The sequence below is a fragment of the Phragmites australis genome, chromosome 14 (assembly GCF_958298935.1).
Source record: "Phragmites australis chromosome 14, lpPhrAust1.1, whole genome shotgun sequence".
Lineage (NCBI taxonomy): Eukaryota > Viridiplantae > Streptophyta > Magnoliopsida > Poales > Poaceae > Phragmites > Phragmites australis.
The window spans coordinates 28251959-28468357 of NC_084934.1; the positions used below are offsets into that span (position 1 = coordinate 28251959).

At 42.8% G+C, this 216399-nt stretch overlaps 25 protein-coding genes and 2 pseudogenes across 42 annotated transcripts; 12 read left to right on the forward strand and 15 right to left on the reverse strand.

The window, feature by feature from the left end:
• Nucleotides 1-3009: 3009 nt before the first annotated feature.
• LOC133889989 (peroxidase 2-like) lies at nucleotides 3010-4261 on the reverse strand. The gene is made up of 2 exons (XM_062330421.1): nucleotides 3926-4261; nucleotides 3010-3775 (listed from the first exon to the last, which is right to left on the reverse strand). Exons 1-2 carry the CDS (start codon nucleotides 4259-4261, stop codon nucleotides 3032-3034), a joined length of 1080 nt encoding a protein of 359 aa, XP_062186405.1. The 3' UTR covers nucleotides 3010-3031.
• Nucleotides 4262-11595: 7334 nt separating this feature from the next.
• Nucleotides 11596-13000, forward strand: LOC133891229 (peroxidase 2-like). The gene is made up of 2 exons (XM_062331941.1): nucleotides 11596-11818; nucleotides 11919-13000. Exons 1-2 carry the CDS (start codon nucleotides 11621-11623, stop codon nucleotides 12681-12683), a joined length of 963 nt encoding a protein of 320 aa, XP_062187925.1. The 5' UTR covers nucleotides 11596-11620; the 3' UTR covers nucleotides 12684-13000.
• A 6297-nt stretch (nucleotides 13001-19297) lies between these two features.
• On the reverse strand, nucleotides 19298-23337 carry LOC133890636 (uncharacterized). Of its 2 annotated transcripts, XM_062331101.1 has the most exons (6): nucleotides 23180-23337; nucleotides 21562-21876; nucleotides 20740-20844; nucleotides 20598-20645; nucleotides 19618-19873; nucleotides 19298-19523 (listed from the first exon to the last, which is right to left on the reverse strand). In XM_062331101.1, exons 2-5 carry the CDS (start codon nucleotides 21826-21828, stop codon nucleotides 19634-19636), a joined length of 660 nt encoding a protein of 219 aa, XP_062187085.1. In that variant the 5' UTR covers nucleotides 21829-21876; nucleotides 23180-23337; the 3' UTR covers nucleotides 19298-19523; nucleotides 19618-19633. The 2 variants fall into 2 exon arrangements, with proteins under 2 accessions (XP_062187085.1, XP_062187084.1); XM_062331100.1 differs by having other exon boundaries at nucleotides 19298-19873.
• Nucleotides 23338-32385: 9048 nt separating this feature from the next.
• On the forward strand, nucleotides 32386-35287 carry LOC133891125 (eukaryotic translation initiation factor 6-2). Its single transcript, XM_062331846.1, has 8 exons — nucleotides 32386-32531; nucleotides 32639-32698; nucleotides 33277-33373; nucleotides 33470-33555; nucleotides 33648-33692; nucleotides 34431-34561; nucleotides 34657-34767; nucleotides 34850-35287. The coding sequence occupies exons 2-8, from the start codon at nucleotides 32689-32691 to the stop codon at nucleotides 35105-35107; spliced, it is 738 nt and encodes a 245-aa protein (XP_062187830.1). The 5' UTR covers nucleotides 32386-32531; nucleotides 32639-32688; the 3' UTR covers nucleotides 35108-35287.
• A 613-nt stretch (nucleotides 35288-35900) lies between these two features.
• LOC133891124 (thymidylate kinase-like) lies at nucleotides 35901-38726 on the reverse strand. Of its 2 annotated transcripts, none has more exons than XM_062331843.1 (7): nucleotides 38433-38726; nucleotides 38001-38126; nucleotides 37584-37910; nucleotides 37334-37445; nucleotides 37181-37240; nucleotides 36636-36740; nucleotides 35901-36293 (listed from the first exon to the last, which is right to left on the reverse strand). In XM_062331843.1, exons 2-7 carry the CDS (start codon nucleotides 38045-38047, stop codon nucleotides 36183-36185), a joined length of 762 nt encoding a protein of 253 aa, XP_062187827.1. In that variant the 5' UTR covers nucleotides 38048-38126; nucleotides 38433-38726; the 3' UTR covers nucleotides 35901-36182. The 2 variants fall into 2 exon arrangements, with proteins under 2 accessions (XP_062187827.1, XP_062187829.1); XM_062331845.1 differs by having other exon boundaries at nucleotides 37584-37921; nucleotides 38433-38670.
• A 12172-nt stretch (nucleotides 38727-50898) lies between these two features.
• LOC133891165 (xylulose kinase 2-like) lies at nucleotides 50899-54435 on the forward strand (annotated as a pseudogene).
• A 978-nt stretch (nucleotides 54436-55413) lies between these two features.
• LOC133890981 (uncharacterized) lies at nucleotides 55414-58706 on the forward strand. The gene is made up of 2 exons (XM_062331648.1): nucleotides 55414-55576; nucleotides 57532-58706. The coding sequence occupies exon 2, from the start codon at nucleotides 57584-57586 to the stop codon at nucleotides 58394-58396; it is 813 nt and encodes a 270-aa protein (XP_062187632.1). The 5' UTR covers nucleotides 55414-55576; nucleotides 57532-57583; the 3' UTR covers nucleotides 58397-58706.
• A 10354-nt stretch (nucleotides 58707-69060) lies between these two features.
• LOC133891014 (heat stress transcription factor B-4b-like) lies at nucleotides 69061-72004 on the forward strand. Its single transcript, XM_062331695.1, has 2 exons — nucleotides 69061-69630; nucleotides 70762-72004. Exons 1-2 carry the CDS (start codon nucleotides 69373-69375, stop codon nucleotides 71392-71394), a joined length of 891 nt encoding a protein of 296 aa, XP_062187679.1. The 5' UTR covers nucleotides 69061-69372; the 3' UTR covers nucleotides 71395-72004.
• A 913-nt stretch (nucleotides 72005-72917) lies between these two features.
• On the reverse strand, nucleotides 72918-76479 carry LOC133891496 (uncharacterized). Of its 2 annotated transcripts, none has more exons than XM_062332224.1 (6): nucleotides 76137-76479; nucleotides 75771-75860; nucleotides 75446-75679; nucleotides 75171-75273; nucleotides 74038-74267; nucleotides 72918-73591 (listed from the first exon to the last, which is right to left on the reverse strand). In XM_062332224.1, the coding sequence occupies exons 1-6, from the start codon at nucleotides 76445-76447 to the stop codon at nucleotides 73381-73383; spliced, it is 1179 nt and encodes a 392-aa protein (XP_062188208.1). In that variant the 5' UTR covers nucleotides 76448-76479; the 3' UTR covers nucleotides 72918-73380. The 2 variants fall into 2 exon arrangements, with proteins under 2 accessions (XP_062188208.1, XP_062188207.1); XM_062332223.1 differs by having other exon boundaries at nucleotides 75446-75682.
• Nucleotides 76480-82210: 5731 nt separating this feature from the next.
• On the reverse strand, nucleotides 82211-88113 carry LOC133890626 (calcium/calmodulin-dependent serine/threonine-protein kinase 1-like). Its single transcript, XM_062331091.1, has 11 exons — nucleotides 86825-88113; nucleotides 85090-85220; nucleotides 84541-84582; nucleotides 84327-84435; nucleotides 84022-84100; nucleotides 83626-83922; nucleotides 83425-83537; nucleotides 83168-83275; nucleotides 83028-83090; nucleotides 82773-82940; nucleotides 82211-82689 (listed from the first exon to the last, which is right to left on the reverse strand). The coding sequence occupies exons 1-11, from the start codon at nucleotides 87341-87343 to the stop codon at nucleotides 82552-82554; spliced, it is 1767 nt and encodes a 588-aa protein (XP_062187075.1). The 5' UTR covers nucleotides 87344-88113; the 3' UTR covers nucleotides 82211-82551.
• A 16917-nt stretch (nucleotides 88114-105030) lies between these two features.
• Nucleotides 105031-109139, reverse strand: LOC133891629 (uncharacterized). 5 transcript variants are annotated; one of them, XM_062332359.1, is made up of 7 exons: nucleotides 108976-109139; nucleotides 108746-108886; nucleotides 107622-107741; nucleotides 107474-107547; nucleotides 107115-107157; nucleotides 106714-107028; nucleotides 105031-105662 (listed from the first exon to the last, which is right to left on the reverse strand). In XM_062332359.1, the coding sequence occupies exons 2-6, from the start codon at nucleotides 108762-108764 to the stop codon at nucleotides 106778-106780; spliced, it is 507 nt and encodes a 168-aa protein (XP_062188343.1). In that variant the 5' UTR covers nucleotides 108765-108886; nucleotides 108976-109139; the 3' UTR covers nucleotides 105031-105662; nucleotides 106714-106777. The 5 variants fall into 5 exon arrangements, with proteins under 5 accessions (XP_062188343.1, XP_062188345.1, XP_062188344.1 ...); XM_062332361.1 differs by lacking the exons at nucleotides 108746-108886; nucleotides 108976-109139 and having other exon boundaries at nucleotides 106714-106819; nucleotides 106927-107019; nucleotides 107622-107781; XM_062332360.1 differs by lacking the exons at nucleotides 108746-108886; nucleotides 108976-109139 and having other exon boundaries at nucleotides 106714-106819; nucleotides 106927-107028; nucleotides 107622-107781.
• Nucleotides 109140-109726: 587 nt separating this feature from the next.
• Nucleotides 109727-111604, forward strand: LOC133890059 (10 kDa chaperonin, mitochondrial-like). The gene is made up of 3 exons (XM_062330499.1): nucleotides 109727-109965; nucleotides 110507-110649; nucleotides 111339-111604. The coding sequence occupies exons 1-3, from the start codon at nucleotides 109861-109863 to the stop codon at nucleotides 111385-111387; spliced, it is 297 nt and encodes a 98-aa protein (XP_062186483.1). The 5' UTR covers nucleotides 109727-109860; the 3' UTR covers nucleotides 111388-111604.
• A 1840-nt stretch (nucleotides 111605-113444) lies between these two features.
• LOC133890872 (uncharacterized) lies at nucleotides 113445-117919 on the reverse strand. The gene is made up of 7 exons (XM_062331493.1): nucleotides 117675-117919; nucleotides 116460-116510; nucleotides 116350-116383; nucleotides 115144-115184; nucleotides 113919-113978; nucleotides 113732-113828; nucleotides 113445-113589 (listed from the first exon to the last, which is right to left on the reverse strand). The coding sequence occupies exons 1-6, from the start codon at nucleotides 117738-117740 to the stop codon at nucleotides 113769-113771; spliced, it is 312 nt and encodes a 103-aa protein (XP_062187477.1). The 5' UTR covers nucleotides 117741-117919; the 3' UTR covers nucleotides 113445-113589; nucleotides 113732-113768.
• Nucleotides 117920-120422: 2503 nt separating this feature from the next.
• Nucleotides 120423-123361, forward strand: LOC133891298 (GDSL esterase/lipase At1g28600-like). The gene is made up of 3 exons (XM_062332013.1): nucleotides 120423-120776; nucleotides 120856-121077; nucleotides 122251-123361. The coding sequence occupies exons 1-3, from the start codon at nucleotides 120488-120490 to the stop codon at nucleotides 122964-122966; spliced, it is 1227 nt and encodes a 408-aa protein (XP_062187997.1). The 5' UTR covers nucleotides 120423-120487; the 3' UTR covers nucleotides 122967-123361.
• Nucleotides 123362-123849: 488 nt separating this feature from the next.
• Nucleotides 123850-126927, reverse strand: LOC133890400 (GDSL esterase/lipase At1g28590-like). Its single transcript, XM_062330784.1, has 4 exons — nucleotides 126575-126927; nucleotides 125627-125802; nucleotides 125234-125338; nucleotides 123850-124176 (listed from the first exon to the last, which is right to left on the reverse strand). The coding sequence occupies exons 1-4, from the start codon at nucleotides 126843-126845 to the stop codon at nucleotides 123850-123852; spliced, it is 879 nt and encodes a 292-aa protein (XP_062186768.1). The 5' UTR covers nucleotides 126846-126927.
• Nucleotides 126928-128770: 1843 nt separating this feature from the next.
• LOC133891483 (uncharacterized) lies at nucleotides 128771-131858 on the forward strand. 4 transcript variants are annotated; one of them, XM_062332203.1, is made up of 7 exons: nucleotides 128774-128899; nucleotides 128996-129210; nucleotides 129305-129402; nucleotides 130069-130168; nucleotides 130724-130906; nucleotides 131448-131606; nucleotides 131658-131858. In XM_062332203.1, the coding sequence occupies exons 2-6, from the start codon at nucleotides 129151-129153 to the stop codon at nucleotides 131568-131570; spliced, it is 564 nt and encodes a 187-aa protein (XP_062188187.1). In that variant the 5' UTR covers nucleotides 128774-128899; nucleotides 128996-129150; the 3' UTR covers nucleotides 131571-131606; nucleotides 131658-131858. The 4 variants fall into 4 exon arrangements, with proteins under 4 accessions (XP_062188185.1, XP_062188187.1, XP_062188184.1 ...); XM_062332201.1 differs by having other exon boundaries at nucleotides 128771-128899; nucleotides 129010-129210; nucleotides 131448-131858; XM_062332200.1 differs by having other exon boundaries at nucleotides 131448-131858.
• Nucleotides 131859-141214: 9356 nt separating this feature from the next.
• LOC133890816 (probable mediator of RNA polymerase II transcription subunit 26b) lies at nucleotides 141215-144059 on the reverse strand. 2 transcript variants are annotated; one of them, XM_062331388.1, is made up of 9 exons: nucleotides 143182-144059; nucleotides 143004-143072; nucleotides 142821-142903; nucleotides 142677-142732; nucleotides 142433-142554; nucleotides 142276-142321; nucleotides 141942-142180; nucleotides 141738-141855; nucleotides 141215-141558 (listed from the first exon to the last, which is right to left on the reverse strand). In XM_062331388.1, exons 1-9 carry the CDS (start codon nucleotides 143584-143586, stop codon nucleotides 141440-141442), a joined length of 1257 nt encoding a protein of 418 aa, XP_062187372.1. In that variant the 5' UTR covers nucleotides 143587-144059; the 3' UTR covers nucleotides 141215-141439. The 2 variants fall into 2 exon arrangements, with proteins under 2 accessions (XP_062187372.1, XP_062187371.1); XM_062331387.1 differs by having other exon boundaries at nucleotides 143004-143081; nucleotides 143182-144058.
• Nucleotides 144060-168715: 24656 nt separating this feature from the next.
• LOC133889952 (stomatal closure-related actin-binding protein 1-like) lies at nucleotides 168716-174005 on the forward strand. 2 transcript variants are annotated; one of them, XM_062330378.1, is made up of 13 exons: nucleotides 168716-169115; nucleotides 170210-170516; nucleotides 170772-170900; nucleotides 171081-171173; nucleotides 171429-171569; nucleotides 172078-172146; nucleotides 172284-172367; nucleotides 172521-172701; nucleotides 172784-172900; nucleotides 172989-173047; nucleotides 173165-173299; nucleotides 173452-173601; nucleotides 173713-174005. In XM_062330378.1, the coding sequence occupies exons 2-13, from the start codon at nucleotides 170229-170231 to the stop codon at nucleotides 173749-173751; spliced, it is 1485 nt and encodes a 494-aa protein (XP_062186362.1). In that variant the 5' UTR covers nucleotides 168716-169115; nucleotides 170210-170228; the 3' UTR covers nucleotides 173752-174005. The 2 variants fall into 2 exon arrangements, with proteins under 2 accessions (XP_062186362.1, XP_062186363.1); XM_062330379.1 differs by lacking the exon at nucleotides 168716-169115 and adding an exon at nucleotides 169859-170054.
• Nucleotides 174006-174191: 186 nt separating this feature from the next.
• On the reverse strand, nucleotides 174192-174985 carry LOC133891300 (uncharacterized). The gene has a single exon (XM_062332014.1). It carries the CDS (start codon nucleotides 174798-174800, stop codon nucleotides 174366-174368), a length of 435 nt encoding a protein of 144 aa, XP_062187998.1. The 5' UTR covers nucleotides 174801-174985; the 3' UTR covers nucleotides 174192-174365.
• Nucleotides 174986-177819: 2834 nt separating this feature from the next.
• Nucleotides 177820-181524, reverse strand: LOC133891430 (gamma carbonic anhydrase 2, mitochondrial-like). Its single transcript, XM_062332144.1, has 5 exons — nucleotides 181248-181524; nucleotides 180265-180408; nucleotides 179137-179262; nucleotides 178886-179037; nucleotides 177820-178318 (listed from the first exon to the last, which is right to left on the reverse strand). Exons 1-5 carry the CDS (start codon nucleotides 181360-181362, stop codon nucleotides 178034-178036), a joined length of 822 nt encoding a protein of 273 aa, XP_062188128.1. The 5' UTR covers nucleotides 181363-181524; the 3' UTR covers nucleotides 177820-178033.
• A 1135-nt stretch (nucleotides 181525-182659) lies between these two features.
• Nucleotides 182660-185036, reverse strand: LOC133890401 (probable carboxylesterase 18; annotated as a pseudogene).
• Nucleotides 185037-188796: 3760 nt separating this feature from the next.
• On the reverse strand, nucleotides 188797-191306 carry LOC133890163 (uncharacterized). The gene is made up of 4 exons (XM_062330614.1): nucleotides 190894-191306; nucleotides 189687-189861; nucleotides 189259-189536; nucleotides 188797-189172 (listed from the first exon to the last, which is right to left on the reverse strand). Exons 1-4 carry the CDS (start codon nucleotides 191269-191271, stop codon nucleotides 189065-189067), a joined length of 939 nt encoding a protein of 312 aa, XP_062186598.1. The 5' UTR covers nucleotides 191272-191306; the 3' UTR covers nucleotides 188797-189064.
• Nucleotides 191307-191559: 253 nt separating this feature from the next.
• LOC133890162 (bZIP transcription factor 60-like) lies at nucleotides 191560-194213 on the forward strand. Its single transcript, XM_062330613.1, has 2 exons — nucleotides 191560-192972; nucleotides 193658-194213. Exons 1-2 carry the CDS (start codon nucleotides 191748-191750, stop codon nucleotides 194110-194112), a joined length of 1680 nt encoding a protein of 559 aa, XP_062186597.1. The 5' UTR covers nucleotides 191560-191747; the 3' UTR covers nucleotides 194113-194213.
• A 358-nt stretch (nucleotides 194214-194571) lies between these two features.
• On the forward strand, nucleotides 194572-196966 carry LOC133890166 (uncharacterized). The gene is made up of 4 exons (XM_062330615.1): nucleotides 194572-194786; nucleotides 195555-195747; nucleotides 196027-196066; nucleotides 196627-196966. Exons 2-4 carry the CDS (start codon nucleotides 195565-195567, stop codon nucleotides 196686-196688), a joined length of 285 nt encoding a protein of 94 aa, XP_062186599.1. The 5' UTR covers nucleotides 194572-194786; nucleotides 195555-195564; the 3' UTR covers nucleotides 196689-196966.
• Nucleotides 196967-197837: 871 nt separating this feature from the next.
• Nucleotides 197838-200921, forward strand: LOC133891578 (uncharacterized). 5 transcript variants are annotated; one of them, XM_062332304.1, is made up of 7 exons: nucleotides 197869-198343; nucleotides 198600-198727; nucleotides 198819-199057; nucleotides 199139-199415; nucleotides 199869-200048; nucleotides 200288-200443; nucleotides 200521-200921. In XM_062332304.1, the coding sequence occupies exons 2-7, from the start codon at nucleotides 198725-198727 to the stop codon at nucleotides 200695-200697; spliced, it is 1032 nt and encodes a 343-aa protein (XP_062188288.1). In that variant the 5' UTR covers nucleotides 197869-198343; nucleotides 198600-198724; the 3' UTR covers nucleotides 200698-200921. The 5 variants fall into 5 exon arrangements, with proteins under 5 accessions (XP_062188292.1, XP_062188288.1, XP_062188289.1 ...); XM_062332305.1 differs by having other exon boundaries at nucleotides 197869-198032; XM_062332307.1 differs by having other exon boundaries at nucleotides 197873-198343; nucleotides 199157-199415.
• Nucleotides 200922-201115: 194 nt separating this feature from the next.
• LOC133891577 (uncharacterized) lies at nucleotides 201116-205674 on the reverse strand. The gene is made up of 7 exons (XM_062332303.1): nucleotides 204408-205674; nucleotides 203497-203822; nucleotides 203224-203408; nucleotides 202944-203114; nucleotides 202386-202586; nucleotides 201774-202025; nucleotides 201116-201696 (listed from the first exon to the last, which is right to left on the reverse strand). The coding sequence occupies exons 1-7, from the start codon at nucleotides 205607-205609 to the stop codon at nucleotides 201247-201249; spliced, it is 2787 nt and encodes a 928-aa protein (XP_062188287.1). The 5' UTR covers nucleotides 205610-205674; the 3' UTR covers nucleotides 201116-201246.
• Nucleotides 205675-208174: 2500 nt separating this feature from the next.
• Nucleotides 208175-211673, reverse strand: LOC133890931 (uncharacterized). 2 transcript variants are annotated; one of them, XM_062331572.1, is made up of 4 exons: nucleotides 211173-211673; nucleotides 209495-210391; nucleotides 208918-209067; nucleotides 208175-208778 (listed from the first exon to the last, which is right to left on the reverse strand). In XM_062331572.1, exons 2-4 carry the CDS (start codon nucleotides 210284-210286, stop codon nucleotides 208410-208412), a joined length of 1311 nt encoding a protein of 436 aa, XP_062187556.1. In that variant the 5' UTR covers nucleotides 210287-210391; nucleotides 211173-211673; the 3' UTR covers nucleotides 208175-208409. The 2 variants fall into 2 exon arrangements, with proteins under 2 accessions (XP_062187556.1, XP_062187555.1); XM_062331571.1 differs by lacking the exon at nucleotides 211173-211673 and adding an exon at nucleotides 210866-211133.
• Between the last annotated feature and the right edge of the window lie 4726 nt (nucleotides 211674-216399).

Here is a 216399-nt window from a genome sequence, read left to right on the forward strand (position 1 = left end):
AACCATCCAAACTACGGATTCTTGCCATGGATGCCTAGAGAACTTACCCAATGGTCCTTACTGAGGTTGGTGTTCACTAGATGACGAAGGAAACAGAGGAAATCGCTCGGGGAAAAGGAAGAATGTTAGTGCTCCTCGTTCTTCAACCAAGAACACCAAAAGATATCAAAATCGGCTCGAATACATCGGGAAAACGGAAATAAATTGGATGGATGGGAAGCTCATGAGCTAGGGAACGCGTGAGTACCACATGCATACCTCGATTCCTTCTCTTAAGGTATGATTTTGGGGAAAAGGGAGAGAGTGCTTGAGAGAGAGGGAGAGGGGAGCTGAGGGGTGAGGGAGAGGGGCTGCACGGGTGGGAGAGAGAGGGAGCAGGTGAGGGAGTGAGGTAGCTGCATGTGAGGGAGAGGGAGAGAAGTGGTTGGCCCACTCCGATGGGGCCCACGTGTTAGAGAAATTAGGTATTTTCAATATAATTTCTATTCTTTTTTCTTAAAAATTCTTTCTCTCATCTTTATTAACCGAAACGAGATACTATAGTATCCAAAACAAAATATTCAAAATCAAACCTGATGCTAATGATGCATGATTATACTAAAATACATGATTACGGGTTTCAGGCTGTGATAGTTGTTGAAGTTTGGATTGTTCCAGTCCATGGGAATCGGAGCATCATTCTCATCATCCGATATGTCATACTCAAGAGTTTCACCAGCCTAAAGATCATCCTGCTCCATCTGTTCAATTAGAGAAGGGATTCGTTCCCCCTCGTCTGTCTCATCGGTCAGTTCAGTCAGATAATCCAATGAATGTGCACCATACAAATCGACATCTTTATCATACTCCTCCTCATCACCCTCCTCCTCTGCGTACCCTCCACCCTGCATCTTTCCAACTGCATCCTTATTCTTCCATTACACAAGCAATATAAGAGGTCAACCTTTGTTCACAATATCCTACAAGCACATCTTCCATAGTTCATCTTCCCAAAGCGGAAACACATCTCAGTACACACCTTCTCTGAAACGATTGCCCACAAAGGTAATGGTCATCTCTTGAACCTCGGTGTCTATTTTGAAACTCCACATCAAACAGGCATACAAGTGTACGATACTTTTGTGCATTAGTCTAGATATACCCTTGTCCATTGACTTAAATATGGATAGTATTACCCCTTTTGGACCATATAAGATTTCATTGTCCCTGTAAAAAATCATAAACTGCCACATATCCGACATACTTAACGACCATCGACAAAAATTATAACACTATTGCGATAGAACAAAAAGAATCATGTTAAACTACACCTACAATGCAAAATTCATTACAAGCGTAGCCCAATATGAAATCTATACAGCAACAACATATTCTCGGTTTGCTACATCAAACACATCTAAATCATACATCTATCATATCAATTATGATTACACTATGTCTAAATCCTACATCTAATACCTAACATATGTCTAAATACTACATCTAATTGCTAAAATATACGTATAAATATGATCTAATTGATGATCTATATCTAACCCTAATTCTAAAATGAGATGCTGACGTCAGCACGGCCGGCCGCACGGAACTAAATACTCAAAAGATCTTGCCCGTTGAACGGACGATACCTTTTAGGTGGGCCCACGTGACGTTGTAGCCACGAAGGTCTCGCCTGTTGAACGGGAAAAATCAAGTTACCGTCCGCTAAACGGCCGAGACCTTACTTTCTTTAGTTATTAAATTCGCTGGCAGCCAGGGTCCATAAAGTCTCATTCGTTCAATGGGCGAGACTTTATTCTCGCTCGTTGAACGGACGACGACGAGGTAGATCTCCTTATTTTTTAAATAGATATGTAATCTCAAAATATTTGATATATATATATATATATATATATATATATATATATATATATATATATAATTATGTATGGTGGGTGCTTCACCGGCTCCTTGTTACATTTCCCTTGTACTACTTACCAGTGAAAGTAGCAATTCTCACTGTTGAACCTCTGCACTTTTGCAACTTGGTGACTAAAACGAGCCACCATGAAAATTAAAAGTTCGTGCCAACAAATGAAATACCGGGGACCAAAAAAAGCCACAAGCCTGGAAAAGTTTCCATGTAAAAAAATAAAACACTGGAATTCAAAGTCCCCTTACAACAAAATGGCATACAAATGGATGTAATTAAAAAAAAAACTTACATATAGATACTATCATGGAAATAGACTTATATGCCGGCTCATCACTATTGGTTTCTTACGAGCCGGTAATGATGAAATATTACTATCAGTTCGTATTATGGACTGGCACTAAAAGGCCATTTAAAAAGAACCGATAGCGAAAATCCACTATCACTGTCGGCTCTAGCTATGAGCTGATAGTGATGGTAGATGATATCTTATTTTAAAAGATTTATAATATTTTTATACGAAGTCGGATGGGGATAAACTTTATATCAAAATTGTAGCCCTCAACGAGATCTACAACTTTGTAGTTGAAAACTTTTCATTTGATATCATTTAGATATCCAAATAATCGTTTGAAGTTTCAGACAAAAGATGTCAAAATGATTGCATATGTTAATGCTATTACTAGTATTTCTGTGGTGGGATGGTAAGTACATATTACGCGAGCTGAGAGGTCTTGAGTTTGAGTGCCACGAACCGCACACGTGTGTATTTCGCGCGAAAAATTGTCTGACTTGTGACTTGCGCGGGCGTGGGGGTTCCTTTTTTTTTCAATTTTCCGGCCAAAAAAGATCATTCGGTGCCCGGCTGTCACTGCCGGTTGAAGACTTTAACCGGCAGTGATAACCCCTTCACTATCGGTCTCTGTTACTCACTGTTGACTCTAAAATCAATAGTGAAAACTTTTTATAGGTCAGTAGTGAAGGATTTTTTTTACAGTGATAGTACATGCAACAACAAATTAATGAACACACACAATTGTCGTATGAGAAAACCATCAATGACACGTACTAGACGAGGTTATACATCCTCGATGGCATGCATATAGCCAACCGCCAGACTCTCTAGCTGTTGTAAATCGAGCATGTCTTCCTGATCTCGCCGTTGGCGCTGGTCTTGACCCCGATGTTGCCCATCTTCACCATCGCATCCGCGAACTCCTTCTCCCACTCCTTCAAATTTTTCGCGAAGGTATTCACCAGCGGTTGCGTTTCCGCCGAGCTGAGCGCAGCGTCCGAGTCAAACAGCACGTCGTTGTCGTTCACGTTCTGGTAGTACTGGCTGTCCAGGACGTCGGGGGTCTTGTAGTCTTGATTCACCCTGGTGCTATCGCCACTGCTGCACTTCTGACTCAGCTCGATGGCGAGGGTGGCGTTCATGCCCGGGCGATTGGAGATGAACATGCAACGGGCGAGGCCGATGGTGTGCGCGCCGGAGAGCGTCACCAGGTCGTTGGTGTCTAGCACCTTGGAGGCGAAGCTGGCCTTGAGCTGCTGGAGGTCCTCGGACGGCCCGGGCAGGTTCTGGTTGGCCTCACTGGCGAGGGACACGCGCCCATCGTAGCGGCCGGCCGGAATCGCGAAGCTGATCTTGCCGTAGCTGAGAATGTTGGACGCATCGCGGGCGGCGAAGGCGACGATGTCGGCACACGAAACATTGTTGGGGCAGGCCTCCTCGAGCGCCGCCTTGGCGTCGTCGATCACCTTGAAGGCGCTCTGGCGGAGGCTGTTTACGTTGGGCGCGCCGAACATCTCCGTCTCATCGCTGGAGCCGCTCGTGTTCTTTAGGAGAACGGAAGCATCACACCCCTGAATAGTCACATCGTCGCAGCACCCAACGTTACAGATTTACGATGGAACTATGAAATGGTACGAACAACCAAGAAACAGTCGTTGTAATCATGCATGTTTTTTAGGATCTATCACAGTTTCAGTCGTGCTAGAGGAGACGAGTTTTACCTGGACAAAGCAGTCATGGAAGAAGAGACGAATGAGCCCTGCGCCAACGCCAGGGTCATTGCAAGTGGCGTTCTCCACGACGTCCCTCACGATCTTTTCCGCGTTAGGGCACGCGTAGTTGTAGTAGCCGACGCTGAGCGATGGTGCCGAGGGAGCAGGGCTCGGCCCTGGAGGAGGCTTACGGCTCGAGCCCGGAGGACAGAGTAAGAAGTTCAAGACTTTGACTGGGCGAAGCCACCCTCCCAAGCAAATGGGCGAACTGTTGGAGCCCTGGCACGCCACGGGCCCGAGGAACGAGAGCAAGGTGACTACGGCGGCAAGCTTCGTCGCAGCCATCGTCGCTCGCTCGATCGGCAGCTGCTGGTTTCTTGCACCAAGTCGTGTGTGGTTTGCTCGCTCCAGGGTTATGGGTGCAATTTATAGCTCCCGGACGGGAGCGTAGTTGGTCTGGTTGTGCGCCGTACACAGGTGTTGATATCGCAACGGGGATAGGTTTTGATATTCGACAAGGGTTGAATTACCCGTGCATGGGTTTTTCGAGGGGATCAGTCGTGCTGTCCTCGGCGACTTATTGTTTGAATGGAATATCTCTTCTAAACCACCAATATACGCAGGCATGATATATACAGATAACTGAGATTTCATTGACTCTCTGCCAGGTTTCGATTGGCATTCGTATATATGGATCAGACATGAAATACTAGCACCTTCAGTGTATATGTAAACAGCTGTGTCGGCGTGAAGCTCTCGTGCATCTAAATGCAGGTATCATATACTGTGCAAAGCTTACTGATTACATGCGCTAAATGGTCAGGTGGTTTTATTTGACATTCATATGGATCAGAAATGAAACATTAGGTCGTATAAAACCCGTTGTCGGTGAATGTGTATAAGCACACATGTCTTCACACCCGTGCGTCTATCCATATTATCACATAGATGCACGGTGCATATGTTGTTCGTTTTCGTGACAGGTGGAGAAGACGTTTGCAAATTCCACCACCTTATGGCATGCCACGCGCCCCATATGCTGCCACAGATAATTTTTTTTAGAGAACTAGTGCAACTGTGAAACTTAGCAGTCAGGTCGAACCAACCACCGGTTGGTGCACTACTGCGTGAAATTTCCAAGATTCCACACAAGTTTGGGGTATCCAGTCATGTGAGTCCAGCTGAAGCTATTTTTTATTTTTATTTTTGAGTAAAATGCAGGGGAGGTGCAATGACTTGCACGGTTTTGGCACTGGCAGGGAAACAAATCTCAACCGGTTTTGGTGGAAAATAGATTTTCTTTCAACAACGATCATTGACGCAAAACTGGCCTAGCTTCAGTGTGTGGAGTTCGGATTCATATTCGAATTTTATTTTATTTTTTAAACTTCTACTGCATTTCTGTGTACTCATTGTTCAAATACACATTGCATGGATAGAACAGTAATATCCTGATGTTTGGTATATATCAGGTGCAGTCCGCCTTTACTGGTTGTTTGGTGAGTTTTGTTAGTTGTTTTTTACCAAAAAAATTGTATGTGTTTTACTAAAACGAATTGAAGTTATCATTCGGTAGGAGCCGCTTTCATGAGAACGCCAGGAGATGGTGTCATTATGTACAGCTTGGAGTGTTACTTGACGGCAAGGCTAATTAAGTGAGGCTGATTAAGTCAAAAATCCATGTGTTCCCGGTCAGCACTTCTTGCACTGTTCTTGCGTCGGGGTATGGCAAGCGACCCATCGTAACGTGTTGTGAAATTATGTATGATAAAAAAATAGATTAGTGTTGAAATTGATAAAAGCAAATTAAGTTATTTAACATAATAACAATGCGATGATGTTCATATGGTCAATGGATTGACCGTGAGTCATGTTTGGATAAACTTGTGCTCAGAATTGGTTATTTATTTTATCGATGTTCACATGTGTTCTAAGGTGAACGTGATCAGTGATAGGGATCGAGACTAGATTTAGGAGGAAACTGAGATTAAGACGGTCAGAAGGTTACATGAGATGCTCGACCTAATAAACGGTTCAGCTTGGTAGCCGAGTTAGCTACGGGCTGAACTGAACCTAAGTATAATTCTTTTTTGAAATAGTAGTAGGAGCACTGGCATCTATTAAAGAAGAACAAAGTTATTTTTACATTAACGGAACAACTTCCAAGCGAAATCAGTAAGGAGCAACAGTTAAATAAAGAATAAGAAAAAATGACTACAAATAAGAAAAATTAACATGAATGATAGATAGATATAACATTGTAACAGGCTTAGAAATTTGACGTCATCTCTACTCCTAATTTTATGGTGACCATCTATCACCATAGTAGAATCCTAAACCTGAGTATAAATTGAGGGGTTGGTTGCTTTGGAGATATCCCAAGCAAGAGAGAGCCCAACTTGAGAGCGAGAAAAGGAAGGAGAGTTTTAGAGGGGAAAAGAGATTTTTTTAAAAAATTCAAACACGAGAACATGTCAACAGAAAGGGATGTCGGTGCAAGTGACAAGGCGGCCTGAGCGATCGGAAGCGAGAGAGACTTGCCGATGATCAAGATCGCAAGACAGAGTACACGCGTCGATATCGGATTGCTTGCTTAAGGTATAAGCAAATGACAGTGAGTGACGCTTTGAGAAGCGTGCAAGGCTGTTTCACGGTTTGGCTTGAAAATTATGAAGGATGGAGTGCACATGGTATCATTGTAAAACTTGCGTCGAGGCGAATCTAAGTTATGAAGGCACCACAATCGTTCGATGGATGAGAAAAAAATTGGATGAAAATACATTCGGTGGTAGGTAGGAGCGTACTGGGAGAGATGATCATTTTGAGAACAATCTAGGAAATTTATAGGTCAAGAAACCTATGCTATAAATAGAGGGGAGGGATGGTTGAGCCATTTGAGTCATCTATTTGAGTGTTGTGTGCTAGGGTTTTAGTAGATAAAGAGATGAGTGGTTAGCCTATATATTAGGTAAGAGCTTTTGTATGAAAAATAATTTGTAATTCGTCGAAAATAGGATGTTTCTCTGCAAGAAATGAAGTTTATGTTTTCTTTTGTGCTTGTGCTCATCTCCTTCTAGTTTTCATCTATTGTCTCCCTTGTTTGGTTGTAAGTTTTCCAGTTTTCGTTGCAGTTTTTGTTTTTATTTGAAAGATGAAAAGTTTCAGCTTATTGAAGTTAAATTTTTTTTTTGCTGCTGGAGGTATAAGATTTACATTCAGAATTGAATTTATTCTCTTGCCTCTAAATCATCAACTTGAAGAGTTTCTTCACCTGATGACTATCTCCTTATATTTAAGTGTTTCTTTCTCAAATTGCAAGCATTCATGTGCGATGACACGTGGATTAGTTTTCAATAGAACCTAATATCTAATTTCATCTATAAGAGCCATGCTTTTCTTAGAGATTTTTATTATGATTTGTTTATCTTCTTTATATTACTTCTGCTCTTAGTTTTGAGATGTATTAGATGAGAAAATAAAAAAAATCATTCGTTTCGAAAGAAATTAGTATCTATTCATTCATCTATACGATATTCTCAGCCCTACCATGCATAAGCCCCATGTGATGCCGGTGCAATTATCCAGGTGAATACATAACGAAGAGTGTACAGCTGGTTTTCGTGAAGTCTTACATCAGTAATATACTCCTACAGAAATAATCCTACTTCAGTCAGAACTTAGAAGAAACAGAGCGAGTGATTACGCTACGGCTACCTGGTGATCGATGTCCTGTAGTCCAGTTCGTGCTGTTCCTCGACGCTGGCTAGCCTCGTAAGCCTACTCTCTGCATCATCGGAGCTTCATTATGTCCAGCGCATTGCCGCATACACTCAGCGCCAGTGGAGGACTGTTTGGACCATGGCCTCGGTATGCCAAGCTAAATTTTGATTATACAAAACCTCACCCAATGCTAAAATATAGACAAAATAGATGTTGTTTAGATTGTGACCATGCCAAGCTAAAATCGGGTTCAACATTTTGCTGGTCTGTGAATGACCTTGGAGCTGTTGTTTACTATAGTTACTGGGCTGATCAAATTTTGTTCTTGAACTAAATGAAAGCTAATTTTTCTAGGCATGGCCGAATATTGGCTTAGCCAACGGAGGTATAACCAAACAGCCTTCTAAAGCCACTAAATAGAGTCATAAAGCAGGAGGTTCTCATTTTTCTTTTCTTTTTTCTTCTCTTTTTCATACCCAAAAATTTTAGGAGTTTGGGCTCTCAGTGCATCGGGTAGGAGGGCTTTGGGACCCTTTCGCTCCAAATTAAAATCCTCTGACTTCAGCATGGTGAAATTAGGGATAAACAGTGAAATGTGAGAGAATAAATAGTACCATGATTTTTAAAACTGTAGCATTAGATTTGATCCGTTCATCTCAAATCAAACGGTTCACGTCAATTTAAAGTCATCTGACTTTACTAGTTGGTGAAATCAGAGGATCCCATTCCCTCCGCCCCTACAGTGGATCCGTCGTTCGTGCTCAACGGCTCAACGCTGCATATTTGTTTGCATAAATCAACTAGAGCAGTCTAAAGAAAGAAAATGAAAAAAGCCTTGCCGCCGCATATGCCATAAAAAATTACTAACTAATTTCGATAAGCAACCGCCGGCTGGTGCATTACTGCTCGAAATTTCAACAGCTACACGCAAGCCCCAGAAAGATACATCATTAGTAGTGTAGTGTGACTCCCGGCCTAGTTGAGAATGGGCCCATTTGCAGCCATGCATTGTATGTGTATGAGCGGGTTGGGCGCTGGGAGTTTGGTTCCGACTTACAAAATGAATGAATGATTCAAATGGTATTCAGCCATAGGTGCTTCGGTACATTGAGTGAATGATTCAAATGGTATTCAGCCAGATGGGCTGCACTCAAATTCTCTGTCTTTGAAAATCCATTATTGTATGTCAATATCTAATTCATATACACCATTTCCATGTCTATTCCATCAAAGCTCAAATATTAGCTAGAAAAGTGTACCCCGGTTGGAAATTGCTCGTTTCCATAGACAATTGTCAAAACTATGGATGAACATTTCAGAATATTCCTATTACTAATCAGTCGTTCATACACATTGCACGTGCAAGCGGAATTATGCCTGTTTCATCATATATATGCAACATATCGTGTGCAACCACTTTACGGTGTAATCCTGCAATTTGGGGCTTCGGCGCGGCATAAATCAACGTCAAAATAATGAAGAAAAAACTATGCAAGTTCTTGATTTACTCTTGCTATCTAGGAGTCTATATAGGTTATTAAAAGTTCAAATTCACTCCATGTTAAGAGTAACAAAAGTGAGATCCACAAACGTCACTACGTACTTGGAGCAACAGATCCATTTCCAGTTTATTCTAGCACATTTTGAGTTTGAGGTTCAAATTTAAAGGTATCTCTCTCCCATCACCAATCTCAAAGATGAATAAAGAGCTGCTGCCATAGCCGATAGGTGGACTTACACCTAAGTGCACTGAAGCCTAATTTCGCTACTCTAACGGAAATGCAATTCTGCACACCCATTTGCACACACAGTCTATATCATGCATCCATCCATCTCACCTGATATTCATCTAACTCTTGATTCTTCTTTTCTACCCTATAATTCTTTCCACTATCTTTTTAACATGAATCTTAATATAAATAAATAGTTTTGATAAATCATATGTGCGCAAGGACATATGAAAATTCTATGTTCCTACTCTTAACAGCCTATATACTACATTAGATTTCTCGTAATCTTCCAGGTTCATTTGATGCCTAAAAGAGCCCGGATTGCACGATTACACTACAAACACTGATTTTACAAGATATACATCGCTTGTATCTTCGTCTTCTTTTGCTAACTTGAACTCCACCGCCGGTTGAAAGGAGAAGTCCTCTAAATCCTGACAACTCAATTGCAAAAGTTAATCTTTGTTGTAGCCTTTTCTCTTTCTCTCTTAATGAATCGGCAGCACTCCAGCCTTCGTTTCATTTTTTGTTGTTGCAAAAGTAGGCAAGAGAGGCAGACTTGTAGCATATGTGCCTCAGATGCATGATGTGAATAATAATAATTGGGAACTGAGAGAATACGGCATACAAGTTGGTAGAACTGTAGAAGGGGCACCGACAGAAGTGAGAGCCTTGAACAAGGTTTATTTGTGAAGAGGTGAAGAAACTTGGAGACATCTTGTGTCGGTGAACCATTTGCCAACACCAGCTAATCTTTACCGAGATAACTTCATGTCTCCTGGAGGGCTTACGATTTTAAGACTCCGTTTGGCATTATTGTGGCTTTTTTTTAATTTTAGATGCAGCAGTTATTAGTAGAGAGTTTACTTTTTGGACTTACAACAGAAAAATCGTACTAGAATTAGTAGAGATTCTCCTCTGCAGCGCAGTGCAGCACAACATAGCAACAACACACTGACCACCGGATTGTCGGAGAAGCTGGGTAGTATATACGCAGACAATCAGTGACGGATTTAGAATAAAATTGATCAGATGTTCTGAGCTAACCTGTTAGAGGTTAGCGTGTTCTATTTATTGAGTTAGGAGGTGTCACATATATTGTTATGTATGATAGATCACTATAGAACGAAAATTTAACAGCTGCCCCTACAGACAACGTAGTATAATGCTATCATTTGACAGCCCCAGCCTACAGTTTTTTTGGAGCTGGACTAGTATTAATCAAAGAGATTAAGCTGCAGCTGACATTCCTGTCATAGTAATCTACTAGTGTAGTACATTAATACGATGACTTGTACAAAAATAGAAGCTTCCCCTGCTGCATTCTGCGCATATCCTACTGGGAGAAATTCGATTTACAGAAGAAGGAACGTTGCACTGCACGTGCTCGTGCTCGCCGACGCCTCGAACGAACTACCGGTCGGTAAGCAACGCAATTTGCAACAAAAATTATATATGATTAATACCACTTCCGGACCATTAATCGCGGACTTTGCAGAGATCGGATCGATCCAATAAGGGATTAGCGATCCTACATTGTTAACGCACGTCGGTGCGCCACTCGGCTCCATTCTTTCTTCTTCCGTTTTTTCTTTTTGGAACTGGAGTGGCATACATCGATCATATCATACTAGCTGGTTTTGGTATACCGGAATCGTTCTAGATCCTGGTGTAAATTTATCTATTTCTTGCAATTTTTGCAAAAAAAATGTAATAATTTCGACGTTCAGAACAACACTGGAGTAACATAATTGGGTAGAAACGCCCGGGTTGACATTTGATATTTGCGTCGTCCTTGTTTTCCAACTGCATGCATCTTCCAGTGTTACGAGGCTCGTACGAAGAAGCTAGCTACTAGCCTTTGCCGGACCATTTGGACATGGCAATGGCTCGATGAATGAGCATGTGTGGCTAACTGAAAGCATTCGACTTGCGGCACGAACTGATGATGCAGAGTTGTGCTTGGTTTCAGAAAATGCTGTGAGTTGTGTCTGCATGCATGCTCCCGACGCGTGCATCCCGGGATGATGTAGAGAACATGCAGTTCCAGATGAAGAATTGCGAGACAAACCCGGCCTGCCGTTCCCTCGATCCCTCTGGCTTCCAGGTGTATAAATAGTCGAGCAGCTAGCTGAGCGACTCCAACTCACTGCAGCAGCAGCAGCCACTTCCACTTCAGCCGGTGTTGTCTTAGCTAGTACTATCTCGCACGGCGAGCGAGCTCGAGCGAGCTTGTCGTTGGCAGGAGGAAGAGATGGCTAGGGTTGCGATCTTGGTCTTGTGCATGCTGCTCCTGGCCGCCACGTGCCAGGGGCTCAAGTACGGGTACTACAGCCGCTGTTGCCCCCCGGCGGAGTACATCGTCAGGGACGTCGTCGGCAAGGCCGTCCGCAACAACCCCGGCGTCGGCGCCGGCATCATCCGCATGGCCTTCCACGACTGCTTCGTCCGGGCACGTGCTGCATGCATGCTGACTATATTTGACCGTGCTTGCATGCATGGGCCTTGCTAACATTGGCACGTACCCGCGCGCGTTGTTGTGGTGGTTGCAGGGATGTGACGCGTCCGTCCTGCTCGACCCGACGCCGGCGAACCCGCGACCGGAGAAGCTCGGCCCGCCAAACTTCCCGAGCCTGCGCGGCTTCGAGGTGATCGACAAGGCCAAGGCGGTGCTCGAGAAGGTCTGCCCTGGCACGGTCTCCTGCGCCGACATCGTCCAATTCGCCGGCCGCGACGCCGCCTTCTTCCTCAGCGGCTACAAGGTCAACTACGGTGTCCCCGCTGGCCGCTTCGACGGCCGCGTGTCGCTCGAGAACGAGACGCTCGCCTTCCTGCCCCCGCCATTCTTCAACCTCTCGCAGCTCATCAACAGCTTCAAGGTCAAGGGCCTCAACGTTGACGACCTCGTCGTTCTCTCCGGCTCCCACACCATCGGCCGCTCCCACTGCTCCTCCTTCTCCGACCGCATCTCCACGCCGCCATCCGACATTAACCCGGCCCTCGCCACCCTGCTGCGGAGGCAGTGCCCGGCCAACCCCAACTTCGCCAACAATCCCACGGTGGTGCAGGACATCGTCACTCCCAACAAGCTGGACAACCAGTACTACAAGAACGTGCTGAGTCACAAGGTGCTCTTCAAATCGGACGCGGCGCTGCTGACGTCGAGTCAGACGGCCAAGAAGGTAGTCGAGAACGCGGTCATCCGCGGGAGGTGGGAGACGAAGTTCGCCAGGGCGATGGTAAAGATGTCGCTCATCGAGGTCAAGACCGCCACCAATGGCGAGATCAGGACGAAGTCATGCCGGGTCGTCAACTAGGACAAGTACTTCAACGACCGACCGCGACATACTGTTTCCTCTTGCTGTAATAATAATCGATCGATCGTGGTGCAACCAGGATCTTATTCGTTTGTTACATTTGTGTCTTTAGAAGCATATTGTTTTCCGGATGGTTGGGTTGTCATGTTTGTATTTTCCTCTTTCTTTTTATAAGACGCGCACGTATTTTAAGATTCAAACTTTTTGACCTCTAATCAGTTATTTGTCCAACGGTATGTGAAGTTTGTGATAAAAAATATTACCATTAGATTTGTGATTGAAAATAATTCCTATGATTATAATTTTGTTGCTATAAACATTATAATATAAGAGAGGTTGACGGTCAATGTATAATTTTGGTGACCATGCTAATTCAAACCATGCCATATAATTTGAAATTAAGAGAGTATTGCAGTTGGCGGATAATATAGGAGAACTTTTAGTAAAGTTCACATTTTAATTTTACCGAACCTGGATTTAGGTTCTGAAAATTCTCAACCACTAGCGTATCAACCCGTGCGACTGCACATGCTAGAAATTTAGTTTACAGTTGAATTGTAGATACTTGTGTTAATAATGGTTGGATGCTAAGATACATCATCTATTTATATTTAAATATTAGAATGTAAAATATAAATATAATTTTTGTTCATAATATTGGAATCATGTTTATTATTTGTGAATAGATCTAATTTATAATTTTCATTTTATGTGTTATGCAAATTAATTTTTATTTGTTTCTTGATTTTTTGAAATTATTATTATTTTTAATGTCATCACCGTATCTCATATTATTTTTTAAAATACATTATAAATTCTTTGATATTATTTTTGTGTGATAATCCGTAATATGTTTGCGTTCTGTTGTTTTAATTGTGTAATATTTGATTATAATTGATTTGGAAAAGTGTGTTGATCGCTAACGTAGCTAAGTTGGAGTTTGCTAACGTAATCTTGTTGGATAAATGGTATCTACAACAAAAAAGGAAAGAAAGGTAAGGCAAGAAGTAGTCTTGGGACTGGACTCTATGATTTGTTTTTTAATCTTATATGTTGTTTCGTCTGGCTGTTGATCTATGATTATAGTTAATCAATCAATTAATTCGACGGTTGGATGTTTTGCTTTTTTATAAGAATTTCTAGGATTTTCTTATGATTAATGTGGAGGCACCAAAAGAGCCTCCAATTAGTAAATATTTGTTTCTTGATTTTTTGAAATTATTATTATTTTTAATGTCGTCACCATATCTCATATTATTTTTTTGGAAATACATTATAAATTCTTTGATATTATTTTTGTGTGATAATCCGTAATATGTTTGCATTCTGTTGTTTTAATTGTGTAATATTTGATTATAATTGATTTGGAAACGTGTGTTGATTGCTAACGTAACTAAGTTGGAGTTTGCTAATGTAACATTTTTGGATAAATGATATCTACAACAAAAAAGGAAGGAAATGCAAGGCAAAAAGTAGTCTTGGGGCTGGACTCTATGATTTGTTTTTTAATCTTCTATGTTGTTTCGTCTGGCTGTTGATCTATGGTTATAATTAATCAATCAATTAATTCGACGGTTGGATGTTTTACTTTTTTTATATGATTTTTTAGAATTTTCTTAGGATTAATTTGGAGGGAAAAAAAACCTCCAATTAGTAAATATAAGATAGGATTTTCAGCTCGTGATTCATGTTCCATGCAGCTTGTTATACTAATCTTCGTGGCTGATGTTTACCAACACTGCTATTGGCTTAGGGTTCACGATGGCATGTTGGGTATAGAAGATGGTAGTGGCGACGAAGGCTCGGTGTTGTGAGGCAATGGTTGTTGTGCCGACTATGGGACTGTAGTAGGGTAGTGGACAGCACGATGACCATTAGATGCGAGGAAGGAGGGTCAGCGTTCGACACTATGCAGTACGAGAACCAACTCAAGCAAGCTATCAGAGAAGAGGAAGAGGCAAATGACAGAGGCAACCTGTCAAGCGGGGGATAGGCGGCGGCTATTTTTAGTAAAAGGTGTTATATTTTATCAAAATAATAAAAATATTTTAGCCTCTATATTTGTAGATGTAAGTAGTTGATATTTATTATAAGGCTTAAAACAAGTATGATGTTATAAAAGGTCTAACAATTGATTAAAAACATCAGAATAAAAATGCAAAATAACATCAGAAATATATTATATTATTAAACTTCTATCTATTTTTCACGAAGATCTCTATTATTATAATCTTCAACTGACGGTATGTAAATTTCATAGTGTCCCTTTTCTCAACTTTTAAAACATAGCTCATATACAGTACCAATAGGCAAGCAACAGCTATGATGTGGGTGGAAACGAGACCGCGTGATGAGGCGGTGGCTAGCCGGTAGCTAGGTGGGTCGCTTATGGTTCTGAAATAGACTCTAAGATCATGTCCAACCGTTTCTTTTCGGGGACCAAAATCTCGTCGTGAAGGAATTTTCGTTCACTTCAGCGTTCCAACGGTTTTTATTCACGGTTCTCGTCATGAAGGGATTCCCAAGATCATCCTCTTCAGAATGGGATTCTCTTTCCTTTCCCTTCGTGATTCTCCTTGAAGAGTAGTTGTTGGAGATGAGAGAAAATAAAGGGAATGGAAACGAGAAAGAGAATCGGGAAGGTAACGAAATAAAAAGGAATATAGTTGGAGATGGTCTAAGTACAAGATAGATCCAACTGTTGTAAAAAAATGTGAATAAATTTTAGAAAATTCTAACCACCAGAAAGTTATATACACTCTGTTCACACTTTTGGGATGATGGGTGCTTTGTTCAAATAGTTTGCACCTCTAACCTCATAGGACACTACCAAACACAATATAAAATAATATAGATTATGATCAGAATGGTGATGTTGTGCAATGTGAATAATGATGGGAAATCAAGACAGAGGACGAAATGTGGCCGATGAAAGAGGAACATGTGAGATGCCTTGTTATTGCGCGAGGGATATGTTGGATTTCGGGATGCCAGCCCACATCAACATAACTTTAGATAGATTTTCAGGCGCACGATAGATAGACACACCCAAGCCAGGCAGCTTACAAACATGAAACATAAACTGTAAAGTTCAAACACGCCGGTGGAAATTTTTTTAGGAATGTGCATGTCATACTATGCTCGCGATGAACAATTCTTCCGCACAGATGACTAGTGGAACAAAAACGAATGGCCTTCTGGGAAAATAAACTGCCACAAAAAAAATAGAATAAGTTTATGGTCAAAATGAAGCTAAAATAATATGCGTGGTTTGGCTATTTCTCGGGTCTTGTTGTGGGCAACTCATCACAAGGAACATATCGGTTTAAACTTCAAATTGGTCTCGATCCGAGTAATCCACTGGAAAAGATCGATACGAGCTTCTAATTTTGAAAAGAAAAAAGAAATAACGGTTTTTCGCCCGTAGTCCTAAAACATTTTTTGCCCATGTCAATGCGCGTATAATATCATTTCCGTACTCATGTCGGCTATGTGCAGCTAATTTAGGAGCGGTTAAACTCGTAATACCCCGAGAGTGTCAGAAACTCCCCAGAGAGAGAGTCAGGAATGCATAGTCTAGCTATAGTGAAAATGATCCTAATAAATTATAATTATGATTTTAGTAATTAATAAAATATAATAAATAAGACTAACATATTTATCAAAATATATGTTAGTAGATCTAATAGATGTAATATATGAAGAAGCTAGCGAAGTCAGGACAAAATTTTATTGAATTAGAGAAGTCTTGGAAAAAATAACTACACTAGAAGGTTCGGTGTTACCGGAGTTATACACACGTCACACCGGAGCATTTTTCAGAAAAATAGAAAACTGAGTTGAAATCAGATTGTACTCACCGAAAAGTCTGGTACTCAGGAGATTGCATATACCAGAGTGTTTTCACTCAGAGCAGGAAATAAATAATTTCACCAGATAGTCCGGTGATTTGTGTGCTTTACACACCGGTGCATTTATTTTAGAGAAGACTGTATCTGTCGAAGACTGAACATCAATACACCACAAGGTACGGTGATTAGATGACAGTGCACACCATAATATTTTTCAAAGAGTTTGCAAAGAGATGGAAATCAACACATGGAAAAGTCCGATGATAGAGTTGAAGGCAATGCCAGAATATCTAGTGTTAAGAAGAAGTTTGAGTGAAGTTCCGATGGCTAGTATCCACTGATGTACACACCAGATGGTTAGTGATGAGACATCGCCTTGGTGGCTTATCGTGCTTTATATCTTATCTTAGTGACTTAGTAACTCAAGAGCCATGATCGAAAGAGACTTAGCGACTGGGAGCATATCATTTGTGGAGCTCCAACGTGAACTAGTGGTGACTTGTATGCCACCGATACCACGTGATAAAAATCTCTTGTGACAAGTTTATCTCTATACCTTATTTGCGTTTTTGCATTTACATACTTACAATTTACCTTAATGGAGTATGTTGTAATCTTATTGAGCGGTAGAGTAGACACATCAGATAAACCTAGAGCACATTTAGATAGAAATTGAGATATGTTTATCTTGTAAAGCTTTTAGAACCATTATTTTCTAAGTGTCCTAATTTACACCTTCCTCTTAGGACATCACCCATCCCTACACTAGCTCACTGTGTACCAACCAGTTCTTGGTGTCGATGATGCCGATTGCACCTTGCTTTGGCAAGGCTACGCGCCACTGCACTAGGCCGGCTGCAACCTCACCACCGGTCGAAACCTCCACCCTACGCCTTTGGACGTTGAACGATGAGTCGTGCCACTGCGCCATCCTCGACCGACATTGTTACATGCGGGTATCGCCGCCGGCCACCACCGATCACGCCATATGGCAAATAATCGGGGCAGGTCGACGGTCGGCAGTGCCGCCAACCACGCCTTCGAGAAGGTTGCGACGTCGCCGAGCCTAGCCACTGCTGACGTCTCTAGGCAGGCGGAGCCTCACGCCGCTATCGCATCCAATCGGACAGATGTGCGGGCGGGAGAGGGTAGGCCGTCGTGCCGCACTGTCATCATCTCCGCCTTTGGCGAGATAGACGGACTGGTGCCATCGCTGTCGATGCTCTAGGGCACGCCGTGTGAGGGCTGGCTGGCGCGCAGCCACGCCTCACCTGCCTTGGTGGGACGGGATGGCCGCTGGTGGGCTTCTGCGCCATCGTCGCCGTTGGTGCTATCGTGCGGTCTTAATTTTTTACTTGTTTAACTCAGTTTCTTTAAACTAGCAGAATTTTTGGTGCTATCGAGCGGTTAGATTTCTGTTAATACATATTTTTTGAAACATCAGTACAACACATAGACGCGTGCACCCACTCATACCACTACACGTACGTAATCACATAACACCTACTGAAGACTAGAGATACAGAGCTTTGAGAATGACGAAACCACCACATATGACTCTTTATCAACAGGTACGTTGCATACCACTGCAAGAAAATTCCGCTTTAGTAAAACACATAAGTAGTAAATATGGGGTTTAATTCGCAATGGTTAGGAGGTATAACCACATCCACTAACCACTCAAGCATTTGCTTGGTTCTCGCAAATACATGTTTTTTAATATATTTACAACTATAAATTAAGGACCATAGTTTATACTATACTTTTATTTGTTATGCAAATGTAGCTAGAGATTTTCTGTTTCTGTTAGCCAGCAATTCCAGAGGGCACTGAAAGAAATGATATGAACGAATTCCAAAAATTGCTGACGGAAATTTGTTCAAGATCTAATGCACGTTTGAACTGGCTAGGACAAAATTTGTCAAAATTGAAATGAAATTGGATGAAAATTCGGTGGTGCAAACACAGCACAAACAGAACAAACTCGAGATCAGAACAGAGGAAAACAAAGCAAAAACCACTGAGTTTTTTTATAGCCATGCCACATCTCATATAATTTAGAGTGAATCGTACAAAACTATATATATTATGCTAATAGTTGTAATTTTGTGTTACAAGACGCATCAATAGTTATAGTTTTGTGTTACCAATGACAATATATATATAGTTTTATGTTATAAATATCACAATACTTCTAGTTTGGTGATATTAAGTATAATAGTTGTAGTTTTGTGTTACAAATAATACAATATATATAGTTTTATGCAATTCACTCTATAATTTGCAAACAAAACAATACCAATACATAGTCCAATACACTATACGCCGAGTTCCATAATCCATCACTCGACTGGAAAAAGACAGGACGAAGCTGGGCCTTCAGTGCAGGCTTGCCCCAGCGCAGTGAGTTTCAGGGCTTTCCAGCGAAACACGAGACAGTTCAGTTCAGTTCTGCACAAGGTCTGAATATTCTGACGTCCCTACTCCGAAGCGCGACCTCATACTAGGAGAGGCTTCGCCATCGCACGTTTGCATTCTTTGCAAGCAGCTCGGCTGACTTCACAAGACTGGAAGAAACAAATTACTGCTTCTGTCAAGAAAATACTCATAAAAAAGGAAAAAGGATAAAAGATAGTTCTCCAGCTAGGAGAGAGCTGCATTGGCATTAGAAACGCAGATCACCATTCACAAATGCATGGACATCACAAGTGCAAAAGCAAGGTCAGAAAACGCACCGTCAACAATCTCATTGAATGTACCGCATCCACTCCAACGATTTGTCAATTTTATTGAAACCAGGTTCCCACTTTTCAGCCATGTTTACAACATTTGATGGCATACAAGCCACATTTGGCCACAGGAAGATACACTCCGCGCGGCCTTTTTTCCCTTTAGACACACCCTCTGGAGCAAGATCGACATCATCAACGAACACACCATCTTATTCAGTCTGCTTCCAACTTTACATCTTTGAGATCTAACTGAACCGCTGATATACAGCCAAGAAACCAACCAAACACCACAGGATTACACTGGGCTCTTCCAGCAGTAATAAAATGGAACAAGGGATTCAGCAAGCACACCTTTAAATTGCTATTCCTAGTTCGAGCAGGCAAGAACTTCAAGAAGGGCGGCAACAAAATGCATTTGAACCTCCTCGTCAATCGTCAAGAAGAGGGGCACATGCACAAACAGTGATTTGATGCCATGTTGCTCTGCGAACCGAAGAGAGTGGTAGTACACGTAGTTGCATACGAATCGACCAGCATCATCTGAGGGCATCACATCATAGCCTATCTTTCGAAGTGACTTTGTCAACTCATTCACTGGCAGAGTAGTCTGGTTGATCACAAAAATGTTCATGAAAACGTGATTAACTCAAGATCAACGATGCTGCCGATGAGGCCAAAATCCCTAAGGATTGAACTTTTATTCATGTAACAGTGTGCATGTAAAATCCATAGCTCTAGCAGGCTGCATGTTACCAGAACGACCAATTTGATTCATATGTAAAACATCAAAACTGAACTCTAAAAAAAAAACATCCCAACCAAACTTCCTTATATTTCCTAAAATATTTGGTGAACAAAAGTCACTCTTTTTTAGAACAGGGAGGGAAAAGGTATGGATTGGAATACCTTCTTCTCTATTCAAACATCTTGTACAAAAAAGGTAATCAATGATTTTCTGTAGGACAGATGATACCTTGCTTTGGACACCTAAAGATGATTTCTTGCCGTAATCAGGTAATGGCACACATTTATCATATTTATTAATTTCTTACAGACTGATGATGCTTTATGATTCAAATTAGACGTAATAGGAAGGGATGGATTATGCTACTTCTACATCTCAAGAATTTTTTTCGCTAGGCACCACCAAACACATTTGTAAACTAACTTGGTTATGAACTTCAGACACCTTTGAAGGTAAATAATGTGTGCAGAAAGCAGATTCTAGAAACAGAATTAGATCTGACAAGAAAGACACTAAAAGAAATAAGACCGCAATTTCTAGCTATATTTCAACAAGCACCCATCAAATCTAACATATTAATCATTACCTCTCTCGTCCGCGAGATGCTTCCATCAGATGGCACAATAGGGACCCTCTGCATGGGAACAAAGAAGCTGGTAAAACGCTATGACAAGATTTATTTGTTGGTATCGATAAAACAAAATTAGGCAATTGGACAAGAACACAACCTGAGGTTTCCATCCTAGCTCATCCGGACAACGGAAGGTGGCTTCATTAACAGCTTGATTCTCAAGAGCAAACCTTGTTGCACCACTGTTGACCCCAAAGTGGATCTGAAAAATGTTCCATACAAAAATTAATTCAGGTGGCACTGAATACAAATTAGAAACTTGTGTTTTATTTTCAGAGGGGAATGCATGACAATGCACAAGATGAAGCTAATTCTTGTGGAAAAAGACATTCTCGGTGTAAGGCAACTGAAGCATTGGTTTCCAATTATCATTTGAAGCTTACTTTTTTTCTAATTTTTTTTTAATGCTGTAAGCTGACCATACTATTACACAATCAGATAGGAGAATAAAATTATTGTCAATTGTAAGTGGAGCTTCACAGCAAGACAAAGTATTTCATTCAACTAGCCATGCCAATCGACATCAGCTGGAGCTCCAGCACTAGGTGCGGATGTGCCCACACAGTCAAATGAAATTCTTAATTACTAATCAGTTACAACTGTAAAGGCCCAGGAAGTGATGATTGCAATTACTGGGAGGTTCCTTGACTAATCTAGGAAGGAAAAAATTATACACACTCGTCCAAACTAAGTAATATAAGATTATATATATCCATGAAATCCTACATAATTCATTATTCCACTTGCCAATGCATGAAGAAACTAGCCAGTTGAATGAGGATAGCTTAAGTGCTAATTAACCTCCTGGATGAGAATAAAAACATGGTAAACAATAAAACATAACTAATAGTTGCTTCATCTAGCATGACCCTAGAAGGCTAAAACACAATATCAAATCAAGAACAAGGTGAGCACTAACCCATATTACTTGTCCCTGAGCTGACGGCCCATTCTCTCTGTCTGCAATAGCAGACTCTAGAACTTTCTGTAATGTTCCAAGTGCCCCCTGCCCTGCTGTTTCGAGAACTGTGCAGTTTCCAAGTACAAGGTTTTTTGGCAACCCTCTCTTTTCCATGAAAGACTTGAGATTGCTCACAATTTTGTCAGTCGGGTTCTCAGCAACCCCATGAAACTTCTTAAATCCAGTAACATGGACAGTCACAACTGAAGGTCCTTCTGATCCCATTTACCCTTTTGAGAATCACCAAACAACAAAGAATTGTACTCCAAAAACCTGAATAACAAAGATTAATAAACGGATAAACATTAGCAAAGGCACACACTTTACCAGACACAAAGCAATGTGGCAATCCGTTCCAAGAAAAAGCAAAGTGGCACAACCATCAGTATGAACTTATCAAATCCTAAGACACGGTGCAACTACTGTAAGAAGTTCCAACTGTCCGACGTAAAGCTACTTACTCGCATACAAGAGGCAAAAATGGTCATAACAGGACAAAAGAACTGCAGTAACAGTAAATTATCGGTGCATCTGAGTTAATTGAAAGTAAATTTAAACAAGAATCAGAAACGTACTTATCAGCATAGTTACCTTACCATTATCTAAAAAAAATCAGCACAGTCACCTAGACAGAAAACACTCACGACCACATTCTTTGAACATGATAATGCAATCGTTGTTCAGTATTTTATTAAGAAACGAACAGCTCACCGAACAATAGCATCACATAAAGCAAAAATAAGCAGGACAAGAACCTAACTCTTGATTGAAAAGATGAGGACACTGTTCAAAATTCGAAGTAACTCCCAAGAAAAGCACACTACTGACAACAGTGCCAGACTGAAAGCAATAGCATATATCTGATGTCTGCACCTACCAAAGCAAGCCTGGCCACAAGTATAATAACAAATATCTTCTAACAAGCAAAGTTTCTACTGACACGAAACTAGCACGCAGCCTTCAAAGTAGCCACCTTTCAATCAAACCCTGCCATAGTACCGTCGATATTAAAGCTCACACGGAATAAAATCGACTAAGAATCACCAGCTATCATGCTATAATTTCAAAGAAAGGAATAAGCACAAGATGAATATAATCACATATAAGCTATAATTGATGTGCAGTGTGCACCTCTAGAGAAGGCTCAGAAAATAACACAGAGGCCATTCCTTCCAATAATTACCGTGCTAAATCAACTCTGTGTAGCATAAACGTCACAATCACCAACAACCAGCAGCCTAGGCAACCACACAAATTACCAAATACCAATTCTCCATTACTCCATGCCAATCAAACACCAGGAATTGCAACTAAAGGAACACGAATTTGCAAGAACCCAAGAGTGATAGACACTAATCCAACAGAAGCCGACACCTTTGGGCCCGGTCACCTCAAGATTCCCTTTAAATCCACGAAAATTCATCAAAACGAGCCTAAATCTCGCAGGAAAGCAAGAAATCTTCCTGCCTCAGAAGCCAAGAAAAGGGAGCCGGGGTTGCGCCACAGACGAATCAACCGCACCCACCACAGCTATCACCGCGCACCAAACCACCAACCGAGCACACAAAACTCTCACCTTTGGGAGTGGAGTGGCTGCGGGACGCAAGAACTTCAGCCTCTGCGATCTCAGGCGCCGTACTCCTCGTGCGTTTCTCGCTGCAGGAGACGGAGATGGAGAGAGGTGGATGGGGCCATGGGGGAGAGCCGTCCCTTTTTAAAGCGCATCGCACAGGGAGGTGAGCAGTGCTCCAGAACTGCAGAAGCGACCGAGAGCGGCGGCGGGTCCCACGCGGCAGCGACCTGTGATGCTGGCTTGGCGGGCCCCGCTTGGGGTAGCTAGTGCTGCTCCCGGCGCTCCGTGGGCGCGGTGCAGTGGGCTGTTTGTTGGATGGATGTCGTCACGATCAAGATAGATGGCCGTGCGCTCCGGCAGGCGCAGCAGATGCCATCGACAACACGGCCGAAGTTGTTGGTTGTTTCCATCGGAGCTAGGGATGGCAATTGGAATGCTTTCACAAATCTATCCCTATTAACTAAGTGTACTAGATGTAACAAAAAGATAAATATTAAATATGGTAATATTAAGTATAAATTTTAGATGTGGAGATATAGATATATTATGAGAGTGTTAATAAAAAAATACATCAAGAATAACATTATAGTTTGATTTTAGATGGAATCTGAAAAAGAGAAGATTATCTGTTAATTTTTTTATTTATTTTTATTAGTAAATAGGTTTCATAGCTGTAACCAGTAATCAGACGAGGAGATTGGATGACGATGATGGATAGTAAAAGTGTGTAAAATATTTAAATTTTAGGAATTTTTATTAGATAGGAGAAGAGTAGAGGTGACGCTGAAACTAACTTATATTTTATATTAGTAGAGAATAGATTTAGCCATCGGGGAGAAGTTTTTTGCAGTCTCCAACCACACAAAAGATTTTGTGGGGATGGGGCTAAGAGGATATAAAATTGAATTATAGTTAGTTACTTCTATATATTTATCATGTCTTTGTAGTATAAATAAATAATTTATTGCTACCTAAGAGAATAAATTAATATTATACGAGTTAATTATTACAGGTTAGACAAAAAATATGATAGTTATCTACACAACAATAATGTATTATACATGTATGTATTAATAAAAACATATATATGTACATATCGGAGGTATAGTGGGAAATATGGATGAGAAGAGTATTCTTGTCCCCATTCCTATATAAGTTTGTAGAGCTAAAATTTTCTCATACCCATCCCTGGTAGAGGAATTCCTCTCAGGATGCCAGGGTCGAGGCTCCATTGCCATCCCTAACGAGAGCCCTTCATCGAACGATCACAATGGCCTATGATTTCTCTTCATCGATCACAATGGCCACTGATTTCTTATGTACTTTTGTAAAGCAGAAATTTCACATGAACTCTGCATTTTGAAACAGGTATAAGGCCCTGTTTGGAAAGGGTGTCCTACGAATCGATTCATTCCCCGAAGGAATTCTGGAACAGAAAATATGTTCCAGACATATAAAGTTCTCAGATTAAGAGTGTCAGAATTTGGCAAGCTGATATGCCTGGAGCCTGCGGCGTATGCCGTTGCTCAAGAGATGGGCGACGTATGGACGGAGCAGAGTGAGCTCACGGCTCTGCTTTCGAAAGCTTCAGCGCCGCCGCAGTCTTCAATGATTGCAGCAATAGCGTAGTGATCGTGAAGCAAATTGATCGAGAGATTACAATTTGAGATTGACCAGCGTGAGAGAATCGGCTCCAGTTCTCTTCAGAAATCCGTTGACAATTTCTGTCGGCTCCGCAGCATGTTTGATATGAGCCATTGGTTTTTCCAATCCAGCAGAACCAGAAGCACACAGAGTGATTACGAAGAATCAACCAAACATAATATACTGCCAGACCCCTAAAAATATGGTAAACTAAAGACAGATCATTAACAGACATATAACGGTACACGCATCTTTGCAGGTTCTTAGTTGGATTCATATAAAAGTTTGTGCAGATAAGAGCAACCAACCAGGTATCTACTTATCCAACTTGTATTCTCCTGACGTCGATGTGAAGAAATAAACAAATGAGAGGGAGGCCAAGCCACTCGGCCCAAGTTCTCGAAGGAAAGGCTGCAACATTGCTGAAAGAAAAATCAAACAGCTTTGAATTCCCTCAAATATATTGGTTTGCTCTTCAAAAAATCTCAACAAACTTCTGAAATCAGCCAAGAAACTCCGTAAGCGCCGAAAACCGTTGCCGATGTGGAAAGAAAGCATGAACAGAATTTTCTCTAACAAGTTACTACTGTTATGCTACAGTTATTTCTTTATCTTTTTCTCGGCAAATGACAAGTTGAAAACTGATGGCATAGTACTAACTTTCAGCCAAATAATGGTCCTTTTTGGTGCTAGCATGGAAAAAAGAAAGCTCAAGAAGACCCGTGAATATGTACTTTGAGTTTTGGCTTTTATCACTGTAGACAGTTTAGTTTGGTCCCCGTCAACTGATGATTAACGATTTAGTACTACTATAACCATTTCTGTAATAAGATTCTCTGCCCTGAATGAAAAAAAAAAATCGAGAAAGGAATCACAAAATGGGAGATTTCTTGCTTACTTAGATCGGTGAATGGCTGATTATCATTTATCAGCTCGATAGTCACTAATTAAACATGTCTTTTATAAAATCTCAATCATTTAAGATGAGTACTGAATCGCGTAAAAAACGATAGGTGCCATATTCTTACATCAGTTCATTAGCCTTATCCGTTTTTATAATTTTGTAATCGGAATAACTACACGGCCTCCTGTGTCGCTCCCCTCGGACGACACAGGAGGCGATCGAGCCGGCCACCAAAGCAGTGTCGTCCTCGTCGTGGAGGGCGCACGAGTGTAGTCCTGCATGGCCGGATTTGGCTGGCCTTTGTCGGATCTATCGCCTCCTTGTGCTTTTGACAGCCTTCGAGGCTCGTCCTGGTGTCGGGTGGTCGGTGGAGGTGTGGTTCGGGCCGAATGCTGTGCTGCTCCTCGTCGGTCTGATGCCGCGCTTGCGTCTGTTGCTCCTTCTGGCCGCCACCGCGCCACTCTTGCCGCGTGGCCGCCCGCTCGCCGTTGGCCGGTTGCAGCGGTTGAGGGTGCGTAGTGGCTTTTTCCAGTGCACATAGCGGCCCTTTTCAGCCTGTTGGTGGTTTGGCGCGACGCAACACGACTGTCCGGCGGAGTGGCACGGCTGTCTGGCGGCGTAACGCCCAGATTCGGGTCCCCGGCGTTGCGGCGTGGTGGCTCGACGATGTGGTGCGGCGTGTTGGCGCCCTCTCGTGTAGATACGGAGGCGGTGGGGTTCTTCCCTCTCGTGTTGCTCGCTCCATCTCGGCCGTTCGGTGCTATTTGGGTTTCTTCTTTTGTCGGTCCGTCTTTTCCACATGTTTCTGCTCGTGGACAGCTCAGTGGTTAGCCGTGGTCTTGTGAGGGCACGCGTAAGGTGTGGTGGCTCTGTTGACAGCACGGGTTCGTTTGCATGGTTTGGTGGATGGGAAGCTCTGGACGAAAGCCTATCCCGACTTGCTGCTGGTCTCAACAATGGCGACGATCTCCGGCACCGCTCCCCTCCCTTGAGGGATTGACATGGCCCCCCACCACCCATGGGGGATTCTCTGGGTGAAAACCCAAGTTTGGATTTTCAAATGGGCGACAATAGCGTATTCGATGCCGCGTCCTTCCTTGAGGCGTCACCTTGGAGTCCCAGCTGAGGCTCTAAAGTTTTGATGAGGTCCGCTATGTGAAGTCGAAGCTGTTGTGCCGTTGGAGCATTGAGCTTGGCAATCATGACCTGCGATAGACTTCGTCGTCTTTAAAGCTATGTTGAGTGGTCTGCGAACCATTTTGGTTTATTTGTCGCCATCAGCATGTCGTTTTGGGTTTTTTCTCCGATCTTACATTTAATTAACCGTGCAGTTGTATGATTTTCGGATCTAGTTTCCCTTTAAACTGAATTAACTCTCTTCTTCTTAATATAAAATCGACAGAGCTCGTGGTGTCGTTTCGGAAAAAAAAAATAACCGGCTTGATTCACCTAGTTGAATCATGCTCCATGAGCAGAAATGATAAATATTGTTAAGACGACAGTTCGTTAAGCTAGAGAAACTCTTCGAATGAGCTTTGATCCATTGAATGTTTTTTATTTTAAAATCATCATGTTTATGAATGCTTAATCCTCATCAGTGTGTGCCATGACGTGGCTGAACACTGAACACTCCTGTAAATTCGCTGCAGGAGCCCAGCCAGAAATTCTTTTGGTTGCACCTGCTAAGTAAGACCCACCATTCACATTTCCAAATCCCAAGTTTCCATCCACCGGTGGTTATGCCCTTCCAATTTTACAAACCATTTGGTAATAAATTAGAAGCGAAGTGTAGACGCCAAGGATTATTCACATACTAGAATGAACAAGCAAGCACTATATTAAAAATGCGTCACTAAACTAATCTGTGGTGTCCAGTGTCGTAATGTTGCCTAAGCCTGAATCAGATGCAGGCACGGGGGGCCCAAGTAGTATAAACAGGTGTGGGGTGGGGGGGGGGGGCAGGCAGCTGTTTTATTTTCAGCACCTGAAAGCAATCATCATATGATGGATTGGATTTCCAGCATCTGAAAGAACGAAATCGAAGGATTTTTCAAGGCGATGAAATGACAGAATGTGTGCTGCTTCACAGGATGCTGGATGACGGGTGCTCATGTCTTAACAACGATCAGAGAAAGCTAGAAAATTTCATCCTAGTTTCGTTTTTCGCATCTTTCCCATTTGTAGTTATTTTTCCTAATTTTATACCGGCCTTGCGCCCGGCCTGATGGCTTGGAAGCATAACTGTTAAGCACCTCTGGTGTCGATTTCTTCTTCTTTCTAATATAATTGTATGCATGGTGGCTTTCAGAAAAAAAGCAAGCATCATACAATGGATTGGATTCCCAGCCTCCTGAATGAATCACTAAATATTTGTTTGGATGTTGTGATGAGATGCATACGCATAGGGATTATTTTAAAGAGGTCTCATAGAGTGAGGTTATCGCTTTCACCTGGAAGGTTGTAGTTGGGAGCCACAGAACCACATCCTCATTGGAAACCCAGCCGAGCAGAAACCAGGATAGAAAGCTGAAGACCAACGGCCGCCGTGTCTCCAGATGCCTTCGTTTTGGTGTCGCAATCTTATCTCGACGTACGTGCATACGCACAATCTTAAGATTGGACTCTCGGTGCCCTTCGAAATTAAGCAATAAATCAACTATCCTTTATCTCATGTTCTCTCATCTCCTGTTGCTGATGTCTCACCCCTCTACTGTAACCGATGCCAACAGATGTCCTCTCCACTACCACAGGTAGGAAACGGGTCAAGGATCGGCCGGAGAATTCCCACGCATATCGGTCACTTTCTCACGGACGTGACGGCCAAATCGGCTGCTGGTGTGGTTGTCTTGTGCAGCCTGCAAATAAGTTTGCACGCCAATCAGCGTTGACTCACAAAGACCAACTCAGTTCATGCTCCTGCTTGCTTCTAAGTGGATGTTTTTGACATTGGGCGGTAGGGTTTGTCAGAACTTTGGTCTGATCTACAGATCCCCAGTGTGATCAGCTGATATGTAGTTGAACATATTTTTCCAAAAGAAAGTTGTAGAAATTTTCTCCACATTTCTTGCGGATGTCTGATATGCGGAGTAGCTTTACTACAGGAAAAAACTGCAACTAGCGGACATTTCAGTTCAATGTGCAGTGCAAAGATAACTGGGGAGAGCCATCCATCAGAGAAAAACAATTGTCGATAGACGGAATGAACATTACTCAGAAATAACTTGAAAGATGAACTGATCATAGGTCAATTGGCAAAGCTCCAAGAGTGGAGCTAGCCGGACAAGGATGGATCCATGATCCCTGCATGCCTTCAAAGAAGACCAGGATGCTTGCCCCTTTTAAAAAAATAAGAAATAACTAGAAAAATAGCGTGTTTGGCGTGCCGTATGGCCCGTCACCGATGCGGCACTATCTTCTGTAGATAGCATCGGTATTTGAAGTTACATAAGTGGCGGTGAGATATTGATATGAGAAGTTATTTGTACAAGTCTAGGGAAGGTTTGGATAAACTTGTAAAGTGCCCTATTATGTAGTATATACTTTTGGTAAAATGTTGTAATGACGTAGATGACCTTCTATTGTGTGTCATCAATTGAACAGTATTTGCCAAGGCAGGACGTATGTATTTTCAAATAGATTGTAGTTTACAATATGAAAATTCACCGTTAGTATTTTGAAGAAATAATTTGAGTGAAGTGGAATAACTCAGCGTGTGAATCGAGAGGTACACATATATGATGCTGTTTAACTATAGCAAGCATATATGATATATGATACATTAATGATTATTTTAGATACAGTAAGCATATATTACATATAAAAGTTTTGATACATATATAATGGAGTTTCCGATGTAGAAGACTGCATATTGCCTACGAAGAGTTCCATGCAGTTAAAGGCTCGATACATATATAATGAGTTTGTAATCTAAAAGGTTCCATACACTTAAATAGTTTACACAGTGCACACTACATATTTAGTAATGTACATAGAAATTCATATTTATTTGTACAACTGATATCTTATCCCTTTTCTTTTTTAATACAGGTTGGAAATGACATGTCCCTTGACCAGTCTCTTCTTCATCGTGAACTCAGCGCTTTGGCATAGACTGTTGTCTCCCATCACCATGCGAAGATCTTGTTTTCGCAGGTGTAACATCCTTTTCGTTCAGGTCCGGGAAAATGGAATAGTCTAGCGGCTTGTATAATCCAAAATCTGACAGTCTCAAGTGGCCATATTTATCCAGTAGCAGATTATCAGGCTTGATATCTCTGAAATGTCAAGTGCTAAATTCATCAGAACACCACTCTAACCGATTGCACTTGCTCACATACATGTGGATGTAGTTGTGCTTGTGGATACCTTCGATCGCAAGGACCGTCTTGCCAACGTAGAACCTGGCCTCATCTTCAGTCAAAATGTCTTTCCTCATGACCAGCATCATCATGTCGCCTCCAGGGAGGTACTCCATGATAAGGTACAGATACTCACTATCCTGGAATGAGCAGTATAGTTTGACAATACAGTGGTGATCCACTTCAGCGAGAAGATTTCTTTCAGCTCTGAAATGCTCAACCTATGCAATAGTCCAATAAAGCACTTGAGAAGGAACAGTGGATATAAACCTGAATTCAGAATGCTGATAAAAAAATAACCATACGTGACCTCGGAGAAGCATTTCTACTGTTTCATGTTGCCAAGCATGGGCTGGTATCCCTTTTATTTCTATGTCAACTTTGACATTGAGTGGTAAAGAGTGTGAATAGAGACTCTTTTTCCATGGCTTCAGAATAACAAAGAAATCAGAAGATGTTACCCGACCTTTATCTAGCATTTTTTTTTTCTGATCATCCATTGAATCGAATTTGATGAGGAAGTCTTCTGGATAAAATGTCTTTAACTTGAAATGTTCAAAACATTGAAAGATTATAGATAGCTTTTTAATAGGTTACAAGCACAGCAGCACACCATGTGATTAGAATAGCAAAATATGAACATGCAACAGGCTAAAGTAATAGCCTATTTTCACATTGACGCACGCTTTATAACTGACTCTTTTATTAGCTAATTTATCTTAAGATTGTTCTTTTCCAGTGGGGCCAATAGATGTCTGGAACATAAGATTGAACAGGTAGGGATCAAACAGCGGGTTCTTTGTATCAAGGGCAACAATGCCATATTCCTTAATCTCTGCACCAAGTTCCTTTGCTGAGAGATAATCCAAAATGGCAAGAACACGCTTAAACTCGTCAGCCTTCTTTTGGGGCAACGTAAGGTCTTTCTCAAGCTTCTCCTTGCAAAAATCTTTTAACAAGTGGTCAACGCCGTAGCATGTGCCTGCGGTCAGCGCGGCAGCATGCGCCTGTTTTCTCATCTTTAACCATGATGACGATAAACTTCTCGACATGGCCTGATGCCTACAAGACAATCTCAGGCGTCACACAGGGGCAGTCAACTTCCAACATGTTCTCTTCCAAAACAAAGTGCTGCAAAAAAAAAAAAAGAAGTATTGTGATAATTCAACCTTAGCAAAACAAATGCAGAAGATATATCATCAGGAGCAACACTCTGAAATATATTAGCTGAACCACACCAATATCAAACACATTAAAGAGATAAAAATGTAGCCATCTCCACTGCAAACCAGCAAATCACATCCAAAACTCCAAGGTAAACCTCTAATCAAACCAAAGAACACATCCTGCACCAAGGAAGGCTAAAGAATATTCCTTTTCCATTCCATTTTTGCGTTTAGATTATAAAGATAAACTGGCAGAAAATAAGGGTTGATCATGACAAAATTAAGCAGACAAACTGAAATGGTTTCAGGCAAGCTGAAACAGCGAAGCAGACAAGCTGAAACAGCGAAGCCTTTGCTAGTTTTCCAGATGCAGTTTCCACTTTCTCTGCACACTAAAATTCACAGGGAGTTCAAATTGGAATGAAGTTCATCGATATCAAAGCCTAGTCTACCAAGCCACTTTCCGATCTAAAAAGAAGACGAATTAAAGCTGGTAGCATTTCGATGGTGATCGACTGCCCATTTCTTCCCAACCATAGTCACGTAATTCCCGAGTCTATGGGGTCGAAGAAGTAAGCAAATTTTACGGATCCGGTTCTACAAAAGACTCTCTCTACTGTGATGACATATGTTTACTCTCTCTCTCATTTTCAATTCAGCTATTGGATCACAGGATGTATGGTATGGATGGGATTTCACAAGAGTCTTTCTGGACAGGGTCCTATAAAATTTGCTTCTGTCAAAAAACGGATCGAGATATACTTAATAAGACGCGGATCAGATTATTCCCGTGTTGCCGGAACGGGAATAACATTTCAGGACAAGGAACGCGGCATGGAACCCAGTGACTATGCGCTGAACACTGGTTTTGCATCTTCTCTGTCCATCTCGCTGAATCCAGCCATAACAGAAATGCATTTCTCGAACCTTCCGCGGGTCAGAAGAAGAGGAGGTCATATGGTAGTTTCATTCCAGAAGTTTCCAGAACCTGTACTCGCGCGGCTCCAGACTGACATCTCTCATAGTCTCTCGAGCTGAGGGTCCAACTCGTCAACAGGGGCCCAGGCCCAAGCGTCTAAGCGGGCCTCAGACGCACCAGCCGGCCCATAAGGCCCAACACAACCGGCCCACGTCGCCACCGCGCGCCGCCTCCCCGGCGCGTGCTCATGTGCCGCTGCGCCATTTGGCGGGTCCTCCGCCTCCCCGCCGCATTCAGCCTCGCAGAGCCGCACCCCCAAAACCCTCACGCCCACCGCCGCCCCTCCTTCGAATCCGCTCCGCCGGTTCGTCTCGTCGCTCGCCCGTTCGCCTTTAGATCGCTATACCCTGCCGGATTCCTCGTCTTTTTTCTAGTCTTTTTGTTGAATCGGCCTGGTGTTTTGGTCTGCAGGTGCGTGCTTGTAGTCGTCGAGGAGCTGCTGCGGCGAAGCCGAATCGACCATGGCGACCCGTAAGTATTTTTTTTTGCGGCATATTTTTCGGAGTGAGTTTCGTGTTTAGGAGCAGGATATCTCCACGAATGGCGTTGCCAATGCTCTAAGCTTAGTTTAGTACGTCTTGGCTGTTGTGGTGTATTAGTTTTGCGGCTAAATGAATAATATCTCTCATTTTAAGCAACGTATCAGAGACAGGATATGATGAATTTTGGGTCTAGAAAAGTAAGTTATTGTTTGAATATGTTTGCCCGTGTAACGTGTATGCCGTTTTTAGGATCCAGAGGTAAAGGCCGGGGATTTGCCCTTGGGGAAATTGCCCGTGTACGCCGTAATTAGTTTGATAAGAGTATCTGCCATAGGTTAGCCTTGAGTTTATAGCATCACTTTCAACAATATTGGTATACCACATGCAGTGCGCTGGTATCCTGATGTATAATTGGATGGGTTAAGATAAGCACACTTTGCTTCCTTTTTTATAACATTAGAAGTTCTAGTTCAAATCTGAGTTGGTGAACGATTTTTTGACTCCGATGCTCCTTAGAGTTTGTGTTTTGCATTCTAATCTGCTTGTTCTGGCATGTAAATTATTTAGGTATTCAGTTTGAGAACAATTGTGAAGTTGGTGTTTTCTCCAAGCTGACGAATGCTTACTGTCTGGTAGCAATTGGAGGGTCAGAGAACTTCTACAGGTTAACGATACATATTTATTTCGGTTTTAGGGCAACTTTTGGTGGAAGTGGAGGAATTTCTAACTCTAACAGCTTGTTCTTTTAAATATTTTCCAGCGCGTTTGAGTCTGAGCTCGCAGATGCCATTCCTGTGGTCAAGACATCAATAGGTGGCACTAGAATAATCGGTCGACTCTGTGTTGGTTAGTGTTTGAGCCTGGCTTCACTAATCTGAGTTACCCTCCATTTGCCTTCTCTACTTATTTTCAGCTTTTTTGCCACTTTGGTGACCTAGGAAACAAGAATGGACTTCTCTTGCCACACACTACTACTGACCAAGGTACTTCATTGAAGCATTTGCTTTATGCTGTAAATGATTGCATTGCTTCTGCTAGCTCCATGTTATTGCTTGCTCACAGTCACTGCTAGTTAATATGACGTTGTATGCCGATAAAGTTTTTTTGTCCAGGTTTTGTTTTCAGAACATGCGTTCTTTCCTTGTTATATTCTTTAGCCACCTTTGTTTTCGTAAACAATTTTGTTTAATTATGCAGTACTGGGATTTTTTTTCCTACCAGAATTGACTTAAGAACATTTTAATACATAAGGATTATAGTTACTACTGAAACTGGTACGGAGACCAGTTAAGAGAGATATTGCATCTTGAGAGGTAGGTATATGTGGGCAATTATGGTGTCAGCTTAAGTATTCTTTTGTGTAAGCCCCCAGATTTGTAGTGTGGACCTGCAGTTGAAACAAGTTTTCATTTAATCCATGTGACCTTCTGGTTTTGTGGATATTGTACTTATATGCTAGGAGGGTACATTGCATGGTTTTGTTGTTGGGCGCAAATTTGTCATGAGTAGAGTTCATTATGTGAAACTTAGATTTGTTTGCCACTTTCTCTGTACCTACCTAAGAAATAAAAAAGAAGGTGGGGATAGGAAGCAATTATTCTGCCAGTTTGGTTGTCTATGTTGTGATATTTTTATATCTTTGTAGCTTGTATCATGGGATAGGCAGTTCATCACGAATTCCTTTATACTTATGTTCTCCCTGTGCTTTTGAATTATTCTAGAGCTTCAGCATCTGAGGAATTGCTTGCCTGATCAAGTGGTTGTTCAGCGTATTGATGAGAGGTTGTCAGCCCTCGGCAATTGTGTAGCCTGTAATGACCATGTTGCTCTTACACACCCTGACCTTGACAAGGTATGCCTAGGTTTATGATTCTCTAGTGATATTCCCAGACCTATGCTTTTCTTGAATTATCCCAGCTGAAATCCTTGTTCCAATCAATTATCCAGGAGACTGAGGAGCTTATTGCTGATGTGCTTGGTGTTGAGGTGTTCCGGCAGACCATCGCAGGAAATATCCTTGTGGGGAGTTACTGCACGTTCTCTAACAGGGGTGGCTTGGTACGGTGTCATCTGCTAACATTTCCATTTCATTCTACTCGCAAATGTTCTATTGCTAACGTTCTATACACTGGTGAAATAGGTCCACCCACATACCTCCATTGAAGACCTTGATGAATTATCGACGCTCCTGCAAGTCCCACTTGTTGCTGGAACTGTGAACAGAGGCAGTGAGGTCATTGCTGCAGGCATGACAGTGAACGACTGGACTGCATTTTGTGGCTCAGACACAACGGCCACCGAGCTCTCGGTCATTGAAAGCGTCTTCAAGCTGAGAGAAGGGCAGCCCACCGCGATTGTCGATGACATGAGGAAGTCTCTGATAGACAGTTATGTGTAACTGAGATCCTGCAAATGCTGTGGGTCTCCCGTATTAACTGTGCTAAGATCTACTGAAAATTATACCGGTTCAATCAGCGGTAGAACTTATACTGTAAATTTGTTTGGTGTATCCTTGGCTTCAGAAACATAGACGTGATGCTACTTTATCCTCTTAAAGATCATGGTATTTTAGTAGGAAGATGATGCTCCTGCTCTTATATTAAGTTTGAGCATGAACGAATAGGTTTCATGTTTGAGCAACAGCCCGTGAGGTAAGAAGTTCGCTACATTCACCGTCCTTGAGTCTGTTTGCTCAGCTCAAATTTTAAGTGCTATTGTAGTCTTCACGAGCTATAAGACCTTTCTGAAAGGGATTGGAATTCAACTCATGTTCATATCTGCTGTACAGAGGATTTATAGAGTTACATGAGAGGTGAATGAGAGAGCTGAATCAGTCCTAACCAACGCCTAACAGACGATAACACGCATGACCAGAGATCATGCCGTGAGAACAGCGGATAGGCTAGCGTGAGTGGCTTAGGGCGATCGTGCGCAGGAAGGCGGCAAGAGTATCCTCAACACTTTTCTGATGTTTGTTCAGTCCAGAAACATTTGTAGAGACTTGAAAACTGAGAAGTTTCGAGTGTTTTGTAGCCTCACATGTTTCAAATTACAATAAAATCAGAACACCAGCAGATAAACTCTCTGAGAAATACAGCTCGAAAAAAAATGCACCCTGAAAACACCAACTGAATGTAGCAATGTACTGCACAATGGACCGGGATATTGCAAATGGCAAAAGAAAGTTGAAAACTGAGAAGTTTCGAGTGTTTTGTAGCCTCACATGTTTCAAATTACAATAAAATCAGAACACCAGCAGATAAACTCTCTGAGAAATACAGCTCGAAAAAAAAATGCTCCCTGAAAACACCAACTGAATGTAGCAATGTACTGCACAATGGACCGGGATATTGCAAATGGCAAAAGAAAGTGCTGTCAGATGCCTAATTCTCATCTCGAGCAAACGGTGGATCACACAAGTGCAAGATATTGCAGATGTATCATCAGCCATTTCTTCGAGGGACGGTGCCACTTCACCAAGCCAGATTGGCAAGTGGCTTCCCTTGGCATTCCTGAATGCAGCTCGTAGCAAGTTCTCTCAGCTGTTCTTCAACAGTCTCCATGGGAAGGGAACCGTCGACAACCTTCAGAAACAAAAGAGTGAAGTAAGTTATTCAGATCCATTCGAGAACTGGTTAACAAAAGCGCTATGTATCGTGGCATGTGGCACTGTCCAATGAAATAATCAAATTTTGGATATGTTGTGGATTTCTCTCAATTAAGGAGTTTCTATTTCGCACATAATAGTATTAGTAACAAATAGATCATGAATATCATGGAAAATTGAACAAAATAAGTATAAAAATTGCTTCTCTTGCAATTTCAGCTCTTCGAGTTTGACACGCAGCAACACCTTTTGTCACTAGCACAAGAGGCAAATCAAATACAAGGACCCTTCCTGGTGATTCTTGCAGAAACTGAGTTACCTTCCATGTTGAATCATGCAGTGAATGGTAATGCTCTGCAACCCTCTTTTGGAACTCAATCTTTTCATATCGCTCACCCCCATAGCCTCCTCTTTCAGCCGCTTTCTGTAATAACATAGTTGTATTTACCATTAAGAAGCGGTAGGATAATCCATGCAAACTATTGAAGTGAAGACAGCCTTGGTGACAGATAACATCGGACAACAACTTAGCATTATAGGCAGGTGCACAAAGAAATTTGCTGAACAAAAAGTTTTCACCTCCCCCACCCCCCCATGTTTTCTGCTTTTGACAAAATACTGAAGTATTGAAGTGTATGGTATTTAGTATTTCAAAACAGAAATCAGAGGACTACCTTAAGTGCATTGTCATCACTGAGTTCTATATATGGGATTATTTTGATCGGTTAAGGAACAGTGGTCAAGAGGTCATCATCACAAGAGTGTGTAAATAATGAAACACGTCAGAAGCCATAACAAACAATGAAAAATCTAGAACACTATCAAGTTGGAACACAAAAGGCTGAATGAGTACAAATAGAATACCTCTGGTTGTACATCCAGATATATTACAAGATCTGGAGCTAAAAGTCCAACTTCTGGAGCCTAAAATAGGAATGAGAGGCATTACTTTTCAACTTGAAGCTATTTATGCATAAGAAAGCAAATCATTACACGGTCAAATGGTACCCAGTTTACCTTGCACCACTCAAGGTCAAGTCCCTTGGCAGCTGAAAATGCCACTCCAGAATAAGAATAGCGGTCAACGATGAGAGTAGTTCCACTGAGTAGCTTGCTTTCCATCAAATCTCTGTCAGATGATGCGAAACAACAGCTCCATAGTTATAACTGTAAAGAGCTTTGAATCATTGTATACAGATTACCCAAGAAAACATCCCACCTATGTAGCAGGTCGACATACAGTTATCACATTGTAAAAAGAGCATACCTTTTCTCCCAGCGATTTGCGCTGAAAAGCAGGTGAATCGTCCTATCATCAAGCTGTGACTCATTTGCGAGGTATGCAGATATCATCTGCCCAACACTAGTGCCTCTATCAGGGAACCGCCACCCTTCAGCTTGGCAACCTTTGCTTTCCAGGAAGGAGAGCAGCCGAGCACACTGAGACGATTTTCCACTCCGGTCAAGCCCTTCCAAGACCACCAGAGCACCACGCCCGCTCTTGCCGCTCCAATTCTCCATTCTTACACCCTGAAACGCTCTCTGACGCTGTGTAAACAAGCCAAGGCCACCCGGAGCCGCCGATTTTCCACTCCTGCAACAAAGCTTGCAGGCAGTGTGACCCCAAGAATTATAGACAATTTCTAGCTAACAAAGACACTAGGAGAGATCAGAGACGCCTCACCTCCTCCAATAAGCTGCTCTTCCGGCGAGCCGAACCAATGTAGTCATGCACAACGGAGTATACCACTTTGATCGAGTTCAAAGCTGAGATAGAAACGGCAAACCCAAGCACTGCATCCTTTGGCTCCTAATAATGAATTCAAATGCATATTTTAGTATACTCATCATTTGCTTCAAGCCAATTATAAATATATATTTTTTCTATTTAGGTCCCCTTTGGAATTAGATTTTTTTTTCCTTCACATTTCCTTCTTGCATCAAGATCACAATTTATGACCCCAACCCATAGTGCTCTTAAACAATGCCGACGATAGAGCCACCAGATCAAATCTAACATCGAGCAAAATCGCAACGAACCCCATCAGCAAACCAACTCCACACATAGATCATCACACCAGGCACCAAACTAACCACACGGAACTAAATCACAAACCTCGTCGAAGCCAGTGCCGGATGCCGCAGACTTGGAGGAGAAGAGGAGGCCCGGGAGTACAGATGCCGCGACGGAGGGGAGGCGACAGAGGCTGCGAGGCGGGTGAGCAGCAGGAGCAGGGGCACTGCAGAAAGCGGCCGCCTGAGCTCGATGGCGGCGCCGGAGTGAGGTAGAGTGCCGGTGGTCGGTGGAGGTGGCGTTGGGCTGAGGTCGGCGGTGAGCAGAGGCGGAGCTGGAGCCCTAGCGGCGGCGGTTTGAAGAGAGACTTTTATGGCTTCGTGTCGATTGCAGTTTCGGCCGTTTGCCATCTAATTATTATTCGGTTCTTACCATTAATTTTAAAATTTATTAGTCTCATATCATTGATTGGATTGAATCAATAGCATAAATTATTAAATAAGTTTTTCGATCCAAACCTTCTAACTAGTGATATTAATCGTTGAATTTCTATGAATTAGTGGCATAGATCTAATAATTCAAAAGGCTATGATAAAAACTGAAATGGCAATTGAATTAGTGGCATAAATCTAAAATTTCCTTTATTTTTAAAGCGGTTGTAAGAAAAATTGGAAGAGCAGGGGTTCGTGTTCGTGCTTGGACTGTTGTTCACCTGATCTGACCATCCAGGAAGCAGCAATCGTCTAGGTGTGAAATAACCAACCGAACTTTTCTTGGACAAACCCACATATACTTTTTGTTCTTCCAAATCCTCGTTCGTTTCTTGATTTTGACCATGGCATATTCATTATATAAACAGACTCTCAAAAAATCTCCATTATATAAACAGACAGTTTTCAGATGCTGAAACACAATGATACGAGCCTTCAATATTGAACTTACAAAATAGGGAACACCGAGTGCGGTTGTTAGGACGTGGGCTCGCTCAGATGATGCCTTGGAAGCATGAGACTTTGCCCTACTTTTGTCCGGTCCAAATAGCAATTCTACATGTTAAGGCTTGTTTGATAGAATTCTAAGAATTTTTGGATCTAGTCATTTTTAATTTTAGAAAATTTTGAAGTTAGAGTTACAAACAGATTGATGAGCATTTGGTATGAGCTAAATTGTTCTTATTTAGACTAAAATAGATGTTTAACCCATATTATTTTATTCTACAAACTCTAAATGCTACATAAATCTTGGAGTTAGAATTCTATTAAACATGCTCTTAGACTACAAATATCATCTATTATGGATCGAGTCGGAGCTCGAGCAACGTACAACCTAGGGATGCTGGGCCCTAGCTCCACCCCTCCTCTTGCATGTGCTCCATGCCTTGACCGCGGTAACTATTTTCTGCTTCTCGTCCTCCTCACACCATAGACAATGACAAGTTGAAAAGAATCGTATGGAGAAGAGATCTATATAAATAGACCCCACTAGAAAAATAGTGCATAGTTAGCGTGCTCTATTGACCCGTCACTAAAGAATTTAATACCCCCATTCATACGATTTAGGGACATCAATTCTTAAATTTTATGTTTGCTCTAATCTATTTTAGTCCAATATATCGATATATCTATTTGGTATCTAGAGTAGTCTGTCCCACTTAATAGTAGACAGGGTAGAAAATATAGATATTTTTATCTTTTGTTTTAGTGATTGTCTGCTTGTGTATCTTCTTGTTCCTAATTTTTGGTTGAGTACCTGAAAGTGAGATGACACTAAGAATTATGAAGATGGTCAATATAATTTGATATTGGTAAATAAATGAATAATGTGGCCAATTTTCATACATTGGTATGAGATAATAAAAATGAATGAAGAAACATTGGTATGAGATAATTAAAAGTAATGATGTAGAGAACTCATTAATAAAGATGTTAGTACATTGGTATGCACCCATTGCAGACATTGCTACCTGCTAGCGGTTCATGCATGGTGTGAATGAACAGAGGAACAATTGGATTTGCGGAAGTGTGTTTGTGTGCTGCATATTCCTTGTTATGTCAGATTATATTTGTTTATTTGTCTTTTGGCATAATGCACTTTAAAATTAGTACATGATTTATTTTTTCAATTAAAACTATACCCTTTAGATGAGAAAACTCTATTGTAGCAAAGAGAATAAGGTAGCTTTGTAATTAATTATGAAATGTTAATATTAGAATGACATGAATATATATGCATATAGAAAAAAGCTGCTATCAAAGGTAGCTTTGCATGCATGATAATTGTTCTAATAGCATCACTGTATTAACTGACATAGCATCTCTGTAATTTATTTAAAAATATCATCTAAGCATGTGGTAGCCATAATCGGCATTTAAAGAAATTTCTTTCTTATAACATAATTTGTTAGATAAATAATAATGTACTAATCTGCTCATCTAACATGGCAAAATCTCGATGTTTCGATATTAAATTCTAGTCAGTTCCATAAGCTTATACCAAGTGGTGACTCTGGTAGATCAAGTAGTAAATAAAGTAATGATGTAGAGAACTCATTAATAAAGATGTTAGAATATTGGTATGCACCTATCGCAGATATTGTTACCTGCTAGCGGTTCATACATGGTGTGAATGAACAGATGAATAGTTGGATTTGTGGGAGCGTGTTTGTGCGCTGCAGATTCTTGTTATGTCAGACTGTATTTGTTTGTTTGTCTTTTGGCACAATGCACCTTAAAATTAGTACATGATTTCCTTTTTCAATTAAAACTATACCTTCAAATGAGAAAACTCTATTGCAGCAAAGAGAATAAGATAGCTCTGCAATTAATTCTGAAATGTTAATATTAGAATGACATGAATACATATGCAGATAGAAAAAATGGTGGTTATCAAAGGTAGCTCTGCATATGTGACAATTGTTCTAATAACATCACTGTATTAATTGATATAACATCTTTGTAATTTATTTAGAAACATCATCTAAGCACGTGGTAGCCATAATTAGCATTTAAAGATATTTCTTTCTTACAACATTCATAAATAAATAATAATATAATAATCTGCTCATCTAACATGGTAAAATCTCGATGTTTTGACATTGAAATCTAGTTAGTTACATTTGCTTATACCAAGTGGTGACTCTTGTACATCAAGTAGTAAACAAATGAAAGCATCCAACAAGCCAAATATTTTAACAAAGGCACCACCCGGCCTAAATTTTGGATGCTAATAACCAAAAACACTAAAGCTTTGACTTTTTATATGATGGTGTTCAATTTGACACATGATAAAATTCAAGATCCTATTAAGCAAGTATGCCAGGTTAATGATCAAATTTTCAGTATGTTAGGTAGATTCTCCATCCAGAAGAAATATTAGAATTTAGAAGTGACAATAGGTGATCAAGTACAAGAGGAAAGTAAATATGCTAGGAGAAATGTAACACTGAAACCATAAGCAAAAATTGTTCGTCACTATAACTTGGAAGATTGAAAGTCTGAAACTGGCTAAGATAGTTAGAGAGCACATCACACATCTTTGTAAATATCCTCGACATCAGTCCAAGAAAGCAGCTCAACATGAAACTGCAGAGTTATGCTACATTTCAGCTTGTTCAATTAATAAATAAGTGTAAAACTGAATATAAAATGGAATTAGTTGAAGGAGACAAGTGCCTTGTACATTAGCTATATTTCAGAGACGAATCTCAATATACTTTGTCCCACCATGGCGACAGAGGCTGCACGGCGGGTGAGCAGCAGGAGCAGGCGCACTGCAGAAAGCGGACGCCTGAGCTCGATGGCGGCGCCGGAGTGAGGTCGAGTGCCGGTGGTCGGTGGAGGTGGCGTTGATCAGAGGCGGAGCTGGAGCCCTAGCGGGGGCGGTTTGAAGAGAGACTTTTATGGCTTCATGTCGATTGCAGTTTTGGCTGTTTGCCATCTAATTATTATTCGGTTCATACCATTAATTTTAAAATTTATTAGTCTCATATCACTGATTGGATTGAATCAATAGCATAAATTATTGAATAAGTTTTTCGATCCAAACCTTCTAACTAGTGATATTAATCGTTGAATTTCTATGAATTAGTGGCATAGATCTAATAATTCAAAAGGCTATGATAAAAACCGAAATGGCAATTGAATTAGTGGCATAAATCTAAAATTTCCTTTATTTTTAAGGTGGTTGTAAGAAAAATTGGAAGAGCAGGGGTTCGGGTTCGGGTTCGTGCTTGGACTGTCGTTCACCTGATCTGACCATCCAGGAAGCAGCAATCGTCTAGATGTGAAACAACCAACCGAACTTTTCTTGGACAAACCCACATATACTTTTTGTTCTTCCAAATCCCCGTTCGTTTCTTGATTTTGGCCATGTCATATTCATTATATAAACAGACTCTCAAAAAATCTCCATTATATAAACAATGGCTTTTCAAATGCTGAAACACAATGATATGAGCCTTCAGTATTGAACTTACAAAATAGGGAACGTCGAGTGTGGTTGTTAGGGCGTGGGCTCGCTCAGACGGTGCCTTGGAAGCATGAGGCTTTGCCCTACTTTTGTCCGGCCTAAATAGCAATTCCACATGTTAAGGCTTGTTTGATAGAGTTTTAAGAATTTTTAGATTCAATCATTTTTAGCTTTAGAAAATTTTGAAGTTAGAGTTATGAACAGATTGATGAGCATTTGATATGATCTAAATTGTTCTTATTTAGACTAAAATAGATGTTTAACTTATATTATTTTATTTTACAAACTCTAAATGCTACATAGATCTTGGAGTTAGAATTCTATTAAACATACTCTTAAACTACAAATATCATCTACTATTATGGATCGAGTCAGAGCTCGAGCAAAGTACGACCTAGGGTTGCTGGGCCCTAGCTCCACCCCTCTTCTTGCATGTGCTCGATGCCTTGACCGCGGTAACTATTTTCTGCTTCTCGTCCTCCTCACACCGTAAACAATGACAAGTTGACAAGAATCGTATGGAGAAGAGCTCTATATAAATAGACCCCACTAGAAAAATAGTACATAGTTAGCGTGCTCTATTGACCCGTTACTGAAGAATTTAATGCCCCCATCCATACGATTTAGGGACATCAATTCTTAAATTTTATGTTTGCTCTAATCTATTTTATTCCAATATATTGATATATCTATTTGGTATCTAGAGTAGTCTGTCCCACTTAATAGTAGACAGGGTAGAAAATATAGATATTTTTACCTTTTGTTTTAGTGATTGTCTGCTTGTGTATCTTCTTGTTCCCAATTTCTGGTTGAGTACCTGAAAGTGAGATGACACTAAGAATTATGAAGATGGTCAACATAATTTGATATTGGTAAATAAATGAATAATGTGGCCAATTTTCATACATTGGTATGAGATAATAAAAATGAATGAAGAAACATTGGTATGAGATAATTAAAAGTAATGATGTAGAGAACTCATTACTAAAGATGTTAGCACATTGGTATGCACCCATCACAGACATTGCTACCTGCTAGCGGTTCATGCATGGTGTGAATGAATTATTCAGAGGAACAATTGGATTTGCGGAAGCGTGTTTGTGTGCTGTATATTCCTTGTTATGCCAGATTATATTTGTTTGTTTGTCTTTTGGTATAATGCACTTTAAAATTAGTACATGATTTATTTTTTCAATTAAAACTATACCCTTTATATGAGAAAACTCTATTGTAGCAAAGAGAATAAAGTAGCTTTGTAATTAATTATGAAATGTTAATATTAGAATGACATGAATACATATGCATATAGAAAAAAGTTGCTACCAAAGGTAGCTTTGCATGCATCACAATTGTTCTAATAGCATCACTGTATTAACTGACATAGCATCTCTGTAATTTATTTAAAAACATCATCTAAGCATGTGGTAGCCATAATCAGTATTTAAAGAAATTTCTTTCTTACAACATAATTTGTTAGATAAATAATAATGCACTAATCTGCTTATCTAACATGGCAAAATCTCGATGTTTCGACATTAAAATTTAGTCAGCTCCATGTGCTTATACCAAGTGGTGACTCTAGTAGGTCAAGTAGTAAACAAAGTAATGATGCAGAGAACTCATTAATAAAGATGTTAGAATATTGGTATGCACCTATCGCAGATATTGCTACCTGCTAGCGGTTCATACATGGTGTGAATGAACAGATGAATAGTTGGATTTGTGGGAGCGTGTTTGTGTGCTGCAGATTCTTGTTATGTCAGATTGTATTTGTTTGTTTGTCTTTTGGCACAATGCACCTTAAAATTAGTACATGATTTCGTTTTTCAATTAAAACTATAACCTTCAAATGAAAAAACTCTATTACAGCAAAGAGAATAAGATAGCTCTGCAATTAATTCTGAAATGTTAATATTAGAATGGCATGAATACATATGTAGATAGAAAAAATGGTGGCTATCAAAGGTAGCTCTGCATGCGTGATAATTGTTCTAATAACATCACTGTATTAACTGATATAGCATCTTTGTAATTTATTTAGAAACATCATCTAAGCATGTGGTAGCCATAATTAACATTTAAAGATATTTTTTTCTTACAACATTCATTAGATAAATAATAATGTAATAATCTGCTCATCTAACATGGTAAAATCTCGATGTTTTGACATTGAAATCTAGTTAGTTACATGTGCTTATACCAAGTGGTGACTCTGGTACGTCAAGTAGTAAACAAATGAAAGCATCCAACAAGCCAAATATTTTAACAAAGGCACCATCTGGCCTAAATTTTGAATGCTAATAACCAAAAACACCAAAGCTTTGACTTTTTATATGATGGTGTTCAATTTGACACATGATAAAATTCAAGATCCTATTGAGTAAGTATGCCAGGTTAATCATCAAATTTTCAATATGTTAGGTAGATTCTCCATCCAGAAGAAATATTAGAATTTAGAAGTGACAATAGGTGATCAAGTACAAGAGGAAAGTATATATGCTAGGAGAAATGCAACACTGAAACCATAAGCAAAAATTGTCCGTCACTATAACTTGGAAGATTGAAAGTCTGAAACTGGCTAAGATAGTTAGAGAGCACATCACACATCTTTGTAAATATCCTCGACATCAGTCCAAGAAAGCAGCTCAACATGAAACTGCAGAGTTATGCTGCATGTCAGCTTGTTCAATTAATAAATAAGTGTAAAATTGAATATAAAATGGAATTAGTTGAAGGAGACAAGTGCCTTGTACATTAGCTATATTTCATAGACGAATCTCAATATATTTTGTCCCACCATGGCAGCATACGAAGAATCATCATTCAATTTCAGTTTATGAGCGAGGCATGTGCCTCCAAAATAGACCTAGCCAAAATGGTCTACCTTTTTTTATAAAAATCATCCTGACTATTGCTAATCACACCTGAGGCTTTTTTTCCTAAAAAGCAACACCAAGCAGCTAACAGGTAACCCGCACAACTAGCACATTTGAATTATATGAATTTTGAGAGAAAATATGCAGATTAATGCTATTTGCCAATTGCTCGGTTTCAACCTAATGCCATCCATAAGTGGGCATGTGAAAGATAGTAGTGTTTGGGTAAAGATATACATGCGTTCTTGTTGTTGTCATAGTGCCAAGCATAGTATTGGAAATATAAAGAATGCTGATGTGCCTGGTGACAAGTGTCACCGATAGCAAGGGTTCACCAACCAATTTCTTATATATTACCATATTCACTTGCAGAGTAGTGAATTGACTAAAAGGGAAGGTTGTAACCATTAGGTTGTACCTATACCTTATGCAGTCATTAACCTTGTAATTGTGCTGTAAATATGGAATCCTAATATTGAAGGCAACCAAATTTCCTAATGATTCATAAAGTGATATAATTTCATTTTTTTCAATCAATGGTTCATACACACAGAACTGATATTTTTTTAACACAAACCAAGGAGTTGGAGGGAGCACTACTACAATATCATCTTCTTGTGGTTGGAGTCGGGTTAGCTTCATGGGGTTGCACAGGTCAGAGGCAGCACCGTCGGCAATCCTAGAAGCCAATGGGAGAGGAAACAAGTTCAAAATCTTTGACCTAGAAAGATTCAGGAAGAGTTTTCTAATGATGGGTTTGGGTAGTTTTTAAATCTCATTTGGTAGCCATGAAAAGGCTTACCTAAGTTTAAAAATGTCTAACCATGATTAAATTGAACTGTTTTAGATGAAACAAATATGTGTAACATAGCTCCCCTCGACAGGACCAAGGTAATGTCTCATCTTTCTATGCAAGTAACAACTAAACTACATTGGAAGGCCTTGTATCCAAGAAACAAAGCTATTAAGGATACTATTTCGATTCAAGCAAGCTATTGTGAAATGTACTACTCACCTGGTTAACAATGGTCCATTGTATTTCAAGAGGAAACTAATCGAAGTCATCAAACTTTGTCTAGATTAAGATTGGAATAAGCGTCTATCAGAAAGGAAAAAAAATTGTTCAGCTACAATAGTAAACAAGCACATTGAATGCTACTATTCATCTAGAGCACTGCTAAAAATGTACAAGAAAATCTCAGAGTTATAAAATTGTTACAAGTGGGCTAATTAAAGCTATTTGTAACAATTTTTCCATATGTTCAGTCAGTGTGATCTGTTCAGTTATAACATCAGCTGCAACACAAAGAATAATTGAAGTCTACAAGAAGTTGTCAACACATAAATGCACCAACCTTATTCCATTTCCTCGGCCTCCCGTACCAATCTATAATACTGTAACACTAAAGCGGATAAGCAGAAATGAGCACCAAATAAGAGTTCGCTTTGAAGTTATGAAATTTGTTTGGAATTGATCTGAATACTAACTTACCAAGTGTGATCTTCTTATACATGTTGGTGTCAGCACCGAAATAGCTGTAGATCCAAGAGGTTGTTCAAGCGATAACCACGGGATGAAAGTTTGCACAAAAAGAGCAAGCTACTGATAATTTTACATGTCAATGGCAAAAAGGGGGGAAAATTCAGAAACTATGAAAGCTAAATTACATTGGGGATGGGGTTGAATCCTCACAATCTAACTCCAGCACCTCTTGAGTACCCTACTTAGTAGTAGAAAAATCATCGGTGGAAAAGTAAACAACAGAAATCCATGCTTCTTCTTACCTTCGCACAAATGGTGGGGCGACGAGGCCGGTCATGGGTATGAAGCACGCCAGACCCACCCAAAATCACAAGCCTAAATGACCACACTACTCCTTTTGACCAGAACAATGAGCACAAGCTAGTCTATGAGTACTCAATATTGCCAAGTTCGAAGCATGTTTTTATAGATAATTCAATAATATTGTATTTGTAGGAGAAATATCATACAACAAATATAAAAGAGACTGAAAATCAAGTTCTCAATATTGATAAGTGCGAAGCATTTGAAAATGCCTCTGTACCATTTTTTTCTAAAAGCTGCATAGAGCATACTATCAACATAATGATATCATTGACATTCAATATTATCATGGTACAAAATCAAGAATTCTTTGCCCTTTTGTGATTGCCAAAGTCATTAACTCAATTTGAGACTCGAGATTCAAAAAGCATACAAAGAAAATATTTTAGAAAAAGTTGGTACCTCATAATCACTGAGATACCACACAATCTTTTAGAGAACTCCACACCAGTCTAAACAGATCTTGCATGCATAAAAAAGTGCATCAGAGAAAATATAAAGTATGGAGGTAGATGCATAATTGTACCCACTAAGTACGGTTCCTGAGGCTTCACAAGGCTAAGTGGTTAATTACGTTCGTCTTCACGAACTACCTTCGATTAAGCTATGTGTGATGGTCGTCGGATCAACGATCTCTTGAGCCCTTCATAGCTATAAAAGAGACAGTCAAAATATAGCAACATATTATGAAGATATCAGAATGTAAAAGTGTTGGTCTCAGTATCGACGTCATTGACAGATAGGCAACCCAAAGCATCATCGATCTCATATGGTCTCAGGCGATATATAAGACGGGAGAGAAAGGTTAGGAGCTCGGCATCTCGTATAGCTCCAATCGGCAGTACTTGGGAGCCCAACGATCCGCTTAGCTACATAAACCCTCCCTCGACCTCAGCCCTAGCAGCCTCGGTGATGGCAACAACATACAAGCTTTTGGCATTTGGTGAAAGGTAACAAGGCATTCATCATTGAAAACCAATAGAAGGAGCTCACATGAAGAAGCCCAACTTCACAGCAGCAACATGTGCCGTCAATAAAAGGGAGCCTCGTCAAATATAAGGCTATTCTGGCAATGGCCAACAAGTTGTCATCAGCATAAGCAGCCGACAACTGACACATTCAAGGTATGATCCGGCAATAGGCTATAACAGGGAAATAACCATGAACTAATAAAGAACCACACCAATGCTAAAGATGACCAACCTCGCCATCCGACAGTAGCATGTGACTCATCATCAAGTCAGGAGATAGACCAACTTGGGGGAGCTTAACACTTACCAGCCACACCCCATGGCCATCGCAAGGAGCTTAACACTTACCATTTGCACATCAAGGCTAGCATAGGGAGCTCAAACAAAAAAGAACCCCATATCAACATTGTTAGGAAGAAACCGGGCAACGTCTAACATGTGATTATTGTGGCAGCAGCGTCACACATGCCTCCTGAATGCATCACAACGGTAGCACGCTAGCCTACGATGGCGATTCCTAGCACGCCAGACAGCATCAAGATGTGGTTTCTCCCAGTGGCGGCACTGACACCCCAGCTGGCGGTAGAAACACACGACGGCCCTTTGATCATCTAGCCGGTAATGCACACAGGACCAAGTCTACGGCAAACACAGTTGGACAAACACACAATAGCGAGGTCAACCGGCACGGGGCCAGAACCAAGACTTCAGCGTGGTGGCACAACTCACCCACCTGGCAGTTCAACTCACCCAACCGAAGGCGATCTCAATGCGGTGGCATAGCTCACCCGACCAGTGGCTCGGCTCACCCAACTGGCGGCAGCCGCATGCAGATCATCAACACGATAGAAATGGAGCACCAACTTCGACGAGGCATATGCGACGTCGGCATGCACACCGTGCCAGTGAGCGCAGCACAACATCTAAAAGCGTTGGTGGCTAACACACGTGTACGCACATAGATCCAAACTAGATCAGAGAGAAGCAAAAACCAAAGCAAAGCACATCGCGCCTGTATTCAAGTAGCGGCATAGCGGCAGCACCTAGCTCAATGGCAATGGCGTGAATGCCCGCATCCAAATCCCACGCAGATAATCCAAATCCACATCCAAATCTCATGCAGGGGCGTGCGCCAAGGAGCATCCAGAGCTGCTCGAATGGGATGTGGAGGGAGCAACCATTGAGCACTAGTAGCACCCTCCACTGCCACGTTGTCACCGAGAGTCTGATGCCATGACCATCGATGGCCAGCGGGGCTGGGGCAGGCGGAGGAGAGGCCAAGGCACCCCACTAGCCCACCAGTCTGACTACCAGCACCGCTCCAACAAGCTCGAGAAGAGAGGTCCCACTTTGGCACTCTCTCGATCTAGTGGGTGGAGAGAGAGAGAGAGAGAGAGAGAGAGAGAGAGAGAGAGAGAGAGAGAGATGAAGGAAATGGAAAAGAAGGGAAGGGGCATGGTAGTGCCGGCGTGGCCCTCGTCGTCGGCCGCCGGTTCTTGGGTGGGTCGGGAGCTTAGGCGAAGGTTCTGGTCTGTGCGAAACGGGCAGGGGGGTGAGGGGGAGGAAAGACCGAGGGACAAAGGCTTCGCGAAGGACCGAGCGCGACAACTCCAGATCGAACGGTCTTCAACTATAGCTACTCAGATCTGACGGCTACGAATGAAGGTGATGATGTGGATAGCGCTAGATGCCAGGAACGCGACGGCATTTAGAATGTTAAAGATATGCTGGCAGATCTTTGAATGGTCTAAGCTATGATGAGAGGATCACCGGGTCCCAACTAGGAAGGTAACTTTTGTATTTTTAGGTTATTTAATCGATTTAAAACTAAAAAAATAAACTAAAGATTCACTTTCACCTAATTAAGTTAAGGAAAAAATAGCTAAGTAATGATCCAAAATTATCTATTGTATATCCACTTGCATACCTAGTCCCAACTCTGGATTACCCACCAACATTAGCATTCGATCCGTATGAGAAAGTTTAAGCCATCTTGCTAAAAAATATACTATAAATTTTATAGAATTATAGGTTTATTGGCATAACTATTAATAAATTACACCTTATCGATTTCAAGGTATACCGAGACTTACAGATTTCGCAGGTCATCCTCTTTCTCTTTAGAGACAATTTGCAACACTCTTTTGAGACAAGAGCAACTTGCCTGCCAAAAGAGATCACAGTGAGAGCAGCACCATGCTCACGTCCGGAACGAAGACCATCCAATCAAATTGTGCATTTCAAAGCTGCGTGCACGAGTGTTGAAATATGATCTGATTCTATATTTAGTCTCGTTGGGACGCCCGACACGGTATAATAGGATTCTTTATTATTAGCAGTTTTGTTTATATTTTTTATCTCTGATTATGGTGATCATCTTCTATAAATATATACTGTAAGTTGTACAGAAAGGATGAAACTACCCATTGTTATTCCGTACGTTTATACTCAACTCATTATATAGTGAAGTTGCCGGCGGCCATGGCGAGGCGAGGCTCCCTCCCGGAGGGCTCTCTCTTCCTCGGATTCGACAGCTCCACTCAGTAAGTCTCATCCTTCTCTCTCTCCTTTTGTTTTCTGCGGGTTCATTTGGATGCTGGATGTTATCTCCACCCTGTACGAAGTGCTCACTGTTCTACTCGATGGGATTGATACAGGAAAGGGGGTAATGGTTGTATTGGGGATTGGAATTCGGAACCTGCTTGTAAGGAGAAAAAAAAATGGATGCACTAAGAATTGTACTGAGCTACCAATCGGAGACATGATTATAATGTATGGTTCCGTTGTCTCTGGAGTGGCTTGTGTGTGTGTGTGTGTTCCTTCGTAGGGTTTCATTTCTGTATTGTTATCGTGCTTAATACATGGATTTGCCATCAGACTTGGATCTTATATTGCCATTTTCCTGTTACAGGTCGCTGAAAGCTACTGTGCTCAATAACAAATTAGTAATAGTAGCTTCTGAAATTGTTAATTTTGACTCAGAATTTCCGCACTTCAAAACTGAAGGTGGGGTTTACGGAGATCCGGCAGATGATGGCCACATATTTTCACCAACCATCATGTGGGTTGAAGCTTTGGAGCTGCTTTTTCAGAAGCTAAAACCAAAGATAAACTTCAGTAAGGTTGTGACCGTCTCAGGGAGCGGGCAGCAACATGGCAGTGTTTATTGGAAGAAGGGCAGCCATGCTGTGCTGTCCTCCTTGGATCCTAGTAAGAGCTTGTTATCACAGCTGAAGGATGCCTTCTCTACAATGGACTCACCAATATGGATGGACAGTAGCACAACTAAGCAATGCAGAGAAATAGAGAATGCAGTTGGAGGTGCATTGGAGTTAGCAAAACTGACAGGATCTCGTGCCTACGAGAGATTCACTGGTCCCCAGATACGAAAAAATTATCAAACAGAGCCTGATGTTTACGAAGATATTGAGAGAATATCTTTGGTGAGCTCGTTCATGGCATCAATCCTAGTTGGAAGCTATGCAAGTATTGACGAAACTGATGGTGCTGGGATGAACTTGATGGATATAAACCAGAGGGCCTGGTCAAAGACTGTTTTAGAGGTTTGTGCTTGTGAACTCAATTAGTAATACATTCAGGATTTCTTGAAGGACTAAAGTCTAAAACACCCAAATGTGGACTTTGTTTTAAGATATCTCATAGGCTAAAATATCAATATTGTGCCCTTTCTCCTCTAGGCAACTGCTCCTGGACTTGAAGTGAAGCTTGGAAAATTAGCACCAGCATATTCAGTTGGTGGCCACATTGCGCCTTATTTTGTAGAAAGGTGATTTTTGTTTGGTTATACATTGCGCCACACTCTCCAGACAATCTGTAGTATGCTACTTGGGTTTCAACCACAGATTCAGAATCACCTTTACCTTGTATTTTTTTTCCAACAACATACCTTTTGTCTTGAATCTGTGGGTTTCAACCACAGATTCAGTAAAAAATATTATTTCGCACAAGCGCTGAGGCTAGTTATAAGGCAACCAAGCATTATATAGATTCAAGTTACTCTTTATTTCTTTGACCATATTTTTTCTATGCCTCCAAATACTAACTGGCATACAAGCTCCGATTGTAAAACTGTTAATCAAGAACTTTCCTGTTCACAATTTTTCACTGTAACTATTGGATTTTGATGAACTTATCTGAACATTTCAAAATTTATGTTCACCATTTGCTTTAATGCAATTTTTCGATTTAGATGAAGTTCTCTTAAGACTGAACACTATAGAAAATTTTCTATCTAGCATTACTTTTATTGTGATGATTGGATTTAAATGAAGCTCTCTGAACATTATGGAAGTTAATGTGAATGGGCAAGCTAGCTGAATAAAAGTTATAGCAAATAGACCCTAATGACTGATGGCATGAAGATTCCTTGCCCTACCCTTTTTCAGTTGCTGAAGATGCATTATGTCTTTTCAGGTTTCAGTTTGATAAGAATTGTTTGGTCATTCAGTGGTCTGGAGACAATCCTAATAACCTAGCAGGTGAGTTTGACTAGTGCTTCTTACTGGAGCAGCTGATATTTGTTATCTTCTTTGTAGCTGTGGAAAATGGACATGAAAGGGCATGTTTTCCTCAACCCTGTCGAACCTGATGGTTACATGGTGATGCTATGCTACAAAAATGGCTCCTTGACCTGTGACGCTTATCCTTTTTTATTGTATTAACAAGTATGCCTTGTTATTATTTTGCTGAGAATACTTTCAATCTGGTTTCAGATGTAAGGAATCGGTGCGCAGAGAAATCATGGGATGTTTTCAACAACTACCTGCAGAAAACACTACCTCCAAATGGTAAGATCTTACAGAAGTAGTTTTGCTCGATCTTTTCCATCAAGTTCATTTTAGAGTTCTCACATATTTTACAATTTTTACGGAAGTCATCTCTATCTTCTTGTATGTAGGTGGAAAGTTAGGATTCTACTACAAAGACCATGAAATCCTGCCACCACCTCCAGGTAATAATGTATTACCCCCCCCCCCCCCGGGTATTGTAAGTTCAAACCCTGAAACTAAATCGGTTTTGTTCATGCAGTCGGCTTCCATCGATACATTGTTGAAAACTTCAATGATTACTCGCCCGACAATCTGATGGAGCGTGAAGTGGAAGAATTTGATTCACCATCCGAGGTTTGAAAATGATAATCATAATCCCGTATCTGTTTAGCTGCTATTGTTGGCGAACAAGTGACAGTGCAGTCATCTCCCTTGTATGTAGGTCCGTGCTATCATCGAAGGTCAAATGTTGTCGATGCGAGGCCATGCAGAGAGATTTGGACTGCCCAACCCTCTCAAGCGGTCATAGCAACTGGTGGAGCATCCTCCAATTAAAGCATCCTCAAGTCAATGGCACAAATCTTTGGCCGTCCTGTCTTCACAGTTCAGAGACTATCCTACTCCTCCTTTAACCTTGGTTGTTCTATCACACAAACCCATATCGCAATCCAAAACTGATGCTGTGTCTTGACCAGATTCGGCTTCACTGGGTGCTGCACTGAGAGCCGCCCACGGGTGGCTGTGCAACGAGGAAGGAAGCTTCGTTCCCATCTCGTGCTTGTACCAGGGCAACCTGGAGAAGACCTCCCTTGGTTCTAAGCTGGTAGTCCCAGCCGGAGACGAAGAGGACAGGGAACTCCTCAAGAAGTACACGCTGGTCATGAGAAAGAGGATGGAAATTGAGAGACGCCTGGTGGAGAAGATTGGGCGAGCGTAGGAAAACTGTAAAGCTTTGCTGAAACTGTCAGGAGTCAGGATCGTGCGGTGTTTTCGCGCACGAATAATTGTGACTAATTGCGATTATCATCTCTTATGTCAACTCCCTTAGATGATACTACTACTACAGAGTTGTTGATTCTACGCATTTTACAATCTGGTCCGGCAAAGCAATTCTTGGCAATAACTGGCTGAGAGTCAGTGCATGGTTGGGACATACACTTGAATAAATTTTCATTTCATCAAGGCGTAAAGAATCCACGTTGAATTACTTTGTGGATTTGTCGAAATGAAAGATTTGTTTAGAAATTGTGCATATATCTTACCTTTGTAGGACTGTCTATGCATCCTTCGAACAAAATTCAAGCTGTATCACTATTTTTTTGTTGAGCCATCTTATGTTCTTTTGTTTGTTTGTGTTACTTACAGACACAACGGAATCACGTATCTCGAAGAAAATCCTACTGATATAAATTCGATAGACAAACCAAACAAAAATAAAACTCGAGAGATATTGCTGTCATGGATGAGAAGAGTGAAGATTGAAGAGAAAAGGACACAATCACACAAGGGCAAATTTTCGGTCTAAACAAATCATTCAGTACAAATATTGAGAGTCAGTTTGTCAGAGCTCTCACTTTTCTAAATTTTTTTACGGGAAGTGATTCTCTGTAAGAAATAATTATGTGGTTATAAGTGATTCTTTAAAATAAAATATGTGAAGGAAGTGATTCTGTGCGGGAAGTGAATCAAAGGAAGCTTTTTTTTCAGTTTCTCAGTTTTTAGTTTATTTCAGAGAATCACTTCCACGAATTTCACTCAGAGAGCTAAAAGTTTAAAACTGCTATTTTACAGAGTTCCCCCGATTCCAAGAAGCTGTTCTGTGAGCTCTGCTAAACAAACCTTAATTATCGTCCGTTCGATCCTAATAGTAAGTTAGCTCTTCCTCTCGTCGTCCTATCTGATCTGTATTTGATTTCTGATGGTGGGTTCCGATAGTAAAAATGAGCTGACTTCGTATCATGATCGGACGGACGAGAATCAATATTTGCATTTTGGCGCTGAATGATTTGTTTGCATCGAAAATTCTCCTGAAGAAGCCCAGCTTATTTAAAAAATAAGCCCAAGACAGACTCGGCCGAACCCAACGGCCCGCGGCCCACCCACGTCCGAGTCGTTCAACCAAGCGAAGCAACGACTGGCTCGGCCAGTCCCCAATCGGACTCGTCCTCTCCCTCCTCCCGTCCCCGACCCGACCTCAATCAAACCGGGGCCGCGTCCCCTCCCGTCCCACCGCCGAACCCTAGCCACCTCCTCCCCGTCGACCTCCGCCTCGCCTCGCCTCGCTCCCGTCCGGCTGGTAAGCGAGCTTGCTCCTCCGCCCTTTCCCCGCGCTGCTTCGCTAGATTCTTGGATTCCAGCCTGTTGCGTACTTAGATCTCGGTACCGTGGTCGTGGGCGTCTCGGGGATTCGACGAGTTTTTTTGGAAACCTTAGGGTTGTGTAGTACTGTAGTAGGCGGTCGTCTGCCCCTTGCGTTGGCGAAACCTAGGACCTGCCTCCCTCGCCGCACGCCCGCACGCCTCCTCTCGCCTTGACGTTGCGGCGGCGCACCTCCTCCGAGCCACCGAGTGCCGGGCCCTTTCTTCACAGCACCGATAACTCCGAGTCCGAGCCACAGGTCCCTTCCTCCGGTAGCACCGAGCCGCCGAGTCTAGGGCCTCCCCATCCCAGTTTGGCCGCGTCCAAGTCTGGTCAATTTTTCGTCAGATCTAGCAAGGGAATGCTTGATTGAGGATTTGTCATCAACGAACCAGTGTCATCCACATTTGTTTCCCTGAATCAGTGTCATCAATGAATCAATGCTAGTGTTGTAATGTTTACAGTGCTCTTGGTTGTGGCTGTTTGAATTAAACGTCTGGTATTGTGCTATCTGCTATTAATCTATGGTATCAATGTGCGATTTATTATATTCTCAGTTATTTTCATATTTGGATTTGATGGTCAATTGGTGATGAATCTGACTGGTTAGCTTTTTTGGATTCATTTGTTGAATTGAATATGCTATGATATGGTTAATAAACTGATGCTCGATCAGTTGATTGTTGGATGTTGAACCCTCACATAGTCACATGCTAGGCAGCACTAATACGGATACGAGGATACATCATTTTCCTAGGAAACCCAATACGCAGATACGTTTTACTTAAAAAACAGTAATAAGTTTGCAGGGCATGTTTATATTATCTGAATCACTCAGAGTCTACTATTGCCAACATGTCCTATCAAACCAGAGCATATGTCTAGATTTAACTCATCAATAATTTGTATATGAGATGACAAAAGGTAGTTCAAATTATGCAGTATCAACACTAATTTGCTTTGTCATTTTCACAACATGCAAATCTGTTTCCACTCCATATGAATCATAACCACCGGCCAATTTTGTTAACCAATTAACCTGAAACCCAGGGCAATAAGAAAATTTTAGGAGCACCGTACTTACAAGAAGTCAGTCACCACTACTTGAAGTTCAATCACAGCATCAACAGTTCAGCAACACATGAGTACATGACACATCACATATCGCACATCAGTTGGTCACTACTCGGTCGAACATTCTCTGAAATAGTCAAATCACAGAAGAGAGGGAAGGGGAAGAAAGGAGGAAAAAGACGAGAGCCGGAGAGGAACTCACCGCTGCCGTTGGATGCGGCTAGGATGGTGTCGCGGGCGGCGGGCGGGCGACCCTGCGAGGAGGCGTGCGGGACTGCGGGCAGGACTGTGGGCAGATACATATCCAATTGCATATCCGGTATCCAATTGCATATCCGGAATTTACATAACTATTTTTTTTCGGATACTTGCTGGATACATATCCGGCAAGTATCCGGTGTGTATCGGTATAGGATATGGTATCTGATACGGATATTGTGCCTTCTTGAAGTATCGGTGTTTCAGAGGTCACATGCTGCTGTCAGTACTACTGTAAAAATAGAAATACCAAGCTGGTATGATTTTTAGCTTTTTTCTTCATTTTAGGTCTGTAAATTCGGTGGCCAGTGTGTGAAAACCAAAATAAAATGTACATAATCAAATAAACCTAAACAACCGAATGCACTGTGACACTGCATGTGCCGATGCCATGACCGGGTTTCTGCCTATTTTATCCTTGCAGTAAGAGGAACACAAAATTGGGTCTGACCATTTGTCCTTACATGTGTGAATTTTGGCTAGCCTGCAGTTTTTTTTTCCACTGAAGGTATGAACTGACCTGACTACTTCATTACTGAACATTAGTTATTTTCCTTGCAGGATTGTGAGGCTTTTGATTTTAAACAATACGGTTCTCTCTGGGTGAACCAAGATGTCTGGAAATGATGATAAGTCTCAGGCTGCTGAAAAAATAAAGGCAGCCGCATTATCAGCTGCCAAGGGACTGAGCAGAGCTCAAGCTGAACGTGCTGCTGCCGCCGCTGCCCGCAATGTCAATGCTTATGGGCAGAAGGAAGAGGGACCAAGCCGCTGGCAGGAGAGGAAGGAAGCTAAGAGACAGATGTATCTGATGAGTACAGAGAAGGCTGCAAAACTGGGTACTGTGAAACTGAAAACTTCAGAAACTTCTTCTCTTGGTGCATATACCCAATGTCAGAAGTGTTTCCAGCATGGGCACTGGACATACGAGTGCAAAAATGAGCGGGTGTACGTTTCGCGCCCCTCAAGAACGCAGCAGCTTAAGAATCCCAAGCTGAAGAAAAATGTGTCGGTTTCTTCTCATTTTGAGAACCCTGATCTTGTAAAGGAAAGGGAGGAGGAGAGGAAGTTGGTGAAAGAGAAGTTGAAGAAGGAAAAGTCTGAAAGGAAAAAGGGAAAGAGCAAGAGAAAACACCGTTCGCGGAGTGATTCAGATCGAGACAGTAGCGATGCTTCAGTCTTTGACTCCGACTCTGAATCATCTGTGACGGGCTCTGAAGATTCTTCCGGAAGCAGCTCGAGTTACAGTTCCTCGGACTCTGAGGACAGGAAGCGGCGATACAGAAGGAAGCAGAAGAAGAGAAGGCACAGGAGGGACAGCACATCATCGGCGTCATCCGAATCTGAATCTGAATCTGTGTCGGACAGTGATTCCGATGACAAGGGAAGCCGGAGGAAGAGCAAAAGACGGGGTGGCAGGCGCTGAGTTTGGAGAACTGGAGAAGGCAATGTGGATGCTGAATATGATGATATAGTTTAGTTCGCATGTGAGTTTCTTCTCATCATAATCAGGGCTGCATGTGCCAGGCGTCCTCCAAGAAACAAATGTTAGCAGTTGCTTTCTTGAATGGTAGTTATGATTTCTTTTTCGTGTACTAAGAAATACTCGAAGCTCTAGCTTTTCCTATTCTATGATCTTTGTGAGAATCATTGGTACTGTAACAATATTCACCTATGAATTTCTAAGTTTGGTGTATCTTCTTGAATGTTTTCTGTAATAATCTGATCTTGGCTCACCCCCTCTGGTTCCTTCTTGCACGACTTGCAGTTCTTGCTGTTTCCACTTGCTCAGAGAAATCACATCACTGGGGGAGTTTATGGTAGCCTCGCATTCCCAGGATGACAGTCGTGTCCTCTGACACCCGCGCAGTTAACACAGGCTGGATCCGTATGACTTGCAATGATACTGCCTTAGAAGCGGAGCAGCATATAATATATCTCTACCAGTTCATTCAATCAACAGTTTGCAGCAGTTGACTGGCACAAACTTCAGATGAAGAGAAACTGGATGGATCTTCGGCTGAGCTGTTCACCGTTTGGGTTGTATCTGCATCCAAGAATCAGAAGGTAATAACCACACTTTGAGCTGCCTGGCTTGACTTTGAGCTGAGGTGATCCTGCATTGCCCTTCAGTTGCTCCGGCAAGAACTGACCATGGTTAAGGGTTTCTTTTTGGGATGAAAATTTCGTCGTGAAGAAATTTTCGTTTTTTTCAGCGCTCTAATGATTTTTTTTCACGGTTTTCGTTACAAAGAGATTTTTAAGGTCATTCCTTTCAGGACGGGATTCTCTCTCCTTCCTTTCACAATTTCCCTCGAAATGAAACTGTTGAAGATGAGAGAAAATAAAAGGAGTGAGAATAAGAACGGAAAAAAAAAAATGAAGAGAATATGATTGAAGATAATCTTAATCTTACAAGAGTCGGTTGCTGCGTTGAAATCCTTCACTTGGCATGGGGGGTGCTACGGGCTACCTCTTCTCTTCTTCCCCCTCGTCTTGTCGGCAGCGGCTGCGGCGCACATGATCGGTGGCAGGCGCCTGTCGGCCGATCGACGACGACGGGATGGTTCCTGCTGCCAGTCGCCTCCGCCAGCCGGGCTACCTGTGTAGTTTGCGTTGTTTACTGCCTCCACATCACGTTCAAGCTTCAGAGCCTGATGGACAGCCTCTCTTTGCCAGCCGCTTCAGGCCAAGAGCCGGAGGAATCTACCGGTTCTGCTTGGATTTACCGTTGGTTTCTTTCGTCTGCCTGCGATGCACGCTGCTCCGTAGCAGGTACGTACGTGTACATCTATGTCCCTTACAAATCTGAGTCATACATGGAGACCGTAGACCACGATTAGTGGGACATGCATGTCAGAGTTTCCTGTATATGATCCGAGTCTTCTATACAAGTTTCCTGTATATCAGTGTGAAATCAGATGTGGAATGCTTGCTTGCTTATTGCTGTGTTTTTCATATTGGAAAATTTATGCTCTCTGCTGTCGTTTTACTGTAGCTGAAAGTAACTGTAAACTGGATCCTCCTACTTAGGATTCCTGCTGACTACTAAATAAAGTGTGTGGCAATATAGAGACACTCATCTCTTTTCCCTATAAAGACAACCCCCATCCCTTTCTCTACCATGTCTAAGACAACATACTTTTGGTATATAAGTTACAGTATGGAGTTTTTACAGGCTTTTAGAAATCTCCTCATCTTTAGAGGGCATTGGCAGGCATGCATGATCGATTCTCCTTGATCCAAACTGGGCCCACGGGGTTCTGAAAGCCGGCAACTTGTAATGATTCCCATTAGCTTTCCTTCCTTTTCCCTGCCATCGATCTCTCACTCCTGGCTCTGCGAGCTAGCTTTATATGTGGAGATCTGAGATCTTTGCATCAGAATATAGTGAGACATGTGTATCAAGGGAGCTTGCTGGGACAATCATTGCTCGCAACATTCCTGCATCACTTGGTTAATTCCCTGCATATGCACTCTCTAGCTAGTTCCTACTGGCCTGAGGCTCTTCTCTGTTGTGCTCCACAGAAGTATCACATGTTTGTGTTGCTGCTGCTAAATATTGGCTTTTCCTATATTGCCCTCTGGGTGCCATTTACATGCCCTTCTGAAAATCTGATGAATTACTATTAGGATTGCTTTCTACTTTTTGTTCTGGAATGGTGAGGGATTTTAGTATTTGACTGTTATTTAGTTGCATATAAGTAATGTACTCTAAAAAATTATACAGATCTTGAAGCAACTACTAAGATGAAGAAATTGATCAGCAACAGATCATTACTACCTCAAGTACTTTAAGATTTAGGTTCATACGAAAACTTCTGTTCTGAGGATCATAGGAAAAAAGTCTTATGTTTACGTCCTTATTACGTACCATACTTTGTTCATTTGTTTTTTCCTGTCACCCTAGTTCTATATAATTTGTATAACTATATTCGGTGTCTACTTTCAAGTGCATATTTCGAAATTTGCATTGAGTTGAGTGGTATGATCTAAAATCCATTGGTTTTCTCCCTTCCATACATATTAGTTGACATAGACAGCACATAGAACCTGAGATAACCTAAATGCCTCACATAATAAATCACGCCACTGTATGCAGTGTGCATTGCACACACATGCAAGATGGTCTGGGAATACATCCGTGCTACAAGGAGAAGACACTTTGATATTATGAGGACCATGCAACGAGCTGATTGATCAGGCAGGCAGGTGTCCAGTTCGCAGTAATTTTTTTGTGGCGTCAAAGGGGACCAGCAGCAAAATGTGGCGGTGAATGTTGTGGTCTTCGATTTACATACGTAGTACCACTTGCGTAAGCAGGAAAGCCTGAGACATCTCAGAGCAGTTCAAGGGTCATTATGTGATGGAACGACCACCCTGTACCACATATCATACTGACTGCAGCATCTTTATTTATTTGCTTTCCATTTGTGATACACAACTCATTAACTTATTATGAGAATACCTTCAAAAATGTTTCTTCTCTATCTACCTCCATAAATTGATGCAAGGCATGGTAGAGACTTCAAATGTAATGGCCCGCAGTGTATCACTTGCCATCAATTTTGCAGAAACTGAAACATGCATGAACATTTCTTTTCTTTGCTGGAGAAACTAATGAAATCCACGATTATTGGATATTTGTTTTGTTGAAGCAGGGAGTTGAGTGAGTCCATGTTTCTTTGACTGGTAGCCTGCCCTGTAGGTGTCCTTAAAGCTGAGCTTGCATAGGAGCTACCAGTACTGCTGCTTTGATACCCTTGCAACTAAAATTAACACTACTATATAGTTTACTCTTGCTTCCAACTTTTTTGACCAGCACGCTGATTCCTCTAGTCTAGGGTAAAAGGAAGAGGATAGCCAATGCCAAGCCATGCATGATTAGATTCTGCAAGAAAAGGCAGGAAAAATCCATATGTATATGCATGTTGGTAAAAATGAAAAACTCATTTCCTTTTGTAATGGATGCAGGCGGTTCATATCGGCCAAGCAGTAGGAAAACATATGAAACTGTTGTCATGCATGAGCAGAAGAGAGAAGAGAAGAGAAGGGGAGCACTGGCGCATGTGACACCATGTGGAGCAACAGAGTTACAGAAGACCAGACAGGCAGGAAGAGCCCTTGGCCATGCACTTGTGACTCTCTGAGAAAGAGACAGTAGCAGTGCATTGTGCAAGAGAGAGAGAGAGAAAGAGAGAGATAAGATGATGCACTGCACTGGGCTGCACCCTACAGGCCATGCGATGCTGCAGATCGGTAGCTAGGTTGCGCAAGCTCAAGTATAAATGAGAGAGAGAGAGAGGGAGGGAGGGAGGGAAGGATGAGGGAGAAAGAGGAATCGGAGTTTGGAAGCTTCACGGATGTGAGTCCTGGGAGTGAACTCACGTGTGGCAGTGCACGAGGTTGGACGCATGTCCTGTTCCCTCGCAGCACCCATACGCAGCACAGTTACTCAGGCGGTCAGGCCAGCAGCAACCCTGTCGCATGCATGCACGGGGCCAGATGGGCTGCTTGATTGTTCTAGCTAGCCACCTCGGCACCTCGCCCGTGCACCAGCTGCCCCTGCATGCCCTGCACCTGCAGCTGCATGCAGCTTCAAAGCCGTGTGAAATTGGTGGATGACAACATGACATGCTGCTATGGTAATGATCACCTAGCTAGTACTATACATATAACTCTACTTATCATTTGCTCAAGCATAATTTGTTTCGCTATCTATATATACATAGCTCTCTTGGAGGAGCGAAGAATGAAGGGAAACATTTTTCATGCTGCTTTTTTACGAAAAGAGAACTTCAGAAACTACTATGTGAATAAAGCATTGAACTAATTTTCTATGGTATAATGTGTTATTAAAAGTTACATTTGAGATTTGTATATATGGTAATTTATCTATGTTACGGAAGTGTGATGGTATATATAGTATACTATGTTGCTTGACGTTGGATGGTTTAACGATCAGGTGCATGGTGTAGGATTATTGATGTTCATGGAGATCAGGCTGGCTGAGGATGTACAAGTTGTTCGACTAGAAGGCTCTTCTACACAAGATCAAGGCCCTAGTTTATCAAGGTAGAAGCATCTTAATCTAGTGCGCACTATCACAAAATCAATGAAAACAGACGAAGTGTCACATATGGTTTCTTAGGATCTGTTATTGACAAAATACTCTTAAGTGGTTGCTAAGACAGATATATCTATAACAAGATCATCATCTCGATATACCTGAACTTATAAATAATTTTTATAAATCTGTCTGTTACTATCATACAGACACAAAACGGAGTTTAGAAAAATCCATATGTGATATTGTCACAGACAGTTTCTTCTAAGATTCGTATGTGTTTGTATGATAGACACGGTTAGATTTTATTAAAATCTATTAGTAGCTAAAGACCCAAAAACTATTTTAAATTTGACCGCTTGTCTCCCCTAGCTCTTTTGGCTTTCTACACATATAACCCGCTCGTCTCCTCTTAATATAAAGCAACGAAGAGTGTTCATCTTATTCGCTATACTCGTTGTCATCGGAGTGTTCATCTTTCACACACACAACTACGGATTTTTCCGCATCGGATGAGCGAGATCTGGACGCCGAATCCCCTTCACTGTACTGAGGTGAGTATCATAGGGTTCTCATAGTGGTTTTGTTATGGTTTCTTAGGGTTTGCTTCGATATGTGTAACTGAGGGTAATGTTTTGTTTTCATCGTAGATCTATAATAGCTCAGTTCACTGTTATCAGGTGGTGGCAGGATGGGGTCCCTATGCTTGCTTTCACGGTGCGGATGCTTGGTGTCAACTTCAGTCGGGTGGACTTCGTGTTCTTCATTGCTGTGAAGGACCCCTCCGTGGACCCTATTTTTGCTATGAATCACGTTCTTCATTTTGTTCTTGCAGATAGAAAATTATTTGTTGATGTTCATCACAGTGGAGAAAATTTTGTGAACTACAAGACTAGTTTGAACGCACATTTCTTGATTAATCATGGCTGGTGGTTTGACAACAATGCAGTCTGATTCTGGCATATGATTGAGTTAGTCAGGATGGAGCTTGATTCAGATGATAGTGAGATGCTCATTGAAAATGATTCTTTAGTTGATATTATGTTAAAACGTAAGATGCTAAGATGATGTCAATCATTTTGTCTTTTTGGAAGACGGCATCGGCCAATGATGTCAATCATTTCATCCTTTCGGAAGACAGCGTCACCAATAATCAAGCATCTCATCCTTTTAGAAGATGGTGTCGCCAATGATGTCTATTATTTCATCCTTTTGGAAGACAGCGTTGCCAATGATGTATAGCTAGGGATTGTGTATAGCTAGATAGGTTTATGTGTTCCAAAACAATGTGTGATGTTCTTAATTTTTGTGATATGTAAATACCTGTGTTGAAGTTATGAATAATGTGTGATTGATGTTCTAAATAATGTGTCAATATATGATAGGTAAATAATGCATATTATGATGTTTAATTTGTGAATTATAAAGTGTGTATGCCATATTATGAGGGCAGCTAAAAAGCAAAAAGGCTTATAGGGGAAATGGTTACACATATGGTATTTTAAAAAAACTTTGTATGTGTCTCTTACTACTTAAAAATAATATGTTTGTGATTCTTACTATGCGCGCAGACGATTTTTTAGAAAATTCGTCTGTATGTATCTATATTACAAATAGAATTGTAACCGTCTATAGCAAGGTCAACATCACTGACACTTTTGCGGAGACATGATATATAATATTGTTTAAAATCCATATGTAATAAACTGAGGTAGTATGCTCATCGTATATAAGATACTGCTCTCAATGTCGATCATCAAAACACCACACATGGAACAACATGAGAGAGATAGAAAGAGAGACTACAGAAAGCTGTGCGCATGTGTAAGAGTTTGGAAAAGTCAGGAGGGATCTCTGTGGAGCAGTGGTGAATTCACATCTTTACAGCTCCTTTATATGTGCACGGACTTTAATCAGTTTTCCCTACTGCTCTGATTTCTGACCCCCACCTATCGTTTTCCTCTTCCTCTAGCCCTTCTTTTCCCTCTCTCTTTCCCTGGGAAAAGAAGGAAATGTTTGCTGAAAAGCTTCCTTTGTCTAGCGACCTCACCATCTTTGGAGTGTCTTTTTCATCTTTTCCGTTTTCCTACACAAAAGCTCTCTTGTGCATAGAGATGGTGAAAGAAGAATCAACCTTTCATACAATGCAGCCACAGCAAAATATTTGGTCTTTCCATCTAAGCTCTAGTTCTACACTTCCAGTACTCTAGTGTGTAGTGCTAGCATGCACTAGTACATACAATGGACAAACATTAACATATATACTTATGCCCTTTGAATAACCTAGAAAACTGTACCAGCTGTGGACCTTGGTAGCCACTGAATGGCTGAGATGTCCATGGTAGTACTGTACTGTGCACTTAGACTAGCCTTCAAACTCTGATGCAAATTAAGGGGCTAGGAAGTAGGAACAGCATAAACGTCTAGATCTTTCTCTTTAATCAAGTACACCTACTTGTCTAATCCTCCACATTGTATTGCAGGTTTGTGAGTGGCAATAATGCTAAAGTCCAAGATTGCAGCTGTTTTCTACGCAGCCTAGTGACCTGGGAGAGGCTTTCACATACACATTTTGGTCTCTCCTCTTCACATGATCAGCTCTATGCCTTGCCCTATATGTCTGATCTACTCCATGCTAGACAAACAGCTTCATCTTTTGTTAAGTGATGCTGCCGTCTTCCAGTGAGCATATTTTTATATCTTTCTCTCTTATTCTGAACACCTTAATTACTTCCCTAACTGGCTAGTGTCAGCTCATTGCACGAATACACATGCGTTCTTTAACATACAGACAACAGAATCGTCACAGCAAACTGTATGCGCATACATATATATATAAGCACTGCAGTATCTTTCTCATGCTTGCAATGATATGATAAAGAATGAGCGATATTTCAGAGGAATCTTGAGGTGAGGGAGACGTTGTGGAACACGACTTATGTCTAGAAAACTGGTTTTTAACGGCATCTAGGCATGGCGTGCCATCAGATAATGTGGGCCTGATCTAGCTAGAGAAGAAGAAGAAGATGGCATTCTTTGCTTGCTTCATCTCTCAGTGGTCACACTCACTACATCACAAATATATAAACATACGAAATGTGATTATCTCTCTCACCTGAAGTGTTATTTTCTCCCTTTATTTTATGCATATTTCCCCAGTCAAAGATAGATCTAGACCTGGCCGCAAATGCAGTGGGCCACATGTGGGCATGGGGATAGGTCATGTGATGTACTCACAATATGTCTACCACATAAATATATATATATCATTAAAGCAACCTTTGTCATATGTGGAACAGAATCTTCCATAATATTCAAACTCCACAGCCAATCCACACAACTGCACTACACTGAAGCAAATAGTTGTATCACACACATGCTTGCCTGCCTGCCTTGGTACCTCTACGCCTCATTTCTGCACTATCTACTCCTTGTAACTTGCTTCTTGCTAGTTTTATATGAATTCTTTCTTCTGTTTCTTGTTTCTTCTTTGTCATCAAACAATAGGCTTTAGTTTTTGTAAAAGCAGCTGCTAGCAAGGGCCAGTACCAAAATGTACTGCATTAGGCCGCTAGCAAGGGCCAGTACCAAAATGTATTGCATTAGGCCACATATGTGAAGCTGGCCAGCTGCCTCCTGCATGCATTGATGAATATATGCATATGTTGCTTGCAGCTTGTGGCATGCCACTGAGCACTTGCATCCCAAAACCCTAAGGTGAGGTAGCTGCATCTATCACCTGCAGGGCAGCCATGGTCCATGGAATGGATCTGGGGTTTAGTTTGACTGTGGTTGCCTAGCTTGCTGCTTGCTTGGAACATGTAAGGCATCAAAGAAGGAAAGGAGTAGAGATGCACTCTCTCACTCACTGGCCAGGCAGCTAGAGCTGGCTAGCAGTGACTGTTCAACTCACCAGTATATGATGCTATGTGCATGCATGGACCCCAGATCGAGAGAGAGAGAGAGAGAGAGAGAACTTTGTTTTGTTTGTTTCAATGCTGGTTGAAAAGTTGGGGTGGGGAGGAATCAGGAATGTTTGTTTTCTTGCACATCGATATGATATTAATGGAAGCAGCAGCCTTGCTCCCCTTGCATCACACCCATGCATGCAGCACAGCAGCAGGCTCTCTCTCTCTCTCTGGGGAGGGGAAGTGCAGTAGAAAATGATGTTGCATCAAAAGTGGATCCCTAGCAACCTCTGGATAGATAGATGGTCATAACTCCATTTACTACTACCACCCTCTCTCTATCCCTCTCCCTCTGCTGGTGCTGGTGCTGGTGCTGTGTGTCTCTCTCTCTCTTCTTCTCTCTCTGTCGTTGCTGTTCCTCTCTCTCGTGCTGCTATTCCATGGAAATCACGGGCCTGCCTTGAAACTTGCAAACCTCCAGCAAGCAGCAGCAAGAACAAAAGTATCTCTCGTTGTTTACAACTAGCTAAGCTAGGCATGTGTGTGCACTGCGGCTGCAGCTGTAGGTGGGGGAGAAGGAGAACAATTTGTTCACTAAATACCATGAGGATACCGGCCGTGCAGCGTGCAATTATCTATGCGCCACCAGCCGCGCGCTTCCCTTCGCTTCCCTGCACGGATTCAGGCAGCAGCTGCGTGCGTGCAGCGTGCTCTGCTGCTGCTGCTTTTTCTTTTCCATCTCATCGCAGCTCCTCTCCTTTTTCCTTTCTAAACGCGAGCCGCCCGTGCCTGCGTTGCGATCCACGGGTCGTTGCCAAGTGTTCTCCTGTCCCATCACGCCGAATCACCGATGGATCGCCCGACGTACGCACGCATGCAGCGGAGTACACTCACGGAAACTCTCTTTTGGAGGCATCTGTTGAACGCCTGTTGGAGTCCAAGGCAAGGGCCCGGCAGGGACAACTGAAAAACAGCAACAATGATGCTCGAGGTGTTAGATTCTAGAGCTACCGCTACTGCAGAGTTTAAGAGAAGGGAAAGTTTGTTAGTAGTAACTAGCAAATTAAGCAGCAGTGTAAATATAATTGCATTCTTGTCCAAGGGCGATGCTAGAGCGAAAAAGACCATGGTGCATCACTTCATAACGAATATAATTTTCAAGCAACTATTTTCCATTAAATATGAACTAGTAACAAGCGTTAATTCTTTTGGAGCCTATGCACGTGCACCAGGGTAGCTCATCTTGGGTCGTCCTGCTTTTGTCTACTGGCACTATGGTTTTAGAGTAGTTCAGATATATATTTCATGTCTGTTTGTGCCGACCAAATCAAAACCACCCATTGATTCATATGTATCGGTGTGATATATTTGCTGTCCAGATCTAGTCACTTAAATACTACAACTCACTTAAATATATCCATAAGTACACTTAAATATGTCAATCATAGGCACATGCGTGACTTTGCTGACTTAAGGGTGTCTTGTGTCATTGTGTGGGCCTGACTTACCAGCTCATGCCAAAGAGTGTAGTTTTTTATGATTTGTTCAAAGTATTTGTATTCGTGTGATAATGACTTAAAAAATGCAGTTTTGCAGTAGTTTAGAGCGCATAGGTGTAGTATTCTAAAATTTACTCTTAAATTATGCAATGGGTGTCAAATAGTGTGTAAGTAATTTATATATTCTCGTTAGATTTTCCTCCATGCAAACAGCAGCTGCATAGTTACCTTTATGCATCTACTGCAATATCTAATTAAATGTGTAAGGGAAATACTATCTGATCTCCTCCAAGCAACACGTATGCCCTAGATAGGGGTTAAGTATGGAGTGACACAAGTGAGGGTAAATGCCAAAAGAACCTAGCAATGCAAGGTTCTCTCTCCTCGCAATCATGCATCCTAGCTTCTCTTCTTCTGTCCAACAGCTATCTCACTGAAGCACCCACACCACCCTACTCTGCTGATGAACAGATATCCATGCATATGCATATATAATGATGAGTTAGAGAGAGAGAGAGAGAGAGAGAGAGAGAGAGAGAGAGAGAGAGAGAGAGAGAGAGAGAGAGAGAGAGAGAGAGAGAGAGAGAGACAGCGGTCCTGCAGGCAGTGGCCTGACCGCCTGACCCACACGGGAGAGAATATTTGAAGGGGCTCGTGGGGTGTGTGAGAGCATGTGTTTATGTGTGCGAGTGCGAGACAGTGAAACTGGAGATAGAGCTAAAGAGAGAGGCAGCCTTTCTTTCTCCTCACTCCTCAGTCCTCACTCTCCTGCTCTCTCCCCCTGCTACCGAGCAAGCTGCTAGCTTATATTGCTCCTCTTCTCTCTTCTCAGTTCTCATCCTGTTCTTCTCCTCCTCCTCCTCTCTGCCTGCTGAGCTAGAACGAGAGAGATAGAGCGAGATCAGAGAGGACTGGGACTTGGCCATATATGGCTTTCCTTGTGGAGCGGTGCGGTGAGATGGTGGTGTCGATGGAGAGCTCGCACCAAGCGAAGCCGGTGCCGGCGCCGTTCCTGACCAAGACGTACCAGCTGGTGGACGACCCCTGCACCGACCACATCGTGTCGTGGGGCGAGGACGACGCCACCTTCGTCGTCTGGCGCCCGCCCGAGTTCGCCCGCGACCTCCTCCCAAACTACTTCAAGCACAATAACTTCTCCAGCTTCGTCAGGCAGCTCAACACCTATGTAAGCACGCAGATACGTACATAGCTCGCTTCTTTGATTTCTTCTTGCTTGTGTTGCATCTGATGCATCTCTTGAGATTAGGTTTCTGTTTCTCTTGATGTGTTGCTGTTGGATCCTTGTTTTATTTGTTCTGGGGGTTTTGGTTTGGTTAATGCGTGCATGCATTGCATTTGCACTAATCTTGGCTTTCGTTTTGCTTGTTGGAAACTTGGAATCATCTCTATCTTGCTTGTTTCCTAGAATGTGACAAGCAAGCAAAAGTTTTTGTTCCTCTTTTTCACCGGATTTGGTTGCCCTATACTGCACGATGGGAAGGCAATGGTATGACCTGCACCTGCCAACTAGGACATCGATTTCTTGTTCCCCTAGCCTGTGAAAAGAAGAGCGTGCATGCATTTGTAGTTTGCTTGCTCCACTGTTCTTTTCCTTTCTGGTTGACTTGTTTCTGCATTTTTGGTTGACTTGTTGAAAAGGATTTCGAATACTTCGTCCCCTTTTGTGATTTGGCCTCTAATTGGGCCGGCGTCTCATATGCAGTACTGCTTTTTGAGTATAACGCAAGGAAGAAAGCGCGAGGTTTTTAGAGCCTTCAAAACAAAATAAAACAAAACAAAAAAGTTTGTTTGATTTTGTACAATGACTGTTCGAGTACTGGCTGGTCCTTTTTGTATACTTCGTGATCGGTCTGTTCTTTTCAACGTAACTACCATGACTTGATTCGAATCTTTCTCAATGTGCATGCATATTAAGGAATTTCTGTAAGCTTATTAATGTGCATGCATATTTAGGAGTTCCATGAACATGCATATGTGTGTACACATACAATTAATCTTTCTTAGTAGTCTCATTATCCCAACCATTGGGAAAAGATTGACACAACGAAATACAGAGATATATCCTATGGTATTCTGTGCCGAGCAGTATATACCATGCAGATTTGACATTACCACAGCACCTGACATGACTAGTTGCTTAGCTAGTTGACCACACGTACAGCAACAGTCATCTGCCATGCATGGTAGCTACAATTGCAATGTGCTACAATATCATGCCATAGATTCCTCATTCCTCCATTGTTGGTAGTAGATTATTGCAAGAACAAGAAGCTGATCTCATTTGCTGTTGTTGCAGGGTTTCAGGAAGATAGTGGCTGACAGATGGGAGTTCGCCAACGAGTTCTTCAGGAAGGGAGCCAAGCACCTCCTCGCCGAGATCCACCGGAGGAAGTCCTCGCAGCCGCCGCTGCCACCGCACCAGCCCTACCACCACCACCACCTCAACCCCTTCTCTCCGCCGCCCCCGCCACCGCCGACTCATCCGGTGTACCACTTCCAAGAAGAGCCGCCCGCCGCCGCGCACGGTGGTCACGGGAGTGGAGGCGGCAATGACGGCAGCGGCGGGGATTTCCTGGTGGCGCTGTCGGAGGACAACCGGCAGCTGCGGCGCCGCAACTCGCTGTTGCTGTCGGAGCTGGCGCACATGAAGAAGCTCTACAACGACATCATCTACTTCCTGCAGAACCACGTGGCGCCGGTCACGAGCCCCTCGTCGGCGGCGCACGCACAGCTGCCCGCCCGCACCGGCGCGGCGTCCTCCTGCAGGCTGCTGGAGCTGGACCCGGACTCCTCCTCACCGACGGCGGAGGCGTTGCCCGGGGACGCGGACGGCACGGTGAAGCTGTTCGGCGTGGCGCTGCAGGGCAAGAAGAAGCGGGCGCACCGGGAGGACGGCGACGACGACAATGACCAGGGAAGCGAGGTGTAGGCCGCTGGCTTGCCGTCGTGTACATATAAAGATCAGATCAGAGAGGAGTAGCTCGCTCGCTAGCTAGGCTTGGTTAATTTCTTTAATCTTGAGTGCGTGCTGAGATTAATTTGCATGGTGCAAGTGTTCATCAGTCTGAGATTTAAGCCAACTAGAATGCATGCATGGATGAATCGATGAAAGTGCCAAGGCTTGCACCTTCTTCTTATGCTCTTTCTGGCCGTGCATGGGACGGGAAGGCGGTTTGCTCTTTTGCTAGCTCATGAAAAGACTTAGTTGACTAGTTGCTAGAAAATGCTAAGCAGTCCAAGCTCCATGGCCTATAATTTTCTTGGAATTGCTATAAATCTGTCACGTAATTTTCAATCAGTTTATCACCTTGGAATACGCATCAAGATTAATTCGTAGGCCGTCATATCCATCTCCAGCTAGAGCTTCTTTAATTTAGGGTAGTAGAAGGTTCACTGGGTTAATTAGGGTTCAGGTTCACTTGATCCTAACCGTGGAATTAGTGTTGGTGGCGGAGCCAAGAGGTGCGGATTTTGGGCCACCGGAGACGAGGAAGAACACGAGTGACGACGACGGAGGAGGTGAAGGACGTTGGTGCTGAGAGAGGTGCTAATTAGTCACCTTAGGAAATATATGGTCGCTTGCAGTACTCAAATTAACATGCTATTATGAGCTCCGAAATATTAGCCTAATTATGTGGTAGGGTGATGTAGAATGGAAGGCTTTGAATACAACATGAGGGTGGAATGCAAATAGGAATCATCCCTTCCATTTAGCCCTACTATATATACCCCTGCCACTCAACCAGCCAATGTTTATATATATTGTGAGACTGACAAGTGGACCTGGCCTGTTAGAAATCACTATAGTGCTTAAAAATTATGATTCTGTGAAATATTAATTAGAAGTGCAATTCTCTGCTATCACTTAAAAGTGCGATTTTAGGATAGTTTAATTTAGACGATGATGATAGTAGTAGTACGAAATTCTCTCTTTTTTTTAGTTGAGTGCTTAGCACTGTACTATTAGATGGGATCTGTGTTGGGTTTAGGGGACTACGAATGCTAGCACTGCAATATTAGTTTGGACATGTAATGTACGTACATAGTGAAGCAACATGTGTACGTTAATTTAGGTTACCTGCATTTCTGAGATTACAAACAAAAGTAAAGGCATTTGCTGCATGAAGCCAATTGATCGTCACTGCCAGGTATGCTCAAACTGTACTTGTTCCTTCTTTTGCCTTGCAGTGCGACGACATTTTACGTTCTTGTTAGCCTGGACTTGCAGTACACTGCCTGTCACTAGCTTGCTACGTATACATATCTTATAGCACATTGCCTTCGACAGGAATTATTAAGAGCTCAGATGTATATTGTTGCAATGACTGTTGTAGATCACTGGTTTTTTTTTTTAAAAAAAACTATATATCATACCATCCTCAAATAAGTAAGGGTTTTTTAAAAAAATCGACAAACATTCTATCCTCCATGAATGACAAAGTACAACTGATCTTAACACAAGTACAGTAGTAGTTGCAGCAGGAAGTAGTGTGTCTGGCGGTTGATACTTGATAGCTCTAGCAGCAGTTCCATGCTATATATGCACAAATGTTTGGCCCGCAGGTGTTGTAAAGCAAAATTGTATAATCTCCTCCCCAAATAAAATGAAAAAAATAATCAAGGAACAAATTCATTGAGAACCTCGGCTGAATAAAAGAACACGATGTGTACAAGAGCGGCCATATCTTAAGTTAATTTCAGGCTTGGTTATGCTTCTGCTACTTTTTGTTGATTCGCTTGACGTGTGACTTCAGATAGATAACGCTGTTCTCCCTCTGCCATGCCATAATATATAATGCATCTATGCGAAGCCATTATGTCATCTCATAAATGGTAAGTACTAGGTCATCTTTGTGAAACCTTTAAGATCAGTGAAACAATTGCAAGCGGCATTATAAATGCATAACAGCCGGTGTCAGTCATCTGTATAAACTGGTTCTTGCCAGACTTTGGTATTCTTTTTAGGATCATCACAGAGAGCACGATCATTATCAAATTCTTTCATTGTCTTCACGAACGTCCTCGCTCCTTGCATGATTAACCTTTCCACCATGAACAGCTGATAGTTGTTCTCGATTATTGGCTCCAATATGCTGCTGAAATTTGATGAATATACTAGCCTGTACCTGTATCCACGCCATGTCAACATAAGCAACACAAACAATGTAATAGCTTCTATCATGGAAGCACATGCAAATGTAGTATTGTTAATTGTTATGCAGATGTTTCTTTTCATGCTGATAGTTCCTTGACTCAAAACCATCCATGAATAATGACACTTCCAAAACATGGAAGTCGATTACTTAGGCAATTACTCAGGAATCCTTAAGCCTTGGTCAAGCAGGAATACATATCTCTAAGTCGTGCTAAACTTTTAGCAGAAAACAAACATTCTGCCACTCCAAAAGATTGTGTTTTAGGTAATGCCACTCTGTATCTCACTGACATGTGGGCTCAGTGAATGGAGTGTCATACCCTGAAACATAAGTGATTGGAGTGACGCCCTCAAATTTCCCTTAATGTATGAGATCCAGGTGCAAGAAGAGCAGTAGATAAAAGGTGTCAGCCTTACTTGTCTGATAGAGGTGAAAAGAAGCCTGTGGTCCTTTCATTGGAAGCAATGAAAAGAGTGCGACCTGGTCGAATCCACCTTGCAATTCTTCTTTTGATAAACTCAGGGCGGGTATCTCTGTCCAGATGAGGATGAAGACTCCGCTCTACACCAAATCTATCTTTCCTGTTCTTCAGCAGGTCACCTCGTCTCACATGAATAGCGTCATAGTCACCAAATATCTCTTTCATCTGAAGAGCTCACATAAATTTAGAAGCAGAGAAGACTATGCTGTACTGAATAAGTCGATATTACTGAAACAATATTCTATACATGGAGATATAAGTTATGCCTGAACCGCTTGCAATATTCAATACAGACCTACGACCAAAGCTAGCAAGTTTCTTCTACCAAAATTCCTTTCAGAAGCGCAGTCCATTACATGTTGTATTACCTAGTTTTTAAAAAAGTGGAACAACATAAATATAGGTTTCACAGTTCCTTTAGCATAAGCAGGCTGCAGCTGTGTAACATACGCACAGTTAAATAGCCACAGAAAGCAGGAGTGATAGCATGCCACACCCTATTCCAAGAATAAAAGTGGCAAGCATGACGCTCTGAAGAACTGAAGAGTACTTGATCAAAACCTCATGATTGCATCAGATGGGAGTCTACTGAATGAATTAAACAGGCAGACTCGCAGATGCCAGCTGCTGCCTATGACTCATTGCATGCTACCTTCCAATGATATAACATAGGACAAGGCAGATATATGTTCATTACTAGTACTTTCTAGTTCAGTTATATGTTCAGATATATGTTCATTAGAGCCATGTTGACTATCAGTTAAAGGATGTGGAAATATCAGTGCTTCCTTGTTCCTACTGGGAATTCGAGACAAGACACACATGGCTACTCTAGTAACTGGGTACTTTGGTTAATGATAGTATTACTTTCCATCAAACATCATCAGTCATAAATAGATGAATTTCCATGTAACAGCTAATGACGTAACACACGATAGAAGTCAAGAATAGGATTTTGAACCAAACAAGCTAGTGCGTAAAAAGATTATTTTCCCTGTGGGTTCATGTAGTCGGCTTCAATTAAAATATTCGTTAGACTGAACAGAAATCAATCTTGTGAAAATATACCTTATTCGCTGCATCCCTCAGTTTTTTTGTTGCCATTGTTGGCAGAAAAGTGTATGGTAACATCACAGAGCTACGCTTGGTCCGATCCTTGCACTCCATAAACCTGAACTGCAATGATGATTAAGATCTATATTTGAAGTTTACGCATTTGCGTTAATAGACATGACTTACTGTGATTGTGAAATTAAGCTAATTCTTTTTTCAAAAGGAAAAATAAGCTAATTCTTCAGAAGCAGATAACATAACATGGACCCTAAGGGAATTTGCATCCTTACCAAGCAAGAGGACTTGCCGTGCGGTTTATGAGGAGAGCCCCTGAGTAATGTGGATTTTCTTTGAGTTCAGCTCTGCTAACTCCTTGCACATGCACGACGCCATCCTCTCCTAGTTTTGTACTTCTTGATACTATCTCATACCACGATCGTGGATTATCCAAAATAACAGGTACAGTTCTTGATACGAGGTCTATATCATATAAAGATTCCATTGCACAAGAACTCGTTTCCCATCTGCTGAAACATTGAGTTTACGTACATGGATTATTTTCAACTTGAAAAAAAGCAATGCGCAGATGTAGGTCAGGTGCTTAAGGAGCAAAACCTTTGATCTGAAGGTGCACTGCTTGGGTGAAGGATCCCCTTTGTATTGTGCACTGAACTAAGGCACATCCTTGAAGGCATGACAAGTACCCTGCAGAACAACAAAAATGAATCCAGGGCACATTAGCATAATCCTACATTGCACACAAACTTTTTTTTTTTTTTCATTTTGCCTCCTCCAATCTTCTAAGTTATAAATGGAACATTAAGTGACCTGAAAGATCAATGCAATTTGCAATCAAAACCTACAAGTACGGAAGGCGATCTTTCACCACCGGGTACCCATTTATTGACGCCAAGAACCCTCTAGCGATCTCAATGCGGGAGAAGAGAGAACAGGCGCGGAAGAAGGGGCAAAACGAATTACCTGTCGAGGAAGAGGGCCTCCTCGAGGGCGCAGCGGAGGCTGGACTCCTGGTGCCCAAGTCCGGCGCAGGAGCCGCAGTGCTTGCCGGGGCAGTCGACACGGCCGCCCCAGTAGAGGTACCTGCGGTTGCCGTCCCTCTTGTCGACGTCCCGGGGCTGGAACCCCAGGTAGGACAGCGCGTCGGTGAAGGAGAGGATGCATACGACGGAGAGCGCCGCCGCGGCCGTGACGGCGGCGAGGAAGGACTTCTTCAGGGGAAGCGGCAGCGGCCTCTGCCTGCGGCCGCCGGTGATCCGGGGAGGGATCGCCATGGGAGGTGGTGGGGAAATGTTTATCAATTTTATTTTTATTTTTTGCTTCGAGATAATACGAGAAAGAAATTAAGAGATAGATCTCATGAGATGGGCCATGTTGGGCTTCGTTACGGCCCAAGAAGGCCTGGATATATCACGCTAGAGTGGTTTGCGGGCTAAGTTTCGGCCCGGTTGGAATCTACAGAACAGCAGCTGCTCATCCATTATTAGTTTAGGCCCTGCTTGTTTTTGCCGTGGATCGTCGTAATACAAACTGGATTCGTGTGTGTGGGATGGGTGCGTGTGTGTGGAGGGTGAGTGCGCGCGTTCATGTTCAGATATTACAACTGTATTCAGTGGTGAAGAGTTAAAAAAAAAAAAATTGGATTGCACGATTTGTATTCTTAACTGACACAATTTTTATATATTTATTTATTTGCTCACACGACAAAAAAGGATAAAACTGTAAAAGGAGACCGCACATGCGTAAGCTACAGAATCCGATTTTAGTGGAATATTCACGTAGGTGCGGTGCGCCTGTGCCCTTCGTCCCCGCCACTGTGAGACAAGCAAGCATGTGTTCTTCTAGTCCTCTTATCCACACATACTATGTAGGTGAAGGAGATAATTTCTTATAAGTTACTCTCCCTCCCTCCAACTCATTAGCTTTACCGTCTACATTGCTCTCTCTATGATTACGAAAGAGGATGTTAAAGTATGTTGACATATTTCTGTATTTGATAGTTTACAATTTGTAATTTCGTGATGCCCATCTTATCTCTAAAAGATGTTTATTGCCCTTCAAATCTTATACTATATATATACACATATATACGACGAGTCTATTCTACGTCTAGGTGCACTAAAGGTTACTATTCTGTCACCCTTCAGTTATAACTCAAACAATTATCAGTTACAATCTACTAAATAGATCAGTTATAACTGTACATAATTGCAACACTTTTTATATTATACTACGATTACAATTGTATTTCTTAGGTTGTACATCATTAGACAATAAATTCATTAGAAGTTATGTTAATATATAACGCAATTGCAACTCAATTCTTTTTATTTACGTCTAGTTATAATTTTCTATCTTATAGATTGTAACTCTATTATTTTTTAGATTATGATTAAAAGTGGTACAATAGTAACTAAAGTTAAGACTAAATACATAATATATATACAGTATATATATCAAGTTTACTTGAACTCGAGCAATATATCTATCACATACGTCAATTCCTCTGGTTTACGTGAACTAATACTCTTATTATGTTTGAGTTTTGAATGTTTTATGCCATTACTTGATGGCTATGCCATGGGCTCATTATATTATATCGTGGCATTGGTTGGATGCGGTGATCTGGGCTATGGGTGTGCTTGTTTATTTACTAGAGTTTGTTTGGCACAGCTTTAGTTTTAAGATCTATATTAAATATGGATTTTGTATGATAACATAAAATAGTTTAAATTTTTATTTTTAGTATAAAATAAAAACTAAATGATTCGACTAAATACCTTCAATCTATCTACATGTCTATATTTAAGATTTTTTTAAGCTAAGTTTGACCCGTTTCAAAAAAACCTTAGATATAGAGTTATACCAACCAGTATCTACTATTTTTAGATTGTAACTAAAAATAGTACAATAATAACTAAAGTTAAATCTAAACACATAACACATAATATATATAATGCATATATGTTAAGTTTACATGAACTCAAACAATACATCTATCACAATATTGTAACTAAAAGTAGTACAACAATATTATGTTTCAGCTTTAGTACAACAATAGTTTAGATTGTAACTAAAAGTAGTACAACAATATTCCTCTTGTTTTCGTGAACTAATACTCTTATTATGTTTCAGCTTTGAATGTTTTATGCCATTACTTGATGGCTATGCCATGGATTCATTATAGGGTCCCTTCATTATATCCTGGCATTGGTTGGATGCGTTGATCTGGGTTAGGGTGTGCTTGCTTACGTATTAGAGTTGTTTGGGATAGTTTTAATTTCGAGATCTATGTTGGATATGGAGTTTATTTGATAAAATAGAATGAGTTAAATTTTTATTTTAGTGTAAAATAAAAATCAAATGACTCAATTAAATACTTTTAATCCACCTACAGACCATATTTAAGATTTTTTTTAAAACTAGATTTGACCTGTTTAAAAAAATCTTAGATATGAAACTATACCAACCAGTATCTAAATAAAGCATCTTCTCTGCGGTTGTTTTCTTTCAGGTTCATTGAGTGCAGCGTTAGCTCGTACGGGGGTTTGGTGAGTTCGAAGCTGAAAGAAACCATGTCACATCACATCACTACTCTGGCACCTTAATTCGAGCCCCACCGTGCATCACCACGTTCAGTCGTGCCAGCCTTGTTGCTAACGTGCACAACCTCACAGCACTACAGCAGGTTGATCATGGTGTTGGCAGGCACGTACGAGCACCCTTTGGCAGCCGGCGACGACCTCAGGCGGGCCGGCCGGCCGGCAGCGCCCTCGTGGTCGTGGAGAGCCAGCCAGCCCATGAGGCATGCACCAGCCATGGGCAGACGGGCTCTTGGCCGCTTGATCTCCGCAACGGTGCTAAGTTTCTCACGGTGCTAACAGTCAGTCGAATACGGTTTCATCGAACCGGTCTAAATTCAAAGTTCAACATCCTCTTAATAAAATCCTATAGAAAAATGCTCCCGTGAGTCGACCGGCTAGCCATAGTTTGCAGGTACGTAGCCGCGCACCGGTAAGTCAATCAAGAGCACTAAATTGAGGACGCAAACCGGATGGGTAGTGTCTCTCTTTTTCCTGGTCTACCTCCATCTCCTTTTCATATTTTTTCTTCTCATTCCTCCTTCATACCTAATCTTCGATAAAGTTTCAGCCGGTAGGAGTTAGAGCCCCTAGATCTGCCCCTAGAGCACACAGGTTGCCTCCACACAGGGTATAGTAGAAGCGATTGACCATGCTATATGTTTCTATCTAATATGTTTTTCTATACATACATGTCATTTTTTTCCATGAACTAGACCCGTACCTCCAACTTTAGAGAGCTGGAGACGTCTCAGGGTGAGCGATGCCCATCAACCAGAGATACGTCACGAAAGGGCAACGTCTCCGTATGCAAATATCAGAGTTTGAACCCACGGTAGCAGGCAAGACTCCACCGAGCCTTATCATTGAGCTACAGCCTGTTCTGCAATTATCCAATAGCCATTTTTTTTACAACCGGGTCCCTTCTTGGAGCCTACGGGGAGTGTGACGCATAGGTTGAGTCCCGACAGGCTGAGCTCACACCGAACATTTTTTACACTGAGCTTCGTACCCGTTCACAATTATCCAATAGCCATTAGCGCGCCAGCATGCATGTCCTGGGCCTCGTACTTGGTCGCGAGCAGGCCAGGCCGGGGCGGCGACCACGCAGCTTTGTTGGAAAGATGCTAGTACAAGTATGAGAAACATTTAAATCTAAGGTCCCCTTTTCAAAATGGGGATGTAGCTCAGAGGTACGGGGATCGGATACCCCGCATCTCCACCTTAATTTTTTTATTTGGTCAACAGAATTGGCATTTCTTTTCCCCATACACTTACCTTACAACATAATTTAGACGTTATATTATGTTTTGAGTTCAACGAATTTCGTTCCTAGTCACATCAGTGAAAGCGTTGTTATTCTTTTGATCCAGTTCGTTTCCTCTTCTTCCCGATTCTTGAATCCCGATATTTTCTCTCTTTGTTTTTCTGTTTCCTTTAGGCTAAAATTTTTCATTATAGTGCATCACTGTTATTTCGATTCTAGGGGCCTGTTTGGCAGAGCTTCTCCTGATTCAAATTCTCTAAAAGAATTGATTCTCTGAAGAAGTGATTCTGTGGCTGAAAGTGATTCTTAATGATTCTCTAGGATAAACTCTATGAATTAGGAGAATCAGCGTGGTCAGCTCCTCAGGAGAAGCTACTTTTTTCAGCTCCTCAGCTTCTAGTTCATTTCAGTGAATCAGGAGAAGTGATTCACTCAGGGAGCTAAAGTTAAATTCTGCCGTTTGGCAGAGCTCCTCCAGATTCAGCTCAGAAGCTGAATCTGGAGCTCTGCCAAACGGGCCCTAGCTTCGCCACTGCTCTTCACTTGTCCTCGTTTGAATGAACTAAACTTAAACTTCCGATGTGGTTACACCATCATGCATCTTTTGAGTCGCCTCACAAAAACTGTGCATCTTTTGAGGTGTTTTCACTATAAACAGTCCAGATTCCTCAGTGAAAAGACGGCACGAATACATAAGCGTTTCTCTTTTGCTCCGTTCTGATCTTCATGTCATGAACCGTGTCTTTTGACACAGCACGAATCAGAAAGGAAATTTTAAAATACTCAAATTCTCTTTGAACAAAGTCTCCATCATTTGCCATGATTCGAGCTTTTAGTGCACTTCTCAAGTCTTTGAAGGATCTTTCAGTAACATAAAGAAGCGCATAGAACTTCAGAAACTAGTGAGTTGAGATGTCTTTTGAGGCACAACCCAAGCCTGCTTTACTACTTTTTTACTGACAGTAAAAAAGTAGCAAAACAAACACTACTCCGCATCTCTCTGAACTGAACATATGTTCAGGGTTACATTACAGCATATACAAATGCAACCAAACAATCATATTCCAGCCCTGGACCATACAATCGGAAACTCAATTCAGTTATCTCTCCCAATCTAGCACGACGAAAAATGTAACTCAGTATTTAAACAACTATTCAGAATTCCTAAGCTCCATGTACGGCTTGTTGAAAAACCCGTTGTCGGACCTGATTTATCACCCTTTGTTTTTTAAAATAAAAGATTTCTTTTTTAGAATTTTCTAGACTCTGTTGGTCATTTCACACGGCACGGCTTGCCAAAATGTTCATACAATATACTTCACTCCATGCAATTCTAAACATTTGCATCAAAACGCTAGGAAGATATATTAACGAAATATACTTTAAGCAATCATTGATCCAAAAATGACTAGATCAAAACGGGCCCGCATGTCAGTGACAACCGAAGGATCCGTGGCCATTTTGCCCAGTTGCTGTAGATGCAGGTTGGCCGTCTGGTCCTCCTGCCGCTCTGACTCTGTCAGTGGGACCCCTCCCCCCGGCCGGACTCGGCATCAAACTGGACCGGACTTGCTCCGCCGTACGACCGTCCAGGTCCAGAGCTCCGATGCCATGCCCGACGGCGACAGCGCAGTATTGGCAGCGTTGTACCTGTACACACCGCACCAAGAGCAAGGACACTGTGCCTGCGATATCGCCATGAACAGCGAGAAGTAATAAGAATACATTACAGTGTTGCTGTTGCATTGCATGCGCAGTAGAGCAGTAACAGGTCAATGCGTTGTGACTTGTGAGACGTTTTCAACAAGGCTGCATACTCTGCAGAAACAATTGCCTTTTTTCCTTTCTTTTTTCTAGGGCATCTTAAATTCTGTCTGAATTATCTTTTCACCTTTGCAGATATGCAAATGCTTCGATAGCTGCAGTAACGTCTGAGTTATGCAGGTATGCAAATGCTTGGATGGCTGCAAGACGATGTTGCTTCCTCATCATTAACCGGGCTGGGCAACTCGAGAGATACTGCAACTGCCAGCCACAAGGCTGCAGGAAAGCCATTGCAACAAGTACAGAGGAATCAATACAACACAGCGCAATCTGAATCTGTGGTCAGGGCCGGCCGTGACATGAACACCAGGAGGTGAGGGGAGACTGGGACGTTAATATCTTATATAACCGAGACAAAGGAAAGCTACAGCTAAAATGCAGGCATTGACATTGGCAAACAGCAGTCTCAAATCTTTAGCCCTTCCATATTCTTTTTTCCTATCCTCATCTGTACACTCGTCTACACAGCTCAGTACAACATCAATCCACGTGGCAAGGGGCGGAAGTATTAGGCATAAGACTATCAAACATGAGCTTTTTACCTCTTACACAAGACTATCAAACACTTCTGTTCGTTTTGTTTGGTTTCAGGCAGTCATCCTCCAGCCACCTCGAACAGAAACACACAAACACACCAGCCAGAGATTAGCTTAGTGATCAGTTATCTGTTATCTCCTCGGTTGATGGATGCAAATAATGATTTATATCAGGTTTTTGGGATCGAGCGTGAAGAAACCCCATGCAAAAGTTTTATGAATCCGAGGAAACTGAGCTTCCCGTCAGCGTGTCTGATCCAATCTTGGAGAACAACGTGGAGAGGCACTGATGGGCCAAGTCCGAGTTCCTGATATACGAAAGAATCAGATAAGTGATGTTCAATAATCACTAATCATGCATTAATAGTTAACTGTACAGCCAAAATCATACCGATGCAAGTTCTTCGATAACAATAGGTCGGTTGCCTTCCTTATCAAACAGTTCGTATGCACGCCTAGCGTGCTGTTCCCAGGTATCCAAAGCTTCCATCTGATAAACGCTGATGGCAGAAGCAGCAAACTCTTCAAAATCCAATTTTCTGTACTGAAGTGTGCACACCTAGTACCATGACAAGCGCAGGTAAGTGCTTTAGGTTTATATCGCACCAGCACTAATAGAATACAAGACAGTGTGGAGGTGGCTTACCGTGTTTACAAAATCAACAACCCTAGAGTCCTTCATCGCATCGGTGGAATTTTTCACCAACGCCTGTATGTTCCATTTGCATTTCAGCAATTGCATGGTAAAAAATATAGTGAAGTGCAAAGGTAAAAATAATTACTAACCGATTTCAAATTTTGCAAGGAGATATAACCATTCTTGTTTGGACCCAACAATTCAAACTGCCCCCTTACATAAAAGAGTTGATTTGTTGTCAATGTCTTGGCTAGGGCCTGAAAAATGCATAGAGATACTCAGCAAACCCAATTTACTAAGCTGTGTATGCTATTGCTATCAGTTCAAGGTATGCAAAGAGAACATTCATCTACAAACCAACATAAGAATCCTAAACATCTTTTTTAAAGTTTGCTTAAATGCATACCCTCAAAGCAGACTTCCGCAGTGAAGACGAACTGATGTAAGCTCTCATAAGCTTATAGATTATCATATCTAAAGGAACCTTCACTTGCTGAGCATTACGGATCCACGGATGACCTGGAGTTATCATTTATTTCAGTAAACAGTTAGCATCTTAGCAGCAGGATAACAGTGTGCAACAATGAAGAACAAATCTGGTGCTTACTGAGAGCTTGTGCAGCAGTCATTCTCTTGCGGTAATCCTTATTAAGAAGCCTTTTTACAAAGTCTTTAGCTTCGGCAGTGAGAGTGGGCCATGGAGCCTCATCAAAACTTGGCTCTGCCTTCAATACAGCTCGAAAGATTCCTGACTCCGTGCGCGCCCAGAAAGGCCGGCTCCCACAAAGCAAGATGTAGACAATTACTCCAATGCTCCACATATCTGCCTCGGCGCCATAAGATCTATGGAGCACCTCCGGAGCAACATAGTAAGCACTTCCGACAATGTCATTGAGTCTTTCATCTGCAGAATATAATGATGGCATTATGACCACTGCAGTTAGATTTAATGTAGCAAGGATAAATAGTATACATGGATCCTAATGGACTCCATAAGACCAACCTGGTTTCACAAAGTCGGACAAGCCAAAATCTATGACCTTCAAGGGAGAGTTTTCGTCCTTTGAGGTGAAAAGAAAATTCTGGGAAAAGAATGAACAAATACATGTATCATCATACAGGAGAGAAAACGAACTGCATTGACTAAACAATAGTACTTTGTATCACAATTAAAAAGACTACATAAACAACGTCAGAATAGATTGCTATCCAGTGGCAGTCTTGGTTCAGTTTCAGGATCTTGACACTAGTAAAATTCTTGGTCAATAATAGTGAATATCAAGACCATTTGTCAGGCCAGAAACCTACCTCTGGTTTCAGATCACGATGAACAACGCCTTGAAGATGGCAAAATGATACAACACTCAAAATTTGTACCATAATGACCTTTGCATCCTCTTCGGAATACTTTCCACCTCTGTAAAAAAAGAAAGTCATTTATAATCAGAACCGTAGCAGAATAAATCATTAGAATTATTCGAAGTCATTTTAATGTTGGCATGTATTATGGCTCTGTAGGCACCTCGCCAATATCCTATCCAGCAGTTCGCCTCCTTTGCATAATCTGAAACAGAAAAAGAAACAACTATAATAAGCAAAGATGATCAAGTAATGGGAATTGCATATGAGCACAATTTTATTAGTCTTTAATCTTAAATAGTAAACTAAATTATATAGATGAGCTCAGGTCCTGAAAAGCTGGAACCTTCATGAAATGAAGATGCCGTTATCAAGATTAAGCATTAAATCAAAATTTGAGCAATCATGGGTAAAGTAGTTTGGTTAAGGAATAGGTTGTTGGATTAATGGATGAATCCCTGCAGACACAAAAGCATATAAAATTATTTGAATAAATACGTGGATTATCATGTATAATTTCATGGACTTCTCATTGCAGAAGCTCTGCACGATGCTAATGGACCAATTGGAATAAGGCCAACCATTCCATTGCAGGACATGTCTTCTAAGTCTGAACCTTCTAGTATATATAAGAACGATAACCTCATGCAATGAAACAATATATGAAGACAGGAGATCAAAGAGCATTCTGTATAAATAAATGCGAACTTACTCCATAACTATATACACATTATCTTCATCCTCAAAAGCATCATAGAACTGCACTAGGTTGTTGTGGCCTGACAGAGAACTCAATATTCTCACTTCTCTTCTCACATCTTCAATTGCAATAGCAGTTGTCATCTGACAGAAGACTTTTACTGGGTGAGAATGATGAACAGCTTAAGCTTAAATATGGAATTCAACTAGTTTACAGAAAACATCTATCAAGTAAGCAAATAATCCAACTGTAACTGCATACAAAGTATGCTCATACTTTGAAAAAAATCATTTTGGTACGTTTAATCAAATGTATTCCTAGTTACAGAATGCGACTATCAGACAAAGAAAAAAGGTCCTCTTCAACGATGACAGCAAAAAGGGTCAACCAAAAAACAATAAATACACAGATCCCAAAGACTCAAAGCACAAATTATGATAGCTAGGCAACCTATCCAACAAGCAATGCTGTTCAGCTCAATATTATTACAATAGTACACTGGACAGACAATAAGTGATCAATTATAGGTACCAAGAAATAAAATGCCTCTTGCTGGCATAAATGCCTGCAAGACAGACACAAATAGCACAGAAAGAATAAATTAGTATGCAAACAATTTTCGACGGAATATCAAAATCTGCACTCAAAATCCATAAAGAAAAACTGCGATCTTTGCAATGTCATTTGACTTCACTTGCTTCCATATCAATGAATGTTCAGCTCATTTTCTAGGAAGAATGAACCAAGAAACCGGTGTTGCTGCCATCCTATGATTGAGAAACAACACAAGAACATGGAATGTGAGTAGCTGCGGGTGGGATATTACTGCATTGCATATGCAACAGGAGGATTGCCAGCTTTGCTCATAAAAGCACTGGGCTGGCCGGGGGTGCTGAACCTCTACAGGGTCTCAATTAAATGATCCCTCATATAATAGAACGGAGGCGCATAATGAGTGAACTCTTCCACAGAATTTAAGTTTCGAACTGTGATTCAATAGCTCTGCACCCTTTTGACCTGCAGATCTATCCAAGGGGATCATGTGTTTCATCCACCTGCCGATGAAACGTGAGGAAAAAAGATGGTAGCATCAGGCCTCGGCAGCCGATGCCACCATGAGCATGACATGAAGCCAATAAATGCAGGAGGCAGTCCACATCCGAATGGAGGAGGCTCTTCCAATGTGATGGAGCCATCACATGAATGCCGTACCGGCGAGACGAGTTCACCCTCCCACCAGCAATCACGAGCACCCCGGGAGCTAAAAGAAACCCAAGGGTGCCTAAAGGTGTCCCCTTTCCTCTAATCACTCACTTAACGTGCTCGATTAGCAACGTTCTACCAAATTGGTGATAGCGCATATGCAACTTTGGTAACTTCCTAATTCTACTGCGTGCAAGCAGCGCGACAAAACCCAGGCTAGGATCCAAGAACACAAGCATAGCAACTGAACATAACTGAAAGAATGCAGAATCAAAATGCAAGTCTTGGTCAACACACAGAGAACCGCAGATGAATTAAAAAGACTGGATCTTGACGACAAAACTGAGCAGAGAAGCATGGTGTAGGCATGCTGGAATCCAACCACGCAGATAATGCAACTGAACGGAAACAACAGGAAAGACAGTAAACTGCAGAGACGTTCTTCAAGGACCAAATGATGCAAACAGCTCAAGAACGGGACATTGGCAATGGCAAGAAGATGAGAGAGATGGTTCGTATGTGGGTGTGGGTGTGGGTGTCGAACCTTGGCCTTGGGGATGACCTTGACGGCGACGTCCTGGCCCTTGTGCTCGCCCTTCTTGGCCTTGGCGGAGCAGGTGTAGCCAAAGTGGCCGCGGCCGACCTCTTCGCCGAGCTCGTACTTGGCGAAAAAATGCTTCGAGAAGCCGAAGCTCTTGTCCAGGCCCAGCTCTGGCTCGCCACCCTCGGGGATGGACGCCTCGTTGGGCTTCACCGAGCCGTGCCGCCGCGCCAGGAGCGCGCGGATGTGCTTTGCCGGCGACGGCGGCTGGAACGGCCGCTTGAACCCGCCGCGCGCCGGCGTGGACGCCACGCTCGAGTTCGCCGGCGAGCCCTTATAGCTCGATGGCGGGAGCGGGCTCGGCAGGTAGAACGGGAACTTGGGCTGCTTCGGCGTGCCCGGCTTCGCCGCGGGCGCCGGCGACGGCGAGGAGGCGCCGTTCCCGGCACCGGAGGCTACATGAGGATCCTCTTCCGCCTTGGGCTCCGGGATTTGCGTCGGCTTGCCATGGCAGAGACCCATGGACCGGATCAAGAACAGGAGTCTCTAGCTCAACAACCCCGAATTTTTTGAAGCAAATTTCGCAAAAATGCGCGAAATTTCTCAAGCGAAGCAGAGGTGGGTCAAATAGGCATCTTAAATCCAACAGCCCGAGAAATCAACCAGAATCGATCGCAAGGGACCCTCATGGCCTCCAAATTCTTGCCTAGGACTTGGAGGGAACAACAGGAGCCAATAACAGGAAAGAAAGGAACCTTCAACCGAAGATCTTGCCCAAAATTTGGATCCCGAGAACAGAAAAAACAGCCCAAAATCCTTTCCTTGCAGTGACCACGCACAGAGCCCAGGCACAGCAAAATGCCAGGGAAAGAGAGAGGCCTGGACAGATGGATGGATCAGACTATCGCCGAAAGAGCAAGAACATATTCCTTGATTCTTGAAGTGACCAAACAATTGGAAAAGCTGGAAGCTTTGAGTGAAAGGCTTGGATCAGAGAGGGGAATGAGGGTGGGCACTAAAGAATCAACTGGTGAGTGAATCTTGTGTGAATTGGGAGGGGAGAAAAGGGGAGGAGGAGGCCTGCCTGGTTGCTTTCTTTTGAGCTCTTTTCTTTTTTCAAGTTTTTCCCTTTCTTTTGGTCTTCTCCTTTTTCTTTTCTAGCCCTGTGCTGTGCTTTGGTGAGGGGGGATGGAGAGGTGGGATTGGAGTGGCACAGCACAACACTGCCATTGTGACGCTTGTTTTGTTCTTGCCTTTGTCATCACCTCACCAAGACCGAGGAAGAACTACTGTCGCACAATATACAGGTCACCCAAGTTGAAAACTATCAACCTGCTACAAGCTGCAACATCCAAATTGAAATTATTTACCTGAATTCCCCGGAAATCATTACAGTTCCTCTAACATTGCCATGAAATCACGCTATCCCAAACAATGCCAGACACAGATGGTGTAATCAGCTGGGAAACTATTCACTACTTCATTTCAAAAACATACCAAAAACTGCAAATGATGGTTTTTATCTTCTGTTGCCTGTTACAGAAATGCACAGGGTGAGAATTTGTGGTGTTGTCTCACTGTCACTGTAGCATCTCCCCCTTTTGGCCACAAGCACAGGCTGTCCTTGACTCCTTGTGAGCTCCTCCTAAAGAATTGAGCCGGGGGGGGGGGGGGGGGTAATGGAGGCATCAATGCTGCTTGGTGAGTAAGCTGGTACCCCTCACCTTTCCGTGTTCCGATTCATCGCCATACCGAAGCAAGTTGACTTGAAGTCATGGATTTGGGATCTCTCTGATTCGTTCTCCAGATCTGATCGGCCTATTGGCCTCCTGTCACTGTAATCTTTCGTCAGTTTTAACTGGAAGAGCTGCCATCTTTTTACTGGTTGTTATAGAATCTGCTAACGACGCAGGTAAGATGGAAGATTTGTATAAATTTCTTCAGATGTCAGATCGATTAAAACCAAGTTCTGTTACATTGGTACTCCTGTGTAGTTTGCTTTGCATGCAGTTATGGACCATCGCTGCAGGATATAAGTAGTAACTTTCGGTGATGCTCCGTGAGCATCTTCGTGGCAGTTAGACGTTAATATTATTTTTGCGCAGTGCAATATTTGTGTTAAAGTTGTGAAACCCTTCACTTTCAAGTCATCTACATCTATATTTGTGCAGTGCAATATTTGAGCCAAAGTTGTGACCCTTCATTTTCGAGGGATGTAAAAAATTTAAGAAATACATGTGAGGAATGTGTGTCAACTTCCAAATCAAAAATTTGAGATAACAATCTAAGGATTTATTCCGTATCGAGAGGTCGGAAATTCAAGTTTTGTGGATTATGGAACACTCTTTAGAACTATCTAATTATAAATTTGATGCTCAACATTAGGACGGGTAAGAAATCGTAATCACCTTATAGAAACAAAAACCGTGGAGGGAGCTACGGGTTCAATTGCTTGTATCCAGAAAAAAAGAGAGAGTTGCTTCCTGTCGTTAGATGTCATAATCAATCTTTACTTCTAAAAGAGAAGGCAGAAAAAAAATACAGTGAGCAGAATTTTCCCCACACATGCTCCAGAATATAATTCCCTTTGTTTGTACAGACTTACACACAAAACCCTGGTACCAGTGTGCTACTAGTACATTCTCTCGAACTTGATTGAAGCAGTGCCTCCACATTGGGATGATTGAGGCTGCTTCACCTCCAAACAAAAAGAAGGAACAGGCAGGTTCAATGAAATTGTCCAATTGCATTGTCCTCTCTACTGCACACTTAAATAAACAAGAGGTTGGAGTCAGTATTATATGCATGTTGGGACTAGGGTTGCCACCTGCTTAATTTCAAGTTTGGGTCCATCCAACATCATTAGTCCTTGACATTCAAAGTCTCACACTACTACCTGACATTTTCGTAAATTTTCTTTTGCTCAACAACTAGTACAAGTACTGTATAATTTATTAACTGTACATCTGATCAAGCACTAGAAATCATGGAGGTTTCATGGGTAACTGAAACAAGTGAGAAGCTAGTGCTTGTTGCCCTTGGTGGCATGGGGCACTGTGGCCTTCACATTCACCAAATCCCAGATAAGCCAAACAAATAGGCCCCCCTCCTTGTTTTAAACAAGCAATGAGAGAATATATAACCAACAGCATTGCTTTCATCACCCACTATCTGCTTGGGCAATTGCATCATCAATTTTCCTGAACTTTCTTGATGTCCACTTGTGAATTGCCGACTGAAAAAGGCAGATTATGGGGGACAATTCAGTTGAGGAATAAAGAGAGCAACTATCAAAACGATAGGCATATATACTTGCTTAGTAGTATGCTAGAATCTATGTACGCAAGTTCATGAAAAATATGGTCCGACTACATGGATCCGTGGTCCAACTGATCTTAAGATATGGATTTGGCACGGTCCAAGATGTGGTCTGCCCAAATTCCGTAATAAAATAATGCTTTGCAGTTGGCTTCTCCATGGATGTGAGCTCCGATTCCAAGTTGTTTATGCAGGTCTAGAAATCATGATTTTGTGAGCTCTGGTACTAACTTGAGTTTAATGCATCAATCATCTCGCCCCCAAAAGAGTGAGCATATATTTCTACTCATTGAAGTTTGTTGCTACCGTTGAACCTTGGAATATGGAGTATTGTTTCTAAAGCCTTTTGGAAACCTTGCTATGATGCTTCACATCTCTTCAGTTTCTCCATCATTTTTCTTTGAACAGGACAGCAGGGGATTTGCATTTGCTATCATTTTGCTTTCATGTATATATCTCAAGATTGTCGTAAGTGATGTATAGTATTTTCTAGCAAGGACTTGCAAGAGAAGCAAACACTTGAAGAAAGCAAAGTAAAAAAACAAAGGAGTTGTGGAAGGATATAATAAAGATTGAGGAACATGGGTGGGCTAACATGAACCAGGGGTACTTTCATGCCATTGCAAGAAATCCCCTTTGCAGCTGAGCCATGCAATCCTTCTGGATTACACATAAGCTCCTACTTTGATTGCAACCATTTCAGTACCTGCCATCACCTGTGTGGCAGCCTCTGTTTTTGTTTTCTTTTTTTATAGTAGACAAAACAGTGGTTAGATAGTCCAAACCGGAAGCAAGCATGTTGCATTACACCAGCAAAACTAACTGCTAGCGGTTCTTGCACAAAGCATATGCCATCCTAGAAGTAGAAAACTACCCCAATTCTTTCAGCAAACCATTCATTTTAGACCATAAGTCATCTAATGCATAATTTTTTATTCAAAGAATAAGTTAGAGGTGAAAACAGGTTAGATATTTCCCGTCCGTCCAAAGAGGTTCAGATAGTATTTCGGATATCAAAGTCAGAGTCGGATAATTGTATCGGATTTGAATATAGGGAGCCAAGTATCCATCGGATATCTGAATAAAATTGGATATGTCGGTGTATAGAATAGGGGTCCCCCATTCTAAGGGTCCACACCAGCCAATACTAGTTGATAGAAGATTTTTTTCGGACCAGAGTCCCACCGTGCGACCAGTCCGTGCCTTCGCGACTAGGATCCTTACCGCTTAAGGAGATCCCATGACCAGCCTTCGCTGATCGTAGGACAGATACTCACCAAACCAATCTATTCTTATTATTTCTCATTCTCTAGGCACTCCTCCCCAACGGATAGGTTGTGACCGGCGCAAGAGTGACATGCCCCGTCTCGTAGCATTAAACGCTACGGGACAAGAGTGTAGGCATGTTAGGCTGCTTCATAGGCGCGCGTGCGAGATTGTTGATGGGATAGGGCAAACCGACTGATCGGAGTGAGGTAAGCATGGAGGTGTCCACTAGATGGGACGGGCTCAGCACCTTGATCAGGTCTCAAGGTAGGAGCCCACAATGCCATCGCAAAGGCGAAATCTATAGCTCTCGGTGGTTGGCCCGGTCTGCAACTTGGCCGTGTAAAAATACCTAAAGAGATCAATACATAGCTCAACCCTGATAAAGTTTTCGCACATGTGAACAAAGATGCTCAGCATGATGATAGAATTGGGATTGAGGTGGAGATGACAGATGCTGTAGAAGAAGATGACAATGATAAAGAGTTCGAAAAAGGATGGCACGAGGCCGGCCAAAAAGAAAGAGACAAACATCACGATCTCCCCCTCACAGGGAGTAAGCACGTCCTCCCCCAAGCGATACCCCAAAGAAATGCGGCGAGGGAGTAGATGATTGTCGTACATCTACTTTAGCTTCACCGCAATGCATCTGAACTTGGGAAAATCTGACTTTTTACCAGTGTGCGGCGCCATTTGAGGGTGGCAGAGGTGGCTACAGGGACACGTGTGGAGATGAAGATGATGGGATATGAGCGCAAGGGCTTGTAGGCTGTGGGGGATGGTGAAGGGCTTCGTGGGTAAGCTTTGCCTTCCCAATTTATAGGGCTAGCGCGATATCCCAACTATCGTGCAGAGCTCAATCGTCTTGAAATTCGAAAGACTGTGCTTCAGGGGTTGTAATTCCCCCAGGTCCGGCGGAAATCAATGTGTCTCTCTCACGATGTTTCTCTCTCTGGATGTTTAAAACCTCCCCTTGGGATGCGGTTTTATGGGCCTGCCATGACCAGGTCCACCCGCGACCACATGGCAAACCGCTCAGACCACCACATCCGTGGGGGAGCTCGGGGGCTACTATCGGTGTATAGAATAGGGGATCCCTGTTCTGAGGGCCTACACCAGCCAATACTAGTTGACAGAAGATTTTTTCTGGACCAGGATCCCACCACGCTACCAGTCCGCGCCTTCACGACTAGGATCCTTACCGCTTAAGGAGATCCTGTGACCAGCGAAGGACATGTACTCACCAAACCAGTCCATTCTCATTAAATTCTTTTCACTCAAATATTTCTCCTTCCTTAGGCACTCCTCCCCAGTGGACAGGTCGTGGCCGACACAGGGGTGCCATGCTGTCCCGTAGTATTAAACACTATGGGATGGGCACGCAGGAGTGTCAGGCTGCTTCATAGGCGTGTGCGTGAGACCGTTGATGGGACATGGCAGACCAGCTGACCGGTGTGAGGTAAGTATGGAGGTATCCAACAGATAGGACAGGCTCGACAGCTTGATCAGGGCAAAAGGGCACATGCGCTGCCCATTATAATAGCCTAACGGTGGAAGTTTAGATGAGGATGGATCGACTGCTTGTGGGCCTATTTGTAAGTTCTCCCTCTCTTGTATATAAAGAGGAGAACAGGTCTAGCATAAGGGAGTTATCTGTAACCAGTTTATAGACACTGATAACAAAATATACAGGACGTAGGGCTGTTATCCTTCGGAAGTCCTGAATTTAGATAACCCCTGTGTTCTTGAGTTCATCATAAACACACGAACATCACAAACATTGTTCACGAGCGCATCGACTGGTACACCCTGAAATTATTGTGAGGGACTAACCCTCGACAACATATATCTAAAGACTAACTGACTACTATATGAACATATTTTTTGGAGTTTGTAATTTTTTCATATGGAGTCGAATGGAGATAATGTTTATATGAAAATTGTAGCTCTAGACGAGATCTACAGGTTTGTATGTCATAATTAATAGAAACTTCAGCCAACATATTAGACACTTCTATCTTCTTCGATTTCGCTCTAACATATCTCTTTCTATAGGAGCATATTGCTGCTTTGCTTGTTAGACCTCTAATATAGTTGAGTTTTGGACACATAGAATGGTAGAACAATCATAACATATGCAATATATATATATATATATATATATATATATATATATATATATATATATATATATATATGGTTGTTATTTTTACTCAGTATCCGAAGAAATATTCGTGAATGACGTTATCTGCATCTGACTCATCACATATTCGATCTGTATCAATCCGCATTCGTGACCGAGACTATTCGCATCTGTTTCTCCATCCGACATCATCCGTGTTCGGCTCCGATTTCGATAAAAAATATGAGATATGATATACAATCAACTATATACATCCGTATCCGATCCGATTACAAACAAATCATCTCCAAGCAAATTCAGTAAGGCTAAAATAAATGGTACTACCTATAAGATAACAAATTAAAACTCAGGCACTAGACTATAGCAAATTTATCTCTTTTCTAAACCTTCAAGTAGTGATAAAAAATCCATGGACATGCAAGACTATTTGCAACTTCATCAATCGAGTCCAGTGACAAAGAGTAGTTGATTATATAATTTCATAGTTGGTCTTAGACATATGCGTATATAGGGTTTCAATCAATGTCGCTACGCTGCTATACTACCAAAATGCGTTGAACAGATAATAACAATCTTGACACTGCAGCATCAAATACTATCAACGGGCTAACATGTAGATTAAGTAATGCAAGCATGGCTAGGGTAGATTAAGTAATGCAAGCATGGCTAGGTATTAAATCCCAGTTCAGACCTACCAATCAACTTGTAGTTCTGTGCTGCTAAAAAAATCTTTCTGTCAGGCTGTTCAGATACTTCATCAGAGAAACAGGCATTAGTTGTCCATTGTAATGAGCATGTACGCGACTACGCATATCCTTATACAGCAGTACAGGAGGACGGTAGTGGTACAGCTCATATGAACTTGCATTGGGGACCCACCAAGTGATCAAGAAGCTCTGTTCAATTCTCCCAACAAGTCCTACACATCCTACAACTCACTACCATACTGCCAAGAACCATATGACAATAAGCTCATCACATGTTAGTTCCTCTCTCTTGAATGGCTTTGTTTGTTGCACCGTTAAGCAAGTGCATTAGGTCAATTTCTGCCAAGAAATGGCCAAAATCACTTTTCAGGTCCTTGCAGATTGAGCCCCACAGATTTGCAGTGTGAGGTCACGAGTTTATTATCACTGTTGCATCCATGTCATGCCACCATCAACTCCAAAAGCTTACGTCTGAAGCATACAAACTTTCCAGTTCCTCCTGTCATCTTCTCCGCATTATTTATGTCTGCAGCATGGGCAGAAACCAATCTTCTTAACCTTTTTGACCAACTGCCGGCCGGGCGCCGGCGCCGGCAAGCCGGCCGGTAGCCTGGCTGTCACTATGGCGCCGGGGCCAAATGGGATTATCTTGATCCCAACCTCACTCACCGCCTCTCACCTGCACAAATGTATGTATCCTGGTGGTTTGGCCGGACCAAGCTGGTAGCAGGGATGGATGGTGCCACCGGCACCTCATCTGTTATTAAAACTTTGGGTCTGTTTTTGTTCGCATCTAAGTTTTGTTACGTTTAAAGTTAAGTATGACTTGCTATAAAAAGTATGACTAAAACATTCTTAGCTATAAATATGGTAAGGTTAGTAAAAAACTGAGTTTATAACATACGGACCAGAGACTAATAAAATATAGCTTGTCACAGTTACGACAATCAACCAAACGGCTATCAAAAATCAATAACGTAACTAATCTTAAACGTGGTAAATTTAGACGTGAACCAAATAAGTCCTTCCTCGCAAATTGACGACTAAATAGAAAGATCTTGTGTTGATCAGATAAGATGTAGCAAAAATTCAAAAATAAACAACATATATATCCGTATTTACCGAAATAGATAATATATTACCGTATTTATAAATTTAACATGCTTATTCGATATCTCATTTATCGGAAATCTATTTTCAATACAACATGTACCCAAAAAGGTGAAACTAACCTATATTCGACATATTATATACCGAATATGATATTGTGCACCATATTCGACATATGAAGTGTCGAAAATCACCTGTCATGTGCCGAATATGGGTTGTGCACCATCACTTGCCTCTTATGAACAGTAACCTCAGCGAGTTCAATTTCCCTTCCACTCTTCTTTAAAATGGTAGCCTTCTGTTACTTAAAAATTCTTATAACTTCTCGTATATGTTTCATAATTCATATGTAACCTATTTTAATTGGATTCAACAAAAATCACTTGTATAATTTAAACTAAAATTCTCCAAAAAATATTACTTTATAACTTCTAACAATTGTTAGTATCTCAAATAAATTTCCAAAATTCTAGAAAAAATTACTAATATTCTTCTTATATGATGTACTAATTCTTAAAATTATTTTTAGCCCTAGGTTATATGGTGAAAAAATAAGTTATTTTATAATACTCTATTTACATGAAATGATAAGAATGATATCCAATTAGTAATACGAGGATGAAATGATCGACAATCACACACGGAAGCACAGAGTCTCAGAACGCTAATAGCATACTGTTTTCAAAATGACTTCGATTGTAATTTGTCTGCGCAATTTTACTCCCAACGTTGTTCGCCAACCAGCACAACAGTTCAGCACAGACTGACAAAACTCTCTGTGGGTGCTTACTGTTGTCCAGGATACAATTGGAAACGGCAAAGCTGGGACAAAAATGCAGTGTTGCAGGCTGCAGCGGACGCTTTGAAGGAAGGCAAGAGCGTTCTCATTGACCGCTGCAACTTGGGACGAGAACAGCGGCGCTGATTTTGTGAAGCTTGGCAGCACCATGCATGCTGATGTGCATGTTGTTGCCCTGGATCTCCCTGCAAAGGTTTGTATCTCACGAGCAGTGAGCCGAACAGGCCATGAAGGGAATCTGCAGGGTGGAAAAACTGCACTTGTTGTGAACCGCATGATGCAGAAGAAGGAGACGTCCTTGCTTCGGATCATGTTCTGTAATGATGATGGTGACATTAAAAAGGTAGTTGATATGTATAACGGCTTAGGGCCTCTAGATAATCTTTCATCAGGAGTTTTTGGTCAGAAGAGCAAAAGACCTGTACAAGTTGGTATAATGAAGTTTCTAAAGAAGGCTGGTACTTCCAGTGTTGAGAAATCAAGTGGACCTAAGCTTACATTCGGTGAAAGGAAGCCAGGGTAGCAAAATCCTTTGCCGAAACAGGAAAAGGTTGAAGCTGGTTTTACCTGCTCAGTTGAAGTTGAGATGGAGTTGAATGACAAGAAGGAAAATGAGAGCAAGCTAAGGTCATCTCCAGCTGTATCCAGTGCTACAGTGTTGAGGAGAGAGACTGGGACTCTAAATTTACTGAATTACTGTAGCAGCCACAATACTGTTCACAGAGGTTGATTGTGGGTCTGGAGGGAGAAGAAGAGTAAGTAGAAGGTAGGAAATAGGTAGCTGTTGGAGATAAAAAAAATAAAGAGTACTGTAATAGTGTTAGAGGATGCTATAATAGTGTTATAGGAGATGAATTTTTAGAGTATCCGTTGATTATAATAGTGTTATAGGAGATGAATTTTTAGAGTATCCGTTGAAGATGGTCTAAAAAAGTGATTCTAATGACATTGGTTCTCGCACTCTGGCATTTCCATCTATTTCTATTGCTGACTTCCGGTTCGATCTTAACAAAGCATCTGACATTCATTATAAATGAAGTATTACAAAGAAATTTATTTTTTCACCATATAACCTAGGTTTGAAAATAATTTTAGAAATTAGCCCATTACATAAGAAGAATATTAGTGATTTTTTCAGATTTTTAGGAATTTATTTGAAGCACTAACGATTGTTAAAAGTTATAAAAATAGTATTTTTTGGAGAATTTTAGTTTAAAGTGTATAAATGATTTTGAGTGAATCTAATTAAAATGGGTTGCACGTGTATTATAGAGTATGTAAAAAAAGTTATAAGATTTTTAAACCACCATTTAAAAGAAGGGTGCACAGTGACATATTCGGCATATGAGGTGTCGAATACAGACTATTCCTATATTTTTCGATACACGATGTATCGAAAATGAATTTTCGATAAATAAGTTACCGAATACACATACTACATTTGTAAATACGATAACATGTTATCTATTTTGGTAACTACGATAGTGTATATTGTCTATTTTTAGATTTTTGCCTTCGGATGTCTTTGGTCATCTCAGTTTGGTACCGGCTAGTAGTATTAGCTACTGCATGTATGTGCAAGGATTATCTGTGCCTGTACTCCAGACATGAGGAGGCTGTGTGGTCCTTGGGTGAGACATTCAGCACTTCTGCATGCATGTAACATTGCATGGTTTTGTTATCAGGCAAGAACTGAACTGTAGTCTACTCCAGGCAGCAGAGGAGCCAGTGGTCAGGTAGGTGGATCAATGTATAAACAAACAAAGTTGGTTATGGAGACAAGCATGCGCAATTGCATAATGTAATGGGATGGAATTCTCCTCTCATGTGGATTATGCATCCAATCATTGGGCAGCCAATCAATCTCTCTTTATGTGTTTATGTGGTGTTTTGGGAAGGGAATCTCTGCAGCGCACAGCACAGCCAGTGCATGAAAAGTGGGTAAACAAAGAAAGAAACCCTATGCAATAGAATGCAATGCAATGCTGCAGAAGGCTGTTGTTTTGGGTTTGCCTTGCTTGCTTGAGAGAGAGAGAGAGAGGGAATCTCTGCAGCGCACAGCACAGCCAGTGCATGGAAAGTGGGTAAACAAAGAAAGAAACCCTATGCAATAGAATGCAATGCAATGCTGCAGAAGTCATGTTGCATCCTTTTCACTTTTGCTTTAGCCTCGGTGCTCAGTGAATTTTGCTCTTCTTTTTGTACATCCTTTCAGGTGGTTGTATGGATGCAACCCTCTTTCTTGGCCTCCTCCGTCCTTTGATCTTAGCTCCCAGCATCGGATGCGCTGTAAAAAAGAGAGGCTAAAAGAAACCAATCAATCCTGGTGCCTTTCTCGTATGAACCAGAAAAACACAATTCCATATTCAGTGAAGGTGATGGGTTATCACACAAGAATGTACTAAATCTACATATAGTCGATGTGACACTGACATATGAATCCCGTCAATAGAAAACACTCACTTGTAATTTGTCAACTTTAGTGTTAATGTGTTACTGACATGTGGATCTGGATTCTATTGATGGCAGAGACTTATAACTCATAAGTTACTTGTCCACGACATGTATCGTTTCCGAGTTATAAACTAAAACATGTCCAAAATGGACATTTAGATGAGTTGGTTGCAACTCGTAAGTTATTTGTCAACCACATGTATGATTTCAGAGTTATAAAGTAAAACATGTTCAAATGGATATTTGTTAGAGTTAGTTGCAACACATGGTTGTATTAGAATTAATAGCCTCTTTATTCCTTTCCTTCTATTATACTAGCCTAGAATAGCTCCTCTAATTGAGGATTGTAATCTCCTATAATTATGCCTTTTTGGCATACTAATAGAATGCCACCCCAGCCCTTTAGTTGTGTAGTGATTTGCCTCAATCCTCTTTACATGGTATCAGTTTCTCTTCTTCCTTCCTGAGCCCCATTCCGCTGCTCATCCCCTGTTTTCCAGCCGATGTTCCGCCTCCCCCCCCCCACCGCCTGCCATGTCGGCCTTGGTCACAAATGACCCGAATGCCGCCGCCACTGCGGCAGCCACCGCCGCTGCCGCTGCTTCCGCAACCGCCACCGCGACTGATGACGCCGCCGCCGCCTCTGGCGGCAGCATCTCCGGTGCACAAACTGCGCAGCCCATCATCCTTAACCCCTACTGCACGGTCGTCGTCAAGGCTCACGTCCCGACCACCCTCGACATGACGACGGCGAACTACTCGCGCTGGTCCAAATTCTTCCGGACCATGTGCGCCAAGTTTGGCCTCCTCTCCCACATCGACGGCTCCGACCTGGCGCACCCGGACGAACCCGCTTGGGTTCTCGCCGACTCCGCCGTCCTCAACTAGCTCTATGGCTCCGTTTCCGACGACGTCCTTGATTCCGCGATGGCTGACGACGAGACCGCGCGTGATCTGTGGGTCGCGATCGAGGGGCTCTTCCGCAACAACAAGGAATCTCGCGCTGTCTTCCTCAGCAGCCAATTCCATTCGCTGCTGCAAGGCGATCAGTCCATTGCCGAATACAGCCAGCGCGTCAAGACACTCGTCGATGCCCTCCGTGATGTCGGCCACCCCGTCTCTGACTCACAGATCGTCCTCAACCTGCTGCGTGGTCTCAATCCGCACTACTCCAACACTGCCGATGACATCGCCAACTCAACTCCGTTTCCCTCCTTTGCCAGGGCACGCTCTCTGCTTGCTCTCAAGGAGACTCGGCTTGCCAATGAAGTGAAGATCGCCACCAAGACGACCCTTCTTGCCACCAGTGGTCCCTCGGCTTGCGGTCAGTCCGGCTGCCGCTCCACCACGACGTCCACACCTTCAGCCGGCTCCCATTCCAACACCAACCGTGATGGTCGTCGCGGCGGGCGCAACCGCCGTGGCAAGCAGAACAGCAGCGGCGCCCACCATGCTCTCCAGGGCGGGCGCGCGCTACCTCCAGCCGGACCATGGCTCTGCTTCAGCCCATGGTCTCCTCCCGGTGCTGGTCCGTGGGCTTCCCATAGCGGCCAGTGGCGCCCGTCACCCTCTCCCGGTCTCCTCGGTGCTCCACCTCAGGCCCACACCGCTTTCGCACCGGCTCAGCCTTCACCGACATGGGACCAGCAGGGCCTCATCTCTGCGCTGAACCAGATGGCTGTCCAAGGGAATGGCGGCTGGATCATGGACAGTGGCGCCACTTCTCACATGGCGTCCAATGATGGTATTCTTCTGTCCTCTCACCCTCCCTCTAACACGGCTATCACTGTTGGCAATGGTTCTCGCCTTCCCATCACATCTAGCGGCCACACCTTTCTTCATACATCCACCACTAAGTTTTCCCTTAATGATGTCCTTGTTGTTCCCCATATAGTTCGTAACCTTCTTTCCGTTAGAAAGTTCACTCGTGACAATCACTGTTCCATCGAGTTTGACGCCTTCGGTTTTTCCGTTAAGGATCCTTCGACGCAACAAGTGATGCTTCGCTGCGATAGTGAGGGCGACCTCTACACCATCTGTGATGACAAACCTCCTGCCACCACCAGCGTCCACCTCGCCATCTCCTCCCAACTATGGAACCAACGTCTTGGACATCCCGGCATCACCTCCCTAGATGTTTTGAATAAACATTCGCTTATTTCCTGTAATAACATAGCTCGTTCGCTCTTCCAGTCCTGTCAACTCGGCAAACATGCTCGTCTTCCTTTTGCTCCATCTACCTCGCACACTTCTGCGCCCTTTGAACTCCTTCATTGTGATGTGTGGACTTCCCCTGTTGCTAGCATTTCTGGTTCACTATATTATTTAGTTATCGTTGATGATTTCACTCATTTTTGCTGGACATCCCCTCTTAAAAAGAAATCTGATGTTCACCAACATATAGTAGACCTCGCTGCATATGCTAGCACACAGTTCGGCCTTCTCCTCAAGTCTGTTCAGACTGACAATGGCCGCGAGTTTGTGAACCACACCAACATATCCTTTTTTGCTTCTCGGGGCATCACTCTCCGCCTCTCCTGTCCTCACACATCTCCGCAGAACGGCAAGGCTGAGCGGATGATTCGCACTATAAACAATATGGTTCGCACGCTCCTCCTCCATGCTCATATGCCCCCTAGATTTTAGGCTGAGGCTCTAGCTACTGCCACCTACCTCCTCAACCGATGCCCCTCCTCTGCCATTGGCGGCGTCATTCCACACACACTTCTCCACCAAAAACCACCTTAGTACAGTCACCTTCGCGTTTTCGGATGTCTTTGTTTTCCTAATCTATCCGCCACAGCTGCCCACAAACTAGCTCCTCGCTCAGCGGCATGTGCGTTCCTTGGTTACCCTCTCCAACACAAAGGGTACCGCTGCCTTAACCTTGCCACAAACCGAGTCATCATCTCTCGTCATGTCATTTTTTATGAGAGCTCCTTCCCGTTTGCCAGCAGTGATAATTTGCCTGGATATTCCCCTACCAATGAGACCGAATTGGAGTTTCTAGTCCACGATCTCGCTGTGCCGGTGCTCCGCACTGCTTCCATGGCACCCTTGCAGGTTCCTCCAGCGGCAGCTCCACCATCCGGTGTCGAGCGGCCGCTGTCTTCCTCGCTGTCGATGCCCCCCGGCACTGCTGGAGCCCCTGCTGCACTACTCCGTCCGCCCGTGCATCTGGTATACACCAGACGCCCACGTGCGGCCGCCCCTCCGTCCGGGGTCTCGCCACCATCTGCTGCCATGTCTTCAGCACCACCGACAACTGTCTCGGCTCCATCAGAACCCCACCGGATGGTGACGCGGTCTCGGGCTACCGCTGACCCCTCCCTGGAGTTCTTCTCACTAACAGCACAGCATACCACGGCGTCTCCTGTCCCAGCCACCTATCGCAGTGCGCTCGTCGATCCCAATTGGCGCGCTGCGATGAATGACGAGTATCAAGCTCTCATGGACAACAACACCTAGCGTCTCGTCCCTCGTCCGCCAGGCGCCAACATTGTCTCCGGCAAGTGGATCTTCAAGCACAAGTTCCACTCCGACGGAAGACTGGCTCGCTATAAAGCACGATGGGTAGTCCGCGGTTTCTCCCAGCAGCACGGCATCGATTATGACGAGACCTTCAGTCCAGTGGTCAAGCCAGCGACCATTCGTACTGTTCTATCCATTGCTACCTCCCGCTCCTGGCCGATTCATCAACTTGACGTCAAGAATGCCTTCCTCCATGGCTCCCTCGACGAGACAGTTTACTGCCAGCAGCCACCCGGCTTCGTGGATCCAGCTCATCCTGACCATGTGTGTCTTCTTCAAAAATCACTCTATGGTTTGAAGCAGGCTCCCCGAGCGTGGTACCAGCGATTTGCAACTTACATTAGTCGACTCGGCTTCGTCGCATCCTCCTCCGACACGTCCTTGTTCATCCTTCATCAGGGAACTGACATAGCTTATCTGCTACTGTACGTCGACGACATCGTACTCACCACTTCTTCTACAGAACTTCTCCAGCGCCTCACCAGTCAGCTTCGCTCGGAGTTCGTCATGACGGACCTCGGACCACTACACTTCTTCCTCGGCATCTCCGTCACGCGCACCTCCGACAGGCTATTTCTATCCCAGCGACAGTACGCCGTCGATCTTCTCTGACGCGCTGGCATGGCTGAGTGTCATCCCACTGCCACGCCAGTTGACACCCACGCCAAGCTCTCCGGCCTCGATGGCGCTCCTGTTGCTAATCCCTCGGAGTACAGGAGTCTTGCAGGAGCTCTACAGTACCTGACACTCACCCGTCCTGACCTTGCTTATGCCGTCCAACAGGTGTGCTTATTTATGCATGATCCGCGGGAGCCTCACCTCGCGTTGATCAAACGCATCTTGCGATACGTCAAGGGCACTCTCGATGCTGATCTTCACATCGGACTCTCCTCGGTGACATCTCTCACCGCCTACTCCGACGCCGACTGGGCCGGCTGTCCGGATTCTCGGCGCTCCACATCCGGCTACTGCGTTTATCTCGGCGACAACTTGGTTTCTTGGTCCTCCAAACGCCAGACTACGGTGTCCCGCTCGAGTGCAGAGGCCGAGTACCGCGCCGTTGCTCATGCCGTCGCTGAATGCTGTTGGCTACAACATCTTCTTAAGGAACTCCATGTTGCCCCTATTTCAGCAATCGTGGTGTACTACGACAACATCAGCGCCATATACATGTCTAGCAATCCAGTACAACACCGGCGAACGAAGCACATCGAGATCGACATTCACTTTGTTCGCGAAAAGGTCACTCTTGGTGAGGTCTGTGTCCTGCATGTGCCCTCCTCCCACCAATTCGTGGACATCATGACTAAAGGTCTTCCGACTCAGCTATTCCAGGAGTTTCGGTCCAGTCTTTGCGTCCGGACTCCTTCCGCTGCGACTGCGGGAGCTATTCCAGGAGTTTCGGTCCAGTCTTTGCGTCCGGACTCCTTCCGCTGCGACTGCGGGCGGGTATTAGAATTAATAGCCTCTTTATTCCTTTCCTTCTATTATACTAGCCTAGAATAGCTCCTCTAATTGAGGATTGTAATCTCCTGTAATTATGCCTTTTTGGCCTACTAATAGAATGTCACCCCAGCCCTTTGGTTGTGTGGTGATTTGCTTCAATCCTCTTTACAGGTTGGATTGTTGTTGAGCTCCAAAGCATAGTCTTTCATTTGCCATCCGGGTCCCTGTTTCAACCCCTAATCGCCCAACTTGTATCCACGAGTAAATCATAGAAGACTTAGCTCAGTTGCTTCTGCCATTATATATTGAGAAAATTTCTTATTTATTATTGAAAGATAATATAATTTTCTATTTATCATCCCACGAAGTGAACTTTCTTATTTGTCACTATTTCTATTTTGCATTCCATTCTCGCCACTGCTATCCATTTGACCCATAGAAAAGACATATTTACTCTTAAAGGAGAACAAATATAAAACTTGCAACCAAAAAGTATATCCATATGTGACAACTTATATACAGAAACTGTACTTAATATATCACATTTTCTAGTTAGAAAGTATTTTAAATATTAAATTAAATCATTTTACAAAAACAGCTATGACACTAATACATCCATTGCAATCCAGTCACATTGTTATTTTTATATCTATTTTTCTACAACAGGAAACACAATAAATAAACACACTAAAATTATCTACACAAAATTTTCTACAACTGTTGTATTCACCACAAAAATTAATTGTGTCATTCACTATGCCTAATCATAGTCACAATGTAACCATACAACTTACCTAATGGTCTACAAACAATACAATTTCAAAAATTCATATCTTCTGATATATTCATCCAAATTCAGCGTTCAAAAACCCTATAGAAGCAAATAGAAATTGTTTACAGCTCTCTAGTACATCACAATCTACAATTTAGCCTCTAAAGAGCCTTAAACTTCAATTAGCAGATGTCCTACTCTCTAAGTACAAATGTGTCTTTTCTATAGATTAAATTGATAGCAATGACAAGAAAGTAATGAAAATTAGAAACAATAGCAAATAAAAAAAATTCATTTCATGAGATAATAAATAGAGAATTACCTTATCTTTCGATAACAAACAAATAAGAAAGTATATTACCACACTGCTTACATTTTGACATCGTTCGGACAAACAAATAAGGAAGTATATTACCACACTTCTTACATTTTGACATCGTTCAGCATCAGGGCGGGTTCAGTCTTGTTCAGATTCTAGCTGAAGCAGTGCAATGCATGCGTCAGTGCCAGTGCCGTGTGCAGCAGACGCTCCGAATTCGGGCTGCTCCCAAGAAAAGCCGATAAAAATGTGGCCCTGGCCTCCATGGCAAGGTTGGACCAGGGAGGCCTTGACAAGTTGTCGCGGCAAGGTTACAAGATAGCAAGAAACAAGAACAGGCTAAATAACAAGGCAGCAAATTGGATCCATCTTACATGCATTGAAGGATGTGCTGAATGTTTCTGTTCGATTGATGTTTTACATGCTACACCAAACACGAGCTCATGGTATTTCAGAGCTTTTTCGGGCCAGCACCTGAAACTCACATGATGCCACTTCTTTCAGCAACTCTTCGTCTCAGGACTTTCAGAGTCTGGTCATCTCACTGATAGATAGTCTGAGAAAGTTATGACTTGTAACATCACCACTCATGATTCGGTGCTTCTTCATTAGAGAAAAGGATGAGGCTGAAGTAGAATACCACACCAGATGATCATATGAAGTGAAGTCCGTCATTAGTAACGATGTTATTGTGGCAGTATGGTATTGCTTCATCCTCTGGGAGATACAACTACCATATGCCCAGCTCATCATACATGCGGAAAATCGATTTTCCTGCTAAAAGAAGGCTCTACAGATCTTCATGACTGAAGAGCAACCAAGCATTTCGTCAAAGGAGAGGCAAAGGGCAGGGTATCATTTAAGGGTAATATCAAATATGACTCCTTCAAGATTTGAGATGGTTGTTCTTGTTCCATCCACTTCTTTAACACACATTCCATGCTTTTCAGCTTCCTTGAGTACTAGTGCATCCATGCTGGGTATCAATGACAACAGAATCAGATTGGTTAAGAGAATGCTAAGTTTTTTATAAAATAACCAATACTGGAAAGAGTAGAGAATAGAACAGGCAAATAATGCACCATGAGATAGCCCAGTTACTACTATTTTTATTCTTTTGCCGCTGCTCTTGTATTGCAAGCTTCAGCAACAGTGCATTCTGGGCATACCAAACAGTATGCTCAGAATATGCTACCAATTCAAGCTGTAGTAAATAGTAAATAAATGATAATCTAAACTACTGCAAGCCTGACTGTATATTCTATTTGCTCATGAATGGCAACTGATAATCATTTTTGCACAAGGGGAATCAACTATTAGGTGCAGAGTATCTCCAGCAAGTGACAACCTGACAAAAGGATGGGTGATATGACACTATGTTTGTCTGCAAATTGGCAGAAATCTACTCTACCTGTAATTCCAAAGCAAGAATTTTGCTGCAAATCTCTTCTCTTTAAGTATGCACTAGTGCTGCATCATAGTACGTGTAATCTGATTTATATTTGGGTCCATGGGATCGATGGTTCATATAATGTTTCAGTTATTTGGAGCTATTGGCATATTTCTAATTACAATCTTTTTTCTTGGATGAGGAAGACATACTTCTAATTACAATCTTTGAACAGTTTTATCCAAGAGTACTCGCAGTTATCTTATGCACAAAGCTGTTAACTATGCAATAATGGCATTCAGCGATCCAATACATATATGAATTAGTTGGTCAGTATCCATAAAAACTAGCAAATCCAGACATACCGGAGTTCGGTAAACTCAGTCCTTGTTCTTGATGAACAAAACAAGGAGTCCAATGAAAATACAAAATATTAATGTTACACATAATCAACTGAAAGGTTGGTAATGCATCTTTTGTTTACAATTGGGTTTCCAACACTTGTATTGAGTTGGTTTTTCTATAATGGAACACCATGATGAACAGTGTTTAGCTACACTTTTTATGAAAAAGTACAGAAACTTATCTACCTAAATGTTCCTTGAACAGGAAGACATTAGGTGGACAAAATACGTACACTTTAGCTCGTGACACACAAGCCAATTTGAATCTGCATTTACCAGCTTGAATTCAATTTTTTCCTACAGTATCAAAGAGACAGGAAATGCTAGATTGCTGGAAGCTTTCTGCGAGTCAAGGTCCACAAGATGCACAGTTGATATATGACAGGAGGAATAGAAGAGATGATCAGAACTAAAAATAGTAACAGTAAAGTAGTTTAGAAGGATATAAATATCAGCTCCAAGAACGACATCAAATCCAACAGGATGCTTTTTAATGATATTGCTTATATGATCATGGTTTCCCCACTCTAGCTTCTCAGCTGTCAGCATTGCAATAAAAGTACCAGTTAAGATAAACTTCTGGATAGTTATTTAAAACTTTCTCATAATAAACTCAAAGTTAATGAGACATAACCTGCATTTGCACATGACTGCATCTCTATAATTTTATTTATAATCTGCAAAATCATTCTTCAACATAAATAGATGTGACATTTGAATTGAAGAATAAGGAACGATGCAAGTATGACAAGGTTCATGAATCATTCATGATCTATGACGTTTTCTACAATTTGAGGATATAGAAGCTACACAAGATATTGAAGGTGAAAGCATATTTGTTTGTTGCCATACAGATACATATAGGAAAATATCCCTGTCTATATATCATAAGCCATATGTATGTATCTGCATATACATATTGCTAAAACTAGAAATATAATAATCTAAACATCATGCAGAAGTCTGAAGATCTTCTGAAGGTTTGAACCTTGCCTCTAGAACTTCATCATTGTGATCAGTCAAGACAGCCACTTTGCAGAAACGGCTGCACAATATGCCAGTAATACCTACAACAAGTAACAATATAGTGAGCTTCCATAAGATAGCAAATTGAAGGGAACATGACAGTGAATTCTCTCACCAATCCCAGATCCAAACTCAATTACTGAACATCCCTTTACAGTTTCTGGGTGTTCAGATAGGTAGTTGTTCATCAGGACTGCATCTGGCCACACTAACTGTCCAGTAAGGCCATAATCAGCTGCACCAATCATTAGAATGTCTGTAAGTGGCGCTGCCATGGTGAGGAAACAACAAAATCAGGCATTATGTACTGTGATGTAGCATCGAACTCATGTTTAAATCCACCCACACAACTGATATAATGATGGTAAGGCTTAAATAGTACATCCGTATCGTCTGCTACACAGGTGGTATGAAACTCAAGTTCAGGGTGGCAAAGTATAGCTTTATGTTGACATTGACTGTAAAAGACTGCATGAAGGAGGGGATGAAATAAGACAAAAGGGTCACTAAGTGAAAAAAAATAGAATATGACCCTTCATTGGCTTGATCATGTGCAATGTGGGCCTTTTGACACCCTGACGTATTAGAATGACATTGTTTAAGTGGAAGGACTCTCATATGAGGTAAGGCGAAAATGGCCCTAAGTCACATGATTGAGTAATGAAAACCCAGCTTTGCTGCTATGAAAGCCACAAGAAGAAAACGACCAAAACACATGTCATAACAATATCTCCGAATTTGACAAGTTCAACCATTTACCAACCAGAGCTGAGTTATTTTTCATACAGCCATTATTATGGCATTGAATTGTGACTTGTGATCAGCACCACTGCCATATACAACAAGTAAAACAAGCTAGCATCAAGCATGAAGCATATATTAGCAAACTACAGACTCCAGCAACGACTGATTCAGCAAATGAAATATAAAAAGCACAGAATTTATCGCCAAGCATCGCAGCTACTACACAAGCATTGCATGATGGAACAGAACAGTTGTTATGTAGACTTCCACATCAAAATGGTAGAAATAATGAGCAATGCAATGCTGCACTCAACTAATTATGCCCTTTTTGCTCTTCTGTTCTGGTAACCCTTAATAACAGTTCCACTGTTCCAGGTAAATTTTTCCAAGCATGAACTGGTTACTAGCAATTGCTAATTGATATGTTAAACTACTAGTTAACCAATGCAACAACAACTTCTTGAATCCATCTCCATAACACAAAGAAGCACTAACTGCTTGAATCCATCTCCATAACTGCTTTGCAAGAAAGAAGTCTAGGAGCAAGAAGCACTAACTGGAAGCGGCCCGGTGCAGCACATGGCGGATCCGAAGGTGAAGGTCGTCATCTCGTTCGTAGCTTCCCAAGCGACGAACCTGAAATCAAGACAAAAGAAAAAGAATTCTCAGTTCGCAGCACGCTAACACGCAGAACGCAGAAACGAAAGGTAATGATTGACGCCCACCTGCGGTCGACAAAGAAGGACGAATCCAAGCAGACACGTCGTCCTCCTCCTCTTCGTCCCGCTTCCACGGGCTGCCGGAGTCCGCCATGGCCGGACTACTCCCTCGCCGCCGCCGGCTGCAACTGCAATGGTCCGAGTGGAGGTCGCGGCGGCTTCCAAACCGGTTCGGTTGAGCCGCTGGATCGTGGTGTTAGCCCATGGTATATATGGGCTTTCAGCGACACCTCTCTGGTCCGTGACAGGCCCGCGAATTCGGAATAGAGAAATGGGGAATTTTTTATTTTTATTTTTCAAATTTAGTAATTTTAGTTATCTTTTTTTCTCATTGTACAAGTAACTTTTTTGAGTTTAAAATTTTCTGAGAGCTATATGATAACATCATATACATCATAATGTTTTTCAGAATTTTCATGGCTATTTACATAGTTTCTTAAATTTTGAAAGTAATGGAATGCTGTATTTTTATTTTTTTAATATGTCGTCTGTGGGAAAGTTGACAAGTTTATTTTTTAAAACCTGTAATCCTACAAGTGACTATAGTTGCTATTATTTCAAACGACCATCTAAAATTGCTAAAGTTAATTTTTTAAAATTAAAAAATGTTTGAGAAATCGGTGGGCCGTGTGGGCCCTCTTTCTTTGTTCCAGGCCCAGCCCGCGAGGAACGTTCTAGATGGCCCCAGAGAGGCCGAAGCACGTAGCGCCGTAGTGCCGCACGCGCCTCGAGGGGCAGGGCCGTCATTTTGCCCCCGCCGGCTGTCCCCTCTTAAAACCCTAAACCCCCGGGTCTACGGTGGAGGCGACTGCTGAAGAAGCCAAGAAGAGCTGTGGAAGTTGCGCGCTTTTCTGCTTGCTCCGCAAGAAGAGGAGGAGAGGGGGAGCGGCGATGGCGAAGCGTCTGATCCCGTCGCTGAACCGGGTGCTGGTGGAGAAGCTGATGCAGCCCAAGAAGAGCGCCGGCGGCATCCTCCTCCCGGAGACATCCAAGCAGGTAGCTCGCTCGCCCGCCCGCCCATCCAGTCCCCATCATGCTACTGCTACTTGGAGTAGCCTGGTAGATTGAAACTTATGTGGGTTTTCAGTGAGGCGCGAGGGGTATTTAGATCATGGTGTCAGGCAAGGTGTTCCGCAGCGTGACTTGCCGAACTGAAACTGAACGCAGGTCGGGCGATTTGGGTCGCCTTTGTAGGTTGCGAATGGTTGGGAGCAGCTGAAAAAGGCAGCATTCTTGATGCTTCCTCCCTCTGGTGAAATTAGTTCCGATTGGGCCTGTGGTTAGGTCGAGCGATTCAGATTGCTTTGGTGGAGGCTGCAATCCGTCAGAACAGTGTTACCTAAGCTATAACTATAAGAATTTGATTGTGCAAGTAGCCATCTCTGATGTGTTTCACAAAGGATCGATTTTTTTTTTATATATACGCCTTCGAATTAGCATGCTAGATGGCTAGTGTGTTCAACAGGAGAAACGAGCTATGCTAATGTTTTGAGGTGTTGTATCAATTCATTAATTGACAATGGTCCCCTGAATGCAGCTTAACTCTGGTAAAGTGGTGGCTGTTGGCCCTGGCGAACGCGACAGGGAGGGCAAGCTGATCCCTGTTGCTCTGAAGGAAGGTGACACCGTTCTCCTGCCTGAGTACGGTGGACTCGAAGTCAAGCTTTCTGCTGACAAAGAGTATGTGAATCGTTCCTCCATCCATTCTCTGTGGTTGTAAATGTTTTGCATACCCTTTTAGTGTATGCATGATACATTGCTACACTGGTAATATCTCAATTGAGCACCATAATATGAAACTGTCATATAACATGGAAAATTTGTATCTTGGTAGTTCCATACTCTCATGACTTCCTGTTTTCTGAAAAATATACAGTAGTTGATTTTATACAGATGTACTGCACTGACACAAGTGGGTACCCAACGGGTAGTTTGGGTCACCACTCTAGTTCATTTAGCCTGTAAATCAAAGGGAAAAAATGAACTAGCTATTAGGTGGAAGTGCATTTGTAGTTTAGTTGGTCAGTTTTGGGTCGACCAAAAAAATAAAACTTGCATCCTAATGATAGATATGGAATCATGATACAATATGCTTTACTTGTATTACTGTTGTATTGTTAGATGTGTTGCTTGATAGTTCTGCATTTGCTATAGACCACGTGTGCATTATTTACACTGCTGATGCTCTAGTGTGTAGCATGCTCTTTGTAACTGGATCACAATATGGTGCCCTCACTTGAGTGGAAACTGGCAACATAATCCGATACTATGTTCTTATTCATCCAAGATGTTCTGTTTAATGACAGTATGATTCTAACTTTGGTACGCATGTGGGTCGAGCTCTAACGTGGTACCTCTAAAAATTTTAGGTACCTCCTCTTCAGAGAGCACGACATCTTGGGTACACTTGTGGACTGATTCAGACCATCAGGAAGCCCATCGCTTTAGTCGTTCTGATGAGAGACATGCTTAGGATTTGATACTATGGAACAAAATCCTTGAGAAATAACTCTCTTGTTCTCATGATGATGTCATAGAATTTTGTTTTGCAACATCATGAACTGGATAAATTTGTTGCTTGTTTCCTGTTGAGATTGCACTTGAGTAAACTTGCGTATTTGAAGTGGTGCCCTTAGATATTTCTTTCAGTTCCCTGTGGGGGTTGCAGTTCTATGGTCCTCATCAGGGTTCAATTTACCGACCGGAGCTCGGTTACCGAGCTACGGCGGTAACTGAAAATGCGCGATAACCGCGGTTACCGGTTAAAAATTCAAAAAAAATCGGAGAAAATTCATTTGGCAAAATTTGAATTTTGGAAAAAAATTGTGATTTTAGCTGTTCGTAACCGCTCGGTTTTTGTCGGTTACCGAGTGATTTTCTCGTATTTTTGAATTGGTCGGTTACCGAGCGGTTTGGGTCGGTAACCGCTCGGTTTTCTCGATTTATCGAGCGGTTTTATCGAATTTCAGCGCAGTTCAACAAAAAACCCAAAAAAGGGCTCAACCTTGTAAAATCAATAACTAATTCATCTGAGCTTCAAATCAAGTGAAACAAATTTTGTTGGTTTCTTTGTAACATGATCTACATGATAAAAGTATTTATACTCATAAAAAAGTTCAAAATTTTCTGTGAGAAATTGTATTTGTTGAACCAAGTTAAATGCATAGTTTACTCTTTGCTAATCCAAAAATCATGAAACTAATTTTGTTACTCTTCTTACATGATCCTATGTCTTTTAAAAATACATGAACTCATGAATTAGTTATTGTAACATGCATGATTGTGTAAATGTGTTGCGACTAGATTAATTCATAACTGACCTATCACACCTAAAAAATTAGTGAAACCACTTTCATTAGCTTATTTATACTATGATTTACGTAGAAAAAATAATAGTAGACATGAAAAAGTTAATTACAGTGCGGTTTCTTAACATATTCACTTTATGCTTGTGATCTTTGTAAAAATCATAGAGAATTTAATAAAACTCTAAATAAAGTGAAATCAATTTTAAAGATTCTCTTAAAATATGTTTTATACAAGAGAAATATGTATTTGTATGTTACACTTTTCCTTAACGTGAGTTAATAACTGAGCCGCACGTTTCAATTTTTTTCATTTTTTCAAACTTTCTCCCTATAGAATATGATGCAAACGACATTATTTTTGAAAAAAAAAATTCACAGAAGGTCTTAGAATTGTGTCTAGTTTTTTTTAAGATTTTTTTGAATTTTTTTATTTTTTCGAATTTTTTAAATTTAAATTTCGGTTACCGTTCGGTTTCTAAAACTGGACCGGACCGAGAAGGTCGGTAACCGCGATTTTTGGGCGGTTACCGACGGTTTTTTAACCCTGGTCCTCATTCGACTCTAGTGTCTCAGTCTCTTTCAACACACACACAAGAATTTTGGCATTGCGGTTGTAGTACGACAAAGTAGCAACCCCTGTTGGAAAGATCAAACCTGATTGCCTGCCTTAGTCCAACAATGTCCGGCAGAGCTTCAACCGTTAGATTTTGAGATTGTACTTTAAAATAAAGTGGTTTAAATCTCTGTTTTTAATCTAAAATATAAATAAAATGACTCACTTAAATACTTTATAGCTGGAGCCTCATAAATTTCTAAGCTAAAAATACGCCGCTCTACAAATTCTTAGATCTATATTTTTATCAGTCAGGCCATATGTATATGTTGGACGTCGACCGGACGGATCGCTGGAGGCTCTGTTTTTCTTGTTCCTTTTGGTGCTGTTTATGTTGGATGTTGACTGGATGAATCGCTGGAGATTTTCTGTTTTTCGTGTTCTTTTTAAGGAAACGTGGAACGTTTATCCATGTCTCCCATGCTGGTAAAATTTGAGGTAATCGACAGCTACAAATTCGTGAGTTAGTCTTTAGGTGGTAGGATAACACGCTTTCGAAAAAGAAGTCTACTCTCTACACACAAGACAGCTTAAGGATCTAAGTGACAATGATCAAAGTCTCAACAGCTCCCAATCAATGCATAAGAGGCACTCCACTGCTGTTGATTGAGTGGATGGATTGGATCAACTGCTATAGTACTGTTACAATACTAGGTGTTATGGTACAAATCTGCTCCGCTGTAGGCTCGAACATTGTTGCTACAGTAAACAATGATTAATTAATATGGGAAACTATAGCAGTAGACTCAGTAATTATATTACTGTTCAAACAGTGATCGTCTGTATTAATCGTTATTAATGCAGAGGATCCGTGTCCCAGGAGGATCAGGATCATTGGCACCTGCAGATCTTCGGCAGCATCTGTCTATAATTCATCATCAACTCTCGTACGCACTCAGAAACTTTTTAGCAGCATCTAGATTCAGCTCTTTGTAAACCTGCACACACACGGAACAAACCCATAAATCTCCAGCATGTTTGAGTAGTTATTGGTATTAAACTGACAAACGGGAGAGACAAGTCAATACAAGTTTCTCATGAGCTTCTTCAAACGCCTTGCAGAAGAGCTCTGCCTTTGTTGCTCCAATCTGCAATAGTGGGCGACAAAATTATAAGCAAGGCACCGCTCAAGTGCACCAGAAGTATGGTATTCAAGAATCAAGATGGTTGTGCTAGTAGTAATAATGGTAGGCTAACCTAAGTCTTCAATCAAGAAGCCAGGTAGATACAACGCATAGCACAGCTATTTTGCTGAAATTCTAAAATGTAGTTACCAAATACTGACCAACCACGCGAAACTGGTTTTATGCCATCAAAATTTCCTTAGATTAGGAACATACCACTGAATCTAATCGGTTCAGTTCAATACCACCGGAATGCAGCAAAATTTATAAAAGTGAGACTCCATTGGCTACTTGTAACAATTCTCTATTCTGTATGTTCTCACCAAAAAACAAAATACGGAAAAGAACAGTTTGCCCTATGGCAGCCCAAACCAAAAGCTGGTCAAGTTTTGGCCGTTGCTAACCAATCCTTCAGTAGCATCTCTCTCAACCCTTAGCTAGTCAGGCCATCCGGTGGTGCTGCTCACCTCCCTGTGCCATTCCCAGACGGTTTCCACAAGGGCTCTCCACCAAAGAGCCCTTCTGGCCTACAAGTCTACTGCTCGCCTCCCTGTGTTGCTGTGTAGTGTTGTTCAGAACTGATGATTATGCTATTCAACAACACAGTAGCACATCCCAGCACAACCATCAATGCTGTATTGTGCTGTCTCCATGTAGTCCGTGTAGAGCAGAGAACAGGAGCAAGTAAACACTAATAAAGGGAGTAACGAGCATTATAGAAGAATTGACAGCTCCATCGACATAAGATCCGGTTCACAACTTCAGTGGTGAGCACTGAGCAGACACAATAAGAAGGTGGTAAGTTGGGATCAAACGAAATAAACCAACATGACAGTTGGGATCGGCATAACAGAGATATTAACAAGATGTTAATAGCAACATAACAGGAGTGGTATTTTACTTAATTTTTCATCATTCTGGTGGTATTTAACTGAACCGACAAGATTCAGTAGTGTTTTTCAAACTTGGAAGATTTCGATCACGAGGAGACAATTTTTTGTGCCTTAATTCATTCTTTCCAATCTAACAGACCTAAAAGACACATAATTATTACATGATGCGCTTTAAAATACATCATCTTTGTATTCAGTTTCTAGCTTACTGATGCAAATGCAAAAAATATTGGTACCTTTTTATCAGCAGCCATCCTCAATTTCTGTAGAAATAGATCTGTGAAACACGCAAGAACATTAGTCACTAATATTTTAGTCTGTTATGGCATACTGGCACATAATTGGGTCTATTCTTTAATTCCTTATTGGAGTGCACTATAAAAGGAAGCGTGTCCTCTGCCATTACTACAATGGCAAAGTTGGTGTTCCCCTTCACATACTGTTCACTTGAGTCTGATAGGCAGTAACTCATGACCTCAATTAATATATTTTTTTAAAAAAAGAAAGAAAGAAAGAAAGGAGCAGCCATCCCTAGAGAAAAAGTATTTGTCCCTCACTAATGGATTCTGAAAACATAACTCGATATAATTTTCTTCCGTTTTCTTTCTCTTGTTCGTTCATAGGACCATGTTGGAGAGCAGCGCTAAACTGCTCACTCTTGCATATCTGATATGCAAGAGACTGTTAAGCATGGATAGTTTCCTCTTCACCATAGTAGCATTTTACGGTTGACTTCTCTAGTGCTATGGCTTCTGTTACTACCTCAAGAGTCTGTAAGCCTGTGTGATTGAGTGTACATAAGCTTGAAAGCTAAAAAAAGTTAGTTGTGCAAAGGTATATATTGTGCGGTTCAAATTGTATTTAGTAAATAATATACTATGTGATTGCAAATCAGTTTGGTGGTATCGAAAAGTAGTGATAAACCTACTTCCTATTATTGATTTTACTAAAAAGGGGAATTAAATTGTTGAATAGAGTAAAACAAAACTATAAATGCTGACAATAAGTTGCTCAAATACCCAATTTGTAATGAGGGATAAAAAAGAGTCCATGTGGAAGAGAATTTGAAATAGGTTCTAAGCAGTCGTGGTTATCAACATCTCAGTTGTTTGTTCATAGGGAGGGAATTACATGAAGAAGGTTGTGTATCCATAGCCGACCATGGGTAGAACGAATTTTGCCAAAATCGGATAGCCAACAATGCAGGGCACAGGTTGAAGGCCTAAGGCCAATAGGGAAGTGGGATCACAAATAACTGCCCACTAGATTCAAGTGGAGCAGGGATGAAGGGGGAACAGTGGCATTTGCACCTACAATGATAATGGCAGAGGATACTTCCAGCATAAGGAGATAGTGATGTATGGCTATTGCATGTTTAGCAATGGTTTTCTGGTCTAAATTTGATATGATGAAAAACAAATTGTTAGATGGCATGTCTGCACCAGATGAGTCCTTTTTATTGCCCTTTGTTGCCTCCTGCGAGCAATAGCTTCATTAGACATAGTTAACAAATAAAATCAGGTAGAATCCAGATAAAAAAAATCACACACACCTGAGCCCGTGCTTGCTGTGTGTTGCCTCTGCTTGATGTTCCAGGATCAGCCTACATTTGGCAAGAAAAGTTTGCATCAGTTCATGATCACAAGAAGGTCCGCAAACAGGAAAACGAGCACTAACCATATTTATTTCAGTCACTTCTGCAATTGGGTGTCAACCGTAAATGTGTATGATTCCATGACAATTTGCTTACATTACTGTGTTCATTGTCACCGTTCAACCCACTTTTCTATTTATATACAAGCGCAGCCCCATCTAATCCTCTCTCAACCACAACCCTACAGCTCAAATAACAACAAATATTCATGGCAGCATGCAGTTCAACACTTGTGAATCTCTTACTGAAAGTTTGTAACTAATATTTGCCCACTTATTTTAAGAGGCTAATAATAGCCTACTTACTTAAATGGCATGGGAGCCACAGTCTCACGGAAGGTTATCACTTAGCCAAACAAAGACTATTATTAACCTAGTTATCTTGAGGGACTAGGAGCAACTGACTAAACTTGGAAAATTTTCTAGAAGCAATTCAGCTCTTCAGTATAAACTGTTAAAAAGTGTCATTTTTTCGAGCAATAAAAAAGGTGTCATTTTGGTCTTTCTAGGACACTGATACACCTACATTCCATTCTAGAGGGGATTTCTTTGTTAAAGAGAGCAAATGAGCAATCCCCCTTTTAAAAATATTAGGCTATTCAGGGCACAAGGATAAAATTCACTTATTTATTTGCTTCATTGCAATATTTCATTCTATAAAATTATTGACGGGATTTATGTTAAAGGATGCTAATATGCTAGTATCATCTTTTATATCCCCTAACCTCAGGCTCCACGCCCTCTACCACAACTACTTTTGCAAATATCATGGAGATTTAAGAACCCGAAGCTACACTTTGTTCAGTGCGAAGCTGCTAATTGCGTGTTGTAACAGGAGAACAGATCACCAGAATCGACAGCAAGGTAGATAGGTATTATGCTACCCCAAATTCCCAATCTAGTTCCACCATCCAAGCACGCCGCCACAAGCAAAGCCCAATCGACTGACGCCAAAATCAAACAGCACGCCCAAATTGCGACTTCGGAGGTCCCCATCCCAAAACCCTGAACCCCCGCGAAGTCCAGCACAGCACCCCAGGCACACCGGCTCGCCCCCACCCACATTTTCGGCACGGCAAAGGAGAGGGTAGGGGCGAAGGAAGAGATGGATTACGCGGTAGTCGCGGGAGCGGACGACGGGGAAGAGCTCGAGCATGCGCCGGAACTCCTGCTCGTCCATGGGTGCCGTACGTGACCGCCTCCGCCTCTCGCCGGCGATGGCCTCCGCGAAACCGCGCCGATGTGGATGCGAACCCGGCTTGGTCCCGAACTCGCCAGAGACAGAGATGAGAGAGGAGAAGATCGAGTCCGAATGGAATAGCGAAGAGCCCAACGCCGACCAATTGGACCCTGGTCCATAATACCTGTGGACTCTGTGAATTTTTTTAAAAAAAATAATATCCTTTACATCATATTTTATAGAGAAAAAGTTTGAAAAAAAAACATACAGCTCATTGCTTCATGGCTTCTTGTTGAGCCTTCTGGTCGACCTCCGTCTCCTTATCTGAAGGGGAGCGGTCGGTGAAAGTGACTTGACAACCTGCAGATAATTCGGACCCTGAAGAAGTTCTTTAAAGGCAGTTTCAGCTCTAGCATAAAAAGAGAGAAAATCTACGATTTATCATTGAATAACTACTAATTCTACAATCCGCCATCGAATAAATTCTGTTTACTTCTATACCATCGAATAAATGTTTCAGTTCCTTATATGCCATCGGTTTCCAATACTGCCCTCCGCTATACTGTTCACAAACAGTACCGAGAATAAAAAAAAGTCAAAAAAATATGGCGATTTTTGTGCACGCTCTATAATTCATAATCAACCTATTTTAACTGTATTCACCTAAAAATACTGTGTAAAATTCAAACTAAAATTTCTCAAAATGAGCTACTTTTGTAATACTGTGCATTACAAAGAACTAATTTTTTCACCGCGGGAGATAATTTTAGAAATTATTACATCACATTAGAGGAATATTAGTAAATTTTCTCAGATTTTTTGTAAATTTTTATGAGGCTTAAAAATTGCAAGAAGTTACAAAAGTAGTACATTTTGAAGAATTTTAGTTTGAATTCTATACAGTATTTTTAGGTGAATACAGTTAAAACGGGTTGATTATGAATTATAGAGCATGCACAAAAATCGACATATTTTTTGTGACTTTTTTTATTCACGGGTACTGTTCATACTGTTCATAAACAGTACAGCGGAGGGTAGTATCGGAAGCAGATGGTATACAAGAAACTGAAATATTTATTCGATGGTATAGAAGTAAACAGAATTTATTCGATGATGGATTGTAGAATCAGTAGTTATTCGATGGCAAATGGTAGATTTTCTCGTAAAAAGACGCCCATGGCTTTTCTTCGTCAGTTCAAGCAGGGCAGGGGATCACCTTTTTGTGTTGTCGTGCTGGAATCAATCTTGGCAATCTGTTTCTCCCCCTTGGAGGACTCGGTATCGGTTGCCTGAAAAGCATTGCGGCTTTGTTAAACTCTCTTCAACAGAGCAAAGGTGAAGGCATAGAAAAAAAAAAGTACCTGGGGGAGGAGTCTTTCTGGTGGCTTTTGGACGTTTGGAAACGCCGGACGGTGCCTTCAGCCTGAATCTTCTTTCCTGTATATTTTTTAATGAGTGTTAAAATGTATGTTCCAATAAGAATGTAAATTTAATTGTACCATAATGTATTTGTTGGTGTTCAGAATAGTATCTTTAGTGTTTGCAGTATTTTAATAATATTAACAATGCTATAGTTTGAAAGATACTTCAATAATAATGGATAGTTTTAGAGTAGCTAACAATATTATCGTGTGTAACTTTTTGGCACCGTTGTAACGTACAAACATTTAACTAGTTGAAAGAAATTTTGTTGTTTTTCAAAAAAAATTGAACCATTAGATGATTATCGAACAAATCACATGGCATTGCAAACTTAATCTATGTAGCTATAGTTTTAATTAAGCGATTGCGCGATAAGAAATTTTCAGGTGATCCAAAAGTAGCAAAATTGTTATGAACTCGGCAAAGTGCAAACTAAGGCATAAATAACCACGCGTTCACGCTCCTTGCAAAGTTGACTGATCGAATATTTAAGGGTCACGCCGCCACGCCGCGCGATCCACGCCGGCAGAACAGCGCATATTCCATGCGACGTGTGCTCTGCATCTTCTCCGTGCAAGCTCAAGCCACAGAAAATGCTCGAAGGAGCTCGTAGCTCGGTGGTGGGCGTTGTGGCGTCGCCCCCACCCACTCGGGTTCGATCGGCCCAGGTGTCGCATGAGAATTATTTCTCAATTATTTAGGGTGTACGCGTTTAGCGAGTATTAGTCTGTAAGTGCATATTTAGGATGTAAACGTATGTGTGTTAGATATAAGTATAGTATGAGTAGGTTATATGCGTACTGTATCCATTAAAAAAACCACAGACAATGCTGTATTTTTCATCACCTTCCACGAGCATTCATTCGTGCCAACAAGTTGACACTATGGTTCGTACAACTCTGCAGTTCTTCGACGAAGCGCCAGCTTCCAACCTCAGATCCATCTTTACACTGACCACTCAACTACCTGATCTTCTTTTATGGCACTTTATTATTACTATATATAAACCCTGCACACGAGTTGACGAAATGCGATTGCGATAATCTTTAATGCATTATCCGTGATGGAGACATTGCACCGTATCCAAATCGTGTAGCGTCACGTCACGATGCCCCATTGGGCATGCATGGAGCTCGTGTAAAACACGGATCGATGACGTCAGCATGCAACTGGTTCTATCGTTCGGCTTCTCGTCTCGACCCGTTCCCGTCGCCATCCTATCCCCCAGCCGCATCATTCGCCGGGCCAAGCTATATAGAGCCTCATCAGAGCCGGGAGAGCACTGCACCGCAGCTTTGTTGCGTTCTGCACGGCCAGTTCCGGCAATGGCGAAGGCGCTGCTGCTACCGCCGCCTCTGCTCGCCGCGGCCTTGTTGGTGGCCGCGGCGTCCGCGTCGGCGTTCGCCCCCGCACCTGCTGTGCCGGTGCACGGGACGAACCGTAGCGGCTGTTACAGCCATTTCTTCGCTTTCGGCGACTCGCTCATCGACACGGGCAACTTCATCCACTACTCCACCGCGCCGGGCCCCGTCGCCCGATCGCCCTACGGCGAGACATTCTTCCACCGCCCCACCGGCCGATGGTCTGACGGCCGCCTCATCGTTGACTTCATCGGTATGTACGTAGGTGTATCATGACTGTCCAGTAGGAGCGTGCCACTGACTTTACGCTCATATATGATGTGTGCATGCAGTGGAGAGGCTGGGGTTCCCGTACTGGACGCCCTACCTGGACGGGAAGACGAAGGAGGACTTCCGGTACGGTGCCAACTTCGCGGTGGCGAGCAGCACGGCGTTGAACCAGCTGTTTTTCAAGAAGAAGCACATCAATGTCGACGGCATCACGCCCTACTCCCTCGGCGTGCAGATCGGCTGGTTCAAGAAAGTGCTGGCCATGCTTGGCTCCACGGACCAAGGTACGCGGGCTTTTTTATAATAGAAAAAAGTTTTCAGCCTCTGTCTAGTGCGTATGGTCTGATTTATTATTACATGTTGTTTATAGAATCCGTCAAATTAACACAAACTGCATGATAAAAGAAAAATCATCCCCACATAATCTGTTATTATACCGTCACCCATTCTTTACAAATATCTCCGTAGCAATGATATCTAATTTTTAAAGTTCTCTGCTAGTAAATTACATAATGCTCACGCTTGCTGGTAAAACACATATGCACCACATATCCACAGGAAAGACATCGACACGTGTCCTCCACCACATAAGCAAGCATGCAGTAAGGGTCCGTTTGGTTCAAGGGATGAGGTAGGATGGGATGGGGCGATCCCTGTTTTGGTGGTGTTTGGTTCAGGGACAGTAGGGATGGGATGATCCCTCCTGAGAAATATTCTCTCAATATGCTGGATGAAGATATCCCTCAAAATCGGGGGGACGAAGCCATCCACCTTTGCTAATCATGCACATTAATAAAATGATTAATGATATTAGTATGCTTGTATTACTTATTAGTACATATTACTATGAGATTAGAATTTGTAAGGGTTAATATACTAATTATTGCTAATTAATGAGCTAATTAGAGTATGATTATGGTTAATTGGTATATTTTATTGTTAATTAGTAATGACTATGGCAAGAGTAACATTAATACATGTTGGTGCAGGTTGATTAGTGTATTATTAATAATTATTATTTAAAATTAAAAAATATAATTAGTTGATGATTTTTATCCCCATTCGTCCTCGTCCCTTCAACCAAACAAAAAAGAGACTCATCCCATCCAACCAACCAAACAAAAAAGAGGATTATCCCATCCCAAAAACAGGGACGGCCCTATCCCATCCCACTTTGTCTCCCAACCAAACAGACCCTAAGCTATTAAATCAACAGTGAATAACGTGAAGGGAGATTCCGCGAAGATCTTGGTCAGGAGAACATTATAAAATTTACTTCCTATCCACATGGATGCGTGCTTCCTACACTATTTGAAAATTTTAAACTTCAAAGAAAAACCTGACGTAGCACACATACCGAGGTGTGCCACAACGTTGTACATACGTGGTGCATGTATACACCGCACCAAATCTGCACCCGCTCTCCTGATCGTGCCGTGCATGTTGTCACTGTGCAGAGCGGAGGGAGATCATGGCGAGCTCGCTGTTCCTGGTCGGAGAGATCGGCGTCAACGACTACAACCACCCCTTCTTCCAGAACAAGACGCTCGGTTTTGTCCGCCCCCTGGTTCCCCAGGTCATCCGATCCATCGGACTATCTCTCGAGGCCCTGATCCAGCTTGGCGCCAAGACTCTGTACGTGCCGGGCATCTTCCCTCTCGGCTGCGTCCCCCGGTACCTCTTCCTCTTCCGCAACAGCGAACCCGGCGACTACGAGCCGGCCACCGGCTGCCTCCGGTGGCTCAACGACCTCACCGCCCTCCACAACACCCTCCTCAAGGCAAAGCTCGACGAACTCCGCCGCGCACACCCAGGCGTCTCCATCACCTACGTTGACTACTACGGCGAGGTCCTCAGCGTCATCACCTCCCCAGCACGGTACGGGTTCGGCGACCGCACGGCGCTGGACGCGTGCTGCGCCGGCGGCGGGCTGCACAATGCCAACTTCACCATCCACTGCACGGAGCCGGGCGCCGTGCAGTGCCCCGACCCGTCCAAATACGTGACGTGGGACGGACTGCACATGACCGAGGCGATGTACCGGGTCATGGCCCGTGGGGTGCTCGACGGCCCGTTCGCGACTCCGCCCCTCATGTCCAGATGCGAGAAGTACTACACAAATAAAGCCCCTGAAATGTGCCTTCATTTAGTGGTGCCGAATGCCAAGGAGTGATCCATCGTGACAAGGTTACAATTGTCTTGAAATGCACTTCCACGACGATATTATAATTTTAGTACGTAAATCGCAATACAAACAAACATGTGATCAAAACTATATTTGAGGACCGTGTCTACATTCAAAACGTCACTTTCTGTGATCGGAGCGTTGATCGATTCATTGGATACTTTCCCGGAACTGCAGTCATACAATGACTGGTCTTGGTCTGAAACAGAAACAGAAACAGCGCAGTGCGCTGCGCAGCTGTCCTCGCTCCGCAGGTCCATCGAGTCGCCGCCATCCTCGCGAGCGAAGCCAGGCGCGCGCGAGGTCGGAGCACCGCCCCTGCCGAGCCCTTGATTTCGCCGTCCATGTGCTGCTTGTGATGACCGAAGCGCCGCCCTGTCGCACAAGCCGAGCTTGATGATGAATGTAGCTGTGCAACCTCTTCATGCTCCTTCACTGTTGAGCCAGATGTGCCCTCCCATGGGACCTTCTTGAGCAATTACAAGGAATATTTAAATTCCTTGTAAATAGAAATGTTCAGAACTTGCATCTGGATGAAATTTGGGGTTCTGAACTCTCTTAAAGAGTAAGGCTTCACAGTGGAAGCTAAAAGTGTGATGTGTCCCTCCTTGGTAAACTTAACAGTATTGCCAGAGATGTTCATAATAGTTTGCATGAGTCTCTTTTCATCATCAATGGCCATAATGACAGATCTGGTGACAACATAACTGATACAAATAGTCTCTTGATAGTTGCAATTGGTTTGATGAAACTCATCACTTGTCGCACGCCGCGCCACCCATACTGGCGAAATGCAAGCGCCGGCCGTCACCGTGTCCACCTCTCGAAACATCACCGTTGCACCTCACGTATATCACAAGAACCATTTTATTCAGCATCCAGCGTGAGACACACCACGGAAACAATTAATCATGCACCGTTCAATTCGTACGAATGGTTTATGTGAACCAATCGAACAGTCCTCAAGTTCCTGCACCCGGACATGACGGGAGGCATCGCGAACGACCATGATCCGGTACGCCGCCTCGGTCATGTGCAGCCCGTCCCGTGAAACGTATCTGGACAGGTCGAGGCACTGCACGGCGCCCGGCTCCGTGCAGTGGATGGTGAAGTTGGCATTATGCAGCTTGTCTCCAGCGCAGCACGCGTGCAGCATCGTGCGGTCGCCGAACCCGTACCACGCCGGGAGGTGATAACGCTAAGATAATGGTTAAGGTTTCCTTATATATCGGTTTTTGGGTTTCGTGTTCGAAGAGCTTTGATTGTACCAGTCGAAAATGATATATCGAAAAAATAGAAATAAAAATGGTATTACGTCCTGAAAATGAAAGTGAAAATAATTTTGGGCTCTTCCGATCGTTTCCGGATTTTTCCGTATTTGATCGGTAGTTATCATATTTTAGGCCTAGTAATTAACATTTTTCACCCCCATATTTAAAGGCCCACATCCATAAGCAATCTAATCCATACAAATCTATGTTAAGTCTAAATTATTATGTATCTATGTCAAATCTAAACTAAAAACTATATGTAATATGTTTATCTCGTCAGATATTGGCATGTTCTAGTGTCTGGTTATGTACTTAAGAACTTGTGTGCTTGTTTGGCCTGTGATAAATCGAACATGTATGGTATTATTATTTAAGTTAAATATTTGATATTATCCTCATATTGTGTTTGTGTGTAATCTTCGATCAATTGACTTGATCCTATACGTGGTGTATGGACGTGGTTGCGACTAGCGTTACGTCGGTATTTATCGTTCTATAATTTCGGTTCCCGATTGATACCGGCTTATTTCCGTTCCGACAATATCGTTATCGATGTTCCTATAATGTCGACACCGTATTAATTTCTGACACTATCGTTTTCGATTTCACTTCCAAGAAAAAATGTGAAAGTGAAAATGGTGGAGGCTTCTTCCGATCGTTTCCGACCGTTTTCATTCCTAGTTTCCTTTACGGTCCAAATTTTGGTCATAAAAGGATTTTTTTTTCTCTTTAACGTTCTAACAGTTTTTTTCACAGTTTTCGTCATGGAAGAATTTTCAAGATCATTTCCTTCATGATGGAATTCTCTCTACTTTCTCTTCACGATTCCCCTCGAAGCAAAATTGTTGGAGATGAGAGAAAATAAAAAAAAATAGAATGAGAAAGGTAATCGAGAAAGGAACGAAATGAAGGGAATATAATTGAAGATGTTAGGTGATGAAGATGTATGCTTGGGTGTGCGCGGCAGAGTTCATCGAGCTTTGCCTGGAGGAGGGTGTTGTTGAGGGCGGTGAGGTCGTTGAGCCACCGGAGGCAGCCGATGGCTGGGTCGTAGTCTCTGAGTTCGCTATTGTGGAAGAGGAAGAGGTACTGGGGACGCAACCCAACGAGACGATGCTCAACTCGTACAACATCTTGGCGCCGAGCAGGGTCAAGGCCTCGAGGATAGTCCGATAAATGATGGATCGGATGACCCAGCCGGGGGAGCCGTTTCCTGTGCAGTCACTAGTGCGACTGCAACTCTAGCGGCCGTCAGATGCGAAGCAGGTGGTCGAGGCTTGTGCGGAATACTGTAATAATACTGTGGCAGGAATACCGTATCAGAATACTGTAGCGGTTGGTACTGTAGCGATACATATGCACTGTTCACTATGGAACGAATGGTCGAGAATCGATGCAGTCGCAGTTACGACTGCACCGGATCCCGTCGCCCCAGCCGGGGAACCGGGGGCGGACAAAACCGAACGTCTTGTTCTGGAACAAGGAGTGGTTGTAGTCGTCGGTGCCAATCTCTCTAACCAGGAATAGCGAGCTCGTCATGATCTCCCTCCGCTCTGCACAGTGACAAGGCCGTATGCTTTATCATGAGTTAGAGAGTACGGTTTTTGTGGCAGGAAACTTACTGGGATACGTGCTAATTCATGTTTCAATTCAAGATTGAAAACACTAAGCGTGTCTATTAATCTAGCCACCTGTCATGATCCGTCTATGAATGTGCGGATGCGTGCTATCTTTTTTCGTTCCCTCACTTGCTGACAAGCGAACACATTCTTTGTAGCATGTAACTTTTTACATGCGTACTCCTCTGATTGCAAGGAAGAGGAATTTTCACATTGACATACAGACGTATAGTTTAATAGGATTATTCATTTGCATTGAAATTTATATAAGAGGAACTATAACCATTCATTTGTGCTGAGATTCGTATTAAAGGGGTAGGTGAAAAAAAATATAAAATAAATGAGAGAATCAACAGATAGATGAGTATCAGATGTGAGAAATAAAATATCGAGATAGACTGTGCCTACACAACACACTATAGAGTTTGCATTTTTTCCTGATTGCAAATGTAAGGTTTTTTAGGTTATGTGGTGGTCAAACTTTTAAATTTTGATCAGTAGTATATAAATAACTTTGTAGATTTAGAATATAACATTGATGTATACTACTTAGCTAGATTCATCATTAAAAAGACTTTCACAATATATTCTTCTTTTCATTTGAGATAACATAGTCTTTAAAGAAATCATAGCTAAAGTGTTACATTGGAGACCATGTTAACATCTCGATTGATCTACATTTGTAACCCGAAGAAGTAGGTTGTACCATGGTATGCGGAGGTGAGCATGGTGATCGAGCACTTTCTTGAACAGCCGATCTGCATGCCGAGGGAGTAGGGCGTCATCTTGTCGGCGTTGAGGTGCATCTTCTTGAACATTAGCTGGTTCAGCGTCGTCCCGCTCACCACCGCGAAGTTGGTGCCGTACCGGAAGTCCACCTTCGTCGTATGGCCAAATACGGCGTCGCAGCCTCTCCACTGTACATATGCACATACACGTGCATATATATACATGTACATGCAGATACATAGTAACATGCTTGTGCAGTAGTTGTACGTAACGATGAAGTCGACGATGAGGTGGCCATCGGACCTGGAAAGCTCGACCCTAAAAGACTTCGATGTCTTTTAGGAAGAGGATCAAAAGAACAGCACGATGGCAAAAATATCTTTTTTGTCCAATTGTTGAGAATGAAAGTTAGAAGAATGGCGAATAAGTAAACTCAAAATTTTCAGTGACAGTTAAGGTATTGCGCTATATTTCGATGACAAATAAGGAATTTTCTCCTTTTCATGTGAGACAACATAATCTTCAAAAAAACCATAGCTAAAATGTCCTATTAGAGACCATGTTAATGTCTTGAATGACCTACATTTACAACCGAAGAAGTAGGCCATACGATGGTATGCGGAGGCGAGCACCTTCTTGAACCAACCTATCTGCACGCTAAGGGAGTAGGGCGGGATCTCGTCGACGATGAGGTGCGGAGTCATCATATAGCGTCTTACATTTTGTGACGATTATATTGCCGTTATGGAAGATAGAATATTCTATGCTATTTTTTGTTTGCCATGTGGGATTAAACGTCATTACGGGTGTGTGTTTCGTCACAAAAATTTCCACAAACACTGCCTGAATGTGAAAAAAAAAATCGTCATTCAATATATGGTCATTATGACAAAATAATTCGACAGTGGATATTCGGTAACGATGGTACCAATTTGTCATAGACATACCTGATGAAAATGCTCCACAACAGACTCATGACAAAATGTCTTAACCATCACCAAATACTCTCCATTTTGTGACAGCTTCAGATTTTGTCACGGTCATTTTTACCATATATGCTCGAATTTCTTGTAGCGCCGGAATCGCAGCCTCTCCACTGTGCACATGCACATGCATGCGCATATATATACACTTACATGCAAATACATGGTAGCATGCTTGTGCACTAGTTGTAGTATCGATGAAGTCGACGATGAGGCGGTCATTAGACCAGCAGGCTGTGGGGGCGGTGGAAGAAGGTCTCACCGTAGGGCAACAGGGCGACGGAGTCGAGCACATGGGAGTAGTGGAAGAAGTTGCCCGTGTGGATGAGGCAGTCGCCGAAGCTGAAGAAATGGCTGTAGCAGCTGATGCGGTCGGCCTCGCCGCAGCAGGCGCACACACGGTGACGACCAGAGGCAACAACGCCTTCGCCATACTGAAACTGGACACAAACACAAGTCGTGGTGCTCAGTGCTCTCTCCCGACTCGAACTGTATATAACATGGTGCTTCAGGTGGGCTCGTGGCCCTTGTGAATCGGATAGGAAGGCCACAACCGACGTGAAGGCCCATCTATGTTTACGTTGGGCTGAAGCTTGAAGCTATAATGGGCTAAAAGCTCTAAGCTAGCCTTAGAGGGTTGGGTTGGAATGGTCCACATGAGCTGAGTATTTTTTTTGGCACACCTTATACGCTGAAATTGAGATCGATGCCTTAGGCGATGGGTGTGAACGCTCATGTTCTTCGTTGATATGATTCTCCATCTATGATATTAGAGGGAGGGTGAGTACTCAGTGCTGTGTGGGGAGCTCTAAACAGAGAGATTAGCACGATGACAGGTTGTAGTCATAGATCCAACGGCGAGGCACCACCGGAGACGGCGGGAGGAGGGGTGGGAATGTGGAGCACGAGATCCATCGAGAGTGGCAGGGCGGGGCGCAGCCTCTATCTGGAGGTTAAAGACGGCTGAAAAAAAATAGAAAAACAGGCATAAAATATACCATCCTTTTTTTTTAAGGGAGCGAGCTGGGTATTTAATTGGGTTAATTCGGGTGGGCTGTAACGGGCTGAGATGGCAGAATCGGCAGCATCGATTTGGGCCATATGACAAGAACGGCTTGGGCTGGGATGGGAATAGGCTCCAAATTTCGGGTTAGATACGGCCCATGGGGCTTTGGTGCTGCCACAATCATCCCCTCCCCTCCTACGATCTCCGTCACCGCCACGCTCCTCCCGCCGCACCTCGGTTCGGCTTCGTCCGTTCGTCGCCTGCTACGCCCACGCGGCCTCGCCGGTACTGTGTCCCCGCCGGAAGGGAGAAGGTAAGCTCGAGCTCTGCCGCCTTCCTGATCTAGGATTTGGCCGTGCGGGTCGGATCTGACCCGGGGTTTTGGTCTGGGCGCCTTCTGATCTGCTAGTTCCGGTTCTGCAGAGGAAGGAAAGGAGCGACGCGGTGACTGCGCGCGTCGTCTCCACCAACACCAGCGGCGAGAACGGCGAGCTGAGGCGGCTGTCCGGTCTGCACCCGCCTCCCGTCGCCACCGCCGGCGAGAGGATCCCCGCGATCCAGGAGATGCCGCCTCTCACGACCCCCAAGTCCGGCGACGCCCTCTTCGCCAGCGTCGATCGCGTCGTAAGCTCCTGACCCGTCGCGCGCCGAAATCCCGGGGCCTGGGCGCTAAATCTGGCCCTGGTCTTACTTGCTTCTACTGCTGTGTTGGTTGCAGAATGCGGAGCTCTTCACGCTCACGTACGGCGCCATGGTGCGGCAGCTGCTCACGGATCTGGAGGACGTCGATGAGGTCAACAAGCAGCTCGATCAGATGTACGTGACCCTCCCTTTCTTACTTGTCTTATTTTCCGTGCCAATTTGGAAAACTTTTGATGGATGATGGAGCGGGTGCATGTTGCTGTGGTGACCTTAGTGTAGTAGTAGAAATTACACTAGTGATGCTCGAGTAGGATATTGAAATGTGTTAACTCTGGAATTTTGGCCTGAGATCACTAACATTCTGTGGCATGTGAATGAAACGAAAAATGATTTTTGATATGTTAGTTTAACTTATCAGTGGAGGTGTCTCAGACTCTCGGTAGAGTGATGCGTGCTTCTGAAATATAAAGTTTCCCATGCCTGGATTTATATGCTTTTCTGATCGAGCCCAGAGTATACATCTCGTGGTGTTTGTCGCATTGATGTGGCAACACGTTATTTATATGCCACGGTTCTACTCAGGGAGAAGATTTGTTCGATTGTATTGTATTCAACTTTTGCAATTTTCTTAATTGAGGAATGACGAAGTTGGATCGGGAGTATAATTACAGATGAAGTGGTAGTATGATTGATAACATAATTACTTTTTGCTGCTTATTAATGGAGTTAAGAAATATCTCTTGTTTACTGGTTCCTATTCTCATTATTTTCTGTCTTCAAGCTTGCCTTTGAACCCATTCCGATATATGTGGTTTGTTTTTTAAAACGTTTAACTATCAGGGGTTACAACATTGGAACACGATTAGTTGATGAGTTCTTAGCAAAGTCAAATGTATCAAGGTGTGCTGACTTCAATGAGACTGCCGATGTTATCGCAAAGGTTTTTGCTAAACTCGCTATTATTTGGTTAAATTTAGCAGGAATATAACTTGTTCACAGCAATACATAGCTGCTGAGCTTACTATTCTTATTCCTAATTCCTATACCGCGGACCTGTCAGTACATTCTGCATATATGCTTAATATCTTAACAAGCATATATCCGGTATTAGAGCTAATGCATATGAGGTCTAATGCTAATGCACAAAGTGGTGTTTCACTTTTGTTAGATTATTTAGTGCTTCTGTGCATTTTCAGCGTTCTTTCCTTCATGAGTAGTGAAAAACAATTCAACAACATGACATGCTAGTCATATCTCCTCTGCAGACTGTGTATATTATGTGCTAAGCCTTTTATATGCATACCTTTTGTTTCATGGTTCGTTGAAGTGTCATGACTCTACCATATTTCTATTTGGTTTGATACTTCCATGTGCTACCTAAGATACCAAACTTACAGGCTATCAAATGTTTTGCACTCCCAATGTTGCCTCTATTTTGCGTCCTCTATGGGTTTATGGACTGAGTGCTTCCCTTTTTCCCTCCTTTCCGAAACAGCTTGGATTCAAGATGTTCTTGGGAGTGACTGCAACTGTAACCAATTGGGATGCTGAGGGTACAACCTGCAGCTTTGTGTTGGAGGACAATCCTCTTGTAGATTTTGTTGAGCTCCCTGACACTTGCCAAGGCCTTCAGTATTGCAATGTGTTAAGTGGAGTTATTAGGGGAGCATTGGAAATGGTTGGTTCTTTTACTGCCATCTCCCTTTAAGTTTTATCCTTTTACTCTTCTTACCAGTCATATCATTGAGTACTGTTCCAAAATAGTTTTTCATGAATGTGTGCAGCCAACTTCTTAACACTTTAACCACAAGCATATGCAGAATTATTTGATTTGTCACATGTAAATGACACTAGTATATATTTCTTTCGAAACGGGTCTGCCTTTTTCTATTAAGAAACGGAAAAAATATAGTTCCTACATATTAGGGAAGGCAACATAAAGAGAAGGGATGTTAACTAGGAGTAGCTTTTTTTTGCTTTGTCCTCAAAAGTACTTCGTGTTGAATTTTTCTAGATCACTGTTACATGGTAGCACCAGCATCTGCCTCCTCTGACATTGTTCACGATTGTCCAACCTACTTATTGTATTATGCACCAGTGTTCAGCCTACTTATTGTTTTATCTAACTGCCTTTATCAGTTCATGATGCTTTTAGACCTTCCTTTGCTAGAGGTGATCCTATCAGTTCCACTGATTTTATTGCACTTGTGGTTGTTTAGGTATCTATGAAGACCGAGGTTACCTGGGTCCGCGACATGCTTCGTGGTGATGATGCTTATGAGATGCGGGTGAAACTTATCAAGCAAGTCCCAGAGGAATACCCCTACAAGGATGATGAGTAGTTTGATTCATGGGAGTTCTTGTCGCAAGGCGTCCCTTTGCTTGTTTGGATTTTCATTTTCCTGTCCTATGTGGATCTAGTTCTGGTGTTGCATGATGTCACATGAGGACACCGTGCAATACATTCATATCTGGTGTGTGTATTGCTGATGTATTGTAGAGATCTTATATGACCTCAATGCTTCGATGCTTTGAATTTCTAGTTTGGTAAATTCCGTCAGAGCATTTGTGATGCTCACGATTGCTAACTGTGTTACCCAGAAATAATGCATTATTTTCAGCCTGATTTACTGTCAGATCTTCGGGGAAACAGTTGGCAGCACTTTGTCGATCAGTGTTTCTGCCTGCGTTATGGCAAACTTGTGCAATGTGGTGAGTGATGTGCACGTGATAATGGCTTGGACTGAATGCTGAAATTTTGTGACAAATAGCTTCAGGCGACTGAAATCGTGTTAGGGAGGAGGTGTTTCGGGGGTTAGGGATGTGTTCCATGGTTGCCAGGGTTAGAGGAGGTACTCGTGAGGTAGGCAGGCCAAGCGGAATGTTACGGCTGATAATCAATTTACAATTGTAACAGCGGTTATTGTTGTCCGTTGGGGAGTGGTGTCTGGTGTCTTCTCAATGGCAACTTCCATATGTTCATCGTGTATAAATATACAAGCACTGTGCAATGGAAATACAATCATTTCATTCTCTCTACTGTCCAATTACTTTCTACTCTAAACACGTTATCACTCACTTTTGCTCTACATTACGCTAATCGGTCGGATCAATCGCCGGTAAGCACTGCAATGGCACCATCCAATTTCCAAAGCCGTGCATCAATCAAGTGGACAGGACAAGGCAGATCGACACCTACTTCCGTTTGCGTCATTCATTCATCTGGCAATGTGACGGACAATCGTCTCCAGCCGCTTGCCCTGCTTGGCACTCGGCCAATGCCACGGCCTCGCAGCAACGCATCTCCCCATCTCCTTACAGGAGCGCGTACGGCACCACGGCGATCCATTCATTGGCCGCCACCACTCTCCGGCGGCGGCGACGGCTGACCGCACGCCCCCCCCCCCCCTCTCCGGCGGGGGCACCTCTCCAAGCCACTGGGATGTCCCCAAATTGGAGCAAATACTTTCTGAAATGCAGAAAACAACAAAAACTTTGTGATAAAAGTAGTTCACGGTACAAATGAGTACTTGCTTCCTTGACTCTGAACAACAGTATGAAAGTATATGATCTTCGGAGAACTACTTAGGCCGATAAGCAGAGGATTAAGAAAAAAAGCGAGGATCTTTTTCCTGAAAAAAGGCTAGGGTCCACTATTAATAATGTCATTGGAAACACCTAACCGAATTCAGAACCTGCAGACAGGCCATCAACCAGCAAGTGAAACTCCAAGTGACGATCTGTGGTCTCTATAGGCTGTTTGGTTGCCTGGGCGCGGGCTGGCCAGGCCCTGCGCGTGTATGAAAACGACGGAAGGAGATGCGCGTTGAAGAGCTCCGAATGATGATGGGCCTGCACTGCAATAAGGTGCTGCCTACCTGCGAGTGGTAGAATTTTCGTTTTGTGGCATCCCTTACAAGTGCTGGGCTCAGGGGGGCAGAAGATGTCGATGCGAGCATGGATTTTGGTCCGCTGGTGAACATGCTCGGCGGCATGTGAACACTGGCTAGAGCGGTGGAGCTGTCCCTCTACAGAACCGTACATGAGAGTTTCATCTCATACGGCTCCTCGTTCAATTCTTACGAAGGGATTCTTTTTCTCGTTCGAGAGTCTCCGTCCTTCTTCCACTCCGTCCCGAAGACTAACTAAGATCAATCGAGTCACATTTTCATGTTCTAATTGAACACTTTCCATTTATGACTGAGAACAAGGAGAGGCTTGTTGAAGTGCTCTGCTCTGCAATGGATTTGGGAGCATCTGATGCTGGAAGAGCTCCCGTAGGGTAGGGAGTGGTGTATTTGTGCAGGCGAAGGGCTGGAGATGGAAGGAAGTCTTGCGTTTGTACATGCACCTCTGATGTTAGCAACTCGTAGATCAATGCTAGGATGAATGAAGGGTACAGTTTCTGAACTATTGTGTTGATGCTGTGTTACCGCCTCTCCTAGTGTATTGGATCCTTTTGTGATCAGGACGAAGCTAGAGTTTTAAAGATCCAAGTGTAGCTTCAATATAAAAGAGTCTAGATATACATATGTTAAAAATAGATGGTACATAAAAAATAAAATTGAAATATTAATAATTAAAATTTTATTCTATTTTTCTGCCGATGGTAGTACACTCACGCGGGCTACTTTGCCCATGCTTACGAGGCCGAAGGCTCGTCTCATTAGGATCCGGATTCTTTGACGTTGATATCACGATGACTTCATCACTAAAGCGTTAGTCTGGCTTCATGCGTCAACAACAACGCACGACTTCAGGATCCTCGTCCGTCTCATTGCGGTTGAGAATTGAGAGGTGTGTGTCCGAGTGGAGTTGGTGTTTGCATTTTTCCTGTGTTAACCGAACTGGGCTTGACGTGTGTATCGAACTGGAAAGAGCAAGTTCATAGCACGGCAAATCCAGTGATACAACCGGTACTATTATGGCTGTAGTACTTGGGGTTTTCACTATCCCGAAATTGGGAGTCTGCATTGCATCTGAGGGCGTGATGCGTGTGCAGCTTGCTTATCTTCTATCCATGCCCATGTGCCCCTGCTGCGCTGCCCCTCTCTGGCTTCCTGGAGGGGAGTCGATTGACGGCAAACTGCCGCGCGGCCGTCCCACTTGCCGAGCAGCCACTTTGACGGGATGGCCCACCCACGACCGTTGCAACGATGAGGCGGGCCTCCGTCCCATCACCCGAGAGCGGGCTCGCCTCCGGAGGGAACCGAATCAAATGGCCGGCCACTTTCCCACCCACCGGCACGCCGAATTCTTTTTTTCCTCTATTTTATGTAAAAATTACAAAATTAGACTGTCGTTTTGGAATTCTGCACAAATATACTCCTTCCGCTCGTTCAGCGGGTGGAAGTAAAAATCGCCCATTGAATAGTTATGAGATTGATGTGAACGTCGGTGTGGAGAAGGGTAGGGCAACATAGCCACTTCATGCCCGCTGGAACGGAAAGAAATCCTCCCACCCTTCCAACGCGCGAGAAGTGGCTATACTGTGCGTATGTGTAAAAAGTCACCATCGAGAAAAGTCGCCCACTCAAAGAACAATTTTTTATCCTCCCGCTTGTTCAGTGAGGAATTTTTATTTCATGCCTACTAAATGAGCGGGAGGAATCTATTTCTATCAAATTCCAAAACAGTTGTATGGTTTTGTAATTTCTTTAGAAAATGTAGAAAAATTCTGTGGCACAGCCGACTAATCTTTCTCTCCCCCACCAATAGTAGCTCAGGCTCCCTCCCTAGGCATCGCTCCTGTTGGGGCCTCTCGGTCGGCAACTGCACCTGCAACGCAGACCCAACCGAAAACGAAGTGATGTGGAAACCACAATGTTGTCACAATCTTTTATGACATAAATTGGTAAGAACAATAGATAATTGGTAGGATTCACATTTATAGCCTAAATAGCTATAATTATACATAATAAATGCAAACAATAAATATAGACTTTCTTCAAACCATGCACCAATAGATGATCATGAATTCAAGAGTTGAATCTGGTTGATTCATCATGAATTGAAGCACAACAAAAAGATCAATTTGCACAGCAGAAAACTCAAGATCAATTTTCACCTTCTTTGAAGAACTCAACAACTTCACAAACCCTAGTCGTCATGGTGATTCATAGATCATGAAAATAACAATAGTCTAGCCCTTATATGGGTGTGGCCCCTTTGTTTTATAGTGCACGCACACACTTTACAACTCCGACTCCAACTCAAACTAGGACTCCCTAACTTAACTGGTCTGGACTAAATTTTGGAACGTGCATTGTGACTCGCACATGATGAATCTGAGCATGGGATAAGAGCTATTGAAAAGTCATCAGAAATAAGCTTTCCAACGAGTACTCATACACTTCAAGAGGATTCCATATGTGAATAGAATATAATTTTTATTCAAGTTATGTCTGGCTGTAATTGACTCGACTTCAAACCTTCGTATTTGGATTGAAACAAAAAGGAAGCCCATATTCCAAATTGTGAAAACATCTATTATGTATCTCTTTATAAAATATTTGTATAGCCCACCTAAATTCATATTGGAATTGAAATAGAGCTGATCCAAACAGCCCCCCTTTTGATTTTTTTACCCGGTTCTTCTTTCAGGTTGGATGTTTTGACTTAGCACATTTTCTCCTTTGCAACCAGTGCAACATCTTTAAATATTTGGCAAATCTTATCTGAAATGCAAGTAGAAACAACTACTAACAATTTCTAGGCCGTGTCTTTTACATCAAGCGCCAAGGCAGGCAGACAGTTGACAGTTTGACACCCCCACAGCCACAGTTACGCTCAGCATACAGCCTCCAGTCAACAGGCTCACAGAGAAACAGTTCACAGTGCACGGATCGACAAGCATGGCCCGAGATGACGAAGCTGCCGATCCATCGCACTGCCTGTCGCCGGTAGAGCAGAGGCGTGCCTGCTCGATGCCGTGCATCCATTCCATCCGTCAAATAGTGCTGGTCGGAGCGGCGGCTAAAGGCGCCAAATTGTTTTGCCAGCCCTGGGCACCAGAGCCAAAAGCATCGCACCTTGGTCCTTGGCCTTGGCGCATCACAAAAGCATTGCATCTATTCTCCTCCTGCCAAGAACTTAAAATCGAGCAGAAGAACAAAAGGTGTCCCTTGGCCTGACTGACCGATCCAATCCATGGATCGACCTTGAGCAGCCACCTACGGTGTGTTTGGTTTCTAGATAAAATTTACTAAGTAACATCATATATATAAGTAGGTTAAGTGGGAATAGACTAAACTTTAATTTATTAAAGAAAATCATGCTTGTATCTGTATAAACAAACTGAACTAAGTTTTTTTAGTAATTAAATTTAAAACCGTATAAACGGATGTAAGAATTAAGATTGTAATTGTTTACTGTATAAAAGTAATTTTATGATCTTAACAAATAAATCCATCTACATAAACGGATGGAGTGCCTGTATCTGCCATCGCATCACCGGGAATCCAGACACTTCTTCAGCTGAGAGTGCAATTCACCGCATGGGCCCAGTGCGTGCGTGAGCTGGTTCCGTTGTGGTCCAACGTGCTGCCGTCTCGGCAGGAAGCGGTCGCCATTGCTCCCTTCGCTTTTGTTTTTTAGAAATGGGGTGATCATTATCGGTACAACTAGAAATCTGAAGATTATGTAACAAAACGTACACATGTCTCAGTCCGCAACACCCTGAAGTTTCCCTGATTGCCACTGCTAAGCTGAATAGAAGGAGCCGATGTCGATACGTCTACCACTGATAAGGTAGGACCAGAAAAAGCCAATCAAATTTTTTAGCCACCATTAGCAGCACAAAGCGCCATTAGACCGTTGAACGAATCGGATGATCCCGTCAGATAGGATAAGATACACCTTCTTCTTTTATAGGAAGTACAAACAACAACAACACCACGAGGCAACACGATAAGCCGGCAGGTCGAAGAACAAAAGAACCTCCCGGGATCCTCCTCAGAGGAGAAACACATAGGCAGACAAAAGCACCAATAGAATTATAATAAAATCCATAAAGAACTATAAACTAACTTAACAACTAGATTAAAATATCAATTAACTAGTAACTATACTGGTACTAACCACAGAAAGAACAAGCCACTCTTCTCCACCGAGATCAGCAGACCGTCAGGGTGAGGAGGACGGCTGATCATCGGTCGCCTCGGTTGCCTTCGGATCGCTCCGCTCGATAGCAAAATGGATTTTTATTCTATAAGGTGTTGAAATAGCGAGTCATGTAGCAGAAAGGTTCACACAAAGACTTGATATTAATTACGATGTTTCATACCTCATGTTATGTGTGAAAATTATATTCCTATATTCAATATTGTATTTACAGATAACTTGCTAGCTCAAATAGTGTAGCTCTAATAATACCATTAGTTAAGAGTCAAAGAGAATATCCATAGATATCTTTATGGCACCAAAGAACTAGTTTTATTATATCAGAAAAATTAAGATATGACCAAAGTTGGATATCCAGTTCTGGTTATATACCTGATCCTAATAACGCTAGATCACAGACTGATTTTATGGTGATAGAGCTTTTTTATAGGAGTCATCAAACATATTTTAGTGGCTCTTTGTACTTATCATTCTGAAACATCATATACATATATATGGCTTTACAGAATGATCAATTACATAAAAAATCATATGTATATTGTTTCCATTAAATTACCAATCATTATCTATAAACATAATGATGCTTATGTTGCACAAATGCAAACAATTTTCATAAAAAACAATAACATTAAACATATTATCTATAGATTATTTATCCTCATGAGTAACAACAAAATAGTGAGATAAATATCTTGCAAACTAAATCTTGTGATAACCTCATAGATTTGTTCACAAAGTCCTTACCAACTTTAATATTCCAATATATTTATAATATTAGTATACAACGACTTCGAGATTTACAAGATCAGGGAGAGTCTCCTCTTAAATTTTAACATGATCATATATTATATCATACTCTTTTTTCTTATAAGTTTTTCTTACAAGATTTCTCATAAAAGGTTTAATGAGGCAATATTTACATAAAAATATATGTATCGTCTATTTTTCTTACCGGGGTTTTTAAAGGAGGTATTAAAGACAGATTTGATCCATAGATCATACCTTTTATTCTCTAAATTTGTTTATAGGTTTTCGTTTTCAAGGTTTTCTTATATGAGTGTATAATTAAGTAATAATTAATATATATTGTATCATTTTTTTCTTATTGTTACACTAAGTTTTAAAAGAGTTTTAACGGTATATCACCATATTATTACTACCACTCTCATCATATTTTTTTTCAAAGAATTTTTGAGAGTTCTCGAGATAATATATACCTGGAACGATGTTGATCAAAAGAGAATGTTACTAACTAAAATGATCAACATCTTGTAATTACTTATAACCTTTGAGCAATAGACACATATTCAGAAAAGATACGTTTCAAATAGATACAGACATAATTATTTATTATATATAAATATATACATCTACCAACTAAAAAACCAACAATCAAATCTATTTTAAGATCATCTTCAGTAGATACATTAAATATCCATTCTCTATAACACTATTATAATATCCTATAACACTATTATAATTTTTTCTATTTTTTCATCTCCAACTGCTATTATATTTTCTACCTTTTATTACTCTGCTCGTTACTTTAAAAACACTTTATTCACTATCAACAGTATTGCGGCTCACATTTACCTTTCCCAGTACGCTGGCAGTCCACTTCACTGTAGTGGTGAAAAGCAAGTCCGTTGTACACCATTGCGGGACGGCACCGATCGACACATTCACTGTAGTGGTGGAAAAGGTAGCGGTACGGAGTTTGCTTGAGGTGGCCGAAGTCAGTAGAAACCGAGTTCGGCATAAGAATCGTGGACACGTGTTCCACGCGAGCGACTGACGTGACATGCATTGTTGCGATGTGACACCAAGGGTCACGGCAGCCTGATGCTAGTATAGCAGCTATTTGCCACGTGTTCCATGCTCCGAGTTCGTGGCCTAACCTTGGCACGTTGCGTCGACCTCAGTAGCCGTTCGTGGCGGACGAAACGGTAACGTGCTAACGCAGGGAAGCTAGGACCTGGACGAGACCAGACTGCACGCATCCAGAATCACGTCGCCTACCACTGAAATAATAGGTAGATATTCCCTCAAGGCTCATATTATAAATACATATCACTTTTAATTTTTCACTGTTTTCAATGTGTAATTTTAATTATGGTTTTTTATTAAAATATAGTTATAATATCTAATAAAAATATAATATTATAAAACTATTTTATAAGAATATATATAAATTTACTCGGTGACTTTTATGTTACTAAACTAAATATTTTGAAAGTTATTAATGATCAAAATTTTAAAATTTTAATCAAATTTTAATTGAAATAAGTATTTGTGATTGAAAAGAGTACTTTTTAGGGAAAAGATATAATCACCTCCACTGATCATTTAAGTCAGCAACTCGCTTTCTGTATGAATCAGTTCAGTGATTAGAATGTTCAGGACGAATCAAACGTTCAAAATATCACCCGTTTCTAAATGCCACGCTGCAAGTTCGAAACTTTTTTGTGCCCCGGGCAGGCCACGATTCCAAGCCGAAACGGCGTGAGAGCTGTCGCAGAGGGCAGGCCCGCCAGCCACAGCCACTCATTCTTTAAGGAGGCAAATGGTGAGGCACTAGAAGATCTTGCACAATTAAAAATGGTATATATTTTAGAATATTGGTTGCATTTTTCTTCTTTCTTTTTACGGCTGCCGGATTTCAATTTTTAACCAGTTCATCTCGCTTTGATGGCCAACTGGTTCCCCGGGCCCCATTTGATGGCCACAAAGATGACCACAGACCTTCTGGCCACAGCGCATCCCGCTCGCCGCGAACTTTCAACGCCTCAAGTGCTTCGAGCTTTGTAGCCAATGTCTTTCCATTCCCACCATATTTAAACGGGCCTCAGGGAAAGCACACCACTCCAGCTACAGCCACGAGCGACGCGCGCACGCTGACGAGTGGGGCCACGCGATCCCCGGCGGATGCTGACCCACAGGTCAGTGGAAGGGGTGGTGGCCCGGTCCCCCACACGTTACGCGGGGGATTCTACGGCTCCTCAGGGCCGAGGCACGAACGATCACGGCCAATGAATGATGTGTTTCGGGCTTGTCAAAGCAGCCGCACTACTAGTTTATGGTGTTCACACAAAGCCTGCCCTTTGACACTTGCGAGCCACAAAGCACAAGCAAATTGATATGGACAGGTTTGGTTAGAATGTATCACACTTATATAATAAAATGTATCTAGTATAAAAAATATGGTGAATAAAATAGTCATCAAACTTATAATAAAAATTTGGTAAGAAAACGAGTCTATAACTTGTAAGACAGATGGCTAAGAAAATTTGATAAATCATAGTTATAGCGTTGAACTAAACGTATACTTAAGAATATATGGCGCGATGAGGTGTGCTAACAACCAAACGGGCCCTTGTTCTCAAAAAATTCAAAACTTCAAGTTCTTGGTCTCAAAAAATATATTTCTATATATTCTTAATCTTGTGCCAAAATTTACTAAATTAAATTTTACAAGAACTGATTGCCCAAAATTGACCTAAAGCATCGGTCATGCCACGAAACCAAAAGGGCAGTTTGGAACGTAGGAACTTCGGGAGACTTTGCAAGAAATGCTACAATCCTATGACACTTCTCTAGTTCTTGGCGAAGACGAAAAAAAGTGTCCATGCAGTCCTGCGACGAACGAAACTAGGCCCCAAGAATGCGTCACTTGTAGCCATGATATCCAGCCATTCTAGTTCAGACTCTGCAGGGGACAGGCTACGCTGAATGCAGCGAAAAGATAGGTCCCCAGAAGGCACTTGAGTCTGAAAAGGAGGGCGCTAGCCCAAAGCAAGCAGAGAACATCCTCATTCCGATGACAGGGTAGAAAGCACCCTGCATCTCAACCGAGGCAAACCAGCAATTTGGGAGCTCAAGATCAGAATTGGTATTAGGACTCTGAGCAAACTTTACAAGTTTGACAAATACTAGGACCAGCCAATGTTTGTGGAGAATAGTGAGCAATTCTGCAAGATGCCTTATTGCTGCTTATGTATTGGCCTGGACTAAAAGTTTAGCCGATAAAAAGGAGACAAATGAAATGTTTGAAGATTGCAATCTATCACTGGTGCTGAATGGAATTAGTGCCTCATCTTGACCAATTCCGGTTGCTGTTATTCCTTGGCTTGCCGCTAGGTTGAAAATTCCGGTTCCCTTGCTTTGGTAAATTTTGTGGATCCACCATTTGTATAGTTCTCTGCTTCTTTGCTGCATTGATGCAAAGTAGAGAATTCGGGGTCATGACTCGTCACATAATCACTCAAGTAGGGCAATCTAGTACTCAGCACAGGAAAGGTGTTCGGACCAAACTTTTTCATTACAAGAATGCATAAGGGGCACCGTGAGTAATAGTGAGAAAAAACCTATATCCATGGCAGGGTGCATACCGTTATCGAATTCTTGGTAACCTTCCTGAAGCTTTCGCTTAGTCGCCTCTAGCTTTGCATTCTTTGCAAGCTCTAGCTTTGCTCGAACAGAATTTTCGTCATGGTGGCTCACCGGTTTCTAAAGATCAAGCAATAGTCAGACCAAACCAAACTTTGCATCAATAAAATATTTTGTATATTTTGTCAACAAAAAGGGATGCTCACATCTGACGGAGTGGATTGCAGCCTGCCTTGAGCCGGTGAGGCATCTTGATGTGGCCTAGGCCTCACCTGAGGTCTCCCATTGTTCAGTTCCTGAGGTTGAGACTGCCTTATCACAGATTGTTCTTGCCTCCAGCACCGCTCTTGATCATACCGCTGGCCCATTGGTGTTGACCTTCTAACTGGTTCATGGTTCATTGGATACTGCTGGCCATCATCCCTACCGGCATTGTTTCTGATGCCTGAATTGAATTCACCAAACAATCAAGACGCTAAATACCATTTCCTAATGAAGAACAGTCAAAGGGAGGGGAATGATGAGGGTCTGATCACTCACTTCGATCCTCATCCATTCCATCAGAGAACTTGGAACCTGGACTTTCCTGAGGAATGCCGAAATGGAGCAGTGTCAGATCATACCATCAACCTTACAAGTTTCCACCCTTTCATAGAGATAGACGATGAATTGATTGATTTCTGTGTAAATCAAATACCTCGGACAGCTGAATGGAAGTTCTTGGCGTAGCGAAGAGGGCGCCTTCCTCCATGGGGGTCGAAGCCACCCCTCGTTCCTCCTGCTCCAAGCTAGAAGGTCCCATGGACTGAGGTGTGTGATCTGCGAATTGTTTGCAGAACCCTTAATCCAATACTCAAAGTGTAGCAGCACTAGTAATGTCTTGTGAGGCGAATATACAGTTTAGAACTTAGAATGGTGAAGTAATTTTGCTTGTTACCTACCTACAACGGCGTCTCTGCAGCGAGCAAGATACACATCAACTGTACGCTTCCAACCTCTGGGATTCACACGAAACATGTCAACATAGAGAACTAAGCGAAGAACACAAGCACAAAATGCTTTCTGAATGATGCACATGAACATACTCGATGAGCGATCTGACGAGGTTCCGAATCTGCTTGGAGTTGTGCTTCCGGAAGTTACCCACCGCCTTGCCTATTGCAGTGACCTATCAAACGAGTTCGAGGAACACTATTCAATACATGAACGAATTAAGCATGGACGAATCCTTGGGATACAGGAGGCGGAGGCAGTGGCCGTCGTCTCACCTCCAAGGTGTCCATCGTGAGGTCCAACTGTTGCAACCGCAGGAGCAGCTCCAGCAACGCGACCTCCGACTGCATCAACTGAGCAGATTGGATTCAGTACAAGTGTTACCAGTCAGTGAACGGCGATAGAACGGGGGCGGCGGCCGTGTGAGGGCAGAAAGAAGAGCAGGAGGCGGACCTTTTCTTGGTCGTTGAGGAGGATGGCCTTGATGCGCTCGGTCTCGGCGAGGACGGAATCGCCGCGGCGCGGGGCGCCGTCGTTGGTGATGGCCTCGGCGCGGTCGGAGCTGCAGAGGCTGGGCACGCTGCCGGCGCCCTCGGGGAGGAGCTGCGCAGGCGTCGGCGCCCCCGTCACAGGGGTTCCCGCCGCCGCTCCGGGGGCCGCCGCCGCCCCGACCGGCGCCGTTGCGCCGGTCACCAATAGCGCGGTGTAGAGGCGCTCGGCGATGCCGTCGCGGCGCGCGCGGAGGGCGCCGGGGTTGTCGGACGCGGCGATGGTGATGGCCGCGTCGATGGCGTCGAAGATATTGTCCCCGGCGCCGCGGAAGAAGCCGAGCCAATAGTCCATCGACGGCGGCGCCATCGCCGACGCCGGACTGACCGATCGGCCGGCCTCGCCCTCGCTCTTGCCGACCAAATTTACGTTCTTTGCCAATTCGATTTGATTCAGTTCTTCGGTTACGCGCGGTCTCAACAAGATAAGTCCACTGACCACCACGCTCAGACGCAAGAACTCGCCGTCGGATTCAAGAACAAGGACCAACGAACGCTACCGGAAAAGGAGGAGGAGAAGGCGAGGAGGAAGAAAGCTTTCCTTCTCGGTGCGTGGCTAATTCTGATCCTTGTCCTGTCTACCTGTGCCTATCTACCCATCCCCCTCTACGAGAGACAGAGAGAGACGGGGGTGGTGGCGTTGCGATTGCTCGCGGGTTTGCGAGCGCAACGCCGCAATCCGGGCGCGCGGTGTGGTTCGCAGCGCCGCGCAGGGGAAGCGGTAAGCCGCCCGCGTGGCCGTAGCGGTGTCGCCACAGCACCCGACTCCGTTTGTTTCGGTCCTGCCTGCCCTAGTCCTAGTGGCCACGCCGCGCGCGAGTTTGCCGTGGGATTATCTACGCGCGGGCAGGGGGTACACACACGCGTGCCGGTGGCAACAACGAGGGGTCGGGAAAACTTTGAACTCTCGTATTTTTTTACCGAGAAACGCCGGTAACCCTAGTAAAACTCGTAGATAGGTACATCATTTACTATTAAAATATTCTATCTAAAAGCCTTTTTTTATTGAGAATTGTATCGATAGCATTACTGTTTTACCAATAGGTCTGTCTAATTAACTCTGGCAAACAAACTTAGGTTGATTCTTCTTGTTAAACAGTACAATCACATCCGCTAACTATTCGAATCTCATGATCTGTCATAATTTGTACTAGAAAAAAAGATTCTGCTCAATTAATGATAATACGATTGCTAGCAATATATTTGTCCTTTGTACTTTGTAATTTACTTTTATGTTGGTTCAGTAGTACTATTATTCTGTACTCAAGAAAATTGAGCATCTCGTAGTAATTGAGAAAGTCAAGCATTTATGGTTGCAGCAACTCCTTCGTCATTTTCCTTATTTTGTTAGCTATTCATATATTCTCCAGTTGGGATATGTTTCTTTTATTAAGTGCAGAACTTTACCACTTGCTAGAATCTCCTAGAGGTGCCTAGTTGCTATCTACTGTAGGAATTGAGAGTTCTTCCTTTTATAGAATCAAAGTCAATGGAATGGGAGGCAAGCACTGAGGAAAAGGAAAGTAGGTAGGCATGGCTAGTTGAATTTTCAAGTTCATTTTTTTCATGATCAAACGTATATTTTGAATTCTTCTATCTTTTGATTAGAATTTAGCCCTAGGAGGCACATAGGAAAACGGCAAAAGTATACGGTTAAATGTATATCATACTTACTCTGAGTTGTGTTATTCACGTATGGTCCCCAACGGAAACAACAATGTAAATCATGGTGGACCATCTTCTTGTTGAATTGACCAAAAAAAAGCTTTGCATGCGGCCTACCAACTTGTAAAAAAACCACGTATACGCCTGCATTATGGAGTTTGTTAACTTGTCCAACTTTTTACTCTGTTTGGCTCCTACCTCTCGTCAATTTTGGCCCTATTTCAGGTTGACAGGAGACCCAGAAATAGCGGGTCCTGCAGTCATATTTCCGAAACTGACAGGTATACTCTTAAATCTAGCGTAAGTGTGAGATCTAGTGAAGCTGCGCAGGGTGGATATTCATGCTGAGAAATCGATCCGTGGCCTTGGAATGGCCAACTTAAGGTTTCCCTAAAAAAGAATACAATCTTGACACAACTAACCAAATTATCAAGTCAAAAATTATGGGTTTCCAATGAACTTGTTTTTAGACATGGCTCTAGTAGATGTGATTATGGCAAGAGATCAATTATTCCAAGAAGTATAGAGACAATTATGATATTCCAATATTTTTCCTAAACCTCTGGGTGACCAAAATTTACTGGAGTTCTTATATTTAGGATCAAGACAACAGCAACAAAAAATTAAACAAAGCTATATATTTGGACTCCTTGTTCACATGACTGTATATAGAGAAATTCTACTGTATAAACGTTACATAAATTAGTTTGTGTAATCAACTAACAAAAACCTAACACTAAAACTAATAAAAAAATTTGACAAAAAAATACATAATATAGAGCATATCATCATCTAACATCTCACAAACTTTAAGATTAAGCAACAACTTATATACATAGATGAAAATTTTCTTTTTTTCTCTCTATACAATATATTGTTTAAGCTCAAATTTCATGAGATGATAAATGATAGCATTCTTTACACTATCATATTTTTGATAAAAAAATTATAACTTATAATATGAATTTTGACTGGTTGGTTACACGATAGAAAATTCCCTGTATATACGGTCTCACCCGGCCCCGCGTGTGAGGACGGCCGCCCACCTGGATTCGGCATTTCGGTTTGCCGGGCGAGACGAGGAGGCGCGGGGCGGCACGCGGTTGGTTTTGGTCGGCGGGTTGAGCGCCCGGCACACGTGACGGCTGACGAGGGTGGTGTCGGGGCCGGTACCCCCGCCGCGCGCCCACGTGTAGCCGCCGAGGGGAACGCGGCTGGCTGCGGACAGGAGGTCGTCGGCGCGACCGGGTCGCCAGGACTCCGCGCTGCGGTGTGCCAAGCTCAGCACGCGGCGTACGCGTACCCGTGTTTCAGGTGCGAGGGAGCAGGCGGTTCAGATCTCCGTTTCATCACGTGGTACGTGTGGGAAGGTACCTATATTTCTAAGATATATATAAAATCAAATTCTATATATATCTTAGAATTAGTATTAGAGTATACTAAAAATGATAAAAGAGTATAAAGTGTTTGTTTAGGTGGTATATTGCATGTGGGAGTACATACTCCTAGGAGTATAGAATAGGTATCCTATAGGAAAACTAGTATGTACTCCTGGGTGTATGTACTCCCACCTCTCATATACCACTTTTACACGTGTGTTATACTTCTTTATCACTTTAAATATACTTCATTAGTAATTATAAGATACTACAATACAAATCCCACGAAAATTTTTATGAAATTCCATGATTTTTATCATAATTTGCGTATATACTTCTTTTATGTATAAAAAAGAGTATATAGCAAAAATGAAAGGCTAACATTGAATTTTTTTTCTTACAACTCATATTGGAGTATCTTAGAATTAGTATTAGAGTATACTAAAAATGATAAAAGAGTATAAAGTGTTTGTTTAGGTGGTATATTGCATGTGGGAGTACATACTCCTAGGAGTATAGAATAGGTATCCTATATATATATATATATATATATATATATATATATATATATAACTAGTAGATGTAACACACACTCTCGCAACGTCTATTAAAATTTGAAGATATAGAGTTTAAAAATTGACGATGCCTTCATAAACGTATCACTATATCGTTTAACATTAAAAAAAATTATTATTGGTGAGACACATTAGAATTAATCTAGGATTTGATTTTAGTGGGTAAGTATGGGAAAGTAATATTGCTGCCTACCGTCTATTTTGCGAAGCATACAAATCTTAGCCCTTAGAAAACAAGAAAGGAAGAAGTTTAACTTTAAACACCAGCCTCGCAAAAAAGAAAAAATCTTTTAAACACCAGCTAAAAGCACGAGCTTTTACGGGATTTTGTAGAACAGTTGATGTAGGTGATGATAACTTGATGTAGGTGATGATAACGGAGTATGGTGCAAGACTAGCTGATTAAGAAAGAGGACATGATACACGATCTTAGTAAAAACAATAGGGAAGGACGAGGGCATCTTTATCTCAATGTTTATTTATCCTACTAGTTACATGCTTATACATTCCACGAGATAAAATATTTGTAAACACCAGCTAAAAGCACGAGTTTTTACGGGATTTTGTAGAACAGTTGATGTAGGTGATGATAACGGAGTATGGTGCAAGACTAGCTGATTAAGAAAGAGAGCATGATACACGATCTAGTAAAAACAATAACGAAGGATGAGGGCATCTTTATCTCAATGTTTATTTATCCTACTAGTTACATGCTTATACGTTCCACGAGATAATTTTTTTTTCACAAGATAAAATATTTGATGGATGAAATGCATGTATTGCAATAAAAAATAATATGTAAATATCACAACTTCAGGTATTAAAGTGCAAAACTGTAAATACCAAAACTTATACAAAATATAAACAATAGGAGGTTTAAATCACAAATTTTGCTATCGGGTCGAATTTCAGATTAAACCCGAATTTCAGCAGACCTGTTACTGTTTGTAAATTAACAATTCTTTTTTTTAGGTGAATGGACCGCTGACCCATTTGGCCCAAGCCCCCCCTGGAGCTTAGGGTTTTTCAACTGCTCCTGATCCATAATGTGAACAATCATAGGGAGTACAAAAGCTACAGTTTTATCTGAACCAGTTTTTGCAATACCAATGATCTCTACCTGAAAGTACAATTGGTAAAGGCTGGCACTGAATCGTCGTTGGTTTTTCATAATCTGTTTTGGCAATAGCATTCATTAATGGTATAGGAAACCTACAATCCTCAAAGTTTTTTACTGGCCTTGGCACATCAAAACCTGAAACCTGAATTGCCAAACTTTTCATACAATCAGCCACCTCTTGCTCACTCATCCCTACAGGAGCAAGGTAAGATTTCATTTCAATACATTACTCATGTCATAGAGAATGAGAAACAACAATGTGTAGATGATGTGATCAATTGTGTAAAGGTTGTTACTACATCAATCATGAAGAAAAATAGTTGCAAGACCAGTTGCATTGACTTAGTAATACAAAGAGACTTCTTACAGTAATTAATTTAAGAAGGTAGGAAGAACAAGAAACAAAAGCAACACAACCAGCTGAAATTTTGCTCCTTCCTTTGCAATGGACTCCGGCAAGTTCTCTACCGAAGCAGGAAATGAAAGTAATTGAGCCTACGACTGATGTCCGCTTGTATGGTAATAAAGTCAGGGAACTCAGGACTGGTGGGAAAATCATCCAGCAAATGCTTCCATTGAGAGCCAAAGAAAGAAAATTCAAAAACCCCAAAAAGAGTCGGCAAAAAAATTGATGGAAGGCATATAGCACCAAGTTGTGAAATGGGCCGGTAATTCATCTAGTGTCATAAAGTTAGTTTGTTATTGTGTAATAAGCTCAGTAACAATAAGGATACCTGTCATTTTCTATATAAAGTTGAGTGGCCATATCAATCTTGGAATTGAGCTAGAGCCTAGACAAGCCTTATATCCATTTGGAAACTGGAACACTGATTAACCAGAAACTAAATATTAGCTACAGCCCATGACAGTAACAACATACCGTCTAATAGAACTAATGCATTGCATCACAGAGTCCAGCCAATAATTACAAAAAGACTTTGTCAAGTTCATATGCATCAGAATTGCAAGAAAGTGATAACCTAACTCGTGACATCTAAAAGGGAAAAAAGTAGAGGTATGCATCCTGATCTCCAAGACACAAACTGTAAGTACACCATAAAAATAAGAGCAAACCCGGAACTGAGCATGATTTCACTTCCAAATTGAGACAACAAAAATCGAGATCGAATCATTGTGGCATCCATCAAAAACGATTAAGCTTGCTTCATCACACAATTTAGTTTAGAGCACTGGCCAGATGCCCTATGCAAATTTAAACAGTTCAACGGTGTACGCTATAAGAATATATATGCAGAACTAAAGAGTTTCATAAATACTTATGCAGAACTAAAGGGTTTCATAAGTTTAGCTAAGAATGCTAGGTCTAAAGTGCTTCACCCTATGCGATAGAGAGCATTCGTGCAATTCCCATTCCATTACGTTTTCCTAACTCCATGGTTCATCTCATCATTTCTTGTGTTAGTAACCTGCCAGATTTTATGTAGCACTGGTTCGTTTTGTTGTCACGTACTGAAAGTCCGAAAGGACGCCAAGCGTTTGGCACTTCGCCTCCTACAGGTTGGGGTCAAACGGCCTCCTAGTGCCCAGCCCGGCAGCACGGCCGGTCGAGATCGATGCGACTTTCTTATGGTGGATGGCTGGTAGCAACGACTAATAGCATCTTCAACTGATTTTCAAAAGAATCTTTTTATTTCTCTAAGTTCTCCAACTAACTCTCTAAATCTTGTTTCCTAAATTTTACTCACAAATAATTTACTTTTTCACCATATAACCTAGGATTGAAAATAAATTTAGAAATTAGTTTATCACATAAGAAGAATATTAGCGAATTTTTATAATTTTTTTGGAATTTATTTGAAGCACTAGAAGTTATAAAAATAGTTTTCTAAGAATTTTAATTTAAATTCCACACATATTTTTTGGTTGAATCTAATCAAAATAAATTACACATGTATTATGGAATATAGAACAACTGGTGAGTTATGTTCGAAGCGGGTCCACCGTCATCGACTCTTCGTTCGTCCGTTCTATTGCTGACAGCTACGATAGCGAGCCTCTCCGCTAGGTAGATATGGCGAGCGAACCAATGAGATAGCGAGCCAGCTGGGAGCGAACGAAATAGCGAGCGCGATAGCTAGTCCGTTGGAGGTATTTTTTGTCCCGCTGGGCAACTTTGCCGATAGCGAGCTGGATAAGGAAGGAGTCCTTGGAGTTGCTCTAACGATTGAACATCTGCACCTCACGCACAAATAAAAAGCGAGAAATTTCTTTCAGGAATTACAAAGCGAGAGGTCCAGGAGATCAATTCCCACGCTGCATAGGCTGAGAGAGATTAATTTGCGCCTGTGATTTCTGTCCAAATGCTACTAACCGTTAATATTCCCTCAGTTTCAAAATATAATGTGTGATTTGGCTGAGCACGGTCTTAAGAAGAATACTTTAGGAAATTACTTCAATTGTGAATCCAAAGGTACCATTTGTTATATAAAAAAAGAGAGTGTCTAAAAGATTTATTAAAAAAAACTCTATCAAATTATAGACTATTAGATCTTAGATCAATCATCCCGGATTAATTTCAGTTTGATATATAAGATTTCTAACACTAATCCTCACTTATTTCACCCCACCCCACTGCACGAATTCTGCCATCACCGCTCCACATGCTGCACCCGCCTCATGCGTCATCGCCCTTCGTCTCACTGTCATCGTCTCCGATGCCAACACGACTCACCCTCCTTCACCGCCCCTCCCTCCTCTGTCGCCCCTCTTCCTCCTCCACCTCGACGCCCCTCCTCTCCGCGCTCCCTCACCACCACCACCTCCCCGCCTGGCTTTAGCAACGTCATCGCCATCGAATCCGTCGCCCTCGACTGCCGCCGCCACTAACCACTCCAACCTTGATGCCCCTATCACCATCGCCAGTCCAATCGATAGTCCTCCGCCACGCGCGACGGGCAGCACCCCTACCGTCTTGCCGTCTCGCTCACCACCACCACCGTGCCGACGGCCTCCCCTAGAGCTCCCTCTACAGATGGCAAACCTCAAAATCCTGAATACCTGAAGTTATAACCTAACCCTAATATCACCATCGTCGAAGAAGAAGACATCGTCGGAGGAACTCCCTCAAGGAGATAGCTACACAAATCTCCAAATTTATCATACGACACAAAACTAGATAGATTTCTTTTTTTTTCATTGACAGATAAATATGAGTGTTAAAAAATCTTTTTTTTTCCATTGACAGATAAATAGCAGTGTTAAAAAAAATACCTATTATAAGATACAATATTGGCTAAAGATCACGAAGTTTGAATCTAAGGAAGAAACGGGTAGATAGAATACTGTTGACAAATCTCAAGTGCTCTTCCACGTGCTGCACGCGTGTGCTGCTGTTGACCGTACCGACGTCTCCTGATTTTTTTTGTCCTTAATTCGCTGGCGTCGCACGGAACATGTTGATGACTCCAAAATGATTCAGGTGAAGTGGCGTCTGATTGGAGATTTTGTTCGGTCTTATCGGAGGCGGCGAACCTCTACTCCGTATTTGGCCCACGGGCCACGGGTAGGCTGAATAACGAGCCAGCTGGCTGGCTCGCTCGTTTAAATAATATAAGCTGATTCGACTCTGCTCGTTAACGAAAAGCTAGCTCGAGCAGAAAAATTAGTTCGGCTCTGGTTAGCAGCTTTAGTCGGTTTGTTTGGCTCACGAGTCAGTAATAATTTTAATTTTGAGCAGTATAAATGTATAATAGTGTTTGAGCAATTAATTAATATATATATATATATATATATATATATATGTGTGTGTGTGTATGTATATATATACATATGAGCTATCAGAAACAAACTATACAAAAGAAATTAGTTGTGTGATTTGTGGTCATCTTTTCATAGAGTGCAACTAGTTTAGAGTACGATAAAAATAGCCAATTCTCATATAAGTTCTTTTTACTTGTAATTGCAACCAATTTAAATAAAACTAATAAAGTTTTCCTAAATAGAAATCAGCCACTACTAACAACGAACTTGTGTGGTGTGACCATCATCTACTAACAACGAACTTGTGTGATGTGACCATCATATGCCGTTGAGCTACTAACATAAGAAACAATCAACCAAAAAAATTGGTGATACTATTTTGATAAAATCTATCACCACTTTTGAATAGCCAAAATACAAAATTAGATAATATATGTGACCGTATTTACCAAAATAGACAACATATATCGTCGTATTTACAATTTTAGCATTCGTATTCGGTAACTTGTTTATCAAAAATTGACTTTCGGTATAACGTACACCGAAAATATCATATTCGGCACACGATGTGCTGAAAATGGCACTGTAGCACGTATTCGACACACGACTACCGTGCCATTTTCGGCACACCATACGCCGAAAATGAACAGTAACATTCATGAAATTTCATATAAATAAAACATTACAAAGGAACTCACTTTTTCATCATATAAATTAGGATTGAAAATAATTTTAGAAATTAGTCCATCACATAAAAAGAATATTAATGAATTTTTCTAGATTTTTTGGAATTTATTTGAGACACTAACAATTATTACAAGTTATAAAAGTAGTTTTTTTTTAGAATTTTAGTTTTAAATATACAAAGGATTTTTTATGAATCTAATTAAAATAGGCTGCACATAGATTATGGAATACATAAAAAAAGTTTTAACATTTTTAGAGTAACAGAAGACCACTGTTAAAAAAAAAAGAGGGAAAACAAATTCAAACGCAATGCTGTTACTGTTACTGTTCATGCGCGGTACCGTCCATTTCGGTATATGGTGGGTCGAAAATAGTACTGTAGCATATTTTCGGTACACCGTGTGCCGAATACGGTGTTACAGTGTCATTTTTGGCACACCGTGTGTCGAATATGGTATTTTTGGTGTACGATGTAGCGAAAGTCAATTTTCGGTAAACGAGGTGCCGAATACGAATGCTAAAATTGTAAATACGACGATATATTGTCTATTTCGGTAAATACGATCGCGTATATTGTCTATTTTTTATTTTTGCTCCTTTTAATTAATTAACTTTATAAATTATAATAATAATAGCATAAGTTCAATGGAATGAGCTATATAGCGCGAATGATCTGTTAATTTGGAAGAGCAACTACGAGTCACGACGGCCAACGATAAAGAAGATGAGTGAGATGAGTAATCAAGTACATGATGCTGTTAGATTTGGATCATCTAAATAAGTCAAGATGAGTTTATCTTATACGGATGACTAGCTTGAATGGTTATAATATTAAGAGACTTGGATCTCCTTGTCTCGTCTGACTTGCAAGCAACTCACGAGCTAACTTGTTAACTAAATAAGTTATAAAAATAGTTTAGCTTGTTAAAAAAACTAGAACGAGACAAACAAAACTAGACATGAGCTAAACTAGACAAACTGTAAGCTTTTCGTCTCGCCCTAACCGCAGAGACGAAGGATCCCACGGCGGGATTGGTTTGGCCGGTAGAAATGCTAGCCCACAGATTCTTCTTCCGCCAGTTGGGCGGTGGTGACTCGCTGACGGCGACGCATCGTGCTCAATGAAAGGAGCCAGCACAAGTCTCCTCCTCTGCTTCACAGCTGTGGCTTGTGGCTGAGTGAATTGCTCTTTAGATTTTCTCCCTCTTGGAAGGAAAAATTATTAGTGCTGTCCAATCGGTTCACTTGTGTAATTCTTCCGGGACCATGTCTTATACATTAATTAGACAAACACAAGTGATAAAATATGGCGGGATAAAAAGAAGATGTGTCTTTCATAAGACACTAGCTTGATATAAAATCCAACGCATAGACGCAGCACAAAAGTTGCATTAGAGCTTGATCAGATAATCCAAAAAAAAGATATAAGTAAAAATAATGCCAAACAACGGTTTCACCAAAGAAATGAATCCCTATGATGGAAGTGATGACAAAGACATCGAATTTGACGGTGCCCTGCTCACTCACTTGGATAAGGATGTGTCGCAGGTTGATTACGATAACAGAGCTAGGCGTAAAAAACTATAACCTTAGGGCTATCGCTAGAAAATCTAAATTATCCTCTAAGATAAAAGGACGAAAGGCCCGAATAGCGGCAATAAATACAATAAAGAAGTTTCCCAATAAAAAACATATTCTAAAATAGTATAGGTCTCTCTGACTTGGCTAAATATCGTTATGTTGCTGAAGGCATTAGGGAGCATACATGGACTTGTGGCATTATTAGAGACAAGGAAGAGCGATATGTAAAGAAGAGTCTGGCTCTCCTTTTAGGTGACGTAAATTTTGTTTGGCATTATCTTCCTTCTAGTGGAAGGTCTGGAGAAAATACTCCTCGAAATTCATGCATCTACTCTAGATTTGTCTTTAATTATGAAAGATGAAATTTTTGTCAAATTACATCTAAGCAACAAGATAGACAAATTTAAATAGATGCTTATAGCGGTTCGTAGCACCGGCGTAGGACAATTACAAATCAAGCTTCCTAGCAGAGTTAGTGCGGCTATGCCAGTAGAACCCCCTCCCAACCCTGATTGGCGGGGAGTTTAATATCCCGAGGAGTAATAGTGAGAAAAATAACAACAGATACAATAATCGTTGGTCTTTTATGTTCAATGTTATCATTGATAGCTTTGATCTTAAAAAAATTGATTTAACGGGTCGATAATTTACTGGGGTAAATTTCCTTCCTAATCTAACTTATGAAAAGTTAGATAGAGTTTTTATGACTATGGAATAGGAGTCTAAGTACTCGTTGGTCTCTGTACACGCTTTAGAGAGAGGTGTTACGGACCACATGTCCCTGTTGCTTGACAATAGAAATGCGGCTTTCCCAGGGAATCAAAAGCAATTCAAATTAGAACTTGGCTGGTTAACTAGAGATGATTTTCATGACTGAGTGGTGAACATTTGGAATAAGTTGGTAAAAGGCCGTAACCCCATCCAACGATGGAATAACAAAATGAGTGTCTTACGCAGATATCTACGGGGTTGGGCAGCCCATACCAGTGGCACTTATAAATAAGAAAATCAAGCATGCGGTCCATTATAGATGATTTGGACATTTTCGTTGAGGTACGCGACCTAATTGATGCTGAGAGTGAATAGTTGGATGAATCTAGAGATTGGCTGGTCGGACTTCTTCATGAACAAGAACTCAAGTGGTACCAGCGAGCGTCATAGATCAATCTAGAGATCGGCTAGCCAAACTTCTTTGCGAAGAAGAACTCAAGTGGTACCGGCGAGCAAAGGTGATGAATATCTTGCTAGGTGATAATAATTCCAAATACTTCCAGATGGTTGCTAATAGTAAACATAGGAAGAAACAGATCATTTGCCTAGAGCAAGATGAAAGAAAAATTGAAGGTGAGGTAGCTTTATAGGCCCCTATTACCAAATTCTATAAGAGGTTGTTTGGGCTGCCTGAGGGCAATTCCTTCTCACTTGATGAGTCCAGGAAAGAATACGTCACTCAAGTCTCATAGGCAGAGAATGAATTCTTAATGGCACCTTTTTCGGAGAAGGATGTTCGGGATGCTGTGTTCGACATGGAACACAATAAAGCTCTCAACCCGGATGGCTTTTTGGTAGAATTTTACTAGAAATTCTGAGATGTCATCAAGTTTAACTTGATGAATTTATTCTAGGATTTACATGCGAATTAACTGACTTTGTTTAACCTTAATTTTAGGGTGATAACACTTCGGCCAAAAATCAAAGAGGCAAACATGATATAATAATATAGACTTATTTATTTGCTGAATGTTAGCTTCAAGATCTTCATAAAAGTGGTCACAAATCGGATCAATTCTGTTGCAGACCAAGTGATCAGTTTTACTCAAACTGCATTCATGCAAGAGCGAAATATCCATGAAACAATATATGAACTGCACAGAAAAAAATGAGCGGGGTAATCTTTAAGGTAGACTTTGAGAAGGCTTATGATAAGGTCTAATGGCCCTTTCTGCTTCATACTTTACAGATGAAAGGCTTCTCGCCCAAGTGAATCTCTTGGATTGAGACTTTCGTTTTGGGAGGTAGTGTAGCAGCTAAGGTGAATGATGACGTCAGAACTTTTTTTTTTCAAACGAAAAAAGCCTTTGATAGGGCGACCCACTTTCAACGGTGCTTTTGAATATTGTAGCTGACATGCTAGCTGTTCTTATCAAAAGAGGCAAAGTAAATGGACAAATTTGTAGAGTGGTGTTTTATCTTATTGATGATGATCTTTCTATTCTATAATATGGCGATGACACCATTCTCTTTATGGATCATGACTTAGATAAAGCTCACAATATGAAGCTATTGCCTCTTGCTTTTAAACAACTATTGAGTCTAAAGATCATCTTTCATAAGAGTGAATTATTTTATTTTGGCAATACTCAAGCCATGATTGAGTAGTACATTGAGCTTTTTGGTTGTGTCACTGGCAAATTCCTCTTACGGTATTTAGTTATTCCTATACATTATAAGAAACTGAGGAATGTAGATTGGAAAGAAGTTGAGTAACATTTTGAGAAGAGACTCAGTAATTAGAAATGAAAACATCTTTCAACTGGAAGGCGACTGACATTGATAAATTCAGTGCTTAGTAGTCTGCCCATATACATGATATCTTTCTTTGCTATACCAAGGGGTACTTAAAAAGCTTGATTATTTTCATTCCAGGTTTTACTGTCAGAGTGATGACCAAAAGAAAAAATATCGTCTTGCCAAATTGAGAATTTTGTGCCGCCCTATAAATCAAGAGGGATTAGGAATTCATGATCCAGATATAAAGAATATTGCACTTCTCACCAGATGGCTTTTTAAGTTGATCACGACTAGAAATGTGGCAACAACTAATACACAATAAGTAATTGGTCTCCAAACCCTTATTGCAAGTACAATAAAAAGCTGGGGACTCACATTTTTGGGCAAACCTTATGAAGGTGAAGTGTGATTTCCTCTGCTTCGAAACCTTCACAATCAAAGATGATGTCTAGATCAGGTTTTGGAAAGACTAGTGTTTGGGAAATTCAACTCAGCGAGAACAATATTCATCTTTGTACAACATTGTTAAGAATAAACAAGATATTGTAGCATAAGTCCTTCAAACCACTTCGAATGTTTCTTTTCGAATGGACCTTATAGGCCTAAAATTAGTGGCGTGGAATTAATTACTTCCTCGCATCACTAATACTGTGCTCAGTTAAGAACAAGATGAGTTCCATTGGAACTTAACCCCAAATGGGCGGTTCTCAATGAAGTCCCACTATCTTGTCTTAATGCATAGTGATGTTTCCAATGTTAACAAATGATTTTAGAAATTGAAGGTGCCACTCAAAGTTAAAATCTTCCTTTGGTATTTACGCCAAGGGGTAGTTCTGACAAGAGATAATTTGGCTAAGAGCAATTGACAAGGCAGTACGAATGGTTGCTTTTTCACAAAGAAGAGATAATCAAACACTTGCTTTTTGAGTGCTGTCTTGTACGCACTGTATGGTCCATCATATACGTGGCTTCAGAACTCTTTTAGCCCCGTAGTGTGTACTTGACTGAGGGGTATTGCGAAGGACTTAAAATCGGAAGTCCTGTTAGAGCTAGCTGTTACTTGTTGGTCGCTTTGGTTATGCAGGAATGATATGGTGTTTGATAAAAGAAATATTTTTTCTACTTTGCAGTTTATCTACTCGTGTACTCACTGGCTCTGTACCTGGGCTATATTACAGAAGCTAGATTCTCAGGATATAGTTGTAGTGATGTGTCAGCATTTGGAGCAGGTGGACAGGGAGTATTTTAACCAGGTTTATGGGTGACGGTCTAGTCGGAGGATCAGCGTTCCTTAGCTTTCCTTTTACCACTTATGATAAACTATAATTATATTTTCCCCTTTTTGTTTTTGGGTTGTGTGCATCTTAGTCATACAGAGACTGGAAATGTTCTCAGCATGATTGCATTAGCTTGATGTAATTATCGGAGTTCAATAAAAACTTCATTTATCTAAATAAATAAAAAGACATAAGTAAAACAATACATTAGGGTAAATGAGATTGTTTACAAGCTATGTTTACATTTATTTACTGAGCCTCATTATTAGATATTATGCATTGTGAGATCATATCTATACTTTGTCTAAGTGACGTGAAAGACATCAGCAATAATTTCTTGCACTGGGAGTGACCTTAGGTGGATAGTTGTAGTATGAATTGTGGTGGCTGCACTATAGCAATTCAACAACCGGGGAACTAGAATAAATAAAGTAAACAGGTGCAATGCGTCGACCGCAGCGCATAATTTCCTTAATTTTTTACTTTGAAGAAACGCGCATGAAGGTTTTTGGTCCAACTGGGTTTAAAATGCCAAAGACACATGTTTGAATTGAGCCTGTTTCTACGGTGCTCTTGCTTGCGTGCTAGATGAGCAAGTACTGTTTCGTTCATCGCCATTGATCGCCATCCTTGATTCAGCCTTTGGTACCAGTAAGTATAGAAAGAACTCAAAGAAGCCTTAGGTCCTCGATTTTTTTTAATCCAGATCGATAACACCGGCTTATATGATGCGCCGTTTAGTCTAAAGATGATCGTTTTTCGTAGTGGAAATGGAAAGTTTATCGATCTGGATTCGACGTTGGGGCACAAGCCAATCCGGCCCATGCAATGCAAAAACCAGGCTCTACGAAGGCATCATTGGGCCGTAGCTTTTCGCAAGTGTGGTTTCGGCCCCCTAAATTTGCATCTCTCTGTCAAAAAAAGGCAAATCAAACCATATTCGAGTTTGGACATTTTTATTTTTATATTTCTTAAATTAAATAATTATAAAAATAGACGTCTATTTTGAAAAAACACACATGTTTGATTTTTTTCTCATTGTAAATGTTATTTTTTTGTTTGAATTTTTTTGAGAGCCAGATAATAGCAAACTCTACACTACTAATTTTTTTTAAAAAAATTATGGCTATTTCGATAGTGTTTTGAATTTTAAAAGTAATGAAATTTTGTATTTTTATTTTTTAATTTGTCACTTATTGGAAAGGCTGACAATAGTTTGTAATTTTTCACAAATTTTTTATTTAAGAAATATAAAAATAAAAATCCAGCTCCGCCCCCACCCACTACCTCCACGGCACCACCTCCAGCTCCGGGCAAAACGAGCCGTCTCTCTCAAATCAAGTAGAAACAGACACAAAAATCCAGTCTCACTGTGCACACTCTTTTTTTCTAAAAAAAGAAAGTCAGTGTCCAATGTTTACACTTGGGCCCACAAGCACATGGTGTCCGCTCGAAGCAATTTTTTTGGTATTTATCCTTTTTGTGTCCAACTGTTGAATGTGATTGTCTATTGGATGGTCAGGTCAGATCACGGAACAGATGCTCTGACTTTACAACGGGTAAAGTAAAATAACTTTACTCAGCTGTGAGCTATTGGATCGAAAATGAATAGGCTAGATTTAGTGGTATAATATTTATGTGACTTCATCGTTTCAAGTTAGAGGATTTTGATCTAGAGCATCAGTATTAGAAATGAGAGTGGTACGAAAAAATCCTGTCATATTTCGTAACCGTTTCTGTTTTTTCCGATTTTTACATGAGAACGGGACGAAAATGGGACTGTGATGTTCGAAAACGAGGTTGAAAATAGGTGAAATCTCATCCCACCTGTTTTCACGAAATTCTGTTTTTATTTAAAATATCCCCATTTTCACCTCATTTGGAAGAAATTCGGGCCCAGCCCACACCCCCAGCCTGTCAGCCAATCAGCACTCTTGCCCTAGCTGCAAGCCGCAACTGCTGAAATGCAGTCCTTGGCCGCACGGCGCCGCTAGCCCGCCACTCCGGACCTCCAATCCATCACTGCCAGGGACCGTTGTCGCCACTCCCATTCACCCACCATCGCCCGTATGCCGGCACCAATTCGTCCACCCGCCCTTGCCGAGTCGTTGTCGCCCGTCTGCCCCGTTGATCTGTCTTGCCTTGCGCTGATCTGTCTGCCCCGCGCTGAGCCATCTTGCCCCGCTTGCCCCAGTCCCCCACAAAGCCACAAGCCCACGACATGTCGACGCCGCTAGCCTGCCCTCGCCGTCTTGAACTACTACTTGCACCGTTCAAAAGACATGCCAGCTCGCCCACCGTTCTTCAGAAATAAATAATGAGATAGTTAAATTTTGTTTAAATTTAAATTGAATTAAAAGAAGAATATCACATGAAATAATAAAAATGCATATCAATAGAGCATTACAAAGGAATTTATTTTTTACATATAACTTAAAGCTGAAAATAATTGTAGAAATTAGTGCATCATATAAGAAGAATATTAATGAATTTTTCTAGATTTTTGGAAATTTATTTGAGGCACTAACAATTATTAGAAATTATAAAAGTAGCTTTTTTGAGAATTTTAATTTAAGATATACAAATGATTTTGGTGTGAATCTAATTAAAATGGGTTGCACATAAATTATAGAACACGTAAAAAAAAATTAAATTTTTTAAGTAACAAAAGACCAACGTTTTAAAGTAGAGCGAAAATGAAATTTAATGAACTTAACATAGCTACTGTTCATGAATGGAGGGTTGGCTACATTCGATACATGATGGGTTGAATATGGTACTGTTCATCATATTTAGTACCGAGATGCCGAATACGAATTATAAATTTATAAATACAATAACATATGGTCTATTTTAGCAAATATAGTCGAATATGTAATCTAATTTTTTAATTTGTCCAAATACGCTTCCACGTAATATTATATGTAGACCAAATTGCTCTGTACTGATAATCAATCAGAGCATTGATGCGCTCAGACCGCACATCACAAAGAAGCAATCATGTGATCCGCAGAGCAAGAGCACCTGCCAATCCAGAAAACTCACGTCTGCTAAGGTACTGTGTGTCACACTCACGTCTGATGTGAACATTCTTGTGCGAGAATGAGATGAGATGGTGGTTTCTTCATCCGACAAGAGAATCTCTTGCCAAGATGCCGTTCCAGGTGTCCAGTCCAGTCCACACACACGATTGATTTGAACCCAGCTCACCCAGAAGATTACAGAAAGTACTAGCTACGAAGAGACGAAAAAAATGAGCATCGGGGGAGGACGTCCCTGTAGTATTTCGTTAAGAAGGTGCTGTCCCTCTAACTTAGACCGGCTCAATAAAACAACTGTACTTAACTGATCGTTAGTCTCGTCAGAAGCTTGACAGCTACGAAGAGACTTGAAGTTTGAATCAACAAATAGTAGTAGCATGTCAATGGAACATCAATGTTCGGATCGTTGGATGAGTTCAGCAACATCATAACTCTATGATTCATTTTGCATGCCGTCCCCTGCAAAGTGATCATCTGATAATACCACCAATTTCACAATTTCATTCTTTTCCCGTCGGTTTGGCTCCATGCATGATTGGCCGACATGACATGGAGTAGAGATGGTAATCAGGTCTAGCAGGTATAAGTGGTGTTCATTCATACCTTACTCGTCAGTTTTTATTTAACCGTGGGTATGTCCACAAATGCACATAGGTGAAGAGTAGCCTCAAACTCGTCGCTCACGGATATACCTGTTTACCCGTTGATCGTATGTATACTCATTTGAATACTAACCTTGTATTTGAACTGGTTACAACAAAATTCATAGGATTCACAATAAAATTAAAGAACATGACCTTTTCAGATACTGAGATTGTTCGTACCAGTTAATTGAAATAAAACTTTTAACAGATCTGAACCATTTTAATTACAAGACAAGGTCTGAACAGTTTTGACCTATGAATAAGATGTAGTTGCTATCTTGCTGGAAGTAACCATAAGAAGCATCAGCACAAGAAGCTATCAATTTTAGTTACAAGACATAAGTCTGAAATCTGAATACACCAATGTGAGCATTCATAGGAATACCCTGTATACCTAGCTTGTACCATTGCAAGTTCAAAATCTGAGAAAAAAAATTATGACTGGATCTTACAAAAACTGAAATAGCAACATTAACCAATCCATGAGTAAAAATACCCTGTGTACAATGACAGGATCTTAAAAAAAAAACTAGTGAACATTGAGCAATCCATTCATAGGAATACCACGACTGGATCCATTTATATATAAAAAAAACATCATGTATACAATAACTCTATAGCAACATTGAGCAATCCATGAACTTGTGAACACGAACATCATCAAAAAATCTTGGTTTCTCCCGGCTAAATGATATGTTCATCTCTACTCAAATGAACAAACGAGCACCTCAAATGAACAAGCGGATCAAGGCCCGTTGAGAAGGGAGAAGGTGCACCCATGGCCAGATCCATGCAGGACAGGCAGCTCCACTAGGCTCTCTGGCGGACAGGCAGTGGACTGTGAGGCTATCGGGCTGTCGCATGGTGGACATGCGACGTATGGCGAAGGGAAGGGAGGCGGACATGCAATGAACTGTGGAGGGCCGGTGGAGACTGGGGTCCTAGGTGGATGGGCGACGAGGCTCTCTGGCGACAAATAGGAGACATGTTTGGATTGGGGACCGGCCTAAAGACCTGGACGCCTGGTGTGAATGCAAATGGTGGCATCAGGCGCGTGGATTAGTCAATTAGGGTTGAAGAGTGGAGACATGACCCACCTGTCATATGAATAGACTGGTAAACATGCCACTGGTATGGATAAGAGCATCTCTAATAGTCTCTATTCAACTCCCTATAGCTTAATTTAAAGATTATATACCAGAATCATTCTCCAACAGACCCCCTACCCCACTTCCAATCTTTATCGATCCCCTATCACACCCCTTCCGCTTTGTACTTTTGAGGAGGCGGAGTCGACTCCCTATCTCGTCCCGCGCTCAACCTCCCTCCCACACCCGTCTTCCCACCCTCGCCCTCCCGCCTGCCCTGTTGTCCTGCGTCTGCACTCGGCTGCCCACCGTCCAGCACCACCCTTGTCGTGCGAAGTGGGACTGGCCCATCTGCTCGGAGAGGTACCCGGAGTACATGGTGAAGGCATCCTCGTCGAAGTTGACCATGATGGAAGCGGGCGCAGTGGCGAGGGGAGTCTGCACCGGTTGCCGACGAGGCTGACGTTGTTGTGGTGTGGCCCGCACGGAGGGCTTCCCTCGCAGAGCGAGGGCGGGGTTGCACGCTGAGGGAGGATACTAGCAGTGAGGTGACGTACGCGTGTGTATGACGGGTGGGGTCCATCGGTGACCTTGGCGGAGGCGCTCAACGACCTCGTTGGCGGCAAGAGGTACAAGGTCAAGGCCCTGCTGCTAGGGGAGATGGGGGTGGAGCCCTGGCCACCGCCTCCAATAATGTCGCTGCCCGCGGATGGAGAGAAGGGGGGTGAAGGCCCTATCGCCCTAGCTACCGCCCGCAGCACAGAGGAGATGAGCCAGATAGAACCCCAGTTGCTGTTCAAGTTCGCCGTCCTTGCTGCCGCCGAAGTGAAGTCCCTGCTGCTGGCGCTGAAGATTAGTCCCCGTCGGGTCCCTGCTGCCGCTGGCCTCATGTGAGCCCGCCAAGGCTGATGAAGCCCGCCACCGTCAAGCCTCGTCGTAGTCATCATGGCCGCATGCCGTTGGCGCAAAGATGATGACTGTAAGGAACGGTGACGTTCTAAGAATGCAGGTGAATTAGGACACATGGAAACCTAAATGAAAATGACTCCAAAAATTTCATAAGATAAACCTGTCTCAATTTCTATCTAAATGTATTTTAGGTTTATCTAGTATGTCTACTCTACTTCTTAAGTTGATTTCAACCCACTCTAGCAAGATAAATTGCAAGTATGTAAATACGAAAACATAAATAAGGTAGAGAGACAAACTCGGCACAACGAATTTTTATCCTGTGATATCGATGACATGAATGTCACCCCTAATCCACTTTAGAGCTCCACAAAAAATATGCTTCTGGTTGGCACGACTCTTTCAGTCATGACTCTTAAGGTACCAAGTCACCAAGACAAGGTATCAAGCACGATGAACCATCAAGCCACCAAGACAAGGTCTCACCATTAGCCTCTTTTTCAGTCACTTGCCGTCGTGACCACTTTGGAGCTTGAGCTACCAAGGCAAGGGTCTCCGCGTCCCCGTACATGTGTTTTCCCACCGCTCCACACTAAGTCGGAGGGTTAACAAACTTGAGCCACAAAGGCTTAAGATGCCAGCGAGTCACCAAGACTCCAGGGTGCTGACGTACCTCTTGGTATACGCTAGGATTACTCATTGATCCATTCTTCAAACTGCAGTACTTAACTACAACTCAGTCTATGCCTATAAGCACTAAACACTCTAATCTTGTACTTAATCACATTGGATAATCACTTTAAGTACTCTGGTGGCTTGAATATCTTCTCAAGTGTGTATGAGCTTCCTCTAGACTCTAGCAACATGCCACACCATTAAACGAGTGAGTGGATGGGTATTTATAGCCTTAAACTCGCCAACTAGCCTTTTTTCCAATGGTCCAGAAAAGCTGTTAACACCGGATGATCCAGTGAGAATAGTAGTATTAACACCGGATCATCTGATGAGTACAAACTCAAAAACTAGTTGTTAGAACTCCACTCACTGTCTCTATGAACACCGAACACACTGGTGTGCCTTCAAATCCATCACTGAACCTTTCGGTGAGTTATCTTGAACCATCCAAGCCTTTGTGACCTCTCTATGTAAAATACTTTGGTGCATTCATCTAGTGTTTATTACATTCACATCGGACCATCCGGTGATTTAAACCTTCTCTTCATTTCCCTGGAAATGCTTCGGTGCAACTATCTTTGTGATCATCGGACTACCCGGCGAGTTAATCTTCATTCTTCAGCATTTGGAATCGCCTCTGTAAGAAATACTTCGGTGTTTTATACCCTTCATCACCGGAGTATCCGGTGGCTTCAAATCTTTCTACCCCGAGGTAACTTTGCTGCATAAATACTTTGGTGAGTTTAACACACAGAGCACTGGACTATCCGGTAAGGCTAACAATCTATGAACATAAAGCTCTGATAAGTGTAAACTTCTCTGCACCGGACTATCCCGTGAGGTCCCCAGTCTTCTCCCCTTTTGTTAGAAATACTTCGATGAGTTTAACACACAGAGCACCAGATTATCCGATGAGGCTATCAGTCTTTGTGTACAATGCTTTGGTGAGTGGACATTCCTCTGCACCGGACCTTCTGGTGAGGTCAATTCTCCTGGTACTGTTTTAATTCAATCAAACTTTATCCCGGTTACGATGATTTCTTGATGTATTGCATCTATGAGACCTACTAACATATATTCTTGACAAACATATCAGTCTCAATGACTATGTTGTTATTAATCACCAAAATCACAATCATGATCTAATAGAGCCATTTTCGCTACAGCGACACTGTCGGAGGGTGAACTCCTCAAACGGGGATCCGGAGGGACCCCTTTGAGATTCGGTCGGGGGGGATGATTCTGAACTCGCTTTGTAGATGAAATAAATGGAAGTAAATGAGATGCAGGTGGAGTGGAATGATCGGATGCAGGAAGGAGTAAATGCTCAGGGGATTTTTAGATAGGTTCGAGCCGCACTGAGCGTAACACCCTACTCCTGTGTGTGCGCTATAAATGCTCTGAGAATTTCTCTCTGAGGATCTGTTGTGTTACAAGAATATTTGTCTAAGTCTAGAGCTTCGTGCTCCTTGTTCTTCGGTTGATATGTCTTCTGTGCTTTGGTGTTGGTTGTCGGTTGTCAAGGATTCGATCCCTGGTCTGTCCTCCTGTTCTCCGGGGAGCCCACCCCGGCGGTAGCGTGCTCAGAAAGGATGGCGCGAGTTTCAAGACGCCATAAATGAAAAATAACCATCATGGGCTGCTACGCGAAGTGACGGGGAGGGTTGAAAACGCACCCCCGTCCGGTCTTATTCGCCATCATGCCGCTTTTCAACGGGCGCCGCGGGGAGGGCCCACCGGGTAGCCACCGAGCAGCCCGGTGTGCCCGCCCGGTCAGAGCAAGCCTGACACAGCAGGGCGGCAGGCGGGGTGCCTCGAGCTCTGCGACGTTATCCCGAGGCGCGCCAGATGACGCGCGATGGGACCTGTGCATTAAATGTCCCCACGCCTTCCTGCCAGTCCGTGGCAGGGACTGACAGTAGGCGTGGGGGGAGTAGTTGGAAGTGACAGGCCATGCGCCCTCTTAAATACAGCATCGGGCCTCTCACCAGTTAACACCTCACCGCTGAGCCTTTGCGGGGACCACCGGCGAAGGACTTCTCAAGCCCTCGAGGAACTGTGAGTGCTCGGAGGCTACTGCTCGCAGCCCCGAGCACTCTCTCCCAGATATGCCCTCTCTTGGTCCTCGGGGAACCGAGTGCTCGGGGATCACTGTTCACGGTCTCGAGCACTCTCTCCCGGAACTGACTGTTCAGGTGCTCGGGGGACCGAGTGCTCGGGGGCCACTGTTCTCGGCCCCGAGCACTCTCTTCCGGAACTTGCCTTTTCTTGTCGTCGGGGCACTTGGGTACTCGGGGATCACTATTCATGGCCCCGAGCACCCTCTCCCGGAACTTGATCTTTTTGGACATCGGGGAGATAATCCCCGAGGGAGGGCGCTATGTGGCACTCTCCTGTTCTGGCCTCGGGACTCAGGGACCCCCGGTTCCCATGTCACCGACAGACACCTTGTTGTGTTGCTGCCAGCCGATGTTGGAAGTCTTTTTCTGTTGCATGTTGTTCGCTGCCGTACGCGTGTGGATGACGAATAGGGTATTGTCGATGACATGGGAACCAGGCGTCCCCGAGTCCCGAAGCCAGAACAGCAGAATGTCACGTGACGCTTTTCCTCGGGGACTATCTCCCCAAGGTCCTGAGAAGACAGTTCCGGGAGAGAGCGCTCGGGGCCATGAACAGTGGTCCCCGAGTACTCGAGTTCCCTGAGGATCCGAGAAGAGACAGTTCCAGGAAAGGGCGCTCAGGGCTATGAACAGTGGTCCCCGAGTACCCGAGTTCTTCGAGGATCCGAGAAGACACAGTTCCGGGAGAGGGCGCTCGGGGCTATGAACAGTGGTCCCCGAGTACCCGAGTTGTCCGAGGACCGAGAAGAGACATATCAGGGAGAGGGCGCTCGTGGCTATGAACAATAGTCCTCGAGCACCCAGAGTTCCCCGAGGACCTGAGAAGCCCCTTGTCGGTGGACCCCACAAGGGCTCAGCGGTGAGGTGTCAATTGGTGAGAAGCCCGATGCTGCATTTAAGAGGGAGCGTGGCCTATCACTTCCAACCACTCCCCCCACGCTTGCTGTCAGTCCCTGCCACAGCCTGACAGGGAGGCGTGGGGACATTTATTGCGACGGGTCCTATCACGCGTCATTCGACGTGGCTTGGAGATATCGTCGCTGGGCTCGAGGCTTATCGCTTGCCCCCCTGCTGTGTCAGGCCCGCTCTAACCGAGCGGGCATGCGGGGTGGTTCGGCGGCTGCCCGGTGGGCCCCCCTCCTGCAAACGGCTACAGCCGCGCGTAATGGGCGACAAGATCGGCTGGGGACACACTTTTCAACCCTTGTAACGCCGAGCTGCAGCCCATGATGGTTGCTTTCCATTTATGGCTCATAGGGACTCGTGCCCTTCTTTCTGGGCATGACAAGCCTCCCCGACGGTATAAGAAGGGGGTGGACACCCCGGAGAAAAACAAGCAAAAAAACAAGGTGAAAGTTGAAGAAGTTCAACAGACTCAGACAAGCTAACGAAGACAGGACACACGAAGCTCGAAGCCGAGCAGAGGTTCTCCAAGACCGAAGCTCTAGATTTAGACAGAAAACCTTCTAACACAAGAGATCCACAGAAAAGCATTCTCATAGCAATAATAGCATACACACAGGAGTAGGGTATTACGCTCCGTGCGGCCCGAACCTGTCTAAAACCCCTCGAGCATTTATTCACACTAGCATCCAATCATCCGTCCCGCCTGCATCTCCCATATACTCGCATTAATTTCACGTATGAGGTAGATTCAGAATCATCCCCCGACCGAATCTCAAAAGGAGTCCCTCAGGACCCCCGCTTGAGGAGTTCATCCTCCGACAGGTATCCAAAGTCTGTTGAAGATGAAGAAAATTTAGAGAAAAAATATTACTAAAAATGCTCTCTGTATGAGGATATAGAGGTGAGTTTTAGAGAATTTTTTGAAGATGCTCTAAGTTTTACCTATATTCGATCTAGTATACATATCGGGTAGCAATTTACACCTACAAACGTGCTTGCGAATAATAAAGAAAGAATAATTCTGACTTTATTATGATATTTATTCATAAGTAAGCAGAAACTACCATCCCTATCATGGACTGTTCTCAAATTATTCAACTCGGGTAACATGGTTGTTGCACTTATGACTAAGTTGATAGACACCGTAGCGATCGATTGGACTTGGAGGCATATTTTTTCTAAGATATGGAATAAAAGATATTCAAGCTCTGTATTGGAGGCACGTAAAAGTTTGTGTGTTATGCAACGCATGATGTATAGGGATAGTCGTTGCTTCTTAAAAGGTGTACAGGGATAATGTAAACATTAGAGTGCTACTCTATCTGGTTATAATTACATGTTGTTTTGGATGAGACATGGTTCTGCCTCCAAGATCAAAATTGGGCACCAGCAATCTGTATAGGGTTCCTTTGATACTGTAAAAAAAATTACATAAAAAAAAGTTCAAACGGAAGGCCCAACGGCTTCAAACTCTTAAAAAGAAGTCCAAACGGAACCATGGCAATCGCTATCGTCGGGTCCTCGCCGCGCTGGCGCCCGCCATCAACGGGAACCCAGAATTCCTCCGCAGCGCTCCCCGAACCACCCCACTCCGTCCGATCGAGATCCGACGGAGGGGGGCCGCACCGCGGAGCGAATCTCGGGGCCCGTGGCGTCCGCCGTCGGCCGGCATCCTGCCCTGTCCTGTGCTCTGTCCCGTTCGGTCCGGATCGCACTCGCGCCTGCTGACTGACCTGCCTGCTTGCCCGCTCCGTCCGTCGCCTCCTGCTCCGGATCTTCAGCTCCCGGCTTCTTCTTCCTCCTCCTCCTTTCGTTATCCCCAGACCTGCTCCCGCCTTCTCATTCCAAGTTCACCCCTGCTGGCCTCTGCTTTCTCCTCCGCTCTGCTGGTGCAGGACGTGCAGATCCATCCGGACTTTGGACTGGTTTCTTCTCGCGTTGGTAAGGAAGCACTAGCTTGCTCTGATGGATTCCCATTTTTGCTCGAAGAGTTGGTATTTGTTCTGGTCTTCCATTTCCATGCTGCGCGCAATCAAATCCCAAACTTTCTTTCTCTCAAATCCGCCCCCTTCGCTGCTGTTTGTTTGCCGTCGTTGCCCTCCGCCGCTGCTAGCATGTGACGAGTTGCATTGCGCTCGCATTTCCGTGGAGTCGTTGGGTGGTTAGCAATCCAGCTTAGAATGATTTTTTTTTTGTCCGAACGGTGAAGTGATACGGCTGTACTTCAGTTTTGGTTTCCTCACAGGTGCCGTGTAGAAATCCGTATGAAACTGTGAATGGAATAGCTAGGTGTCGGCAGTAAATTAACAGCGGATTTTAAATTAGCTAGATTTTTTTTTAGTTTATTTATTTGTTACAAGAAAGGTTAATGTGTTCCAACAGCATCTTCGTCTCCCTTGAAATTTGATTTTTTTTTTCCATTGTAAATGGTGCTAAGTTATTTTTAGAGCCTAACAGATGTCTGTTTGCAATTGCTTACTCATTTTAGCCGCTTCAAGAGTGCTACCAGTACAAGAACTACTCCTGGATGCTAAACTTTCGCTTTCAATCATTTTATTAGTCCTTTACTCCTTTTTTTGGTTAACTAACCCTATGTTCCCCAATGGCCACTCAATTGTACTCCTACATCGTACAGAGAAGTCCTTTTCATTTATTTCACGGACAAGTTTGCACTCGAGCCATCTAACTGCCCTTTGGAGTGGAATTCAAGACACTGATGTGAAAATTATTTGGTTCTCCTGAACTCAGTTGCTTCTAGTGCAGATTTGTATTACTGTTTAGTGGGCAATATCTCTGGTTTATGCGATTCTTTACACTTGCATGATTGCATCACATATGGGTTGGTACTAGCACAAGCGTCCAGCTATATGTTTGCACATTGTATTGCTCTTCCAGCTCTCTCTGCTTTTATGTTTTTCTCAGGTTCCACTTTGTAATTTTTATTCGGGTGTCATTTTGGAGCCATTCCACTAATGATAGATTTATTGTGGCCAATTACTACTTCGATGCACTAATGCTCGTTTTTGTGGAATCAGGTTTCAGGGTTTCTTATAGATGACTCGAGCTTCGACTGTTGATTTTGGACGAAAGAAGCAGAGTGAGGTCCTCTGGTCAGGTCCACTGTGTCCAGCAAACATTATCAGAAATAAATTCCCTACCTACAAGAATGGTTCGAACGGGATTGTTATCAAATTGGCGGATGGTCCAGAAATGCCATCTCTCAAGGAGGTTGTTGCCAAGGAGACAGAAGATCTGCTTGATAGGCGTCAGCGCCTTTCAGTCCGTGAGCTCGCCATGAAATTCGAAAAGGGTTTTAATACAGCCACCTTGTTGTCTAATGAGGTTTGGACTCAAGCTGTTTACTCCTTGGCATTTATTTGATAATTGGTTCAATTAGTGGAGCTGTCTATATTTTGAGTTGTTTACGTAGCCTGGGTTTTCATGTTTAATATGTTTACTACATAAGCATCTTTTAAAAGATTCCATTAATTTCCCCCCTCGATTAGTGTAGAAGCAGTAATTATAAATTACAAATATAAGCTGGATAGAAAATTTACAACTGTTTTATATCCCATTTTAATTTCTTTTAACTCGCAGGTTAAATGGAGACATACCGCTTTATTGGAGCGAGACATCCTTCTGAAGAATCTAAAAAGTGTATTGGAGTCGCTGAGAGGTCGAGTAGCAGGCAAAAATAAGGATGAAATTGAGGAGTCTCTGTCTATGGTTGGTTTTGTCGTTTAAATCATATTTAGATTCTTGCCATAGATTTCTTTGTTCCTCAATGTGTATTTACTTTTTTGAAATTGTCTAACTTCCTATGTTCCTTCTTCAAATAAATTTCTAGCCATATGCTAAAATGATCCCTTTTTGTCAGACACTTCAATAGTTTTGTACTTTGCACAGGTGGATATTTTAGCAGTCCAGCTGTCCAAAAGGGAAGATGAGTTGCTTCAGCAAAAAGTAGAGGTCACAAAAATAGCGGCCTCACTGAAACTGGTGAGTCGAAAATTGCTAGTTTGGTAGGCAACATTTAGCACCGGCATGAGATGTGATCATTCAGATCCCAATTACCTGTGAGAAGTTATTTTAGTATCATGGTCCATTCAGTGTTGACTGTTTGTAATGTATAATAATTAAATGCCACTTAGTTTTCAGATAATCATTTTCCTATATAGAAGCACACTCAAACCCTATCCATTTGATATCGCAAATTGTCCACTCTTTCATACACTGCTCGTTTTTCTATCATAGGCTTCTGAAGATGCCAAGAAACTTGTTGAGGAAGAAAGAGCTAATGCTCGGTTGGAGATAGAAAGTGCTAGAGCTGCTGCACAAAGAGTTCAATTAGCACTTAAAGAGCAGGAAAATATTTCTCTAAGAACTGAGAAGCAGGTTAGTGATATCTAATAACAGAAGTATTGTCTTCACTTCATTTCTACTTTTGGAATACATGGATTAAACCACCTCCCCTTATTTAGTTATTTGTGCCCATGCCTAATTCGTCCTCCGCTAGTCCAACCTTTTTCTTAGTAGACATTTCTGCTTAACTATCTGTAGATATGTATCCTGTTCTGGCAACTTAAATTTGCTACTAAGTATTGACATAACTCAGATGTTAACATTCAGTATTGATCACTTAATTATTCTTTTCCTTTTGTGTTTACCATAAATCATATACCCAGGCATATTTCATCATCGTGACACTTTAATTTTTTTTTCTGTTTATCTTAGCAGAAGTTTTTTAGACTTAAACTCCGATCTCAGTCAACACTCATACATGTTAAGGGTGATTTAATTTCTAATTTGTAGTCCATTCAGTCTCCAGCTGTTTATGGGGGGAAAATGTTTCCAGCTGAACTATGCATATATGATAACCATTTCCTGTTCACAATCTTTCTAGGATGTGGATGAACTTAAGGATAAAGTTCAAGAAGCACGAAGAGTGAGAATGCTGCATTGCCCAAGCAAGGTAGAATTAATATGCTTACTGTATCCTGCTACAATTGAAATTGCACCTTCTATTTTCCATACTTGGCATGTCTACTTGATCATATATGGGTTTTATAGTATATGAAATATATTTAAAGTGTTTGAATACCTGTCTAGGCAATGGATATTGAAAACGAGATCCAGGTACTACGTGATCAACTTGCCGAGAATTCCTCAACTTCTGTCCACCTTTTGAAAGAGGTATGCGCTTCAAATTCATTTAATTCAAATTGCTTGTGCTATTCTGTGTTGCTTGTCAAACTTGTTAAGTTCCGCAATTGTCATTTTACTTTTCAAATTTTACATAGTGGTGTTAACTGATTTCCAGTTATGCTTTTATTGTTATATTATCAGTTGGAGCTGCATCGGAGATTTGGGGAAAATGATATGCCCTCATATGAGTTGGAGGGTCTTGAAAGCTTAGGCTCAATGTTGCGCATAGTTGTTCGAAACAATGCATCTGTGTGTTTTTCAAATAGTTCAATCCAGTGGTTTCGCATACAACCTAAAGGAAGCAAGAAAGAAATCATTTCAGGTTGAACTATTTTCTTCCTACGAAATAATCTTTTTTCTAGTTATAATATATTTTTGATGCTTGTTGCTACTAATCCTTTTAGGTGCCACAAAGCCAGTATATGCTCCAGAACCGCATGATGTTGGGCGGTATATCCAAGCTGAGATCAAATTCTGTGGTAAAGTCTCAATCGCAAAGACTGCTGGACCTGTAGATCCTGGTTTGTTCTTCTGATTGATTATCTAACATTCATCTGCTTTCAACATTTTTGATTTTATGACATGGCTAACATTACTTTAGTGGAGCAGCTGCAGGATTGGTAGATTATGTAGAGGCTCTTGTAAGGAATCCTGAAACTGAGTGCAATGTATGATTAAGCTTTCTTTATCCATTCATTTTTTTTATCGCTACTCAAGCTCGGTTCAAAGAAGGTACAAGTGCCAAGTAATCAAATTTTTCCTTGCCGTTTTGTCCCTTATGGTAGGTCGTTGTTCTTCAAGTGAATGGAATCGCTCAGCCTTCAGATTCTCTCCATGTTCTTTGCATCGGGAGACTTCGGATGAGACTTGCTAAAGGAAAGACAGTCGTTGCAAAGGAGTTCTACTCCTCATCGATGCAGGTATCCATGTAGCAACACTTTCAGCGCTGTAAGATGGTATCATGGTAGTTTGCAGAGAAGCTTGGTTCCATCACACTCACCGAAACTGGTGTCAACTTCTGCATCGTTGCCCACAGTAAAACCTAATTTGTACTTACTACTATCAATTTCAGTTGTGCGGTGTTAGAGGCAGTGGAGATGCTGCCCCGTACGCGATCTTTTGGCAACCCAGGAAGGACCTCAGCTTTGTGCTGGCCTTTGAAACTACTAGAGAACGCAACTCAGCGCTCATGCTCGCCCGGAGATTTGCTATCGACTGCAACGTAAGTCAGCTTAAGAATGGCTGCACCTTGTCATGTTATGAGTTGAAGACTTGGCCTGTCAGATTCTCGACCACCATATTATGGCAATCAACCTTTGTTGTCTGAATGCAGATTATCCTTGCTGGTCCAGGGGACAAATCTCCGTGGTAACGAACCGCGCCTGCAGCCAACCCTGACACTTACCGGGATGTGCATCTCTGTGCACAGCAGTAGTTAGATGCCTTTTCTGATCTGAGTAGTGTAATCAGTGCCCAGCATTTGCATCGATTCATTCTAGTTTATAGTTAGATGCCTTATCTGATCTGAGCATTGTAATGATTTGGTCCTGTTCCTGAACTGCTAGTTTGCTGCCACCAAGATGAATCTGAATATCTGACGCGCCTGTGTTAGTCTGTTTCTGTGTTCGACCGTGTAAGCGCCTTTTCGTTTCTTTTTTTGAACCATGAACCTTTTCGTTCTACCAGGCGAAAAGTCGCGCATGCTAACGCTCATCTTAACGTCCAAGATGCACACAGACATTTTTTGAAAATAAACACTTTAAATTCACATTAAGAGAACTCGAACTTGGTGGTTTAGACGTATATTCATACTCTTAACCGAGATAGGCAGGCTCAGTTCCTATAAGCTCCAAATGTTGATGCATGGAACATGATGATTTCAAATGTTTACTTAGATTGCGAAACAAATGATCAGAGAACTTTACTCAAAACTTGAAACATGTGTTCACCGGAGTATTAAAAAAGGCAGTACGGGCAGCTTCCATCTCACATGCCAAGGTCAAACGCAGTTGCATCAAAACTATCGGACAGTCCAGTGCCAGTCTTGAAGGTGACCTTCCCAGGAGCCGACTCGTCGACGTACACTTCCACGACGCTGAGCCACAGCATGAGCTCCTTGGTCTTCACCCCCGCGATTTTCTTCAGCTTGCCTTTCTCCACGAACGCCGTCACCTCACCGGCGTACGACACCGCCTGCTTGATCTTCTTGAACGTGTGCTCCACCTTCTTCTTCCCTTGGACGAGCCACATGAACCCGGCCTCACGGTTGTAGCCGAACTCCTGCATGTCGTCCAGAGGGAAGAGGCCCTTGGGGAGGCCGATGTCGCCGAGCAACTCGACCGCTGCCTTCTTGCACGCTGCCGCATCCCCACGGACGACGTCGGCGCCGGCACGGTGGCTCTCGATGGCTTGGGACGCCATTGCAGGTGAGGTTTGTGCTTTGTGGGAGAAGAGAGTTCCGGAGAGCTAGGCAGTTTGGAGCTAGGTGATGTGTAGTGAGATAAGGATGCTGTGCAATGCAAGTACCAAGTGACGAGGAGCTAGACGTGGGCTTATAGAGACGCACAAGTAAGTGCCTCCCTCATATCGCGTTCTCGTCTTCCAGTGCAGAATTTCTTAGAACGCAAAACTCGTCATTCAGAGAGAGAGAGAGAGAGAGAGAGCATATAGAGATCTCACTGTTGTGTAGGCTGCCCAGTTAGACCGAGCATGGTCATGCTCTGACGTCTCGGGCGATCTCGTTGGACTCCGCAGACACAACGGACCCATCCAGAGTCAGACTTGTAACGGTCGATGCCGGGCGGAAAAATTGAGCCATCTAAATTGAAAAATAAATTTTATAGGATTCAATTTAAAAAAAAAATTACCTTTTATGTGACACGTGTTTATACTCTCTCTCCTCTCTAACCCAGTTATTAGATTATAAGATGATGATATAAATAAAATCTTACAAGAATCTTTCTGGATAGAATCATATAAAATTTACTTCCCGCTAACTCGGCCTGCGGCTGATGGAGAAGCCACTTCACGGTGCAGCGTCACGCTCGGCTAACGGAGAAGCTACTTCACTCTTTTTTCTCTTCAGCTCATTTATTAGATTATGAAATGATGACATAGATAATATGTAAAAAAAAAATTCTAAACATGATCCTATAAAACTTGTTTTCCACAAACTTTGCGTGCGGCTGACGGAGAAGCGAAGCCTACGGGTCCCCGCAGCCTGGCACGACCGAGTCAACCGTACCGTGCGCTGCTTCGCTCGCCACTTCACGGCACCATTCACGGTGCCACGCCGCGCTCGGCGGCGCTCCTTCTTTCTTGGCCCTTGCCACTCGCCAGTCGCTACCCACACCGCGATGCCGGACAAAGAAACATAAGCGCCGGCATCAGATTCATACGGGTACGTACTGACGGCGCGACCGAGTTCACAGGTCAATTCTGCCGCCCTCTCCAGGAGCTAGCCCAAGAGGACCACACCACTTGACCAGGCTCACTCAGTCTAATAAGCCGGCTTCCATTCGCAAGAACAAGGACGACTCCCTTGAAGTTAAGATTTCTCTCTCCCTTGACTCTTTTGATGCAACAGCGTTTGAGCTTGGAATGTGAAACAGAAGCTGCCCATATTGTTGTTTTTATATGCGTCAGTTAGTCATCGATAACCACTGGTGTGTCTAGTTTGTCCTTCGTATAGCATAATCGTTGTTGTAATCTCCAAGTAATGCAGGTTTCAGTAAGCGTTCTGTAATCACTCCAGTAAAGTTTTTCTTCATAAAAAGTCCACTTTAGTAAAAGTAAGCCCTTTTGCTTTGTTAAGAACGTATCTTACGGTTTCGACAACCAAAATTTTGCAGTCATCACCACAGAATTTTCACCCTGCACATATGTATAACAAATCGGAACCAAAAGAAAATGGGAAGAAAACTGGCTTTGTCAGACATCTAGGTGCCCAGTTGTCCTAAACTATTGCAGTATTGGTATTGTAAACCTCCTTATAGGACGCATCAGGCGCACACAGAAGGGAAAAATTTCACTGTGCATGCGGATTATGAGAACCATTTATTTGCATTGGGATTTATATCGGAGAGGAAAGTGAAAAAATCATAAGGTAAGCGAGAGAATCAATAAATACATGGATATAAGGCGGGTATGTCACCTTAGCAACGACAGAGTTTGCACCTCGTTGTCACTATCCATGCACACTTAGTTTAACACTGATGGTGCATACTCCCAAGCAAGTAGAGTAAGAAATGGTTGGCTCTGGCAGCGTGCTGGACGCCGTCCCTACTGTGGATGGTGCGCGCCCAGCTGGCTGCCCTCGCGACCACGCACCGCCTGGATGGCAGTGTCCGATGCCTCCTCTTCTCCCTCGACGACCTGCACGTCGCCACCAGGCCCCGCCCCGACATCTCAGGGGTCCACTTCATCGATGTCACCATCGACCATTTTTAAAAAATAAGCACTCAAATTCGTGTCTAAGAGAACTCAAACTTAGATAGTCTAGCCATATATTCACACCCTCAACCATCTGAACTAGTTTAAGTTCCTTATCGACACATACCATTGCTTGTCGTTATAGGTGTTTCCGTACATATTAACTTAATATATAAAAACTCAAACCTCATAATTTTCAATTGCCTAAAATTGGTGAAGGCTTTAGTCGATGCCTGGTTCAATGGAGTTAGGGTTTCAGGGTTGGGAGATTTGGGGATCAAGATGTTTCCATGAAGTTGCTTTTATTTATCTATCCCCACCGTGTTCTCTTCCATTCTGGTTTTCCTCTCCCCTTATCCGTATTGCATTCGCATGTGTTAGTAGGAAAAATAAAAAACCACTTTACTTCTCCCTTTTCTTTTATAAACTTCCTAATGATTAGGCGCTTGAAAATCGCAAGACATTCAATCAACGGTGTGAACACAAGTTGAAGAAGAATATGCGATGACGAGGTTAGGAGAGGTGGTTAGGGTTTGGGGTGGGTTCACCGGTGCTGGGTTCAAAGAAATGCTTAGGGAGGCGGCCAGACCAACGGTGAGTGGTGGTGTGGCAATGCGGGCAGTGGATGGGGTTGGCAACAAAGACGATAAAAACGGTGAGGTTAGCACGGCAGTGGGCGATGGGCGTAAATCCCATGACAGGACACCACTTAAGACAGGAGGAGGTGGTGGCACAAGGGAGCAAGGTCCCTCGACGCGGTGGAGAAGACAATATACCTTGGGCTGAAGGAAAAGAAATAATCCCGCGCATCCAATTCTAATCCAACAGCTAAGCTACGTCGACTGAACAGAACGACGCTTTCAGGCACCTGAGATCTGCTTACATACTTTCTAAGCTGCACCGAACTGTGACGGATTTTGCTTTTGTTTACTAATCATCTCACTGTGCATTTACCCCCTTCGATCTCACCTTTTGCGTATGCTTTCGAGGGGGAAAAAAAATCGCCCGCTCGACCCAATATCTCTTCATTGCTATTTAAAATATTTCATCTCTCTTCATTGCAATTTAAAATAAAGGTGGTGTGTATGGTCGATCCTAAAACAACGCTCGACCCAATCTTATTGGGCTGGAAAAACAGAGAATTTAGATCCAAACTCGTGTCAAAATGTTCCAAGTCAACAGGCAACAACACCAGACATCCCAAGAGGGGCTTGAGAAAACGTTCAGCGAGCGACGGCCTTCTGAGCATTGTGTGGGAGGATGTTGTCAGGAAGGATGAGCTCCGGCGGGATCTCGCGGACCACCCCAAGCATTGAATCGTACTCCTCGTCTTTGTGCGCATACTTCTTCCTCAGCCTCTTCTCAAGCTCAATCTCATCGAAGCTCTTGGCATTCTCAGCTGCGTGGACCTGAGCTAAGTTGATATAGTTGGTTGCTGATTGGGCGATGAATGTGACCTCCTCTTCTGTAAGCTTTCTTAGGAACTTGGCAGGATTACCAACCCAGACCTAATCATGTCATGAAGTTGTATACTTCAGTGATTCACATAAAACAGGATTCTTTTAAAAATGTAAAGTTGAATATATCTGAGTTTTGCAACAAGCATGCAATGGTTTAATTATTAATCGAGAATATAAGCTCCCAAATTTGAAACATAACAAGACATGCACTGGTTTAAAAATTATATACTTCGGTCTATGGAACCTAAATATGGAGATCAGTATAAGCATGCCGCCAGAATCTCTAGGTAGTTCTCCAACAGTAAAGATCCTAATAACTACATAGACTAATAAAACAATAATGTAAAGTAAGGCATTCTAAGTTTCTAACTGTAATTGTTCTTTGCAAAAAACATGTGCTCTGCGGCTCTATCCCAGAAACATTTGGTCATATTATTCTTTTCAGAGCAGGAGCATCCAGATGACTAATCTTCCAAACACGTCAGTTGAGGGTTCCATGTTAGTTGTATAATGGCTATTGGATAATACTGTTTAATAACGAAACGGTAGCAACTGAATGCATACTGCCCGTATATCAGGTGGATAACTAGCTTAGTGAGAACATAAGAAAATAACCTCTCCAGAAGGAATCCTTGTATTCTGCTTAACAAGAGATCCTGCGCCAACCATGCTGTGCTTTTCAACTACCACTCCATCAAGCAGAGTGGCACCCATACCAACAAAAGCTTCATCCTCAATGGTGCATGCATGTAAAACAGCACTATGACCTGTAAGTTTAGTTTGGAAAGTTGTATAATTTAGTCAGTCATCTACACAAAATGAACCTCAGAATTTAGCTGCAATAGGCTTAAAAGTGATTTACTGACCTACTGTAACGTTGCTTCCAATTATGGTTGGGAGGACCTTCCCGCTAATGTTAGCTTTTGAAACATGTACAAGGGAATTGTCTTGTATATTTGTTCCAGATCCAATATGAATGCTGTTGACATCACCTGAAGATGAGAACAAAATTTTATCACAATCAACTTACACAATAACCTGGTGCTAGATGTCTCTTAACAAGTAACAAACTTAATTCTACAACAAAGTTACTGACGTCAATCCAAAAACCAGTATGTGAAACTTTATGCACACGTCATTGCAAGTTATAACTTTTGAGATTGCATAGACCTTAACTTAGTGTGAGGAAACAGGTAGGGTATACTCTTTCCCAACATTTTAAACAGCCAATCACTACAATTTGGCCTTGGACATATGGCAGTTATGTCTAGACCCACCAGCCAAAGTGAAAAACTAGAATACTTCAAAAGCCTTCTCTGGCATGGACTATCAACTATTCGGTAATGGACTGTGGTGGTAATGGACTGTGGTGATGCGATAGGGTCAAAGTTTGAACTCAAAACTATCACTAAATTTGATGGATACGATGATGAACCAAATGATTGTTTCTGAGTCCATTTATTTATTAGACAATCTAAAAGCAGTTCACCAGACCGAGTTTGCCTTTGAGCTGTCTAACGATTGCTTTGCCTAGGGCCTGGGGTATCACCATACTCAAAAGACCTGTATACTAGTGTGCCACTGTAGACACAGACATAATTACTCTTGTAGTAGACTAAATGTTTCTCATTACTCATTTTCATTGGTGGGTTGGATCTACTGACCTAACACTGTTCATTTTCATTGGTAGATTGAATCTACTGACCTCTCACTGCTCATTTTCATTGGTAGGTTGGATCTACTGTCCACAACATAGTAATCTACTGCAAAGCTCTGGGTTCATGACCATACCAGTTTTGCATTATTTTGTCAACTGAAAGTTGAAATTACATACAACAAACATACGCTGTGAACTGAAACTACTTAGCAATGACCATTCTCAACGCTCCCTTTGAATAGGAGTTGCACGTCAAATGAGAAAAGAGAAGACGAAGTTCATGACCATGGTTACTCAATAGAACATGCATCATGATGGATACTGTCCAAGGGTTTACCTCTCAAAATGGAGCCATACCAGATTGACGATCCATGTCCAATTTCAACATCACCAATGACTGCTGCACTGGGAGCAACAAACACATCTCTATGGATCCTTGGCTCTTTCTCAAAAATGTTCATGATCGTACGATGCCTTGAAACTGAAAACAGCATATGAAATGATATTCGTAACACACCAATCAGTGATTAATGTTTTTTCATATCAAAGAAACCATAAAGGCATAAACTACTCCAAAATGATGCATGGAGTTAAGTGCACAGCACCGAAAAACTCATAAACACACATTCCTCAGTGTCCAAATCATGCAAATTCCTTGTCATTTACTAATTGCAGCATAGTACCAATTAATCAGCCACCAACAACAGCACTGCATATAACTCGAAGAGTAAATGACACTAATATGATGCTGAGGAATAGAAATTAGAGACATAATCAGTTGATACAAAAATGCCAGTATGACATATTAACAGAAGACAGTATGATTGTGGTAACCGATCCTTGTTATGCATGATTTACCACTACTTTCGTACACAAAAAAGTACTTATTGCAATACTACAGTTCACAAAGAGATCATTCACAAATAAGTGACGACAGTGGAAGCAAACACGAGCTATTGGAAGGAAAAAAATAATTACAGTGGAGCCTAAAAGCCAAGCTCATTTCAGCTTTCAAATCACATTACCGCCATCCACTACTGTTCCATTTTTTAGGAATTCTGTTCCAATTTCATTCTCTCTCTTTAATAACAATCCCAAAGTTGTGAGCATACTAACGAATGCGGACGCCACTTAATCAGCCTGATCCGATACTAACAGCTCCTAAACGACGAGCTGAGGGACGGGATAGGATTGACACCGCGAAAATCGAAATGATTAGAAGAAGACCCGATCCCATCATTCGGAGGAAACAAGCGCAGGCTGGCTGGAGGAGGAGGCGGCAGCGGAGGAGAGACGGGGAGGATAGATGCGGGTGCTTACTCTGCTCCTCGACGCGGAGGCCCCCCTGGATGGTGGATCCCAGGCGGTCCATGGCCTGCCCCGTGCCGCGGATCCACTTGCCCACCGTGAAGATCGCGCGCCCGAGGGTCCCCATGGGTTCTCCCCCTGCTGCTGCACGCTTGCTTCCCCCTCCGCGTGCCTGGGTTGGTGGGGCTCGCCGCCGGCCGCCGCGCGCGCGGGTGGGGCTTAATGCTGTGAGGTGTGGCGGGGAAGAGAGAGAAGAGCCAGAAGGCAATGGCTGCGGCCGAGGCCGTGGGAACTGTAGGAGAGAGGAGGCGAGGAGGTCAATGGATCTGGGCCAAGATCTTGGGCCGTAATGTGAGCCCATCCGGCCCATAGGGCCTACTTGACGGCCCATAGTCTCCTAAAATAACTTTACGGCCCAGGAATAGTATAAAAAACAAAAAACCCACACGCAGGCATACTTACCTACACTTGAAACATGCGTGCTTTCAACAGCTATTGATCCATCATCGGCTGGAGGCCTCTAGCTGAAGTTAGTTTGTTGCGTCTGTATTTTATTAGTCCGCGTGTTCAGTATAATTCTCGAAAATGTAATAGGGTGGCGTTGTCTATTAGGCAAGATGATAGCAAGTTCGAAATTCTATCTCGGTAGGATATGGATTTTTATTACTATAAAATTCATAAATAAAAATAAAGTAGTTAATGAGAGGGATATCATTATCCTTTTTCTTATGTGTGTTCTTAAGAGAAGGAATTTGTCCATTTTATATTTTGAGGTCTCAAAAAAAGGAGTGAAAATAATTAGAAACTCTTGAATGAAAATTTAAAAAATATAGCCCCAGTTCCTAGGAAAATGGTAAGATCTTTTGTGCAATAAGAAGGGGACCATATCATCTTGCCTTGATTTTGCTTCGCCTCTTTTTTAAACATACTGAGTTAGGTTCTTCTTCTACTAGTATCGCTCTAGCAGCGCTAGGCAATGTATCCTGTGAAAGCTGAACTCGTGTTAGTCAGTCTGCTAAACTGTATTCAGGTTTTGGTTGCTAGCAATTTAACGGCATATTTGGTTTAGTGGAATAACTATTCTGTTAAAAAAGAAAAAGAAAGTACTGAACTGAACTTGTCAAAAAGAAAAAATTACTGAACTGAAATACTGAGAGGAAACATCGATGCACGACCAAGAACGGTTCATTACATCACGAGTGGTACGTGATATTTTAGATGTTTTACATGATCTCCATGCTGTAGGTGTGTGTTCTTCGACGAACGTCGCGTTTAGATCAAAGACACTAGCTTGAGTGGTTTCACAGCAAGATTTTTTATAAGCAAACACGTTTACAGAAAGAATTACGTAATCGCCATCTTACGACTACATATATGCAAGTACATTATTCACGACGTGGGCACGATTTCCAACCGGTGATCGATCAAGCAGCCGAGTCGGACGCGTTGCTCTCATCGATGAACGCCTTGATGTCCTTCAGGACCTTGCCGGCGTCGGCGAGCCCGTAGAACCCGTGGATGGCCTCCGGGAACTCTAGGACTTGCACCGCCTTCCCTTTCCGCCGCAGCATACCAGCGTACCGCCGCTGCCAGTCCTGCATCGGGTCGAGCCCGCCGATCACCACCATCGCCCGGGGGAACCTCTCCGGCAGCTCGGGCTCTGGGCCCGCTTCGCCATAACGTGCGTGGCCGGGTGGTTCTGGTCGGCGCCCTCCGGCAAGAACTCCCTCCGCGACCAGTCGCAGCGCCTCATGTTCACGCCCGGCGCCACGCTCTCCAGTCTCAGCTCAGCCTCCGTCCGCTCCTCGCCCCCGAAGAACGCCTGCAGCAGGATGATGCCGGCGAGGCGAATGGGGTTAGAGGGCGGCGGGAAGGAGGTAGTGGACTAGTGGCCGTGCAGCGCTGCGCCACGTGGTGCGCGATGTTGCCTCCGGCGCTGTCCCCGGCGAGGAAGCAGCGGGAGAGGTCGACCGGGACCGCGAGGTCGGGAAGGCCCGTGATGCCGAGGTAGCGGAGCACGTCCACGCAATCGTCGTAGGCGGCGGGGTAGCGGTGCTCGGGGGCGAGGCGGTAGCTGACGTACACGACAACGGCGCCGAGCTCGCGGCAGAACCGGAGGCACATGGCGTCGAACGGGGCCGAAGCAGCAGAGAACAGTGCGAAGCCGCTGCTGTGGTGGTAGACCACCACGGGGAGCGGGGCATCAGCCTTCGACTGCGTGAAGATGCGCGCCCAGAGGCCGCGCGACGTGTCCACGGTGACGTCGGCTGAGCGGACGCCGAACTTGTCCGGGAGCGCCGTGGCCGGGGCATGGCGGTCCGCGAGCGAGAAGACGAAGCGGTTGACCGTGCCGTCGCGGCGCTGCGCGACGTCAGTGGCGGCGGCGAGGACGAAGATCTGGAGCCGCACCGTCCACGGCAGCGCCGGCGTCGCGCGAGCTGCCATATCCTGCTTCTTCTTGCTGGCTTCGACGATGATGGAAGGTCTCAAGGTTGAACATAGATGCGAGTTGCTCGGATGCTTGCAGAACACCGAGGAGGCGTGTGCCTGTCATTGCAATGGAATGCAACGCTAGATCCGGTGGTTCTGAAGTCTTTGTCATACGTGCTTCCGTGTGCATTATAACAGTATATGGTCAAGTGACATCTCAACAAGTCACATGACATGTTAAATTATTTATAGTGTTGGAAAACCGACTCAGGGGCCGAAACTTCTGTCTAGCGGGTGAGCGAGAAGACGAAGCGGTTGACCGTGTCGTCGCGTCGCTGCGCGACGTCAGTGGCGGTGGCGAGGACGAAGATCTGGAGCCGCACCGTCCACAGCAGCGCCGGTGTCGCGCGAGCTGCCATATCCTGCTTCTTCTTGCTGGCTTCTATGATGATGGAAAGTCTCAAGGTCAAACATAGATGCGAGTTGCTCGGAGGCTTGCAGAACACAGATGAGACATGTGCGTGTCATTGCAATGGAATGCAGCGCTAGATTTGGTGGTTCTGAAGTCTTAGTCATACATATGGTCACGTGACATCTCAACGAGTCATATGATATGTTATTTATAGTGTTGGGAAACCGATTCAGAGGCCGAAACTTCTGTTTAACGGGTGTGCGCTACTTCCCCTGCTCACACTCAATACAGTGACAGATGCACACGAGTCAATTAAGGGCTCATTCGCCTCTCTCTTCTTCTTCTCTTCCTCTTCCTCTTCTTTTTCTTTTTTTTTCTTTTTTTTCTTCTTCCTTCTTCATCATCCGTGATAAAAAATTATCGAGAGAGCTCACGGATTTTCCATGGGTTGCGAAGCAATAGGGGGCTGGAGCCCCCTGGCTCTAACACGTTAGCGGATCAGATATGCCGAAGCCCATGCTAGCGGATTGGATAAGGTACCTCTTCCTGCTAACGATTGACATCGCATCGAGCTCGTCCCGCGCCATACGTTATCCTGCATCTTCGACTTACGTGTTCCCAATGGTATGTACATACAGAGCAAATAGATGGAACGAACTAGTAGGCCTACTAGCATTGAACTCTTTTTTTCTTCTTCTTTTTTCTTTTTTGAGAGGATGAACTCGTTTGTTAGAACGCCGATGAACTAGGGTTAGCCGATGCCACCCCACATACATGTTTAGGCCATCCAATCCATGCTAACAAACTTGCCAGGCCTGCCTCGGCCCATTGCTTATCAGGATCGCAGAGCTTAGATCCGCCACCTTCGCCTTATTTGAAATTTGAAGCTCCTGATCGCGCCGGTCTGCCAATCCCAGGATCGGTGACTGCTGACCAGCAGCCAACTCCCTCCTTGCCATGAGCGTCAGAGGTGCCAATCTTCTTCCCCTCCCAGTCCTAGCATGTTTCATGACTATGTCACCAATGGTCACGAGATGGAGGAAGAGGGTCACGCCATGGCGTTGAAGGTGTTGCCCTAGTGCATCCAGGATCCTCTTGCCGAGTGAATCTTGACGACCGCAACCGGCAAAAAAAATCGATATTTGCCTCCATTGTCTGCAAATCCTCCACTATAAAACCTGTTTCGGATGTTGTCTGGATGATCTCTGAGGTGCATTTGCTAGAACTTGTAGGCCGTTGCAATCGGCATGCTGATGGAGGATTTTGAGACACTAGTACTCCTTGTCTGTTGTGCATGACAAGCTAGGCAACGACGACCATGTGCTCTGCGTGGGCATAATATAATGCAACAAAGCAGAAAATTGTAGGCTTAATACTCCTTTTGACCTGATGATCGGTTAATCCTGGAAAAGTTATCAACAACATGGGCAAGTGGCGGACCGCACCCAAAATTTTAGGTGGGAGCCGATGTCAGCGCCCGCTGATGTACCATGCCCGTGCCAATCACTAAACCACACCCATTCCTGCCACTGGACTCGTTGGTGCGTGGTTGTGCCCATCAACAGCGCTTGGCACACTGACTTTTGTTGCCACTCCAGTTGTCACCATCACGCCGCCACACCTTGTAGCAGAGCCGACCTTTTCTCCCTCTCTCTCTCTCTCTCTCTCTTTACCTCCATGGAAGGCACATGCATCGGCAGCGTAACCAATATTTGAGATTGGGAGCTGGTCAGCCTCGACCATTCGTCAGGCGCCAGGGCACTAGATTGGGGCCGCTGAGCGGCTAGGCGCCTATGCGGTGTGGGCATGGTGTCGCCATCGCTAGGGTTTGTCTTTCCTGACCATAATGTCGAGCGAGGGGAGATGCAACAAGATCATGAACCAAGGAGGAGACCGACGATGTACAGTCTTGCAAAGTTGGGTTGTTGCAATTGGGGCTCGACAGGCCACAAGCTCCCATGCCTCGGTAATTGGCCATTATTAATCCACACGATCTCAAACAGGCCCATAACTATTTGGCTCAAGGCTGCCTCCCCCCCCCCTACACACAGAGCAACTGCTAGTTGGGGTGCGCCGCTTGGGAAAGGGTGGGGGTCTTGCGCTACCGGGTACTACCATATGGCGCGGTTGGCCTCTGGCATGGGCCAAGGGCTGTGATAAAGGCACCATTATGGCGAGATATGGCACTTGCCATATCTAGATTTTGCCAGCTCTTGCGGGCTTTGACTCTTGATGCCTTACGAGTTACAATATCGAGTTGCGCAATAAATGTTTGATGCTTGGTTTAATGATTTGATGGTATGTTACATCGAACGAGGGATATTTAAAGGACTTGATATTGGTAAACTTAAGAAAGAGTTTTAAAAGAAAGTTAGGTGAATATCATTGCCTAGGTCTCCTGGACACAATTAAAACTTCATTATGGATATATCTTTTGTCTTCACTTGCATATTATATATTTTCTATCCGAAACATAACACTACTAAATACTAATTTATCTATGGTCTTTGTGCTATGTTTGGTAGGTCATTTTTGTATTTGACAAGTTAATATGTTCGGTAAATTGATAATCTGTTGATGTGTAATCTTCGTTTAGTGATGTATTTATTAATGCCTTACTTTCATTTATTATGTTTGCATGTGGATTGTGTTTAGTGATTCTATTTAGAGTCACTAATTTTATTATTATATAAACTACTTTTATTTTACATCATATTTTATTGTTTATACTATTGACTCCATCATACCTTAAATTTAATCATGCCTCCGTGACTTGCCACGACCACCAGTAAAATAAGCATTATATTGCAGGGTTCTTCTCCCATCAAGCCGTTAAGCAAGATGGTCGGCGAGAAGAACAAGTATTTTTTAATGTCTTACTTTTATTTATTATGTTTGCATGTGGATTATATTTGGTGATTCTATTTAGAGCCATCTAATTTTATTATTATATGAACTACTTTTATTTTGCATCATATTTTGTTATTTATGCAATTGACTGTGCCGTATCTTAAATTTAATCATGCCTCCGTTACTTGCCACGACCACCAGTAAAATAAGCATTATATTGCAGGGTTCTTCCCCCATCAAACCGTTAAGCAGGATGGCCGGTGAGAAGAGCACGAAGCCACCGCCGTGGTAGTGCACGATCACGGGTAGCGACTGCTCCGCCGCCGCGGGGGCGAAGACGCGCGCTCAGATGCCGCGCGAGGCGTCCATGGTGAAGTCGAAGGAGCGGACGCCCGAGGCGTCCGGGCGCGGGTTGGCGCGTCCGCTCAGCATGCGGTCGATCACGGAGTAGAGGCAGCGGTTGACGGTCCCGTCGCGGCGCTCCACGGCGTCGATGGCCGCCGTGAGTCCGTCCACCTGGAGCCGCATCGACAGCGGCGGCGTCGGGCGCTTGGTGGCCTCAGCTACCCCTTGGTTGTTGGCCTCTCTCTCTCTCTCTCTCTCTCTCTCTCTCTCTCTCTCTCTCTCTCTCTCTCTCTCTCTCTCTCTCTCTCTTCTCGACGTGCATATATAGCTCAGGTGTGTATAGTGCGCGCGCGCAAGGGCTTATGGAAATTTCCTACATAGGTGAGGAGGAACTGTCTGCCTGACGATTTGTGATCCCTACTTTCTTACTGAAAATGGCAACCGTGGAAGTGTCATGTGATCCACGTAAGAGCTTGTGGACAGAGACGCTGACACGTACGTGCGCACGGTCGCGGCCACGGCGAGATATATCGTTGACTCTGTGTCGGCGTTGACTTCGCATCATGGCCTATCTGTATCTGGGGTAGACAGAAGGCGGTAGTTCGGCACGGCACGCACGTCGCGCTGCTACTCTTGGTGCGAGCGCGAAGCGAGACAGCGGCTGCTCTGCAAGGAGTGAGTAGAGATCGCTGCAAACTTCTCACGGTGCAGGTAACGACAGCTGACAACGGCCAAAACCTCACCTCTGCGTGTACGTGTGGATCTCGACGGCGAAGTCGGCGGAGGAGCTCGGCAGGGACGCCGGGTCGGTGACGGAGCTAATAGTAGTAGAGGGTGTGGTTGACGGTGCCGTCGTGCCGGTTTACCGCGTCGGCCACGGCGGCGAGCTGATACTGCACTCGGTAGATCATGGAGCAGTGGAGTACTCGACCAACTCCAGCGGACACGGGGTATCACCCTCTACAGTAATTTTGCCGATGATCTCGGCCCGTATCGGGCTCCAGCAGGCACAGTATCACCCTCTAGAGTGATGCTGCAGGAATCGGGGAGGAGAGAGGATCAGTAAATTTACGGAAGAAATGAAGATCCCATAATACTATTCACAGAGAATAATGAAGAATAACAGTGAGCTTAAAGAAAGAAGAGGAATAATGAAGAAATAGGATAATTGCTGAACATGAAAAAATAAGAAATATTGTAATAATATAGAGAATATTGTAATAATACTGTAAGGAACTAATTTTCAGAGTAACTATTGGAGATGACCTCAGTCACATAAAACTTAGGTGGCTGGACTCGTAAAACAAACCAAAAGAAAAAAAAAATAGAAGGAAGCAAGGTCGATAGAAGAAGATAATGCACTGCCGAGCGCAAATACCCCTGCAACTATTTGGTATCAGCAATTGTCTCGAAAAAAAGGTAGCACCAGGGCCAAAATACAAATGGGCGATTAATATGATTGTGCTGCTGGACAATGCAGGAGTAGACATATCAAGCCAGCACTGCTACTGACTGAAAAACTAGTTCCCAGAAATATTGTTACTCTCTTAGCATTACCATTACCAAACTTGAGGGCACTCAAAGCCAAAGGAATGCTGGGTTCCGTAGATCATACCTCAACAACATTTCCTCAACTCAAACCAAAATCTAACATCAGCATAGGCTGAATACAGGTACCTTGTTTGCTATTAACCTTCTGCAAGCAATTATTATTCTACAACTCTTCAAATAAATTGATACAAGCTTGGAAAAAAACAATAACAGCCAACCTGCAGATTAGAAACAGGATGCTTCACAGGCCCCGTGAAAACCCAAGAAACACAACAGCTGAGGACAATTGCACTTTAAGATCAGCAATATCAACGTCATGACCTCCTTCGACCAAGCCCCATCTATCAACCTGAGAGAATTCAAAAACCTTAGGACAAAAGAAAAGGCAGAACATTCTAAAGAGTAGAAAAGTAACGATGTTTTGAAAATAAACACCTGGTGGTCTTCTTCTATCCTGATCAACTCAATGGCCTCCTCAATGCCCAACCTTCCTCTAAACATTGCCAGAGGGATTACCAGGGAATGAGCTGCTGCTGCCATAGCATCAATAGATGCCAATTCACAATCAGTTGTTTTCTTCAAAACAGTTTCTATAGCCTTAGCGAGGCCCTCCACTTGCTTTCCCCCCAAAAAGCTTGTGTATACAACTGGCTTGAACCCAAATTCAGTGTCTACCCAGTTCAGAATGGGGTCAATTTTCTCCTTCTGCTTTTCTACAAACAGACATTAAGGAAGCATAATATATGATACTATCGGAGGCAAAGAACAGAATGAATCAACCACCAATATCTACTAGAGGCTTAGAACACTATTGATAAATATGAATCACATTTACCACACAAAGTCATGAGAAAACAACTTACGATGAACTCCTATGGTCAGTTCACTATCACCAGGTGAGCGGCAAAATACCAAATCTTGATGAAATTTCTTCATCAGATTATCAATTACTTTTGTACGTGTCACTGGAACTCTCTCCAATGCAGTGCAAGCAAGCTTCATGAGAGGCATTGTAAAAGGTCTGATTCCATCTGATTCCTGTCATAATAAGAAATTCAGAATCGGTACCTAGTGCATGGAAAATTAAGGGAATAAATCTAGGATAGGACTTGCAAATATGATAACTCAGATGTAACTCTACAAGGTTGTAGAAGAACTGAACACGGAACACCAAACATAGCAAGTTAATGTCAAAACAGCAACTCAACCATGCACAAATGTTACAGTCACAGGCACAAAACTTATCTCTGCGGGATGGCGATATCATGATGCTAACGGAACCAGAGGGCAGATCAAGCTAATTACTTATCAGTTATCATCCCGTGAATAATTCATCTAGTATGCACAGATAATTAAATACTTGTTATGTTCACCCATTGCAACAAACAAGTCCGACATATAGGTCGATATGATGTCCATGACGGAGTATTTGTGCTTTATTGATACCTAAGTTTCAAGCAGAATTTAACTTTTGCATTCACATTGTTGGAGGAATCAAAATTGATAACTTTCAATATGACCTCTCTTGCTTTGTAGAGAACAGATACGTGTTAAATGTTGTGTTCTTCACATAAGGCAATGAACTACAGCTACCACTCCTGCCTAGATGGAATAAACTACAGTATCAGACTTGGATAGTAGTTATGTGTACTGATAATTTGTTATCATCTTTTTCGAGTTGAACAATCTTTCTAGTTATTGTACCCACGGTACAGGGAGATAACGAAGAAACAAATAAAACGCCAAAACCTAGTGTAATTTAAGTCTTACAATGCCTCTGGGTAGGATGATGGCAACCTAGATTCAGTACATTTCAGACGTAGAAGAGAAGGAATAGTCACAAAATCCTGTCATAATTAGTCACTGCTCGGAGACGAACTAAACCGTGAGATCCGGATCTAGTTAGGCGACAATCAGATAATTTCCATTGAAAACATTCGAAATTACTTGCAAATATGCATACGCCAATCCGGAAGTCGGGACTCGGAGAAATTTACAATGCACTACAGTAACATGAGCTTGGAGAATCATTTGAAGAGTAACAGTAGAGGAGAGGAATGGGATCAGGACCTGGTACTCCCACTCGGCGGCGATGGCAACGGCGAGCGCACGCGAGGGCAGCTTGAGCGGCCGCTTGGCCGGCGACTTGAGGGTGCGGTAGTCCAGCATCACGGTCCACCCGTTCCCGTCATCGGCGCGCCGCACGGTGGCGTCGCGGTAGAACCGCTTCCCGACCACCGACCCGGTCATGAACGACACAGGCATCGCCACGGACGTCTCGTCCCTAGTCGACACCGCCGCCGCCGGATTCTTCACGTAGATGGCGTCTCCGCCTCCACCTCTGGTCTCCTCGCCTCCCGGAGAAACCTCCGCCGCCGTGCCGAGCCGCCGGTCCCGCCCGCCGGCCACCAATCGCCGCAGGAGGCGGCGGCCTGCGAGTGTCGCCATGCCGGGTCGCTTGGGCCTTACTCTCCAAGCTGCTGCCTTACCAGCTTTAGCGGTGCTCTACGCAAAACAAAGTCCAGCCCATTTACAATCTCGACCCAAAGTCCAGCCCATTTAAAATATCGGCCCATAGTCTAACCCATTACAATATTGGCACAAAGTCCAGCCCATTTACTGAACTGGCCTAAATTCCAGCATATTTGGGCCTTGGGCCCAATACAAGGAGGCCCAGGGAAGGTTCCAGACGCGTCCAGCTCCGCCACGCCGCCGCGCACGGCGGGTGGGTTCGTCTCCACTACGGCGACCCATTAACGCCACCGACTCCGACTCCGACGACCAAATCCCCCACTTCCTTTCCTCTTCTGCTTGCAAACCCCGCACGTTTCCGCAACCGCGTCCGCGATCCCGCGGGACCCAACTGCCACCGCCGCTGCGGCGTCGTGTTTGCGTGAGCCGTGACTGGATCGGCGGCGAACAACATGGCGGAGCCGTCTCTCCTCGCCCCGGGCGGTCCCTTCGCGGACCTCTCTTTCCCTGAGTTCCAGACGCCCGTCGTCGACGACACCTTCACCTTCGAAGACTTCGATCTAGAGGATCTCGACCTTGACGTCGACTTCGACCTCGATCTCTTCGCCTCGGATGGGCAACTCTCCCAGCCGCCGCCGCTTGCGACGTCATCGTCCTCGGCTCGGTCTCCGGACGGGGGATCAACATCTTCCGCCGGCTGCGGGGACGGCGGGCTGAGGAACGAGTCCTCGGAGTCGTCTTTGAGGAGCGCGAGCGGTAAGGATGACGAGGCGAAGCGGCGCGCGCGGCTGGTGCGCAACCGTGAGAGCGCGCACCTGTCGCGGCAGAGGAAGAAGCAGTACGTGGAGGAGCTGGAGGGGAAGGTGAAGGCCATGCAGGCCACCATCGCCGACCTCTCCGCCAGGATCTCCTGCGTCACCGCCGAGAACGCCGCGCTCAAGCAGCAGCTGAGTGGCGCCGCCGGAGGAGCCCCGCCGCCACTGCCGATGTACCCGGCTGTTTACCCTTTGCCGATGCCGTGGATGCACCCGGCTTATGCCATGCGTGGATCACAAGTGCCACTCGTGCCAATACCCCGGTTGAAGCCCCAGCAGCCTGCGCTTGCTGCAGCAGAGCCACCGGCCAAGAAGGCTAGGAAGACCAAGAAGGTTGCAAGTGTTAGCCTAATCGGGTTGCTATGCGTGGTCATGGTTTGTGGGTGTTTGATTTCTGCACTAAATCGGATGGATGGCGCAGTTGATGCCAGAGATGGCTCTGCATTTGGTGCATCACATCATGGGAGGGTGCTAGCTGTTGAGGGGCCTCGTGATAGCGTCTCCGATGGTATTGATTCAAAGCCACCACAGAATGCAAGTGAGACACTTCCAGCGCTATTGTATCTACCGAGGAATGGGAAGCATGTCAAGATTAATGGGGATCTTGTTATTAAGTCCATTGTTGCAAGTGAGAAAGCATCTTCTTGGATGTCTAGATATCATGGGAAGAATCCTGGAAGCCAAGGAAAGGAAGAGACTAGTTTGGCAATTCCTGGCTATGTGGCTCCGTTGGATGCTGGAGAAGTTATGGAAACAACTTCAGGAATGAAAAACAAACTGATGGCTTTGGCTCCTGGAGATGGAAGCATGTATAGGGAGGATGATGGGTTGCTGCCACAGTGGTTTAGTGAACCAATGTCTGGTAAGATGTTGCATCAAGTTACATGCTCCATTCAATTTGATTTTCTGTGATCTTGCATGCCATGTTGCTTTGATGTTTTGTGTAGTAATGATCACTAATAAGTAATAACATAAGGTAGCAGACACTACTTGTGGACGCTTGCTAATGGACGATTGTTCAATAAGGCGGTTGGACCTTTGAACATCATGCAGTGCTATGTAAAGTTGTAGTTTTTTGCAACATGTGTCAAAATAGCTATAGGTTTTTGAATTTTTTTTGCATATATTACACTTTCTTTTGTACAGTACTGAAGCAATGACCTCTTCTTGTGGAGTTAGTAGGCCACCTAGAAGGAAACTAATATATGTGGAGTGAGCATACTGAGGCGATGGTGGGCTAGGTCTGGTAAATAGTTGCCATTATCAAAGTTAGTTTGTGTGTTAGCACGCTGTGCATACGTGATGCATCAATACTCCTATTGGCTGATGAGTATTTCTGGAAAAATTGGATTGTAGGTTGACCTATTCTATCGAAAAATATGACATAACTGTTGTCTGCCATCTTAGCTTTTTTAAAATGAAAATCTGCTATTTTAGCTGCCTTAGTACAGTTGAGTTCAATTGAACCTGTGATTAACTGCGCTGACTATGATATGCTGTTCCTTTGTTTGCTGAAGTTCTGCCATTACTCATCTATTCGTTTTCAGGTCCTTTGCTGAGCTCTGGAATGTGCACCGAAGTGTTCGAGTTTGATGCATCTCCATCCTCTGCTCATGCAAATGGCATTGTTCCCGTCTTCTCCAATGCCATGTCAAACTCATCGCAAAATTTAACGGATAATCTTCCTGCTGGTCATCCTCAGAAGGTGAGGAACCGAAGGGTTTTATACTCCGAGGCCATTCCTCTTCAAGATTCGACATCCAACGACACCGAGCACCTCAAAACGCCACCGGAGAATGAAAGCTATGGTAGTAGGAAGCCAGTTTCATCTGTGGTTGTCTCTGTCCTGGCTGATCCAAGAGAGGCCGGCGACGGGGACGGTGAGGGGAGGATCTCTTCGAAATCGTTGTCCCGCATCTTCGTTGTCGTTCTCATAGATAGTGTAAAGTATGTTACTTACTCTTGTGTCCTGCCGTTCAAAAGCCATAGCCCTCATCTGTAAGTCTGGGTTTTGCCCCTGATCATGTATTCAGGATCTGTGGACTGACATTAACTGGACAATAATTCTTGTAAGCAACAGATGTACTGTTTTATGATGATAGAGTTGGACGGTCTATTGCGGAAGGTGCAATACAGTTGCGTTTCCCCATACAAGTTTATTGTGCTCCATAACGTGTTCGAGATCACAAAATTGCGCTCCATAGTTTTGGCCTTGTGAAAGATTGATGTCGCAAATTTTTTAGTTATTTTGATGGTTATGATGTACTACATACCAGGAATGTAACAAACCCAAACATACAACAATTAGCATAAGGGAAGTTTTTTTTTTTTTTTTTTTTTTTTTTTGCGATACGTGCAATTAGCATAAGGAAAAAATAGGAAGTGTATCAGATAATGGGCCCCCACTTCAGACTAGTCCAGTAGGAGCTTTCTAGGTCCAAGCCCACCCACACCCCGGGCCCACTGGCACTGTATGCCCCAACGCAGCGACGATTACGCCTTCCAGTCTCCACCCTCGCCTCGGTTTCGCTTCCACCGATCCGCCGCGCCGCGTGTCCGTCTTCCCCAGCCTCCTCGCCGTTTCGCTCGGCGGCGCCGGCGTAGTGGCGCGCACCCCCGTCGACTCCACTGATCCCGCGCTGCTGCAGGGGAATCCTAGATCGGCGCTCGGCAGAGGTGCGTCTTCTTCCGCGGCGCGCGGATCTAACTAACTACTCCCTCCTGCATTGAGTGGTGTGCATAAAAGTAGCTGGGGCGTCGCGTGTGGCTTTTGCTTGTTTGTCTTGTTCATTATGGAGTACTGCGTAGAAATTTTGCCTAAGAACATCCAGAATCGTGTGGAAAATAGTGATTTCGGGATAGTAATTTTGCAACTTTTGCTAAATTGTCGTCGAGAGGAGAAGCCCTTTCCACCCTGAGCTTCAGATATACCACGCCCCAACGGAGAAATCGGTCACAGCAGTGGTTCCTGTTGCTCGCATGTCCTAGACTTTGCTAAACTATAAGCTTTGGCTTTTTGTTATTTGTGATCAATCTGTATGTCTCTAACCTGCAGAAAATGATGAGGACTATACATTTGATCGTCAGTAGAATTTTTATTAAAAAATTTGAAATATATTTTACCGATCGTAAGAACCAGAATGTTGGTGCCTGGTACTGGAATGTTTGTGCTCTGGCATGATTGTTGTAGTATGTTTATTGCATGCTTGTTCGCTTATGTTTTTAACTTTTTACTGTTGTATTTATCTCTACCTTCTGTAGCAGATTGTATGTTGTATGAATGATTGATTCATTCCATTAGCCCTTCAGTGATATCCTTCCTTGACCCATGTCCAATGTAAAGATAGGATTTCATTGCCCTTTATTAAATGGGGAAGCAAAGATATTCTCCTGTGCTGATGACTCCGGCTGTACTGATGTCCTTTACGCATCTCTCTGATCCAGGGTTGCAAGCATGTATATCCGAGTGAAGCGAAACAAGAGTACTTACTTCATACAATGCGAACCGACAGAGACAGCTTTGAACATCAAACAGAAGTTGCATTCACTGATAGATCAACCTCCTAGTAGTCAGCAGCTGGTCTTGTTGGCTACAAATGATGTGTTGGAAGACTCAAAGACATTGGCTGATCAAAAGGTACCCATATATTTTGCTGCTGTTGGACACGTTTTCCTATAATTTAAAAAATGGTTTTGTTTTGTATATTTATGCTCGGTTTCAAGTTTCAATTTCAACATCATATATACAATCTCGTACAAAAACATCTGTCAAATGAGGGCTGCCATGCAAATGCAGTGCAGTGATTGTTTAATTTGTGTAGCATTAGCATATCTATTTTCTTTCAAGATTAAAACCAGAATTGGGTTAATTCATCTTTTAGTTCCATGACCTCCTTCTTTTTGGATTCTTGTGCAGGTGGAAAATGATGCTGTTGTTGCCCTGGCTTTGAGAAAAGGTATTGTTTTGGTGTTACATAACTTATTATTGACTTCTGTTTACTCTATATCTTTTGCTTGTTATCTGTCTTTCAAGTAGTGATATGCATTCTTAGCAGCAAGCTGGCATGTCATTTTATAGCAATTATTGTCTACCAACTGCTTGTTTTGTAGAATTTTTCTTTGTTACATCATAGGTCATCACTCACCAATCATCTGTGCATTCTATTTTCTGAACTTTAGGTTCAGCAAATTGGAACCATTTTGTTGCTGAGGCCGTAACGTATTCTACTTATTAGGAACTTGTGCTTTTCTTCCTCCTGTGAAAGTAGAAAAGCAAGAAGAAGCTTGCATCATAAGTTTGCTATCATTTGTCAGTTCGCATAATTCTGAGTCTAGATAAAGCGTTTGGTAGTCTTTTTCTATTTCATCAAACAAAGCAATGTATCTACTCGCCACCATGGAAAAAAAGGGTGAATTCAAATTCCAACCAAGCTGTACTTGTTTGTTAGTGGCTCCTCTATAGCTGTTGCATTTTCAGTCTGACGGTTACTGACTGTAATATCTGTTCCTTCATCAGACGACAATGAATTTGAGGAAGTTTTCATCGCCAGACCAGAGGATTTCATGTCATCGCCGTGACTTCATTTCTGCAAGGGCTGCGGCTTCTCTTAGTGGATCCGGCTGCTTGTTCTACATTGATCCCTCTAGGGTGTTGCTCAACCCTTTGTTATAAAGATGTTAAACAACCATTGCGGATTGCATTAAGTTTTGATTTGACCCTCCAACTGATTCCGTGCTCTTGTACCTACTGGAGTCTGTCCTGATGTTCTGATCAAGCACACCTAATTGTCCTTTTGTACCAGCCGCAAGCATGTGAGATCCACCACCTAATCCATTGACCATTATTTTGCTGGGTTTTTTTTTCTGCTTATCAATTGCTTGATGGAACTACGTTGTCGGTAGCATTATGGAAAATGCTGAAGGTTGCTATCACAAGACTACAGTAGTTGTGTCTCAGGGTAGAGTTTTACAGTGCCAGCCCTGAATTCTTTTCTGAATGTGGGATGGATTTCATCTGCTCTGACATCCGAGAGAACATGTTTGCCTCTCTAGTTCGTGCTCATAATTCAGTAATGTTGCCGTTTGCACTGATGTACTCTGTGAAAATTCAAAAAAGGCTGTTCAATCGTGAACATTTGCAATGAGATCACATAGTTGAATTTCTGTGGTCGAACTGTCAAGCATTTCCTTGTTAGAAAGTAAACTGCCGACTATTCGAGTGGCATCGGTTCGGAGCATTTAGTGGCGACAACTTTTCGAACGACGCAACGTGTACACGATCTTTTGCTCACATTTCAAGTTTTTTTACTGTAAACTTCTCCAAATTCGAAACGATTCTTTGAACAAACAGCAAACTGAAGGTGAGTTGGAGTAAAGAATGAACTAACGGCAAAATTTACAAACATAACTAAAAAACAGTTTACATCAAGGGGAGAAGATAAATTACCAGTTCCATTCCAACTTGGAAATTGCCAGCCTCTCAGGGGCTGATTGGTTGCCTACAATGGACGAATATATATAATCTTAGAAAAAAAGTGTTTCTTTGCTTGTATGTACTATTTTAGTCTAGCCCAGTTGATATAGATGTACGTCCACAATCTGACTCGGTACATACAGTCTTCTGTATTTACTTATACACACGGATCCATTTATTAGTGTCATAAAATCAACTTCATACGAGTAAATAATCATAATTTTAACTTGTGTAGCCTCTGACCCCTTTTCTTTTACTTGGTTTGCACTTTTTGATTCCAAATCGGCCTTGCTTAGGCACTAATCCTTGCACAAATTTCAAACCATTTTAAATTGCAGAGGCGTTCCTACTGCGACTGCGTCATCTCGGCCTTGACCACGAAATGCGAGGGAAGGTCGGACGAAAGAGAGAGCGCGGGGAGGGAATCTGTCTTCTCTCTGACGAACCAGGTGGCGACGATTCTTCTCCGCGTGTTAGGTTGCTCATGTGATTTTGCTGCTAGAGCTGCCTCTCTTTCTTGCCAATTCTTGAGGATTCTGCGGATACTCAAAGCCGCCTCCCCCCCCCCCCCTCTCTCTCTCTCTCTCTCCGAGGTTTTGGGGAGTTGTAGAGGCTTGTCAAGCTAAATCTCACCTCGAATTTTAATTAGCCGTCGTTGGATCTTCCCTTTCTTCTTCTGGTGGGATTCTTCGCCATTTTGGAGTTAAATCCCACCTGAGATTTCTTCGCCTTCCTGGGTTTTCCTGTGCCACTTGTTCTGGTGAGCGTTTGTTCCAGCATTTGGTGGAGTTCTCTTCCGTACCTACTCTTTTCCTCCGTCCTTGTACTAAATCCTGTTCGAGAGTTCCTTTTATTCAGTATGGGGCCTCATGTCATCCATGCAACTGTTATCTGGTGAACTTTATTGTTAAGCATTACTGGAAGCAGATTCTTGCAATTAGCAATATATTTGCATATACATTTTGGAAAATGTTCTTTTCATGAGGAGCTAACTGTAGCCATCTATATTTTACCAGGATGCGTTGTGATTCGTTCACAAATGGTGAGCTGCTGATACCAGTAAGGATTGACATGTTTGTTTGCTTTGGGCAAGTGGGAGAACAAGAAATTAGCCGATACAGTAGTCTCTTGGAAGCAGAAAATGGTATAACATAGTGCTTGTGCTTCTAGTTCCTCTTCCCCACATTATTTGCTATGACAATTTCCGATAGTAAATTTTACGGTTGGACTTGCAGCACTCATATTCACTTAAAGGTTCCAAGGGTGCGCCATTTCAGCCGCGACCGATCCTTGTTTTCTTCATTGCATTGTTTTGTTTCTATGTATGCTACTTCTCCTTCAATCAGATAACACTGGAGAACAAAGGAGAGTGGAATAGTGAAGAAGAACAAAGGGAAAATATTTGCAGAAAGCCTTATGTGCCATATGAGGAGCTCCGCTATGTGCACTTTCCAAAACCTACTAGTTACAGCAGGTAACTTCGCTGTGAGGACAGATAAACTCTCTTTGTAGCCACCAATTGTGTATGCATATTTTCTGACCAATGTTGATGCAGTTTAACCTTCTTCCACAGAGGGGAATGCTCATGTAGTCCTGTTCGTTTCTTTGTTATTGTATCTATGCAAAGATCGGGAAGTGGATGGTTTGAGACTTTGCTAAATAGCCACCCTAACATCAGCTCAAATGGCGAAATCTTTAACAGAATGGATAGACGAGAAAATATCTCATCTATCTTACAAACACTTGACAAACTGTATAATTTGGACTGGCTCACCAGTGCAGCGAAGAATGAATGCACAGCTGCATTTGGACTGAAGTGGATGCTAAATCAGGTACTAACATGAGGGTTAGCTTGTCTTCTGTAGTTAAGCTGTTTTGCTACCCCTGATTTTCAAAACAGCACACGTGAGGCTAATCCTTTTGCACAGTTAGTGGTATGTGCTATGAATAATATTGTTCTTGTGGGTGTATCATGGGGAACATTCTCACAAGATATTTTTTGCCTGCGGTGAGTTTGAATTCTGTCAGAAGTATAGCTAGAATTGAACTGTATCACAGTTTTAAATATTCCTGCATTTTCTCAACTATATGTTCACATGCCTGCATTTCTCAACGCTATGTGCCAAGTATTCACCTTTATGCATCCTTACAATCCAAGCTGATCAATGATGATTATTCATGTTAACACTTGTACTGTTCATTCTATTGGCATGAGCAAAGGTATGTTTAAAGCTACCAGATGTAAAGTATATGCTGCAACTAACTGCCATCGTTGTGTTTTCTAGGGAATTTTGGATAATCATGATGATATTGTTAGTTATTTAAACAAGAAGGGTGTCTCCGTGCTATTTCTATTCAGGAGAAATACATTACGAAGGCTCATCTCTGTTTTGGCCAACGACTATGACAAAGATGCAAAACAGTTGAATGGAACTCACAAATCTCATGTTCACTCAAAAGAAGAGGTACCTTCCAATGCTCTGTTCGTTCCTTATATTTCCCTTTTTAGCATAGTGCTCATTTTACATGAAATGTGGCCAGTACATATAGAATTTATTTTAGGACATATACGTGATATATATCATTTATTTTTAGGACAAATGTGTGATATTGATTACACAATGGTGGAAAACCGACGACTACACTCGGGAGGATATTGCACCGACAAATTTTTTACCTGATCAGTACATTTCATTTTTGGCAGGCTGAGATACTAGCAAAATTCAAACCAGAGCTGGATACGTCGACTCTGATTACAAATATCAGAAACATTGAGAAGTCCATCAGAGATTGCTTGGACCACTTCAGCACCACGCGGCATATGACCCTCTGTTACGAGGATATAATCGGAGACAGCAATGTAAGGAACACATTTAAATGCCTTAATGAAGGATCAACAAGTTCTCTGGTTACCTAATAGCATCTCTGTGCACGCAGGCATTATCCCAGGTGCAAGAGTTCCTCAGAGTTCCGGTGAGGAAGCTGATCAGCAGGCAGGTGAAAATTCACACAAGACCACTTCCGGACCTTGTCAAGAATTGGGAGCAAGTGAGCAACACATTAAAGGGGACAGAGTATGCTCACTTTCTTGATGATTCAGATTATGTCAAGTGATGTATATACTGAATTACTGATGCGAGCGGCCAGATTACCGTATTATTCACATGTTAGGTTGTAGTTGCTATCCTGCCATAGGATTTATTCTTCTGTACAAATGAGTTTGTAAAGTAAAAAAAAAAGGCAGAGATAACAGATCAAGATGCAACATACTGGTCAAATTGTTGAAATTTTTCCCTTTTTTTAGCATTGTTTCAATCAGAGTTGCTCAGGATTGTGCCTATTTGGCTATGGTTGGTTTCCTATGTTTTTCCTTGCCAACATTATTCCCTATACTTACACGATATGAATGAAGAATCTGGATACGAAAATGTGAAAATCAAAGGGAATTTACACTCTACTTTTCAATTAGAAGGCCAAGATAATAAGGTCATGGTACCAGTTCCTTTAAAAAGAGAAGAAACAAGTCCAAAACTACACAAAAAATGGTCATGCATCAACACTGATTAATTTCAGTAAATTATTGTACAAGTAGAGCAAACGCTATTCAAAACATGTTTACAAGTAACAACTACAACATCAGGTTCGCAACTTAGCACTGACAGACTATTGGCGTCGTCTCTTTATCCTCTCAAGGGCGCCCAGCTGCTCATTCTCTTGGGCACCTGCACCTGAGCTTTCCTCCCTGTTCTCTGCAGCTCTCTTGCCAAGCTCACCAAACACTGCAGCAGGAACACTCTTCTCTGCAATTTGGACATCCTCCTCATCGTCACTCTCCTCAGGCAGCTCGATGTCCTCGTTGTTACCAGCCTGTTGCCTGCTGCCCTCAGCCTGTGCCTCTACCCCAGCGCTGACAAAGTTCATCATCCTGTTTGCGGGTGTTGTAGTGGTGCTTGGAGCAGACGGCGGTGCCAAGGATGGTCCAGGAGCTAGTTGCCTTTCTAGGGCTGCCATCTCATCCTCGGGGACACCAGCACGCTTCAGAGTGTCAACTGCCTCGTCCAGGTTTAGCCTCTGGTCCCTCTGCATCAAGTACTCTGGGAGTATGAAATGCGTCTGCACAACAAAGAAAATCAGCACTGAGCCTGCGATACAAGGATAACTGCATATTGAAGTTGATACGTGTGACATACCTGACTGCGGCTGGCAGCCACTGTACGTTTGATGCGAAGCATTTCCCTGAATGTGTCTTCATTACCATGCTGGATCTCAAAATCATTCCACTTCTTCCAAAAGTCGGAATGGGAGTTTGGATCAGCATAGTTGGATGCGTGCACATAAATGGCACGAGAACGGTCAATTTCTCCAAGGCTTCTTTCTAGTTCCGCAAATTTCATGCACATTGTCATAACATCTCTGTCTGGGAGGCCAGATTCAATCGCTTGCTGCAAAGGCGCCAGCAAAGATAGGGGAGCAAAGTTAGTATAGAACTATCAGAAACCAGTAAAACATTTGTGAAATTGAAGACACAAGCAGGCTACATCCAGAATGTACAGAAAAAAAAGGACATGTTTTTTGAGTCAGATGGAGAACTCGAGCAAGCATAGAAGAAACATTCATGTTAATTCATGCAGTCATTAATCAGTAACAAATAAGGTTAACCAGCTGAGATCTATATCAATTTCTTTCGTTAGGTAAAATGTCGCCATGTAACAAAATTAGATCTCAGAACAAGGACAGAATACTGCCAGTCAACTACAGACCAATAATAAAAAAGCTGATGCCAAAAAAGATAATATGCTTACCTCGTATATTTGTCTTGTCCTTGGAACACCAAATAGCTCAGCGGCACGTGCTATGTAGATTTCATACATGCTCATCTTTTCACTGTTAGGAACAGCCCTTACAGCTTCATCATATACATTCATAGCACGTTTTGCAAGACCATAGTCTTCCTCAAATTTAGCCCATTGCAAATATATGGCCTTTTTTTCATCTGGAGGAGCCTGATCAAATGAAGTAAAGTGTAAGTACAGAAGAAAGATATTGAAAGTAACTTTTTAAAGAAATCAATGTGCCATGAAGGAAAGAATCAAGTGCCAGTGTCTAAACAAGCAAAGAAAGTACAAAGGGTTTCAAAAGGAGTTGAAAAGCAACAGATGCAAATTGTGATCACAAAAAGAAGACTTCCATGCAAAAATGCAAAAATCGTATTACTGATCAAGTATTACCATGACATGTTCTTATGATACCACGACAAAATAGTAAGTAGCATACAGACAGCAAAAAAACTAGAAACACAACCACTCAAGCAAGCACACATGCCACTACATGCAACAAAACATGGACATAATTTCATTTACCTGTTGGACAGCTTCATGGAACAGCTCTCTTGCTCGTTCTATCTTGCTTCTCCTGTACCTCTGTACAAACTTTGTGAGGTAGGTCACCCAAATGGCCTTAACATGGGGATACTTGAATATCTTCACGCCTCTTTCATACACTTTAAATGCATCTTCAAAATATTTGTGCTCCTGTTGGTGATACAAATAGCGAACAAGCAATCAAGCATCATATTAGCAGACGCATCAAGAAAAATTTACTTTAAACTTCAAAAGTATGGACTTCGGAGGTAGATCTTACCTCAAGAAGAAATGCATAATTGAGAATTATTTGTGGAGTGGCAATTCGTAAATCCAATATTCTCTCATAAACAGCACGGGTAGATTCCAAGGTTCCAAGGCTCTCCTCCAGATCCACATAAAAGCTCCATAATTTCAAAGATTTATGTACTTTTATTTGGACAGGTTCGTTCCCCTCAGCAGCAGCTGCATAAAACATATAGTCAGCAAGAACGTTTCGTAAAATCCATGGGAAAATGGGAAATTAACACAGGTAAAACAGAATAGATTATACCTCGCCTCTTAACCTCGACAGAGGGCTCTGCTGTTGCTTGCCTCATCAGCTCAATGGCCTTGTCAAAATTGCTGTGCCTCAACTCCATCTCTGCCCACTCACACCAGATACTGGCTAAGTGGTCAACTGCCTTATAGTTCACTTGCGTAGCCCGTTTAAAAATATCCTCAGCACTATCTAGACGATTATGTTTTTCATACATCTTTGCAAACGCCACCCATAGAGTATGAGGTTTACCAACCGCCTTCATTGGGTCCACAGTTTTCACAGCCTCAACATATGTCGCTACTTGCCTTGCAGGATCCTTCTCAAAAAGTTTCACCCTCCTGCACATATTATCGCATTGTTAGCCAATTCCATCAAGTTGGAGGGCGCCAATGAATTGTAACATGCATTAATTGGCTGAGAATTGATAACACTAGGATGTTATATCTTATATGCTCACATTCCGCAAGATCAATTATCTTGAAATGAGATTTGCACATGGAGGCTTGCAACCACCAAAGAATCAGAAAGTAACCAATTATAGAAAATGTGTAACTTACAACTCTATGTGTTAGGATCTCACATTAACCAACACCAATGTCTGATTTTACACCATAGTTTGTTTGAAAAGACATCAAACACTAATTGCAATGCTAGTAACCTCGGTAATGGGGTAACTGGTTAGCTGGTTTACTGCAAATTTTCCAACTAAAATTTGCTGTACTAACCTACAAACTATAGTATCCTGCTTGTCAAGATGTCACAAATATTTAGTTAAATTGATAGAAAAATGCATTTGAAGATAAATGAAATAACACATGATTCCTCAGGTGTGCACCAAGATGACTAATATGCATTTTTTTGCAGCTAAATCTGCATAGTAAATGTATTCAATTAATAAATTGAGGTGCTATATCAAGTCTCACCTGTGCCACTCCTCAACATTATGTGGATTCTGTCGCAACAGCACACTGCTAAGGAGCTCTGGTCTGCGATCCAATAGCCGCTCGAACCTTGCCAGCCTCAAATCAGTATCATCCTCAGCGTTCAACCAGAATCCCTCAAGGAATTCCTTCGATAACTTTTTCATCCCATTCTTCCTTCCCCCTTGCTCATCCTCGTCCTCAACCTCCTCTTCCTCGGCAGCTTCCAGCTTTGCTGCAAGCATACTCTGCTCAAATTGCGTATATGCATCAAACACCACGCTGAACTCCTTCACCGTGACCACCGAAGAAACCCCCTCCTCAAATACATCCCTTGCTTTTTCGAAAAGCCCCCTCCTTACATAGTAATCGGACAGCGAGGTCCACAGCTTGCCAACCTCGTCGGTGAACTTTCGTATCCCACCCCGCAGTATGGCGTCCACCTTGAGCCCGGCGACTTCATCGGCGTGCTTGGTGAGGATCTCACAGAGCTCAAGCCAGAGCTGGTGCCTGGTCTTCCCCTTGACAGAGCGGAAGCCGTCATCGTTGAGCACGGAAGCAAGGCGGTCGGCGGCCTCCTGCCAGCGGTTGGCGGATATAAGGAAGTTGATGAAGTCCTCTGCGTGGGAGGGGTCGAACTGGAGGTAGCGGCGGAACACGCGGAGCGACGTCTCGACGGGGCAGGCCGGGAGCGACGCGAGGCGCAGGTACAGCGGCCAGATTCGGTCGTGCTGTGTCACCGGCAGCGCGCGCAGGGCGCGGTCGAAGGCGCGGCGCGCGCGCGTGAGCAGGCGCTGGTCGAGGAGCGACGTGAGGTAGAGGTTCCAGACGCGTGGCATCTTGTGCATGGTGGCGAGCGCCCGTTCGAAGGTGTTGTTGAGCGACGAGTAGGCCGGGTGGTCGATGGGGTGAGGGCGCGCGTGGTCGAGGCGCTCGCGGAGGTAGGCGTGCCAGAGCTTGTAGCTCCCCGGGAGCGCCTTGAGCGCACGCTCGTAGATGACGGCGCGCTTAGCGAACGGCGCGGCGGCGCGGGCGACGAGGTAGCGCCACCACCCCTTGAGCTTGAACGGCTCCCGCAGGATCTCCTCCTCGTACGGGAGGTCGTCCTCCGTCGGGTACAGATCCGGCGATATCCCGACCATCGGGGCAGGAGCGGGCTTCTCAGCCGCCACGGCTACGGCCACCGGACCTGCGGCCGACGGCATCGTCTCACGGGGATTGGATTCGCTAGGGTTTAGGATTCCGCCGGGTGGGGTGAATTGCGGTGGCCTACGAGCGACGAGTCAGGGGAAAGGAGACGGGCGAGCGGACCGCGCGGCCCACTTCGGAAGCCACAGGACTAAGGCTGTGTTTGATTGGGCCGAACCTTTAGCTTTTGGTCCAAAAGTTGGCTTCTGCCAAATAGCTGATGTTTTTTTATTATTAGTTTTTATTAAGTTTTTAGCTTCTCAGAATATAAAAACTCTTTTTAATTAGTTTCTCGATTTTTAGTTTATTTTCTCAAAAACCAGTTTTTCAGTTTTTTAAAAACCAGCTTCTCAACATCCTGCAAAAGTAAAAAAATCCAACCAAACAAAACCTAATTAGCAGGCGGCGGACGGGAACAGCCCACTCAGCTGCCCATCACGGCCCAGTATGGGAGCGTGCGGCCCTCAAACAGGTTTGCACGTTTCTTTTCTCCTTTTCATGATTTTGTAGATTCTAAAAGCAATCAACAATTTCAAATACTTAATTCGACAGCTTTTTAAACCTTATTCAACAATTTGGTAAGGCATGCTCGTCATTTTGTATGAAAATCGGCAAATCACTGTTTATATTAACTCAATATTTTTGAAGATTTGATTAAACATTCTTTTTCTCATATTACACCCACTCTAATTGGACAGCTACACGTGCCGACCCGCCACAGGCGTGCTATGCGTGTGCCTGTGACCCACATCCCCATCACATCTCAGTCAGTGCCTGTGTGTTGCACGAATCTACAACAATGTCCTACATCGGGAGGGCATCTAATAGTTAAAAGATCTACTTTTGTGTGTGCCATGTGTCTAGTATTAGGATTTTGTTGAAGTCTTTCAGTGAAATATATCATAGAATTTTCTTCCCCTACATCGAAGCGCAAAAAAGGAAATCCCATGCCTTTGGCACGTCCTATAGGTACTACCTATTTGCAGGGTGATCGGAAATTGCTTCTGGGTAGATCGGCCCAGGTTTGTTTTCTTCTCATTTTTTAAATCATCACAATTAATTCATAATTTACTAAATTTATAATTTGTGCTTTTTATATGCACTTGATATTTTGAAAAGTTTGATTCAACACTTTGTGAAACCTATTTCAACAGTTTTGGAACACTAATTCAGCTTTTTTTCAAATTCATGGCCGAACCTTGCATTTTGTGCCTTCATAGAATTCAACATTTTGAAAAAGTTGATTCAACTTTTTGCAAAACATAGTTCAACAATTTGAATATACTATTTCATCATTTTTCACATAAATTATTATGTTGTTTTTTCAAAATGATGAGTACATTCAAAATGTAGACTTTTTGAAAAAACAAAAATAAGAAAATATATTCATATTTGATCTTTATTTTTTATAAATTCTAAACAATACGGTGGTTGAAATGGATTCTAAAATGAAGTCACGGTTTTAGAGAAAGATGTGTTTGAAGTTGCAAATCAACCCACCCATCCCGCCCAACCCAATCAGGGCGTGTCATGTGGTTTATACAGTTCAATCCCCCTCCTTACCCCATAGTTGATAGCAGTTATTCGATCGTCTCATAGCAGGAATCGCAAAGCAATCTACACCAAAGCTCAAAAAAAGTAATCTGATGTATAGGATTCCAGCAAGCTGACAGCACGTGAGAAGAATAATGGGACCAGGTCGACGCGGGCTTGGCGTCACTGTTGATTTTCAGGCTACCTGACGGGCTTCCAAACTTGGTGTGGGTGGGGTTCATTTTCGAAAGGGTAAACTACAAATATAAGATATAGCGTGAAGCTCAAAACTGAAGCTATGCCAAATAAAATATAAGCTGACACTAAACATGAGCAACTCGGCACCCAACGGTCATTCACATCCATACACCGCCATCGCGTGCGCTGCTTTATTACAACTTCTAGGGACAAAATTAACCACAAAGCTAATAAAGTTTAGCTGTTGTGGTTTTTGAGTTCCAACACGATGCCACCCACAGGGCAATATCATAATCCGAGCTTATGAGGGCTTGTTTGATCCGTAATGCATCAGTCTCCACCACAGTGTGTGTGGCCCATATGTACCACGTACAGCTACTGCTCTGACTCCTTTCATGCATGCAATAAGTTCGACATGGAATGGATCGAGGGCAAATTCTACACTTGCATGTAGCACTTCTCCATCTCGGTCTCTGATAACAAAACCCCAACCTCCTAATTTGTGTCCTGGAAGAAAGCTGCGTCAGAATCGATTTTGAGCTGAACATTGCTAGCTTAGCCAGTTCCACAGTTAAAATTAATTATATATGCAAGATCTGCGACCGTTCTTGGTCTCTCTCCTTCCCTAATATTATTCCGGATTTGACAAAGAAGGTTATGAGGTTTAATAATTTTGCAATCTGGTTGAAAATGTAGAGTACCAATCGACTCCCATCTTCTACTTCTAACCGTATATTGTAAAAGATTATAGGAGACGTTATTTTGATACTATACTTATTTCCTCATGATTTAGGTTTCTACCTATTTTGTTACAGCTTCCACACTAGGAGAGATGAAGATCAGAGAAAGAATAAATTAACATTTTGCCTACTTTTATTATATAATAAGGATAAAAGTGCATTTCTTGAATGACTGACAACCTCCAACAAAGATGATAGGAATTTATTTTCCTGTTACAACAGACTACTTCCTGTTACAAGAGCCCAACAGTAATTTAAGTCAGTCACGTTGACTATAAATAAGAATTTATTTTCCGGTGGGCACAAAAAGATCTTAAACACGCTCCAGACTCTGGCATTGCACATTCTAATTACCGAAGATTATTCGGGCATGGGAGGACACTCCATCCTTGAGCAGATTGACAACAATGTCTCGTTCATCCTTACTCACTGGAAACACGAGCCCTGTAGAAGGGCGAGGCGGGAAAATACCCATTTTCTCGCAGTCCTCACAAGGGTCATCATATTTCAGAAGAACTGTGTCCAAGTTAGGAGCTTGTTGCATCACAGCTTTTACAAAATCTATCTGTTGTTCCAGTGGCTTGAAGCCGATAATCTGTAGCTCCTTCATAAAGAAGTTTTTGCGGCTTGTGATTTCTGACACCTTCCATGAGGGATTCGTCCTCTCCCCAAAACCTAGCCTTGAACTGTTGATCTGGCATGGATGTTCCCGTATCTAATAAGCACAAACAAGTCAAATTTCTGAGTGATAATTGGAGGTGTTTCATGAAACTGTGAATGAGAAGCTTGCATTGCAGAGAGAACATAGAAGACTAAAATTGAAACTGGAAGGGAAAACAAATAGATGAATCTACCTCAATATCAAACATCTCAAGGAATGGTGCAGCTTCAAGGAGGATTCTCATCCATAGTAGATTGAATTTGACGAAAATGCCATGTACAGATAGCTTCCTAAGCGTGTTGAATGCAGTGCAACGTTGTTTTCCTTCCGGTTGCATCCAAAGCTGAAGGGAAAAAAAACAGATAAAGAATTCCATTTTCATCAAGAGCTGCAACAAAGAAAGATGAAGGAAACACGGAAGAACATATTGCTGTTTTGCATGTCTAGAGATCAACTGTGCTCACTACGAAAACAAGAAAAATAAAAGTTTTGACATACACATACGTCTCACATAAACCATGCTCACTAGATTAGCTCTTTCTTATTAATTATATGTCTCCAAGCAATTATAAATACAATAAGCAAAAACAGGAATTACTGGAACAAAAAACAAGGCAGCTAGAGCAAGCATGATATAACTAATGATTTTTTCGTAAAGTTACTTAATACTGAACATAGATCTCTGCTGTAAATCATTTAAAATTAGAAGCCCATTAAACACAGCAATGATAATGATAATATGAGTCCACAAAATATTTACATGGACTAACCTTTTCTCCTTGGAAATCTAATTTCATAGTATGTATGCTTGTAGTATCACTTATAACTTCACTTAACACAAATCCTTGAACATCATCTGATGCAGGGCATATGAGGCATAATTCCTTCAGGGACGGAACAACACCAAATGACAGGGGAGCATAGGGACAAAGCCATGTATCCCACTCAAGACGCTCCAGTTTTGGCAGGCAAACTATCTCAAGTCTTCCCAACATGCAAAAGTTGAGTTGAAGAACACTGAGTTTTACGTCTGGTGCATCTATCTTACATGCCCTGCGCCCCCCTGCATCACAATTTGAGAGATATAGATGTTGTAGTTGCAGGCAGCAGTCAAATAGGTGATGATTGATGTCCCATTTAGCAAAGCACAAGTTGTATAGAGATAGCCTTGTGAGGCAATGAAATACACTAGGATAATCACTAAAAAATTCTTTCACAACACCAGCTTGCTGTAGCATATGCTCATTCGTGCAGTCTGGAATTTCCGTTTCGTCAAAAATAGCAAGGTTCAAATCTTTCAAGATCCCAATGTCAATTGCTTCACTAACTAGAGGGCCAATGTCAAATGCGTAGTTATTGATCAAGTAGATGTTAAGTTGCAATCTTGTAATGGCACCCTCACTCCGAGGGGTAGCCAAGAAGCACCTGATCGCTTTATTAAGCGATGACATTGCTTCATCCATGTGTTCATCCTCAATGGGATTTGGTTGCGGGGCAGGTAGGAAATCCTTGACATCAATTGTGAGCCCACGGAGCAACCATGGCAGATGTTTCCACCGCATTGACAACACACTTGTCCTTACAGTCGTAGTTATGTCAACTCTTCCCAAGATAGACAGTAAAAGATCATCAATCAATATGCTGAGTCTATCTTCATCCTCCACATTCTGCAACAAAATAGACCATCCAGTTACACAGTTAGCAAATGACTAACTACAAGATACATAATGTAGTATGTACCAAAAAATAGTCGTCGAATAAGTGACGGGAGTCATACCCAGCAAGAGTACTGTATTGCATCACCTGTTTGTTACAAACCCTATTTTGATAATTGATTTTGTATGATGTGAGTAGCAGACCTTTTTGTACAGTTTATAGGATACTCTTGTTTTAAATCTTAGTAAGTTAAAAACAGAAATATGAATAAAGAGTCCTGTGACGACAACTGGTGACAGTAAAAAGTAGTAACCATGTGTATCCTCTCACTAAAAAGCCACAAAATAGTCGAGCAAATCCTGGTTTACCAGCACAAGAAGACATCCTGGTTTACCATATTATAAAGCAGCTGAACCTAAACGATGACTAGTAAAAAAGTAACAACGCACAGCAAATGCGACGGAAACAAAGATAACAAGACTTACGGAGCTTATTCTATTATTATTAAACTCCATGTATGATCCAATCTGATTGGGGGGCTTTAGAACCTCCGAAGCTGTGGTGCAAATATGTCGAAGATCCGATGTTCGAGTTAATTTATAAAGGCGCGAGCTCCTCCTCCGAAGCGATGAAGTAGCTCTGCCGAAAACCCGATGCTCGACTCGAGTTTATTTATAAAGCGTCCCCACCCCAAAAAAACAGATATCCAACTCGAACTAGAACCACCTTTCAATGTTCCCAGTTATTCCGAAATCGAGTAAAGTAAACCGTCTTGCTTTGAACTTATATTACCTTTGAGAAGATACACAGTGGAACAAAGGAAGAGCAAATCGAATCGAACTCCCAGAAGAGGAAATCAATTCATGTCCAGGTGGATCTCCGCTCCGATTGACCGAGAGGCGAGGGGGCGGTGGCAGCCGGCTGAGGAGCCGCAGTTGGCGGACATGGCAGAAGGAGCGGGTGAACGGCGGTGGTAGGTACGGCCGACGGCGTTGTGCGGTGCGCGCAGGAAGTGTGGGCTTGGACTTTAAACCTTGGTGGCTGGGGTGCGTTCGTGGAGTGGCAGGCCGGCTGTGGGGCTGCTCTCTCTCTCTCTTTTCTTAGGCGCTCCGTTGCAGGAGGTACAGATCCGGCGATATCCCGACCGAAGGGGCGGAGCGGGCTTCGCAGCCGCCACGGCCACCGGCATCGTCGCCACTGGCATCGGATTAGCTAGGGTTTACAATTCCGCCGGGTGGGGTGAATTGCAGTGGCCTACGACTACGAGCGACGAGTCAGGGAAAAGGAGACGGGCGAGCGGGCCCCCCGATACATCTATCGCCCGAAACTAGCTTCCGCATCGACAGCAGCCCAACGCGCGCGGCCCACTTCGGAAGCCACCGTGTTGGATATTCATGTTGGATACTTTTTTTTATTAATTTCAAATTACACCATGGTTCAAACAAATTTAAAATAGTCTTACGGTTTGAGAGAAAAATGCACTAAAAATTTGAAAAGAAATCCTTTTTCTCATATCCCACCCGCTCTAATTGGACAGCTACCCGTGGCAACCCGCCACCCGCGTGCTACGCGCGCCTGACCCACGTTCCCATCACATATTAAATTGAGCTATAACACATATCCTCAGGTATTAGTATTACAAAGGCCGAAATATAGCAAAATTACATATAAGCACAAACGGGCCATTTTTCCTTTCTTCTTCATCAATACATATCGACTATATATTTAAGATTCAGACACTTTTTCTATATATATATATATATATATATATATATATATATAGGAAAACTAGTATGTACTCCTAGGTGTATGTACTCCCACCTCTCATATACCACTTTTACACGTGTGTTATACTTCTTTATCACTTTAAATATACTTCATTAGTAATTATAAGATACTACAATACAAATCCCACGAAAATTTTTATGAAATTCCATGATTTTTATCATAATTTGCGTATATACTTCTTTTATGTATAAAAAAGAGTATATAGCAAAAATGAAAGGCTAACATTGATTTTTTTTCATACAACTCATATTGGAGTATCTTAGAATTAGTATTAGAGTATACTAAAAATGATAAAAGAGTATAAAGTGTTTGTTTAGGTGGTATATTGCATGTGAGAGTACATACTCCTAGGAGTATAGAATAGGTGTCCTATATATATATATATATATATCAGTTGGGCAACCCGCCTGTTTCCCTGAACAAGGAAAAAAGATTCAAACAGGCCACTGTGTCACTGTGATGTATACTTGCTCTCTGTATTCCACTACATGTTGAGTTGGGAACGTTTCTAGTAGTTTTAATGGGAAAAAAATTCTCTGCAGTCGTGCTTCAACTCCCTCCTATGCAGCACCCCTCCCGATTGAAGCCACATGTGCCACCATCGATCTCAAAGCCGATTACAACTAGTCTGCAGCACCAAACAAAGTCACGAGCCGAACCGAGCCGAGACAGTCACAGAGCCAAATCACACCGCCAGCACATTGCAACTCCCTGATATGCCCTTGGCCTCCTTGATTGCCGCCGACCTCCATCCCCATGCCCCACCTCACGCCGCCCGAAGCAATCCTGCGCCATCATCGCCCCACCTCATGCCGCCCAAAGCAATCCTGCGCCATCATCGCCCTTGGGGACATCAACCCTCATCGATCGATGTGCATCGCGAGGAGGCATATGCCTTTCGTTGTCTCCAGGAAATCGGGATCACGCTCCATGTGTCGTGATGCCATCCACCCTCATCAATCGCCGAACCGGTAACCACTAATGAGATGATGCTCGGGTCCCTGCAACGGTCAATATTCCCCGCCGAGCAGGCCGACGCCGCCGATATCCCTATACCAACCCTTGCACAGTTGACGTCATCATCAATCCCTACTGTCGAGCCGGTAGTTGATGCTTCGGCATGTGAGCATAATATATGGTCTAAACAACATAAAAGGCTAGCACTAACACATGAACACATCTAAGGGGGAAGCGTGACCAACATACCCGAGGAGGGAGACATCATTGTAGTTCCGTCGGTGTAGAGCAGCGAGAGGGATCAGTATAACTTGTAGAGGTGTTGTGCAGTGCAGATGGATGATGTCGAGTGTACATGGTCAATGTAGTAGATGCCGACGCGGAGTAGAGCTTGGCGTAGACCGTTGATGTAGGTGATGCAGACGTGATAGACCATGGCGAGATACTGCCTAGTGTAGCCATGGCGGTGGCGGCCTTCGCTCTGTTATCAACGCCCTTCATGATCATCTTAGGGTTTACGTGTACGGGGTAGGCTAAAACCTCACGGGAATTGTAACATCCCAAGTTTTAGCTTTTTAGATTATAGCAAAATTCGCTCCTTTTTAAAAAAAATCTAATTATTTAAACCACATAAAATTAAGAAAATATATATTTGAAAATATATAGACTTGTATGTATATATTCAAACATATTATTTTAGCTAAGTATTCCGAAGTGCACCAAATTAAATTCCAAATTAATCCCTGCAATAATGGAATCATATGCATTTTGGTTTATTTTGTTTTTATGGTTCTTTGAGTGGGGATTTGAATTTGATTGTCTCTCAAATTCAAATCTATTTCTTAGATTCTTTTAAGCTGAAATCCAAATTCAAATTCAAATCTTTTGGATTTAGATCCTCTCCCAAAGTTAGAGATTCAAATCCAAATCCTAATTCAAATATTCTTATTTGAATTAATGCCAAGTCCAAAGTCAAATCCAAATTCAAATACTCTAGTTGAATTTACCCCAAATCAAATCCCAATTTTTTTCTTTTCTTCTCGAGCCGCCCTCTCTCCTTTTCTCTCGGTGCATCCCATCAGCCCGGCCCAGCGCGCCCGCTCTCCTCTCCCCACGCGCTCATCAGCCTACCACTGTCTCCCTCCTCTAGTGCACCCGTCGCGCTCTCTTGCCAACTGCAGCCGACGCATTAAATGCGTCGGTGACTTCCTCGCCCACCGACGACTCTCTCTGTTCTCTCTCTCTCTCTCTCTCTCTCTCTCTCTCTCTCTCTCTCTCTCTCTCTCTCTCTCTCTCTCTACTCACACACACGTAACCCGAGGCTGCCCTGACACCACCTGAGACTTTGGTGACCCCATGCGCGTTGGCCGGCGTAGAGTTGTCATGCCGCGGGAAATCTGAGTAGCCAAATCGCACCATCTCGCTGTCGTCGCCTCTTTGTTCCTCCCCCTCTCGCTATAAAAAGGGAAGCCCGACCTCATTTTCCCCTTTCTCCCTCGTATGCTCTGCCACCGCTGCCCTGCCATCGCTGCCTCTCCCCGCGAGTAGCTGAGAAGCACAAGGAGCTTGCCGTCTTCCCTGTGCTGTCCTTCCTCACCCAGAAGCAGGTCAGGAGCGCCCGTGCACCAGAGACGTGTAGACGTTGTTGCCACCGCCGAAGCTTCATCGCCGACCGCCGTCCTCACCCTCTCCGTCTCCTAGCTCGGTGAACTTCCCCGTCGCCCCCTGCTCCCTCCTAGCTAGCATATTTTCGCTCGATATAGGTGCTCATTCGCGCACAGGTTAGACTATATAGGGTACACATATGTGTGCATTTAGTGGTATTGTGCGTTCCCGTGCACTGAAAGTCTCAAGCCTCTTATTCCCTTCTAGCGTGTGTTTAGAAGCACACGCATGTGTGTAGGATCAAGTAGGCCGACTAGAGGTGGTGAATAGACGATTCTAAAAATTATCTATCAATTTAACCGATAAAGATGCAGAATTAAAAGGATCAGTTACAACATATATAAAACCCTCAAACTCTATGTCTCAACAAAACTGACAAATTCTATGTCTATATCAAGGTTTGCAACATAGGGTGACTTGTAAGCAATTACGATTCTAGGAATATAAATTGCATAAGGTAAATTGCATGAAAGTAAATATCACAACATAGACGTAAATAGCACGAGAGATGACACCCGAAGTTTATCCCGTGGTATCGGTAATTTGCCGATCACCCTTAATCCATGTTGAGGTGGGTTTAAGCCTTTAACCACTCTTCTATCAAGTATGCGATTCTCACCACGGGAAGAGGCTCTCCACGAGCAACTTGATCTTGAGCCGGTTAATCCAATGAATCACTCACTACCTCAATTTCACTAGAATTGCACTTTACCTCTCTGACAATGTGTGCACAAAGCCTCTAACAATCACCGCCGTGGCTCCTTCACAAGCTTCTTTGAAAGGACTCAACGACGTAACCACCTCCAAGCCGTCTAAAAGGCAGCAATCTTCAAGAGTAACAAGACAAGACGAACTCGACTCTCATCAAGTGCCAAAAGCTCATCACTAATGCAAATGCACTTGATTTCTGCCTCATAACACTCTCTATGCTCAACACATGCACAAATATGTGGGGAGGACTTTTCTTGGCTCAAGTATGCTCAATGGGGGGCAGAAGCAGCCCTACAAGCCGTTGGACAAGGGGTATATATAGGCCACAACCCGAAATATAGCCGTTGCCCAAAGACTGACTTCTCTGCGCATCTAGCAGTCAGACCGTAGTACAACTGGCAGTCGGACCGCCACTAGACCAACGACTCTAAAACTAGCTGTTATAATATTTTCACCTTTCCAGCGATGAGACCAACCCTCTCGGCAGTCAGACCGCCACCTTGGCGGTCGAACCACCATCCTCTCCAGGAAAACAGAGGTTCTCTTCAAGCTCCGGCGGTCAGACCGGCCTCCTTGGCGGTTGGACCGCCACCCGATCCAGAGAGATGAGAGTTCTATGTTAGTTTCAGAGTCAGACTGTCCATCTTGGCGATCAGACCGTCACCCTGGCGATCAGACCGGAAATCTTGGCGGTCGGACTGACACTCCCAGAACAACACTGCCGACACTCAAAGAAACGGCGATAACTTTTGAACCCGATGTCCGATTTAGGTGATCTTGGACTCAAGGGAAAGCTTATTCAGAGGGCTACACATCCCAACTGATTATTTGACCACAAACCCATTGTATCAAACCTAAAATATAGTCCAAAGATCCACCATAATGAAAACTACATAAA

Bases quoted from the DNA above. Each gene is read 5' to 3' on its own strand.
- LOC133889989 (XM_062330421.1), bottom strand. From the start codon at position 4,261: ATGGCTGCGACGAAGCTTGCCGCCGTAGTCACCTTGCTCTCGTTCCTC. The intron at 3,776-3,925 runs GTAAAACTCGTC...GTGACTATTCAG, and splicing joins TCCATGACTGCTTTGTCCAG to GGGTGTGATGCTTCCGTTCT.
- LOC133891229 (XM_062331941.1), top strand. From the start codon at position 11,621: ATGGCTAGGGTTGCGATCTTGGTCTTGTGCATGCTGCTCCTGGCCGCC. The intron at 11,819-11,918 runs GCACGTGCTGCA...TGGTGGTTGCAG, and splicing joins TCCACGACTGCTTCGTCCGG to GGATGTGACGCGTCCGTCCT.
- LOC133890636 (XM_062331101.1), bottom strand. From the start codon at position 21,828: ATGGGATCAGAAGGACCTTCAGTTGTGACTGTCCATGTTACTGGATTT. The intron at 20,845-21,561 runs GTTAGTGCTCAC...AACATTTTTCAG, and splicing joins CTCAGGGACAAGTAATATGG to ATCCACTTTGGGGTCAACAG. The intron at 20,646-20,739 runs GTTGTGTTCTTG...GTTCCCATGCAG, and splicing joins AGCTAGGATGGAAACCTCAG to AGGGTCCCTATTGTGCCATC.
- LOC133891125 (XM_062331846.1), top strand. The intron at 33,556-33,647 runs GTTAGTGTTTGA...TTGGTGACCTAG, and splicing joins AATCGGTCGACTCTGTGTTG to GAAACAAGAATGGACTTCTC. The intron at 33,693-34,430 runs GTACTTCATTGA...GAATTATTCTAG, and splicing joins ACACACTACTACTGACCAAG to AGCTTCAGCATCTGAGGAAT.
- LOC133891124 (XM_062331843.1), bottom strand. From the start codon at position 38,047: ATGACTACATTGGTTCGGCTCGCCGGAAGAGCAGCTTATTGGAGGAG. The intron at 37,446-37,583 runs GTATGCTCTTTT...ATCATCTGACAG, and splicing joins GCAAATCGCTGGGAGAAAAG to AGATTTGATGGAAAGCAAGC. The intron at 37,241-37,333 runs GTAAACTGGGTA...TTCCTATTTTAG, and splicing joins TTGACCTTGAGTGGTGCAAG to GCTCCAGAAGTTGGACTTTT.
- LOC133890981 (XM_062331648.1), top strand. From the start codon at position 57,584: ATGTCTGGAAATGATGATAAGTCTCAGGCTGCTGAAAAAATAAAGGCA.
- LOC133891014 (XM_062331695.1), top strand. From the start codon at position 69,373: ATGGCTTTCCTTGTGGAGCGGTGCGGTGAGATGGTGGTGTCGATGGAG. The intron at 69,631-70,761 runs GTAAGCACGCAG...CTGTTGTTGCAG, and splicing joins TCAGGCAGCTCAACACCTAT to GGTTTCAGGAAGATAGTGGC.
- LOC133891496 (XM_062332223.1), bottom strand. From the start codon at position 76,447: ATGGCGATCCCTCCCCGGATCACCGGCGGCCGCAGGCAGAGGCCGCTG. The intron at 75,683-75,770 runs GTTTTGCTCCTT...TCAATGTTTCAG, and splicing joins AGTGCACCTTCAGATCAAAG to CAGATGGGAAACGAGTTCTT. The intron at 74,268-75,170 runs GTATATTTTCAC...TGAGCTCTTCAG, and splicing joins TGAGGGATGCAGCGAATAAG to ATGAAAGAGATATTTGGTGA.
- LOC133890626 (XM_062331091.1), bottom strand. From the start codon at position 87,343: ATGGGTCTCTGCCATGGCAAGCCGACGCAAATCCCGGAGCCCAAGGCG. The intron at 84,436-84,540 runs GTGCCTACAGAG...CTTTTTTTACAG, and splicing joins CTGGATAGGATATTGGCGAG to AGGTGGAAAGTATTCCGAAG. The intron at 84,101-84,326 runs GTAGGTTTCTGG...TTCTTTTCCCAG, and splicing joins ATCGTGATCTGAAACCAGAG to AATTTTCTTTTCACCTCAAA.
- LOC133891629 (XM_062332357.1), bottom strand. From the start codon at position 107,781: ATGGCAGCGCCACTTACAGACATTCTAATGATTGGTGCAGCTGATTAT. The intron at 107,548-107,621 runs GTGAGAGAATTC...TACTTGTTGTAG, and splicing joins TGAGTTTGGATCTGGGATTG to GTATTACTGGCATATTGTGC. The intron at 107,158-107,473 runs GCAAGGTTCAAA...ATGATTTTGCAG, and splicing joins ACAATGATGAAGTTCTAGAG to ATTATAAATAAAATTATAGA.
- LOC133890059 (XM_062330499.1), top strand. From the start codon at position 109,861: ATGGCGAAGCGTCTGATCCCGTCGCTGAACCGGGTGCTGGTGGAGAAG. The intron at 109,966-110,506 runs GTAGCTCGCTCG...CCCTGAATGCAG, and splicing joins TCCCGGAGACATCCAAGCAG to CTTAACTCTGGTAAAGTGGT. The intron at 110,650-111,338 runs GTATGTGAATCG...TAAAAATTTTAG, and splicing joins AAGCTTTCTGCTGACAAAGA to GTACCTCCTCTTCAGAGAGC.
- LOC133890872 (XM_062331493.1), bottom strand. From the start codon at position 117,740: ATGGACGAGCAGGAGTTCCGGCGCATGCTCGAGCTCTTCCCCGTCGTC. The intron at 116,511-117,674 runs GTAATCCATCTC...TGCCAAATGTAG, and splicing joins TCCGCTCCCGCGACTACCGC to GCTGATCCTGGAACATCAAG. The intron at 113,829-113,918 runs GTATTGACTTGT...GTGTGTGTGCAG, and splicing joins AAGAAGCTCATGAGAAACTT to GTTTACAAAGAGCTGAATCT.
- LOC133891298 (XM_062332013.1), top strand. From the start codon at position 120,488: ATGGCGAAGGCGCTGCTGCTACCGCCGCCTCTGCTCGCCGCGGCCTTG. The intron at 120,777-120,855 runs GTATGTACGTAG...GTGTGCATGCAG, and splicing joins CCTCATCGTTGACTTCATCG to TGGAGAGGCTGGGGTTCCCG. The intron at 121,078-122,250 runs GTACGCGGGCTT...GTCACTGTGCAG, and splicing joins GCTTGGCTCCACGGACCAAG to AGCGGAGGGAGATCATGGCG.
- LOC133890400 (XM_062330784.1), bottom strand. From the start codon at position 126,845: ATGTTACTATGTATCTGCATGTACATGTATATATATGCACGTGTATGT. The intron at 125,803-126,574 runs GTACAACCTACT...GTCACTGTGCAG, and splicing joins GCTCACCTCCGCATACCATG to AGCGGAGGGAGATCATGACG. The intron at 125,339-125,626 runs GTTCCATAGTGA...TTGCGTCCCCAG, and splicing joins GCATCGATTCTCGACCATTC to TACCTCTTCCTCTTCCACAA.
- LOC133891483 (XM_062332201.1), top strand. From the start codon at position 129,151: ATGCCGCCTCTCACGACCCCCAAGTCCGGCGACGCCCTCTTCGCCAGC. The intron at 129,211-129,304 runs GTAAGCTCCTGA...TGTTGGTTGCAG, and splicing joins TCGCCAGCGTCGATCGCGTC to AATGCGGAGCTCTTCACGCT. The intron at 129,403-130,068 runs GTACGTGACCCT...TTTAACTATCAG, and splicing joins AACAAGCAGCTCGATCAGAT to GGGTTACAACATTGGAACAC.
- LOC133890816 (XM_062331387.1), bottom strand. From the start codon at position 143,586: ATGGCGCCGCCGTCGATGGACTATTGGCTCGGCTTCTTCCGCGGCGCC. The intron at 142,733-142,820 runs GTATGTTCATGT...TGTGAATCCCAG, and splicing joins CTCGTCAGATCGCTCATCGA to AGGTTGGAAGCGTACAGTTG. The intron at 142,555-142,676 runs GTAGGTAACAAG...AACAATTCGCAG, and splicing joins CTGCAGAGACGCCGTTGTAG to ATCACACACCTCAGTCCATG.
- LOC133889952 (XM_062330378.1), top strand. From the start codon at position 170,229: ATGACTCGAGCTTCGACTGTTGATTTTGGACGAAAGAAGCAGAGTGAG. The intron at 170,517-170,771 runs GTTTGGACTCAA...TTTAACTCGCAG, and splicing joins CCACCTTGTTGTCTAATGAG to GTTAAATGGAGACATACCGC. The intron at 172,901-172,988 runs GTTTGTTCTTCT...TTAGTGGAGCAG, and splicing joins TGCTGGACCTGTAGATCCTG to CTGCAGGATTGGTAGATTAT.
- LOC133891300 (XM_062332014.1), bottom strand. From the start codon at position 174,800: ATGGCGTCCCAAGCCATCGAGAGCCACCGTGCCGGCGCCGACGTCGTC.
- LOC133891430 (XM_062332144.1), bottom strand. From the start codon at position 181,362: ATGGGGACCCTCGGGCGCGCGATCTTCACGGTGGGCAAGTGGATCCGC. The intron at 179,038-179,136 runs GTCAGTAAATCA...CTAAACTTACAG, and splicing joins TGGAAGCAACGTTACAGTAG to GTCATAGTGCTGTTTTACAT. The intron at 178,319-178,885 runs GTTATTTTCTTA...TGACATGATTAG, and splicing joins CAAGGATTCCTTCTGGAGAG to GTCTGGGTTGGTAATCCTGC.
- LOC133890163 (XM_062330614.1), bottom strand. From the start codon at position 191,271: ATGGCGACACTCGCAGGCCGCCGCCTCCTGCGGCGATTGGTGGCCGGC. The intron at 189,862-190,893 runs GTCCTGATCCCA...TTATTATGACAG, and splicing joins CCGCCGAGTGGGAGTACCAG to GAATCAGATGGAATCAGACC. The intron at 189,173-189,258 runs GTGTTTATTTTC...GAATTCTCTCAG, and splicing joins GGATAGAAGAAGACCACCAG to GTTGATAGATGGGGCTTGGT.
- LOC133890162 (XM_062330613.1), top strand. From the start codon at position 191,748: ATGGCGGAGCCGTCTCTCCTCGCCCCGGGCGGTCCCTTCGCGGACCTC. The intron at 192,973-193,657 runs GTAAGATGTTGC...ATTCGTTTTCAG, and splicing joins GTTTAGTGAACCAATGTCTG to GTCCTTTGCTGAGCTCTGGA.
- LOC133890166 (XM_062330615.1), top strand. From the start codon at position 195,565: ATGTATATCCGAGTGAAGCGAAACAAGAGTACTTACTTCATACAATGC. The intron at 195,748-196,026 runs GTACCCATATAT...ATTCTTGTGCAG, and splicing joins AGACATTGGCTGATCAAAAG to GTGGAAAATGATGCTGTTGT. The intron at 196,067-196,626 runs GTATTGTTTTGG...TTCCTTCATCAG, and splicing joins TGCCCTGGCTTTGAGAAAAG to ACGACAATGAATTTGAGGAA.
- LOC133891578 (XM_062332304.1), top strand. The intron at 199,058-199,138 runs GTAACTTCGCTG...ATGTTGATGCAG, and splicing joins AAACCTACTAGTTACAGCAG to TTTAACCTTCTTCCACAGAG. The intron at 200,444-200,520 runs GTAAGGAACACA...CTGTGCACGCAG, and splicing joins ATATAATCGGAGACAGCAAT to GCATTATCCCAGGTGCAAGA.
- LOC133891577 (XM_062332303.1), bottom strand. From the start codon at position 205,609: ATGCCGTCGGCCGCAGGTCCGGTGGCCGTAGCCGTGGCGGCTGAGAAG. The intron at 203,823-204,407 runs GTGAGACTTGAT...TAATATGTGCAG, and splicing joins AATGTTGAGGAGTGGCACAG to GAGGGTGAAACTTTTTGAGA. The intron at 203,409-203,496 runs GTATAATCTATT...TGTTTTATGCAG, and splicing joins TGTCGAGGTTAAGAGGCGAG to CTGCTGCTGAGGGGAACGAA.
- LOC133890931 (XM_062331571.1), bottom strand. From the start codon at position 210,895: ATGGAGTTTAATAATAATAGAATAAGCTCC. The intron at 209,068-209,494 runs GTTAGTCCATGT...TTTTCCCTTCAG, and splicing joins TAGATTTCCAAGGAGAAAAG to CTTTGGATGCAACCGGAAGG. The intron at 208,779-208,917 runs GTAGATTCATCT...TGTGCTTATTAG, and splicing joins TTGAGATGTTTGATATTGAG to ATACGGGAACATCCATGCCA.